Source organism: Mustela nivalis (assembly GCF_964662115.1).
Source record: "Mustela nivalis genome assembly, chromosome: 4".
Taxonomy (NCBI): Eukaryota; Metazoa; Chordata; class Mammalia; order Carnivora; family Mustelidae; genus Mustela; species Mustela nivalis.
In genome coordinates, this window is record NC_139023.1 from 28,683,478 (window position 1) to 28,971,835 (window position 288,358).

At 36.2% G+C, this 288,358-nt stretch overlaps 1 protein-coding gene and 1 long non-coding RNA gene across 4 annotated transcripts; both read left to right on the forward strand.

The window, feature by feature from the left end:
- Nucleotides 1-2,016: 2,016 nt before the first annotated feature.
- LOC309863562 lies at nucleotides 2,017-165,334 on the forward strand. Of its 3 annotated transcripts, XR_014311106.1 has the most exons (5): nucleotides 2,017-2,435; nucleotides 66,906-66,961; nucleotides 122,003-122,112; nucleotides 157,491-157,595; nucleotides 165,293-165,334. It is a non-coding gene; the product is annotated as an uncharacterized lncRNA (long non-coding RNA). The 3 variants fall into 3 exon arrangements; XR_014311107.1 differs by lacking the exon at nucleotides 157,491-157,595 and having other exon boundaries at nucleotides 2,026-2,435; XR_014311108.1 differs by lacking the exon at nucleotides 122,003-122,112 and having other exon boundaries at nucleotides 2,031-2,435.
- A 2-nt stretch (nucleotides 165,335-165,336) lies between these two features.
- On the forward strand, nucleotides 165,337-165,743 carry COX7B2 (cytochrome c oxidase subunit 7B2). The gene has a single exon (XM_082728505.1). It carries the CDS (start codon nucleotides 165,382-165,384, stop codon nucleotides 165,622-165,624), a length of 243 nt encoding a protein of 80 aa, XP_082584631.1. The 5' UTR covers nucleotides 165,337-165,381; the 3' UTR covers nucleotides 165,625-165,743.
- Nucleotides 165,744-288,358: the final 122,615 nt, after the last annotated feature.

Below are 288,358 nucleotides of genomic sequence, written 5' to 3' on the forward strand. Positions count from 1 at the left end.
ATCTGCTACTACTGTAAATATTATTCATTAGCACTTAAAGGATTATATTTAAAATAAAACTATTCACAGTTTAACAGGAATTTAAATTGGATAGAGTCTAAGGTCATAGTAAAAAATAAAAAAAAAATTCTTATTTAATTAAGAAACTATGGAATAACTATATCCTTGAAATTAGCTGTGTTGTATATATAATTCATAAATGCAACCAACTGCAATTGATGTTGAAACTATAGTAATGAAAATTCAAATGAAACAAGATGGGATCAGGAGGGAGACAAACCATAAGTGACTCTTAATCTCACAAAACAAACAGGGTTGCTGGGGGGATGGGGGTCGGGAGAGGATGGTGAGGTTATGGACATTGGGGAGGGTATGTGCTATGGTGAGTGCTGTGAAGTGTGTAAACCTGTTGATTCACAGATCTGTACCCCTGGGGCTAATAATACATTATATGTTATAAAAAAATTTAAAAAATAATGAAAATTCATAAAATTGTTATATATAACAGTTTGATAAATCAAAAAAATATATTGTTATATATAACAGTTTGATAAATCAAAATCTTTTTTTTTAAAGATTTTATTTATTTATTTGACAGACAGAGATCACAAGTAGGCAGAGAGTCAGGCAGAGAGAGAGAGGAGGAAGCAGGCCCTCCGCAGAGCAGAGAGCCCAATGTGGGGCTTGATCCGAGGAACCTGGGATCATGACCCGAGCTGAAGGCAGAGGCTTTAACCCACTGAGCCACCCAGGTGCCCCCCAAAATGCAACTTTTTAGTGATAAAACCAGAATTGAGTACCAACAACAACAAAACAATCTTCTCAAACATGCGTTTTCTCTCTTCATTGCTCCTAAGTAGAATTGGGAAAGTATTATTTTTTTAAAAAAATACATTTTGTAAATAAATTTAAATGGTCTACAAAGATACTGAACTTTTTATAAGCAAAATTTAGAAAATGTTTCATTGTGTTAAAAATCATTCAGAAATTTTTAATCAAACAATTCAAAAAATCTTATGCTGATAAAATTCAGATTTCAAGGCTTTTGCAGATTAAATAGTTATTTTAAAAAATGTGCAACAAAGAAAGACACTTAAATTCATCCCTACAAAATCAAGGAATAACCTTAACAAATTCAGTTGGACTTTTGATAATTAATGTAAGATTTAACCTTGAAATTCTGAAATTATACCTTAAAATATTTTAACCCATACAAAAATTTTTTGATATATCTCCCAATATAATTGAATAAATTTACATTTATAGAGAAATAAAATTAAATTTAAAAGACTTCTAATTTACATCACCTAAATTTGACAAAACCATCAAAAGAATCATAAATAACAGAAAACTTATTTGATGAAGCTTGTGTAAAATATTTGCTGAAGACTGGTGCTCTGAATAGAGGCAAAAATGACAGTACTTGTGAAAATATTTGGGCTGAGAAATTTATACATCAGTATGAAAAAGTAGAAGTGATATTTTCTGTTTAATTTCTTAGCTTATTTTATTAATATAAAATGGAATCTACAGAGAAGAGCAAATTGAAGGTGTCAAAATTTCCCATGTATCAAACATAAAGTACATATTTGAAAAAACAATAAAAAATGAAAAACAACAATGCCATATTAAAAAAGTAGTCTTCAGAAAAATATTAGTGACCCAGTATTATAGACAATTAAAGCTGAAACTCTAAAGTACATTAATATGTGCCAAGAATTATCATTCCATTATTTTTATATTAATACAAAGGCATTTTTAAAGTTTTTGCTTCAATGTACTTATTTTTTAATTTTTAGAAGTAATCTAATTTTACGAAATGATTTTTGAATTGTGCTCTAAGTCCACCAATACAAAATTTATAACTTTAATTAATTTTATTTTCTCCTAGTTGCCTAGTTTGGACAATGTATTCTATGGTTACCATGTAATGTATTGTCCACACATACGGTTGGCATCTTGAGGAGGTGAGATACACAATAGAATTGTAGATTGCTTTGGGTTTACATACAACTCAAGTCCCGTTGTGACCAACTGTGATGAAGATGCGACTAGCCAGTGAGCTTGCCAAAAGATTGCTGTGACCTGGAAGTTAAAGATCTCTACATGAGCGATTACATTACATTGAGGGGTGGGAACACCTAACTCCCAAAACCGTTTCCTCCACTATGGAGTGACATATACAAGAAGAACGCGCCTAATGATTCTGTCTCTTCTTCCGGTGGTGGTGGCAATCAGTGATGTGATTGGTTGATTTGGAAAGCGAGCGTTGGCTTTGTGACCCGCCCCTTCCTTTTCTCTTAGGGAAGAGTTGCCCAGAGGACGTGCCCACTTAGCTCCGCCCCTCCAAGCTGTACGTTGCTGGGACGGGTTCTCCTGTGCGCGGTCGTCCGTTGGGTGCCATCTGTGGCGTCGTCGGTCAGTCTAAGGCTGAGGTAAGCCACGATCTTCAGTATTTTCTTTAGCAGTGATATAGGGATGTTTTGGTTTGCGTGCCGCTTCGCTCTTATTTCTCTCAGGGTAAAAGATGTTATGAGTCGGACTCTCCTCACATCCCAACACCCGGGGAATAGGGTGGGAGTAAAGAAAAAGTGAGAAAGAGGAATTCTGTGTTGTGGAGTGTGGAGAAGGCTCCATGTGGCCATGCTCCTGGCATGGCTTTAGTGGGAGATGTTGAGTTGGATGATGTTGGGCGAGGCACTAACCACGTTATTGTCGGTAGTGGTGGATTGTTACAGCCTACGGCCGTTTTTCCACGGGAGGGTGGCCGGTTTTATAACCTTTAGAAGCCTTTTGTACGGAGGCAAGTGCGCATGCTTTCGGCAGTCAGCAAAGACACGCAGCCTTTGGGGGACTCAGACTAGCAGTGCTGAGACATCCTTATGAAAGAGTCCTTGTCAAACAGTTGCTACTGCTTGACGTTCAATTCTGAACACACAATTTTTTTCTAAGTAGCCTTGTCCGAGACAAAGTTTCGGTTATAAAGCAAGTGTTTTCAAGTACCAGCCTTTTTTGAGGCGTCATCGTTTCGACTATATCCAGCCCTGCCTGCTGGAAATACTGAGTGCCAGGCCTAGGCTGGTGGCCTAGAAGTTTCTTCGTCGATCCACTGTTACGTTGTTGGTTTTCCCCCCCTTCCGCTTCAGAGTCAAGGGAAGGAGTGTGAGAAGGACCGATCTAGGGGTCATATGACTTGTCTATAGGTTTAAAAGTTGCTCTTAATTTTTGATGTCAGGTGGCTCTGAATTTGATAATTCTGTATGGTCTGCCAGTGATTTTTGGTTGCTGAGATTCAAACTCATAGTAGGAGGTTGATGGATATTAAATTAAAGAAGGATTGGGGCCCTTTCTGTAAAGAGCATATACCTTCATAAATTGAGAATGAAAACAAGTTAATAAAATATTGCAAAACCAGTGGCTTAGAAAACAAACAAACAAAAAAGGCTTGTTCTTGGAATGCTCTGGCTCTAATCATTGATCTTGCTTTGAAGTTTAAGGTGTTAGGGTAGTTTAAAACTTGTGCTTCAGGTTCATACAGAGTTACGGAAGCCTGGAAACAAAAGAAAAAAAAATTTGCTGGAGGCAATAAAACTGTTTTAGAAAAGAGCTAGAGAAACTAGGGGACGAACTTGACAAAGGTGACAGAAAATAATTCGAAGTTCAGGTAGACATCTGTGAGAGAGAAATGAGAATTCAAGGGGATCTAAATTCTCTTCAACAGAGTATTGGAAAAGGGATAGGTGTTCAGTTATTACATTGACAGAAGGGCCTAGGTCTAAAATTAATTAAAAAGAGAAGGAGGTAGGATCTCAAATGGAATGATTCCTTCAGAAACTAATGAGAGGTCACAGATAAGGGGTGATATAAAAGGCATTAGAAGAGCATCTTAGAAATTGGGAAAGACTAAAGATCTGTAGAATACACAAAGTATTATTAGGTGATTTTTAAAAAAAATGTTCATTTATTTATTTTAGAGAGAGAGGGTGCTTGCATGCCAGTGTGTTGGGGTGGGGGCCAAGGGAGAGGGATAGAATCCTCAAGCAGACTCCTGGCGGAGCATGGAGCCCAACCCAGGGGCTTGATTCCATGACCCTGAGATCATGACCTGACCTGAAATTAGAGGAGTTGGGTGCTTACCCGAGTCAGTCACCCCCGAGGCCCTCACTAGTTGACTTTTGAGGTAATACAGTAACTGTAGGTTTGTATATAGAAGTATAGTTTGTGCTTAGAAGGAACATGCCCTAGAATTTGGACTCAAGTCAAGACTCAGCAAAATTGGGCATACGGAAAGGAGCCAGGCAAAAGGATAACTTGGGTCAAGCTTTGATGGGCTTGATGCTTGTCTGATGGGAGAAAAGTTCCTGTGTGGAATTATGCATCCCAGGGGAATAGAGGAGAAAAACAATTTTTTTTTTTTTTTTAAGGAGTAGATGCTTTAAGTAAACTCATAATCAAGTGATTTCATTATTATTGATAGAGATGATTCTGGAATTTAAGAAATAGAGGAATATTTTAGGAAAAAAAAAAACCCTAATGTCCAAAAGAGATAAAAAAGGAAGGCAAGTACTCAGTTCTAGCAATCAACAATAATCCTCTGTGTTTTGGAGAAGAGACCAAATTAATAATAAGTTAAGCAGTTAGACTTAACCTATTTAACTTTCTAACCAGATTAAATGGTTAAAAAATTAGAACTTGCTGAAAAGTGTAGAAGAGAAGAAAATAAAAACTAGAGGCAGGGTTCATTGCTACAGAAAAATAGATAGCAGAAAAAAATGCTATTCAAGGTCTGAACAATTCAGTGATGAAAGACAGTGCCTGGAGGAGCACATGGAAGAGGTATTAGTTCTTATTAGGCTTCTAGGGGCTCGGGCTTCAAGAAACATCAATTGCAGCTTCAGTTCAGGAATCTGAACTGAGAGTGATTTTCCAGCTGAGACAAATGGGATAAGAGAGAAACCCTCTCTTAAGATGCAGGCTTCACTAGCTTTGCAATTCCATAACAAGAGGTGGTGGAAAGAGCCACTCGTGGTATAGGATTGAGAATATCTGCTTCCAGAAGACAGTAGCCCCTATTTCACAAGATAGAGTCTTTTTCAGCAGCACCAGAGTGCCAGAAACGGGGCGTTAAAGGAGGGAATGGAGATGCAGAGGTTTTTAAAATATGTTGCAGAGGAAAATATTGTACTCCACATAAAATTTGGTGATTCTGGTTGTATGTTTTTAAACTTTTCTGGAAGGCAGGGATGTTTCAAGTGTCATTCTGTGAGAGAAGCAGCAGTATGCTAAGTGCATTTCGTTCCTAGATATGATGAATCTATAGTGTCAGAATTAATGTTTTAATAGAAATTTTCTGGAGTCTGCTACTCAAACTGACAAGCATCCTAGTGAAGCTGAAACTAACAGTATTTCGAGGTCCTTTATTCTTTTAGATACCATTCAATTCTGGTTTCTAAGAACAGGGTTTTGGGGAATAACTAATCTAAGATCTGAGAATGGCTTTTATTTAAACTTTGTGGGTGTGGGGCCAATTTTGTTAAGTTTGTATACTCATTTACTATTGTTTTTGAACCATAGATCCAAAACTCAAGAACTAATAGTTCAAAAACTGAAGTGATATTAAAAAAAACTGTACATTGACAAATCTTCTGTCTACTTCACGTTTAACAAATTTTACTTATTTTGTAGTACTTAATAATCGCCCAGTACTGTCCTATGTATTATGCAAATGATAACTCATTTATTTTCAGTATCAGACCTATTATGTAATAATTCCTATAATACCCATTTTATAGACAGGCCCAAAGAGGTTAATTGATTTGTAAGTGGCAGAGACCAGACCCAGGCAGTCTGGCTCAAGTTAGACTAGTTACATAAATGATTTAGTAGGTCCTATACTATATATGCCTCTTGTGTCATTTTTTAAAATGCAAATGAATGCAAATATGAATATATTTTCTTAATTTTTTCCATTTCTCTACAAAAGAAAGCAAACTTTATACACTGTCTGCACCTTGGTTAGTCTGTTTTGTTGTGTTGTGTTGTGTTTTTTTTATCTAACTGCATATTCTGGACATATTTTCATACCAGTATATAGAGAGCTTCTCATTCTTTTTGACAGCTGCATGGTATTAATAGTGTTATGTGAATGTGTCACAGTTAACTTAAACAGTCTCCTGTTGGTGGACACTTGGGTGACTTCCATTTTTCTGCAGTTAGAAATATTGTGGTAATAAACATATATATACTTGTCATTCTTGGCAGGTGTATCTGTAGTATAAATTCTTAGAAGTTGAACTGCTGAATCAAAGATATGAATGCATATGTAGTATTGTTTCTATATTGCCAAATTCCTTAAGTCTTCCCATTTCTCATTCTTCTTCATCATAGCCTCAAAAACAGAAATGTTTAGGTTTTTGCTAGTCTGATAGATGAAAAATGTTTTTTTAGTGTTGTTTTAATTTTTGTTTATTATTTACTAATAAGATATTCATCTTATTAGTTGAATATCTTTTTATTTGTTGAAGGGCTATTTGAATGTCTTTTTATGTGAATTGGCTTTCATGTTCTTTGCCCATTTTCTAGGGAGCTTTTAGTGTTTTATTTCTGTTAGATATCTTCATATTTATTTTATTTTGAATGCACACATGAGGTGCTTTGTATCACTGACAGATTTTCTTTAATAATAGAAGCACCACCTCCCTTACCTCTGGCCTTACCTTTGTGGTGACACAATGAGAGCTAGATCAGTTGTTCTACTCACTAGGTGAAGAATGTGAAAAAATAATTTTTCTCTGCTTATTATGGTTAGTGAGGCAGCTGTCTTTCTCCCTTCCTGAAAAAATCTCTTTGGAACATTATGGGCCTGATTCCTAACTATAACACTTTGGTCTGTAAGTTGTATCTCCCCAGAAGTCTGATAGCTCTGTATGTCTTACATCTAGAGATGTCTCTTAAGTTCTGAGTCTCATTCCTTCCTGAAATGTAAATACCTAGAAATAGTCTACCCAGTACTTTAACCCAGAACCAAGGTACCTATCCCCAAAGGTAGCCTTTTGTCTTTGGGGAAGTTAAGTTTTATTATCCTTTTGGATTAGAGCAGCTAGCACTCTAGTTTGGGGAAGAAATGGCTACATATTTATTCCTGTAATGTATGAAAATATTTTCTAGGTAACTTTAAATACATTTTCATGTTGCAGGAGGCTTGGACTTTTGATAGGAACAATACAAAATCCAGGAATGTTACATTTTCCTACACATAGATGATATAATTTTTTTTTATTTTTTAAAGGTTTTATTTATTTATTTGACAGACAGAGATCACAAGTAGGCAGAGACGCAGGCAGAGATAGAGGGGGAAGCAGGCTCCCTGCTGAACAGAGCGTCCGATGTGGGGCTCGATCCCAGGACCCCGAGATCATGACCTGAGCTGAAGGCAGAGGCTTTAACCCACTGAGATATAATTTTTATAATTTCTGCTGAATAAAACATTAATACTATATCTGGGGAATAGAAAATACTCCACAAATGATCCTTATTGTAATAATAATCATGCTTATTATTTTAAGATATTAAAAATGCCTATATCCATGTTACAGAAAGAATAAAATGGAAATTACTTTTATATTTATTTATTTCACTTTTGAAATGAATCTGTTTCTAAGATTTAGGTTGGATGGTGTCTGTCATGAGTCTTGAAATCTGCAGAGAGGAGTCTGCATTTTCCTCATGGAAGGCTATTTAGCTCACAAATTATTTACCTTCCTTGGTAAAAGAGTACTCCCCAACACGCATATGTATATGTACATATATTACATATACGTGTGTGCTTTGGGTTTCTGTTTTCTCCAGAGCTTTATAAAAATGGATTTCCTCTAAGTCTCTTCCTCTTAGAGGAAGTCTTTTAGACTTCCTCTACATCTTGGCATATAGACTTCATTCTCTACTAATAGCTAAACCTAGTAGTTGGGAGATAACTTATTTGCTGCCTTTTGTAACTCATCTTTTAGATTCTATTTGTAAGGATTCAGATTCCTTTAAATTTCTGTTTAAAACTATGATGGTTTTTCAAATATGGTACTATAATATCTATCTGGAAAGACAAAGCTACTTCAGATAAAATACAGTGTAGAATGTTGTGGCTCTGTAGTAGTTGAAAAAGAAGGATCAGTATAGGTTGAAGTATTGATAATATTTAGTGGAGGATACGGTACATGAGTTGGACCTTTTTATATGAAGTAAAGAAGATAATGTATCAGGTATGGAGACTAACATGAATTAAGGTTGTTTCTTGAATACATGTTAACTTTTTTCTTCTAGTGCCATACATCAATCAACAAGAAGCAATGGAACGACCCTTCTTCATGATTCTATAGGATAATTTTAAAGTACACTGTGATTCATTAGTTATGTCTGTAATTAGGGAACAGAAGGAGATATGCCACCAGCAATGAACCTATCAGGTTAGAACAAAGAGTTTAAGATAATATGCTATGGGCAATGTAGAATCATGACAGTTTTTAAACAGGAAAGCAGAAGAATGAGCAACAGTATTTTAGGAAAATTTGGTCATTGGTAAATTGAATGGAAAGAGATTTGTGTCAGGAAGACCAATTAGGGAAATACAGGAATAACCTAAGCAATTAATGATGAGAACATATAATTTAATTTTGGCCTTTGAAACAGAGAATTAGAAAGAAGGATCAACAGTTTTTCTAGACTTAATTTATGAATGGAAGGAATAGGTAATTTAGAGGTAGCTTCGGGATTTGGAAAAAAAAGAATATAAATTTGGAAAGGAAGGCAACAAATTATTTTTTATGCATATTTGGGTGTTGGCCAGTGACTATATCCAGAAGAAGAAAATCTCTATATAGACATTGAACATGTATTACTGGAATTCTAGTTACTAGATAAAGGTTTAGAATTCATCAGTCTAAAGATGATAGCTGTTACTAGAGTGAGTAAACCTTCTGGGTTATAAGTCTAAAGAGTAGATTTTAGAGAAATAGCTCAAAGAGAGTTAGGAAAACAGAGAGATGAGAACAGAGAACATAGCCAGTATAGTTAGGGAAGCTGAAGAAATAGCAGTGTCGAATTAAGTGGTGATGTATGCCAGTTACAGCCTAGCAATAACCAGGGTTTTGGCTTCACTGGCCCTTGTGGTTCTTCTTCTTTTTTTTTTTTTTCCTTTTTTAAAAAATTAATTTATTTTCAGCATAACAGTATTCATTAATTTTTCACCACACCCAGTGCTCCATGCAATCCATGCCCTCTATAATACCCACCACCTGGTACCCCAACCTCCCACCCCCCCCGCCACTTCAAACCCCTCAGATTGTTTTTCAGAGTCCATAGTCTCTCATGGTTCACCTCCCCTTTCAATTTACCCCAACTCCCTTCTCCTCTCTAACACCCCTTGTCCTCCTGATATTTGTTATGCTCCACAAATAAGTGAAACCATATGATAATTGACTCTCTCTGCTTGACTTGTTTCACTTAGCATAATCTCTTCCAGTCCCTTCCATGTTGCTACAAAAGTTGGGTATTTATTCTTTCTGATGGAGGCATGATATTCCATAGTGTATATGAACCACATTTTCCTTATCCATTCGTCCGTTGAAGGACATCTTGGCTCCTTCCACAGTTTGGTGACCGTGGCCATTGCTGCTATAAACATTGGGGTACAGATGGCCCTTCTTTTCACGACATCTGTATCTTTGGGGTAAATACCCAGGAGTGCAATTGTAGGGTCATAGGGAAGTTCTATTTTTAATTTCTTGAGGAATCTCCACACTGCTCTCCAAAGAGGCTGCACCAACTTGCATTCCCACCAACAGTGTAAGAGGGTTCCCCTTTCTCCACATCCCCTCCAACACATGTTGTTTCCTGTCTTGCTAATTTTGGCCATTCTAACTGGTGTAAGGTGATATCTCAATGTGGTTTTAATTTGAATCTCCCTGAGGGCTAGCGATCCATGCTCTTGGATCGGAAGAATAAACATTGTTAAAATGTCTATACTGCCTAGAGCAATCTATACTTTTAATGCCATTCCGATCAAAATTCCACCAGTATTTTTCAAAGAGCTAGAGCAAATAATCCAAAAATTTGTATGGAATCAGAAGAGACCCAGAATCGCTAAGGAAATGTTGAAAAACAAAAATAAAACTGGTGGCATCACGTTACCTGATTTCAAGCTTTACTACAAAGCTGTGATCACCAAGACAGCATGGTACTGGCATAAAAACAGACACATAGACCAGTGGAACAGAGTAGAGAGCCCAGATATGGACCCTCAATCTATGGTCAACAGGAAAAATATACAGTGGAAAAAAGACAGTCTCTTCAATAAATGGTGCTGGGAAAACTGGGCAGCTATATGTAGAAGAATGAAACTCGACCATTCTCTTACACCGTACACAAAGATAAACTCAAAATGGATAAAAGAACTCAATGTGAGACAGGAATCCATTAGAATCCTAGAGGAGAACATAGGCAGTAATCTCTTCGATATCAGCCACAGCAACTTCTTTCAAGATATGTCTCCAAAGGCAAAGGAAACAAAAGCGAAAATAAACTTTTGGGACTTCCATCAAGATCAAAAGCTTCTGCACAGCAAAGGAAACAGTCAAAAAAACAAAGAGGCAACCCATGGAATGGGAGAAGATATTTGCAAATGACAGTACAGACAAAAGGTTGATATCCAGGATCTGTAAAGAATTCCTCAAACTCAACACACACAAAACAGACAATCATATCAAAAAATGGGCAGAAGATATGGACAGACACTTCTCCAATGAAGACATACAAATGGCTATCAGACACATGAAAAAATGTTCATCATCGCTAGCCCTTGTGGTTCTTATTATGGTTGCAAGATGCTCTCTGCCGTAACCATCAGGAAGCTTTGGAAAAAGGTTTATTACTTACAAGTCTTGTAAAATGCGTGGCACACTTGGGGCTGCACAGCAAGGTCAGGTTGGGGGAGGCGAAGGAGGGAAAGTAGAAGGAAGGGAAGGAAGAAGATAGCTTGGGACTAGGGTTCTGCTTTTATTGGGATTGAGGGTGGGGGTTATAGGTTGGAGCTGCTTGTCAGTGAATTTACAATATATGAGTGGGAATTAAAGTGCAGGAAGAGAAAAACCAAGCATCCCTAATAAACAGTTACTGACATCAGCTCAGATCTCTGAAACGAAGAACCCTAGGGCATGGTCTGGCTCTTTATCTACTTTTGTGGCTGACAGTGTGTTTGCTCGAAATCATCTTCGTAGGGGATGGTTCTTTGAAGCCTGTACCTCAGTAATCAGAACTTAAGTCAGGCACTTGAATTACAAAAAATAAAAAGCCCAACTGTCAGGGCTTTATACAACATGTTAGCTATATCAAATTTTGATGTGAGGTAAAAGAAAATGAGGTCTGAGACATCCTCATTCATCTCTTCGTTTAAAGTATTATCCAGGATGGGGTGGGGTGTGAAATCGGGAAGCTCGAACTCTTATATCTATGTAAATTTGCACATTAAACCCCTATCACCCATTATTGCAGAGTGATTTGTCAGATAAATTGTGAATAAACTATTAAGTTTGAGCAGTGGAGGGGGTTAGGAGTGTGTGGTGATGGGAGAGCAGTGCTGAGTTGGCAGCCATAGGATTTATCCTTGAGAAGACAGAGTACTTGAGAAGGGACAAAAATGGGCTGGTTCCTAAATTATGTCTTCTGCTACTGCAGACAGTTACTACTCTGTTTCTTAGCAGAAGCACAGCTGATGTTTGTTTAGTGGGGATCAAATAAAAGTAACACCAAGCTTTTCCTAAATGGGAGGGTGAATGCTCAGCCTTCTGTTACAGACACCAACTGAGATGGCATTGGATTGATAGTGTTAACGAGGATGAAAATGAGAAGAAATATGGAGAGATATTAATTCCTTTTCTTACTAAAGACTTGAAATAAGAGTTGGTGGTAGGGGAAGTCAGGGGATAAGGAAGTTGGAACCTTAATTTTTTTTTTAAATTTTATTTATATATTTGACAGAAAGAGAGAGATAAGTAGGCAGAGAGGTAGGCAGGGGTGGTGAGGGGAGCAGGCTCCCTGCTGAGCAGAGAGCCCAATGCTGGGCTTGATCTCAGGATCCTGAAACCATGACCTGAGCCAAAGGAAGAGGCTTAACACACTGAGCCACACAGGCACCCTGGAACCTTAATTTTACAAAGGAGCTAGCAGTTCATGGTGGGGCCCACAGTCTGAGCGACCCTGTATTTCCAGACACTTGGCCCTGTCTTGACCCTGTTTGTTTCTGGTTCTGTTGTCTGTGCCCCTGGGGTGAAGCTAAGGACAAAGAACAATTGGGAAGCCAGCTATGACCTACAAAAATAAGCCTTCAGTTGTCATTTCAATGGGTGTACCATTTCACCTTAATTTAATTTTCCTACCTCTAAGAATATATCTTGTTTTGTAAGTTCGCAAGCTGACACATCATCCAGAGGGACTATTTATTTTCCCTTATATTCTTCACACAAAGGCTGAGATTATTCTTGCAATAGTAATCAAGAGCTTCTGTCTTTGGTTTGCAAAGAAAATGCATTCAACTGTACTTGAAAGAGAAAATTGAAATTTGGCTGCAAATGATAAAGCACTTTCAGTTCTTTCAATTCTGTCTGTTCATATCAGCTGAGCTGCATTAATAATAGCAAAAAGGTGCCTGTTGCTTGCTATTGGCAAAAAATACAGTGTTCAATTGCCCTAACTGTGTATTAGGTGTGTTGAAGTTTACTCCTATTATAGAACCTTGCGCTTTTAGTCCATTTTTTTCTTTGTCAGTGCTAGCATGGTACGAAATGAATTAGGAAAATATTCCCCAGAGGATGCTTTTTCCACCAGCTTTAATAGTGGAGCTACTGTGAATCTTCCAAAAAAAAAAAAAAAAATCAAATCTCAAGTATAATTGGCTTGTCTATCTGCCTGTTGTAACCTTTTTACATTACGGGTGTAATTGTTTTGGAAATAATCTTGTAGCCCTATTAGTATATTAAATGCTAGCTTCAATTATTTATTTTATTAATTAGGGACATAAGTCATGAAATTGCTACTGGATACATTTACCAGTAGCACAATCACCACAATAATACAAGGCATCCAAAAATAAAAGTAGGTTGGTGCCTCTGAGATAGATTTCCATAAACAAAGGGTATACATTTTTTCTTTTTCTCAATCAGACAGTCACATGGGCATGCCAATTGTGAGACCATAGTCAAATTTTAGAAATGCAAGGGTAAGGACAAAATAAAAGTTTATACTGTTGTAGACTTGATGAGTAGTTCTTTTAGCCAGCCCTATAACATGAGACTAATAGCACACATCTAGGCAAAATTGTGAAGTGGGAGCAGGTTATCTTTAGGTACTTCTAGCCTCTTTTATATGCCTAATAATATCCTTATCTCCAAAATCCTCATTGATTTTCTTTCCTTTTCAAAATTACTTATTTTCAAGAGAAGATGAAATTCATTTGCACTGAGGTTTAAATGATGAAGGTGGTAATGGTACTATATAGAAAGAACTCTTTGAGCCCAAACAGCCCTAGCTTCAAAGTCCACATATAATCGTTTTCCAGCTATGAGATTTTAATGAATACATTTTACCTCAGGGAACTGACGGTTTGGTGCAGACTGGGGTATATACAATTTGGGGGACCCTTTATAAACAAAGCTATGTGTGTATAGATTGAGGTAAGAAAATAAATATTTATAATTACACATTGAAAATGATGAACACAACAAAATTTAGAAAAATAAATTTAGCCATTCCCCAAACTTATTTACCCATGAAAAACTTATTTCTGGTACAACAATAAAATCTTACCATAAAAGATATTGGTCTGGGGATATGGTAATCTGTTTTGGTCCTTATTTTCTGAAGATGTGGGGGAAACTCTGATTTCTATCTTCTTCTTACGAGTCATTTTTTCAAAACTAGATGTGAGGACGAAGGCCAGGGTTTGGGGTGAAGGAGTCAGGCACCATTCAGTAAATCACCTCTTTAAGTGCACTGAGCTCTATCTTCCATACAAACTGATGGCAGGTCCCCCACATAACTCATATACAACGAATGCATGCCCTTGTGTGCTTCAGTTTCTCTATCCTGGCCAAGCCAGTATATACTTATTATAAGATGCATCATAAATTCCATCGCGAAATAAAGATACATGATACTGATTTAAAAGGTGTACACTTGTATTGTCTACCTATATTAACTCATGTGACATTCCTAATAGATTTGTCCCACTAACATTGTCAATACGATCAGTGAAGTCTGATAAAGAACAGTTGTGATACTGCTCTTTTTAGTCTATACTATAATCTGTAACAGTAATACCAGTAATCCCTGCAGTCAGTACTAAAGTTAGGAAGACTCACAAGCTACTGGAGTTAGCAAGAAAGAATCTGATTATCCTAGGAGGAAAGGTGCTTTTTCTTGACATTGATGTGTTTAGTAGGCTGTTCTTGGGAACCTTTGGGTTGTACTCGATTATAGTCCTTAGTATTTGCCTCTCCTGAATGATGTCCAACAATAGCTAAAAATAAATTTAACTGAATAGGGTGAAAGAGTAAGGAAATAAACAAATACAGAAGAGGTCCTTTGCACAGAGCTGGAACAAAAGAGACCTGCTTACATGTGAGACTCATTTTATCTTCACTGCATCATAATAACATGCCTGCAACTTAATTTTGTATTACCATGCTCACAATCAAACTCAGCTTTCAGGATGTGTGACTGAAAAATCTCTGGTCTCTCTAGCTTCTACTTAATCCAGGGTCATTTGCTAGTGACACAGACTGGAGAAGAAGGGGAAGAAGCAAGAGGGCTAAACAAATGAACCTGTAATGGGATGGCATGATACTTACTAGTCTACTACGTATATTTGAAAGGAATGGGACAACTTAAATTGGCTATAAGCTAATGTCTTTCTTGCTGTACTCTGAGATCATAGACAAGACAACAAAAATTCACATAGTTGTAGTATTCACAGTGCATTCTCTTAAATAATTTTCTTCAGTTGGGTTTGAAGACATCTTTTTTGTGAAGTCTCTGTCTTATTGCTGCTGCCTTTCAGTCCTCTCTTGTTCTGACTCTAAATGTTGAAGTACCCCAGGACTCTGACTCTGAATATTTCCTTTTCTTCAGATACATTCACTTTCTAGGTGGTCTTTGAATTACCATCCTTAAATTAAAGTTTCCCCAGGTTCTGTGACCTGAGTCTTTCCCCTGAACTTCAGACCCATATCTGTGGCCTAAACCTGACATATCCAGGCTTGAATTCTGGATTTTTCTATACCAGATCTGTTTCTAACACAGTGTATCTCTTCGAGTAAATGGTAACAGGTCAAACATTTTGTTGTCACCCTCCTTTCATATCCCATGTCAGCAAAACTGTTGCTTCTACACTTTGAAATTTATTCGGAATCTGACTAAGTCTGTCCATTTCTGTTGTCATCAGCTTTCATTCAAGCCATCCTCATTTCTAGCCTGGACTGTTACTTTGTCCTTCTACCCCTTGTGTCTATTCTTGTTCCCATTTAGCTATACTTCACACATGGTAGAAAGGACCCATTTAAAGTGTAAAAATGCAGTTACCCTCTGAATAAAATCCTCTAATGATTTCCCATCACACTCAATAAAATAAAAAATCCTCACTGTAGCCTAAAGGCCTTATATTATCTGATTCCAGACTAACTGCTTTCTATCCCTAGTCACTATTCTCCAGCTGTTCTGCCTTCAGCACTGGAAGGACTCCATTTCAGTGTTCAAACTACTGTTCCCTCTGTCCATAGTGATCTTTATTCAAATGTTCATATGATTTACTGTTGAACTTCTTTAAGTTTCTGTGTAAGTGTCAGTTTGTCAGAGAAAACTTCACTGCCTATCTTCTTCAAAGTATCACCCTTCTTCATTTTTCTTTATCTCTTGGTTTATTGCCTCTATCTCCAAGTAGAATATAAGCGACATGGGACATGACATGGTCCGATTTTTCTTCTTTTATATTCCCAGAGCCTAAAATGACTTGGCATGGGGTAGTCATTGAGTAAATGAATGAATAAATAAGGCATCATTAATGTTCTATGGTCTCCATTTGCTTTAGAGCAGCAGCCTTCTGTTGGGATAGGTACAGGGAGTATATCCATGGTCAGGTTCATTTTAGTTTCAAGCCTGTTGCCAGACCCAGCTTTTAGCAGCTAATCTGTACTAGAATAAAAGCGATGTCCCTGTGATTATGAAAATAGGAAGGCCTAGACATAGGCTGCTTTTCTACTCAAACATATCACACTAACATAAAGCTTCAGGATTCATTCCGCATTCTGTGTAGTGTGGGGGCTTAAGTCTGCTGTCCTCCTGCCTTCAGCTAGATCATTATTTCTAGAGCTGAGCTCAGCTGACTGTGCACGTTAGAGGTTTTCATGCTTAGGTGAATTTCCTAGCATTGATGCTGCTGGCATTTTTTTCTTTGTATTAGTCATTTTTTCTATTAACATGTACTAGATTAATGAGGAAATATTGGAAAAACAACAGTTGCAGAAAAAAGCAGAAAAATAGTTTTTTAAAATTTTACTCCTCAGAAACATCCATTATTAACATTATGATACCAACTTTATTTTAGTGTGGTGTATGCGTATGTGCTTACACAGTTGGGGTAAGCCAGTGATACTTATTGAGTAGTATTTATGTTTAGAGACCTTTGTTCCTGTCCTAAATACCTTAATAAAGAAAGATGAGGGGATTTGACTTTTTGTCCTCATTAACTACTCCCTAGAAGGCCTTGTTTTCACATAAAATTAGACTTCACTCTGTGGTACCATTACCTTGTACTTGAATGTACGTTTGTCCTTTAGTCTCTCTGTCTCTCTCCCATACACACACACACACACACACATACACACATACACACGCACACACACGCACACACAGTACCTAGCCTGCTTGGATGCATCATATCTACATTGGAAAACAGAATTCAGTCAGTAAAGCAAGAGAATTAAAGTATCTGTAAGTTTCACTTACTTAAAGAAGAGTGACGTAGTATTATGGTGTTGGGTCTGGTGAATATGGGGAAGAATTCAAAGCTAAGACCGTGTGTGACAGAGCACAAATCTGGGTAGCAAGTGGCAGTCTCTTTCAGAACCACACTTTTTATCCAAGGCCAGACCTAACAAGGAAGATAAGTCCTAGCCAAAGAGAAGGTAGATAATAAGCATAGTTGGTGATGCAAATAGGGGGAATTTTTATAAGGATGGTTTAACTAACTAGTTCTACCAAAGCGCTTTTCTCCTGGGTTTCTTGAACTAACTAATACTTGATCATTATGGGAACACTAGAAAGTACAGTATCTGCCCACTTACTGTAAAAAAAAATCCTGTTGGTGCTTGCTTTATGGTATTGGTGGTACCGAGGGAGAGGGGCTGGGGGAAGAAATAGAATTGAAAATTGAAGGAAGTATAAACAAGAGATGAATAGGGATGATCTATTTCTACAGTTTAATATTTCAAGAAGAAATGTAGTAATGTGTCCTCTTTAGAAATATAATAACCTGTCCATCACTGTGACTTGACTTATTATGTATTTTTGTGATTTGAAACATACCTATTATTTAAAAATAATATTTAAATTCTTACATTGGCATTAACAAGCTGGAAATAGACCAGGATTCAAATGTGGCTTGTTTCCAGTCAGGAAATGACACGTGTTGGCAAGGATGCAGTGAAAGGGAAACCCTCCTACACTGTTAGTGAGAATGCAAGCTGGTGCAGCCACTCTGGAAAACAGTATGGAGGTTCCTCAAAAAGTTGAAATAGAGCTACCCTATGGCACAGAAAATACCCAATTACTGGGTCTGATCACTACATTTGTGATCAGAAGGGGCAGATGCACCTGAATGTTTATAGCAGCAATGTCCACAATAACCAAACTATGGAAAGAGCCCAGATGTCCATCGACAGATGAATGGATAAAGAAGAGGTGGCAGATATATACAATGGAATATTACTCAGCCATCAAAAAATGAAATCTTGCCATTTGTGATGATATGGATGGAACCAGAGGGTATTATGTTAAGCGAAATTAGTCAGTCAGAGAAAGACAATTATCATATGATCTCACTGATATGAGGAATTTGAGAAAAAAGACAAAGCATCATAGGTGAAGGGAGGGAAAAATGAAACAAGACAAAACCAAAGATGGAGACAAACCATAAGAAACTCTTAATCTCAGGAAACAAAACTGAGGGTTGCTCGAGTGGAGGGGGGCAGGAGGGGTGGGATGGCTGGGTGATGGACATTGGGGAGGGGATGTGCTATGGTGAGCGCTGTGAATTGTGTAAGACTGATGATTCACAGACCTGTACCCCTGAAACAAGTAATACATTCTGTGTTAATTAAAAAAACATAATGTGGCTTGTTTCCTGTAACTCTAAAGGAATTCATTGAAGTTTGGTGAGATGCAGTGTCTGTTACCTGAAGGCACCCCTCTGAGAACCAAAGTCTTTGTCTCAAATCGAAGCACTAAATTCTGGTGGCACCTTCTAAGGGACATCACTTTGCTACTCCCGTGGTGCTCCTAATGCACAGTACTCAGCATGTGAGTTATTGCTTATCAGGGAAGTTCTGAGAGTCACTGTGAAATGTTGTTTTCCAGATGTTTGAATCATTAAGTGTAGTGTCAGCACAGCGAGCAGGCCTTCCACTCTGAGCATCCGTGCCTTCAGCAGGGGTTGGCAGCCTACTGGCTCTGGCCTGATAAATAGCTACTGGTAGGAGTGAGAATTGTCCAGGAGGTGGCAGAGGAATCCCGGCCTAGGCCAAGTCCTGCCTTTATTTTCACTCGCCAAGCCGCCTGCAGGGTGCAGTCTCCTAATTCTCTGGGAATGAGGCAATTGGGAAAGACTGCATTCCTACTTGGTATGAATTATCAGATAAAGCTTCATTGCCTTATACTTTATGGGATATTTACTTTGTAAAGTTTTCCGTAAGTGATCTTAGAGGAAACTTTTGAGTCCTAGATAGTAGATTGTGTGCAGATGAAGGATATAAGGCAGGCTTTCATGGTTTTCACATATGTCAAACCAGCTAGGACTAGAAGGAAGTTTTCCATCTTAAATGCATCTATCTGCTTTTTGTTTGGTTGGCTTTTGTTTGTTTTGTTAAAACCCTTGGGCTAGGCAACGTAATATGTCTGGAAAATCATTGGAAGATGTGTCTCCTAAAATGTTTCTCAGGAAAAAAAAAATGAACAAGCTGAAGCAGGATGATTAAGAAGAGACGGGATTCATTCCTTGCCTCCTTCTTTCTTTTTTTCTCTTCCTTCCTTTCAGTTGGATTTGTATGAAGTCCTTCTAGATGTGGGGCACACTGAATGGTTCCTGCCTCCTATTAGAATCATACCGCTAATTGTTAAAAAAAAATTGTTTTCATGTTGCTGAGATTTCTGCCTAGAGTATAAAATACCTGTTTGTGATTTTTTTTTCCACATCAATTAACAGTTCTTTCCAGTAAGTGGACTCCTTCATGTTCACAGAGGAGTTTTCTTTATTTTTTAATCAAATGTTCCTTAAATCTGTGAAAAGGCTTATCTTCACATTGAACTTTTGGTTTCACCAGTTTATTATCTGAGGCTGAAAATAGTTCTGGGACACTGCCTATTCCTGTTTGAGAAATAACTTAGTTTTTAATTCCTTTTTTTTTTAAGATTTAATTTTAGAGAGAGAGAGAGAGAGAGAGAGAGAGAACACACATGTGATGGGGGAGGGGAGGGAGAGAGAGAGAGAAAGACAAGAGAGAGAATCTCAAGCAGACTCATTGCTGAGTGGGGAGCCTAATGCAGGGTCCATCTCATAACCCTGAGGTCATGACCTGAGACAAAATCAAGAGTCAGATACCTGACAGCCACCCAGGTGCCCCTAGTTACTTTTTTTCTTCTCTTTTTGTTTTAGTATGTTTCTTGACATTTTAATTTGTAAATCAGGGTTCCTTTTCAGTAACTAAATTTACCATCTGACTGGAGTTTTACAAAAAAAAAACTGCGTTTCTGAGCTTATATTCATTGTAATATACAAATATGTGAATAGTTATAATTTATATAAGACACCAAGGACTGGTAATTATATTTGTTGTAAGAACAGATCTTTTCATAGTCTCCATGGTTGCTTTCTTCATATAATTCTGTAGTAAATGATTTTTATAATGCATTATAACAAAGAATCTGGCACATGGGTCATTTGTAAGCCAGTCCTTGCTACTTATAATATTCAATCCCCTAGGCTCACTTGGAGTTGAGTAGTGTTTTGGAAATTTCTCTATGGTCCCTGGGACAAGTGCAGATTCTCATTCTATGTTATCAGTCTACCTTTGTCTCTAAATCATTGCCTTTCACCCTTAATCTTTGAAAATCTTATTTTACTATGGGCTTATAGAAACTGAGACATTGTCTGATTGACGAAAATTTCAGTGGTTGATTCAAGACATTTATTCCAATATGAAAAACAGCTCTCCACCTAGAACCCAATTTAGGAAAAGCCTCATATAGATGACCTTTTTGTGCTATTTTTCTGTGAGTAGGCCAATGATTATAGCATGTTACTTGAAATCAAATTTCCCTAACAATTCATCGTCTTCTGATATAGTACAGGTTCTACTTCCAGTGGAAGATTTAAATATGGAGATGAGTGGAGGGAAAAAAAAGGGCAGTCTCTTTTCTGTATTATCAAGCCCAGTTTTTGGTGATTTTATTCTAGATTATACATTTGTTGAAAGAATTGTATCTTACATTGTCCTGCTGTCTGATATCAAACATGAAGGCATAGAAGAACAGAATGTATTCAGTACTTCAAATAGTGGAATGACTTGGATTAGAACCTTCTATTAAACAATAATTTAGGGTGTCATTATAGCACAAAAAATTATAAAAATCCACATACAGGTATTTAGGACAGGTAGATATAGTTTTGAATCATAACTGTTTTATTAGCTTTCTGACCTTGGGCAAATTACTAAACCTCTTTGAGCTTCAGGTTTCTCAGGTTCTAAAATGGGAATAGCAGTACTTAGAAACAATTGAGGACAAGATACTATATAATTTATCCAGTAGTATGTTTTGAAAGCTGAAGGCTCAAACCCAGCTCTTCTGGTTTCTACTGTATAACAACTGAAATTGCCATTTTATACTTTAGATACTTACAGAGCAAGGACAGGAATTAGAACCCTCTATACTAGTCATGACCCATCCACTTCCAGGATGATACGGAAAGAGAAAAAAGAGAGTGCTTGAAACCTCATTCTGGAAACTAATTAAATTTTAAGACCTAGCTATGTGGTCTGATTGTTAGTATCCCTTCCAAATGCGTATGTTAAAATCCTAATGCCAAATGAGAAGGTATGAGGTGGTGGGTCCTGTGGAGGATTCTTAAGTCATCAAGGTGGAACCTTCAAGAATTAGATTAATTGCTTTTATAAAAGAGATGCCATGATGCTCCCTAGATCCTTTGGTCACATGAGGATACAGAAGTCTGCAACCCAGAAGAGAGCTTCCTTCCACTTGACTATGCTGGCATTCTGAACTTGGACTTCAACTTCCAGAACTGTAAAGAAATAGATGTTTATTGTTTATAAGCCACCCAGTTTATGCTGTTCTGTTGTAGAAGCCCAAGTGGATGCAGACAGACCCCGACAAAAATTTTAAATTGATGTTCAGACAGTATAATTAAATGTTTAATATGATATCATTTGGCAGATAAGAAATAATTTTAAAGAAAATTTTCATACCAAAAATAATGTGCAAAGATAGGGGATCCTGAAAAGGACCAAATTGGAGAGATTATTTTATAAATTAAGCCAAATGGTCAAACCATATATCAAAATACCAAATTTACAAAAAAGTTTAAGAAAGCATAAAGAAAATAGATTTAAAAAATTGATATTTTTAAATTTAAATTTTACTCATTTAACATGCAGTGCAATATTGGTTCTGGAGTACAGTTCAGTGATTTATCACTTACATTCAGCACCCAGTCCTTTTCACAAAAAGTGCCCTTATTAATCCCCTTCACCCATATGCCATCCCTCCCCACCCATCAACCCTCAGTTTGTTCTCTAAGAGTCTCTATTTATTGTGATTTATTTCCTTCCCTGCTTCACCTTCCCATATGTACATCTGTTTTCTTTTTCAGATTCCATAGATGAGTGAAACCATATATTTGTCTTTTCTCTGACTGAGTTATTTCACTTAGCATAATACACTCCAACTCCATCCATTACATTGCAAATGGAAAGATATCATTCTTTTCTTTTAATTTTTTATTTTTTATAAACATATATTTTTATCCCCAGGGGTACAGGTCTGTGAATCACCAGGTTTACACACTTCACAGCACTCACCAAAGCACATACCCTCCCCAATGTCCATAATCCCACCCCCTTCTCCCAAACCCCCTCCCCCCAGCAACCCGATATCATTCTTTTTGATGGCTGAGTAATATTTCATTATGGATACATATATACCACATCTTTATCCATCCATCAGTTGATGGACATTTGGATTCTCTCCCTAGTTTCGCTGTTGCTGATAATGTTGGTATAAGCATTGGGTGCACCCCTTCAAATCTGTATTTTTGTATCCTTTGGGGAAATGCCTAATAGTGCAATTTCTGTATCATAAGGTAGTTCTATTTTTTAACTTGTTGAGCAACCTCCATGCTATTTTTCCAGAGTGGCTGTACCAGTTTGCATTTCCAACAGTAATACATGAGGGTTCCCCTTCTCCTGTATCCCCCCCAACACCTGTTGTTTCTTGTGTTGCTGGTTTTACCCTTCTGACAGGTTGAAGTGGTATCTCATCATGGTTTTGATTTGTATTTTTCTGATGATTAGTGATGTTGAGCATCTTCTCATGTGCCCATTAGCCATCTTGAAGTCTTCTTTGGAAAAGTGTCTGTTCATGTCTTCTGCCCATTTCTTAACTGCATTATTCGTTTTTTTGGTTGTTGAGTTTGATAAGCTCTTTATAAATTTTGGATACTAACCTTTTATCTGATATGTAATTTGCAAATATCTTCTTCCATTCCATAGGCTGCCTTTTAATTTTGTTGATTTAAACAATTGGATTTTTTAAAGCAATTGAGCTGATAATGTACTTCATGTGATTAAACATCTTCTTCTACAGTTGAAACATTTAACCCAGATATGATTTTGATTTTAATTATGCCCCAAATTGGTACTAATATTACCTAGGTTTCAGCTGCAAGTATGTAAATACTAATGCACCTTGATTTTTTTAATCTAAAGTTAAAGGTAGAACAGGCACATGAAAAGATGTTCAGCATCACTAATTATTTGGGAAATACAAATACAAATCTAACTAGTGAGATCACCTCACTAGTTAGAATGGCTGTTATCAAAAAGACAATAACTATTGGAGAGGATATGGGGAAAAGGAAGCACTCATATGCTGTTGGTAGGAATGTAAATTGGTGCAGCCATGATGGAAAACAGCATGGAGATTCCTCAGAAAATTAATAACAACTACTGTAGGATCCAACTATTCCACTTATCTGAAGAATTCAAAAATGTTGATTGAGATGATATATGCACCCCTGTGTTTACTGCAACATCATTTATAATAGCTAAGAAGTGAAAACAACCAAAGTGTCCGTTGATGGATAAATGGATGGAGAAGACACGTTGTATCTACAATGGAAGACTGCTTAGCCTTAAAAAGAATGAAATCTTGACATTTTACAACTACATGGGTGGACCTTGAAGGTATTATGCTTAGTGAAATAAGCCCAAAGGAGAAAAGATACCATATAATTTCACTCATATATGGAACCTAAAAAAAAACAGAATTAATGAACAAAAGAGAACAAAAATAAATTCATGGATACAGAAAGCAGGCATTTATAAGAGGGGGTGGGCCAAATGGGTGATCGTGGTCAGCTATATGGTGACAGAAAGTAACTAGGCTTACAGTGGCGATCACTTAATAATGTATATGGATATGAAATTATAATGTTTTATACCTGAAACTTACATCATATTATATACTTAGTATACACCAATAAACAGACCAAAAAAAAAAAAACCTAAAACAAAAAAATAAAGTTTAGAGATTTTATTCCCACTACCTATGAAAAATAAGAACGGAACCTTATTTATATGAAATTGAACCTTCAAATTAAGTTACCCAAGAGCCCAAAATGAAAGATATTAATTAAATGCCTTTTCCCCATTCAGAAATTCATCAGAGGTAATGATGAATAGTACAGATAGGTAGTAATTATGATGGTTGCAGACAGAAAAAGAATTAAAAATTCTGACTACAGTACTATTCAAGGAAAAGACCACAGTCTGTTGATTCTATTTGATTTTTACCCTACCCTGCGGGCCACTATATAAAATGGCATTGAAAGAATTGTTTTCTTTTAGGCTCTACATAATATCCTTTTGGGCCTTTGCAAATTGCATGCTACACTGGAAAAACCTTCACTTACAAGATATCCTTTTCTTACGAAAGCAGAGGAAGTAGCAGCCCTAGGCTCCCTGCCTTTGTCAGGACTCCTCTTGAGATATTAATGTAAAAGTTCCCTAAACTAAAATTTTAATTATAACCCAGCCTCTGTTGGGCCTATTAAAATGGTTTATGGTTCAGGGTAACTAATGAGATTTATATATCTGTTGGTATAGTTTATAGTGTCATATAGACCACATACAGGTGCAGTTGAGAAAAAAAAAATCAATCTTTGTCATTCCTTGGTCAAGGATAGTGGAGAACAGAAGCCAAGCAATCCATTCTTTCTCTTAGAGCGATTTGGGATAAAATCGCAATTCTCACACGGGTGATATTTATACAGAGTTTAGAAAGAAGAGAGCTTTGGTTTTCAAAGAGATATTTTTGCTATTTTGGGATAAATGCATCTAAAATCCTAGAACTTTCAGTAAAAATTTTTGCATAAATTTCCATCAGTTGTATTAGCCACTTCTTCAGAACATCTTTTGATCAGTAATACCCATGATAGTAGAAGAAAAGGAGAGAAACTTCGATATAATAGAGTGGAATCTGTTAAGAGATGTCTGGTTAGTGGCCTCAAATTTTCAACTATTCTATATTTTCTAAGGTTTATTGTTAGATCAAGAATGCATATATTTATGGTAGTATTTTTATTTATTTAAACATTTTTATAACTCTTCTGGTTAGCAAGGACATAATCAGTCTATCGTATTTGAATTTCAGCCAGTCAGTACTCAGGTAGCCTAACTGCCTATTTGAAATTATTTTTAAGAAACAGATTTGGAACAAGTGAAGTTTCACTCTTGTCATCATTTGCATTCAGCCTTAATTAGGAGTAGCAGCTCTTCATAGAATGAACAATGGTAGATATGTTTTCAGTGTAGATAACACTATACAGTCCCTTTTGGTACTTGCATCAACCTTACCTGCTTGAGTTTATTTTATATACATGTGGATTTATATTCACATTTTAGCACCTTTAATAATTTTAAAAGTTATCTTAATAATTTTATTATGGAATCCCAAATTTATGGAGAAATGAGCACAGTGCAATGCTTTTTTACTCCTGAACCATTTATAAGTAAGTTGCTGATTTGATTCCCTGTAATTCCCAAATATTTTGGTGTTTAGACCCTACAAACAAGGAAATTCTCCCACATAATTACAATACTACCGTCAAAACTAAGAAATCAGCTTTGATGCATCCAGAGAAATCTCATATTCCAGTCAAATTTTGCCGGTTATCCCAAATGCATCCTTTATAGCAAAAGAATCCAGCTCAAAATCACGTAATGCATTTGGTTGAATTTTGTCTCTTTTCACATCTTCAGTCGAATATTTCTACAGTTTTTCTTTTGATGCTCCTGACCTTGCTTCTCTTGAAGGTTATAAGCTAGTTATTTTGTAGAATGTTCCCTCAGTATGAATTTGTCTGGTATTTCTGCACGATCATATTCAGATTAGGTATCTTTGCCAGGAAACCATAGAAGAAATGCTGTCTTCTTCTCATTGCATCCTGTTAAGTGGTGCACAATTTCACTTTGCCCCCTTATTGATGATAGTCATTTTGATTGCTTGGTTAAGGTAGTGTCTGCTAGTTTCCTTCACTGGAAAGTAACCCTTTTCTTTGTTGTAATTAATAAAGTTTTGTGGGAAAGTACTTTGGAACTGTGTAAATACACTGTTCCTCACAAATCTGTTTAATTTGTTAATTTTATCTGTATAAACTGAAGGTTTTCTATATTATTTTTGTGCTCAAATTGTTCTCAAATTGGCAGGCAATAGCCTACTTAAACTGGTTTATCTGTGCTTAGGAAATGTATCATTATTTGAGCACTCCTTGCTTTGTGGCTTATATTTAAAACATTTTTTCCAGCTTCATTGAAGAATGATCGACAGATAAAAATTGCATGTATTTAAGGTTGTACAATGTGATCATTTGGTATGTGTAGACATTGTGAAGTAATTATTACAGCCAGGCTAATTAACGTATTCATCACCTCACAATTCACTTTTTCTCCTATGGTAAGAAGACTTAGATCTACCCTCTCAGCAAATTTCAAGTATATAATATGTTATTATTACCTATAGTCACCATTCTGTACATTAGATCACCAGAATTTATTCGTCTTAAAACCGAAACTCTATGGGTGCCTGAGGGGTGCAGTTGGTTAAGTATCTGCCTTCAGCTCAGGTCATGATCCTAGGGTTCTGGGATAGAGCCATGCATTGGACTCCCTGCTCAGTGGGAAGCCTACTTCTCCCTTTCCTCCTTCCACTCTCCCTGCTTGTGCTCTCTCACTCACTCTTTTGCTCTCTCAAATAAATAAAATCTTAAGCAAAAAACCCCAAAACTGAAAGTCTCTACCCTTTGACCAGCATCTCCCCATTTCCCACCTCATCAAGTCTTAGTAATCAGTCTTCCCCTCTGCTTATATGGATTCAGTTTTTTCAGATTCCACATATAAGTTAGATCATGCAGTATTTCTCTTTCCATGTCTGGCTTATTTTAGTTAGCCACAATGTCCTCCAAGTTCATCTGCGTTGTCACAAATGATGTGATTTCCTTCTTTCTGTGGCTAATATTCCATTGTATATGTGTATCTTTGTATCTGATGTACAAATAATACTTTAAATAATATGTTTTATATAAAAAATACTTAGAGATATGGATGGATGAAGAAAATTTGATACATATATAAAATTCTCTGTATCTGTTTGATGGACACTTCAGTTGGTGTTGGTTCTTGTAAATAGTGTTGCAATCAACATGGGACAGTAGATAACTCTTTTGAGATACTGATTTTAGTTCCTTTTAGTATATACCCAGAAGTGGAATTGCTAGATGGTATGGTGTGTTCTATTTTTAATTTTTTGAGGAATCTCCATACTATTTTCTATATGGCTGTACCAAATTACATTCCCACTATAGTATTCTTTTTCTTTTTTCTCCACATAATCAACAATACTTATCTTTTGACTTTTTGATAATAGCCATTCTCACATGTTAGATGTGATATCTCATTGTGGTTTTGGTTTGCATTTCCCTATGATTAGTGATGCTGAGCACCTTTTCTTATGTCCATTGGCCATTTGTATGTTTTTTGAAAAATGACTGAATGGATTGTTGAGTCTGTTGTTTTTACTATTATTGTTATTATTTTGTTATTAAGTTTTATGAGTTCCTTACATTTTTTGTGTATTAATATCCCCATATCAGATCCTTGTAGCTTAGCTTACACTTTCTTTGTCTTAGGCCCAGAATTGGCCATTTCTTCAAGTAGCCTGATTTCTTTTAATGGAAAATGGTAGAAGCTAAAACCCCAGAGTTATGTATATACCATTTGCTTTTGCAGTGTCACTGCTTCTAGGCCTTACAATGGATAGTTCTAGGACTATAAATATGTATAGTACACACACACTTATGCCAATAATTATTTCTCTCTGTGTGGTGAAGACCTTAAGTTCTCATTAGTGCAACTAATAGCAGTCCCAAACAAGAGGATTCAATCTAGTTTTCCCCATTCTGCATGCACAGTTTTCATCTCTGATTTTGAGAAACCTGTCTTCCAGAGTTCTCTCAGGAAGTACATTATCCTAATATACCAATATCCTGTCTTCCCTTTCAAGTCCTCCCCCACACAGATACCCTCCTTATCCTTATACAACTCTTGACTCTCCATGTGTGAATATTCACTCAGGATGCTGTGCTCTATCCTAATACCTCCTCACCCTGTTCAGACGGTGATATCTAGTGTTAGGCTTTCCTCACTTGCAAATGTCCTCTTTGCTCCATTTGGGATCTTGATTCTCCCTGATGGACCAGCCTACATTCTTGAAGATCATTCTCACCTGCTTGAGCTCTGACACTTCGTAGCAGACCACATCCTGGCATGGATGTTCTCATATTGCTTAGGTGCTGACATGTAATATGAGGTCAAGCCACATTTCCACAGGGATCACTACTTCTCCTTGTTTTGAGTACCTCTGTTAGGTTTCTCCTCCTCTCTCTTGCTTAGATGCTTTCCCAACTCCCATCTCACTCCAGTTTGCTCTTCTGTGAGGATGCCTTTTCACCCTGTTCTGACTTTACACTCTGTCACAGGAAGCCTTTCTCTGTGAATACCTTCCTCCTCCAATTTGGACTCTAATACTCTTTTTCTGGGTTACTCTGGGTACCCTCTCACAGCTGGCAGATACGTCTGGTTTGCTTTCTGCTGCCTGTTTTTGTAATTTCTATTTCAGAAAGTCAAAAAGCTTTTTTCTTGAAGGAACAGGACAGAAACCTGTGCTTGAAACTTTGAAAAGCAGGTGGTCCTCTTATCTTTATAAAGAGAGTCACCACAAGATTTCTTAAATCTCACCGTTGACTATAATTTATTATTTTAGTTATAAAAATTTGATCTTTAATCTTTTGCATAACACATAGCTTTGCACCATTCATATTTCTTAGTTATTAGGTAATAGTCCAAGTAGTGGAATTTCATTTTGTAAACTTTTTTTTAAATTGCCATTTTGAGTCCACTTTGTGTTTTTGTGTATTTAGTGTGTCCTCAGCAATGAAAAAAAAAAAACACAGTGGATAATAGGAAGGAAAGAGAATGGAGAATTCCATGACTTCAAGCAGTTTATGATCTGCTTGGGCTAGCAATAGTCCCAAAACAGAAACAGAAACAATGCAGTGCAGCATGTAAACTTCACTAAGTTACATAGTTGGAGGGTAAGTATAATGTAAATTCAGAGACTAATATGACTTGGGGGCTGGAGCCATTGGAAATTTTAATAGGATTTATGACACTTCAGTTTGTCCTGGAGGATAGATAGGATTTGGACAGCTGAAGAGTTGGAGGGAAAAGAAGAAATGAACAGGAAAATCGCTGAGGAAGACTAAGCAATGGCAAATGGAGAATGAAAACGGATTCATCCTTATGGGAGCGACAGTATGTGAGGAAGTCATAGGGGGTTAAATTGGTAACTAAAATGTGGTACTGTTTTCTGGTCCTGGAAACCAGTTAGTGTAAGAAGTATGGGGTTTCCCCATAGTTACTAGAATCACAGAAAGATCTTGAACAAGACTGGGACATGATGAAAGTGATATTTTAGAAAGTTGAATCTAGAGGACGTTTGTAGTATGGTTTCAATGTGGGAAAAACTGTCTTTTAGCCATTTTAAAAAATGAGATGGAAGTGCTCACCGACTAGAATTGGGGTATTATACTGAGAGTGAAAATATGGAACAACTCAGAGCTCTTTACAAGGACAACTAAGGACACAGGAAAAAAAAAAAAAGTAAAAGGTTAAAAGTGACTCCAGAAGATAGCAGGCAAAATGAGGGCGCAGTACATTCTCAGAAAGAAACATTGAAATTGAGTATTTTGCACTTGTCATTGGATTTAAAATGCCTTTCATTGATTTCCCAGTTCAGTAATTATTTTGTTCCGCGAATCTCCTGAAAATCTAAAAGATACCCATTAAAAAAGCAAAAGAAAACAATTAAAAAGAATAATTAGTAATGAATGATTAAAACACATGTGCAGAATGTATTTCTGTATGCGCTATACCAGGTAGCCCAAAGACAGGTATGTGTACTAGGTTAACTTAGGCAGTTTTAGTTCCCAGCCATAGTCCTAAATACAAAGGGAAGATCTGAAATATTTTTATTTATTTATCTATTAAGATTTTGCTTATTTATTTGGCACAGATAGGGAGAGAGAGCACAAGCAGGGGGAGCGGCAGGCAGAGGGAGAAGCAGGTTCCCTGCAGAGCAAGGAGCCCATTGTGGGACTCAATATCAGGACCTGGGATCATGACCTGAGCCTAAGGCAGATGCTCAACCGACTGAGCCATCCAGGTGCCCATTAAGTATTTTTTAAAAAGATTATTTATTTATTTATTTATTTATTTGACAGACAGAGATCACAGTTAGGCAGAGAGGCAGGCAGAGAGAGAGGAAGGGAAGCAGGCTCCCTGCCGAGCAGAGAGCCCAATGCGGGGCTCGATCCCAGGACCCCGGGACCTTGACCCGAGCCAAAGGCAGAGGCTTTAACCCACTGAGCCACCCAGGCGTTCCCCATTAAGTATTTTTAATAAAGTTTTGGGAGACAGAACTAAACCTGTAATTTTCAGAGACTACTTAGTAGACCAGTAGGTAACTAGAAATATGTTCAGGTAGGGGACATTTCAGTTAACCAGTTCTGTAGTTATGTCCATGTACAAACACGTAGCATAAGAGAGGTGACCAGCATAGAATTGCATATGCCAGTCTTAGAAACTACACAAAAAAATCAGTGTTGAAAGAAATTTTCAGAAAACATCTGCTAGTTTTGCAGATACTTGGTCAAGTTTACAGTTTTCCAGGTATTTTTTAAGCATCATATCGAGGTATACACAGACAAAAAAATTCTATACTTTTAAAATGCATCAGGGACTATATAAAATATAGTCCATCAAAGCATAAACTTGATTTTGAAATATGATTGATAATACCTGAGAATATATTCTGCCCTTGGAACAAAAAATATTCATTGAAGAATCAGTAGGATGGGCCATATGTTCTTTGGTAGTTGCAGACATGAAATCTGAAATGAAGACTAGATAGCTTTCAGCTTGTTTGTTTTTTAGTTTTGTACATTAGATGTTGGCAGTTGAAAAAGTATATCCCCAGTGAAGATTTCAGTGGGGAAAATGCTCATGAGGTCATTCCTTTGGGATCTTGTATCCACACTGCAACTAAGAACACTTCAGCTTTAACTTTAGTATATTGTGAGTCTTCAAAGTATCATGGATTTAAGCGAATTCTGACCATTTCCCCCTCCTAGATATGTTGCTCTTATTTGAATAAAACATAAAATTAAATACTTTATTTTGATCATATATTATAAATTATGCATTGGATTTAGATTTCACCGAAGTCTAAGCCAAATGTCCATGTCTTAAAAAAAACATAGATCGATAAACTGAAGTTCAGAGACTAAGAGAAGCCTTGCTTCAATTAGATTCAAGACACAAAGTGAATTGTAATCTGAAAGCAAATATATTTTTCTCTTTATGGTTTATAGTATTTTAATCCATTTACCCACCGGATATCAATTTCAGTCCCCTGATAATTCAACCAACAGAACTGACTGTGGTTTTCAATGAAGGGCATGATAACACCTTTGCTAACAAATAATGGCAAAATTTATTGAGCTGCTATTATATTCTTAATGCTTTCCACTTTATTTAACTTGCATTTAATTAACCAAAGATCTGTGGGTGTGGTAGCATTGCTATCCCATCTTAGACCCAAAGTTAGTAAACTGTGCAAAGTAACAGCTAGAAAGAGGTGTAGACATGAACTCAGACTCCAACATTCTGACTTCAGTTCATTTCCTTAAACCTCTGCTATAAAACTGCTCTGTTGGCTTAATATGTGAGGAATTGCCTTTCTGAAATAGAAATGAGGAAGAAGGTGGCTATTCCTAAATGTCACATAGAGGAATTGAGGGTATATCTATGTCATTAAACATGTGAAATTTAATTGCTAAGCTACAAGACAGACCTCTTAGGTTATCATATCTAATTAAATGTCTTTATTTATTTCCTTACCTGAGTACCATTTTCCAGATGAGAAAACTAGAACTCAAAGGAGTTAAAATCTGGTTCAGGACACAGAATTTTTGAATGATGTGATGAGTACTGGGTGTTATATGCAACTGATGAATCACTGAACACTGCATCAACAGTCAATGATGTACTATATGTTGGCTAACTGAACATAATAAAAAATAAATATAAAAAAGAACTTATAAATGTCAGATTCAAAATTTGAGCACAGATCTCTGATTTCTAAAATCTGTGCTCCTTTTTATTACTGTTATTACTGTTCTTTTAAGTTTTTATTTTAATCCCAGTTAGTTAACATACAGTGTAGTATTAGTTACAGGTATACAATAGAGTGATTCAGCTGCCATGCAGCACCTTGTGTTCATCATGACAAGTGCCCTCCTTAAGGCCCGTGTTCTCTTTAACCCATCCTTCCACACCCCTCTCCTCTGGTAATCGTCAGTTTGTTCTCTATAATTAAGTCTCTTTCTTGCCTTACTTCTCTCTCTCTCTCTTTTTTTTTTTTTCTTTGCTCATTGGTTTTGTTTCTTAAGTTCCACATATGAGTGAAAGAAATCATACGGTATTTGCCTTTCTCTGACTGACTTATTTTGCTTATTAGCATAATGCCCCATAGCTCCATCCATGCCATTGTAAATGGCAAGATTTCACTATTTTATGGCTGAATAATATTCCACTGTTTATATATACCGCTTCTTTATCCATTCATCAGTTGATGGACACTTGGGCTGCTTCCGTATCTTGGCTGTTATAAATAATGCTGCTTTTAGGTATTCTAGCAGATGTGCCATGATACCACACTGGAGTTGTGATTTGCATTTCCTTGATGATAAGAGATGATGTGTGTGTTGGCTATCTCTGTGTCTTCTTTGGAGAAACGTCTGTTCATGTCTTCTGCCCATTTGGGTAGGATTAACCTATTAAGCCATCTGGCCCCGGAGTTTTGTGTTTTTTTGGTTTTTATTTATTTTTATTTTTGTTTTAAACCGACTGAGTTTATTTGCTGGTTTTTGACCTGTTCACATTTTCTATTTTTTCCTCTTTCACCTATTTCAGTTTTGGTAGTTTATATGTTTCTCACTGCTTTCCCTATGTCTATTTTTGTTTTCCATAATTTTTTTCTCTTTTGTTTGGCTTGATTACTCTGTCTTTTGTGTCACTAATTCATTCCTCTGCTTTTTCCATCCTGTTGTTAATCCTATTAAATATGTTTCTTGTTTCATTTATTGTGTCCTTTATCTCTGCTACGTTATTCTTTATGTGTCACAGGTGTCACTCATGTCTTCCACTCTTTTCTCAAGACTGGTGAGTATTCTTATGGTCGTGGCTCTTAATTCTCTGTCTGGCATGTTACTTGTATCTGTTTTGTTTAGATCTCTGTCGGTAGCCTTGTCTTGTTCCTTCACTTGGGATACAGTTCTCTGTCTCCTCATTTTGTCTGCCTTTCTGTGTCCTTGTGTCCACATTCTGTTTCCCTGTGTTAAGAAAGTCAGCAGTGCCTTTTTCTCTTGAAAGTAGTGATCTTATAAAGATTACTTTATAATCTTGAGTGTTCCTGCAGTGCACTTCTGGAGAGTATTTTATGTGTATTGTTCATGCTTTGCTATTGCATCTGAGTCACTTTTCCTTTTAGTGCATTTGTCTGCATTGGTTCTCTGCCTCTTGTGCTCTCTGCTTGCTCTGAGATGTTAGTGAGACTTAAGCAAGCCAGTTTTGAGGGGACATTCCCACTGGGAAACTTGGGACTAGATTGGTGTTGTTAGAAAATGTTGCACTGGACTCCTAATCCTATGCCAATCCCCTGAAGCACTGTGGTGACTGGGCCCTGCGTGTTAGTGTCTGGGGGTATGGCTGGGCTCAGTGTGGCAGTTGGGCCCTACACTGGGCACTGTGCATGACAGCAGCTGAGGGTGTATGGCTGGGTGTTGTGTGTGACAGTGACTGGGGACTGTTCCCAACTGGGAATGGTATGGCAGTTGTGCACCCAACAGCTGGGTGGGTATCATGGGTGGCTTTAACAAAATTTTCCCTGAGCCCAGCACTGAGGCTAGCTGGCTTGGAGTGGGCATACTCCCAGAAGAACTTGTAGGTGTGCCACACTGCTAGTTGATTAGACAGCAAGTGTCCGTGTGTCCCAGCTTCTCACAGGCACCCTTTGTTTATTCTGGGAGTTGGGGGAGGAAAATGGCACTTGCCAGCTCCCTTGTGTTTGGGGAAGTCCCCCAACACACTTAAGAATAAGTTTAAACAGGTCTGTCTCCCATTTGTTCCTGGCATTGTGTAAACTGTATGAACTGCCATTTTTATATTATCTCTTTGTACAGTCTCTTTAAGGATAGTGACCCAGCTATCACTTGCCCTCCTGGTTCACCCACTGCTGTGTCAGCTGACTTAAAAAAAAATTATTTACTTAATTTAAGTAGGGGAGAAACGGAGGCAGGGGAAGTGATTCCTCAAGCAAACTGCCTGCTGAGCATGGAGCCTGATGTGGGCTCAATCTCAGGACCCTGAGATCATGACCTGAGCCAAAATCCAGAGTCAGATGCTTAACCAACTGAGCTACCCAGTTGCCCATGTCAGCTGAGTTTTAAAGCTCCATGTTCCAAGACCCACTGGTTTTACAGGTTCACAGAATTCAGCCCCTTGGTTTTTAAAGCCAAATGTTAAGGGGTTTAGTCTTCCGCATGGGAGCCCTCTGCTGTAAGAGCTCATTTTTCTGTCTTCTTCACATGTGTAGCTCCCTTCCCTCTTATGGGCCTCCTTTTGCCTTTCTGACCTTTCTTACCATCTTTTATACATTTAGTTACAGAGCTTATTCTGCCATCTTCAGATTGTTCTCTGGCATATTCACTTGGATATGGATGATAACTAGTTGAAAACATGGGCTGCAGTGAGGTCAGGGTCCTCCTACTCTGCTGTCTTCCCCTATATTCCCAAATCTCTGCTTCCAGGGCTCCCCACAAGTGTATGTGTGCACATGCGTGCGTACTGAGACAAAGCCTATAGTTCACATGCCTGCCTTTGAGTAGCATATTGTCCTAGTGACTACTGGTTACCCTGCCCTCTCTGAGATGGCTTCTGGTCCTGAAAAGGGCCTGGGCACCTGATGCCCCTACTAAGGATGTACTTCCCCCAAAAGGAGCCCTCTCAGCCCTCTGTTTACAGCCACTGATATGTCTGAGAAGCATGTTGTTACTTTGTGTCCTTCCTGGAGAACCCATGGGGGGCTGTGAGCCTCCTCTTCCCTTTGTGGGTTGCTCCCAGAGCCATGGCTCAGGGAAAGAAGGCATGTGTGTGAGGCATAGGAAAAATACCTCCATGAGGGAGGAGTCAAGATGGCGGAGAAGCAGCAGGCTGAGACTACATCAGGTAGCAGGAGATCAGCTAGATAGCTTATCAAACCATTGCAAACACCTACAAATCCAACAGGAGATTGAAGACAAGAAGAACAGCAATTCTAGAAATAGAAAATTGACCACTTTCTGAAAGGTAGGACTGGCACAGAAGTGAATCCAAAGCGACGTGAAGATAGACCACGGGGGTAGGGGCCAGCTCCCGGCAAGTGGCGGAGCAATGGAGCATAAAATCAGGACTTTTAAAAGCCTGTTCCACTGAGGGACATTGCTCCAGAGGCTAAACCAGGGTAAAGCCTACATGGGGTCAATGTGGTCCCAGGGCCCATGGGGTCAAAGAAGGATCAGGGGTGTCTGAGTGTCACAGAGTTCGCAGGTATTAGGGTGGGGAAGCCGGCTGCAGAGACAGAGCCGAGGAGTGAGCTCCCAGCTCGGGGTTACCTTGAACCGGTCCCTTTCTCGGTGAGCTCAGAGCGTGGCCAGAGGCCAAGGAGACGGGAGTGATTGGGCTCTTTTTTCTGAGGGCGCACTGAGGAGTGGGGCCCCCAGCTCTCCACTCCTCCGGGCTGGAGACTGGGAGGCCGCCATTTTCATTCCCGTTCTCCGGAACTCTACCTAAAGCATTCAGGGAACAAAAGCTCCTGAAAGCAAACCTGAGCTGATTACTCAGCCTGGCCCCTGGTAAGGGCGGTGCAATTCTGCCTGGGGCAAAGACACTTGAGAATCACTACAACAGGCCCCTCCCCCAGAAGATCAATAAGAAATCCAGCCAAGACCAAGTTCACATAACAAGGACAGCAGCAGAATTCCAGAGGAGGGGAAAGCAAAGCACGGAACTCATGCCTTTCTCCCCATGATTCTTTAGTCTTGCAGTTAATTTAATTTTTTTTTAATTTAATTTTTTTCTTCTAAATTTTTTTAACTTTTACCCTTTTCTTTTTTAACATTGTTTTACTAGTTTATATTATATATATATATATATTATAAATATATATATTTCTTTTTTATATTTTTTCTTTATTTGTTCTCTTTTTAAATTTTTTTTTCTGAACTTCTTTTTATACCCTTCTCCCCACAATGATTTGAAGTCTCTTCTGATTTGGTTAAAGTGCATTTTCCTGGGGTCTTTGCCACCCTTTTAGTATTTTATTTGCTCCTTCATATACTCTTATCTGGACAAAATGACAAAGCAGAAAAACTCACCACAAAAGAAAGAACAAGAGGCAGTACCGAAGGCTAGGGACCTAATCAATACAGACATTGGTAATATGTAAGATCTAGAGTTCAAAATGACGATTCTCATGGTTCTAGCCATGCTCGAAAAAGGCATGGAAGATATTAGAGAAACCCTGGAGAAATAAAAGAACCAAGTTGAAATAAAAAAAGCTATTAATGAGGTGCAATAAAAAATGGAGGCTCTTACTGCTAGGATAAATGAAGCAGAAGAAAGAATTAGTGATATAGAAGACCAAATGACAGAAAATAAAGAAGCTGAGCAAAAGAGGGACAAACAGCTACTGGACCACGAGGGGAGAATTCGAGAGAAAAGTGACACCATAAGATGAAACAACATTAGAATAATTGGGATTCCAGAAGAAGAAGAAAGAGAGAGGGGAGCAGAGGTGTATTGGAGAGAATTATTGGAGAGAATTTCCCTAATATGACAAAGGGAACAAGCATCAAAATCCAGGAAGTGCAGAGAGCCCTCTTCAAAATCAACAAGAATAGATCCACACCCCGCCACCTCATAGTAAAATTTACAAGTCTTAGTGACAAAGAGAAGATCCTGAAAGCAGCCCGGGAAAAGAAGTCTGTAACATAAAATCGTAAAAATATTAGATTGGCCTGCTAATTTTGGCCATTGTAAGTGGTGTAAGGTGATATCTCAATGTGTTTTTAATTTGAATCTCCCTGATGGCTAGTGATGATGAACATTTTTTCATGTGTCTGATAGCCATTTGTATGTCTTCATTGGAGAAGTGTCTGTTCATATCTTCTGCCCATTTTTTTTATATGATTGTCTGTTTTCTGTGTGTTGAGTTTGAGGAGTTCTTTATAGATCCTGGATATCAACCTTTTGTCTGTACTGTCATTTGCAAATATCTTCTTCCATTCCGTGGGTTGACTCTTTGTTTTGTTGACTGTTTCCTTTGCTGTGCACAAGCTTTTGATCTTGATGAAGTCCCAGAAGTTCATTTTCACCTTTGTTTTCTTTGCCTTTGGAGACATATCTTGAAAGAAGTTGCTGTGGCTGATGTCGAAGAGGTTACTGCCTATATTCTCCTCTAGGATTCTGATGGATTCCTTTCTCACGTTGAGGTCTTTTATCCATTTTGAGTTTATCTTTGTGTATAGTGTAAGAGAATGGTCGAGTTCCATTCTTCTATATATATAGCTGCCCAGTTTTCCCAGCACCATTTATTGAAGAGACTGTCTTTTTGCCACTGTATATTTTTTCCTGTTTTGTCGAAGATTATTTGACCATAGAGTTGAGGGTCCGTATCTGGGCTCTCTACTCTGAACCACTGGTCTGTGTGTGTGTTTTTATGCCAGTACCATGCTGTCTTGGTGATCACAGCTTTGGAGTAAAGCTTGATATCAGGTAACGTGATGCCACCAGTCTTATTTTTGTTTTTCAGTATTTCTTTAGCAATTCACGGTCTCTTCTGATTCCATACAAATTTTAGGATTATTTGCTCCAGCTCTTTGAAAAATTGAAAAAAAATTTCAAAATACTTAGAATTTTGATTGGAATGGCATTAAAAGTATAGATTGCTCTAGGCAGTATAAACATTTTAACAATGTCTATTCTTCTGATCCAAGAGCATGGAATGGTTTTCCATCTTTTTGTGTCTTCTTCAATTTCTTTGATGAGTGTTCTGTAGTTCCTCGAATACAGATCCTCAACCTCATTGATTAGGTTTATTCCCAGGTATCTTATGGTTCTAGGTGGTATAGTAAATGTTGGAGGGGATGTGGAGAAAGGGGAGTCCTCTTACACTGTTGGTGGGAATGCAAATTGGTGCAGCCACTTTGGAGAACAGTGTGGAGATTCCTCAAGAAATTAAAAATAGAGCTTCCCTATGACCCTACAATTGCACTACTGGGTACTTACCCCAAAGATACAGATGTAGTGAAAAGAAGGGCCTTCTGTACCCCAGTATTTATAGCAACAATGGCCATGGTCACCAAACTGTGGAAAGAACCAAGATGCCCTTCAATGGACGAATGGATAAGGAAGATGTGGTCCATGTACATTATGGAGTATTATGCCTCCATCAGAAAGGATGAATACCCAACTTTTGTAGCAACATGGACGGGACTGGGAGAGATTATGCTGAGTGAAATAAATCAGAGAGAGTCAATTATCATATGGTTTCACTTATTTGTGGAGCATAACAAATAGCTTGGAGGACAAGGGGAGATGGAGAGGAGAAGGGAGTTGAGGGAAATTGGAAGGGGAAGTGAACCATGAGAGATTATGGACTCTGAAAAGCAATCTGAAGGTTTTGAAGGGGTGGGGAGTGGGAGGTTGTGGGAACCAGTTGGTGGGTATTGGAGAGGGCACAGATTGCATGGAGCACTGGGTGTGGTGCAAAAACAATGAATACTGTTATGCTGAAAATAAAGTAAAAAAAATTTTAAAAAGACTATATAAATTGATGAATTAAGGGGAAAAAAAATAAATGGGATGTGGCATGAAAAAAAAATTAGATTGGCAGCAGACTTATCCACAGAGACCTGGCATGCCGGAAAGAACTGACATGATATATTCAGGGCTGTAAACGAGAAAAACATGCAGCCAAGAATACTATATCCAGCTAGGCTATCATTGAAAATAGAAGGAGAGATAAAAAGCTTCCAGGACAAACAAAAACTGAAAGAATTTGCAAACACCAAACCAGCTCTCCAGGAAATCTTGAAAAGGGTCCTCTAAGCAAAGAGAGAGCCTACAAGTGGTAGATCAGAAAGGAACAGAGACCATATACAGTAACAGTCACCTTACAAGCAATACAATGGCACTAAATTCATATCTCTCAATAGTTACCCTGAATGTTAATGGGCTAAATGCCCCTGTCAAAAGACACAGGGTATCAGAATGAATAAAAAAACAAAACCCATCAATATGTTGCCTCCAAGAAACTCATTTTAAGCCCGAAGACACCTCCAGATTTAAAGCGAGGGGGTGGAAAAGAATTTACCATGCTAATGGACATCAGAAGAAAGCAGGAGTGGCAATCCTTATATCATATCAATTAGATTTTAAGCCAAAGACTATAATAAAAGATGAGGAAGGACACTATATCATACTCAAAGGGTCTGTCCAACAAGAAGATCTAACAGTTTTAAATATCTATACCCCTAATGTGGGAGCAACCAACTATATAAACCAATTAATAGCAAAATCAAAGATAACATCAACAATAATACAATCATACTAGGGGAATTTAACACTCCCCTCATTGAAATGGACTGATCATCTAAGCAAAAGATCAACAAGGAAATAAAGGCCTTAAATGACACACTGGATCAGATGGACATCACAGATATATTCAGAACACTTCGTCCCAAAGCAACAGAATACACATTCTTCTCTAGTGCACATGGAACATTCTCCAGAAGAGATCACATCCTGGGAAATAAATCAGATCTCAACTGGTATCAAAAGATTGGGATCATTCCCTGCATATTTTCAGACCACAATGCTCTGAAATTTGGAAAGAATACAAATACATGGAGACTAAACAGCATCCTTCTAAAGAATGAATGGGTCAACCAGGAAATTAAAACAATTGAAAAAATTCATGGAAACAAATGATAATGAAAACACAATGGTTCAAAATCTATGGGACACAACAAAGGCCATCCTGAGAGGAAAATATATAGCGGTACAAGCCTTTCTAAATAAACAAGAAAGGTCTCAAATACACAGCCTAAAGCTACACATAAAGAATCTAGAGAAAGATCAACAAAGAAAGCCTAAACCCAGCAGGAGAAGAGAAATCATAAATATCAGAGCAGAAATCAATGAAATAGAAACCAAAAAACAAAACAAAACAAAAACAAACAAAAAAAAACAATAGAACAAATCAATGAAAGTAGGAGCTGGTTCTTTGAAAGAATTAGTAAGATTGATAACCCCCTGGCCAGACTTATCAAAAAGAAAAGAGAAAGGACCAAAATAAATAAAATCATGAATGAACGAGGAGAGATCACAAGTAACACCAAAGAAATACAAACAATTATAAGAACGTACTATGAGCAACTCTACGCCAATAAATTTGACAATCTGGAAGAAATGGATGCATTCCTATAGACATATAAACTACCACAACTGAACCAGGAAGAAATAGAACACGTGAACAGACCCATAACCAGTAAGGAGATTGAAACAGTCATCAAAAATCTCCAAACAAACAAAAGCCCAGGGCCAGACGGCTTCCCAGGGGAATTCTACCAGACATTTAAAGAAGAGTTAATACCTATTCTCCTGAAATTGTTCCAAAAAATAGAAATGGAAGGAAAACTTCCAAACTCATTTTATAAGGCCAACATCACCTTGATCCCAAAACCAGACAAGGATCCCATCAAAAAAGAGAATTACAGACCAATATCCTTAATGAACACAGATGCGAAAATTCTCACCAAAATACTAGCCAATAGGATTCAACAGTATATTAAAAGGATTATTCACCACGACCAAGTGGGATTTATTCCAGGACTGTAAGGTTGGTTCAACATCCACAAATCAATCACTGTGATACAACACATTAATAAAAGAAAGAACAAGAACCATATGATACTCTCAATAGATGCTAAAAAAGCATTTGACAAAGTACAGCATCCCTTCCTGATCAAAACTCTTCAAAGTGTAGGGATAGAGGGCACATACCTCAATATTATCAAAGCCATCTATGAAAAACCCACCGCAAATATCATTCTCATTGGAGAAAAACTGAAAGCTTTTCTGCTAAGGTCAGGAACACGGCAGGGATGTCCATTATCACCACTGCTATTCAACATAGTACTAGAAGTCCTAGCCTCGGCAATCAGAGAACAAAAAGAAATTAAAGGCATCCAAATTGGCAAAGAAGAAGTCAAATTATCATTCTTCGCAGATGATATGATACTATACGTGGAAAACCCAAAATACTCCACTCCAAAACTGCTAGAACTTGTACAGGAATTTAGTAAAGTGTCAGGATATAAAATCAATGCACAGAAATCAGTTGCATTTCTCTACACCAACAACAAAACAGAAGACAGAGAAATTAAGGAGTCAATCCCATTTACAATTGCACTCAAAACCATAAGATACCTAGGAATAAAGCTAACCAAAGAGGCTAAGACTCTATACTCAGAAAACTATAAAGTTCTCATGAAAGAAATTGAGGAAGACACAAATGGAAAAATGTTCCATGCTCCTAGATTGGAAGAACAAATATTATGAAAATGTCTATGCTACCTAAAGCAATCTTCACATTTAATGCAAATGTCCTATCAAAATCTCAACCATTTTTTTCAAAGAAATGGAACAAATCATCCTAAAATTTATATGGAACCAGAAAAGACCTCGAATAGCCAAACGAATATTGAAAAAGAAAGCCAAAGTTTGTGGCATCACAATTCCGGACTTCAAGCTCTATTACAGAGCTGTCATCTATTACAGCCTGGTACTGACACAAAAACAGATACATAGACCGATGGAACAGAATAGAGAGCCTAGAAATAGATCCTCAACTCTATGGTCAACTAATCTTCGACAAAGCAGGAAAGAATGTCCAATGGAAAAACGACAACCTCTTCAATAAATGGTGTTGGGAAAATTGGACGGCCACATGCAGAAAAATGAAATTGGACCATTTCCTTACACCACACATCAAAATAGACTCAAAATTGATGAAGGACCTCAATGTGAGAAAGGAATCCATCAAAATCCATGAGGAGAACACAGGCAGCAACCTCTTCGACCTCAGCCACAGCAACATCTTCCTAGGAACATCACCAAAGGCAAGAGAAGCAAGGGCAAAATGAACTATTGGGATTTCATCAGCAAAGGAAATAGTTAACAAAACCAAAAGACAACTGACAGAATGGGAGAAGATACTTGCCAACGACATATCAGATAAAGGGCTAGTAACCCAAATCTATAAAGAACTTAGCAAACCCAACACCCAAAGAGCAAATAATCCAATCAAGAAATGGGCAGAAGACATGAACAGACATTTCTGCAAAGAAGACATCCATATGGCCAACAGACACATGAAAAAGTGCTCCACATCATTCGGCATCAGGGAAATACAAATCAAAACTACAATGGATATCACCTCACAGCAGTCAGAATGGCTAAAATTAACAAGTCAGTAAATGACAGATGCTGGCAAAGATGCGGAGAAAGGGGAACCCTCCTACACTATTGGTGGGAATGTTGGCTGGTGCAGCCACTCTGGAAAACAGCATAGAGGTTCCTCAAAAAGTTGAAAATAGAACTCCCTTATGATCTAGCAATTGCACTACTGGGTATTTACCCTAAAGATACAAACGTAGTCATCCGAAGGGGCACATGCACTGGAATGTTTATAGCAGCAATGTCTACAATAGCCAAACTATGGAAAGAACCTAGATGTCCATCAACAGATGAATGGATAAAGCAGATGTGGTACATATACATCATGGAATACTATGCAGCCATCAAAAGAAATGAAATTTTGCCATTTGCGATTACATGGATGGAACTAGAGAGTATCCTGCTTAGTGAAATAAGTCAACTGGAGAAAGACAACTATTGCATTATCTCCCTGATATGAGGAAGTGGAGATGCAACATGGAGGGTTTGGGGGGTAGGAGAAGAATAAACAAGATGAGATCTGGAGGGAGACAAACCATAAGTGACTCTTAATCTCACAAAACAAACTGAGGGTTGTTGGGGGGAGGGGCGTTGGGAGAGTGGGGTGGGGTTGTGGACATTGGGGAGAGTATGTGCTATGGTGAGTGCTGTGAAATGTGTAAACCTGGTAATTCACAGACCTGTACCCCTGGGGATAAAAATACATTATATATTTATAAGAAATAATAATAATAAATAAAAAAATTTTTTTAAAAAGAAAAATACCTCTGCAACTTTGTTCCTCAGCTCTGCCCTCTGAGATAATAAACTGTCCTCTCTAAACCTAAAAAAAAAAAAAAAAAAAAAAAAAAAAAAAAAGATTAAGTAGAAGGAGCAGTTGAATCGGTTGAAGATAAGTGGAAGAGGCTGTACTGGTGGCTAAGGCAGTAAGATGAAGGAAGAAGCTTGCTAGGGCTGGATTCTGGGTATTAAGGTAGATACAAACTCACCAGTAGGAAGAGAGACATTTCTGGTGAGAGAGCATTCAACCATCTCAATCCTATTGTGGAGCCCAGGGCGAGGGCTAGTTTATCTAACCATGCATTTTTCATTACACACATCCAGTATGATAGGGACAACAGCTATTCCTGAAAGAATATTTTTTCCACTCAAGCCAACATATCTAAATTTGAGGTTTTAGCTCTGCCAACTACTGGATAAATAGAGGAAAATCAATTGCATGTTTTTTTTTTTAAGTGGTGAGTAGTATTTCTCTCTCTAGTTTGTGCTAAGAAATCCTCAGTGGTCATTGTGAAATGACTTTATGAAACTGGTCAGCCATGTCCTATTGTTAGTTACTGTTATGACTAGTTACCTTGATTTCCAGCTTTTTTTCTTTCCTTATATGTCTCAAGAATAAGACCCTTCTCCATCAGTTGTGGAAAGCAAGGGATGCCATTCTCAATCTTTAAAACACCTGAAACCCAGACAAATATATACATGTGCACACATACACACACACACACACCCACACACTCACACATCACACACATACACACACACTCACACATCAGAAACGTGAGGAATTAGAGGAAACAGAGCTGTGTTATTTAAAAAGGTCTCCTGTCCTCCAGAAATTCTTAGATTTTCCCCTGGGGTGTGCTGGCCTACACCAAACCAGATAATCAGGTCAGGTTTAACTTTGAAATTCAGTATATTAAAACTCTAGAATAATCTCTATAAATTTCTTCCTCCTTCTCCTCTTTGATGTTTAAAATGGATTTAATGTAGACCTCGCCTTTTCATGAATGAAAAAAATGGCCTGAAACTCACTTGCTGCTTGAGTTATTATATTAAAATATCTTAAAATATAAGTGATGCTACAATGCTGTCTTTGTTGGGAAATTTGGTGGGAAGTGTGCAGTAAAGAAAGTCAATAAGTGACATATATGTTTCTAAATTTTAATTGGCAGTCTCTTTTCTCACTACTTTTATATAAACCATTTCTTCTGTTTAAACATTGTCATAGTTCTACCCCACTCAGTCCCCAACCTTGGATAATTCCTACATTTCCTTTAGGTCTCAGTATACAGGTCAATGGCCTTGGAAGGCCTTCCCTCTTCTTTAAGACTGAGAGGGTAATTCCTCTAATCTCTTGTTCTCAAATCATCTTTTGCCATTTTAATGTTTCGTTTGCCTAAAAATGGCATCTCTGCATCTTTTGCTAGGCTCTGTCTTTGTGGGAAGGCCCTTGTTTGTGTTTGGTTTACTGTTGTATCCCTATTATAGTCTTTATCCAGAAGTTATAAGCCAGTGTTGGGGGGACTGGTGAGAGGTCTGCAGTTTTTAAATTAAAAAAAGAGAGAAGGAAAGAAAGAAAAAGAAACAGCCAAAATTTTAAAAATTAAGATACTTTACATTAAAAAACCACCTTCCAGTTTATTTGGAAGAAAAGAAATACCAGAATTTCTAGTAACACTTGTCCATTTCCCAAAGCTAATTATGAGACATATAATATCTTTACTCAAGTTTTGTATTATTTCTGATTTTCCCATAAAGAGATGGCTGCTTTAATTGGGAGAGTACAATTTGGATTTTTAAAGGAATCAGTCTTCTTTTTGTGGGTTTGTAACTAAATGAATTATTTGTTTAAGAATGTAAATTAATTTCTTTGCAGTGATCAAAGTGCTTTTATTTAGCTCCTTTGGGGGAGTAAATCGTATTCTCTGGGATGTCCGAGTGAGACATTTTGAAGGAAACTGAATATCTGCAGGTGAACATAAGGGATATAATTTATGGATAATTCATCTAGAAAGGGAGAGTAACTTTTTTTTTTCAAATATGGGGTAACTGTAATTGGGGATTGCTTTTGGATGTCTGAGTTAGGAGGACAGTACATCAGGTTATTTTACGTGTGTGTGTGTGTGTGTGTGTGTGTGTGCGCGCGCACGTTTCACTGGTCATCAAAATCTGTTTCTCTTAGGAAAATAATAAAGATAATAAAGGATGTTGTTGATTATTGCTTGACATTGATAGTGCATTAAAAGTTAATAAGCTTAAGGAAATATACTATGCCCATTAAAACATGAGTAGAAAAAAAGTTTCTCCCAGCTTATTAGCTTTTAATGTTCTGTTTTATGGTAAATTTTAAGTTAAATTTTATTTATGTTTTATATATGATCCACTTTCTCTGAGTTTTCCAGTATGAAATATCTACTGTACCAGGCCAGTTTCCAAACTGTTCTTTAAAAATACCATGCTTATTCCTTCCTCTTAGTATTCACAAATTGCCTCTTACTATAAAACCATCTCATATTTCTCCCTTGGTTCCCCAAGTCTTACTTGCCTTCCCTGGTCTAACATAAAGTTCTTTTTCATACATCGTTTTTTTTTGTTTTTGTTTTTGTTTTTTTTTTTATAAAAAGAGCTGTAGAGTAGAAAGGGTATGGCCACTGGAGTTGTACAAACCTAGTTTTGAAACCAAATTTTCTGCTTATTGGATATGTGACTGTGTGGACCTTATTTAGTTTCCCTGATCAATTTCCCCATAAAATTATAAAAATTGGTATAAGAGCCTAGGTTTTTATAAGAAGAGAATGTTAGAGCATGTTAGCCATATGAAGCATTGTAAAGTTTCAATAAATATTTTTCTATAGCACTTGCTAAACCAAAGATTGTAAACTAGCAGCTCACACACTGCATATACCCCAGAGATGTGTTGGCTTTGATTTACACAATGTTTTAAAATTAGTTTCAACACTAAAGAGAGAGAGAGAGAGAGAGAGAGAGAGATTTTACATATACCTCTAGTTATATATACTAGATTCTGTTTATGTATACCTCTAGATTCTTGTTTCTGTTTAAAAAATGAGAAAATCTGGAAGTCCTGGGCCTCCATTCTTAATTGGCAGCAGTCCACAGGCACTTACTGAGCAGTTTTTGTGAGAAAACATGCTTCAGTTGGGCTTAGTAGATACTGAGCCCATGCATTTGCCCATGCATTTATTTACTTAGCTTTCTTGGACCTGATAATTGTTTGAATTTATGATCCCTGAGTTAAGCCATTCATTTTTGTATTTGAATACATTCTACCTTTCATCTTTAACTCTGCATGTTATCTTATTCTATGGTATATGAAAATACCATGTACTTTAATGTACTTGATATATAGGCTTATTCTATTATATATATATCATATATGATATAGGCTCTTAGAGGTCAGATATAAAATTTGAAAAAATTCTTCGAAATCCTCATCTGTTTTTAATAGTTAATAAACTAAGTAAATTAATTATAAGTTAATATATACCAGTTAAATTAGATTATGAGGTTCAAAGATGTAACTGTGATAGTGGAATTTACTTTATCTGTTATTAGTATTACTTCTACCTGTCTACAAGGCAATGAAGAAGAGAAAAGAGAAAAAAAAAAAAGTTTTACTGCCTTCTTTCTTATTCCTCTGCTTTTCCCAAGACCACCATTGGTTTTTCAGGGCTTTTCTTGTGTGCACTGAAATTTTGCTACTGCATACATTCTGAAAACTCTTTGTTTTGATCAGTTTTTACTTCTTTAGTTCTCCCACTGGGAAATTTTACTCGCTCTTTGTTTAATTTAGCTGTTACATAAATATGTTGAAATGCTCCACTATTTCAGTTCCTACTGTGAAAATATTTTGTAAGCAGCATTATTAATACACTTTTTTTTCCTCCCAGCTGTATAGATCATAGGAATTTCAAAGCGGCAAGAGAATGTAAAGCTTACCCAGTACACCTCCTTATGACACCACTGGGGCTTAGGGAAAAAAGGGTCAGCCCTCAGTTCACCTCAAGGTAGAGGAGCCTCAACTAGGGCCCAGTATTCATAACTCCAGTTCAAACTAGTATTTAAATTTTATTTTATTTTTGTTTTATTTTTAAAGATTTTATTTATTTATTTGACAGAGAGAGAGAGAAAGAGATAGATCATGAGTAGGCAGAAAGGCAGGTAGAGGGAGAGGGGGAAATGGGCTCCCTGCTGAGCAGAGAGCCCTGTGCAGGGCTCAGTCCCAGGACCCCGCAGTCATGACCTGAGCTGAAAGTGGAGGCTTAACCCACTGAGCCACCCAGGCGCCTGTGGTATTTAAATTTTAAATACAAATTAGATTTTTATGGTGTTTGTAAGCCAAATAAGATGAATTCCACTGAAGTGATTGTTCTGTACCTCATAATCCGCATCAGCTAGTACTTATTAAACTTACTATGTAATATAATGTTATTCTCCTTGGCGCTGTGTGGGATAAGTATTGTTATTATCTTATTTTCACAGTGGGGAAATCTGAAGTATAATAAAGGTTAAGTAACTTGTTGGAGCTTAGACAGCTAGTGATAGCTGCGATGAGATTTTGAGTCTTGCCATCAGACTTCAGCTTCTGTGCCTTTAACCACTAGACCACCTTCCTTGTTAATCATGTGCTTATCTTCTGCATTCTGTTTTTCACATGTCGTGTGTGTGTAAGAATGACTATAATATTGACAGCATTTTCAGTCTTTCTACCTGTGATTACTTGAACTTCTTGAACTTTAATTTTTACAGTTAGAGGTTTATACATAATTCTGTCAGACCATATCACCATTGTTCCAGCTATTTCTATTCCTAGTCTCCTTTTCACCTATTTGTGAAATTTTGAAGTTCTTACCGTTGTGATTTTCTTCCACTGCAAATATAACTTACTGAAGCTTTCCTCTTTTAAAAAAAATAATAATAAAACTTTAGCTATGATAATATTGGATGGGAACAAAAATTGTTGTAATAGCTTTGTGCCAAACCTTTTTTCAATTACTCAAAAAATATAAATGGAAGAAATATATATGGAAGAAAAATATAAAAATATAAATGGAAGAAAAACTTCTAACTCATTCTAGAGGCCAGCATTACCCCCAAACTGGACAAAGACCCCACTAAAAAGGAAAATTATAGGCCAATATCCTTGATGAACATGGATGCAAAAATTTTCAGCAAGATACCAGCTAATAGGACCCAACAGTACATTGAAAGGATTATTCACCATGACCACCATCTTATCTTATTCCTAACTGCATGGGTGGTTCAACATCTAACAGTCAATCAACGTGATACACCACATTAATAAAAGAAAGGATAAGAACCATATGATCCTCTCAGTAGATGTAGAATAAACATTTGACAAAATATATGATCCTTTTTTGATAAAAACCCTCCACTATGTAGGGGTAGAGGGAACATACTTCAACATCGTTTTAAAAGCCATATACAAAAGACCCACAGCAAATATCATCCTCCAAGGAAAAACATAGCTTTTCCTCTAAGTTGAGAAACATGACAAGGAGGTCCACTCTCAACACTTTTGTTCAGCAGAATACTGGAAATCCTGGCCTCAGCAGTCAGACAGCAAAAAGAAATAAAAGGCATCCAAATTGACAAAGAAGTAGTATGACTTCCACTCTTTGCAAATGGCATGGTACTTAATGGAGAAAACCCAAAAGCTCTACCAAAAAAATTGCTAGAACTGATAAGAGAATTCAGCAAAGTCACAAGATATAAAGTTAACGCACAGAAGTTTATTGCATTTCTATACACTAACAGTGAAGCAGCAGAAAGAGAAATCAAGGAATTGATGCCACTTACAAGTGCATCAAAAAACATAAAATACCTAGGAATAAAGCTTAGCCAAAGCAGTAAAAGATTTGTACTCTGAAAACTATAGAACACTGATGAAAGAAATTGAAGATGACACAAAGAAATGGGAGAACATTCTATACTCATGGATTGGAAAAACAAGTACTGTTAAAACGTCTATGCTACCCAAAACATTAAGTGCAATGCCTATCAAAATACCACCAGCATGTTTCTCAGAGCTGGAACAAACAATCCTAAAATTCGTATGGAACCACAAAAGACTCTGAATAGCCAAAGTAATGTTGAAAAGCTAAAGTAAAGCTGGAGGCATCGTAATTCCAGACCAAGCTATATTACAAAGTTGTAATCATCAAGACAGCATGGTACTGGCACAAAAGTAGACACACAAATCAGTGGAACAGAATAGAGAACTCAGAAATGGACCCTCCACTCTATGGGCAACTAATCTTTGACAAAGCAGGAAAGAATATCCAATAAAAAAATCTCTTCAACAAAAGGTATTGGGAAAATTGGACAGCCACATGCAAAAGAATGAAACTGGACCACTTTCTTACATCATACACAAAAGTAAATTCCAAGTGGAAGAAAGGCCTAAATGTGAGACAGAAATCTGTCAAAATTCTAGGGGGAAAATAGGCATCAGCCTCTTTAACCTTGGCCACAGCAGCTTCTTGCTAGACCTGTCTCTAAAGGCAAGGGAAACAAAAACAACAATGAACTATTGGGACTTCATCAGGCAACTAAATGGCAACCTACAGAATGGGAGAAGATACTCACAAATGACATATCACATAAAGGGCTAGTATCCAAAATCTGTAAAGAACTTAATAAACTCATCATCCCAAAAACAAAACAAAAAATTGGGCAGAAGACATGAACAGACATTTCTCCAAAGAAGAAATACAGACAGCCAAGAGACACATGCAAGACACATCATATCTTATTGTTAAGGAAATGCAAATCATAGCTACAATAAAATATTACAGCACACCTGCCAGAATACCTAAAAGCAACAACAGAAGAAACAACAGGTGTTGCCTAGGAAGAAGATGCTTCTTTCACTCTCTGTGGGAATGCAAACTGGTGCAGTCACTGTGGAAAACAGTATTGAGGTTCCTTAAGAAACTAAAAGTAGAACTACTCTACAACCCAGCAATTGCATGGCTAGGTATTTATCTAAAGGATATAAAATGGTGATTTTAAGGGACACATGCACTCCAGTGTTTATAGGAGCAGTATCCACAATCAATAAAATATGGAAAGAACCCAGATGTCTGAAAGATGAATGATTAGAGAAGAAGTGGTACACACACACACACACACACACACCCCACAGAGGAATATTACTCAGCCATCAAAAAGAGAAGTCTTGCCATTTGTAATGACGTAGATGGAACTAGAGGGTATTATTCTAAGCGAAATAAGTCAGTCAGAGAAAGGCAAATACCATATGATTTCACTCATTATGTGGAATTTAAGGAACAGATGAACATAGGGGAACAGAAGGAAAAATGAAATAAGCCGAAAACAGAAAGGGAGGTAAAACATAAGAAACTCTTAACTGTTGGAAACAGGTTGCTGACGGGGAGGTGGGTGGGTGGTTAGGGTAACGGTGCTGGACATTAAGGAGGGCACTTGATATAATGAGCACCGAGTGTTACATGCAGTTGATGAATCACTAAATTCTGTCCCTGAAACTAATAATACACCGTATGTAACTAAGTTGAATTTAAATAAAAAAATTAAAAAAAAATTGTCATCCTCTAAAAGTAGTTTTGGTCCTCAACTATTAATTTTACCTTTTCTATGAAAAGAGTGCCTGCTGGGATAAAAAAAACTGCATTTTCTATTCAAGAGAGAATGTTCTGTTCAACTTTTTTTTGAACATCTGTTCAAATGATTAAGTCATAACCTCTGCCTGGCTTTTATCCCTCATTGACCAGGAACTTGGAGGAACAGATACTTCAGAACTCCGTGTGTGTGTGTGTGTGTGTGTGTGTTGTGTGTATATACACACACACCATTTTTTTTTTTTTTATGATTATAAAACCAGACTTAATGGTCAGGATTTTAAAACTAAAATAGTATGAAGAAAAAAAATTGTCCCCAACACCCCGGGAAATCCATTTTAAACAGGTAATTATCTGTTCTGTGGGTCCATGTATTTAATTGCCTAAACACCTGTCTGTTCTGTACATTATTTAAGTTCAACAAACTTACGATCACATTATCTATACAATTTTTAGCTTACTTTTTCTCGACCCATAAGTCAGACTAACATAGTGTATATGTTTATTTTGCCATATGTTTATATTGTTCAAAACATGTTTTTATTTATTTATTTTTTTCCTAAAGGTAATTTTATTTGACAGAGAGAGCAAAAACTGGGGAGTGGCAGGCAGAGGGAGAGGGAGATGTAGGCTCCCCACTGAGCAGGAAGCCATATGCAGGCCTGGATTCCAGGACCCTGGGATCCTGGAATCATGACCTGACCCGAAAGCAGACATTAACTGTCTAAGCCACCCAGATACCCCCCAAAACATGTTTAATGCCTTCATTTTGTTTTCTTCCATGGTGATTGTCATGTTTTGTTACTCTTCATTTTTCATTAGGAATAAACATTGAACATTCTTATACAAAAATCTTTAAGTTATTTTTATGATGAAATAAAAATTATATAATTTTTAATAAGTAATGTTTTATTAATTTCTTTGGGAATAAATCCTAGATACAGGCTTTATAAGTTAAATGTATAAGCTTTGAAAAACGATAATCTTGATTTTTCTTAACACAAAATAAAACACATTTTTATAAAAACTTTAGAAAATATAAATTGACAAAATGAGAAAAAAACACAATTGTTGTATATTAAATGTGGAAAACAAATCAGTGCACTGTATATGTCTGTTTTTGATACTTTAATTGTGAAATTAATAACTTCTTACAGATATATATCAAATACAGGTGAAATTTATTTTTATGGGCCATAGTGATAGTTTTCCTATGTTAATTTAAAATAAATCTGACATAATTTTCAGTAGTGAAAAAAAAAACATAATCTGGTAACTAGGTTTCATTCTAACTCTTTGTAGTGTTTATAGCTTCATATTTATCTCCCATTAAAATACTACTGTGGCTTATTTCACTTAACTATAGAACATAACTCTCTTTCCAAGTCATTAATTTTTTTCCAACACCATTTTACAATATCCCATTTTAAGACTGTATTATTATTTTGGTGACTGCATTTTATTGGATATACAAGTTATTTCCAATGTAATAAACACTTCTTGTTACATGTTTATCTTGTATTTAGTCATTGTTATCTCAACAAGTGACATGTTTTGTCACTTGTCTTGTATTTAGTCATTCTTTTCACAAATATGTTTTATGTGCTACTGTGTGTTAAGGCACTGTGCTGGCACAGGAAAAGTAGCTCTAACCTCAGTGAACTTACAGAGTAGAACAGTGGTGTCCAATAGAACTTTCTGGAACGATGGAAATGTCTGATCTGTCAAATGCAGTTATTTTATTTTAACTAATTTCAGTTTCAGTTTCCGTAGCCATATATGTTTAGTGGCTACTTGGATTCTTGTGGATACTTGTCTTGGATAGAGCGACTGCAGAATTTACCTAGTCATATTCTCAAATCTGCTGGCTATCTTAACTTTTGAGTTATAATTTCCCTTCGGTTTGTACTGAGTTCCTTTCATGTAGTCTGTAAAGAGAAATAGCTTAAATAATTATATTTCAGAGGTTTTACTAAAATCAGTAACACTTTTTAAAAAACCCAATGTACTAGGTAGCCAGTTAACTAAAATAAATGTGAAAGCCCTAAAATGCTATATGTAAATATTTGGTGGTCTGTGTGTTAATATGGATTGTCTTATATTTGTTCCAAATATTAAGAATCACTAAAAAGCTAATTACTAAATCTAATTTTAAAAAATTACTCTACACTCTACTCAGTATATCTCATTGCTTTGATTTATATGGGTTACTTTTTTTTGGTTCTAATAATTTTAAAGAAGAGTTCACTTGAATTATCTAAAGTAAGACATTGATTCTTATGCTTTTAAATTTTCTCATTCCACCTATATGAAAACCTACAGTTATGTAGAACTGCGTGTAGCAAATACAGGTTCTAGAATTGAAATAGAAAACATTTAAATTTGTAATTTGTAAATTGCAGTCAGTTGAATTCAAATATACCATTAAAGACACTTCTATGAGTATATCTTTTTGTATAACTCTGACTCTTAGAATTATGGTGATATTTTCATATCCTCAATATAAAAAAATATAAAACTAAAACAAATATAAAACTAAAACAAAACAAAACTAAAACAAACTTGGGAGAAGCCAAAATAGAATATAAACTAAAAGATAAACCTAACTATATTAAAAATGAATAATAAAACCACATTGAAGATAGTAGGAAAGAAAATAACCAAAACCATTGTGGAAAATAGAATCTTAATTGGGTACTATATGGCTAAAGACAAAAATAATGTACATAAATGCTGTGATCTAATTAGTAAAGGTGTTTCTAACAGGATTGGTATAGCAAAGCATGTATTTTCCCCCCATCTAATTCTCTCTCTCTCTTTTTTTTTTTTATGTTGTGTTAGTCACCATACAGTACATCATTGGTTTTTGAGGTAGTGTTCCATGATTCATTGTTTGCATACATATAACACCCAGTGCTCCGTGCACTACGTGCCCTTGTTAATACCCATCACCAGGTTAACCCATCCCCCACTCCCTTCTTCTCAGAGCCCCTCACTTTGCTTCCAGGAGTCCATAATCTCTCATGGTTCGTCTCCCCCTCTGACATCTCCCCTTCATTTTTTCTTTCCTTCTTCTAACTTCCTCCATGCTATTCCTTATGTTCCAGGAATAAGGGAAACCATATGATAATTGACTTTCTCTGCTTGACTTATTTCACTCAGCATAACCTTCTCCAGTCCCATCCATGTTGATGTAAGAGTTGGCTATTTGTCCTTTCTGATGGAGTGTAATATTCCATTCTATGTGTGGACCACATTTTCTTTATCTAGTCATCTGTTCAAGGGCATCTTGACTCTTTCCACAGTTTGGCTGTTGTGGACATTGCTGTTATGAACATTGGAGTGCATGTGGCCCTTCTTTTCACTACATCTGTTATCTTTGGGGTAAATACCACAATTTTTTGCAATTGCTGGCTCAAAAGGTAGCTAAGTTCTTAAGTTTTGAGGAACCTCAACACTCCTTTCCAAAGTGGTGGTACCACTTTGCATTCCCACCAACAATGTAAGAGGGTTCCCCTTTCTCCACATTCTCTCCAATATTTATTGTTTCTTACCTTGTCAATTTTTGCCATTCTAACTGGTGTAAGGTGGTATCTCATTGTGATTTTGATTTGAATTTCCCTGATGGTTAAGGATGGTGAACATTTTTTCATGTGTCTGTTAGCCATTTGTGTGTCTTCTTTGGAGAAGTGTCTGTTCATGTCTTCTGTCCATTTTTTTTTTTAAAGATTTTTTTTTTTTAATTTGTTTATTTGGCAGACAGAGATCTCAAGTAGGCAGAGAGGGAGGCGGAGAGGGGGAAGCAGGCTCCCTGCCGAGCAGAGAGCTCGATGTGGAGCTTGATCCCAGGACCCTGGGATCATGACCTGAGCCGAAGGCAGAGACTTTAACCCACTGAGCCACCCAGGCGCTCCTCTTCTGTCCATTTTTTGACTTCATTTTTTGTTTTTTGGATTTGAGTTTGAGGAGTTCTTTACAGATCTTGTATATCAGCCCTTTATCTGTAGTATCATTTGCAAATATCTTCTCCCATTCCGTGGGTTGCCTCTTTGTTCTGTTGACTGTTTCTTTGCTGTGCAGAAGCTTTTTATCTTGATGAAGTTCCAAAAGTTCATTTTTGCTTTTGTTTACCTTGCCTTTGGAGACATGTCTTGAAAGAAGTTGCTGTGGTTGATGTCAAAGATGTCAAAAAGGTTATTATTGCTTGTGTTCTCCTAGGACTTTGATGGATTTCTGCCTCACATGTCTTTCATCCATTTAGAGTTTATTTTTGTGTATGCTATAAGAGAATGGTCAAGTTTCATTCTTCTGTATATAGCTGTCCAATTATCCCAGCAGCATTTATTGAAGAGACTGTCTTTTTTCCACTGGATATTTTTTCCTGCTTTGTTGAAGGTTAGTTGACTATATAGGGACTATATAAGGATGAAGGACCATATCTGGCCTCTCTATTCTGGTCCATTGATCTATGTGTCTGTTTTTTTGCCAATACCATGCTGTTTTGATGATCACAGCTTTGTAATATAGCTTGAAATCAGGCAACACAATGTTCCCAGCTTTGTTTTTCTTTTTCAGCATTTCCTTGGCAATTTGGGCCCTCTTCTATTTCCATACAAATTTTAGAGTTGTTTGTTCTGGCACTTTAAAAAATGTCAGTGGTATTTTGATTCAGGGATGGCATTGAAAGTATAGATTGGTCTGGGCGGCATAGACATTTTAACAATGTTTATTCTTCCGATCCATGAGCATGGCATGTTTTTCCACCTTTTTGTGTCATCTTCAATTTCTTTTGTAAGTGTTCTGTAGTTTCTAAGGTATAGATACTTCACCTCTTTGGTTATGTTTATTCCAAGTTATCTGTTATCTAACAGTTTTTGGTGCTATTGCAAATAGAATCAATTCCCTAATTTCTCTTTCTGCAGTTACATTGTTAGTGTATAGGAAAGCAGCTGATTTCTGTGCATCGATTTTGTATCCTGCCACATTACTGAATTGTTCTGAGTTCTAGTAATTTGGGGCTGGAGTCTTTTGGGTTTCCTACATAATTTATCATGTTGTCTGTGAAGAGAGAGAGTTTAACTACTACTTTGCCAGTTTGAGTACCTTTTATTTCTTCGTGTTGCCTGATTGCTGTTGCTTCAACGCAGTACTTCTAGTCCAGTGTTGAACCGTGGCAAGAGTGGGGATCCTTGTTGTGTTCCTGATCTTAAGGGAAAGGCTCTCAGCTTTTCCCCATTGAGAATGATATTTGCTGTGGGCTTTTCATTGATGTTTTTTGTGAAATTGAGGAATGTTCCCTCTATCCCTATACTTTAAAGAGTTTTAATTAGGAAGGATACTGTATTTTGTCAAATGCCTTTTGTGTATCAATTGAGAGGACCATATGGTTCTTCTCTCTCCTCTTATTAATGTGTTCCATTGCGTTGATTGATTTGTGAATGTTGAACCACCCTTGCATCCCAGGGATAAATCCCACCTGGTCATGATGAATAATCCTCCTGATATACTGTTGGAAATTATTAGCTAGATCTTGTTGACAATTTTGGCATCCACATTCATCAGGGATATTGATCTGAGATTCTTCTTTTTGATGGGGTCTTTGCCTGGTTTTGAGATCAGGGTAATGCTGGCCTCATAGAATTAGTCTGGAAGTGAAGCATGTATTTTATATACTAGAATTTTTATGTATATATTAGAATTGAACAAATGAACTTTATTTAATGAGATCTGGGTTTTCTCACTGTTGTAGAAAGAAGTATAAATAAGGAAAGGGGGAAGGCTAAAATGAGTCTGGTGATATTGGATAGAATATTAACTCATTGTGGTTTTTCTTTTTCTTTTTAACCAATATATATCATTTTAATAATATCATAGACTACTTTTGAAAGAAAAAATAATACAAAGTTTGGAACAAAAAGCCATGTAAAAAACTTCAAAAGGTATAGAAATCACTTGACTACATGATTCTGTAAGGTACTTGAGACAATGAAAGATCTGTGGAAAAGGAGTGAAGCAAATCAGGCCAGAGTTGCAGAAACACCCATATGTCTTCCCTGGAACAATCTGAACTATTAACAAAAACTTCCAGTACTCAAAAACCTAATGCCACCTTTCCTTTCCTTTCCTTTTCCTTCCTTCCTTTCTTCCTTTCTCTTTTTGAAGTTTAGTTGACATATGATATATTGGTTTCAGGTGTATGATAATAGGTTCAACAATTATATACATTAGAAAAATTCATTGTTTTAATATATATTCAGATTGGGGGTGTGGGAGGACAGTAAATGTGTAGAAGGGATTGTGAGATACAGGCTTCCAGTTATGGAATAAGTAAGTCACAGGATAAAAGACACAGCATAGAGAATGCAGTCAACAGTATTATATTAGCATTGTATGGTAACAGATGGTAGCTACACATGTGGTGAGCATAGTGTAAGGTATAGGGTTGTCTAATCACTATGTTGTATACCTGAAACCAATGTAACATTGTGTGGCAACTATACTAAAAAAAAAAAAAAAGTTAAAAAAGGAATACAATCTATTCTTGTTATTCACAGTAGTTATGATCTATGAAGTCACCATAAACACTGAGCTAGAGTATACCAAACCATTGCTCCTAGATGAAACACAGGATTAGGTTCCTCCAAGCCTCTGTTCACAATAAAAATGCTGGAGAGAATGTGGAGAAAAGGAAACCCATGTGCACTGTTGGTGGGATTGTAATTTGGTGCAGCCACTCTAGAAATAGTATGGAAGTTCCTCAAAAAATTAAAAATAGAACTACGGTGTGATTCAGCAATCCCACTTTAAGGTATATATCCTAAGGGAATGAAGTCTTCTCCATAGGGAGAGATATCTTTACTCCCATGTTTGTTGCAGTATTATTTACAAAAACCAAACTGTGGAAAGAACTTTAAGTATCCATTGATAGAAAAATGGATAATGAAAATATGGTATATATTATACATACAAATGGTATACTATATAAAATATTATTTACCCATAAAAAAGAAGGAAATCCTGCCATTTTAATAACATGGGTGGATCTGGAGGGCATTATGCGAAATTGGATAAGTCAGACAGAGAAAGACAAATACTGTATGATCTCACTTATATCTGTATTCTTAAAAAAAATGAACTTACAGAAACATAGAGTAGCTTGGTAGGATGCAGGGAGGGGGTGAGTAATGGTGGTCCAGGGATACACACTTCCAGTTACAAGATAAGTTCTAGAGATTTAAAATACAACATGGTGACTATAGTTAATAATAATAATAATAATATCATATGCTTGAAAATTACTGAGTAGATATCAAATATTCTCCCCCCCACATAAAGTGTTAACTATGTGAAGTTATGGTCATGCTAAGTGCCTTTATTGTGGTAATTATTTTACAGTACATATGTATGTCTATGTACCACCTTGTATACCTTTAACTTACACAGTGTTATGTGTCAGTTATATCTCAGTAAAGCTGGAAAAAAAGGATAAAGGATTTCTTATTCTTACTATGTATTCTTATTTGAATACAGTTTGATTTGTATTGAACTGCACTCAGTGCTCTTTGGAGGCCACCTACCATCTTAGATCCTGTCACGGGCCAAAACACATTTCATGGCAACTCTATTGCTCTGTGTACCTGTATTCCCAAGTAACTTGTATACCTTTTTCTGTTTCCTCTGTCACTAATTAATTTTCTTGGCACTTTTTAGTTCAAATTCGAAGAGAAAGAAATACATTGGCCCTAGTAATTTTTTTTCTGATTAGACCTGCCCTCATCTGTAGTCATAACCAACCTAATGGGTTCACTGTCCTTTGATTAGATGCCTATCCCAAGTCCAGTGAGTTCTGGTCCTGTGGGGACATGGGCACATGGTTTAAAATCTGGCTGCCTAATGATTGTATTCATCAGGGAAAATGGCTTCAGCAGCTTGCTCTAGTATTGGCAGGCTATGTATTTGGCCTATGTAGAGTAACAGTTTGTTCTCACTCATGTAACACTGGTAAATAACTATACTTCTTTACAATGGTAGTAATTGATTTACATTTTCGCAGTGTTTTACAGACTCAGTTCTGTTCACTTATATAACTTCAGGTGGTAATACACATTAAAATGAAGTAAAGCCTTACCTTTTTGGGAAGTGGAAAATAGATACTAATTTTGAGTAGGTTTTTCATGTGAAATCAATACTATGTGAATACATTGTGCATTTTGAAAAGTATAGGAAATTTATGTTCATTTAGCAGCCTTTCTGGTCTTGAAAATGCTTACCAAATTGTCTTAAAAAATAATTACCGCGAGAATGTGGAGAAAGGGGAACCCTCCTACACTGCTGGTGGGAATGCGAGCTGGTGCAACCACTCTGGAAAACAGCATGGAGGTTCCTCAAAAAGTTGAAAATAGAGCTACCTTATGACCAGCAATTGCACTATTGGGTATTTATCTTAAAGACACACATGTATCTTTTACACATTTAGTGATCCAAAGGGGCACATGCACCTGAATGTTTATAGCTAAATATAGCTAAATAGCAGCAATGTCCACTACAGCCAAACTATGGATAGAACCTAGATGTCCACCAACAGATGAATTGATAAAGAAAAGGTGGTATATATATACAATGGAATTCTATGCAGCCATCAAAAGAAATGAAATCTTGTCATTTGCAATGACCTGGATGGAACTAGAGGGTATTATGCTTAGCAAAATAAGTCAATCAGAGAAAGACAACTATCATATGATCTCCCTGATATGAGGAAGTGGAGATGCAATGTGTGGGGTCTGAGGGGTAGGAAAAAAATAAATGAAACAAGATGGGATCAGGAGGGATACAAACCATAAAAGATTCTTAATGTCACAAAACTCTAACTGAGGGGGGCTGGGGGTAGGGGGGTAGGGAGAAGGTGGTGGGGTTATGGACATTGGGGAGTGTTATGTGCTATGGTGAGTGCTGTGAGGTCTGTAAACCTGGTGATTCACAGACTGTATCCCTGGGGGCTAATAATACATTATATTTTTATAAAAAAATAAAAATATAAGTATATGTTTATATATATATATATATAAAATATGTTTATAAAAAATAATTACCAATGGATATATGCGTTGATGACACCAAGAGTGATAGTAGAATATCAGTATAAATTCTGGGAGGTGCTGTATATCTTATTCAATCCAATACCTTAATTTTAGCAATTTTGAATCAATTTATCCATCTTGCTTAGGATAATTAAGGAAGATATGTGCTCCAGTATTTGTTTTAATGATACTTGTAATAAATTCTTAGAGTTTACCATCCAGGAAAAAAAGTTTGTTTTTGCTTTGATAAAATGAAATACTTCATTTTGTTCAAAATAAGATTACACAAAGCTATATTTCTCTCTTTGTGATAGATGGGAAAGCAAAGGGTTAGATTTAATTTTTAAATATAGTCACATGTGAATATTTTAAAAAATATTGTCTCCAGTTTATTAAATTATTGAGTGAAAACTATGGTTTAAACATTATGTAGGCCCTTTTTATTTGGCTATAGTTTGTGTATGTTTATCTAGCAGTATAAGTACATTTGCTTGTCCAAGTGTATATTTCTATTTTCATGCAGGCCACCTCAGTCATTTTGGAAAGTTGCTAATCAACCAGATGATGCTTATTGAGCACATACCATATGCTGAAAGGTATACTAGTAAAAAACTACTATGGGTCTCTCCTAAGGAAAAGCTTACATTTCAAGTGAGGATAGGAGAAAAAGGAGACTAGGAAAGCTGTTGCTAATAAAATAGGTTGAAAACTCCTTCATGCCATGATCTAGTTTTAGGCTTCCCCTTGCCCCACAGTGCCAGAGACATTACTGAGAATCATGAAGACTGCTAAGTTCACAGCCTGGAACATAGTTATTTAATCTTTCCACCTTGATGACAGAGCAAAACCTGGGGAAAAGCTGATGATGCAAGGGGCAGAGTTTTATTATTAGGTTAGGCAGAGTGTATACAGACAAATATAAATGTATACTGTACATATACAGACATACACAAATATTATATATAGTATACATATATACAATATATATTTAGGCAGAGTAAATGTAGATAAATACATGCATATACATAAGTAAAGTAAATTGAGGATATAATAAGGACACATTTTGGATAGTTTTCTTATAGAAGAGGCATTTTGAATACTTTTTTATCCAATTTGCCCCCTGTGTACCTAAGTAAGTGCTCAATACATCTTCATTGAGTTAATAAATAGAGAAGAAATTGCTTTCAAAGCATTGTAGGAAAATGGGATGCTCACTATAGATAAATCTAGATAAAAGCTGAATACTAATCACATTAGGGCATAACATAGCCTTTGATTGTGTGACAGTGCTTTATAAATAGTATAAGTTTGCATACAAATTATACATGTACACAAAGCATCACGGCAGCTTCTTTGAGTTATAGCTAGTTAATTCAGGGCCTTGCACATAATACATGCTTATTAGATTTGGTTGTATTGATTAAAAAAATAAATTACAAGCCAATCTAAGCATGTCTAATAACAATGGAAAGTTTAAAAATAGGTTATGTGAGCTACTTAGTAATTAAAATGAGCTGACTTTGATGAGTATTAAATGTTAGCCATTTTTGAAGTACCGACTTTCAAAGCCTTACAAATAGTGAAGTAGCACAACTCTGGCACTAATTGGGTCTTCCAGGGAGCCTAATAAAACTGAATTTCATTTATTTAGCAGTGCCTCTTACCCTTTTCTCCTCAGAAAGAGACTGGAATTGAGGTAGCTCTTGGCTTCTTGTGTCCCTTTCACTCATGATTACCTATGAGCCTTCAGCAAGTCAGCAGACTCACCTGTCCCTTTGTTCTATGTCTCAGATTTCTCTGAGGAAGTTGGTGATAAGCCTCTTGGAGAAATGCTTTTCTGTTGGTTTTCCTCTTACCTCACTGGCCTCTTTTATTTGGTCTGTTTTTCCTGGCTCTTTCAAATATTTTTTTTAAGATTTTATTTATTTATTTGACAGAGAGAAGGATCACAAGTAGGCAGAGAGAGAGGGGGAAGCAGGCTCCCTGCTGAGCAGAGAGCCCGATGTGGGGCTCCATCCCAGGACCCTGGGATCATGACCTGAGCTGAAGGCAGAGGCTTTAACCCACTGAGCCACTCAGGTGCCCCATGGCTCTTTCATATTTGCCTGACCTCTAAATGTTGTAGTAACTCAGGGCTTTCCTTACTTTTCTCTTTTTGCATAACGAGTTACTCCAAAATTAGTGGATTAAAACAACACACATTTATTATCTCACAGTTTCTTTGGATGAGAAGTCTGAGCACAGTTGAACTAGTTCTTCTGCAAGACTACAGTCAAGGTGTCAGCTGGCGCTTGAGGTAGCATCTGAATGCTTGACTAGGGAAGGCTTTGTTTCCAAGTTTACTCAGATCGTTGGCAGAATTTATTTCCTTGAGGCTGTAAGAGTGAGGGCTTCATTTTCTTGTTGGCTGGAGGCTGGAGACCTTACAAGTGCCACCTAGAGGCTTCCTTCAGTTTTTTTTTTTTTTTTTAATTAAGATTTTATTTATTTATTTGACAGAGAGAGATCACAAGTAGGCAGAGAGGCAGGCAGAGAGAGAGAGAGAGAGGAGGAAGCAGGCTCCCTGCTGAGCAGAGACCCCGACGCGGGACTCGATCCCAGGACCCTGAGATCATGACCTGAGCCGAAGGCAGCGGCTTAACCCACTGAGCCACCCAGGCGCCCCCCCCTTTTTTTTAAAAATTAATTTATTTTTTTCAGCGTAACAGTATTCATTGTTTTTGCACCACACCCAGTGCTCCATGCAATCCGTGCCCTCTCCAATACCCACCACCTGGTTCCCCCAACCTCCCACCCCCCGCCCCTTCAAAACCCTCAGATTATTTTTCAGAATCCATAGTCTCTCATGGTTCACCTCCCCTTCCAATTTCCCTCAACTCCTTTCTCCTCTCCATCTCCCCTTGTCCTCCATGCTATTTGCTATGCTCCACAAATAAGTGAAACCATATGATAATTGACTCTCTCTGCTTGACTTATTTCGCTCACCATAATCTCTTCCAGTCCTGTCCATGTTGCTACCAAAGTTGGGTATTCATCCTTTCTGAATGGAGGCATAATACTCCATAGTGTATATGGACCACATCTTCCTTATCCATTCTTCCGTTGAAGGGCATCTTGGTTCTTTCCACAGTTTGGCAACCGTGGCCATTGCTGCTATAAATTTGGGTTGCAGATGGCCCTTCTTTTCACTCCATCTGTATCTTTGGGGTAAATACATAGGAGTGTAATTGCAGGGTTATAGGGAAGTTCTATTTTTAATTTCTTGAGGAATCTCCACACTGTTCTCTAAAGAGGCTGCACCAACTTGCATTCCCACCCACAGTGTAAGAGGATTCCCCTTTCTCCACATCCTCTCCAACACATGTGGTTTCCCATATTGCTAATTTAGGCCATTTTAACTGGTGTAAGGTGACATCTTAATGTGGTCTTAATTTAAATCTCCCTGATGCCGAGTGATGATGAACATTTCTTCAGGTGTTTGATAGCCATTTGTATGTCTTTGTTGGAGAAGTGTCTGTTCATATCTTCTGCCCATTTTTTTATATGATTGTCTGTTTTGTGTGTGTTGAGTTTGAGGAGTTCTTTATAGATCCTGGACAATAATAATGAAAATACAGAAAGGGAAATTAGAGAATCAATTCCATTTACTATAGCACCAAGAACCATAAGATACCTGGGAATAAACCTAACCAAAGAGGTAAAGGATCTGTACTCGAGGAACTACAGAACACTCATCAAAGAAATTGAAGAAAACACGAAAAGATGGAAGACCATTCTATGCTCTTGGATCAGAAGAATAAACATTGTTAAAATGTCTATACGGCCTAGAGCAATCTATACCTTTAATGCCATTCCGATCAAAATTCCACCAGTATTTTTCAAAGAGCTGGAGCAAATAATCCAAAAATTTGTATGGAATCAGAAGAGACCCAAAATCACTAAGGAAATGTTGAAAAACAAAAATAAAATGGGGGGCATCACCTTACCTGATTTCAAGCTTTACTGCAAAGCTGTGATCACCAAGACAGCATGGTACTGGCATAAAAACAGACACATAGGCCAGTGAAACAGAGTAGAGAGCCTGGATATGGACCCTCAACTCTATGGTCAAATAATCTTCAAAAAAGCAGGAAAAAAATATACAGTGGAAAAAAGACAGTCTCTTCAATAAATGGTGCTGGGAAAACTGGACAGCTATATGTAGAAGAATGAAACTCGACCATTCTCTTACACCATATACAAAGATAAACTCAAAATGGATAAAAGAACTCAACGTGCGACAGGAATCCATCAGAATCCTAGAGGAGAATATAGGTAGTAACCTCTTTGATATCAGCCATAGCAACTTCTTTCAAGATATGTCTCCAAAGGCAAAGGAAACAAAAGCGAAAATGAACTTTTGGGACTGCATCAAGATCAAAAGCTTCTGCACAGCAAAGGAAACAGTCCACAAAACAAAGAGGCAACCCATGGAATGGGAGAAGATATTTGCAAATGACAGTACAAACAAAAGGTTGATATACAGGATCGATAAAGAACTCCTCAAACTCAACACACACAAAACAGACAATCATATAAAAAAATGGACAGAAGATATGAACAGACACTTCCCTCAGTTTTTTGAGGCCACCCTCAATTCTCTGTCAAGTAGGTTCCCCAGCACTACTGTTTGTTTCACAAAAGTAAGCCAGCTAGGGGGAATCTCTGTAACTAGATTGGGCTGTATAATCTTATATACTGTAACAAACTAATCGCAGTATCATTCATACACATCCTGTCACATATATTGAGTTAGAAACAAGTTACAGATCCTGTCCACACTCTTGGGAATGAGAATCATACAAAGGCATGATCACCAGGTGGCACGGGTGATGGAGCTACCTGAGTCTACCAACTTCCAGACTAGTCTCTGTCCTCTCTCTCCTCTGCACTCACTTCCTCTAGTATATCATGGCTCTAGATATAGTCAGTGAGTGGACAACCCATAGTGTTGTAGTAAAGAGCTTGAATCCTTTCTCTAAACTCTGCACTGATTTGCCTAACTGCTTTATATGGCTCCTCTTGGGTATTACTAACAGACCTAACAAAATTCACATACCCAAAGTCACAATAATTATTTCCCCCAATAACCTGCTTTTCCCAGTTTCCCACTCCCATTAAATGACAGCAGTTGCTCAGCTAAAAAACCTTTCTGTCATCCTTGACTGTTTCTGTTTTCTGGTATCTACCACCGGGGTTTTTTTTTTGTTTGTTTTTTTTTGTTTTTTGTTTTTTAAAGATTTTATTTATTTACTTGACAGAGACAGAGAGATCACAAGTAGTCAGAGAGGCAGGCAGAGAGAGAGGAGGAAGCAGGCTCCCCGCTGAGCAGAGAGCCCCATGCGGGGCTCTATCCCAGGATCCTGGGATCATGACCTGAGCCGAAAGCAGAGGCTTTAACCCACTGAGCCACCCAGGTTCCCCTCTACCACCCAGTTTATCAAAACTGTTCTACAAATTTGGCATTTTCTGATTAGTATCCTTGTCTTCATTTGACATTAGGACCTTATCTAAATTTAGATAAGGTTACTTGGCTTTCTAGCAACCATTCCAGTCCTAGTGGGGAGTAAACTCTATCTCTGTTTTCCAGTAAGTGGCTCAGAACCTCCATGGACCACATGGAACCCCAAACACCACTGCTTTCTAACTCAGGTGACTTTACCATATGCCAGATTAGTTCAGGTCATTTGTTCCCTCTTACCAAACAAGGCTTCATTTGGCTTGGTGAACCTCTGGTAACTGTTTCACTCTGAAGATCAAGAGGGAGTAATGCAGGTAACAGTAGTTACCTGACTGCTAACATTCTCTTCCTGTAGGGTTTCTCCTCCGTAGCCTGACTTCTTTTCATCCTGTATTCTTTTTTTCTTCATTCCCCTTCATATTGTCAAAAATTGTATTAAAATCTACTTCGATGCAGGTAGGACTTTCTGTCATTCACATATACTTTGATGTAAAGTAATAAATAAATACACCTTTTTTTCCAGGTGTATTTTTACCTTAAAGCCTACTCTTGTTCTAGAATGAAAACTTTGCTCCTGTCAACAGGATTTGAGACATTAGTAACCTCATGAATTTCATTTAAGGTACAAACAGCAGGTCAGTCCATTCTTGTTTCCTTGAACTCACATCCTAGGTAGGAACCTGCTCTCTGTTCATACCCAGTTAATCTTGGTTAGAATTTTTCCTGTTTCATTTTAGGCACAAGTAGATAATACTTGTGGAGGCAGCTGCTAGAAAAAAGGGGGTGATCTCAACTACATGGGTTGGAAAAGCTTATAAACTCCTTCTCTACCACTACAGGAAGACAGGTAGCTATGTCCTTTTTCACAAACTTTATGATTCTTTCCTTTTGACTTTATTTCTTAAAGTATACTTGTAATCAGATGTCATTTGTATAAAAGTATTTACTATTGACAGGAGTAGTAGTAAATGGTGATTTCTCTGGGTAAAATATAGCCCAAACTGACCTTTTGCCTTTTCTATTTCCTTGAAACCTCACACTGATTTTATAATTATATTTTTAGGAACCTGAATCTTGAATTTTCTGAGGACAGCATCTAGGCTTCAGAGTTCTTACCAGGTAATGAGAAAATACAGAAAAAATCCAAACTGTCCAGATTAGAATTTCAGTGTGTGTGTGTGTGTGAATTTAGATGACCCCTTTTTATGGTGTGTATGTGTGTGGGGAGGAGCTGCAGGTTTGATAGAAATTTTATAAAAAATAAAATGGGCAGTAAAACCATTTTTAAGTTTTATGTATTCTTAAGCACTGTTGACTATTGAGAATCAGCATAACCACCAAAAGAATAAGAGACAGATGCCAGTCTAAACAGACAAATGTTTCCAAAATAAGATGTTTCCTATCAGCAGAAAATGTTTTACTTGATAGACTAACTTGATAGTCTTAACAACGCAAACATTTGGGATGTAAAAGAAAATGTGTGTGTTGCCAGCAAACATTTTCAAAAGATAAGCACTTGTTGCAAGTACTATATGCCTAGAAAAAAATCTCATTTTGGCCAACTGAGACCACCATGTGTTTTAAAATATGGCATCTATCATTTCAGTGTTAAGAGCGCCCCCTGGTGTGATTGTGTAATTATATATTTATGAGAAATTAAGACATTGTTTTTAAAAATCAGTTTGCTATTAGTTGGTAATGGGCCTTTTTTGATACTAGGTTGATTTGATCAGTATAGTGTGTAAGTATCCAGAAACATGCATTCAGTGTTTTTCTTGCACTAATTTATGGTTGTATCTGGAGCCGGTGGTAAGCTTAAAAGTAGAATTTGAAAATACCTAATCCCTCAAATTCTTCAGTTCAAGATAATGCCAAATAATATATCATTTAGTAACTGTGAAATTCTTACAACATAATCAAGTTCTTTGTTGGTAATAAATTTGTGAAATGGAAAATTGCTATGAACAGTTTCCTTTTGGTAAATGCATAGGTATTTTAATTAATAAACATGAAAATTCAGACATTAAATTTTTTGTTTTTGAAATCTACATCATGTGAAAAATAATTCAGGTTTTAATATTCCCTTACAAGCAGCTCCCCTATAGCTACAGAACTGCAAATATAAACATAGTAATTCATCCATGAATTAAAAATAGAGTTCTCATCTATCCCCTGAAATCAGCCTCTTGCCCACAAATTCTTATTCAGAACTGACAACAAAAAAACTGTCATTTTTTTTACATTTAATTTTTATGTTTTTGGGAATAATTAAACCATTCTTGGAAACTGAAAATGTGCATAATATTCTAAATTACATTTCTGTAAATTGGGTAGTTGCAATTATATTTCCTCCTACAGTCTCTTCTCCAGATTATGAATTATCTTGATTGTTTTAACCATTTCTCATAGGTTTTGTGTCCTAAACTTGATCATGTACAGGGCTGTAGTACTGGACTTTTTGGAACAGACTGCTTTTGCTTTTATTTTCTTCTGTATTCTCCTTCTTTCACTTAATTCTGAAACCATAAGATCAGCACAGTATTTACATTAAGTCCTGGCTTTTTGAAAGGGTATCTTCTAAAATGTAGAATTAAAAAAAATTGGGACAGTCTACTCTCTACCACAGTAGAGCTGTGTTTGAATCCTGGTTCTCATTTTTACTAGTATGGTGACCTTGAACAAGTGACTGAGCCTCTCAGAATCTCAGTCTCTTCTTCTGTAAAAGGGGAATACAAATCACTACCCCTAAAAGATGTTGTTAATCCATTTTTTTAATGTTAGTATCTATTTAAGACTAATTTATACCAGATTTGGGGCTGGGTACCTCATGAGCATTTATTTCTCACAATAATTCTGTGAATTAAGTGTCATTTTATCTATATTATTAATGAGGCTTAGAGAGGCTAACAAACCTGGTAAGTGCAAAAACCAAGATTTTGAGACCTTTTTAACTTAAAGTGACCTCACAACCGCTATACTGTGTGTTTGTTTTAATCATACTCATTTCTCCTAATTTGCTGATTTTATTGTCCTTAAGATAAAATAGTCTCTGATGCACAAACAGTGGAAACAAATATCTTGAAACACAAGAGATGGATTCTTCAATATGGATGCTCTTGTCTGGGAGCCTGAATTACTTTGGGCACTATTTGTTCTTCTATACATTTTTTTTTTTTCTTCAAACCAGGCAGTGCATTAAGAGATTCCTTGTTACTAGCATGGTTGAGCTGGTAGCAATAGTGACAAGAACTATTGGGTTAGTGAACCTTAAGGTGCGTTTATGCATAATATAAAGGCAGAATAATAGAATGCTAGCTTTAGAAGCTGTTGCATGCTTCCAACACACCATGTAGGTTGGTATTCTCTGGACCTGGGACTGTGAACCATAATCTGTTCCTGGGTGCCTTGCTATTCTATTCAAGTAAGGATTGGCCTTGTGAAGCCTGCATCATTTTCCTTATGGTTTAAGAATTTTTATCTGATATATTAGATATCAGAATTTATTTTTAATTGCTACAGAGACAGTATAATAAGTTTCTCATTTTGTTAAATCATTTTGAAGGTTCATAACTAACTCACTCTGGAAACAGTGTGTTGATCAGGTGTGTTTTTGGCTTAATAATATCTTATGTTTTATATTATTCCCTAGGTCCTTGAGATTTGCTCTAGGAAGTAGGCTGTTCAACCAGGATTTAAGGGTTCATTGTTAGGTTTCTCTATGACAGAATGACTGTTTTCTTGGTGAGGTTGCCTCATGTTGTGCTTGGGTCACAAGTATAGACAAACTACGAACAGGTGTGTATATTTTGTCTTACCTCAAACATATATCTTTAGGAAAATTGACTCAATCATCATTATTGAACCAGTGAAAGAGTGAAGAAATAGAAGTTGTTTTATTGTTATTCCCTTATTTCTGCCCCACTCTATACTTGTTTCTCCGGCCTGGCCACCCCCCCCCCCCACATGGACACATGTACACACATCAGGATTTGGTAAATGTATTTTTAACTTTGACTTGTTTAATGTCTATGGAGTCAGGCAGTCTTTTTCTCTCTCTCTCTCTTTTTTTCCCCCAGTTCCTCTGGTACTATTTTGGGATGAGTCTTCATATTTTTCACTTGAATCATTGGAATAGTTCTTCAACTGAATTCCCTCTTTTGAGTGTTGTCTGTTTCCAATAAACCAGGAACCAGGAAAATCTTCCTAAAGCATGAAACTGATACCAGTTTATATTCATTTAGTGTCTCATTGTCTAAAAAGACCCTTTGGTTCTTGCTTACCTTTCTTCTAATTTCTCCCCCTACCATTGTCTTTCCCTTTAAATTATGTGCTTTTCTCCACTAAAAAATCTACAAATCCCAGGATATTTTTTACTTTGTTTGCCTTCTGGTGCCTTTATGCACTAATACTCTCTGCCAGTAACATCTTTTTGCACACCATTTGGAGAGCTCCCCTTTCTCCTTCTGTGGCAGTTCTCTGACTCAATTCCCACTCCACAAGCACACACCCCATTTAAGTTAGGTATCTCTTCAGTGAACCACTGCATGACTCACTTCTGTTATTGAAAAGTTCAGTTCAAAGTGGACAGCTTGAAGACAATTACGTTATTTCACTCAATGTACCACAGTGCTAGATGCAGAGAAAGTGCTCAGGAAAACTTTATTTATGAAGCCTTGAAGAGGCTGAATGAAAAATAGAAGGATACTCTATTAAGATTCCCATGAAGCTTAAGCCTCAGTAGTGCTTTAAAACTTATAAATCAAAATGCCAGACCCCTGTCAGCCGTTACTGGGCAGGATGGTAATGCAGCCATCAGTTGAATTCATATGCTTTTATTTACTTTGACTCTCTTATGTTTGCATTTTCATTTATATTGACTCTATTCTAGCACTTATATACTCATCATTACCCCTCTGACAGAGATTTCTGTGACTTAATATTTATTCTCCTTTCCTTCTTACTTATGGAGTCCCACAATTATTGCAGGCAAAAAAATTAAAAAAGAAGAGGAAAAAAACACAAGGCCTTCATTTTCTCATTCTTCTTGTTGTTATAAGAGATTAGTCTTGTATAATTCTGTCTAGTGAAATAGAAATCTGATGGCATTTCTGGTAAGGTTTTGCTTTCTTGATACGAATGTTACTTTTTCTTCCTTCTCTCCCTTTCCTTCTTCCTTATTTGTGTGAAGGTGCACATGAAAACATGCATAGAACAGAACTCCAGGGGTGCCTGGGTGGCTCAGTCGGAACAGCAGACGACTCTTGATCTCCCAGTTGTTTAGTTGGAGCCCCATGTTGGGCGTAGAGGTTACCAAAAGTAAAAAAAAAAAAAGTAAATATATTAGAAGTTAATAGTTTGTTTCTTCCCTGTCCACTTATATTTTATGTTTATCAGCTCAAAGATTGTATTTAGACCATTGTCACCATGTGCCACCCTAGAGAGTAAGACATAAGGAATACCATTCCTATGCGAATGACTTACAGTCTTATGGGGGCACAGAAACAAAATTAATTATATCATACAGTAGAAGATAGAATATATAGTATGGTAAGTACCACAGTAGTATATGTAGAAAATCCTAAGGGTAAGCAGAGGGGTAAACAAGCTTTCCTGAAAATATTAAAATTTTTGAGATTGGAGAAGTGAATCTGTCATCTGGGATTTCAGGCACCCTGGGCAGGACTTAACCCTTGTGCTTTTTCAGTGAGGCAGTACAGGTGGTCACTTTTGTACGTCAGCCTTGCTGCCTTGTACTAATAATTAAAATGCGCACAGTCTAAGAGACTAGAGATGGATTCCACACTTTGAACTGCTGACAGGCTATCTTTTGAAAATCAAATTGGTGAAAAGCAATCTGTGGAGAAGGAGAGGCAAGAAATGACACAGGGAGTTGCCAAGGATTCTATTGACACACACACTGAAGCAGTAAGCCAAGAGCTATAACAAAGAAGGCAGTAAACAAGAAACTGAAGCTTGGTGTTTGAAAGGCAAGAGTTAGTTAATGGAGAGAGACATCAAAACATCAGGCAGCCGACAGCCTGAAACAAACTCACAATAAGGGAGGGCTGGGGAACAAGTCTCCTCAAGAGAGCACAAAAATAGGCTGCTGTACTACAGGACTCTGGGCAAAGTCTGTGAGGAAAGCCAGAAGCAGACCATAATAAGGACACTATTTATAAAATCACAGAGACTCAAAGGAGTAAAAATGAGAAAGTGGTCTTAAAATAAAGCATAAAAATTATAATCATTTGATATTTTGAAAAAGCACAAAATGCTTAAGAACCTGATTCAAAAAGAAGGTCCAGGAATATTGGCATTGATTTCAGTGTTTGATCTTGAGGTGATTTTTTTTTGGTACAGATTGTGAAATGAAAAAAAAAAAAAAAAAAGCCCTAGGAAAGGCAAAATCAATGTGGAATAAAATTTCTGGGATTAGGCCAAATGCCTTTCAGAATTCTAATGTCTTAGATTAAGTTACAGAAAGAAATTTGAGTATATTACCATTTCTTCTAACTGTGCCACACAGGGTTTTCCCAGAAGATAGCAGGAAAGCTGCCAGTGATCCAGGTTAGAATAATAAGGATTGACCATCTCCACTCAACCACACACTTGAGAGAAGCTATAAATACCAATCAGCCATCAGGGCATGATTGTGCAATCACCTAATAGTCCATACTTTTGCTTTACTCCGTATTAATGGGCCACATTATACTTTGATGCATGATCACCAGGGTCTGATAGAGAATTAAATAGTTTTCAATGGCACAAGTCCAGTCTTCCTGAAAAACAAAGAACTAACATAGATAACGAGTATCTTGGTTTCTGTGACCATACTCCATCTTCACTCCTTCATCTAGTGAGGAATAATGGTAGTTACCTCATATGATGAAATTTGACTGACGGTAGTTTTCTGAAATATGTGTATATTATATATGTGTGCACTTTATATATCTTACATCTGAAATATATTAGATCACTTAAAATATTAAAAATGATCTAAATTATTTCCAGTGTAAGGTGTAGTAATTTATTCATGACTTTTTTTTTTTTTTTTAACTTTGAAAGTGTTTCCAGTGAGACAGTGTGATTGTTTGGCATGATTTCAAATGCCATAAAATAGAAACGTGACCTTAATACCTTTTAACTTTTTTTCATAATTTGACGCTTATCCAGAATATGTAAATTACCTAAGTTTTCCTTGAAACTATTTTGCTTGTAGTTGGCAGGCTGCTTTTTTCATTTGTGAAACATAGCAATATACTTTCAAAGAATACACTGTTTTCTAGATTTATGTTTTAGGTATCTAGGATTTAGTAAATACTCATGTTTACCTTTTCCATGTCTTCTTTGTTACAGTGATTTCAGTTTTTCACCCTCGGTCTTTTGGAATGAATAGTTCTGGCCTTTACTATCTTTCTTCATATAAATCTGTTCTATAGTTCATTATTATCATTGTCTTTCTTTAAATCCTGCCCTGCTCTTTGCTGTTTCTGACTTGTGGCAACAGGCAGCATGAGACAGTATATGAGCACATAAAGCAGAATATTAGAAAAAATATCCTCATGGTTACTTAATTGTCATTACTTTTCTAAGGGCCTCATCCCCTCCTGATGATGAATCCTATTCCTAAAATTATGTATTCCTGGTTTTTATAAACAAATGAATGATTATAGTGAGCCATTAATAGTTGATGAATATGATTTGAAGATTGCATTAGATTTCCAAAAGAGATCAGGGGACTGTAATAATCAAAAATCAGTTACGAATTTGCAAAGGAGTTGGATTAAAGAGTTTTTCTTTCTGCTTTCCAATATCCTCCTTAGATTATTGTTTTTTTTTTCTGCCAGTAGTTTTCATCTACAGAAAACCCAGGTTAATTGTTTTTGTTAACATATCTATACTCACAAGTTTGGGTTGGATCTCATTTTTATGTTGCACAGGCTCCCCACATTAGTCTAATGCACACCAGTATATGAGGACACTGAAATATTCAAGAAAAATATACAGAGTGACACTTTCATAATGAGATGATATTTCATAAATATTTTAAGTTTCTGTGTTGACTTCAAATTAAATATAATTACAAAGTATGTGTTAGGGACTGAATGTTTGTGTTCCCCCAAATTCACTTGTTGCAACCCCAACTTCTAATGTGATGGTAGTAGGAGGTGGAGCTTTTGAGAGGTAAAGTTTAGATGAGGCCAGAACAGTAGAGCCTTCATAATGGGCTATGAGTATATAGCCTTTTGTTGCTATGTACTTAATAGCATCAGAAGTATAAGAATTATAATTAGTATAAGGAGAGGAAGAGACCAGAGCTCTATCTGAAGACACAAGAGTTAGGACATGTTAAAAGCCAGGAAGAGAGCTCTCAGCAAGAACCAAATTTGCCAGCAGTTTGATCTTGGACTTCCAGTCTCTAAAACCGTGAGAAATAAATTTCTGTTTTTAAAGCTACCATGCTATTTCAGTATAGCGGCCTGAGAAGATTAATACAGTATAAATTGGAAGCCAAGAATAATTTTTAAAATTTCATATCTTTTTCTAACTAATTAAGGTTGGCTGCTAAACTCATAGTTGCCTTCAAGTATCAAAAAAGAATGGTAAGCAAGTGGCCAAATGGACATTACTGAAAAGGTAATCTCTTAAGAAATAGGATGTTTGGAAAATACTGTGCAGATATTTTCTGTAATTAAATTACAATATAGAAAAACTTTGTTAGACAGAATGCTTAGGGAACAGTATTTAATGTAATTGGACCTTTGATAAAAGTTGAGCTGAATGTTTTTTGTGATTCTGTTATTGAAAATTTTCTTTAATGTCATTCTTATCTTCTCTCCCCTGATACAGTGATACCCAAACCTTCCATTGTATTTGGAAACTTTTACTCTGAAGTAGATTTCTCATTCTGTAGTATTACAGAGGGATAAAGATGAAGGGGTTACAAGCATTTGTTTGTAATGGAACTTTGTATTACTAGCTTTTCGTGGATGTGATTTGCTATGTTATTAATGGAACACAGAAGATTCTAGATATCTAAAGTACCCAGTTATGATTTTATTGAAAAAAAAAAGACTGTTTCAAATCTTAGTTTTTTTAAGTATTTTTCAGTAGTTGAATTTATAATGAAGAGATTGACACTTACTTCATAGTAGCCATTAGTCTGGACAAAGAATGTAAAAGAGGATATAGGAGATTGACAAAGTCTAAAATAAAGTATTTATAAAGTTTTTATAAAGTTTTATCCTGATTCCACACACTACTTTTTGAGATTAACTTAGATCTAAACAGAGTTCTATCTTTAGTATATGTTCTCCATTTACCACTATACAGTACTAAGTACTATTCTGTGTGAGGCATTGAGTTAAATAGTTTACACACACACATATACACCCACAATATCATTACTATATGTCTTATTTAACTTAATTTCTATAACAGCCTAATAAAATTAATACATTTGTGAAATTAACATGTGATTGACAGTATATGTGTGTTAGTATTAATAGCAAAAATGAAAAAGAAATCTGTTTTATTATCAAGCGGAACATATTTTCTATCATTGTTGTTAGTTAAGCATGTTACATAACTGGAGGAAATAAAAACTTAATTGGACTCTCAGAATTGAAATACTTCAGATACAAACTGTAGGAAGTATTTTAGGATATTTTAGAATCAGGTAGAGAAGTGAGTTCATCATCTAGGCAAATACAAATCAATTATCTTTAAAATGGCTATCAGTAGTTATAAACCACTTTCCATACACTCCTTTTAAAAATTTTTTGTGGTTATAATAGATATAGCATAAAATATCCCATCTTTAAGTGTACAATTTGGTGGCATTAATTACATTCTCAGTGTTGTGCAGTCATCATCATTATTTTCCAAACCCTTTCCATCACTCCAAAGAGAAAATTCTGTACTCATTAAGCAATAACTGCCCATTCTCCCTTCCACCAAGACCCTGGTAATCTCTGATCTCTTTGTGTCTCTATTAATTTACCTATTTTAAATATTTCATGCAAGTAGGATCTTGCAATATTTGTTTTTTTGTATCTGGCTTATTTCACTTAGCATACCATTTTTGAGATTCATCCATCTTCTTTTGACTGAGTAATAAATCCTGTTGTGTGTATATGTTGCATTTTGTTTATGCGTCCGCTGTTGGTGGACATGTAGATTGTTTCTACCTTATTATTACTATTAAGGTATCTATATATCTTAAACTAAGACCTTTTGATTGAACTAAGTCTCAGAGTATTTTAAAGACCTTTAGATTCTTTTTTCTTTTGGAAACCCAGGCCAGCACTGAAGTCAACATGTTAAAATGAACTTATATATCAATTAAATATTGTTGTAAATATGATGTTGAGTTAAATGATTGCCTAATTGCCATGAAAAATTGTATAAGCATTTATTAATTCATTTTACTTATGTAGTTTTCATGCTTTAGTTTCAATATATTTATATTTTTCAGAACTTATACATTTTCAAAGACTTGAAAAAGTTTTTGTCCTAGGTACAAATGGACTAAGTTAGTAGCTGAGTTTTTTTTTTTAAGAAAAAAAATTAGCCCACACAGTCAGTTTCTTCAGTGAAAGCTGTTTCTTTCACTTCTTCTGTATCACTAAGATGACTAGGCATGCTTACTGTTCCGAAATGCAGTTATCAGGCTATTCTTGCACTTCCAATTCTTCAGTGGTCTGCTTTCCTGAGTGTGAGTAAATGTGTGTGTGTGATGTGTTTGTATAATCTCAAAAGAGTTACTGGGTTTTTTCTTATTTTGAAAGCCATCCGTTTTCTTTTTATTTTATTATTTTTTAAATTTTGTTTTCAGCATAACAGTATTCATTGTTTTCACACCACACCCAGTGCTCCATGCAATATGTACCCTCCCCAATACCCACCACCTGGATCCCCAAACCTCTCACCCCCCCCCGCCCCTTCAAAAACGTCGGATTATTTTTCAGTGTCCATAGTCTCTTATGGTTCACCTCCCCTTCCAATTTCCCTCAACTCCCTTCTCCTCTCCATCTCCCCGTGTCTTCCATGTTATTTGTTATGCTCCACAAATAAGTGAAACCATATGATAATTGGCTCTCTCTGCTTGACTTACTTCACTCAGTAAAATCTCTTCCAGTCCCGTCCATGTTGCTACAAAAGTTGGGTATTCATCCTTTCTGATGGAGGCATCATACTCCATAGTGTATATGGACCACATCTTCCTTATCCATTCGTCCATTGAAGGGCATCATGGTTCTTTCCAGTTTGGCGACCGTGGCCATTGCTGCTATAAACAATGGGGTACAGATGGCCCTTCTTTTCACTACATCTGTATCTTTGGGGTAAATACCCAGTAGTGCAATTGTAGGATCATAGGGAAGCTCTATTTTTAATTAATTAATTAATTTATTTATTTTTTATAAATATATATTTTTATCCCCAGGGGTACAGGTCTGTGAATCACCACGTTTACATACTTCACAGCACTCACCAAAGCACATACCCTCCCTAATGTCCATAATCCCACCCCCTTCTCCCAACCCCTCTCCCCTTAGCAACCATCAGTTTGTTTTGTGAGATTAAGAGTCACTTATGGTTTGTCTCCCTCCCAATTCCATCTTGTTTCTTTGATTCTTCTTCTACCCACTTAAGCCCCCATGTTGCATCATCACTTCCTCATATCAGGGAGATCATATGATAGTTGTCTTTCTCTGCTTGACTTATTTCGCTAAGCATGATACGCTCTAGTTCCATCCATGTTGTCGCAAATGGCAAGATTTCATTTCTTTTGATGGCTGCATAGTATTCCATTGTGTATATATACCACATCTTCTTGATCCATTCATCTGTTGATGGACATCTAGGTTCTTTCCAGAGTTTGGCTGTTGTGGACATTGCTGCTATAAACATTCGGGTGCACGTGCCCCTATGGACCACTACGTTTGTATCTCTAGGGTAAATACCCAGTAGTGCAATTGCTGGGTCATAGGGCAGTTCTATTTTCAACACTTTGAGGAACCTCTATGCTGTTTTCCAGAGTGGCTGCACCAGCTTGCATTCCCCCCAACAGTGTGGGAGGGTTCCCCTTTCTCCACATCCTCTACAACACATGTTGTTTCCTGTCTTGCTAATTTTGGCCATTCTAAGTGGTGTAAGGTGGTATCTCAATGTGGTTTTAATTTGAATCTCCCTGATGGCTAGTGATGATGAACATTTTTTCATGTGTCTGATAGCCATTTATATGTCTTCATTGGAGAAATGTCTGTTCATATCTTCTGCCCATTTTTTGATATGATTATCTGTTTTGTGTGTGTTGAGTTTGAGTTCTTTATAGATGCTGGATATCAACCTTTTGTCTGTACTGTCATTTGCAAATATCTTCTCCCATTCCATGGGTTGCCTCTTTGTTTTGTTGACCATTTCCTTTGCTGTGCAGAAACTTTTGATCTTGATGAAGGAGGGAGACAAACCATAAGTGACTCTTAATCTCACAAAACAAACTGAGGGTTGCTGGGGGGAGGGGGGTTGGGAGAAGGGGGTGGGATTATGGACATTGGGGAGGGTATGTGCTTTGGTGAGTGCTGTGAAGTGTGTAAACCTGGTGATTCACAGACCTGTACCCCTGGGGATAAAAATATATGTTTATAAAAAATAAAAAATTAATTAAAAAAAAAAGTTCATTTTCGCTTTTGTTTCCTTTGCCTTTGGAGACATATCTTGAAAGAAGTTGCTATGGCTGATATTAAAGAGGTTACTGCCTATATTCTCCTCTAGGATTCTGATGGATTCCTGTCGCACGTTAAGTTCTTTTATACATTTTGAGTTTATCTTTGTATATGGTGTAAGAGATTGGTCGAGTTTCATTCTTCTACATATAGCTGTCCAGTTTTCCCAGCACCATTTATTGAAGAGACTGTCTTTTTTCCACTGTATATTTTTTTCCTGCTTTTTTGAAGATTATTTGACCATAGTGTTGAGGGTCCATATCCGGGCTCTCTACTCTATTTCACTGGTCTATGTGTCTGTTTTTATGCCAGTACCATGCTGTCTTGGTGATCACAGCTTTGTAGTAAAGCTTGAAATCAGGTAAGGTGATGCCTCCCATTTTATTTTTGTTTTTCAACATTTCCTTAGTGATTTTGGGTCTCTTCTGATTCCATACAAATTTTTGGATTATTTGCTCCAGCTCTTTGAAAAATACTGGTGGAATTTTGATCGGAATGGCATTAAAGGTATAGATTGCTCTAGGCCGTATAGACATTTTAACAATGTTTATTCTTCTGATCCAAGAGCATAGAATGGTCTTCCATCTTTTTGTGTCTTCTTCAATTTCTTTGATGAGTGTTCTGTAGTTCCTCGAGTACAGATCCTTTACCTCTTTGGTTAGGTTTATTCCCAGGTATCTTATGGTTCTTGGTGCTATAGTAAATGGAATCGATTCTCTAATTTCCCTTTCTGTATTTTCATTGTTAGTGTATAAGAAAGCCACTGATTTCTGTACATTGACTTGGTATCCTGCCACGTTACTGAATTGCTCTTTGAGTTCTAGTAGTTTGGGGGTGGAGTCTTTTGGGTTTTCCATATAAAGAATCATGTCATCTGTGAGGAGAGAGAATTTGACTTCCTCATTGCCAATTTGGATACCTTTATTTCTCTTTGTTGTTTGATTGCTGTTGCTAGGACTTCTAATACTATGTTGAACAAGAGTGGTGAGGGTGGGCATCCTTGTCGTGTTCTTGATCTCAACAGGAAGGCTGCGAGCTTTTTCCTGTTGAGGAGGATATTTGCTGTGGGTCTTTCATAGATAGATTTTATGAAGCTCAGGAATGTTCCCTCTATCCCTATACTTCGAAGCGTTTTAATCAGGAACGGATGCTGGATTTTGTCAAATGCTTTTTCTGCATCAATTGAGAGGACTATGTGGTTCTTCTCTCCTCTTATTGATTTGTTCTATCACATTGATTGATTTGCGAATATTGAACTATCCTTGTAACCCAGGAATGAATCCCACGTGGTCATGGTGGATAATGTTTTTAATGTGCTGTTGGATCCTGTTTGCTAGGATCTTGTTGAGAATCTTAGCATCCATACTCATCAGTTATATTGGTCTGAAATTCTCTTTTTTGGTGTGGTCTTTGCCTGGTTTGGGAATCAGGGTAATGCTGGCTTCATAAAAAGAGTCTGGAAGTTTTCCTTCTGCTTCAATTTTTTGAAACAGCTTCAGGAGAATAGGCGTTATTTCTTCTTTGAAAGTTTGGTAGAATTACCCAAGGAATTTGTCAGGTCCTGGGCTTTTGATTTTTGGGAGGTTTTTGATCGCTGCTTCAATCTTGTTACTAAATATCAGTCTATTCAGGTTGTCAATTTCTTCGTGGTTCAATTTTGGGAGTTTTCCAGGAATGCATCCATTTCATCTAGGTTGCTTAGCTTATTGGCATATAACTGTTGATAATAACTTCTGATGATTGTTTCTACTTCCTTGGTTTTAGTTGTGATCTCTCCCTTTTCATTCATAATTTTATTTATTGGAGGAAAGCCACCCATTTTCATCATAGGATGTTACAAACTAGAGGAACATTTAGTTTGTTAACCTTGCAATTTTAAACAGCTTTTCAGTGAATAACCTTGTGCATACAGTTGTGTCTGTGCAAGTGTACCTGAAGGTAATATGTACATCTATAATTTTCTTAGATGTTGCACATTGCCACCAGCAGTATGTGAGAATACCCATATCTTTATACCATCCTCATTAACACAGTGAGTTATTAAATTTTGAGTCTTTACCAATTAGAAAAAAGAATGATGTTTTCAATACACTTATGGCTTTTATTTGTCTTATTATAATAGAGAATTTTCATTTTTAAGAACCACTCATATTTCTGTTTTTATAAATTATCAGTTTATGTATTGCCCATTTTTCTTTTGAAGGGTTTTTTTCGGTGGATTTGGAAACTGGTGTATTGCTTGTGGTGTTAGTTGCCATTATTTTTCTCAATTTACTTGTCTTTTCATATTATTCCTCTAGGATTTTCTCATTCATGAATTTCTAATAAAGTTTTTTGTTTTTGTTTTTGGGGGGTCTGGTTTTGGTGAATAGAATGACTTCTGGGTGAAATGATTAAACAATATTTCTGTAGTTTCTTTTAGTAATTTGATGCACATTCAGTTTACATACTGAAATCTTTGATTTATTGAGAATTTGTCCTGTTGAATTGATGGGGCAAAGTCATAATCAAGGTGAAGAAGAAAAGAGCTGAGAGAATAATGAAAGTGCTTGTGAAAGAAAGATGGATCCAAGCAATCAAATTGGCAACTTAGTTATCCTAACATTTTTTATTGAAAAATCCATCTTTTTTTTTAACATGACCTTGCAGTGCCACCTTTATTATATATAGTACTTCCAAGTGTGTTGGTTATTTTCTAGTTTTTTAATGCTATTGACATTATAATCACATTTAGCATTACACTGGTATTATAGCTGAAAATACGTTTTAACATTTGAGGAGAGTATCGTTCCCACCTTTCTTTTCTTGTCTTTTTTATGAATTTCCCAGTTTTTGGTGCTCATTTATTTTACCATCCAAATTCTAGAATCAGCATATTTAGTTCTCTGAAACAAAATGAAGCAGAATAAAACCTGTTAGCATTTTTAAATTGGCTTCATATTACATAATAATGTGACTTAGGGAGAATTGTCAGTTTATGATATTGTTTCCATTCAGGAATATGTATGTCTTTCCATATTTTCATTTAATTTTTTTGTCTTTCAATAATTTTAATGGTTTTTCATAAAAAATTCACATATTTTTATAAAGATTTTGTTGTTCATGTAATTTCTTTTTTTTTTTTTTTTAAAGATTTTATTTTTATTTATTTATTTGAGAGAGAGACAGTGAGAGAGAACATGAGCAAGGAGAAGGTCAGAGGGAGAAGCAGACTCCCCATGGAGCTGGGAGCCCGATGTGGGACTCGATCCCGGGACTCCAGGATCATGACCTGAGCCGAAGGCAGTCGTCCAACCAACTGAGCCACCCAGGCGCCCCTGTTCATGTAATTTCTTTTCCTAGATTTCTGAAGCATTTTACTGCAGTTTTTTCCCAACTTGCGTCTTCTTTATCTTTTCTGTGACCTTGTTTATCAGTCCTACAGTTTATAGCTATCTATTTATACTCTTATTTTGAACTAGATTTTAATCTTCAAACTTAAAATATGTTCATGGAATTCCAGTTTGCTGATTGAACAACATTCCTTGTAATCCACCATTATCTTCATCATTCAACATTCTTGTGTACACTCCTTTTTTCCTTATGTTGTTATTTGTATGAATACATGCTGGACTATTATACAACCATAAAAAGGATGAAATTGTGCTGTTTGTGGCAACATGGATAGACCTAGAGGGTCTTACGCTATGTGAAATAAGTCAGACTGAGAAAGATCATCAGGTCATATGATTTCATTCATATGTGGAATCTTAAAAAGAAAAGAAAAGAAAAGAAACAAATAAATACGCAAAAAGCAGAATAGTACCTACAGAGAACAAACCGATGGTTGCCAAAGGGAAGAAGATGGAAGATGGGCAAAATGGGCTAAGGGGAGTGGGAGACACGGGCTTCCATTCGTAGAATGAATAAGTCACAGGAATAAAAGGCATAACATGGGGAATATAGTTAGTGATATTGTAACAGTGTTGTATGGTGACAGATGGCATCTGCACTTGTGGTGAGCACAGCACAATTTATAGAGAAGTTGAATTACTATGTCGTATACCTAAAACTAATGATCACACTAATTTTTTTAAAAAAATTATCTACATGGACTAAAGCTTTTCACATTCACTTATTCTTTTATCCATTCCTCCCTTTTCATGTGGTGTCTGCTCAGAACTATTAAGTCCACATGATTGTAAAGTGAAATATTAGTCTCAGGTATTTATTCCCATCCATTTTTTTTTCCCTGTGTTCATCTTCCTTGCCTCACTCTGTATGATTTGACACATTTTATTATCCATTCTTTCTTGAAAACCTTTCAGTAAGTTTAGTGACACTGAATTTCTGAATCTTCTTCTGAATCTTTATTTCATAAATAAAGTCTAAAAATATGAATCTAGGAGCTTGTGTTTTGATTCTGTTCTTCCTGTATTTGACTCTTTCATAATGTAATCTTTTATTATGCTTTCTACTCTAGGACTGTGTCTACCATGGATCAGATAAATAGTGGAAGCCATATGTTAATGGTGGTAGAAACTTTTCAGCCAAGGTTCCTACGTTTTTTTGAAGCAGACACTCCCTCCCCTCTTCTACACTCTAACTATACTGTATATGAGCAAGAAATAAGCATTTATTATGTAAGTCACTCATATGTTGAAGTTTGTATGGTATAGCAGCTAACATTACCTTGACTAATACAATTGCCTTTTGAACATATCCCTTTAAAGGTATCTTGGACACTTCAATCTTATTATGCCCAGAATACCTATTCTTCTATTCTGCTGAACATGATGTCTGGAAAGGAAGAGTCATATTTCCTGTCTACTATTCTCTCCACCAAATGAGTAAAACTTTTCCCCACACTAACCAGTTCTCCAACATCACTGTGGTGTTCTGCAATTCAGTTCAGTTTTGACTCTTTATAAAGTTAGCACAGACCCCACAGGTTAAGGGCTTAGTCCCAGAGGATTCCTTCCTCCCTCCAGTTCAGAAGCCAGATGCAAGTAGCAGGTCCCCGGGATACCCACAACTTCTGTCCAACTTGGTACAAAATCAGAGGTTCCCAGACATCCTCCTTGTACTTGATAATTTGCTAGAGTAGTTGACAGAACCCAGGAAAACATTTACTTACCAGAGCCATTTTTTTATAAGGGTTATCTTAAAGAATATAGGTGAAGGGCCAGATAAAGAGATGGATAAGGTGAGCTCTGGGGGGGTTCTAAGTACAGGAGTTCTGTCCCTGTGGAGTTGGAATGTGCCATCTTCCCAGCATGTAGATGTGTTCACCAACATGGACGTCTCCACATGATGTGGGCATGATCACTTATTAACTTGATATCCAGCCCCTATTTTCTCCCTGGAAAATTGGGGTTGGAGTTCAAAGTTCCAAGCTTCTAATCATGACTTGATCCCTCAGTGATCATCCTTCATCTAGGAGTCCACCAAAGTTACCTTATTAGCACAAAATATGTTTCTGTCATCCAGAAAATTCCAACACATTTAGGAGCTCTGTATCAGACATTCCTATCACTTGGGATGTGAAAAGAGTTTTAGGAGCTCTTATTAGGTTAAAGACCAAATATTAATAGGAACCAGTGGCAGACATATTTTATACCTGAGCTTCTTCCCTTACCTTCTTCCTGGTAATGACTCAGTGTACTGATTGTACTACAAGATACTTAGTCGTTTGAGCTTAATTTTTAATCTCATTCACCCAATTACTTCACATTTTCTCAAAAATATTCCACACATACATTGTTCCTTTGCTCTTCATTTTCATAGCATCTTCCCTCTTTCAGGTTCTCATCATGTCTTGACAGTTATTTCAACTTTCTAACCAATCTCCTCATTTCATGTCATTTCTTCTCCCAAGCTCTTCTTTTGCAACTGATTAATACTCCTGACTTCTTTCTGATATGCCATTAGCTTTTACCCAAATTGTATGTAGTGAAATTCAAATTCTTTTTCTGTGATATGCCTTTTAACTTAATTTTGCTGTCTGATTTTATATGTCCTCACTATATGGTACAGCATATTATGTGAACCGAAATACTTGCAGTTCCTTTACATACTCATTATTTTCCCACCTCCATTTGTTCTCTTTATTTGGAACATCTTGTTTCTCTATTTCAGAATGTCTGAATTCTTCCTAATGTCAAGGCCCAGCTCAACTGTTATTTCATCCACAAAGCTTCTCTAATTCCTCATTTTCTAATGTCTTCATCTTCTAAAGGATGGAGTGTCATTTATGACACACTGCTTTTCTTACAGTTCTGTTCCTTCACAGAGAAAGAGCTTCACGAAGACATCCTTTCATAAAACTATAACTAATTGAATTTTACCTGAAAATTTTGCAAATGGAAATAGAGGTTTCAGCAATTTTTGCAAAAGAATAAAATTGGGTGCACCTGAGGTAGAAAATAGATCTCTGGGAGATTTGTAAATAGATTATTCTTAGATAATGTAAGATGCACTTACCTCACCATCACCAAATGATTGTTATGAAATGAGAGACATTCTGACTTCATAATGTTCAACTAAACTGAATCATGGTTCTTGATACATTTTTCAATTTAAAACAAAGTAAGTCTTGGCAATATGACACACACCATGAAAAATAAATGTATTTGCTCTGGGGGGGAAGTAATAATAAAATGATCCTTTGAAGCTTCCCAAGGAATGCTGTACCCATTTTGATATGCAAAAGACAATAATCTAAAGCGCATGATTTTAACACTGCTATTGTCTTTATAGTTTAGGCTGTCTTGAAAAAGGAGTATTAGCTCAGATGTAAGAGTAAGGACACAACATTACAATAGTATTGAGTAACAATAACATGCATACATACATATTTTTCCCTTTATGAGTACAGATTTATACTTCTCTGATGTCAATCTGTGTAAGACCTCTCTCACCTTTTTATAATTATGTTTCTTAATTCCTCATCTCCCCCAGCATTTCTTTTTACTCATATTCATGTTAGACTTTGAGTTAAATATGTCTTTGAAAATTATATGGTATTATTCTTTATATGTATGTATTCATATGTTTTAAGTTTATATAAATCACTTTGAATCATCTCCTGTTTAATAGTTTTTCTACTCAACACTTTTTTATGATTTATTAATTTTACTCTGCGTCTAATTTTATTTTTACCACTGTTGCCTTGAGTTCTTATCTCATGCATTTACCACATTTTACTCATCTTATCCCCTGTAATGACACTTAGTATTACCAGAAGAGTGTTTTATAGGTCGCATGCACATGTAATTTCACTAAGTACTCCCTGATTGCTTGTGGGATGGCTGAATCAATTTATAGGCCTAGCAGCAAAACCTGGCAGCTTAAACCCTTATAGTTTCTAATGTTTGGTACTGTCCAACTTCCTCATTTTTGTCATTTTGAAAACTGGTAATTTGAAATTTGTGTTACTTTAGGACTGAGGATGAACTTCTTTTTCATACATGAAAAAGTCCACTCTTTCTTAAGGATTTCCTGTCTTTTCCTTGTTGATTTTCAGGAGTTCCTTGTATACACTCTATTAACACTTCATTAGTCTTAGACGTTGCAAACATCCTTCCTAGTCTTAAATCTTTTAACTTTGCTTATAGTATTCTTCATTAAATAGAAATCTCTTATATTTTTCAAGTCCATTAGGTTATTTGGCTTATGTCTTAAATTTAATAAAATAGAATTTATATATAGTAAAATACATCTATGTTAAGTGTACAGTTTGATAAGTTTTGACATATATATATTTGTGTGCTCATCCCCACAATCAAGATGTAGCAAATTTCCATTACCCCCAAAAGTTCCTGGTGACCCTTTGTAGTCAATTGATGCCTTTGGTTCCCAACCTCAGACAACTAGTGATCTGTTTTCTGTCACCAAAGATTAGTAGTCTTTCTTTTAGAATGGCATCTAAATAGGGTCATGCCGTATATACATTTTGTGTTTGGCTTCTTTTATTCAACATAATGTTTTCCAAAAAAAGAAGAAAATATGTGTGTGTGTGTGTGTGTGTGTATACATACATATATATGGAGGGACATACATTTATATATACATATACAGAAACAAACATGTATTGTACATATATGTACAGCTCAAATGTCTTAATTATTTAACTGCTATTTGGTATAATTTTTCTTCCATTCCCTAGACTTCCTTTAAGCACTCCCTTTAATGCATATCTGCTATTACTAACTCATTTTCAAAAAAAGATATTTGTATTTCAACATCATTTCAAAAATTAAAATAACCATTCATGAAAAAGATCCTCAACAAAGAAGGTTCAGAGGGAACATAACACAGTAAAGGCCATATATGAAAAACCTGCAGCTAATATCTTCCTCAATGGGAAAAGATGATGAGAGCTTTTCCTCTCCCATCAAGAACAAGATGGGATGTCCACTATCCCCTGTTATTTAACATAGTACTGGAAATTCTAGCCTCAGCACTCAGACAACAAAAAGAAATGAAAGATATCTACATCAGCAAGGAAGAAGTAAAACTTTCACTATTTGCAGATGACATGATACCCTGTATAGAAAATCCAAAAGATTCCACCAAGAAAATTATTAGAAACTGAATAAAAAAATAAAGTATATTGCATTGATTAAAAAAAAAAAGAAACTGATGCAGGAATTCAGTAAAGTCCCAGGTTACAAAATCATTGTACAGAAATCTGTTGCATTTTGGTGCACCAGTAATGAAACATTAGAATGAGAATTCAAGAAATCAGTCCCATTTACAATTGCACCAAAACCTCATAAGATACCTAGGAATAAACCTAACCAAAAAGGTAAAAGATCTGTGTACTGAAAATTATAGAACACTGATTAAAGAAATTGAAGACAGTAATAAAGAAATGTAAAGATAGACCATGCTCACAGATTGGAAGAACAAATATTGTTAATATATCTGTGCTGCCTGAAACAATTTGCGTATTTAATACAGTCCCTATCGAAATGCCAACAGCATTTTTCACAGAACTATAACAATTCTGAAAGTTGTATGGAACCACAAAAGACCCCAAATGGCCAAAAAGTATCCTTGGAAAAGAAAAGCAAAGCTGAAGGCATCACAATTCCAGACTTATATTCAACTTATATTACAAAACTCTAGGTCAAAACTGTGGTACTGGCACAAGAATAGACAGGTAGGTCAATGGAAAACGAATGGAAAACCCAGAAATGAACCCACAGCCATGGTCAATTAACCCTCGACAAAGCAGTAAAGAGTATCCAATGGGAAAAAGACAGTCTCGTCAACAAAAGTTGTTGGGGAAATGGGACAGCAACATGCAAAAGACGGAAAATGGACCACTTTCTTACACCAAACACAAAACTAAATTCAAAATGGATGAAAGACCTAAACATGAGACCTGAAACCATAAAAATCGTAGGGGGAGAACACAGGGCAGTAACCTCTTTGACATCAGCCATACCAACTTCTTTCTAGGTATGTCTCTCAAAGTAAGGGAAACAAAAGCAAAAATAAACTACTGGGACTTTGTCAATTTAAAACCTTCTGCACAGCGAATCGATGAAACTAATCAATGAAACTAAAAGGCAACCTACAGAATGGAAAGATATTTGTAAATGACATTTCTGATCAGAGGTTATTATCCAAAATAAAGAACTTATAAAACCCAAGACCCCCAAAATGAATAATTAAAATGGCAGAAGACATGAGTAGTAATTTTTTCAGTGAAGACATACAGGTGGCCAACAGACACTTAAAAAGATGTTCATCAGAGAAGTACAAATCAAAACCACAGTGAGATACCACCTCATACATGTCTGGATGGCTAAAATTAACAACACAGGAAACAAGAGATGTTGGCCAGAATACAGAGAAAAGGGAACACTCTTACACTGTTGATGAGAATGCAAACTGTGCAGCAACTGTGCAAAACAGTATGGAGGTTCCTCAAAACATTAAAAATAGAACTACCCTCAGATCCAGCAATCACATCCCTAGGTATTTATCTAAAGAATACAGAAATATTAATTCAAAGGGATATGTGTACCCGATGGTTAGAGCAACATTATCTACAATAGCCAAATTATAGAAACAGCCCAGGTGTCCATCGGTTGTTGAATAGATAAAGAAGTGATAGGCAAATAGATATAGATACATAGATCTGTATCTATCTATAGATATATAAAATGGAATATTAACCATAAAAATTGAAATCTTGCCATTTACAATTACATGGGTGGAGCTTAGAGAGTATTATACTAAGCAAATAAATCACTCAGAGAAAGACAAATACCATATGATTTCACTCATATGCCGAATTTAAGAACCATAATAAATAAGCATAGAGAAAGAGAGAGAGGGTGGCAAACCAAGAAACAGACTCTTAACTGTAGAGAACAAAATGGTTACCAGCAGGGAGGTGGGTAGGGGAGTGGGTAAAGAGGTGATAGAGATTAAGGAGTGTATTTGCTGTGATGAGCTCTGGGTTCTGTGTGGAGGTGTTGAATCACTATATTGTACACCTGAAATTAGTATTACACTGTATGTTAAGTAATTGGAATTTAAAGTTTTTAATAAAAATCAGTATTATTTTTGAAAGGTGGTGTTACTGGGTATGGAATGATTCTTACCTGAGGGTTTTTTTTTTTTCCCCCTCCTATACTTTGTACATCTGTTGTCTTCTGTCCTACACTATCTGTGATATAAAATCCATTATTGAACCATTGTTAACATCTTGTAATGTCATTTTTTCCTATCCATGCTTTCAGGGTTTGCTCTTTATCTATAACTTCAGAAGTTGACTATGAAATATGAGTGTGTTTTTCTTTGTGTTTATCCTACTTGAGATTTGTTTTACTTCTTGGATCTGTAAGTTAATTTTGCTGTTTTCATTTCCTTTTTCCCTTTATGCTAAATTAAGGAATATTACAGCCCTTATTTCTTGAAATGTTTTCTTTCTTTCACTACTACTTCTGGGACTCCTGTGACATGTACATTTAATCATTTGATGTTACTCCACAAGTCTCTGAGCTTTTATTCATTTTTCTTCAATATATTTTTCTCTTTGTACTTCAAATTTTATTCATTTCATTGATCTGTTTTCAAATTTACATATTTCTTTTTCTTTCTTCTTAAAACTGATGTTGATCCCATATAGAAATTGTACATTTCAGTTGTCCTTTTCAGATCCAGAATTTCTTTTCCTTTTCTTTTCCAGTTTTTCTTTAAATTCCAATTAGTAAATGTACAGTGTAATACTATTTTCAGGTGTAGAATTCAGTGATTGATCACTTACATCAACACCAGTGCTCATCATAAGTGCCCTGCTTAATAACCATCATTCATTTAACCCATTCCCCTCAGATTCAGAATTTGTATTTCATTCTTTTTTATAGTTTGTTTCTCTGATGAAATTCCCTATCTGTTCACTCATTGAACTTTATTTTTCTGTAAGTTTTGAATAACTCTATTTAATTCTTCAAATACCTTTATCTTAGCTTCTTTGAATTCTTTGCATGATATATCCAGAACTGATACCTATTCATAGTCAGATTTTATTAATTACTTTGTGACTAGGGGTCACAGTTTCCTGCTTTCATTTTTATTTTGTTGTTTGCTTACTAATTTTTAGTGGAAAAGTGGACATGATAAATAATATGCTTAACATTCAGAAACTCCATTTTTCTTTTGTTGTTATTGATGAGGAGGACGGAGGAGGATTTTGTTCTCCTTCTCATAAGTTAAGTTGTCTGGACTCATTGTGAAATCTATTTCTCCTACAGTATTCAGCAGCTCATATTTCTATTAAGGGTTTTTTTTCAGCTTCCAGCTGCTGTTACTGCCTCCCCCTCCTCCTTCTTTCTTCCTCTTTTGTCTAGCCTTCAGGCATCTTATCTGATCCTGTAATTTAGCGCTTAATCAAGGATTTTATGTGCAGAGTTTATACTCAGATTCTGGGGGACATGCAGTCTTTTAGTTTATTCATATCTTGACATAAATCTTATTTTTCTTTTTTGTTCTCTTATTATTGTGCATTACATTGATTGGTAAGCCAGCTCCCCACCCCCCCCAAAAAAACAAAAAACAAAAAAAAACAAAAAACAAGAGGGCAACCACCATTTCATAGATACAACTTTTATTTTTAATTCATTCCCATTATTCTCATTCTTTTCAATATTATTCTAATTTTTTAACCTACTTACCATCACAGTGAGATGTTCAGTACAACAAATTCCATAATTACCTCTTAACTTGAACTTTTTTGATGCATATGCCTGCGTTTTCTTATTTATTTATTTATTTATAAAATATTCATATAGAGATAAGCTTCAAGGTAATCCCCTTTCCCCAATCAATGCTACCCCTATATGTAAACCAGTTTTAATTCACCTTTATCTCTGGAAAGTTGAGTCCTTTAACAAAGATATCAAGATACATCCAGGAAGAATCAAAATAACCTTCCTTACCCACACTGAGCATTTATAACACCTTCCCAGCTTTTTCTATTGTCAGCGTTTCTGTGTGTTTGTTTTTGTTCTGGTAGTATATAAATCTTATACTTGGGGTTCATTTTGGCTGGGTTCTTTTTTTTCTTGTCATTTACTTTTGTTGGTCTTTTTGTTTGTCTGTTTTTCTTTGTATACTTTATAAATCTTACCTTTGGGACCCATTCAGGCTGGGTCTTCTCTTTTCTTTTTTCTTTTTTTTTTCCATTGATTGGTTTCCAAATGTAAAATCAGTTCCTCTTTCTGAGGTAATACCTGTTTGCATATGATTTATTTTCCTTTTTATAAATTTTTAGATTTGATTGGCTAATATATTATTTTAATGTCGATTTTTGTGTAGTTTTTTTCTTTAATGAGGTCATAGTCTAGTTTTGATTTCAAGGTAATGCTGGTCTCAGAGAATGAGTTATGATGTATTCCTCAATTTGTTTCCTGAGATTAAGAGTCTCTTAAGGTTTGTCTCCCTCCCGATCTTGTTTCTGTTTTTAGTAGTTTTTGTCTTCGATTTCATTGGTCAGTCTAGTTGGAATTTTTGCAATGTAATGTTACTGATTTTTTTCAGTTGATTTTTGAGCTCATTAATTGTCTTCTGTTTTCTTATCTTATTTATTCCTACTGTGACCTTTATTATTTCTATGCATCCAATTACTTTGGGCTTAATTAGCAATTATTTTTAATTTTTTTCTTTTTAAAAATATTTTATTTATTTATTTGAGGGAGAGAGAGAGCAAGCAGAGGGAAAGGAGCAGAGTAGCTGCACCTGGCTGAGCAGAGAGCCAGATGCAGGGCTTGATCTCAGGACCATGAGATTATGACCTGAGTCAAAAGTGGATGCTTAACAACTGAGCCACCCAGTTGTTATAAAAATAGCACCCCTATTTTTAAATTCTTGAAATATAAACTTATGTTACTCATTTTATACCTTTTAAATTACATTTTTTTCCCTAAACTGCTTAGCTGCATCTGAAAAATTTTGACATGTCATTCTTCAACTTGTGTGTGTCACTGACTTTCAAATATCTTTTTGCTATAATTTTTAATTTAATTGTGTTTAATCCTAGGAGATAATGTTTATGATGTGAATTCTTTGATATTCCTTTCACTAGTCCACATTGTCCAATGTATGATTTATCTGATTAAGTGATTGTGATTGGATGGAGTGTTCCATAAATGCCAGTTAGTTCAAGCTGATTATTACACTTGTTCAAGTCTTTTATATCCTTAGTGATATTTTGTTTACTTAGTATGATACTTGCTGGCTCCTATACTAAATACATGTTTAACTTATCAAGAACTTGCCAGACTGTTTCCGAACTGGCTATTTCATTTTGAAATCTTCTGTTAATGAATAAGAGGTAATACTGTTTTATATCTTTACCAGATTTTGATTTGTCAAGGTTTGTTCATTTGTTTTAATTTTAGACATCCTAACAGTTATATAGTAATACTATATTGTGGTCTAAATTTTTATTTTCCTAATGCCTCAGGATGTTTAGACTTTTTTCTGTGTGATGTACTACCTGTATATTTATTTTGGCAAAGTATATGTTCAGATCTTCTGCTTTTTTTTTCTTTTTTAGTAATTCTTTGTTATTGTAGAGTTTTTCCTTATTTTTACTGAGTTTCAAGAAGTTATAATATATTCTATATATATGTGTTAATTAGCTGCATGATTCACAACTATTTTCTTCCAATCTGTAACTTGTTTTTGCATTTTATCAAAATGTCCTTTACAAAAGCAAGTTTAAGATTTTAATGGAGTCCTAATTACCAAGTTTTTTTTTCTGTATATTTCTTAGTGTCATATAAAAATACTTATTACCAAACCTGAATTCTTAAATATTTTTACATGTTTTCTTCTAGAAATTTTAATATTTTGCATTTATTGACTTATTATGAGTTAATTTTTGAATAAGCATGACCTGCATGTTGAGGTTCATAAATAGGGATGTTTGACTCTTCCAGCAATAGTTGTTAAAAAGACCATACTGTTTTTTTACTTTTCTTTTGCACCTTTATCAAAAATCCATTGGCTGTATTCATCTGGGTTTACTTCTAGCTTTCTGTTCTCCACTAATCTGTATCTTTTCCCCAATACCATACTGTCATAATTTCTTTAGCTTTTTATAGTAAGTTTTGAAATGGAGAGTGTGAGTCTTCTAACCTTGTTCTTCAGGATTGTTTGGTTAGTCTAGTTACTTTGTCTTTCCATTTGAATTAGAATCAGTTTGGCAAAATCCATAAAAATGCTTGCTGTGATTTGGTTGTGATTCTGTTGAATTTGTTGATCAATTTGGATAGAATTTATATAGAATAAGACATAAATGTTGAATCTTCCAATACATGTACATGGTGTACTTCTTTATTAATTTAGATCTTTGATAGCTTTCCTTAGTATTTTAGAGTTTTTAATATATGGATTGTGATGGTTAATTTTATTTGTTAACTTGGCTAGGCCACAGTATCCAGATACTTCACCAAACTCCCGTCTGAATGTGATGGTGAAGGTATTTTTTTAAAATAATGTTAACATTAAAATTTTTTTTTTAATTTTTAATTTTTTATAAACATATATTTTTATCCCCAGGGGTACAGGTCTGTGAATCACCAGGTTTACACACTTCACAGCACTCACCAAAGCACATACCCTCCCCAATGTCCATAATCCCACCCCCTTCTCTCAAACCCCCTCCCCCCAGCAACCCTCAAATCCTGTTGCCATCCTCTAGCTACATTATCTTTGCACCAGTACCTGATGTTTTAGTTTTATTGTCCTTTCCTTTGTAGATTAAGGCTTTTTTTTTTTTTTTCCCCTCCTGAGGGGTCGTAATGCAGGTGATGGAGTTTTGGTGTTGGCTACAGTTCTTTCTTCCAGCTGTAGTGGGTTTCCACTGGCTCAATCTGTCTACAGTTTTTATTATTGTTGTTGTTTTAATCTCTCTCTGAAGATAAAGGCTCTTGATATGTCTGGATAGAATTTTTAAATGGCTTCTGTTTTCTCCTAGCTAGTACTACGGAGTAAGTTCTTTGAAGATTTTCCCTGGCTTCCCAGTTTGTATTGAGTGGGTTTCCTGGAGCAAAAGCCTCTAACAGCATGAAGCATCTCTATTTCTGTAGGCCCTCAGGGGCTGCACACTCCTAACACTGGCCTATACTCAGCCTTTAGAAACTATTTAAATATTTCTAGCTGAAAATCTTACTAGCATGTATGGCATACGGTAATACTTGTACTAGGTAAGCAAGTGCTGTTCTTGTTTCTCCTATGGGCACCTGTTCCCTTCCTGATTTTGGAATACTTGTTTTATGAAACTTCATTCTCTGATGGGTTAGAGAAAACTAATTTGCTGATCGTCTAATTTTTATTTTGTTTTTGTTATGTAAAAGTAAAAGTAGGTCTCTTTTGATCTCTTATTTTTTTTAAGATTTTATTTATTTGAGAGAGAGAGAGAGAGAGAGAACATGATGGGGGTAGGGTCAGAGGGAGAAGCAGACTCCCTGCTGAGCAGGGAGCCTGATGCAGAACTGGATCCTGGGACTCCAGGATCATGACCTGAGCTGAAGGCAGTTGCTTAACCAACTGAGCCACCCAGGCGCCTGATCTCTATTATTTTTTTATTTATTAGTGTATTCAGTTATCTTACTATTTATGTTTATATTTGTGAACACTCTTTTGTAAGTTTGAGTCTGGATTTTACTAGGCCTATGAAATAAGGTGACAGCATCACTTCTTTCTCTGTAGGAATGTATATGAGATAGATATTAATTTGTGCTTTTTAAAAACTTGATACAATTATGAAAACATAATTGTCTAGGACATTTTATGTTTTGGTAAAGGAAGGTATTTATTTTAATGAAATTTCATTTTGCTTTTTTTAATATAATTAAATGCTATGTTGGCATGGTGCTATTGCTTTCCTGTCTGTGACAGTGAGTGAAAAAATATTCATCTAGGTCGTGTGAGGGAGAAAAAAATACACAAATAGATACTTCTCCCTACACTATGTACCATAGTCTTCTCCTCATCTCTACCCTCTTTAAGTTATTTTTTGTCTCCCCATAGGCACCTTGTAGTTTTTATGTTATTTTCTGGGCACTTTCAGTCATACCATCTCACTTTTGAAACACATCCCATGTTGGTTTTGTGGAAGGGATCCATTTCATGTTAGTAGCATCTCCTTCAGAACAGAAGTTCCCATATGTTTTATTAAAAGCAATTGAATAAATTGAGGTCTTCAAGTGTATTAAAGACTTAGCAGCCATTTTGGCAATGTAAGAGAGACATACGAATTATTTCTCTTTCCCAGGCTTATTTTATAATACAGTTAATCAGCAAAGACTCTTTCAGTATTCCATTATAATTCCAAGTACTTGACATTGATCATAAATATTTGTGACAATGATTATTTTCAACATACACACTTGAATAACACTTCAGAGTTTATGCAGTTTATACTCAGTATTCAGTTTGACTCTCCTTCTTGCAGATGTGGTATGGGAATTGTCCACGTATCCGAGATTAGGGAACTTGATGCTTGGAGGGATTAAATGATCTGCTTAATATAAAAAAGTAAATGGTACCATTAGGTCTGTGTATTCCAAATTGAGTTCTTGTATCCTTGAAAACACTGCTCCATGTGATCACCCTCCTTATTGTGTTGTGTCCTGATTCATGCCCAGGCTATACCACATAGAGTTAAATATTTAAGGTTAATTTGGGATTCACTGAATACTTAAAAGAATGTTGCTGCCAAATAGAGTTCATGTTTCTTCTGTCAGAAGGAATGATCTCTGCTGTCTAATATTCTTTTCTTCGATAAGAGTGACTGAATACATTCTGGTGCATCTTTTGAAGTGTGTCTTATCGTTTTTACCTCATGACTTTCTCCTGAATTTGTATGGCACTTGGTTAAAAAATAATTAATTGAAAGTCCGTATTTGAGTTGAATTCAGATTAGAAAAGCTTCAACTAGAACCAACCAAGTATGAAGCTCAGAGGTATGTTTTAAGTGAGCAAAATCAGCATAAGATCTAACTTTAATATGCATAAAGCCTAGGCTTCAACTATAATAATTCTCAATTTTTAACTTATACCTTAGGTTGGACTACTTTCCAAGACATACTGCCTAACTGCTATTATGTGTTAGTAAAAACCAAGTCATTGGATTACATAGAGGGTTATTTCAGTCTGAGGACCTAGTAGTAGTAATACCTTGCAGAAATGGTACAACTGCCCGTGGAAATGAAGACAGTTAAAGGAAAGGTCTGGAATTTGGCTTTTATTGTCCTAATCCCTCTTTGGGACTAGATCAGGATTTCCTGGTACCATTCTGCTTTATGGTAGTATTTTAGTATTTAACCATGGTTTGTAATTTTTATTCATTACTTTTATTGATTTCTGTGCCTCAAGATTGTAAGCTTCTTGGAGTGAGATGTTAGTTAGCAATTCTACTTCCAGCCTTTAGCACAGGTGCTTAAAACACATATGTAGAAATAATAAATGTAGTGTGACCCTGAAGTGGTAACACAAAAAGGACTTCTGGTGAGTAAAGGGGGATTGGGAAGTTCTCCAAGTAAAATTTACCTTCATTTTACATTCTTTTCTATGAAAATTAGTCATTTAATAATCCCTGATACACAAGAAACTTTTATCTCTTGTCAGCCTAGAGATGCTAACATGTTTGTTTTTTTAAGGCTTTGTTTTAAAAAGGGCCAAATTTAAGGTGACTGTGAACATGTCAACATGACTGAAAGTATTGTATTTATTGAGTCATTCATGAAAAAATAGTTTTCAAGCACCTGCAACATATAAAGCACCGTATATTCATTAATAAGTAGAAATAGTGTTCCCTTCATTCTTGACATTTACAGTACTGGGGAAGAAAGGCAGTCAAAGGAGTAATTAAAGTGGGTACTTTCTGAAACATAGGCAAGTCTGAAATATCACAGAACAGAGGTCCTGTGTTAATGGCACAGATAAAACAAATATGCCACCTGTGGTACATTTCCTATAGATAACAATACAGATGTATGCCATGTCAAAAGGCACTGATTGTAATTATAAGCACATTCCATGTACTTATATAGTTTTTCATTACATTTAAAGGTGCTTAAAGTCTAAGAATCTGTCTTCTGTGTTCTGTATTTTTTTACAGGGTTCGGTGCAATATTCTGAACTAGTGGACCTCTAATAAAAAACTTTGACAAACTGATCTTTCCTACCTTCTGCCAGATGTGCAAAAGATTATAAGATAGTTAATTCAGTAGTGGTTGCTAAGTATATACAGGGTCATTGAATATTTGAGAATTGACATATGATTTTTCTCTTCACTCATTCTCACTTGCCTAGCTATTCCGGATGTTTTCAGCAGTCCATTCTGGCATATATAACAGTGTAGTTACCTTTGTAACAAGGGCATGATAAGACTCACTAGAAGCCACTGTACAGTATTTTGGTAAAAAATACCTCTTTGCAATTTTGAGTGTTTCTGAAATTTAAATTTCTAATCAGCTCATTTTCTAAGTTCTGCTGAGAAATGCGTAGGTTCAAAGAGTTATTCAGATATCTCATATACAAAGCAACTTCTGAAGCTCAGAGAGAAAAATGTGTTTGAAGAGGGTCTCAATAGGGCGACCCTCCAACTCTTCTCAATACCAACACTCTGATCTCCTGAGATGATTAGAAAATCTAGCTTTTTTTCAGCTGCCCCAGTTTGAGGCTTTCCCCCCATCTCCTGGTTTCTTCAAATTTCATTGAGCCTGACTTTGCAACCAGACTCCAAGCCTCTTCGGGCTATTTTTGCTTTAACTTAATCATGTTTCCTCAAGAGGGGAAAGTATTTCAGAAAGTTCTATTTACTCTGTGACCTAGGATTATGCTTTCATTATGTAATTATTCAGAATGTTTAGAGCCAGTGGTTAGATGGCCAATTAAAGCTATCCAATTAAAGAATGTCAGAGAGAATAGGGGGTGAAAAGTACAGTGAAATGTCAATATTCAGGTCATACTAGAGTTTATTCAGCAAGTTATAGTGGAGAGGTCATAGACTTGGGAAACTGATGGCCTGAAATGTGAACTGGCTTGGCTTTTGACCCTATAGCTGTACTTAAATCCCCAGATTCTCATCTTCTTCATCAGTAGCAAGAGGGATGATGATTCTAACTGTATCACAAATTGTTGTTAGAATTGAGTAAAGTAATCCATGCACATCATTTAGCAGATTGGTAAATATTGCACATATTAGTTCCTTTCTAATTCTTTTTATCAGCCATCCATCCACAGTGCAAACAAAATAGGGATGCAGTCAATGCTATTGTAATACCATTGTATGATGACATGGTAGCTATACTTATAAACATAGTGTAAGGTTGGGAGTTGTTGAATACATACTGTACACCTGAAACTAATGTAACATAGTGTGTCAACCATATTTTAAATATTTTAAAAATAAAGTACTTTTTAGAATAGACAAAAAATAGACTTCTTAGAATAAAAAAGAAGAGTAACATGTCAGTTAACCACCAAGTCTGTAAAATTAGGTTTAAAATTCAGTTGCTTGCCCTCTATTCCTTTTCTTTTTGTCTGTCTCTTGTTTTGACTTCTCACTCATGAACTGCTGCCTGAAAATACTGAGCTAAGACTGAATCACTCTTTCTCTATACTCTAAATCTAAAAGCCAAAATGAGGCAAGATCCTGAATCTAACTCCCATTTGAAAAATATTTCTGAGGTTCACAGACAAGCTACAGAGCGTTCAAAGTAGGATCTCAGTCAGGGCATTCTGAGTGCATAACTGATTACTAACTGGATGTCTCTGATAGGTCTACTTCTAGTACACAGCCAGGTATGCAGTATAAACAAATCAGTGAGATATGTAATATTCAAATTAAGTGAATACTATGAAACTTACGAATTCTTTACCATTATGCAGTAGATTATTTTCTTCTAGTAAAAAAATTCTAATGCAAACAATATTATTTTAAAATTAAATGTTTTTTTTCTTTTTTTCAGTTTTTTTTAAAAATTTTTTATTTTTTTATAAACATATATTTTTATCCCCAGGGGTACAGGTCTGTGAATCACCATGTTTACACACTTCACAGCACTAACCAAAGCACATACCCTCCCCAATGTCCATAATCCCACCCCCTTCTCCCAAACCCCCTCTGCCCAGCAACCCTCAGTTTGTTTTGTGGGATTAAGAGTCACTTATGGTTTGTCTCCCTCCCAACCCCATCTTGTTTCATTGATTCTTCTCCTACCCACTTAAACCCCCATGTTGCATCACCACTTCCACATATCAGGGAGATCATATGATAGTTGTCTTTCTCTGCTTGACTTATTTCGCTAAGCATGATACGCTCTAGTTCCATCCATGTTGTCGCAAATGGCAAGATTTCATTTCTTTTGATGGCTGCATAGTATTCCATTGTGTATATATACCACATCTTCTTGATCCATTCATCTGTTGATGGACATCTAGGTTCTTTCCATAGTTTGGTTATTGTGGACATTGCTGCTATAAACATTCGGGTGCACGTGCCCCTTTGGATCACTACGTTTGTATCTTTAGGGTAAATACCCAATAGTGCAATTGCTGGGTCATAGGGCAGTTCTATTTTCAACATTTTGAGGAACCTCCATGCTGTTTTCCAGAGTGGCTGCACCAGCTTGCATTCCCACAGTGGAGGAGGGTTCCCCTTTCTCCGCATCCTCGCCAGCATCTGTCATTTCCTGACTTGATTTTAGCCATTCTGACTGGTGTGAGGTGATATCTCATTGTGGTTTTGATTTGTATTTCCCTGATGCCGAGTGAGATGGAGCACTTTTTCATGTGTCTGTTGGCCATCTGGATGTCTTCTTTGCAGAAATGTCTGTTCATGTCCTCTGCCCATTTCTTGATTGGATTATTTGTTCTTTGGGTGTTGAGTTTGCTAAGTTCTTTATAGATTCTGGACACTAGTCCTTTATCTGATATGTCGTTTGCAAATATCTTCTCCCATTCTGTCAGTTGTCTTTTGATTTTGTTAACTGTTTCCTTTGCTGTGCAAAAGCTTTTGATCCTGATGAAATCCCAATTGTTCATTTTTGCCCTTGCTTCCCTTGCCCTTTGCGTTGTTCCTAGGAAGATGTTGCTGCGGCTGAGGTCGAAGAGGTTGCTGCCTGTGTTCTCCTCAAGGATTTTGATGGATTCTTTTCGCACATTGAGGTCCTTCATCCATTTTGAGTCTATTTTTGTGTGTGGTGTAAGGAAATGGTCCAATTTCATTTTTCTGCATGTGGCTGTCCAATTTTCCCAGCACCATTTATTGAAGAGGCTGTCTTTTTTCCATTGGACATTCTTTCCTGCTTTGTCGAAGATTAGTTGACTGTAGAGTTGAGTGTCTATTTCTGGGCTCTCTATTCTGTTCCATTGATCTATGTGTCTGTTTTTGTGCCAGTACCATGCTGGCTGCCATTTGTATTCTCGTCCTCTGGAACTCTTTGGAAAGTGCTCATGGAACAAAAGCTCCTGAAAGCAAACCCTAGAGGATTACTCACCCAGGCCCCTGTTAAGGGCGGTGCAATTCTGCCTGGGGCAAAGACACTTGAGAATCACTACAACAGGCCCCTCCCCCAGAAGATCAACAAGAAATCCAGTGGAGACCAAGTTCACCTACCAAGGAGTGTGGTTTCAATACCAAGGAGAGCAGCAGAATTCCAGAGGAGGAGAAAGCCAAGCATGGAACTCATGGCTTTTTCCCTGTGATTTTTTTTAGTCTTGCAGTTAATTTAATTTTTTTATTTTTCATTTTTTGTTTTGTTTTTTTTCTCGCCTTCGGGTAAAATTTTATTTTTAACACTTACCTTTTTCTTTTTTAACGATTTTTTACTAGTTTATCTAATATTTATATTTTTTCTTTTTTACATTTTTGTTAGGTGTTTTCTTTTTTTTTAATTCTTTTCTTTTCTTTCTTCCTTTTTGAACCTCTTTTTATCCCCTTTCTTCCCCCTCACTATATTCGATCTCTTCTAATTTGGTTAAAGCATATTTTCCTGGGGTTGTTGCCACCCTTTTAGTATTTTACTTGACCCTTCATATACTCTTATCTGGACAAAATGACAAGACGGAAAAATTCAACACAAAAAAATGAACAAGAGGCAGTACCGAAGGTTAGGGACCTAATCAATACAGACATTGGTAATATGTCAGATCTAGAGTTCAGAATGACAATTCTCAAGGTTCTAGCCGGGCTCGAAAAAGGCATGGAAGATATTAGAGAAACCCTCTCAAGAGATATAAAAGCCCTTTCTGGAGAAATAAAAGAACTAAAATCTAACCAAGTTGAAATCAAAAAAGCTATTAATGAGGTGCAATCAAAAATGGAGGCTCTCACTGCTAGGATAAATGAGGCAGAAGAAAGAATTAGTGATATAGAAGACCAAATGACAGAGAATAAAGAAGCTGAGCAAAAGAGGGACAAACAGCTACTGGACCACGAGGGGAGAATTCGAGAGATAAGTGACACCATAAGACGAAACAACATTAGAATAATTGGGATTCCAGAAGAAGAAGAAAGAGAGAGGGGAGCAGAAGGTATACTGGAGAGAATTATTGGGGAGAATTTCCCCAATATGACAAAGGGAACGAGCATCAAAATTCAGGAGGTTTAAAATTAAATATTTTGAAATTAAATTGTATTTTCAACATTTTGATTGAGTTTCCTACTGTGTATAAGATATCTTACTAGAAATCGCAGAAGATTAAAAAGATTCAGACACCAATCATGGTTTTAAGGTTTTTATAATATAGTAATAGCTATGATAACTATTAATTATAATTCAGAGTAAGTCATTTTAAAAGTTTCTAATAATGTACTGTGAGAATTCAGAGAACATGATCACTTCAAATTGGGTTTAAGGCAAGGTGGAATTTTTTTGAAAAATGGTCACAAATTAGATGTCCATTAGGGTATAGATGACATAGAAAAAGGAATAGGAAAAAGAATGGGAATCTATGCTAGATAACAGCCTAAGCAAAAAACTGGGGGCAGTGGGGAGAGAGTTGGAGGCCAGAGAAAATGAAGTGTTTATTACAATGACAAATCAAGTATGCATGAGGCTTAAAGACAGAATATGAGATACATTTTGACTATATCATTAAGGACATTGAATACCAAGCTGTAATTTTTTTCACATATATTCATGAATACAACAATTTTACATGCTATTGTAATTGTCAGATATAATCCCAGTCTTGTATTCAGTATATATTTTGTATATATATTTTTATTGTCAGATGGAATGAAGGTGGCTGACATTGATATAAAATATAAGGAGAACCTTCATATTAATTTCTTCTGATACCATCAAGTTTTTATTTTCAATTAAATAGATTTTTTATTTATATCAAAAATCTAATGATCACAAATCTCATTTTACTCCTATGCATGAGAGAGAAAAGGAAAGTGTTATGATCTTCTTGTGGTTTGACAAATCTTACATGTCTTTATTTGGTACTTTTCCAAAACAAAACAAAACAAGAAAAAAAAGTGATGAATCTTGCAATATAATCTATGAAACCATTTGTTGCCAAAGAGCCTTATCATAACATCATCATTCACTAGTATGAGTTTTAGCTTTTAATTTATATACACATATCTTTAAAGAAGGAAGCTTTTTTAAGGTATTTTTATTAAAAAATAGCTTGTGGGCTTAGTTCATTTTTCTTAAAGAAACATATTGTTTTATAAATGTTCTGCAATTTGCACTCAAGTCAACTATGCATATAGTAATTTTTGGAGAAAGATGATTACATCCAGGAAGGACACACTTAAAGGGACATTACAGATCCCTTTTTCTAGGTTGATCCACCTAAAGGAAAAAAGATTTATATATTACCTTGCACAAGGCAGCTCCTCCAATGAACTGGGGAAAACAGAATGGAAGTCTGGTTCTGAAATTTGTGATGCTACGAGTTTGATATTGAGTGACAGACCAAGAATTTGGAGGGGAGTGGGTGGGGGATTAGGTGAGCCTGGTGGTGAGTGTTAAGGAGGGCACCTACTGCATGAATCACTGGGTGTGGTGCATAAACAATGAATCTTGGAATACTTGGAAAAAAAAAAGAATTAGACAAGTAAGTATTTTTTAAAGTCTGTCACATGACTAAAGAAGTGTCATTAAATCGACCTCAATTTCAGATTCAGCTAATTATGTTGTTATGGTGATTGCTGATTGCTGACCAAAATCTGTGTTCTGATTTTTCTGGTCACACTGCTAGGCATTTGCTAAACTTTCTAGCAGATAAGAATTGGCTGTATGACTAAAGGCATGAGAGCAGAAGTGACACATGCCACTTATAGGCCTGAAAATGAAATAAAACTTCCCTATAAGTGCCTCCATGCCCATTGCTCCCTTTAGAGACCTGGAATTGAGACTTCATTTTACTTGAAGAAGTTAGTCTCACCATTTATGAACAGGAATAAATTTCTAATGCATTTAACTTATATGGTATTTTGGAGTGTATTTGTTATAACCATGAGGCTTACAAATGTTTATTATGATAATTGAATATTGAATATTGAATCAAGTAGGGGAGCTACACAGTTTAGGTCCACATTTATTAAAAAGAACAAAAAACCAAAACTAACTTATGATAATTACATGAAATAATAGAAGAGAATTCCTTTTATTTTTTTTTCATCATATGGAAAGCCAATCATTAGCATTGTGATTTTTACCTTTCCTAAGTCATGATTATTGTTATGTGAATTTTGGGGGGTATATGAACATGAAATATTAAAATGGTGTATAATTATCTGTAATTATAGCATGACCAAAAGGAAAAAGATTTCAAGGGAATATTTAGGGCCAGTGCATTAAAAGCCAGCATGAATCCATGTAACATAAGATAGCAGCAAAAAGGTAAGATGAATACTCAGTGACAATAAGATGAATTTGAACCAAACAAGCATTTCTTATGAGGCAAACCCTACAAGCATAGACAGTGGCTCTGAGATATGTGCATGCGTGTGTGAATGCACTCACACCCGTCCATATTGATTAAGCATATGGGGTTTGCCAAGGATTAGGGAGGTAAAGGAAGAAGGACAAAAAAAAAAAAAAAAAAAAAAGACCTGGACCCCAGGTAATGAAATTATAAGGATATTCAAGATATTTTAGTAAAGGGCTTGAATCTTACCATCCCTTCACATGTTTAGAGGTTACATGAAGACATGGAAAACTATTGTTTTTTTCTTGTTTTTAAAGCAACATTTAGTAGAAACAGAAAGGAATACCAGTATAAATATATATATACATATATGTATGTATATATATATATATATATATATATATATATATATATATATACTGATCTATGAAAATCCACAAAGTGGCTGAAAATACTTGGAGGAAAGGAGGATATTGTAAACAGAGAACCAAATGACAAAAAGAGGAGGGATACAGGAACGATATTAAAATACTAGATTTGAAATTTTTAAAAGTTGGCATTCTAGATCTCTCATTTGTTAGTCATTTAATCTAGTATTTTACCAGTATTAAGTCTCTGTGAAAAAGGAGGAAGCATTCTTTATGTATTTACCTTGCAGTATTGTAAGGCAGATGAAGTAAGATAATGGATGTGGAAGAACTTTGTAACCATATAATGAAGTCCTCATGCACATAATTTCCATAGTGTGTGTGTGTGTGTGTGTGTGTATCTATCTATATAGGTATCTATCTATATCTATATCTATATCTATATCTATATCTATATCTATATCTATATCTATATCTATATCTATGTTTTTTTAAGTAGGCTCCATGCCCGTGTAGAGGCCAACATAGGGCTTGAACTTACAACCCTGAGATCAAGACCTGAGCCAGGATCAAGAGTTGGATGCTTGACTGACAGCCACATGGACAACCCCATAGTACATTACTTAACATAGATTTTGAGTCTTTTTAGAAAGACTGTAAAAGTAGCACACAGACAAGATTCAGTAGGAAGATAGCTTTAGACAATCTCATTCTGGTATTTTTTTAAAAATGAGGGGATGGGGGCACCTGGGTGGCTCAGTGGGTTAAAGCCTCTGCCTTCGGCTTGGGTCGTGATCCCAGGGTCCTGGGATCAAGCCCTGCATCAGGCTCTCTGCTAGGGGGGGAGCCTACTTCCTCCTCTCTCTCTGCCTGCCTCTCTGCCTGCTTGTGATCTCTGTCTGTCAAATAAAATAAAATAAAATATTAAAAAAATAAAAATAAAAATGAGATGGCATATGTTGTGATGAGCACTCGATGTTATACTCAACTATCATTGAACACTACATCAAAAACTAATGATGTAATATATGGTGACTAACTGACCATAAATAAATAAAATATAAATAAAAAGAATAAGTGAGGGGATGGTGAAAACTGCAATAAATATTTTCTTTGTAGACAACTGTATTTCTTGGACAGTGGAAGATGCAGTCCACTAAATCAGTTGTATTTTTCCCAGTGAGTAAGAACAGTTGTGATATGAACATACTGGAAACATAGAAAGAAAGGTCTTAAGTTAGGAGAATAAAGACAAGTACTGTATTTATAAGTATTAAATATTTGAGAGGGGCAGGGGGAGAAAAACGTAAAGATATAATCATATGATATGAGACTCTTAAAGGAACATTCGCTCAAGACAGATGGGAATCTTGAAAATATTGACTCTAATGAAATAAAGTATTTAATGGAGAACTCAAAAGCATGATACCTGGATCATGGTAACTGGACAGGGAATACTAATTGAACTCAGGTTTTAATAAAGGACCCAGAGAAAAGCTGAAATAAGGGCCAGTTAACCACAAAGTATCATGAAGGAATAGCCAACAGAGCCCAGAATGAGCTATAATTTAACAAAAGAAGTAGAGAATTTTATCTGTAATAAAGGTAGGGTAGAATTCTAGCAAGGTACAGATGTCATGATCTTAACATTTAAAAGCAAAAAGTCAGACATACTGTGGTCTTATTTAAATGTAAACTTAAAAACAATTCCATCTTTTCTAATAGGTAGAAAGTGGTTGAAACACAGAGTATCTTAACTCCACATAGCATATTTAGAACCAGTAGAAAAAGTTACTCCAAAGCATATATAGGGACAGTGAAAGATGGGACACGCTAGAAGTTTGCAATAACTGAAAATCTGGTGGTATAGCCCAGGTTAAAATTTACATTTCTAGAATGCTTAAGTAAAGGTTGTGTTTTAGTCTCATTGTTAATTTTATAACTTTAATAATAAAAGCTTGAGTTAGAGTAATTCTGAATTCCCTACCGATGCAAAAAGTAGTAATAATAAAAAATAAATTCCTACCAATGCTAAGACTCTTCAGTTCTAATTGAGATTAGGGTCAGTTTATTAGAAAGTAGAGTTTCCAAATTTTAACAAATAAAAATACAAGAAACCCAATTAAATTTGAATTTTAGATAAACAATGAATAATTTAGTATACCCCAGATATTTTATCAGGCTACATGACATTTCTTTCCAGTAAATTTCTTGCTCACTTTTTTTTTCTGGGATTAAGGAATAGTCAATGAAGAAATTACCAGCACAGCCAAATCTACTCAGAAACCTGACTTCAGGGATTTGCAAATATTACTAAATGCTAGAATCCATAGACTCACAAGACTGAAAGGAATCCCTATATGACATTGGGGAAATTCTTTAATTTTAAGATTAGGGGACAATTGGGATTGTCTAAAATGGAAAGTAATGTAAAGTTATTTGCCATAGTTACTGGTTGGTAAGGAAGTTTATGGCATCTCTTTTATTATAGGTGATTCAAACCATCTAAACGTAATCCTTCCTATGCATGTGGGAGTGCAAAGTAGACTTCTCCAGGCACCATTTAGCTCTGAAAACCTATTTATAAGTCTTACCAGAATTCCCCTAAGGTAAAATCGCTTCACAGTTTTATGGACTAAGTTTTTCAGCTCATCAATCCCTGAAGTTCCAGTAACTTGACTGCAGATAGTTGTGGGGATAATTTAAGTAAGTCCTGTATTCCTCCAATTTTCTTTTCCACAACTTCTCTACAAAATATACCAAGAATGAGACACTTTGCAAATGTGACAGCCTAGTTTTCAGCCTATCCTTTGCTTAGAAGCTCTTGTGGCTGACCTTTGGAGAAGTCAAAGTAGCAATCTCTAATAGATTACAGTACTGTAATTCATTCTTTGTTGCTTGAATAATTTGTATGAAATGACAGTAATGTTCCTGGGGGGTGATTCCCTGACTTATAATTAGAGTTGTGTGCCCAGAAGGGGGCATTCTTTAAAAACTTGTGAAATTCTCTATTATGCATGATTTTCTCAACATTGGCCTTTCCATAAAACCAACGTTTATTTGACATTTCTTGAAAGAAACTAGAAACTTGTTCAATAAGTAAGGTTTTATGCATACAACATAATTTCCTTGTCCAGTCTTCTTTAAACTAGTGGACCTGCCCATGTAACTTATAACCCAAACCACTTAATATAACCCAACAATGATTTGGGCTTCTGGGATTCTACTCATCACCTAAACACTGGCCTTTTATTTAGACTGACACAACTTCCTCATTTTTTATAATCATATAAATGGAGACCAGCACAGACTGTATTCTTTTTACAGAAGTACCTTTTATGGGTGAGAGTGCAAATATGAACTCCAAGGGTTTGGATAGAGAGAGAGAGATTGAGGATTTGGATTGAGGAGAGAGATCAAATATGAGAACATCCTTGCATGGCAAGAAGTAGACAGTTTGGGCTTAGGCACTAGCCATCTAGTTGAGTATTAGAAAATCAGCTGCCCAGCACTTTGACATCTTGGGGGCTTCCAGTCTCTTTGGGAGTTTGGAAGAAGGAGAGTACTTGATCCTAACTAACTAACTGCAGAAATAGTCCAGAGAAAGCTGCCAACTGTATTCACTAAACAGTTTTATCCAATGTGAAGTAAAAGAGATGTGGAAATCTAAATTTCAATCAAGTCACCTAAAAATCTATTTTGTACAAAATATTATTTTTGTTAACATTAGAATTAGAGTTACATATTTCCTGTAACTCTGTTCAAAACTTGGGTTATTAATTAGTATACAGTGCTGGCTGCAGGCATTATGTCGCTAAGGTTAAAATGAAGTACCCTTATGAAATGGACTGGTGTTCACATGGAACTCCACTCTCACTAAGGAAGTTTTGGGAAAATTGGAAAAATCAGAATAGGCTAGGGTTTGATTCACAAGCAACAAGATCCAAGGTTTCTGTCAACAGAATAGAGGGTAAAGGTGGTTCAAAATGATTATCAGACCTTTGCTCAGAGCTCAGCCAGTAGAGTCTACCTCAGCAGACCCCAGGAGAGACTGATAATATATTGCTTTTTCTGGACAGATTTGTCTCTGGAATAGTAAGAGACTGAGCTTGGAAGTGCCAAAAGGATATAGGGAACTAGAACAGGTATGGGCTGAAAATAGAATGTATGGAAAGTTGGGATTCCAAAGGCAGGAAATATCGTTTGGGGTCAATCATTTGATTGTCTTTGAGAAGGCACAGTCTTGAACTGGGATAGTGGTAGTGACAATGAAAAAGGAGCAACAATAAGACAGACATAGCAATAATAAAGTAATGGATTAACCTATGTACATAAATTCATGTATTAAAAACAAAGTGAACAAACTTATTGATCAAAAAATGTCATTCAAAACACTGCAAATGTATGAATATGTATAAATAAAAACCTCAGAAGTCTGGCTTTACAGGGTCTATTTTTCTGACCCCCCTCCAAATGAAATAAAACCCATACATTTAGGGTACAAACTGTGAATTATCTACAAAGCCTGGCCTTAGACCAGCGCTTAATAAACATTTGCTGAGTTAGTTAATGGAATCACAAAGAATATACCTGGCTCAGATAAATTGTGCATTCTATTCCTGCCTCAAATCTCCCTACGTTTCAGAAAGCAGACATTGCATAAAAATGTGCTTAGATGACAGATATAAAAATTACAGACTTCAGGGGCGGAGTCAAGATGGCGGAGAAGTAGCAGGCTGAGACTACTTCAGCTGGCCGGAGATCAGCTAGATAGCTTATCTAAAGATTGCAAACACCTGAAAATCCATTGGCAGATCAAAGAGAAGAAGAACAGCAATTCTGGAAACAGAAAAACAACCACTTTCTGAAAGGTAGGACCGGCGGAGAAGTGAATCCAAAGCGACGGGAAGATAGACCCCGGGGGGAGGGGCCGGCTCCCGGCAAGCGGCGGAGCAACCGCGCACAAAATCAGGACTTTTAAAAGTCTGTTCCGCTGAGGGACATCGCTCCAGAGGCTAAACCGGGGCGAAGCCCACGCGGGGTCAGCGTGGCCTCAGGTCCCACAGGGTCACAGAAGGATCCGGGGTGTCTCAGTGTCACAGAGCGTGCGGGTATTGGACCGGGAAAGCCGGCTACAGAGACAGAGCCGACAGCAAGCTCACAGCTCAGTGTAACCTTGAACCGGTCGCAGGCTCGGTGAGCTCGGAGCGCGGCCGGAGGTCAGGCAGACGGGAGTAACTGGGCACTGTTCTCTGAGGGCGCACTGAGGAGTGGGGCCCTGGGCTCTGGGCTCCTCCGGGGCCGGAGACCAGGAGGCCGCCATTTGTATTCCCGTCTTCCGGAACTCTATGGAAAGCGCTCAGGGAACAAAAGCTCCTGAAAGCAAACCCGAGCGGATTACTCACCCCAGCCCCTGCTAAGGGCGGTGCAAATCCGCCTGGGGCAAAGACACTTGAGAATCACTACAACAGGCCCCTCCCCCAGAAGAACAACAAGAAATCCAGCCGAGACCAAGTTCACCTACCAAGGAGTGCGGTTTCAATACCAAGGAGAGCAGCAGAATTCCAGAGGAGGAGAAAGCCAAGCACGGAACTCATGGCTTTTTTTCTGTGATTTCTTTTAGTCTTGCAGTTAATTTGATTTTTTTCTTTTTCATTTTTTGTTTTTTTTTTTTTTTCTCGCCTTCTGGTAAATTTTTTTTTAACTTTTACCTTTTTCTTTTTTAACATTTCTTACTAGTTTATCCAATATATATATATTTTCTTTTTTATATTTTTCTAATTTGTTTTCTTTTTTTTAATTCTTTTCTTTTTTCTTTTTTTTCTTTCCTCCTTTTTGAACCTCTTTTTATCCCCTTTCTAACCCCTCACGATTTTGGATCTCTTCTAATTTGGTTAAAGCATATTTTCCTGGGGTTGTTGCCACCCTTTTAGTATTTTACTTGACCCTTCATATACTCTTATCTGGACAAAATGACAAGACGGAAAAATTCCGCACAAAAAAATGAACAAGAGGCAGTACCGAAGGCTAGGGACCTAATCAATACAGACATTGGTAATATGTCAGATCTAGAGTTCAGAATGACAATTCTCAAGGTTCTAGCCGGGCTCGAAAAAGGCATGGAAGATATAAAAGCCCTTTCTGGAGAAATAAAAGAACTAAAATCTAACCAAGTTGAAATCAAAAAAGCTATTAATGAGGTGCAATCAAAAATGGAGGCTCTCACTGCTAGGATAAATGAGGCAGAAGAAAGAATTAGTGATATAGAAGACCAAATGACAGAGAATAAAGAAGCTGAGCAAAAGAGGGACAAACAGCTACTGGACCACGAGGGGAGAATTCGAGAGATAAGTGACACCATAAGACGAAACAACATTAGAATAATTGGGATTCCAGAAGAAGAAGAAAGAGAGAGGGGAGCAGAAGGTATACTGGAGAGAATTATTGGGGAGAATTTCCCCAATATGGCAAAGGGAATGAGCATCACAATTCAGGAGGTTCAGAGAATGCCCCTCAAAATCAATAAGAATAGGCCCACACCCCATCACCTAATAGTAAAATTTACAAGTCTCAGTGACAAAGAGAAAATCCTGAAAGCAGCCCGGGAAAAGAAGTCTGTAACATACAATGGTAAAAATATTAGATTGGTAGCTGACTTATCCACAGAGACCTGGCAGGACAGAAAGAGCTGGCATGATATTTTCAGAGCACTAAATGAGAAAAACATGGCAGCCAAGAATACTATATCCAGCTAGGCTATCATTGAAAATAGAAGGAGAGATAAAAAGCTTCCAGGACAAACAAAAACTGAAAGAATTTGCAAACACCAAACCAGCTCTACAGGAAATCTTGAAAGGGGTCCTCTAAGCAAAGAGAGAGCCTACAAGTGGTAGATCAGAAAGTAACAGAGACCATATACAGTAATAGTCACCTTACAGGCAATACAATGGCACTAAATTCATATCTCTCAATAGTTACCCTGAATGTGAATGGGCTAAATGCCCCTGTCAAAAGACACAGGGTATCAGAATGGATAAAAAAACAAAACCCATCTATATGTTACCTCCAAGAAACTCATTTTAAGCCTGAAGACACCTCCAGATTCAAAGTGAGGGGGTGGAAAAGAATTTACCATGCTAATGGACATCAGAAGAAAGCAGGAGTGGCAATCCTTATATCAGATCAATTGGATTAAGCCAAAAACTATAATAAGAGATGAGGAAGGACACTATATCATACTCAAAGGGTCTGTCCAACAAGAAGATTTAACAATTTTAAATATCTATGCCCCCAACGTGGGAGCAGCCAACTATATAAACCAATTAATAACAAAATCAAAGAAACACATCAACAATAATACAATAATAGTAGGGGACTTTAACCTTTACCTCCCCTCACTGAAATGGACAGATCATCCAAGCAAAAGATCAGCAAGGATATAAAGGCCTAAACGACACACTAGACCAGATGGACATCACAGATATATACAGAACATTTCATCCCAAAGCAACAGAATACACATTCTTCTCTAGTGCACATGGAACATTCTCCAGAATAGATCACATCCTCGGTCCTAAATCAGGACTTAATCGGTATCAAAAGATTGGGATCATTCCCTGCATATTTTCAGACCACAATGCTCTGAAGCTAGAACTCAACCACAAGAGGAAGTTTGCAAAGAACCCAAATACATGGAGACTAAACAGCATCCTTCTAAAGAATGAAGGGTCAACCGGGAAATTAAAGAAGAATTGAAAAAAATCATGGAAACAAATGATAATGAAAATACAATGGTTCAAAATCTGTGGGACACAACAAAGGCAGTCCTGACAGGCAATTATATAGCGCTACAAGCCTTTCTCAAGAAACAAGAAAGGTCTCAGGTACACAACCTAACCCTACACCTAAAGGAGCTGGAGAAAGAACAAGAAAGAAACCCTAAGCCAAGCAGGAGAAGAGAAATCATAAAGATCAGAGCAGAAATCAATGAAATAGAAACCAATAAAATAATAGAGCAAATCAATGAAACTAGGAGCTGGTTCTTTGAAAGAATTAATAAAATTGATAAACTCCTGGCCAGACTTATCAAAAGAAAAGAGAAAGGACCCAAATAAATAAAATCATGAATGAAAGAGAAGAGATCACAACTAACACCAAAGAAATACAAACTATTATAAGAACATACTGTGAGCAACTCTACGCCAATAAATTTGACAATCTGGAAGAAATGGATGCATTCCTAGAAACATATAAACTACCACAACTGAACCAGGAAGAAGTAGAAAGCATGAACAGACCCATAACCAGTAAGGAGATTGAAACAGTCATCAAAAATCTCCAAACAAACAAAAGCCCAGGGCCAGACAGCTTCCCAAACATTTAAAGAAGAACTAATTCCTATTCTCCTGAAACTGTTCCAAAAAATAGAAATGGAAGGAAAACTTCCAAACTCATTTTATGAGGCCAGCATCACCTTGATCCCAAAACCAGACAATGATCCCATCAAAAAAGAGAGCTATAGACCAATATCCTTGATGAACACAGATGCGAAAATACTCAACAAAATACTAGCCAATAGGATTCAACAGTACATTAAAAGGATTATTCACCACGACCAAGTGGGATTTATTCCAGGGCTGCAAGGTTGGTTCAACATCCGCAAATCAGTCAATGTGATACAACACATCAATCAAAGAAAGAATAAGAACCATATGGTACTCTCAATACATGCTGAAAAAGCATTTGACAAAGTACAGCATCCCTTCCTGATCAAAACTCTTCAAAGTGTAGGGATAGAGGACACATACCTCAATATCATCAAAGCCATCTATGAAAAACCCACCGCAAATATCATTCTCAATGGAGAAAAACTGAAAGCTTTTCCGCTAAGGTCAGGAACATGGCAGGGATGTCCATTATCACCACTGCTATTTAACATAGTACTAGAGGTCCTAGCCTCAGCAATCAGACAACAAAAGGAAATTAAAGGCATCCAAATCGGCAAAGAAGAAGTCAAATTATCACTCTTCACAGATGATATGATACTATATGTGGAAAACCCAAAAGACTCCACTCCAAAACTGCTAGAACTTATACAGGAATTAAGGAAAGTGTCCGGATATAAAATCAATGCACAGAAATCAGTTGCATTTCTCTACACCAACAGCAAGACAGAAGAAAGAGAAATTAAGGAGTCAGTCCCATTTACAATTGCACCCCAAACCATAAGATACCTAGGAATAAACCTAACCAAAGAGGCACAGAATCTGTACTCAGAAAACTATAAAGTACTCATGAAAGAAATTGAGGAAGACACAAAGAAATGGAAAAATGTTCCATGCTCCTGGATTGGAAGAATAAATATTGTGAAAATGTCTATGCTACCTAAAGCAGTCTACACATTTAATGCAATTCCTATCAAAGTACCATCCATCTTTTTCAAAGAAATGGAACAAATAATGCTAAAATTTATATGGAACCAGAGAAGACCTCGAATAGCCAAAGGGATATTGAAAAAGAAAGCCAACGTTGGTGGCATCACAATTCCGGACTTCAAGCTCTATTACAAAGCTGTCATCATCAAGACACCATGGTACTGGCACAAAAACAGACACATAGATCAATGGAGCCCAGAAATAGACCCTCAACTCTACAGTCAACTAATCTTCGACAAAGCAGGAAAGGATGTCCAATGGAAAAAAGACAGCCTCTTCAATAAATGGTGCAGGGAAAATTGGACAGCCACATGCAGAAAAATGAAATTGGACCATTTCCTTACACCACACACAAAAATAGACTCAAAATGGATGAAGGACCTCAATGTGCAAAAGGAATCCATCAAAATCCTTGAGGAGAACACAGGCAGCAACCTCTTCGACCTCAGCCGCAGCAACATCTTCCTAGGAACAACGCAAAGGGCAAGGGAAGCAAGGGCAAAAATGAACTATTGGGATTTCATCAGGATCAAAAGCTTTTGCACAGCAAAGGAAACAGTTAACAAAATCAAAAGACTACTGACAGAATGGGAGAAGATATTTGCAAACGACATATCAGATAAAGGACTCTATAGAGGACTCTATAGAATCTATAAAGAACTTAGCAAACTCAACACCCAAAGAACAAATAATCCAATCAAGAAATGGGCAGAGGACATGAACAGACATTTCTGCAAAGAAGACATCCAGATGGCCAACAGACACATGAAAAAGTGCTCCATCTCACTCGGCATCAGGGAAATACAAATCAAAACCACAATGAGATATCACCTCACACCAGTCAGAATGGCTAAAATCAACAAGTCAGGAAATGACAGATGCTGGCGAGGATGCGGAGAAAGGGGAACCCTCCTCCACTGTTGGTGGGAATGCAAGCTGGTGCAGCCACTCTGGAAAACAGCATAGAGGTTCCTCAAAATGTTGAAAATAGAACTGCCCTATGACCCAGCAATTGCACTATTGGGTATTTACCCTAAGGATACAAACATAGTGATCCAAAGGGGCACGTGCACCCGAATGTTTATAGCAGCAATGTCCACAATAGCCAAACTATGGAAAGAACCTAGATGTCCATCAACAGATGAATGGATCAAGAAGATGTGGTATATATACACAATGGAATACTATGCAGCCATCAAAAGAAATGAAATCTTGCCATTTGCGACAACATGGATGGAACTAGAGCGTATCATGCTTAGCGAAATAAGTCAAGCAGAGAAAGACAACTATCATATGATCTTCCTGATATGAGGAAGTGGTGATGCAACATGGGGGCTTAAGTGGGTAGGAGAAGAATCAATGAAACAAGATGGGATTAGGAGGGAGTCAAACCATAAGTGACTCTTAATCTCACAAAACAAACTGAGGATTTCTGGGGGGAAGGGATTTGGGAGAAGGGGGTGGGATTATGAACATTGGGGAGGGTATGTGCTTTGGTGAGTGCTGTGAAGTGTGTAAACCTGGTGATTCACAGACCTGTACCCCATAAAAATATATGTTTATAAAAAATAAAAAATTAAAAAAAATTACAGACTTTATACAATGTAAAAGTGTGATTGATTTTAAGATGTAGCATTGTCTAAATCAGTATATTTTTGCTGCCTTTTTTAAACCTGTAAAGGTAGGTTTTTGATGAAAATATACAGTAACCTTTATTTCCTTTAGTTACTAAGTGGCAATTCCAGAGAGAGTCTCACTTTTCTCATGTTATTTTTAAAATTTCAAGAAGTGTCACCTACATTGAAACATTTGCTAAATCTGAACTTTCAGAATGCTAGTAGGATACACTTTAATTGGATCTATAAAAGTAATTCTCCAAAGACTATACCTCTGACCAGTTTACAGAAACCAATTCCAGGTTTACAGAGGAAAAAGTGAAACACTGAAAAACTGTAAGTGTTCCCTTGTTCAGCCTGATGTTTGGAGGAAAAACTAAGGAATGAATCATTAGTAGTCCATTTGAGTGCACTTTATTATTTTTTTCTCTTGGGTTGGTTGAAATGTATAATCCCATTGCATTTTATGTGGTTTTCTTCAGCGTTCCAAGGTCATGAAACTATCAATGCCATGGATAATAATATGTTTACCAGATATCACTCACTTTGATTTCCATAGTAATGATAAACAGGAGTAGATCAATGAAATTGACACATAACTCAAAAGGATCTTTTTATTCAGTTAATAATTTCAGTATTCCTAGAGAATACAATTTTTTAAATCTGTTTTCTGCTTTGACATTTTTATTTTTTTGTAATGGTTGTTTTTGACCAGCACTAACATTAACAAATTGAAAAACAATACTGATCTGTTATGTTCTATGATTCACTAGTCTTGTTTACTGCTTATTTTGGGTTTTCCTATACCCAAATCTTATCTGGTGGGAACGCAGGGGTAGACAATTGAATAGTCAAAGGAGAGGCAATCAAAATAAGAGAAGTAAATGGCCTCGATAATCCATACCCTAGCTAATCAACCTCCTAATTTTTGAGTGTTGATTGGATTCACAGGCCGTGAAATGGAGTCCTGTAAAGTTTTCCTAACTAAACCTAAACTTAATTTTGCTTCCTGGTAAAAAAACTCTGTGAAGTTTAGAAACCGAATACGAAGTTAGAGTACACCAGAGGTGACCTAGGACCCAAATTAGAGAATAGACCAAGAAAGTATCTTGGAAAACTGGCTGAGTAAGCATGGTACTTGTTAGAAATGGTAGCCTGTACACCTGAGTCTACAACCTGTGGATAAACAATTTTGTTTCATGAATTGTTCATGGACTGAATTACATCAACAGTTTTCTCCTTTGCACTAAGATTGATAAAATTATTTTCCACAAATTTCTAATTATTTATCTGTAGCATTTTATGAATGTGGAACAATATGAATTTACTATTAGTTTTGTTTTAATTATATTTATCTTTTTGTGACTTTTTAAATAAGTTTTATTTATATATGCATATATGTATAAATAAATGAACATATTAGTTATATATAAATGTGTTTTATGTTTATATGTATAAATAAATAAACATTAACATTATGTATATATATATATAAAGGTGTTTTATAAATTCTGGTGATCCTAAGGATTTTAATATTATTATTTAAGGTTGAAGCATGCTGGCTAGAAATTCTTTTTTAAATTTCTAACTTCTTTCAAGTTTCTGACTCCTTAAAAATAACCATTTTATTTAATATAGGTTTTTAACTGACAAGTGAGCTCTAGACATTAAAAAATAGCACCAGTTTAACAAGATAAATCTTTTCAAGAAACATAAATGTCACCAGAACTCTCAAAAGGCAGCTTTTGCCTTATATTATCCTGTTATGTATAATGTTTTGTCTATCATAGAAATAAAATTGGCTTTTTAATTTAATTTTTTTTGTTGTTATTGTTTTGTTTTTTGTTTTTAAAGACAGAGAGCAGGGGTAGGTAGAGGGAGAGGGAGAGAGAAAGTCTTAAGCGGGCTCCATGGCTAACATAAACCTAATGCAAAGCTTGATCTCACAACCCTGAGATCACAACCTGTGCCGAAATCAAGAATCAGACATTTAAATGACTGAGCCATCCAGATGCTTCTTCAATTTAGTTTTTAAGCATTATGTAATAGCCATGGTTACATTTTTGTTGATTTAAATTGGGCTTTTTCTGACAGTTATTTGCCTAGCATAAACTTTCTGGCTCCACTCACATTTTTGCAAATGGCAAGATTTCATTCCTTTTACAGCTGTATAATATTCCATTTTATATATGTGTGCTACACACACACACACACACACACACACACACACATACATACAAACAATACCACATCACATTTTCTTTATCATTCATCAGTTGATGGACATTTGGGCTGTTTCCATAATTTGGCTATTGTAGATAATGCTGCTATCGACATCAGGGTGCTTATGTGGAATTTAAGAAACAGAACAAGTGAGCAAAAGGAAGAAAAATAGAGGGTGGCGACCAAGAAATAGACTCTTAACTGTAGGAAGCAAACTGATCGTTATCAGAGGGGAGGTGGGATGAGATGGTTAAATAGGTGCTGGTTAAACAGTGATGGTTAAACAGTGTATAAGCGCCTGATGTTGTATGGAAGTATTGAGTTACTATACTGTACACATGAAACTAAGATTATACTGTATTTAACTAACTGGAATTTAAATCAAACCTTTAAAAAATGTTTAAAGAAGTTTCTTAAGGTAAATATATTTGGACCTAACGTAAGTGACCAGTGATATCAAACATGTAAAACTATGAATTTATGGGCTTCTCTCCTATCTGGAGAGTTTGTTCTATGGTGTTATTCTATGACTTTTCCCCTTCCTTCCTTTCCCTGGGGTTCAGTTCATGATTTTCTCAATCTAAGTCCAAGTACCTGCCTCAATTTGTTGAAAGTCTTATTCTCTGAAGCCCCAAGCTTCAAGCAAGATTGCCGTAGGGTGAAGAGTTGGTATCATATTTAATAATATTGTATGGTACTTGGGGCACCTTGGTGGCTCAGTTGGTTAAGTGTCTTCCTTCAGCTCAGGTCATGATCTCAAGGTCCTGGGGTTGAGCCCCATGTTGAGCTCTCTGTTCAGTGGGGAGTCTGCTTCTCCCTCAGCCTCTGACCCTCCCTCCTGCATGTGCTTTCTCTCTTTCAAATAAAATTTAAAAAATAAATATGTATTGTGTGGTACACTTAAAGATTTGTCAAATTATGTTAAATGTTATTATTGAATTTTAAAAAACAGGGGAGAGAGATTTAAAAAAAAAAAAAAACAGAATTGGAGATCATGGGCCATATACCTCAGAACTTAAAAGCCATTTAAGAGAAACGGAGTGAGGAAGAAGACACACTTCAAATGAGATTGCATGAGTTATCAGGAACAGGGTAAGTAGAAACTACTAAAACTAGAATTGACTGAAGCCCTAGAAAAGAAAATAGGGAGGAACACAGAGTATTAGAACCAAGGCAGGGTGTGAAAGTAATTGCAGAATTCTTCTCTAGCCTCCTTGCAGCTTAATAAAATCCTGTTGAGCAGGTGCTGAGGTCTTCATATATCAAGATTCCTCTAGACACTGCCTCCCAGGATTCTCATTCTAGATGTTATGTCTTCAATAAAGGCTCTTCAGTATACCAAAAGCTATATAATTAATATGTTCCCCCAGTACTTTACTGAATGCCTGCACTGTGCCAGGCATTCTGCTAGGAAATTCCTTATCAGTGGTTTGGCCCCTATTCTCTCCTAAAATCACACAAGGAGAATTTTCAGTGACTAGAAGATGGAAGATGGTGCCTGATTCTTTTCTTTGTCATAGTTGTTAATATCATCTTTTCCAAGCCCACAATAGATGCTTTAAGTTTAGGGATTTTCTATGCTATCCTACATGTGAAATGGGGGGTTCTTTGCTAGGATTCGAATTTCTTAGATGTGCTGTTCTGTTACCATACTCTACCTGGACTGGCCACTTCCTAAGAGACCAAACACTGCCTGTATTACCAGAGGGACTTAAAGACCTCTCTTTCTCCATCCAGGCATCCCTGCCTTACTGGTTTCCACTCCAGGATATCTGACATAATCTCCGCAGTGGTTTTAGGCTTTTTATAAATGACAGGCTTCTTCAGCTGCTTCCATTTTCTACCAGACAGTGCATCCTCGGGGAAAGAATTATTAAACTAGATTATTTCAGTAATAAAGGAAAAGGAAAAGAGAAAATACATCTGAAACTCTCAAAAATTTACTTGCCAGTCTAAAATGGAAGACAGTAATTATTGAACAAGTGACTATTATTGATAAGAAAAATGATTGTGATTATAGCTACCAATTTTACTTAGAGGATTTATTCCTCAAAAATAAACAAGCACACTAATATTTAACTACATTTATGCTTATCACAGTATCATGTGTTTGAGAAAATAAATGGAATCAACATTAGTGCTCAGCAGTGGAAGGGTGGTAAAATAAAGGATGTATCTGTGCAAGTGTACATACATTGGTATGTATCTACAATTAAAATGATGTTGATATTGATATGAGAAGATTTGCAAAATATATAACTATGCACAAAGTACAGGTTACAGGAGTGCCTGGGTGGCTTAGCTGGTTTAGTGCTAGATTCTTGATTTCGGTGCAGGTCATTATCTTGGGGTCCTGAGATCGAACTCCATGTCAGGCTTTATGCTCAGTGCAACGTCTTCTTGTCCCTCTTTCTCTGCTCCTTTCTCTCTCTGTATCTCTAATAAATAATATCTTTAAGAAAAATACAGGTTACAAAGAACCTGAACACAGAACATTCCCCAAATTTACCATTGGTTCTGACTAAGTAATCTAGTTGGTGGGAATTCAAGAGTTTTTCATCTTTACTCCTTTTTGTTGTTGTTCATTTGCATTTTTTCATTTTTTCCAAGGAATGTGTATTTCCTTTTAACTGTGAAAATAAAGCTAAAAAGAACTATTTTGAATTTCAAAAAGATCTAATTGCTTTCATCTACTAAATGTTTACTGCATCAGTCACTTAGGTAGGCACTTTACATTAATTATTTCTGTTCTCACCAATACTTAAAAATAGGTATAATGTTTTTTTTTTGTTGTTGTTTGTTTGTTTCTATTTTCCTTCTTTGTTTTTAGAAGAAGGAAGTATTAATCAGATTGACAGATGGAAGAGCCCTGGTTCCTACTCAACAGGATTGCTGTGTGATAACAGGCTCCTCTCTCATGGGCAGTCTATCTTCCACCCTATTCATTGGGTTAGGTGAAGAAAATCCACCCCCTCCAAGGCTTTTCTTCCCCCTTCTCTTTGATAATATCTTAGTATGCTTGTCATTGATGTTAATTTGGGTAGAATACAGTGATGGAGTGGAATCAAAAAGATTAAACTGGGAATGAGAAAAGGAAATCTGAATTTTAAAAAAGGAAACTTAAGGAATTTCCACACAACTTGCTGGATCAGATTTTCTGGAATTCTTTTGTATTCATTTCCCAACGAGATCAGACATTTCTCAGGAAAGCAGTAGTATGTTAGGTCTAAACATTTGACAGCACGTTGATAACATTCTTAGAATAACATTCCTTAACAGGGTATCATTCCCTAATTTAATGTGCATGTGAGTGAAGTTCTGCTGATTTTGGAATCAGTCAAGACAACTGCACAGGCAATGAGATAGAGTGATAAAAGTTTTTGTTTTACCTGCTGATTTTTAATGCCATTGAAATAGATTTTTAAAACTCAATGTAATGAAATAGATTTTTAAAGTTTATCACCATCCATTTACATTTCTTTTTCCTTGCAATTTGATGCCAGATTCTTTTCCTGTGCTGTGAACATACTATGTTATGATAGTTTTTCTACTTAATTAATACTATTAGCTAATAAATAAATAAGAAAGTAACTTGTATGAATTTAAAGATAATCAGTATCAACCATCCCTTTGAGATGAAGGAGCTAATGACTGATGACCTTTAATATTTTATAAACATAATGGTGTTTATGAACAGCTCCTCCAGATAGTAAGTAAAGATAAAGCTAAATAGTCAACATTGGTTGGTAAAGCATACATTGAGTCCTGAGGCTTATATGCTCTTATAACAGGACCATCCTGAGGTTGAGAATTCTATTTACTTGGTTTTCAATAATCATAGCTTCTTTTATTTCTCTAAGGCTTTTCAGTTTTTACTATTATCTAAGGCTAAATTTGTGTTGTACTTCATCTTTTACAAAATAGTACTTTTTTCATAATGCACAGTTTGATTTTTGTCTACCTCATATGCGTTTTGCTAATAATAGTACCCTCTTCTTTGTACTTTGCCCCTTTCCTACCACATGAGGTTCTGCTAGCACCGCTATTCACCAAAAGAACTGGATTGTAACATTACTGAAGTCTGGCTTAATTGGGATGAGTATATAACCTAAGATGAGTGAGTTAGAAGCTTTTGATGAAATATCATATACTGACACTGGGAAATAGAAGATAAGTTCATGATACTGTCTCAGTGATGTCCTCTGCCAAAGAGAGGCCTTTAGTGGAAAAGAATGAGGAAGTAGTAAAGAGAGAAGTAAAGCTAACAAATTCAGAGAATTGATAATGCTTGATTACTTGATAATCTGATGTAGGTACCCCCCCAACCTTTCCAGTTAAGAAAATAACTCCATATCTTTTTATTTTTTCTTTTATTTTTCTTAAGCTAATTTGAGTTTGGTTCATATCATCTGCAAACAAAATGTAAATTGAGCTTATGAAATGGGGCCAGCATATGTGGATTTTCACCAGCAAGACCTTGCTTCAAAGAAGGCTGTAAGTAAACAGGTAGATAGGATAACCCACTTCATAGGTACAGTCATTCTCCTTCCTTTGTCAATGCAGGATTTATTCATAGGGAGCTTGTTTATAGAGTGGCAGAGTAGGGTGAGCATGGAAGTGATGGTATAGTCAGGGATTCTTTCTCACTAAGACTGACCTTGCAACTGCCACTGCAATTTTTCTCAATCATTGGTAAGCATTAGGTTTCTGATATGAAATATTTCTAAGAGATCAGCTAGCTACCTGGCTATCGTTCAACTATATTAGGCTTTATCAGTTTTACAAAAGTAACAATTTCCAGTCTCCAAAGTACTTGTTTTGATTTTGATTTTGTTTGCATACCTGTATTGTTTTTGTTGGGTCCATTAGTCATAGGTTTACCACATATCCTAAATATGGTCATAATATTCCACACAAATAGTCTCTCATCTTTTGATTTCAGTTTGCAGTAAAACATATAACACAATAGATCAATCCCTAGGTTTTTCATATACCCCACTTATGGTGATAGATTATAATTTATAATTAGCTTAGTAGTGAAAAAAGAACTAAGTCAAACATGGAATATGTAGGAAAGGATTGAAAAGAAGGCTTGCCAGGTGATGAATATTAAGGAGGGCACATGTTGTGATGATGAGCACAGGGTGTTATACACAACTAATGAATCATTGAACACTACATCAGAAAATGAACATAATAAAAAATAAACAAAACAAAACAACAACAAAAAAAAACAAGCCTTGAGATGGGCAGAAACCAGGGTAGCTCTGGTTTTGTCTCTAGTAGGTGAGGCTGACTGAGACTCTAATGCACTGTCATCAGATCTGCTCTTTGCTAGAAGCGGAATTTCTCATACATTATCTGTACTGACTGCATCCAGTTGTACTTCTATTTTTCTTAAAACCATTGAATTCAGGCTATTGCTCTCTCTTTCTCCAGTGAAATTTCCTTAAGTCCAGAGTCTTCCCATATTGCTAAATTCACTGGTCATTTTTCAGTTCACATTAACTTATCATTGATACCTGATACAAATAGTTGTCGTTTCCTTGAAATTTTTTCTGTAGCTGGCTTTCAGTTGACTACACTTTCCCGCTTTTCTTTTTCACTGGTAGCTTTTTCTCAGTCTCATTTACCATTTTTCCTCATGTGGTTAACATTCTAAGGGTAGAGTGATCTAGGACTCAGTCTTTGATAATTTCTCTTCTTTTTCCATACTCATTTAGTCTTGGGGCTTTAAATACAATTATGTATGTGCGATAGATTATAACATTGCACTCATTTGTTCATTCTGTGTCTCTGTAACAAGATTTCACACTTTCCCTCTTTCTGTGTGACTAACACTGACCCGTGCCTCCTTATAGGAAGAGTTATGTCACTACCCCTTTCTTGGGCTTAATCATATGATTGATCAGGGTAGGCCAATGAAATGTGCATGGAAATGACAGTTTGCCAGGTCTTAACAGAAGCTTTATTTATTAATACTCTTGCTCTTATTTTGTCATATAAAACAAGACTGGTATATCCCAGAAAGAGATTCTTCCTTCAGGCGGGATGCTGGAATAAGAAAACAAAAACAGTAGTGCAACATGAAGCCCAAATAGCAACTAAGAAGTAATGTGAGTGAGAAATAAATATTTCTTTTTGCAGCCCAGTGAGATTTGGGGAATAGAGTTGTTGCTACTGCAGAGCTAAGTAAAATACCATCAATGTGTTTGTTTGTTTTTTTTTTTTTAAGATTTTATTTATTGACAGACAGAGAGCACAAGTACGCAGAGAGGCAGGGTGGGGGGTTGTGGGGGGGAAGCAGGCTCCCTGCTGAGCAGAGAGCCCGATGTGGGGCTCAATCCCAGGACCCTGGGATCATGACCTGAGCTGAAGGCAGAGGTTTAACCCACTGAGCCACCCAGGCGCCCTACCATCAATGTGTTAATGACTCCCTAATTTCTACCTCTAGCCCAGCCTTTCTTTTGTACTCCCAACCTACATGTCTGAATGTTTACTCAGGATTTTTATTTAGATAACTAGTGGTCTTCTCAAACCTAACATATCCAAAACCAAATTCTTGCTCTTTTCCTGACATACTCCCAGCCCCTTCCCTGTGGATGCCACACTTTCACTTGCTGCAGCCAGCAAACCATGGGATCATCCTTGATTCTTTTTATCATCATCCCCACATTCCAATCAGGAAATCCTGTTAGCTCTACTTTGAAAGTATATCCATAATTCTGCCACTTCTCACCACTTTCATCGCTACTGTCCTGCTCTAAGCCACAATTAGTTATTGCTTGGATTTAAAAGGAACCTCCTTCCTTCACCCTTATTCCTCCATAGCTTCTTTCTGCACAGCAGTCATATTTTGAAATGACAATTTGAAGTTGTCTTTCCTTGCTCACTACTCTTTGTTAGCTGCCTGTCTCAATCAGAGGTAGGCCAAATCTTTAAAATGGCTTATAAATCCCTATCTGGTCTTCTCTTTTACTTCCTCTCTAATTTCAACCTCCTTTCTCTCCTGTTTACTTCACCCAACCTCACTGGCCTCTTTATTGTTTATGGAACATGAAGATCACTGTCCTCTGAGGACTTTTTTACTTGCTTTTGCCTCTATCTTTTCTTTCAGTTAGCCATATGGTTTACTGTCTTACTTCCTTTTAAATCTCCGCTTAAATACCATCTTTTCAGGGGCGCCTGGGTGGCTAAGAGAGTTAAGCCTCTGCCTTCTGCTCAGGTCATGGTTCCAGGATCCTGGGATCGAGCCCTGCATCGGGCTCTCTGCTCAGTGGGGAGGCTGCTTCTCCCTCTCTCACTGCCTGCTGCTCTGCCTACTTGTGATCTCTGTCAAATAAATAAATAAAATCTTAATAAATAAATAAACAAATAAATAAATACCATCTTTTCAGTGAGGCCTTTTCTTCAGTACCCAGTTCTAAATCACATACTCTCATTGTCATTCCCTTGCCCATCCCCTTTGTTTTTGTCGTCAGCGTTTACTATTTGTTACATTATAGGATTTATTTTGTTGGTTGCCCCTCTCCCAATTAGAACGTATGCTTTAAGACTACAGAAATCTTTATTTTGGTCCTTTCTATATCCACAGTAGTCCTAGAATATAGTAGGTTCAATAAATACCTGTTAAAAGAATATGTTGAGATATTCTTTTACTCTCATATATACTCTCATATATACTGTTATGAACTGAATGTTTGTGTTCCCCAAAAAACTCATATGTTGAAGCCTTAACCCCTAATGTGATGATAGGAGGTGGAAACTTTGGAAAGTAATTACATTTATATGAGATTATGAGGGTGGGACCCCCATGAAGGATGAGTATGTCTTTACAAGAAGAGACCAGAACTTGCTCTCTCTCTTAACATGTGAGGGTATGGTGAAAAGTCAGAAAATTGAAAGCCAGAAAGAGGACTCTTACCGGGAACCAAATCGCACCTTGATCTTGGACTTCTCATCCTCCAGAATTGTGAGAAATAAGTGTCTGCTGTTTAAACTACATAGTTTATGGTATTTTGTTAGAGCAGCTTAAGCCAATTTAGACATAATACCTTCTTTTTTTAATATTTTTTTTATTTTTTATAAGCATATAATATATTTTTATCCCCCGGGGTACAGTTATACGAATTACCAGGTTTAAACACTTCACAGCACTCACCATAGCACATACACTCCCCAATGTCCATAACCCCACCCCCCTTTCCCCCAGCAACCCTCAGTTTGTTTTGTGAGATTAAGAGTCACTTATGGTTTGTCTCCCTCCCAATCCCATCTTGTTTCATTTATTCTTCTCCTACCTCCTTAACCCCCCCCCCCCCCGTTGCATCTCCACTTCCTCATATCAGGGAGATCATATGATAGTTGTCTTTCTCCGCTTGACTTACTTCGCTAAGCATGATACTCTCTAGTTCCATCCACGTCATTGCAAATGACAAGATTTCATTTCTTTTGATGGCTTCATAGTATTCCATTGTAGACATAATACCTTCTTAAACTCTAATGAAACTTCAGTCTTTTAGGTTACCAAAATGTTTGAATTTCAGGATTACTTCCAAGTCATTGTGAAATAGAGATGTGAAACATCAAACAGAGATTTCCTGGAAACTCTTGATTTTTCAGTCATGTAGCATTAAGTGAATTATATGACCTTGTCTTTCAGCTCAACAGATGGATTTCCTTGTGCATAGGAACAAGGGCCTCTTGATGTAGGGTAATTTTATTAGATTCATGTTTTTTCCCCCATGGAGTAAATTTTAAAAAAAAAGTATAGTTTTCATATCCAGAAAATGCATTTTTAAAAAATATTTAACTTATTTATTTGACAGACAGAGATCATAAGTAGGCAGAGAGGCGGGCAGAGAGAGGAAGGGAAGCAAGCGCCCCACCAAGCTGAAACCCTGATGCAGGGCTCGATCCCAGGACCCTGGGATCATGACCTGAGCTGAAGGCAGAGGCCTTAACCCACTGAGCCACCCGGGCGCCCCTAAGCTAGTTTAGTATCCTTAGTTCCATACAGGACAAGCATTTTTGTGTGGCACAAACTTACTAATATACATATACATCATACTTTGGATGATGTAGCAGTCTTTATCTTTAAAATGTTGTCTTTTGGGGCACCTGGGTGGCTCAGTCAGTTCAGCCTCTGCCTTTGGCTCAGGTCATGATATCAGGGTCCTGGGATTGAGCCCCACATTTGGCTCTTTGCTTAGCCAGCAGTTTGCTTCTCTCTCCCACTCTACTCCTCTTCCTGCTCATGCTCTCTCTCAAATAAATAAATAAAATCTTTAAAAAATTAAAAAAAATTAATATGCATCCAGTGGAAAGGTATAAATAGTAAGAGGAAATTGGGATGTTGACTTAAAAATAAGGTTGACTAGGACTACTTTATTGCCATCTCTTGAAGATTATTTTCTTTTTTAACATGTAGGTTAAAAAATAAGTAAATAGTCTATAGCACTTAACGTTAAATTAGCTGTTAGTGATCAAGAGACACCCTGGATATGTCGGATAGAATTCTTGGAAATCCTATTTTGCTTTTGTAAGATCTAGGTAAGAAGATCTAGATCTCCTGGGTGCATGGAAAAGTCCAGGTGCTAATTTTATTATTTATTTCCAGCTACTGAAATAAAATAGTTGAAGAAAGGAGGCAGAAATCCAAGAGACATTATTTCTCTTACCTTTCTTCTCTATAACTAATTAGTTACCAGATTCAGGAAAGGCTAATATTTATTGATCTTCTTCCCTTTTCTGCATTCCCATCGCCAAGTACATTAAATTTTTAATCATTTCCCACTGAGTTTATTTCAACAGTGCTCATCTTACTACCAGATCTGCCCTTTTTCACATTGTGCATACAGTTATTTCTTCTGTAACCTGTGTATCATCAGACTACTCTCCAGCTTAAAATTCTTTAGTGGCCCCTCATGGCCATCAGGATCTAGTTCAGGAAACAGCTTACCAGGAAATGGTAAAATAAGTCCAAAAAAGTTGTGTTTTTTGCTATAGTTATTTTGCTGTTTTTTAATATCACATGCAAATTCCCTTAAAACTTTCTTCCTCTCCTCCTCCTCCTCTCCCCCACTACTACTACTACTACTACTACTACTACTACTTCTTCTTCTTCTTCTTCTTCTTCTTTTGTCTCCTCCTTTTCTAGTACTATAAACATAGGCTTTGCTGCTCTACTGAAGGTAGTCTTTCACTGCCCTGTACTCTTATAGAAACAAGGGCATATGCTTTTCAGTCTTTCTAAAATCATTTGTTGTTTTCGCCAATGGGCTATAAGCTTCATGAAGTCAGCCATATGTCTGTGTCACCGTTTTATCTCCAGGGCACAGGAAAATTCTAATACACAACAAATACATATTTAGATATGTGTTCTTTCATTTAAGTAAATATACTGTCTTTTCTAAAATTGCTGGTAGTTGGCATTCTTACCTTTTAACAGGGGTTTGAAAATAATGTTGGCCATTGTTCTTTGTATTTGAATTTTCCACCACCATCAGGCCTACTTGAATACCTCAGATAACAGGGACCTCACTAGCTGACAAGGAAGCCTATTTCCTTTTAAGATAGCTTTAATATTTATAATTGTCTTCTTTGTGTTGAGCCAAAATCTACCTCTAAAGTTCTTTCTAATTTGTCTCACTTTTGCCCCAATGAACCTCATTCACTGTTATTGAAGACATAAATAATGGAAGGTTTTGGCTCTTTATGTGTCTTGCTGCCATAACAGATTTTACTTTGTATGTGGAGAAAAAAGACTTTATTCAGGAGTTTCTTATTACACATCTATACATAATGCAGGCAGTTGTTCATTGCAGCATGACCCAATTAGACAAAAGCATTTAAATAGTATATTTATCATTGAACAGTAAAAGATTATGCTAGTAAAGGTAGTGCACAGAAATGTGCAGTATACTTCAGGGAAATGTGGAATTCTAAAAACTGGGTATTAAGCTTACCATGATAAAAGATGTTAAAGTCATCCTAAAGTACAGTGACTTCTTGGAATTGCCTTAGAGGACCAAACTGAATAGAGATGATTCTTTCAGCAATATATGACTATAACACTAAAACTTTTCTTCAGAAATCTTGATAAACTGGTTTCCAAAATATAGTGTTATAAGATGGGCTTTTTATAACATACTAGAAGTCATATTTATACTTCCCTATAAAGAATATAACTTGTCTTTTCTTAGTCATCTTAAGTAATACCAAAGAATCTGACTAGCAAATCTGATATACTTGCAGTTTATTTTTTTGAAAGATTTTATTATTTATTTGATAAAGAGATAACAAGTACAAGTAGGCAGAGCGGCAGGCAGAGGGAAAGGAAGAAGCAGGCTCTCTGGTGAGTAAGGAGCACAACATGGGTTCGATCCCAGGACCCTGAGATCATGACCTGAGCCAAAGGCAGCCGCTTAACTAACTGAGCCACCCAGGCACCCCTCCAGTGTGTGTGTGTGTGTGTGTGTGTGTGTGTGTGTGTGTGTGTACTTATATACATATAAATATGTATATATTTAAAATAATTTATTGCTTTGACAGAGGGTGAGAGAAGGAGAGAGAGCACAAGCAGGGGTGCAGCAGAGGAAGAAAGCAGGCTCCCTGCTCCATCTCTGCTCCTGGGACTCCATCCCAGGACCCTGAGATCATGACCAGAGCCGAAGGCAGAGGTTTAACCCACCGAGCCACTCAAGTGCCCCGCTCCAGTATATTTTTAAGTATCAAGCAGTATCAGATAAAATGTCTATGCTTGAGGTTATTATGTAGTTGAAGTAACAAATCAGAATACTAAAACTTAGAGAAACCTAGTTTTAATTCAGCAGAATGGGAACATCAGTGATCTGTTTAATAACTAAAAGGTATATTTTTATTTATATTTAAAGAAAATATAAGTTGTCTTATATGGTGCTTTATGTTTCTGAGTGAATGACTTGCTTTGAGGATTCGATAGTGAAAATGTAAATTTTACATTTAATTAAATCTCTGACACATTCAAATTGTTTCTCTTTTGGAGAAGCAGAATTCACCCTAGGAGAAATGCCTCTTTACCACCTGTAAGAGGGCTTATTATCAGCTACCATCTTTATCCACCAACAATAAAATTTGAGGGGAGAAGAGGTATAGGTAAAAAATTTTGAGCTTTTGAAATGGATGGAGATATGAAAGAGGAGCAGGGTATGTAGCATAGAAGGGGAAAAAATAGGTAAACTACATATAGGCATCAGTATCAACAAATGATACTTTCCACTTGGAATTAGGGAAATACAATCTACCAATGGAAGAAGAAGAAGGCAGACATCACCTTCCCTTTCATCAGGTACTTCACTTTGTACCATAGTAAGACTATCTACAAAAGATTTAGAGTGGAAAGGTGATGATATGCATGAAAAATTAGTAAATAAGAGCATCGGAGCACTACTGAGTATAACCAGACAGAGAGTTAAGTAATTCTTCGGAATTTGAGGCAAGGTCAGGCAAATTTGAAATCCAGCACGGAATCTTTAAAATAGCCGTGAATAGAAGAACCAAGCCCTAAGGTAATGAGTTATAAATGTGTGGCTAGCCCAATAAGTAAGGAAGGTGGTGTTTTCAAAGAGAGTCACTTGCAAACATTGGAAGCACCTTCCAAGAAGTGAATAACAGCTATTTGAAAACATTAAAAGGGTGGACCTCTTAATAGAAAAGTATCCATAAAAAGTATAACCTAACCAATTCTGTATCTGACTTTCTAGAAAGAAGCTGTTAATAAGCCATCCATGGATTACTTAAAACCAGAGCATGAGAGCAGAAATTCCTGTCAGCCCAAAGAGAACAACAGAAGGAGGGAATTATGAGACATGTTTCCAGTTACTCTAGCTTTCTCTGGATCATAAAATTAAATGTAGTCATTGTCTGATGAAACATCTTTTAGTTCAGACTGGTATAACAAATAGCATGCACTGAGTAGCTTATATGTAACAGTTCTGGAGGCCAGAAATTTGAGATGAGAGTGCCAGCATGATCAGGGGCATCCCCCTTTTGGGTTGCAGACTGTGGACTTCTCACTGTGTCCGTATCCTCACATGGTGAACAGGGCTAGAGATCTCTGTGGAACCTCTTTTGTAAGGCACTAATCCCATTCATGAGGGCTCCACCTTTAAGATTTAAGCACCTCCCAAAGGATGCTATATGTCAAATATCACTACCTTTGGGGGTTAGGATTTCAAAATAGGGGGAAGGGGGAGGCGCAAATATTCAAACCATAGTAACATTTCTCTAGATGAAAGTCTTAGAGAAGCAGGCCATGACTGAATATGGCCTTGGTTGTGTTTTGTTTGCCCTGCACCTTATTTAGAAACCAAATATCTTAAAAATCAGGGTATTTCACATTCATAACTTGGATATTCAGCTCTTCTTTAAAAATTAGATCTGGAAATACAGCTCAGGTTCCAGCGAGACACGAAAGTCAAGTGTAATTAAAGAACATTATTAAATTAGTTCATAGTTTCCGACATAGCCTGTTTCTCTCAGTACTAAAGCTTAGTGTTCATTCTCATTTTTCTGTCATGCTTACACCATGGGTGTTCTTTGTAGTAGTAGAGGAATATTTCTCTGTGACCCTGAGTCAGAATGGAAAATCAAATCAGCTTACAAATGGACATTGTATTTCCTGTGTTTTAAGAAAACAAAAAAATACATACATTTTTGCTCAAGTGTAAAAAATGCCTACCTGACTCTCAGGAAACCTTCAGCCCCTTTACCACTTTTCTATTATTTGTCTAGCTACTTTAAAAAAAAAAAAAAGATTTATAAATCTTACTTAAAGCTCACCATACAAACTCCTTAGATAATTTGTTTTCCAATAGTCTTTGTTTGTAGGAGATAGTTACCCTGGATAATGGACTAAGTGGTTATTAACAGTAAATCATCCTGATGTGTAAGTCTGTGAGATTTGGACAGTATGATTTGAACATATGCAACCTAAACAATCCACATAAGTTGCTGGATGAAAGAAGGAATTTTTGTGAGGATAAAGATCAGGTACTGGATTATGATCACTCAAATACTTAAAATAGCTGACTGTTCTGTTCCTTTTTCTTTTAAGTGAAAAAGGAATTTTATTATTTTGAATTTTTATTATTTTATTATTTTGAATTTTTTATTATTTTGAATTTTTTCTGTGTCAACATTTCTAAAATTTATCTAATAAACAATGAATACATTTAATGTATTTAATGTACACTTATTGTGACAGTATTTTATTTTATCTGTAAATAATTGTTAAGTTGATAGCATCTAAGCAAAGCGGAAATAAAGTAATACTGCCTTAAAATAAACACTTAAAGATACTAAATAATAAAAATAAATGCTTAAGAATTCTGGCATAGTAGCAGTTTGAAAAGGAAAACAGTTTTGGAAAGGTAATCTTTCAGATGACTTCAACTGACTCATATAAGTGAAGCTGACCTGAGTGCGTTGTCATTGGATATATTGTTAATTCTAAATTATTTTGTCTTCCTTAATATCCTACAAGAGTTTGAATTACCTTCCTCATGTTGTAAAGTTATAATCAGGGTATACAAGAGATTCAAATATGCTTTAGTAAAGCCTAGGTAGAGAATCAGTTTGTTGCTAAAGTCAGTCATCTTTTTGTTTTGTGTTTATGTGTAAATGCATATATGTTTATGTATACACATATATGGATGTAACTTCAAATACAAATGACATTTGAATTCTCTGATGGTTTTATCCTTAGTCTATATAATTGAAACTTTGATTTTTTAATTTAAGAAGTCTTATAGAACATAAACTCTGTACCTGCCTTGCGCTGGAGCTCTTGCCTCTTAAGTTAATAAATTATGATTTGGCAGGGATGGGGGATAATTATGTAAGTACATAAAGTCTGACTAAATAACGACTCAATTTGGTTAAAATATGATCATGTTCATGAACTCTGATAAAGATGGTCAGGAGCAGATAAGAGACCTTATTTTGTATATGTACTACATGTTGTAGTCCTCTGCAAAATATCATCAAAGAAAATTTTAGAACCCACTAGACTACTTGGGTCACTACTGGTAGAAATAAGATTCTAACCTTGGGTCTGCTATTAAACCATTTAACATAAAGAACACACATGCACACCGCACCCCACTGCCAAGCACATACACAAATAGGAAAATGGGAAATGTGTCTCCTTTAAGTTCATGAAGTTAATACCCGTTTAAAAAAGAAAAAATGATACAATGTATTTTATGTATATATTACATATTTTGTGTAAATATTTTATATATAGCTATTATATGTATGTATTATATATATGTGTACAGCTATCATGTACATGTGTGTGTGTGTATTTTCATTTAACTGAAAAGACATGTACAAACTGTAATGCATAACACTCTTCTTACTCCCTCATATCTTTATCTTTTCCAGTATGGCCCTATGTCTGGATTCCTATCTTGACTTAGCTCTATTAGAATTCATTCATGCAGCAAATGTTTATTGAGAACTTTTATATGTAAGATACTCCATAGGAGCTAGGAATTTAAATATGAATAAAAGAATTTCTATTCTTTGTTTTTTTTTTTTAAGTTTTTATTTATTTGACAAAGAGAGCAAGAGAGCACAAGCCAGGGGGAGCAGTAGAGTGGGAGGGAGAAGCAGGCTCTTAGTCAAACAGAACCCTGAGTTCATGACCGGAGCCGAAGGCAGATGCACAGCCAACTGAGCCACCCAGGTGCCCCAAGTTCCTATTCTTAATTAGTTTACAATTAAGTGGGAAAAAAGGTCAGACACGCATTGTTAAAAAATTTTGATATATGCAGTTAAGAGCTAAGAGCCCTTTTGTTCTTTGCTGGACACCATATTTTATTGTTACCACCTCCTCCTCTCATTAAACTTTTTTTTTTTTTTAAGATTTTTTTCATTTATTTATTTGACAGAGATCACATGTAGGTGGAGAGGCAGGAAGAGAGAGAGGAGGAAGCAGGCTCCCTGCTGGGCAGAGAGCCTGACGTGGGGATTGATCTCAGGACCCAAATGGAAGGCAGGGGCTTTAACCCACTGAGCCACCCAGGTGCCCCTCATTAAATTTCTTATAATTCACTTTTCCTTAGACTACAATAGTTATTATTATTATTATTTGCATATGAGGAGAATGAACCATGGAAAGTTTGCTGCCTGGCTAAGGTCACATAGTTAATCAAGTTGCAGAGCTGAGACTAGAATTTCCTGGATCCTGCATCCAGGATCATACTGTTCCTATAGTTATTTGCAGCCTCACCAATGTGGTTTTTTAAAAATATAGACAATAGGCAGATGACAGTCATGATTAAAGAGATCAGTATGGTGCTTTAATGGATGATAGAATTTTTAGGCCTCTTATAATTCACTCTTCTCAACAACTTCTGACCTATAGTTAGAATTTCTGATTTCTCCTGGGCTCTCTTGATTTTTAATCCGTAATACTTCCAAAGGTCTGAGAAGGGCATAACAAAAAGCAATTCATCATGTTGGCTAGCAAAGATCCATATTTCCCTGGGGCAAAGCAATGAACCTTTAAGTTTCAAACAGCTTGGGATATCAAGTCCAAACATTCAGATTCAGACATAAAACTAAAAGGAACTAATCACCTCTGAAAAATGTATTCTCAGCCTTAATTCTATTCTTACTTCCTCAGCAAGAAAGAGTGTTACCGTAACACATATAGGAATAGTTCAGCCATCTCTCCTGTCCTGGGACCAGGAGAACACAGTAGGGATGCTGGACCAATTAAAGCAATATAATCTATATGTGGAAGGAAAACGAGACAGTGTATTTAGCAAAGGCCATTTCTAATGTGCCTCTGGAAGCTGTGCCAGCTCTTTAATGGACACCTTGGCTGCATGAAAGCAGCCGGAAACTATTTTGCACTCCAGATGCTACCATTTAGATGGCTCCCTGCTACTGGCTCTGCTGACAAAGTACACGTAAGGGTAAGGGTTATTTTTCAGAGAGCCCTGGCTTTGGCCTGCATAGGATCCTTTTTAAAGCCTTTTCTACTGAAGAAGGCTCTGATGAAGAAAGACCTGAGGCACTTCTAAGAGAACACTTAGCCTGATATGTAACTCACCTACCTTCCAAGAAGTTTTCTTGTGTTTGATTTGCAGGCAGCTTAAGTGACTGAGAAATTAGGACTCAGAGTGGTTTCAAGGGTCAAAAGGAGGAGGAATTCCCTAGCCCAGTTGGAAGGCATATTTTACTGTAATTTGCTTCTGTATATACTCACCAGTGTGATTCTCACTTTGCTTCTAGGCATCTGGATACATCAAAAACATTTTCTCATATTTTGTTTCTTTGTTTCTGTCAGCTAACTTTTGAATAATTTCCTCTGATTTACTATCTTGTTCAGTAATTCTCTCTTTAGCTGTGACTGCCATTAAAACCATTCATTGGATTTTTTATTTTAATTATATTTTTAGAAATTGTACTTGGTTCCTTTTCAAATCTTCTAGTCATTCTTTGTAGTTTCTTATTCACAGAATATATTACAAAGTTTTTAAAAACTTCGAATATAATAAATATGTTTATCTTAGAGTCTGTCTCTGATAATTCTAATATCTGAAATACTTGTAAGTCTGTTTATTTTATTATTTCTTCTGGATCTTGCCCTTGGTGCCTTGTTTCCTTTATAATTAGTACTTTCTCTATAAACTGATCATTTTCCTTGGATTTTTAATTGCAGAATCCTGTGAGATCTGGGATAGAAGTGTGTTCTTCTGGAGAGGATTTACAGTTACTTCTGTAACTCTAGAATCTCTATATTCTCAACTTGAGGGCTTTCAGACTACCAAGACAGTGTGAAATTGGGCTGTAAAACCTGCAGGAGGGCCAGTTGGTGGCTCCAAAATCGTAATCACCATTTTTAACCAATGTTCTCCAGGCAGTTTCAATGTTTAAGATAATTAGTTTTCTTGCAGTTTTCTACAGAGTGGGTTATTTCTGGTCTACACTTTCCCTAAAGATACAACCCTTTGGAATCTTAGTTATAAGAAGATACATTTCCTGCCGTGTTATAAGAAGATAGGTTTCCTGCCTTAAACAAGTTTGAGTTTTGGTTACTAGTTTCTACACATAGTGAAATCATGAAAACTGAAGTTCAAGTTCACTTTTTGAGGAACAGATCTCAAAATAAGTGCTAGTTAAAACTGCTGCATTGTCTTGGTTCCTTTATCACTGAACCTCTGTTTTGAGAATAAACATACTTACATATGTCTTGCCATGTTACTACAAATAGAAATTTTAGTCAGAATCACACTAGGAAGAAGTTTGGGGTCCATACATAGTATGGACCATAGTAAATTCTTATAATTTACTTTTTTTCCTCCTGAAGTAGAAAGTCCCTTCATTCTTTTCTCCATATAATTTCAGCTTTGTTACCTGCACATCTAGAGATTGGAAATACATGAAACTGACCAGTTTAAAAACAAAACAAAGCAAAACACAGACTGTCTGCACATTTAAGCACTTGACCATATGTAGAGGCATGAATTTACTGTTAATGTAACTCCTGCCCGGTATATGGCCAAGATAATGGCTAATTGAGACAGAGAGGGAGACAACTTTCCAAGGGCCATGCAGCCACTTACTTGTCTAGATTTTCTGTGCTCTTTGACTCTCAGTTTAGAACATTAGGAAAGAGTATATCTATACTAGTTTATCTTAAATTGTTATAAACATATTTTTTTTTAATTTTTAATTTTTTATAAACATATATTTTTATCCCCAGGGGTACAGGTCTGTGAATCACCAGGTTTACACATTTCACAGCACTCACCAAAGCACATACCCTCCCCAATGTCCATAATCCCACCCCCTTCTCCCAAACCCCCTCCCCCCAGCAACCCTCAGTTTGTTTTGTGAGATTAAGAGTCACTTATGGTTTGTCTCCCTCCCAATCCCATCTTGTTTCATTTATTCTCCTACCCACTTAAGCCTCCATGTTGCATCACCACTTCCAAACTTTGCTTGAATAAATATTACCTCAGTTTCTATAAAATAGTATTATAAGAAATGGTTATATAGTGAAATTACAATGAAGCGTTATACTTACAAATAAAATGCAAAATCTTTGAGTCCTGTAAGGTTCTGCATTCCTGATTTCTTGTCGACCTTTTCTAACTTACCTACTGCTAGCTTCTCTAGTTCACAATGCTTCAGACACACTGAGCTTCTTTCAGTTTCTTCTTCAGGGCCTCCATGTGTATTGCATCTTCTTCTTAGAGTTAATTTTTGCCTCTTATACTGGAATATTTCTTTCTGATCATTGTATTGTCTCACCCTAAATGTCTTTCTCTCATAGAAATTTTTTCTGCCTACAGAATATTAACATAACTCTTCTATTCCCATTTTTATAATACTCAGTATTTTATGGAATTTATCATTTAGTATAATTATAAAAGATTGTGATTGTTTAATGATTTACTCCCCCACTGAGCTTTGTAAGCTCCGTAAGGGCTAATAATGCATTCTTTTACAGCTATTTCAATAAATACTCAAATTTACAAGTAATAGCATCACATAAAATTTTCTCATTTTTGTCTGCTCTAAAATGAAGATGATAACTAACTTCTGTGTTTTCTGATGGACATTAAAAGATAATAAAATGCCCTTCAACGGACGAATAAATAAGGAAGATGTGGTCCATATACACTATGGAGTATTATGCCTCCATCAGAAAGGATGAATACCCAAATTTTGTAGCAACATGGATGGGACTGGAAAAGATTATGCTGAGTGAAATCAGTCAAGCAGAGAGAGTCAATTATGATATGGTTTCACTTATTTGTGGAGAATAACAAATAGCATGGAGGACATGGGGAGTTAGAGAGGAGAAGGGAGTTGGGGGAAATTGGAAGCGGAGGTGAACCATGAGAGACTATGGACTCTGAAAAATAATCTGAGGGTTTTGAAGGAGTGGGGGGTGGGAGGTCGGGGTACCAGGCGGTGGGTATTATAGAGGGCACGGATTGCATGGAGCACTGGGTGTGGTGCAAAAATAATGAATACTGTTAGGCTGAAAATAAATAAAAAATAAATTAAAAAGATTATAAAATATTGATGTAAGAGGTGGATTCTAAAGCAGACATATAAATACTCATTAAACAGCATGCAATGCACTCCACCACCACAACCAGTAAACAAATTTGTATGTATGCTTTAGTAAAATTCTAAATGATACATGACATAGACCTAATTTATTGCTTTTAATTAGTTGAAACAATAAATGAGGGAATATGAAGTCTTTCTCAGAACACTTTGAGTTGATAACAGAGGAATGAGTTAGAATTTCCTGCTATGAGAAGGAACTCAGTGGAGAGAAGAAATGAGTGTTTCTGTAACTAGAATGCAGAAAGTGAAGAGATTCGTGTGAGATGTTGCTTATTAAGTGAACAAGAATCATAAAAGTCTTATTATAGGCCATTGTTGTGGACTGAATGTTTCTGTATCCCCACAATTCAAATGTGGAAGCCCTAGTCTACAATGTAACTATGTTTGAAAATAAGGCAAGTGAGGAGCTGGTAATGGTTTAATCAGTCATATGGATGGTTACCTCATGTTCTACAGCTAGTGCCATGTAAGAACAGAGAGAAGACATTAAGCTTGCTCAAATTCCTCCATGTGAAGACAACAAAGAGGCAGCCATTTCCAAGTCAGGAAAAGAGCTCTCACCAGAAACTGAGCCCTGACAGATCTTGATCCTGAATTTTCCAGCCTCAGAACTGTGAGAAAATAAAATTATGATGTTTAAGCCATGCAAGCAACACCATATTTTTTTTTTAAATGCCAGCCCAAACAATCTGGGCAATCATGTTAAAGATATTAGTCTTTATCTTAAAAGCAGTAAATTCCAATATCTAGTGATTACATGACTACTAAAGACAACTTATTAAATATATAAATATAGGTGATTTATTTTTGCTCCTCCTTAAAAAAGAAACTATTATGTGGTACTGTGTCCTGGCCTAAAAAAATTTGACTCTCAACCATTGGTCATGTCATTTTGGTTAATGTTTTTATACTCTAGTAGTTTGAGTAGGTTGTGTGCCTAATGGGCCTTAATATTAGATGGTATTTTGATGAAAGAAATTCTTAGATGTGTTTTGATAAATATATGGAATTAAGCAGCAAGAAATACAAGAACTTAGGTTCAGGCACTTTCTAAAGCATTTTAGCACACTTTTTACATTAAAGCAAATCTTTCTAATGTCAGGGGCAGCTACTCAGATAATTAAATTAGATAACAGAATTGAGTACAGTGGAGAAACTTAGGACGAATAGAACTCTAGATCCAAAGGGCTGTATCAGGCTGCTATGCTTACGAGAGTCTCAGTTTTTATTTATGCAGCAACATTAGGCCTGATAAAACCTTTCTAGCTAACCATGTATTTTGAATACCAGTCATCAGTTAAAAAAAAAATCTAACATCCCTTAGGTTAATTAACAAACCCTCTGATTATATTTTTTTAGTTAGGTTTCTGGTGCATGTGTAACCATCCCTGAAGTGTGGATGTCTGGTTAGTGTACTTTAAATTCTAACTAACAAACCTTTGAAAACTAAGGTTAATTTATACACATGTCAAACTATTTGCATTGAAGTATTTTTAAAGTAAATCGTCAAAGAGTATAACAAAGGTCTTTCAGTGTAGATGTGATACAGGCATGTTTCTGCATATAGAACATCAGTTGTGAAGAATGATTCTACATAAATAAATCAGTAATATAATAAATAACATTAATAGAATGAAGGATAAAATCCATATTGTCATCTCAATAGATTTAGAAGAAATTTTGACAAAATGCAACATCTTTTCACAGTTAAAGAAAAAAAAATCAAGAAATTGGCTATAGAGGGAATATGTCTCAACATAATAAAGGCCATACGTGATAAGCCTATAGCTAACATACTCAGTATTGAGAGTTTGAAAGTTTTTCCTCTAAGATTATGAGTAATACAGGAGTGCCCACTCTCACAATTCATATTCAACATAGTACTGTAAGTCATAGCTAGAGTAATCAAGCAAGAAAAAAGAAATGAAAGACATTCAGTGAGAAAGGAAGAGATAAAGTTATCTCCATTTGCAAATAATAGAATCTTATAGACAGAAAACCTTAAAGACTCCACCAAAAAAACTGTTAGAACTAATTCAGTAAATTTGCAGTATATGAAACCAATAAGCAAAAATCAGCTGCATTTCTATCCACTGACATTAATAAACTTTTGGGAGGAGAAGTTAAGAAAACAAACTTATTTACAGTAGTATCAAAGCCAAAATTTTTAGAAATAAATTTAACCAAGGAGGTGAAAGACCTGTACAACAAAAAAATGTAAGACATTAATGAAAGAAACTGACGAAGACACACGTAAATGAAAATATGTCCTTTGTTTATAGCTTGGAACAATTAATTTTGTTAAATTGTCCATGCCATCAAAATAATCTACAGATTTTATGGAATCTGTACCAAATTTTTAAATAAATAGATAAAAGCAATCCTAAAACTCATATTAAACCACAAAAGACCACAATCAGCTAAGTAATATTGAAGAAAAAGAACAAAGGTGAAAGCTTTATGCTTCTTGATTTAAAGTTATACTACAAAAACAACAACAACAACTACAACAAAATGAAACTATACTACAAAGATACAGTAATAAAAACAGATGAAATCAGATACATACACCAGTGGAAGCAAATAGAAAACCCAGAAACCCAGTAGAGAACTGTCTCCCTACATATAGACAGTCAACTAATCTTTGAGAAGGGCACCAAAAGCACACAATAGGGAAAGAACAGTCTCTTCAATAAATGGTATTGGGAAAACTGGATATCCACATATTGAAGAATAACATGAACTCCTACCTTACACCACTCACAAAAATTAACTTGACGTGGAGTAAAGGCTTAATGGTAAGACCTGAAACTGTAAAACTCATAGAAGGAAACATAGGTAAAAAGCTTTTGCCATTGGTCTTGGCAATGATTTATGGATTTGACACTAAAAGGCAACAAAGGTAAAAATAAACAAGTCAGACTACATCAAACTAAAAAGCTTCTGCACACAAAAGAAACAAGATGAAAAGTCAACCTACAGAATGGGACAAAGTATTTGAAAATCATATATCTGATAAGGAGTTAATATCCAAAATATATAAGGAACTTCTACAAGTCAGTAGGAAAAAAAGTTAAATAACTTGATTTAAAAATGGGCAGAGGACCTGAATAGATGACATTTTCCCCAAAGAATACATCCAAATGACCAATAGGTACATGAAGAGTTACTCAGTATCACTAATCAACTGTGAAATGCAATTGAAAACCCCAGTGAGATACACCTCAAACCAGTTAAGATGGCTGTTATCAAAAGATGAGATAACAAGTGTTGACAAGGTTGTGGAGAACAGAGAACCCTTGTGCACTGTTTGTGGGAATGTAAACTAGTATAGCTATTATGAAAAGAAGTATAGAGGTTCCTCAGAGTTAAAAATAGAACTACCATATGATCCAGTAATCCCATTTCTGTGTATATATCCAAAGGAAATGAAGCCTCAGTATCTTGAGTCCTGTATCTGTACTCCCATGTTCACTGGAGCATTATTCATGAGACCTGGAAAAGACCTATTATTTGATGATGAATAAACGGGTACAGAAGAAAATGTGGTATATGTTTGTAATGAAAATTACTTAGCTGTAACAAAGAAGTAAATCCTGCCATTTGTGACAGAATGAATGAACCTGGAATGTGTTGTTAAATGAAATAAGTCAGATGGAGAAAGAAAAATACTGGATGATCTCATTTTTATGTGGAATATATAAGAAACTGAACTTTTAGAGACAGTATATTAATGGCTGCCAGGGACGAGAGGAAATAGGAAGATGTAGGTCAAAGGGTACAAACTTCCAGTTATAAGTTCTAGGGTTCCAATATATACCACAGTAATTATAACCAACAGTACTCTTCTTCTTACCACACACCCCATAAAGCACCACACAAAATGATAGCCATATGAGGTAATGGATGTGTTAACAAACTTTATTGTGGTAGTCATTTCACAGAGTATATGCCAAGTCATTACATTGTACACCTTAAGTTTACACAGCTATATGTGAATTATACCTTAATAAACTTGGGGAAAATATAAAAAAAAAAAACACTTGTGAGCAGTTGGGAGAATAGATGAGGGGTACAAGATGGCGGAGGTATTATGGGAACACCATTTGAGGAAAGCATATGAAGGAAATTTGGGCCATCATGGAGACAATTTGCAGAGAGTTTAGCAGATATGAGCTGTTTTTAGGGTGAAAAAAGAATCCAAAGGTGTATTAAATATTTTTTGGGAATTGAAGGTATCTAAAGAAGAATGATTTCTAACTTTTATTTGCTCAACTAGATGGATGGAGGTGGTATTTGCTGGGTTAGGAATGGAAGAGCATGGTTGTATACCATTAGCCTATTGATTTTATAGACATCAAATTATCTTTGAATATCTTAGAGTTTGAATTATCTTAAGAGAGATGCTATGAAGGCATTTTCATGTAGTGCCCTTGAATGAAGACAATGATTTATATTTGGAGATCAAAATTGGGAGATAGCTAATTGCCCATGATAATTAAGCTTGTTTAGGAATAACTAGAGAGCATATAAAGTGAAAATACAAGAAAAAACCTATGGCATTCAAGAGCTTTTACATTAAGAACCTGTTAGAGGAAGATGGGTTTGTAAAGAAATAGCCATAGAGATAGAAAGCTAAGGGAATATTCTAGAAGGTAAATGTAAGAGAAAGTTTCCAGAGGAGGATGCATCATTGGTGCTATTTTAGCTGAAAAGTCAAGACAGATGGTTTAACATGTCCACTTTAGGGACAGAGAGGCCATTAATGACCTTTGTATTACCTATTTATGTAAAATGATGGGATGGAGACTGGATATAGTGTAAAAAGAATGGATGGTAGCTGAGGAAATGGCCAGGGTTCATTTAGTAGTTGTTTGAAACTGGATCCTCTTTCCTTCCTTCCTTCCTTCTTTTTTTATAATTAGTTTTTATTTATTTATTTTTATTTTTTTACATTTATTTATTTATAAATTTGAACTCCAGTGTAGTTAATCTAGTGTTATATTAGTTTCAAGTTTATACTTTAGTGATTCAGCAGTTCCATATATTCAGTGCTCATCAAAATAAGTGTACTCCTCAACCTGATGACCTATTTCACCCATCCTCCCGCCTACCTCCCCTCTAGAAACCATCTGTTTGTTTCTTTTAGTTAAAAGTCTGTTTCTTGGTTAGTCTCAGTCTCCCTTTTTTTCCCTTTGTTCATTTTGTTTTTTTTTTTTCCTTCCAGGTTTTTATATAAATTCCAGTTAGCTAATATCCAGTGTAATATTAGTTTCAGGTGTAGGATTTAGTAATTCATCACTTGTGTATAGCACCCAGGGCTCATTACAACATGTGCCCTCCTTAATACATCATCATTTAACCCTTTCCACCCACCTACCTCCCCTCCAGCAGCCCTCAGTGTGTACTCTATAGTTAAGAGTTGTTTGTTTTATGCTTTGTCTTTTTTTTTCCCTCTATGTTCATCTGTTATGTTTCCTAAATTTCACATGAGTGAAGTCATATGGTATTTATCTTTCTTTGAGTGACGTATTTTGCTTAGCATAGTACTCTCTAGCTCTATGCATGGCATTGCAAATGGCAATTCTTAAATTCTACATATGAGTGACATCTTGGAGTATTTCTTGTTCTCTGACTGGCTTATTTTTCTTAGCATTATGTTCTCTGGATCCATCTATGTCATTGCAGATTTCATTCTTTTCTATGGCTTGATAATATTCCACTGTGTGTGTGTGTGTGTGTGTGTGTGTGTGTGTGTGTGTGTGTTATTTCAACCAACAGTACACAAAGGTTCATTTTTCCCCACATCCTCACTAACACTTGTTCTTTATTTTTTTTTATTTTAGCCATTCTGAAGTTGGGAGGTGCTATCTCACTGTGGTTTTAATTTGGATGTCCCTGACGAGTAGAACATTTTTTCATGGTTCTGTTGGCCATCTGTATGTCGTCTTTGGAGAAATGTCTGTTCATTCTTAACTGGATTATTTGGATTATTTGTTTTTTTGTGTCTTGACTTGTGTAAGTTCTTTATATATTTTGGTTACTAGCCCTTTATTGTACATATCATTTGCAAATATTTTCTTCCATTCAGTATGTCGCCTTTTGGTTTTGTTGGTTGTTCCCTTTGCTGTGCTGTGATTTTGAATCTATTTTTATGTAGTCCCAAAGTTTATTTTGCTTTTGTTTCTCTTGTCACAGGAGATATATCTAGAAAGAAGTTGCTACAGCTGATGTTGGAGAAAGTACTGCCTGTGCTCTCTTTTAGGATTTTTATGGTTTCAGGTCTTGCATTTAGGTTTATAATTTGTTTTGAGTCTATTTTGGGGTATGGCTTAAGGAAGTGGTCCATTTCATTCTTTTCATGTTGCTGTTCAGTTTTCCCAACATCATTTATTGAAGAGACTTTTTCCAACTGCATATTCTTTCCTCCTTTGTTGAAGATTGATTATATAAATGGGGATTATTTTGCAATTTCTATTCCATTCTGTTGATCTTTGTGTCTGTTTTTTATGCTAGTACCATACTGTTTTGATTAATAAAGCTTTGTAATAATATCTTAAAGTCTGGAATTGTAATACATCTCTAGTTTTGTTTTTCTTTTTCAAGGTTTCTTCAGAATCTTTTGTAGTTCCATTAAAATTTTGGGATTCTTTATTCTGGTTTTGTGAAAATGCCATTGATAGCTTTTTTTTTTTTTTTTAAAGATTTTATTTATTTATTTGACAGGCAGAGATTACAAGTAGGCCGAGAGGCAGGCAGGCAGGCAGGCAGACAGAGAGGCAGGCAGAGAGAGAGAGGAGGAAGCAGGATCCCTGCTGAGCAGAGAGCCCAATGCGGGGCTCGATCCCAGGACCCTGGGAACATTACCTGAGCCGAAGGCAGAGGCTTTAACCCACTGAGCCACCCAGGCTCCCCGCCATTGATAGTTTAGTAAGGGCTCCAATAAATGTGTAGATTGCTTTGGGTAATACAGACATTTTATATATTTATTTTTTAATGATATTGTTCATTTTAGCACAAGCAGGGGGTGTGGCAGAGGGAGAAGGAGACTGACATGAGGCTTAATCCCAGAACTGAAGGCAGAAGCTTAACCAGACTGAGCCACCCAGGTGCCCTAGTATAGACATTTTAACAATATTTGTTGTTCTAATCCGTGAGTGTTGGATGTCTTTCCATTTCTTTGTTGTTGTCTCTAATTTCTTTCATCAGTGCTTTATAACATTTAGAGTACAGATTTTTAACCTCCTTGGTTTATTCCTAGGTATTTTATTATTTTTGGTATAATTATAAATGGGACTATTTTCTTAATTTCTTTTTCTGCTGCTTCATTATTAGTATATAGAAATGCAACAAATTTCTATATATTGATGTTGTATCCTGCCACCTTACTGAATTTGTGTATCAGTTATAGTAGTTTTTATGGTAGAGTCTTTCCAGTATTCTGTATATAGATAGTATCATGTTATCCACAAATAGTGAAAGTTTTACTTGTTCCCTACCAATTTGGATGTCTTTGTTTCTTTCTGTTTTTCTGATTGCCTGTGTCTAGGTCTTCCAGTACTATGTTGGATAAAAGTGATGAAATTGGACATCTTTGTCTTGTTCCTGACCTTAGGGGGAAAGTTGTCAGATTTTCTCCTTTGACTACAGTGTTAGCTTTGGGTTTTTCATGTAAGGACTTTATTATTTTGAGGTATGTTCCCTCTAGACTTACTTTGTTGAAAGTTTTTATTATGAATGGATGTTGTACTTTGTCAAAAACTTTTTTGCATCTATTGAAATGTTACTGTTTTTATCCTTTCTCTTATTGATGGGATGTATCATGTTGATTAATTTGTGAATATTTAACCACCCTTCCATTCTAAGAATAAACCCTGCTTGATGATGGTGATTGATTTTTTTAATGTATTATTGGATTGCATTTGCTAATATTTTGTTGAGGAATTTGCATTTATGTTCATCAGAGATACTGGCCTCTAGTTCTCTTTTTTGTGGTATCTTTATCTGGTTTTGGTTATCAGGGTAATTCTAGACTCAGAATGAATTTTGAAGTTTTCCTTCTTCTGTTTTTTGGGAAAGTGTGAGAAGAATAGATATTAACTCTCCTTTAATATTTGGTAGAATTCCCCCGTGAAGCTGTTGGATCCTGGACTTTTGTTTGTTGGGAGTTGTTTGATTACTGATGGTTTCATTGCTGGTAATCAGTTTGCCAAATTTTCTGTTCTTCAGCTTGAGTTTTGGTAGGTTACGTATTTTTAGGGATTTACCCATTTCTTCTAGGTTTATCCATTTCTCCTAGGTTGCCCAATTTGTTGGCATATAACTTTTCTTAATATTCTATTATAATTGTTTTTCTGTAGTGTTGGTTGTTATTGCTCCTCTTTGTTTCTGATTTTATTTTAGTCCTCTCTCTATTTTGGATGAGTTGGCTAGAGGTTTATCAATTTTGTCAATTTATTCAAAGAACCAGCTTTTGGTTTCATTGATCTATTCTATTGTTATTTTAGTTTTCATTTATTTATTTCTGCTATAGTCTTTATTATTTCCTTCCTTCTGCTGTTTAGGGTTTTGCTTGCTGTTCTTTTTCTATCACCTTTCAGTATAAGGTTGGGTTGTTTATTTCACAAGTGGGATTTATCCATGGTATGCAAGGGTGGTTCAACATTTGCAAATTAATCAATGTGATAGAACAAATCAATAAGAGAGAATAACCACATGTTCCTCTCAATTGATGCAGAAAAAGCATTTGACAAGATACAGCATCCGTTCCTAATTAAAACGATTCAAAGTATAGATAGGGATAGAGGGAACATTCCTCAACTTCAGAAAATCTATGAAAAATCCACAGCAAATATCATCTTCAATGGGGAAAAGCTGATAGCTTTCCTTTTGAGAGCAGGAACATGACAAGGATGTCCTCTCTTGCCACTGTTGTTCAACATAGTACTAGAAATCCTAGCAAGAGCAATCAGACAACACAAAGAAATAAAAGATATTCAAACTGAAAAAGAAGAAGTCAAACTCTCTCTCTTTGCAGATCACATGATACTTTATACAGAAAACCCAAAAGACTCCATCCTCAAACTACTAGAACTAGTACAATAATTCAGTAATGTGGCAGGTTACAAAATCAATGTACAGAAATCAGTTGCTTTCTTTTATACTAACAATGAAAAAATAAAAAGTGAAATTAGAGAATCGATTCCATTTACTATAGCACCAAGAACCATAAGATACTTGGGACTAAACCTAACCAAGAGGTAAAGGATCTGTACTTGAGGAACTACAGAACATTCATGAAAGAAATTGAAGAAGACACAAAATGATGGAAGAACGTTCCATGCTCCTGGATCTGAAAAATAAACTTTGTTAAAATGTCTATCCTGCCTAGAGCAATCTATACTTCCAATGCCATCCCAGTCAAAATTCCACAGGTATTTTTCAAAGAGCTGGAACAAACAGTCCTAAAGTTTGTGTGAAACCAGAAGATACCTTGAATTGCTAAGGAAGTGTTGAAAAAGAAAAACAAAACTGGGGGCATCACGTTGCCTGATTTCAAGCTTTGCTACAAAGCTGTGATCACCAAGACAGTGTGGTCCTGGCACAAAAATGGAAACACAGACCAGTGGACAGAGTAGAGACTGGAACAGAGTAGAGAGCCCAGATATGGACCCTCAACTCTATGGTCAAATAACCTTTGACAAAGCAGGAAAAAATATCCAATGGAAAAAAGATAGTCTCTTCAATAAATGGTGCTGGGAAAATTGGAGAGCTATGTATAGAAGAATGAAACTCAACCTTTTTCTTATACCATACACAAAGATAAACTTGAAATGGATAAAAGACCTCAATATGAGGCAGGAATCTATCAAAATCCTAGAAGAGAACATATGCAGTAACCTCTTCGACATTGGCCACAGCAACTTCTTTCAAGACATGTCCCCAGAGGCAAAGAAAATAAAAGAGAAAATGAACTTTTGGGATTTCATCAAGATCAAAAGTTCCTGCACAGCAAAGGAAACAGTCAACAAAACAAAGAGGCAACCCATAGAATGGGAGAAGATATTCACGAGTGACGCTACAGACAAAGGGTTGATATCCAAGATCTATAAAGAACTCCTCAAACTCAACACACACAAAATAGATAATCACGTCAAAAAATGGGCAGAAGACATGAACAGATACTTCTCCAAAGAAAACATACACATGGCTAACAGACACATGAAAAATGTTCATCATCATTAGCTATCAGGGAGATTCAAATCAAAACCACTTTGAGCTACCATCTTACACCAGTTAGAATGGCCAAAATCAACAAGACAGTAAACAACATTATTGGAGAGGATGTGGAGAAAGGGGAACCCTCTTATTCTGTTGGTGGGAATGCAAGTTGGTGCAGCCACTTTGGAAAACAGTGTGGAGATTCCTTAAGAAAGTAAAAATGGAGCTACCCTGTGACCTTTCAATTGCACTGCTGGATATTTACCCCAAATATACAGAAGTAGTGAAAAGAAAGGCCATATGTAACCTAGTGTTTATTTGAGATGTTTCTTGCTTTTTGAGGTAGGCCTGAATTGTTCTAAACTTCCCTCTTGGAACTGCTTTTGCTCCATCCCAGAGATTTTGGGCCATTGTGTTTTCATTTTCATTTCTTTCCATGTAACTTTTGATTTCTTTTTGACTTTTTGATTGACCCATTCATTTTTTGGTAGCATGTTATTTAACCTCCATGTGTTTATGCTCTTTCCAGATTTTTTCTTATGGTTGATTTCCAGTTTTATAGTATTTTGGTTAGAAAAATACACGTGGTATGATTTCAATATTTTTAAATTTGTTGAGATTTGTTCTGTGGCCTACTACATGATCTATTCTGGAGAATGTTTGAAATGCACTTGAAAAGAATGTATGTTTTGTTGTTTTGGATGGAATTTTTTGTGTGTCTGTTAAATCCATTTGGTCCAGTGTATCATTCAAAGCTACTGTTTCCTTGTTGATCTGATGATCTAGATGGTTTGTCTGTTGATGTGAGTTATTAAAGTCTCCTGCTGTATTGTATTACTTTCAATTATTTCTTTTGTTACTAAATGTTTTATGTATTAAGATGCAACCATGTTGGATGCATAAATACTTAAAACTGTTGTATCTTCTTTGTGGATTTTCCCCATTTTGTTTATACAGTGTCTTCCTTTGTCTCTTGTTACAGTCTTTGTCTTAAAGTCTTCTTTGTCTGATATAAGTATTGCTACCCTGACTTTCCTTTGACATCCGTTTGCATGGTAAAATATCCATCCCTTCGTTTCAATCTGCTGCAAGTGTGTGTTCAGGTCTGAAATAAGTCTCTTATAGGCAGCATACAGATAGGTATTATTTATTTATCTGTTCTGCTACCCTGTGTCCTTTGATTGGAGTATTTAGTTCATTTATATTCCCAGTAATTTTGATAGATATGTATTTATTGTCATTTTATTACTTATTCTGTAGTTATTTTTATATTTTTTCTCTGATCCTTCTTTTGCTCTCTTTCATAGTTTGCAGCCATTCTTTAGTATTATATTTTGATTGTTTCTCCTTTATATTTTTCATATCTGTTAAGGTTTTTGATTTGTGTTACCATTAGATTTGTATATAACCTCTTCTGCATATAGCAGTTTATGGTAAGTTGATTGTCAGTTAAGTTTGAACCCATTCTTTATTCTTCTTTTCCCTATATTTTTATTTATTTATTCATCTATTTATTTATTTATTTATTACTTATTTGAGATAGAGAGAGAGTGAGCAAGAAAGCGGAGTGCAGAGGGAGAGGGAGAAGCAGGCTCCCCGCTGAGCAGGGAACCTGATGTGGGGCTTGATCCCAGAACCCCAGGATCATGACCAGAGCCAAAGGCAGATACTCAACCAACAAAGCCACCCAGGAACCCCTCCTCCCCATGGTTTACACATATGGTGTCGTGCTTTACATGCTTTTATTTTGTGAATCCCTTGACTGATTTTTACGGATATACTTATTTTTACTGTTTTTGCATTTCCTACTTTTCATAATCATGGCCTTTCTTTTCCACTCAAAAAGTCCCCTTTAACATTTCTTGTTAGGCTGCTTTCATGGTCAAGAACGCTTTTAGTTTATGTTTGCCTGAGAAACTCTTTATCTCTCCTTATATTCTGAATGATAACCTTGTTGGATAGAGTATTCTTGGCTGCAGGTTTTTTGTTTTGTTTTGTTCTGTTTTGTTGTTGTTGTTGTTGTTGTTTCCTCTTTTAGCACTTTGGGTATATAATGGCATTCCTTTCTGGCTTGCCAAGTCTCTGCTGAAAATCCACGGACAGCTTTATGGGATTTCCCTTGTATGTAACTGTCTTCTTTTCTTTGGCTGCTTTTAAAATTCTCCTTTATCACTCTTTTCTACCATTTTTAATTACTGTGTGTCTTAATATGGACCTCATTGGCTTGATTTTGTTGGGGATCTCTCTGCCTTCTGGGTTTGGATATCTGTTTCCTTCCCCGGATTTGGGAAATTTTTATCTATTATTTATTCAAATAAAATTTCTGCCCCATTTTCTCTCTGCTCTTCTTCTAGGATACCTATAATGTGAATGTTATTTTGTTTGATGTAGTCACTGAATTCCCGAAGTCTTCCTAATTTTACCTGTTATTTTTTTGTCTCACAACTCAGCTTGATTACTTTCCATTACTGTGTCTTCCAGGTCAGTAATTCATTCCTCTGCTTCCTCTAGTTGATATTTATTCCATTTAATGTTCTTTTAATTTTATTTATTGTGTTTTTCATCCCTGGTGGGTTATTTTTTATCTCTTTATTAAGTGTCTCAATGATGTCCTCCACTCTTTTCTCAAGTCCCATGAGTGTCTTTATGATCATTACTTTAAATCCTCTATCAGACATATTGCTCATACCTGTTTGCTTAGGTCTCTTACTGTGGTTTTATCCTATTCTTTCATTTGGGACACATTCCTCTGTCTCTTCATTTTGTCTAACTCTCTGTGTCTTTTGCTTTGTGTTAGAAACTCACTATTTCTCCTGATATTGAAAGTATTGTCCTTATGAAGAAGAGGTCCTGTGGTACCCTGTAGTGCAGCTGTCCCCTGTTACCCAGACATAGCATTTCAGGAGGTTTCTCCTGTGTGTATTGTGTGTGACCTGCTCTTGTGTCCTGGCCACTTTTGGTGGCCAGTTTTAACAAGGTGTACCTTAGGTTTCTATAAAGCCCTGCTGCTGCTGTTGCTGGCACAAAGTCCCCACAAAGCACACTGCATGAGAGATGCAATGCTGCTGAGGTTTGCGCTATCTTCTGGGGGAGGAGGCCACAGCCCCAGGACTAAGGTAAGCATGACTGGAAAGGGCAGGTCTGCCAAAACTCGGGCAAGTAGCTTGGTGTAAGCAAGTTAGATAGTGCATGTCCTTGCAGCAGATGGCCCAGTGCTTATGCTTAGGAGTGGGGAGGGAAATGGATCCTGCCAGCTCCTTTATTCCTGAAGGGGTCTTCTTGTGATCCCTGCCTTTCTAGGAGAGGCTCTGAGATGAGTATTTTGCTCTTTCCCCCATATGCCCTGAAACTGCTCCTTCTACATTGTGTCTTCCAGGGATTTTTGTCATGGTGTCTCTTTAAGGGTGGGAAAACAGCTTCCTGTTGCCCTTGGGGCTCTCCCAGAGAAGAGCCCCCTGATTTTTAAAATTCCAGGCTTTATCTCCCAAGGGTTGTAAGAACTTAGGATATTCAGTTGTTCCTGCTTTCAAAGCCAGATGTTATAGGGATTCATCTTTCCCTTGCCAGCTCCCCAAGATGATATTCTGTTTCTTGCCCTTCTTATACCAGTGGCTCCCTCCCTCCTGTTAACCCCCAAGGTGCATTTTGCTTCCTACAGCATCTTCACCCCTTCCTACCCTTTTAGTTGTGGCTTTTTCTCTACCTTTAGTTGTGAAGTTTGTTCTGCCAGTCTTCCAAGTGCTTTCCTGGATTTTTAACACTGATGTAAGTTTATTTAGTTGTATCCATGAAATATGCTGAGCTTAGGGTCCTCTTACTCCATCATCTTCCCAGCCTCCTTAGATCCCTTTTTCCATAGGGCAGTATATCCTTCCATACATTCTCACACTATATACAGTTCACACAGTATAAACTGATATTTTGGCTTAAAGTGTTTTAATTGTTATTATGGGGCTATTCTTTGCAGTCAAAGAAATGAGTGTTGTATGTAGAGATTCCCAGAATTATCTAGCTGCTGAGTATATGTTTTATTAGTATTTTTGGACTTTGAACAATTATCATTTGTAGGTTCTTAGATAACATGTGACATTGGTTGTAAGCATACTTAAGGAAATAACCTTCATAATCTAGCTTAAATTCAATCCCTTAGGAAGCATGGCTACTCTTTATTTCCCAGTATTAACTCCAAAATTTTCTTAGCTATTCTCGATGCCCCTTCAGTGTAAAGTATAAATTATAGATGATCGTCCAACATCATGAACTCAGAAGGTAATGCAGGAAATGGCTTGGATATCATTAATTCTGGACACAATTAGATGCTGATTATCTTAACTCTGATTGTTTTGTATCTATTCAAAGTTATAAATTGCCAACATTTATTTTTAAAGAAGTTTTTCAGGCTTATTTCTTATTATTTTGTAGTAACATTAAAAGCAAATTTTTATGATGATTATGATATGTTCAATCAAGATGAAAATGTATAATAGAATTGGCAAACAGCCTGAGTATTTATTTCAGTGTGATGCTTATGTGCAACTGTTACATGTTCTATTGTTTTGAATTTGACATTAGAGGAGACTCTCTTGATTTATATATGTTTGGCCTGGAAGGCTAAACATATATAAATATTTAGAGGAGAAATATTTGAAAACTAAATTTTAGTGTTGATAGTTGGAGAAAAACCCTTAATAAATCTCTCCACCCCCATTCTTTTCATCTGGTTGAGCCTATTTAACAATTTAGCTCACCTACTATTAATTAAGGAGGCTCTTCATGAGCTCTTTGGATGGGGAAGTTACCTCTTATTTTTGATGGCATAGTATCCTGATCATATCTGTTATAACACTTTTCACATTGAAACCTTATGATTATCTGTCTCTTATAACTAAGCATTCCTGAAAGAATGGGCCATACTTATCCATTTATGTAACATCGGTGTTTAGCAGGCTATAGTTAAATAAGAGAAACTGAGTTGAATCATATTTAAACAATAAAATAACCTCAATATTATTTAGGGTTTCTAGAGGATCTTTTATTATGCAAAAAACTCAAAAGAGCAACTTTCAGTTCTAGAAATAAATAGGAAGAAGAATATATATGTACCCATTCTCACATAGTTATAATTCCTCCTAACATTGACTTCTCTGGGCCTGTGCAGTACATTTTTTTGAAGCTTTTTTTTTTTTTTTCATTTCTGTTTTGTTTTGTTTTGTTTTGTTTTAATTTTTATTTATTTTTAAAATTTTTTTTCAGTGTTCCAGAATTCATTTTTTATGCACCACATCTAGTGCTGCATGTAATACGTGCCCTCCACAATACCCACCACCATGCTCACCCAACCTCCTATCTCCCTCCCCTCCAAAACCCACAGTTAGTTTCTCAGAGTCCACAGTCTTATGGTTCATCTCCACCTCCAATTTCCCCCAACTCCCTTCTCTCCATCTCCCCATGAAGCTTTTAATACAGAAACAAAATAAAGATAGAAGAAACTAGAGAGAATATAATCCACTGGTCCCTATCACTTAATGAATCTATGTTTTTATCCGTACCCTTGATGGACCTCTGGGACCTCAGTTTGGATCAAATTTTTCTTCCAGTATAGTGGACTTTTTTTTTTTTTCTTTCACATTCAGTATGCATTCCTCCTCCTCCTTTTAACAGTGTCCTATTGCTCTTAGGAAGCCATCTATCACCCATTCTCAGCCAGTGTCCTGATTCTAAGAAGGGCAAAGGATTCAGGTTCCTCACCTATGTCTATATTTAGATCTTTGTGCCTTTTTCAAAACTAGCTTGCATTAGAAAAATACATACATGAGTTTGGTTCTCCACCTCTCCTTCAAACAGAATATGGATCTAGGAAAGAGTAGCTAAAGTTAAATATTTACTATCCCTTCCCCACCCTCCTATTTATATCCATGTTCTTCCTCAACATGTTTGTAATATCAGCTCATGAATGTCCAATCATCAATTACTGCAGATATTAAAAAACAATTTAAAGTGATGTCTGTGTCATTTAGATGTTATGATTTGGATTTAATAAATGTGATAAAATACATTATATAAAGAAACCCATAGTTCCATCATCGGTAGTGAGTGTAAACTGTATAAATTAGATATGTAATCAAAATTATGGCCTAGTTGCATAGAAATCTTACTTTTCCAATTAACAAATATGCAAATGGTTTATTACGCTAATTTAGTTTAGAATACCATTATCTGTGACATTTTAGACTCCATTAGATTAACAAAAGAGAAACTGAAAGTAACCTCTTTGAAACTAGAATTCTAATTGAAAGTTTTAGGATTTCAAAACAAAAATCTGTTTTCTGAATTTCTATTGCATGTGTTTACATGGGTAAGCGTCTTTAGTGTCCTTCCCTTAGGAACTTAAAAAAAAAAAAAAACTAAAATGAAATATCAGTTCACTAAAGCAGGATCCCTGCCCCAAGGTTTGGCAAAGTGCATCCTGTCTCACTGTTTTGTTCTGAGGCTCTTACAAGGAAAAAAAAAATATCAGTTTACCAGAGTTAGCCCTCTGGCCAAAGTCTCTCTCAGTTCCAAGTAATGGATCCTAAATGAAAGAACAAGAAAAGGTAAAATGCCAACATCTTGTTAAAGGTTTTTAAAAAGTTTTCAAAATTTTATGAAAGTGAAAAGAAAAAAAAAAGTATACTGAAAGAGAGAACTGGCCTGGAAAAACAACTTGGAAAGTGAACATAGTTACTACTTTAGGGCTGTGAAGTGCTCTTCTCATCAAATGGAATTTCTCCACAAATGCTCCAAAAGTTGCCCAGTTGATGGCAAGCACAAAAGCCTTACTCATAAAGATTTTATTTACAGATATATTTTGAGCAGAATTTAGGAAGGCAGAGATAGTTCAAGTCATAAATAAAAAAATCTGGAGATTTTAAAACAAGGAAAAAAGGATTATTTTGCAATGCTAAATATTTCAGTCTGAATTTGGGATTTGATCTAAATTAACTTCTGGAGTAGACCCTTAATGACCTTCCATTTTCATGAAAAATGGAAGCATTCAGTTAAATGTGTCTTTCAGATTTAATATAACTTTGACATCTAGAAATTAAAATTTTTAATTTTTACTATTACATATCAGTGACATAATCAGATTAACTGCAGAGATGGCTTGTACATTTTCATCTCAAAATTTAAATGAAAAATTCAGATTAAGCAATGAGAGATTACTGATGCAACTCTAATGGCCAGTGCAGCATCATACAATCTTTGTATTCATAGAGCATTTAATGAATAAAGGTAGAAGTGGAGAGGAGGAAAACATCTACTCAAATATTAAAACTGCAGAAGTTGAATCACATAATGAAAGCTGGAGTTAATTGCTACTATGAGTGTTGTTAAGATACCCTGGGCTTACCATGCACTCTGTGCTTCTTTGGTCATTTATGTTCAAAGTCCCCACAAGGAAGTGGTTTTGTTTGTGAAATGCCTTTTGGAACTATTAAACTACTGGAAATGAGTACAGTGGTGTAACAGCATTGAGAACACAGAGCCATTCTTCGGTGTTCCCTGAAGTGTGTTCTGGAAAACACTAATAATATGGTCCAGGAGAAAAAAAGCATGGCATGTTCAGCTAAGTTTGGAAAGCACCATTCACCATCCCTGTGAGAGAATAGCCATATACATTAGCACAATAAAGGTATGGAAAATGCTTTAATAAAGAAGCATTTAACTTTGTTATCTGCATATTGCCCAAACTTAGATGACTTTGAAGCCCTTCTTATTAAATTTTTTTGTAAACATATAATGTATTATTAGCCCCAGGGGTACAGGTCTGTGAATCATCAGGTTTACACACTTCACAGCACTCACCATAGCACATACCCTCCCCAATGTCCATAACCCTACCACTCTCTCCGGACCCCCCTCCACCCAGCAACCCTCAGTTTGTTTTGTGAGATTTGAGTCTCTTATGGTTTGTCTCCCTCCGGATCCCATCTTGTTGAAGCCCTTTTTAAAAGTAACATCTACTAACATCAAATAGAACTAGGAAAATAGACACATCTTTTGGTGAATATTGAAAGTAAGATCACTTTATGATTGAAATCAGCATCAGACTAGTAAAGCTAAGAGATAAATGATGTATTCCATTCACTGGAATGGAATATTTTTCTTTAGAAGTTAAAAAATTAATTCCCACATTCTAGTTTATACTCAAGTTCTGAGATCTCCAGGGGCATGAGGTAGGTATTCAGAGGCTGTCATCTTTAGGTGCCTGTACCAAAGAATTTTGTTCTGCCTCTGTAAAGGTGAGGATTGGATGCAGAAATATGATGACTGCAGAAATAAGAGACTGGCATATTTTTAGACTTTAATTGGATGAATTGTCCAAGTTCAAGTCTTATCATTATTTATTGGAGCATTTGCAGCAATCTTCTGCAAACTTTTCCCTTGTACCAGAGTAATGTCTAAGCTACATGTCTGACCAGGTAATTCACACATATGATGTCTTTCTGTGACTCTGTATCATTTTCTCAATAAAATTTTCAAAATTTCTAAAATTTATTACAACCTTGATCATCATCTTTTCCAAGATTAGGTAGGATAAATGCTGTTATTTATCCAGATATTTTGACTTGCTGGTCCACTGAAATAGTCTCTTCTAGCAGAACCTGATTATTCAGCAATCCATGAACTATGGAATGTAGTTAATATAAAATCTTTTGAGAGTGACCATGATCGTCCTTTAGCACTTAATACATTGCCTAAAATAACAAGACCACCTGTCTCCAATGTTTGAAATGGATCGAAATGTAAAATTAACATGGACACCCACCTTGAGGAAATTTGATGACCTTATGAAAGTTTAATGGAAAATAAAATAAGAATTATTTTGCACAGTCATGGCACTGACTTGCAGTGTGGCATTGAGAAAAGCCCTCAACTTTTCTGTGACTGTTTTGTTCTCTTAAACATAGCTGTTAGAAGGGGGGGAAATGAGTATAGTTGAAAGCACTAAAGATGAAAGACTAAAGAAAATATAATGGGTAGTTAATGAGTCAATCACATTAATGTGATAAAATCCATAAAAGGAAGTCTGAATGAACACTGTGACTATTCTCAGGATAGACTTTATGAATACTTTAGAATTCCATATAGGATAGAAATGGTCTGTTTATTTAGACTTCCCCCCACCATTTTATTTTTTTAATTTAAATTCATTTAGCTAATATACAGTGCATCATTAGTTTTTAATGTAATGTTCAGTGATTCATTAGTTGTGTGTAACAGTTATTGCTCATCATATCATGTGCCATCTTTAATGCCTGTCACCCAAGTACCCCATCACCCCATCTACCTCCCATTCTGCAACCCTCAGTTTGTTTCCTGGAGTCTAGAGTTGCTCAATTTTTGTCTCCCTGATTTCTTCCCTTTCAATTATTCCTCCCCGTCCCTATGATCCTCTGTGCAGTTTCTTTAGGCTTTGTGGGAAGAATGTGAGGGGAGTACATACCTTATATCCCTTCACTTTTCAGGCAACATTTGCCATTCGAGGATATCAACTCACAAGATGTCCACTCTGTTACTTCTCCCTCCTCACCTAACAGTCACTACAGTGATCTGCCTCTTAATTTGTTCAGGTAACATCCATTTATGTAATTTTTTAGACTTAATAAAGTGGCATAAACCACAGCCTGTACCATTCATGAGTTCAGTGACTCAGGAGATGATGCCATTACATACGAAATAGAACCATTGTTTAGCATTTCCACCACCAACATTGCTGTTTGCAGGGTTCCCATATTTCCTGTTACAAAAAGGCTGAAGGCTTAAGTAATCATGATAGGAGACACTTTGCACTGTGTAAACTTTAATCCTTCCTTGAGCAGCATAGTCTTCTGAGAAATACATAAATGAGCAGAAGACACTGCAGGTTATGTTCATTTTCATTTCAACAGGATTGCCCTTTTTTTTTTTTTATTGTTTCTTACTGTGTGTCAGTATTCTGAAGCTGTAAAAAGAAGAGCAGAAATAAAAGCAGGTGGAAATAAAGGTGTTACAATTGAGCAATGTAGTTAAGGAGCCTGAGCTTCAAAAGTGTATCATTCTTTATACAGCAAAACACCAGTATTAGTAATACTTTTAATGCATCTAAATGCTGCCAAATGTTTCTGTTGACTAGCTTATTCCCAAGGGGTTCCTATAGCTCAGGTCACTCAGGTACTGCTTTTTAAATTACCATGGTGGTGAATTCAATTACTACTGTACTCTTTCAGCGGCCTTAAAGAATAAATGGTCTTCCTAAAATGTTTTTCTCTTTGAAAAGGTCTAGAGTGTTAGGACTGGATGGGACCTTAGAGATTATCTGATTCACTGTTCCATAACCTTGTCTGATGACAAGACTCTTCTGAGAACTCTTTAAAAAGGTACAGATTTTCAGGCTACTCCCTGGATGCTCTGTTACAGTAAGTTTGACATGGAGTCTAAAATCTACATTTTATAACAAAGATTCCAAATGACTCTTAGCATCAGGCCAGTTTGGAAAAGCCATATTAGTCCCACTTTTTTTTTTTTTTTTTTTTTAGAAATTTTCTAGAAGAGCAAGGGGATGCCCAGATAGATTGATTCTTCTAAGTTGTGTATTGCACAACATTTTTTTAAAAAATTGAGATTAGTTTATGAAAAAATGTTGATACACAGTGTTTATGCAGTCCATGGCAGGGAATGGGAGAATATATTTTCTTCGAGTTTAAGCCTTTGTATTAAAGAGAACAATGTCATTTAGAGGATTATAGGAGAAGTAACAAGAGACACTTTGCTTTGTATACAACAGTGGTTCTTAACCAGGGATGATTTTATTCATGAAGCAACATTTGAGAATGTCTGGAAATATATTTTTGGTGTCAAAACTGAGGGGAGGAAGGTACTTCTTATGTGTGTGGCACACAGGGGCAAAGATGCTGATAAACACACCGTAATGAACAGAATATCCCCCCACAAGAAAGAATTACTTGGACCAAAATATCAATAGAGTCCAGGTTGGGAAACCATGGTATTTGCTTAATCCCTTCTTGAGCATCATCTTTCTGTGTGATACTTACTAGTAATATTAGGCACACTTGAGAAGTAGGACACAGTTTATAATTTTCTCCCTAAAGTTAAATAGAAAATCTTATATCAAGGCTAAGCAGGATATTTATTGATGTGAGTTATGCTATACTTAGACTGGATAAAGTTGATTTTTTTTTTCTTATGACCATACAGTAAATCATTTTAGGATCCCTTCCTTCTATTCAAGTACCTAGACCTTTCTATTCCAGAGCACCCCAATTATGTCTGCTTTGGCCTTGCTTCATTCTGTTCCTAGATCATCCACACTCTAATTCCCTGGGATCAGCTACAAGCTACAGGGTCAATGTTGATTGATTTTTAGCAGAAATAGACAGAATTTTGGTCCAAAATGATAAACCAGAGGCTACATGAATGGACTTATTCGGTTTACTTAGAGTAACTTGTTTTCCACATCAGACTGATTTTCTTTTCCTAATAATTCTCAATTCTAGTTCCTTTCCATCTGTTTGATCAAAGCTTCATATACTCGTCATCATTTTCCTGAACCATTGAAATAAACACTTAATATTGAAATAACCTCCTACCTTTTCTGCAACTTTTGCCATCTTCCTACCCATTTTCCACCTAACGATTATCTTTGTAAAGCACTTTTTCTCCCAGATTTTTCCCCATTCCATCAGTGGTCTTTCCTCTATAAGAATGTTTCTTAAACATGGGTTACATATGGAATCTTTTTAAAGGGGAAACAAATTCCTTCAGATCACTTGTCCATCTTGAATTACTTTATTTTAAAATCACTTATACATGTGTAAACATAAAACCAAATTTAAGATACAACTATGAAACCAAAACATTTTCAAATTTAAAATAAACCAAGCTATACAACAAAGAAATTTCAAAAGTATAATATTAATTCAATATGATCATTAATATTGTCCAGAGTCTGTAACAGTGCTTGCTGTGGCCATGGTTCTTTTACTTTCCGATGTGTGTTCCGTATAGTGAGCTGGAGCGTGACTCAGTTTGTCAAATTCTTCGTTTTGTCCCTGGCGTGAACACATTATTTATATATGGAAGCTGCCTTCATTCTTTTCCCATTAGTCCAGGATAGATAAATGTTGTACACCAGTACAAGCAAAAAAAAAAAAAAAAAAAAGTACAGAACAAAGACAAATGCAGGCACCAGTAATTGATAATCTACATCATCCAGGTCTCATATTGTTATCTTATATTTCTTTTTTCTTGTTTTAAATAGATTTTATTTATTTATTAGAGAGAAAGAGAAAGCATGAGCAGGGATGAAGGGAGAGGGAGAAGCAGACTCCCTGCTGAGTAGGGAGCCCTATGTGGGGCTAAATCCCAGGACTTTGGGATCATGACCTGGGCCGAAGGCAGGTGCTTAACGACTAAGCTACCCAGGTGCCCTGTTACCTTATAGATCTTTAAATTCTGAAAATAAACTGGAGGGGACAGGGGAGGGATAGTGTGGCAGGGTGATGGACATTGGGGAGGATTTGTGCTATGGCGAGTGCTGTGAATCGTGGAAGGCTGATGATTCACAGACCTGTGCCCCTGAAACAAATAATACATTATATGTTAATTTCAAAAAGGTAAAAAAAAAATTGTGAAAGTAAAAACACAAAACTAAGAATTCTCATTATCAGCTCAAGAAAAAGGCTGTGAGTTTGAGTCCTCTTTTCTCATTAGTGAGAAATATTGATTTATAGAATTGAGTCTACATTCCATAGTTAGGCATGCAAAGTCCTCACTATGCTGCTGTTCTTTCCTGATCCCACAGGCTCATCGGTGGGCCTTCACTTCTTCACTTACTACCTAGGGTTACAGAGCTCACCAGTTGCCCTGCCTGCGTACTCTTTCAGCTCTCTGTGCCTTTCACTTTTGCTACTTCCTCTACAGTCTGCACTCCCAGGTTTGTTTTTTATATCTTAATCATCCTTCAAAATCTAGCCTAGGTGTCATTTCCTCTATAGCCATTTCTAGAACTCCAGGTTGAAAAATGTAACTCCTCCTGTGGACCAAGGGCACCCTGTGTTTATCTCTAACCGGTCTCCTCCTTTGTAACAGTGGCTTTGTTCATTCCCTCACTCTACGATAAGCTTTTTGAGAGAAGGCTTGGAACCACTGGCACCCAGTCCAGACCCTCACATACCAATAGTCACTCAGTAAATATTTTAGTAAACCACCTCTGGTAACCATATTGGATTTTTGGGTTTTTTTATTTCCAATAATCAGAATTGAATATACTTTGAAAAATGATAGAAAAATTATAGTTGAAAATGTACTAGATTTGTAAATGATGGGACTGGAATTCACATCTTGCCTGCCATTTATTCTTATGTACAGAATGGAGATAAATAATCACCATTGCACACACTGTTTTTGCGAATGTGCAAAATTCTGGCACAGTGTTTGACAAATAGGCATATAGTCATTTGATATTAGTTTCTTCACTAATTAATATATTACTGTTATTTCTTTTTATGGCCTTTAGTGATTTGAAATTATTTTTGTTAGCCATTAAGTTTCAAATATATATACTTCCTTATTGCACTTAGATTGAAGCCTAGTATTAGTTATTTTCCTAAACTGAGTTTCAACACTGCTATATAAAGTAGATGACACAATCAATTTTTCCTTTTCATCCTCACAAGATACTTCACTCTCTTTAACTATTTATATTTATTCAGAACATATTTCTTTTCTTTTATTGCCACAGGCATGAGAGCACCTCTACTTTGTTCTTATTACCTAGAGAAATCTTTCTTCTTCCATCTCTTTGTGGTCTGTTTTCATCAGAAAGCGTCTACTTTGAGAAATATTTTCTTTATCTGCATTGTATTATTGAATTTTTATGCTTTCATATAGATATTAGAGCCTATTGCTTCAGTTCTTTGAGCAGTAGGCTTAGGTTTATCAATAATATTAAATGTATCATAAAAGTAAGTTATATGGAATTGAACAGTATGGAAAGTTTCTTTAACTCATGGTTTCCTAGCTCTTACTTTGTTTTATAAACAGAATAGATATAATGTAGATATGAAAGCAGCTGAGACAGATGTATCTGATGCTAACAAGGAAACACAAAAAGTGTGAAAGACTGCATTTATTATGGGATGAAATGCAAGCTACAAACTATAGGAGTTCCTAAAAGAAAATTCTTAATAAAGGATACTTACTGGTACAAGAAAATTCAGGGTCTGTGAAAGAAAAAAGCTTCACAGATATGGGGATAACCAAAAGATGAACCAACCTACAAAGCAATGTGATCAGCATCCGTAGGGACAAAGTATCAACTTAACATCTTGAGGATAGGAATAATGAAATCAGTTTGATGTAAAGTAGCAGGCATGCATCAGTGACCCACAAGAAGTTCCTGTTATCACAATTTTTCTCTGGTTTTATGTCATCCTATGTGCCACAAGTGTTTTGGAATTGAATTAAAATTGCACCTGTCATACCTTGACCCTCGCACCTTCAGCCTACTTTCTGAATTCAATTCAAATTAAAACCTTAGTGCATTTTGGTGGAGAGATTTTTGACTAACAGGAAAAAACAAGAACAAAAACTATTTGGAACCTCAGAAGAAAGGCATTTGGTTCTGTTTTTTTGTCCCCTTCATCACAATCATGAAGAGTACCACTCTACCATCTGGTCGGAGATAAAAGAGAACCTTAGGGTCTTGTTTTCTAAGTTGGGAATAAAGTCATTTGAGTTGGCAAATTTCAGTGAACAGTTATAAGTTTACAAGTATTGACCTCAGGCATTTTTGTATCCATGTTGCCTGCATTTGGACCACAGTTAACATATGTCATTTTTAGAAACTGCGCACTGTTTGACAGCTTGCACGAAGAAGAGAAATTGACAGAACTCCATGTGTTTCTGCTTCCAGATCTCTTGTTCAATATAACCTTCTGTTTAAAATATAAAATTATTAGGGCTGTTATGACATGTACATTTGATTTCGTGATTTTTTTGACTTGTCCTCTGTGTTCATTTAACTTCTTTAAGGTTACCAGTATTCACTTACATGTCAGATTGCTTTAAAACAAACAAACAAACAAACAAACAAAAAAACCGGGGTGCCTGGGTGACTCAATGGGTTAAAGCCTCTGCCTTCGGCTCAGGTCATGATCCCAGGGTCCTGGGATCGAGCCCCACATTGGGCTCTCTGTTCCTCAGGGAGCCTGCTTCCTCCTCTCTCTCTGCCTGCCTCTCTGCCTATTTGTGATCTCTGTCAAATACATAAATGAAATCTTAAAAAAAAAAAAAAAGCAGTTCTTTCTATGATTTTGTATCAACTATTTTGTATGCAAGGTCACATCCTTTGCTCTTAGAGACCTTAGAGTCTATTGGAGTAGAATATAATCTCTAAAGAAAATGATAAGACAAGCCACAGGCTGGGAGAAAAGTTTTGCAAAAGACCTATCTGATAAAGGACTCTTATGTAGGTTCATTAATTTTAACAAATTTATTAGCCTGTTAAAGGAGGGGCAAGCTATGCGTGTGGGGTCAGCATGTATATGGGGGCTCTGTATTTTCCACTCACTTTTGCAGTGAACCTAAAACTATTCTAAAATGTTTGTGTAAAAATTTAGGTGTCTACATTGAAAAGAATCAGGAAAACATACTTAATTAGAGTTGAACATTAAGGGTTTTTTTTTTTCTGTAAAATGTTGTGTATGATACAAATAAAATAATAATTGGTAAAGTGAAAAAAATAAAGTCTGTTTTTTAAAATGATAAAGCCAATATATCATGTTAAATGTTATGAAACAAGGGTTATAAGAAGAATAGTAGCCCAGAGAAGAGGGGCTTTATTCAACCTAGGGAGATTTGGAGATTTCACAGAAGTGATAACCTTTGGACTGGGATTTAAAAGACAAATAGAATTTTACCTGTAGAAAGGTACAAGGCAGGAATTATAGGTAATGAAGGAGAAGGGGAGAGGTGAGCAAAGGGGTTAAAAGAGAGGGGAAAAGGAGCAGCAGGAGAAAGTGTGACATACTCTGTGAATGCCTAATAATTCACACGGAAACCTGAGTTTATAATAGTCACAGGTCATTGGACTTGTGGTACATGTTGCAAATTTTCATTCTGTCTGTCATGCTGATGTATGTCATGTCTGACATGTAAGAGTCTAGGGAGCAAGCCATTGGCCGGCAAGCCATTTAGAAGAACAGAAAAGATACTGTGTGCTTACTCTTGTCGTTGTTAGGGGTTATCACATGGAATCCTTATGTTACTGAACTCAAAATACAGCTGCCCTTCACCTGAAAGTTCATCACTCAAGAGACAGGTTTTCATTGGAAAGAAATTTGAACTTTATTCAGAAAGCTTGGAACCTGAGGAGTAGGTGGACTCTTGTTCAGAAGCCAACTCTGAGGTTTCTGCCTGGCCCAAGGTTTTGTTTTGTTTTGTTTTGTTTTGTTAGTAAACATATATTTTTATCCCCAGGGGTACAGGTCTGTGAATCACCAGGTTTACACACTTCACAGCACTCACCAAAGTTGGCCCAAGGGTTTTTAAAGAGGCTTAGGGTGGTGAGTCAGTAGACGGAATGCAGCGGCCTTCAGTGTTTCTTGATTCATGCAAACTCAATGATACCAAATACAAAAGTTATCTCATGAGAGGTGGTTGTGCAGGAGGGTCTGGTTCTTGTTTCAGGATGTGCTGGAGTGCTCTGTTCTCTCTGAAGAGAAAGGCATGGTCTACAGATGCACAAAGGGAGGTCCGTAAAGTCATCTGTGTGACTAAAAAAGAAAATAAAATTTTTGTGCTAAAGAACTGCCAGACTAATCAGAAAGTTGAGGTGGTTTCAGACAGACTTACTGGCTTCTGTGACCTAGGAAAGCTCTAGTCCTTTACTCCTCAAGGCCAGCGGTCTGCAAATCTCAAAGAAAGTAAATAGTACTGTTACACATCATGGATCTTAGATCCACAAATTACGAATGTGGTAACTTGAAGCAAGTGAACCAGTAAGACCCGCTCATATACTGTTACACAGCATTCTTTGGAGCTGGGGATTATTGTCTCAGTTTGCCATTGAAGAGTCTAAGGCAAAGAGAGGTTAAGTAACTGCCCAATTTCACACAGCTAATCAGTAGCAGAGCTGAGACTCAAATCTGGGCATTATGGTAGCAAAGTTATATGACTGGTCACACTCTAAGGAGTGGTTTGAGTGAAACAGTCAAAGGGAGAAACTGAATGTAGATCAGATGTCATTGCTTATCTTTTGTTTTTCCAGGTCTCTTTGCAAGGCAGTAGACCAGCAGCTGTAATCCGCGGCAATAGACCAGCAGCTATAATCCGCGGCGGTCCTGTCACACCTTCATCATGTTTCCCTTGACCAGAAATGCACTGAATCAGTTCAAGATTCGAAGCATTCAACAACTCAGGTCAAGGCAGAGTCACAAAAATCATTCTCAAGATTTCCATGATAGATACGGTAACACTGTATTAGCCAGTGGGACGGCTTTCTGTGTTGTTGCATGGGTGTTCACGGCCACACAGATTGGAATAGAATGGAACCTGTCTCCAGTCGGCAGAGTCACCCCAAAAGAATGGAATGATGAGTAACCATTAAAGTTACTGTAATACAAAATTGTTTCCAAAAATTAACTTGTTACTTAAGCACTCTGCTGCTCATTAAATATAACATAATTGAAGAAATAAAATACATTTGAAGCCTTTAAAAAGTTGTTGAAAATACTCATTATAGTGCCTAGAAGCAAGACAGTAGCAGTGGGTATAGGTTATAGGAGATTATGAATAATAAATATTTGAAAGTAGAATTAATAATGCATGTGTTTTTCTGGCTTGATGATTTACATTGGGTATCCCTTAGTGGGAATACACACATAGGTACCTTACAAATTAGTTTAATTGTTTGGCCGATTCTGTTGAATCTTTCCTTAAAATATATTCATGATAAAAAAAAATTCATGATCTTTTTTTCACATCCTTTTATCTTTCCCACCATGATCTGAATCACCATACTCTCACTGGGGTTACTATAAAAACTTTCTCACCAGTTTCCTTGCTTCATCACATAATGTCCCCCCAAACCTGCATCCTCTACTCCACCATACACAACTTTTTTTTTTTTTAACACAGAAGCCAGAATGCTCATTTTATTTTTTATTTTTTTAAATTTTATTTATTTGACAGGGCCAGAGAGCACAAACTGGGAGAATGGCAGAGGGAGAGGGAGAAGCTGGCTCCCCGCTGAGCGAGAGCCTGATGCAGGGCTCCATCCCAGTACGCTGGGATCATGGTCTGAGCTGAAGGCAAATACTTAACCAGCTGAGCTACCTGGGCACCCCAGAATGATAATTTTTTTTTTTTTAAGATTTTATTTATTTATTTGACAGAGAGAAATCACAAGTGGGCAGAGAGGCAGAGAGAGAGAGAGGAGGAAGCAGGCTCCCTGCTGAGCAGAGAGAGCCCGATGCGGGACTCGATCCCAGGACCCTGAGATCATGACCTGAGCCGAAGGCAGCGGCTTAACCCACTGAGCCACCCAGGCGCCCCCAGAATGATAATTTTAAAACATTCATGATATCACTCCTCTTTTCAAAACCCAGTGACTACATTCCACTCAGAGCTAACGCCAAAGTCCTTAGAAAGGTACACAGGCCCCTAGATGCTGCACTGGTCAGTTTTACTCTTGCACCAGGACACTTCCATTCGCTCTTTTCTCTGCTTGCAGTGTATTTAATTCAGATCTTGTATGACTCATTTCATCATACTTTTCAAGGTTTCATTCTTATGTCATATTTTCAGGGGAGGCCTCTGACTACCTTTTTTAAGATTGCAGCCCCTGCTTAGTTCGGGCTTTGTCTGTTCTATTTCCTTGCTTTATTTTTTCCATAGAAATTATCATCATCTGACATAAGATATATTTTGTTTATTGTCTGTGTGCAAAGCTCCATAAAAGCATAGTGTAGAAGCAGGGTTTTTCAGGACTTATCCCTATAACAGGGCTTGATAGATTAGACCTTCAGTAATTATTGGTTGAATTAATATTAGTCTACCAGTAATGAATTTGTTTACCACTGTGGCTTTGCAATGATTATTGGAGAGTATATTGTTTATCTATTGCTATTTTATAAATTACCCTGAAACTCAGTGACTTACAACAGTTATCATTTATTACCTCACAGTTTCTGTGGGTCAGGAATCTCAGTGCATCTTAGCTGGATATCACTGGCTCAGGATCTCTCTCTCTTAAAACCCGAGTGTCAGGACAATAATCATTTCAAGTATAACTCGGATAGGATCTATATCCAAACACATATGGCTCTTACTGGCCTTAGGACCTCACTGAATATTGCCTGGAGACATCAGTTCCTTTTGTGTAGTTTTCTCTCTAGAGCAGCTCACAATGTAACAGAATAAAAGATACAGAAGCCAAGGTCTTTTGTAACCTAATCTAGCAAGTGACATTCCATCACCTCTCCAATATTTTGTTCACTAGAAGTCAGACACTAAAGGCTATAAAAAAGGGGAAAGGATTATGCAGGGGCATGTTTACCTCAAGGTAGTCATTAGGGAATACCTATCACAGTTGACACTGGAGACCACGTCCTCCTGGATGACTAACCTCCAAATAAATGTATCTCAATGTCAAATATATATTGATACTGTTATTCTGTAGACAAAGGACATTTTGTGTTCCTTCCCAGTTTTACTATGTGAGTTCCTTTAGGGTCCTTCCTAGGTATAGAATTGGTAGTTATTAGGGAATGCTCATTTTCAGCTTTATCTGTGTTGCTAGATTATTTCCCAGAGTGGTCAAATAGTTTACAGTCTCACCAATAGTGTCTACAATTTCCTTTTTTTTTTTTTTTAAGATTTTATTTATTTATTTGACAGCGAGAAATTACAAGTACACTGAGAGGCAGGCAGAGAGAGAGAGAGAGAAGGAAGCAGGCTCCCTGCTGAGCAGAGAGCCCGACGCGGGACTTGATCCCAGGACCCTGAGAACATGACCTGAGCTGAAGGCAGCAGCTTAACCCACTGAGTCACCCAGGCGCCCCTACAATTTCCTTTTATTCCACATCCAAACTCACTCTTAAGAGTTTTCATACATTTTAATATTTGCTGCTTTGGTATGGGTATGAAATAGTAGCTCATGTTTTAATCTATATTTCTTAAACCTAATTACTTATGAGGTCCAACATCCTGTGTTAGCCTGTGTGTGTGTGTGTGTGTGCACACGCACGCTCGCACTTTTCTGTTTTTCTTTTTCTCTAGCTATTTGTCTTACTCATATTCTAAGCTTTTTAATAAATTCTCCTTACTAATTTTATCAGTCAGGGTTTAATCAGAGAGGTAAAGCCATATAATGCAAAATATCAGATTAATTATGGAAATTAGAACTGATGCAATGGTGAGAGCCAGTGGAGGGTTTTTTACAAGGCTCTTGCTTTGCCATCTGGTACTGAGTAAGTTCTCAGTAGAGGAAGAAAGCTGGATCTGAAGTAGGAGAGAGCAAAAACCAACTGGAATTGGGAAGAATGCCCTGGGATCATGGCTATAAACTAGAACCTGTGTCTGTTTGTCACTGTAACTAAGATGATGTGGATGACTTACGGGAGAAGTTGGTGCCATTCACTGTGAAACTTCACAATTGCCAATTTAACATAAGTGCACATCTTCCTTTTTTGTACTTCAGATAAAGACAATAACAAAAATATGCTTTTACCTAACATAACTTTCCTTCACGAGACTAATACACTAGTCCTGTCCCTTAAAAAGTACATGAAATCCCTTTACAAACCCTGGCAGGGGGTCACTGTCAACTTCCAGTTTACTGGAGTCATTTATGTGATCCCCAGTAAAAGCCTAAGACCTCTAAACCAGCAAAACCCAAAGTTATAGGGGAAATTGGAAGGGGAGGTGAACCATGAGAGACTATGGACTCTGAAAAACAATCTGAGGGTTTTGAAGGGGCGGGGGATGGGAGATCGGGGAACCAGGTGGTGGGTATTAGGGAGGGCACAGATTGCATGGAGCACTGGGTGTGGTGCAAAAATAATGAATATTGTTATGCTGAAAATAAAAAATAAATTAAAATTAAAAAAAAAGAAATGAATAATTCTCTAGTGGATTACTAGAGGTAATTGTGATAGGACCCACTGTCATCTCTACTTGTTGATTCGCAGACCTGAAATTCCCAGCTCTGGAAAATAGCACTATGTGTTTGTTGGACATTTAGAACATGGAAGACATTACCTCAGCCTGGCAAGGTAGTGTTATCCAGCTGCTGTCCTAACACTTTTAAAAGGTTATTGCACCATTCCATCAGTGATGGCAAACACGGTAAGATAAGTGAATTCCATAAGCATGAATCCATTAAAGTATTTCATTTGCTATAAAGTAAGTTTCTTGATCAGGATCCGTGCTTTGTTGTGCACCAAGATACTAAATAAGGCATTTAGCAAGTTCATGAATGATGGTATTCAGAAAAAAGTTGCAGGGACAGAAGGTAGATCTACATCATTAGTTAAGTGTCTGTTCAAATAAGAACAAACAACTGCCCTTTCCATGACTGAAGTGGTCCAAGGGGAATGGTCCTAAATATAGGTGCATTGGTGGCCTGTCCACTGGTAGATTGGGTGCACTCAGCAGTATCTATAGCCAGATTAGTCTTGATGGGTGCAAGTCCATTTTGTGAACCCGTACATAATCATCACTGCTGTCGTGATCACTTTGAGGTATTGAGAAGGCATAGGGTGCTGAGAAAGAGAGTGATAGCCATAAGAATGGGTCATCTTGTCTACCTGCTTATTAAGGTAATACTCTGCTGACTATTCTCTTCTGTGTATCTGTATGGGACCTGACTGCCTTCCCACTCTGCCTTTTTATAGAAGTCTGTTCACATAATCTGTTCCCAAACTTGGTGTCACCAATTTTCCAGTAGTGTTCCTTGTAATTCCTTGAAGAGCTTGTCACGCCATTAGCTGGTCCCCATGACTTGGTATACAATTGTATCTCTGGTAATTTTTCCTTCCAAATAACATAAGCAACTGTGTATTCTACTTAAAATATTGCCCACCATGAAGATCTCCCATCTTCTTCGGTGTCAACTTAGAATTAAACTGTATTGCTGAAGCCCTCCACTTTCAGTTATGGCCAACCTATTTTGCAGAACCAGATTTGAATTTTTTCTTCTTTGGTCCACTGGTAATAAGAAACTCCCCATAGGGCCGTACACACCTGCATACCCAACTAAGTTTAAAGTGAATGAATCTTTCCCACACACACATCTTGTAAACAGTGGAACCAGGAGATCTTTACAACCTGTTCTTTTACTTCAAAGTTACACTGTTAGTCTTTTTTCAGGTATACAAGTTGGAAGTTCTGGAAGGATTCAGGCTGGAACTAGAAGAAGATAGGGAAGAAATCACAGAATGTTGTGAAAACCTTCAGAGTGAAAATATTATCAAGAGAGTAGATCAGCAAGGAAGTAGAGATAGGGAATGCATGGCTTGTAATGAGTTTTTTAAAATGGCTGTTACTGGGTGCCTGGGTGGCTCAGTGAGTTAAGCCTCTGCCTTCGGCTCAGGTCATAATCTCAGGGTCCTGGCATCGAGTCCCGTGTCCGGCTCTCTGTTCATCAGGGAGCCTGCTTCCTCCTCTCTCTCCGCCTGCCTCTCTGTCTACTTGTGATCTCTCTATGTCAAATAAATAAATAAAATCTTCTTTAAAAAAATAAATAAAATGGCTGTTACTCTCCTCTTTACCTTTACCCTGAATATTTTCTGATTTGTTATGGGGATGAAAGCCTCTATATGTGTATATATAGTAAGCCTGTGTGTGTGTGTGTGTGTGTGTGTAGAGAATGCATATGTGTATATATCTATATATATAGATACAGACATACACATACATCTGTATATATACACACATACATATAAATGCGTCTTTTTAAGAATACAGTTATTCTAAGGAATGTATATATGTATGTATATATACTTCAGATTATTGTGATAATAAAATTTGTGGCCACTGGTTTCTTATAATAAAATTTAGATATTGATCTTTTAGTTTTTCTAACCTTTCTCACTGGATATTATATTTTGGTCATATGTAAAACATTGCAAGCAAGCCATTTTGTTGTTCTCCTTGTGTCTTACAACTAACTTCTAGGTACATTTATAAAATTACCAGCCACAACAAAATTGTTGCATTGTCTCACACACTTCTTGGAAAACTGTATTATTATATATTATCATTTATGAGGGAAGTTTTCCTTTGCAGTTCTTGAATACATTTGCTTGCAGTCAGCAGAGTTGGATAACTTCATTTTGATACATATTCTCCCTTTATTTGGAAAAACTGAGCTGCCATGGCTGTATTTTGCTACTGGGCTCTAAAAAAGTATGAATAAAAGTAAAAAATGAATAATTAAAGTTTTCTATATCTATGTGGTGTTACGGCTGCTAAAGGATTGGATGTTTTTCTCATTTGAAATTGTAGTAATCCTATAAAGTCTGTAAGCTCGTCATGCATCTTATTGAATGTATGTAAGCCTATGATTAGCCTGGATTGTCTAAGTGACATGGAAGTCAATTTAAAATGAAAACAGAATTCACATCTCTTGGATTTTGGTCTACTGCTCCATTAGGAATCTCACAGAATTTCTAAGAAAAGACAACCCTGATCTAATCCCGGGTGGTGATGATATGTTGATAAATAAATGCTGTGGCCACATGCCGACTATTGAGAAGATTGGTAAATAAGAGTCAGGCTGGAGGATAGAGCCAAAGAGCCAAAGGGGTAGTATGTATTTGATCAGCCTTAAGTTATGTCCATCTGCTTTAAATAGGATTTGAATTCGAGGCCCGGTATTTACTAGTTCTTTTTTCATAACACAACCTTGTGGATAAGTTAGTAACAATGACAAATGTATAAAACAATGCTAAAAATTCTGGTTTCAGTTATAAACAATAGATACCTCTGTGTCAGTTTTGACCTATTCCTTAACTGATTTATCAGATGCACTGTGTTCCATCTTTAAAGTTGTGATGCAAAAAAAGTGAAGTAGAAATTGCAAGCCAGTTATTAGTACCCATTGTTAAAACATTACAAAAATAAATTCATCCCCTTTAAAAGAAGTTTCTGTAATTTTGGAAATTAAATATAAAAATAGTTCCTCGTTTGTTACCAGTATAAAAAAGTGCATAGATGTACAACATGCATCTTCAAACCTTTCATGTTTTGCAGTAACAGCAGTTGCTTTCCTGTAGGGGGATGACATTAATTTGAGCAGTATCTCTTATTTTCCAATAACCTTTTACATTACAAAAAAATCTGCAACTTCATTTTCTTCCCCTATCTGGAAACCATAGAAACCAATGTGAAATTATAGCTAAGAAGTTCGTCACTGGGCTATCTCAAGCTGATCTCCATGGAAACATTTCACATTTTCTTGAAATGAAAGATCTTCCAATCAGGCACACAACCATAACTGATGGGTGTCTGACAAATATAACAACAACAACAGAGAAGTATATGGATATTTTATTAGATAATACATGCAGGAGAGTTTTAAAACCACTTCATAAATGAGAACATTTAAATGGTAAGTATAATGCCAACTATAGAAATAAACATACAGTTTTGAAAACAATGTTCTGTCACTCTTTTTAAATGTTGTTCTTTCTAGATTTTTGCATTAAAGGCAACTTCTTAAAATAGTATGGACTTTGAATTCAGAAAGATCTATATTCAGAATCTCGTCCTGCCCCTTAGCTCTCTGCTCATTGTTTCTATTTTCTTATCATAAAATTGAGGGAAATAATATCTGATTTATAGATTGCAGATTAAATTGAGTTAGATGCTTAATAAATATAAATTTTATATGGTAAAATAAGTATTGAGGTGGAGGATTTTAGTCCTTTAATAAGTGGTTAATGGATAATACTGTCCTATATGATATATTAAATATGAATGCCATATTTCCAAATATCAGAGCTCTGTTATTTAACTGTGATAATACAAAGGCTCTCACTAGTTCCAAACTTGGATAATTTCCAAAAATTCACTTTTGATATTGTTGTTTGGAGCTTGGGTCACATGAATAGGGATCCATCCTTTTGTAGGAGTGAGCTCTAAAATAAACCTGAGAGGTAAAAATATTATGTTCAAAATTAAATTACAAAATTGTAAACTCTTAGATTACATAATCAAAATTAATTACCAAATAGAGTTTATTATAAAGTTCAGTATTCATTTAATGTATTTTTCTCTTATATATAGAATGTATACAGTAATATAGATTTACCAAGATGTATACATGATTAATATCATTGTCCAGTAGTCCCAGACAGAGTGTGAGGACATTCCCCTTTGTGAGAGCAATGGGAAACTGAGAAACTAATCAGGAGCATGTAGAGCTACTGAGGAGAGCATTAGATAGAATGTTCTGTCCTATAGGCATTTGTTTATCTTACATTTTTGTCTCTGTCATCTGTATCTATGTTGCAGTCTTTTAATTTCTCCCCAGTCTTCTCTGTTTGCTTTTCCTCTCTTCCTGTCTCTTTCTCCAAGCCTGTGTAATTGAATTTGATTAAGTTAAATGTATATACATATATTATATATATATGTGTGTGTGACTCCTCTGTATTGCTGTTAAGAATATTAGAATTAAAATTAAAAAATAAAAAAAATTAAGTGCCCTTTAAACTTTTTCTGCTGCAATACTTGCTAAATGAGGGATATATTAAAAATTTCTATGGATGTAGCCAGAATTTGATTTTTTTTAAAAAAGGGAAATAAAGCAATAGGAATGTGCATATTTTGTGGGTAAGGAAATAAATCCTCAGTGTTCTGAAAGTATTTTAAGCAATCATAATTACATTGATTATAGAATCTCTCAAACTTTTTAAGGAAATAACTGAAGTTTAATAAGCTATATGATACTTTATATTTACTTCAAGTGTGTTAACTATATTGTAAATATTTCACTTACCTTAGACTAAGATAGGCTTGCTGTTATGTCACCATTTGAAGAGCATTATATTTGGCCACACACATTCTCTCAATGAAACACAGTCAAATGTTTATATGTATGAGGGGCATGTACTAGGGAATACCTTAAATTCACTCCAATTTCTGTATTTTCTCTATATACCTGCCTCCCTACCTAATAGATAATTTGTGAGCTTGAGTTTTTAGTTGTTACTACTGTAGTAATAAAGTATCCAAGACATTGCACTATTATTACATCACCTGATGCTGTCAGAATCGTGGTTAAAGTAATATACCACCCCGCTGAAGTTGGCTTAACTTTTGTGATCTATAAATTGTGGTGCCAGGAAAACTTCACAGTTCTAGTAACTCTAACGTGTGTGTGTGTGTGTGTGTGTGTACATATACATATACATATATACATTATATATATATATATATATATATTCTCCCCAATAATAGTGAATAAGCAATCTAATCTGTCATCCCCAATAAAATAGGATAAGACTTTGACCTCATGCTCATTTCAAAAATGTTACTTAAAATTAATTGTGTTTAAATAAACTACCAACATCATATATGTGCAAATTCATTTTTCAACATATTTTTGAAGTATTTAATCTGAAATACAGATAAATTTGAGCTATGCTTGTTATTTTCCTAATGTGATAACATTAAAAATAATTATTTTACTTCATATTCATAGAACAAACTGCTTGAAATTTGGCCAGTGAAAGACTCTACCCAACAATAGGGAAATAGTTATTTTTATCTGCTTAATGTTACACAACTTCAAAGTGGTCAATTCTTCAGTTATTGCCTGAGCAATGAGGAAATTGTTTATGTAAAATAAAACAATAATATTATTAATGACACCTAAAAGGAAGTTTCCAATTAGGAGAAGAGGAATCTTATGTTCTTCACAACTACTTTTTCTCATGCATTGGATACCATTTTTAAAAGCAAGATTATTTGCTTAGTCTTTACTTATGTGTTACATATTTATATAGCCATTTAACAATATAGTGTTGCTATAAACTGAGGTGTTTGTGGTCCTTCATAATTTGTGTTGAAACTATATCCCCAGTGTGGTCATATCTGGAGGTGGGGGCCTGTGTGAGATAGAGTCCTCATAAATGGAATTTATAAATAGAATTAGTGCCCTTATAAAAGAGATCCCAGAGGACTACACTGGCCTTTTCCACCATGTGAGAACAGAGCAAGAAAATAACTATCTATGAATCAGTATGTGGGCTCTCATCAGATGCTGAATCTGCTAGCATCCTGATCTTGAACTTTTTGTCCTCCAGAACTGTAAGAAATACACTTATGTTCCTTAGAATCCTCTCAGTCTATGATACTCTATTACAGCAACCCAAATATAATAAGATAAATATTTTATACTCTTTATTCATTTAAAATTAGTTTATTGGCTTGTTTTATAAATCTCAGGATATAAGATCATTAATTAGTTTGTGCAATATAATTATTAGAATTTTAAGTAGTTGTAGAGAAGAGGGTGGCAAAATAACAAAGTATCTTTTATGAATTACTTCGAAATGTGTGGCACATTCTATTTGCATTAGTTGGAACTAACTGTTATGTAAAGCTGTCACTGAGCCAGTCTCTCTTCAAACTACAAACTTGGTAAGTTTGTCTATGGTTATTTAGATAGAGTAAAGCTAACCTGAAGAAAGAGATCTAAAATGCAATCTCAATAAAATAGAAGTTTATTTCTTTCTGATTTAGCAGTTCAGTGCAGGCAAACAATCCAGGGCAGTAGGTTATACCCTAAAGCACCAACTTCCATAAAACAGTAGCCACAGGAGACACCAAAGGCAGTTAGGAAACATTTAATAACAGGAAAGAGAGTTACACATTTTTCAAGCCAAAACAAGTTCCTTCTTTCTCCTAAGATAGGGTGGTTATAGAAATAGTGTGTGTGAGTGTGTGTGTGTGTGTGTGTTTGAAATAAATAGCATAGCCATATTGCAATTAAAACCAAAAGCATTCCAAAATTATAAAACAGCCCCTTCCACCTGGAATTTTAAAAATAAATATATAAATAACTTGTATTAGGGTTATCTAGAAAAATATAACCCATAGGTTATATTTTAATCTCTCTCTCTCTCTCTATATATATATATATCTACTTCCCTGTTTTCTTCCTCCTCCTTCCTCCCTCCCTTCCTTTTTCCCTAGCTAAGCAGAGAGAGAGGGAGGGAGAGTTTATTACAGTGCGTAGGTTGGTTCATCCACTTACGCAGGCTGACAAGTCTCAAGATCTAAAAAGCGAGTCAACATACTGGAGATCCAAGAAAGCTGATGTGTAGTTTCAGTCCAGTTTGAAGGCCTGAGAATGAGTCGTCATGAAAATTCCAGTCTGAAAGTAAGCAGTCTTAAGACCCAAGAAAACCAAGTGTTTCAGTCTAAGTTCAAGGGCCAGAAAAGACAAATGGTTCAGATCAAACAACTACAAGGAAGAATTCCCTTTTATTTGCACAAGGTAGGCTTTTTAATTCTTCTCAAACCTTCAACTGATTTGGATGAGGCCCACCCACATTAGGGAGGACAGTCTGGTTTATTCAGTCTACCAATTAAAGTATTAATCTTATCCTAAAAGATCCTTACAAACATACCCAGAATAATGCTTGACCAAATATCTGGGTATTTCATGGCCCAGTCAAGTTGGCACATAAAATTAGCTATCATATAACTCTTGGGTCAGAGGAAACCAAAATTTCAGATCATCTTGTAAATGGAGATTTATGAGAATACGATATGCCAGAATTGGTGATATACAGCTAAATTAGGTACTGGGGGAAATTTTATAGATTAAATGCCTATAACTAAAAATGAAAAGTGAATTAACTGCTTAGTAAAAGAAAAACTTTATAAAGAACTATATAGGGGCGCCTGGGTGGCTCAGTAGGTTAAGCTTCTGCCTTCGGCTCGGGTCATGATCTTAGAGTCCTGGGATCGAGCCCCGCATCAGGCTCTCTGCTTGGCAGGGAGCCTTCTTCCTCCTCTCTCTCTCTGCCTGCCTCTCTGCCTACTTGTGATCTCTCTCTGTCAAATAGATAGATAAATAAAGTTTATAAAAAAAAAATGAAACAAGATGGGATTGGGAGGGAGACTAACCATAAGTGACTCAATCTCACAAAACAAACTGAGGGTTGCTGGGGGGAGGGGGTTTGGGAGAAGGGGGTGGGATTATGGACATTGGGGAGGGTATGTGATTTGGTGAGTGCTGTGAAGTGTGTGAACCTGGTGATTCACAGACCTGTACCCCTGGGGATAAAAATATATGTTTATAAAAAATAAAAAATTAAAAAAAAAAAAAGAACTATATAAACCAAACAAAGCAGAATTAAAACTGGAAATTGAAATATAACAAAACATTATTAAAAACTAATAAATTAGGCATAGTAAATTCACTTATTTGAAATGACCACAATAAAAACCATTATCAACCATATTAATTTTGTAAAATATGGGGAGAAAACATGAATACAGAAATTTAGAAATATTAAATATATATGGAAAAATAACAAATTAGTGTGCATACTTCTATGCAAATATATTGGAAAATCTAGATAATTGAATTGTTTTCTAGCAAAATACAATTTACCAAAATAAAAATTTATTATTTAATCCTAAAAGTTATGAAGTCTAAACAGATCAATTATCATGGAATAAACAAAATTTATTTTCATTTCATTTCATTTATTTCAATTAATTATTCAATTAATTATTTCAATTAAAAAACAAGACCCTGTCTGGATCCAGATAAGAATTTTGCCCAACTCTGAATATAAGACTAAACTATTCTAACTATTCAGTCTAGACTATTCCACAACAGAGAAAAGAAGGAAATATCCAAATTCATATCAGGAATGAAATGAGTGTATTATTAACCCTAAATATTACAAAGTTTGTACCAAAAATAAAATTACAATGCAGTCTCATTGGCATTGGACTAATACATGTTGATCATATGGATTTATTCTAGGAATGCAATGTGCAATCATGGTTAAATATTAACAAATGCACTTATATAATTCATTATATTATTAGAGCTAGAGGGATAAATGATATGCTCATATTCATACATACATAAAGATCTTTCAAAATGTTTGACATTTATTATGCTTTAATGACAAAAATCTGATTTGTGTGCACATGCACGCACACACACACACATCCGTACCCCTAAAGTTGACATCTTACCTAATGGGAAAACATTAGAGGCTTTCCAATTAATGTCAGGCATAAGGCAAATATATGTTTTATATTTATTTAAAAATGTTAAATATATTTAACATTTTTTTTTCTTTTTTTTTTTTTTTTTTTTAATTTATTTTTTATTTTCAGCATAACAGTATTCATTATTTTTCACCACACCCAGTGCTCCATGCAATTCGTGCCCTTTATAATACCCACCACCTAGTACCCCAACCTCCCACCCCCCACCCCTTCAAAACCCTCAGATTGTTTTTCAGAGTCCATAGTCTCTCATGGTTCACCTCCCCTTCCAATTTCCCCCAACTCCCTTCTCCTCTCTAACTCCCCATGTCCTCCATGCTATTTGTTATGCTCCACAAATAAGTGAAACCATATGATAATTGACTCTCTCTGCTTGACTTATTTCACTCAGCATAATAATCTCTTCCAGTCCCGTCCATGTTGCTACAAAAGTTGGGTATTGGTCCTTTCTTTTTTTTGAATGGATCAAGAAGATGTGGTATATATACACAATGGAATACTATGCAGCCATCAAAAGAAATGAAATCTTGCCATTTGCGACAACATGGATGGAACTAGAGCGTATCATGCTTAGCGAAATAAGTCAAGCAGAGAAAGACAACTATCATATATTTAACATTTTTATTAGATGTATTAACTTATAAAAGTAGTCAAAACCACAAAGATATAAGAATTGGAAAATAAGAATTCTATTTGCTATTTCTGTATGCAGAAAACAAAAAAAAATGATGTGGAAACTTAAGAATTTCAGGGTGATAACAGATTAAAAAATCATAAAATCAATATTCAAAAGGATACAATGGATGAGACAATTCCATTTTACAAAAGATAAATACATAGAATACTATGTATAAATTTATATACAACAAATAGATGTTTCTATATAAACAAATGAAAACACATACCATATTCTTGGACAGAGAAACTCAATGTCATATAGAATTCAGTCTTCCCTGAAGACTGAATTCTGAAATAATTTATAACATTAAAGATTTTCCAAGAAAATTTGAATAAGCTATTTTTCTTTGGAGCTTGGCAAGTTAATTATAAAATTCATTTAACAGAACAAATAATGATCAGGACATGCAAATTCCAGAAGTAGTGACTGACTCTCTCAATTATTAAAACATTTTCCGGAGTCTCTATTTCTGAATCACTATGCTATGTGTACAAATGGAAGCCAGACCAATATAATAGGTAATCCATAAGTCAATCTTATTGCATATGGACATTTAATATATGATAGAGGCAGCATTTAAACAGTGAGGAAGAAGATGAACTTTTAATAAGTAGTGTGGAGGACAACTGATTAACCAAGTAAAGAAAAAAATTAATTTGTGTCCATTTCTGACATTTTACACAGGATAAATTCTAACTGGTTTAGAATTTTACTATAACAAATGAAACTATAAAGCAAGAAGAAAACAGGGGAATTTATAACATGAGAGTGAGGAAAATCTTCTAAATAGGAGTTAAAAATCCAAGTGCAATAAGAAAAAATATTGGTAAATTTAAACATACTAAGAAATAACTTTGCATTGCCAAAAATCCAATGGCTAATGTGATAAAGTTTGAAAATTATATCCATTTAAAGAGTTACTATCTCTAATATATAAAAGCCTTCTGAAGGCAGTGAGGTAAAATACAAATGGGCAAAGATATATGAACAGATAGTTCACAAAAAAAGAAATGCAAATAGCTCTTATATATATGAAAATATTCACGACTCTCCATAATAAGAGAAATGTGCTAATTAAAACTAAACTGAAATACTGTTTCTCACCAATCAGATTGGCAAAAATCCCGAAGTGTAACTAAATGTTGATGAGACTGAAGGAAAACTGGCATTGGCAAACATTGCTGTTGAGAATACAAAATGATGAATCTCCCTGGAGGAGAATTTGGCAATATTCTACGTTTATTCTTTGACCCAGCAATCTCATTTCTAGGTATTCATCTCAAACTGCACCAGCAAATATGTGAAAAATTACATGCAGAATGCTATCAATGGTAATTCTTTTATAAGAGCAAAAGACAGTAAACAGCCAGTTGTTAAACTCTTGTGTCCCAATTTCAAAACCCACCCATGTATAATTGACTAGATGGGCAGTCTGAGCCTCTACTCATCACATTTGTCTGTGCCCTGGCTTCAGTAAGTCTCTGCCTGTGGGGGGCATTACCACAACACTGAAGCTTGGAAAGCAAACTAAAGGACGCTAGCCTTTCTGTTTTGCCTCAGCTTCCTTGGAGTATCACAAGAGCAACAGTTCTTCACTCCAACAAGAATTTGTTCCCCACTGGCTTCAGTACCGTCTTTATCATGTACCTAATGCTTTTGTCGGGAGCTTGACATGTTGATTATAAAATATATTTAGAAGAACGAACAGTATCCACGAAAACCTGGACTTTTTAATAAGTAGTATTGGACTCCCTAGTTAAACCATAGGAAAAATAGATAAAACTGATTCCATTTCTGGCATTACTCATAGAATTGACCCCAAACTGTTCTGAAATTTAAATATTTAAAAAATCATAAAATTGGAAGAAAATGTGAATGCTAACATATCACATAGGTAGTAACTATAGGAAACAATAACCACCTATGATGAGGAAAACAAAGGTGGAAAAGTTGCAATTATTAGACATTGGTATAACAAAGCAATCAACAGAACTGGTACCTAGATCTTGAAAGAAGGGCCACTCTGTAGCTGGTGTTGGCATCTTTGAGGTTGGAATCCTGCAGGCTTGGCCTACAGATCTCCACTGTGGGATGACCAGTAGGCTTGTTCTGGTTGGTATGTGTAATAGTTTAATATCCCTCTGTGAGAATTAGAAAAACTCTAAGATAGAATCAACTGTTCCCTTCAAAGAATATTAGGAAATCACCTTATTATTTCAAAAAGTAGAATACACATAAAAAAAGAAGCTAGGATTCATTCTGCCTCTTCTAAATGAATTCTACCAAAGTGTAAAAAATGGAGAAGAGTTTCTTTTCATATTATTCTAGGTAATAAAGAAAACAATGAGAATTAGTGCCATTCAAATGAAAGATCTAAGCGATGAAAATTAGTGACTACTGACCTCACACAAAAAGAGAAAATCAGACATTATATACCTACTGGTGATGTACAAATACCACTTATGAACAACTCTTGCCCCCAAAACAAATAATTGAATATAAATTTAACTACCAATTAACAGGAAATAAAGAGACAGAAATACTTTGGGCAACACTATGAGGAGGCAGTAAACAAAATTCAGACTAGGAAACTCTTAGACAAATATCCAGTTTTTCATGAAAATAATGGCAAAGAAAGAAAAAGAAGGAATGGATAGGAACCTCTATATTAAATTAAACTTGAGACAAAATTAACAGATGGACCTTCATCAGATCTTGATTCAAAGAAACAAAAAATGTATGAGACAATAGGAAATTTGAATGCAAACTGAACATGTGATGATTTTAAAGAATTTTTTTTAGGTGTGATAATAATATTGGGTTATGTTAAAAATAAAAAAATGCTCATATTTTAAATCTATACCCTGACACAATTATAAACACCATCTGTGACTTCCTGCAAAACTATCCACTGTGTGTGTTGAGGGTGTGTGACTAAATGAAACAAGAGTAGCCATTTGTTGAAAACTATAAACACCTAGAATTCTCTGCATGGGAGTTCGCTTTCTTATTCTATTTTTGTACGTATATATATATTTTTAAATTTCCATGGTAAAAATAAATACACTAAGTATATTTATTTGTAGTATATTTTGTTGATAATAATGACTAGTAATGATGACAACATGCCTTTCATTTGAGTACCACAATGTTTTAGTCCACATAAGTGTACTTCAAATATATTATGTCTTTAGGGGTGCCTGGGTGGCTCACTGGGTTAAAGCCTCTGCCTTTGACTCAGGTCATGATCTCAGGGTCCTGGGATGGAGCCCCATATCATGTCTCCGCTCAGCAGGGAGCCTGCTTCTCCTCCCTCTCTCTGCCTGCCTCTCTGCCTACTTGTGATCTCTCTCTGTCAAATAAATAAATAAAATCTTTAAATATATTATGTCTTTAAATCTATCCCCCAAACATGGGATCTTTGTATTATTCCCATTTGTTTGATTTCAGAGTCTTTACTCTTGCAACTCTTTACCTCTCTGCCATTCTCTCTAGTTAGTGGTGGAGGTGGTAAAAATTTCAGTGGCAAATTTGCCAGTGAATAAGATTTTAGTATTAATATTTAATAATTATTACATTATAATGGTTAATGTTTATTATTATCATGTGCCAGGCACTGTTCTAAGGGCTTTATATGTATCTATTTGATATTCCAAACCACCCTATGAGGTAGAACATTGATTAGCTAAATACAGGTTGTTTTTTTTTTTTTATTCTTGGGAAACTTGCATGATGTCACCTATCCAGAATTTATTTAAGTCATTTCTCTTGTTAGACATGTTTCTCCTTTATTGTTAGAAATGATGCTGTATTTTTAAAAAGATTTTATTTATTTATTTGACAGATGGAGAGAGTAAGAAACAGCATGAGAGGGGAGAGTGTCAAAGGGAGAAGCAGGCTCCCCCCTGAGCCAGGAGCCCAATGTGGGACTGAATCCCAGGACTCTGAGATCATGACCTGAGCTGAAGGCAGTCACTTAACCAACTGAGCCACCCCGGGGCCCCTAGAAATGATGCTGTATTAAGCAACACACGGTTTTGACTCTTCACCTTTGTTATTTTTAAGTAGAGTCTTATGACAGAAATAAATAGGTATAACCATTTTTAAGCTTTTGATATATATTATCAAAGTGATGTTTAGAAAAATTTTGCCAGCTTCTACCAGTTGCACATAGCAGTTTTAGCATTATATGGAGTTCAGTATACTTTAATCCCTCTTAGTAATCTAATTTTTAAGAGGCAAAATTGAAAACAGTGAGCTGAGGGACGCCTGGCTGGCTTCATCAGTAGAGAACGAGACTCGATCTCAGGGTTGTAGATTCAAGCCCATGTTGGATGTAGAGAGTACTTAAAAATAAAAAATCTTAAAAAAAAAAAAAAGAAAAGAAAAAACGGAGAGGATGAGAGCACCACGTAATTTGCATGCTAATTTTAATTTCTTTATTTATAGTATCTAATATTTTTAAATGAGATCACATTACATGTGAATGTGTGTACGTGTGTATATGGATTGTCCATTATTTTCCTTCATCTTTTTCTTTTTTGACTGATATTCTTGTCTTAATAAACTGGAAGACTTCTTCATATAGTAAAATACCAGCTTTTTTCAGTCATATATGCTGCAAGTGTTTTCTTATTTGCCTTTTAAATTTGTTCTGGATATTTTTGACAGGTGAATGTTCAATTTTGATGTAGTCATTTAATCAATCATTTCCTTTGACCTTTCCCACTGAACTTTTTTGCTTGGTTGGGAAGTCTTTTAGGGATCATAATATCAGAGAAGCAGTCACAGACTTGTGCTTTAGTTGATTTGTTTTTGAGACTTTATTATTCCCTTTGACCAAAATGCTCTAGTCAACGGATTTCCTTTCATTATCCTTGAATCTACCAAACTCTTTGCCAGCTTGAGCTGGGAAAGGCATGTTGTAGTGCCTGCTCCCTATGCAGTTCAAAGCTGGACCAAATTGTCCAAAGCTGTTTTGTACTCTAAATTGGTTGAAGAACCCTAGCTGTTAAAGAACCTGATCTCAGCAGGGAGTTCCTGGCATTGAACTGAGGAGCATCATTAGCTTGAAAACTAGGGAAGCCAGCTTGTAGTAGAGAATCACCAATGCCTTCTTAAATGAATGCATGGCTTTGACGCAAATGGGTCATGAGTAGAAAAGACAGAGGATAATTAATTGAAAAGCTTCAACATTTAAAAAATATATTTTATTTATTTATTTGACAGAGAGAGAGATCACAAGTAGGCAGAGAGGCAGGCAGAGAGAGAGGAGGACCTTGCAGGCACCCCACTGAGCAGAGAGCCCGATGTGGGGCTCGATCCTAGGACCCTGAAATCATGACCTGAGCCGAAGGCAGAGGTTTAACTGTCTTAGCCACCCAGGCTCCCCAAGCATCAGCATTTTTAAAGCAGGGTTTAATTTTTGTTGGCACTATTTTTTAATTATGGAATAGGAGATATCTAGCAAAATGCTTGGAGAATTTCATTCACGGACACAGTTTATCTAAACTCCTGAAATCCTGAAGTTTCCTCTTAATATTTAACTCACATAGAAAACATATTTGACTACAGAATTTCAATGACAACAACAAAATAAATCATTGCTGTTAATACTTTAGAGTTGGTTTCCATTTCTGCTTTCACTACTCAGAATTAGACTGATAGAGCAAGTGTGAATTTTAAAACCTGACTTTTGTTTGGCAATCTTATTTTGAGTAGGAACGTTTTGAAACAGAATTTTCCTGTTATTTTTAACACTTAAATTTTGCAACAAAGTAATATAAGTACATGGTTTTGAAATCTCAAGCAATGTAGATGGGCTCAAAGCAAAAAACAAGTCAGAAAACAAAGCAAAACAAAAACCAAAGCAAAGCCAAAGCAAAACAAAACAAAAACCAAAACCAATATTCTTCCACACTACCTCCTTCTATCTTTAGCCTTTGCTTAGAACCATTTTACAGTTTTCTAATTGTTTTTCTAATTGTTCTTCTTGTATCTCTGCATCATTAAATTGATTTTTCTTGGTTAATTCATTTCAGCCATTGCCTTTGATAGAGGAATATTTAGCAATTCCTTTCTTGCCACTACCCTGTTCTCATTTTGGGGATTGCAAAATCTTTTCAAACCTCTGTGTGTTTAGGGTTAACATTGCTTTTTAAAAAAGGTTCAATTCAATTCCCTATAATTGATATTTCCACTGTGGTAACTTTTTTTGTTTGTTAATCCTTGTGTTGTTACAGGTTTTTCTTCAATTTCTAGCAATGCTTGAATATCATTTTAAGTTGAGAATGACTGGCAATATTGGGTGGATATGTGGTACCTGTCAACTGGTGGGCTTCATTTTGAATAATTAAGCATGAAACTGGAACTTTTCTGAATAGTAGAATTTGAACAACTTTGCTTCAAGGCAAATACCCACTGTCCCAGTTTGCCCACAGAAAGCCACCTCAGTTTCATGAGATAGAAACATTTCTGCTCCTCACCCCACCATATTGTGTAGGGCTTACATTGCATACGGGTAGAAATAAATGGGGACTATTTCATCCTTTTTAAAAAAGTAATGCAAAAATGCTATATGTGGAAGTTCAAAGCCCTCCATTTCTGGGCCCTTCTCCTTAAATTCTAGAATGTGTGTCCTCTTCTGTATATCATATATGATATCATATCTGATATGATCATATATGATAAATGTTCTGTCTACTGAAAGCCTGTCTCAGTCACTTTTACTTTGTTCTCTTTATTGTTTCTTTATGAGATTCTTGATATAAGAAAAGAAAAATATTTGGTTTTGGTCAAAGGCCATCAACCAGGAGCCACAAGTAATTTTTTTTTTTAAATAAACTTTGTTTTCCAGCTTTGTTTTATTATTGATGTTTAGTTTTGTACCATTATGGTTGGAAAATATACTTGGTATAATTTGTCTTCTTAAATTTGTAAAATTATTTTGTTTCTTTTTATGTGATTAATCAGGGGATTCTTCAGTGTTTACTTGAAAAAAAGTGTATTTTATGTTTCTTGGTTGCAGTGTTTTATATATATCTTTTAGAACCACGTATTCTGAAGTATGCTTCAAGTAAAAAACGTTCTTGTTGAAAAAATAACTTTAACTGAGGGTACTGTTTAAAATAAAGCATATGGGAGTGGAGGTGGGTAAAATAGGTGAAGGGGAGTAAGAGAACACTTACGTGATGAGCGCTGAGTAATGATGTATAGAATTGTGGAATGAAGAAAACTTGTAATACTCAAGAACACATAAAGAAGGAATTAACTATCAACAGCAGACTCATCATTAATGATAATGACAATTTGGTATTTTTTTTCTCAAAACTACATCTATAGTTATAGTATACCTTTGTATTGAACTTTAATCACAATATTGAATCATGATCATGCAAATTTTAAAGGAAATAATTTTCCATTTTATTCATGAGTTTATCATATTATAATTTACTATTTCCTCATGGCTACAATTTAAAATATTTTCTCCCTTATCACTGTTATTAGGAAAGCTACAGTGAGAATTCTTTACATAAATCTTTACCCATATGCATTATATTTCCTGGAAATTTTATCTTGAATATAAAATTTTTAAATCAAAGGATGTAAAAATATTAAATTTCACAATTCATGTACTAAATTGCTTTACAAAGAAGTATACCTATTGGCAGTATATAAGGGTCCCCTCTCAGCAATAACATTATAAAATGTAATATTAATATTTTTTAAAGTGCCAGCATTACAGATAGAAATTTCATCTTATTTACTTGGTTTTTCTTTCATCATTAACAAGATTGATGCTTTTAAATTTTATTTAGCTATTTTTGCCTTTTCTTTCATGAATTATCTGCTTTGATCCTTTGACAATTTTTGCAATCATGATATCTAATGGTTATATTTTAGAATTTTGTAACAAATCAAAATGTGTTCCCTTATATATGCCACCAGTTTTGCTTTGTGAATTTTGTAGTACATAGCGTCTCAAATGTCCAGTCAACATTTAAGTTTTCTTAAAACTTAAAGATCATCATCTACGTATGGTCATGCATGTTTCCAAAATTTTGAAAATAAATCATAAACACAAGAGATGGATAAAGAAACATATAGCAAGAATTATAATAGTTATATTCTTAGCACAGAAGAAATAATTGAAAGACAATTGCAAAGAATGTAAATAAGTGCCATATCTAGTATAGCAACTGTGAGAGGCTCTCACTCCATAAATATTTGGTGAGTGGATGAGTCAAGGAAGTATGAGCAAACAGAGAACTGCAGACACAGCTGGTGATGAGATCTTCTCCTTCTTTCAGTCTTTCCCTGATTTGGGAAGTAAATAAGACAGACCAGGAATTCTCCCTTTGTTTTGGTTTTTCAATATTACTGAAAAAAAACCTACAACATCTCTTCAGGGTGATGTTGTGGCCCTTCTCCTTAAATTCTAGAATGTGTGTCCTCCTCTGTTGATCATACATGATATCATATCTGATATGATCATATAGGATATGGTGCTTGTTAGCTGGTGCTGTCAAAATGGTCTACACTTTTCAAAATAGAGTTGGACAAATAATTCTTATCAAGTTATCACAAATAGTGGAAACATTATTAATTCAAACCGAAGTCCGGTATATTTGTCATATTCAAGTCAGTTGCAGAAGTTAGTGTTTCTTTAAATAGCAGGTGATGTGGTTGTTTCTGTTACCTCAATATGTTTTTATTCTCTTTTTGACCAGAATTTTCTTTTTCTAAAATATGTTTAACTGTGAGACACCTGGGTGGCTCAGTGGGTTAATCGTCTGCCTTCATAATCCCAGTGTCCCTGAGTGAGCTCCTCAGTGAGGAACTTGCTTTTTCCTTTTCCTTTGCCCCTCACCCCCTATCATGCTTCCTCACTGTCGCTTGATCGCTCTCCCTCAGATAAATAAATAAATCTTTTAAAAATGTTTCATTGTAGGGGTACCTGGGTGGCTCAGTGGGTTAAAGCCTCTGCCTTCAGCACAGATCATGATCCCAGGGTCCTGGGATCGAGCCCCACATTGGGCTCTCTGCTCTGCAGGGAGCCTGTTTCCTCCTCTCTCTCTCTCTCTCTGCCTGCCCCTATGCCTACTTGTGATCTCTGTCAAATAAATAAAAAATCTTAAAAAAAAAAGTTTCATTGTAAGAACAATATTAGAATCATATTAAGGGGGAAAAAGAAAACAAAATTGTTGCAAGGCACAGCTGTTAATGGATACATATTTGTTAGAGGCCATTGTGAACAGCTCAAACTGGGTATGAAAGTCAAAAAATTTTTTTAAAGATTTTATTTATTTATTTGACAGAGATCACAAGCAGGCAGAGAGACAGGCAAGGTGCCCAATGCGGGGCTCGATCCCAGGACCTTGGGATCATGACCTGAGCCGAAAGCAGAGGTTTGAGCCACCCAGGCACCCCGAGAGTTAACAAATTTTTAATGAATTTGATCTATATGTGCAAAAATAAATATGAAAATATAATGTGTTTACAGATAATTTCTGTATTTTATATTCTGATTGTTGAAATGCATTATTTTGAACATTTTTGGTGACCCTACTAGAATTTATCTTTGGCCTTTCTACCTTATCTGTATCTCTTCCTGTGGTGGAGCTCTTCTTTCCTGTTTGTGAGATTCCTGGCTATAGGAGAAAGAACATAATCCAGCTGACCTGTAAGAATAGCCCTTACTGTTAGGAACAATAATAACTCCAGAACTTTTCAAGGGATTCATACAGATGTTACTAGAAAATGGTCATAATACTTTTGTGGTAGGAATATTTGGTATAAAGAAACAGTAGACCTAGAGCTCCCATCTTTGTTAAGATGTGGAAACAGTTTAAGAATGAAAAGACAGCAGCTTCTTCCTAACATTTGAATTTTTGGTTCCAGCCAAGCCTGAATCAAGAACTACCACATGTATTTTCTCATTAAATGAGCCAATATATTTCCTTTTTAACTTAAGCTAATTTGGGTGCATTTTCTTTTTCTTATTAAATAATAGTGCCCTGATATTTTGTGTAGACACTGAGTGTATAGCTTTCACTTTCAAGTGAAATGAACAAAAATAAGTACTTGTCACATAGTGTGGATTAATGTAGATGGTGGTAGCCAACGCACAGAAACCCAGCTAAGTAAAGCAATTTTTGTAAAGGCATTGAGGTAAGAGAGATACTAGGACACATTAAGAAAATTAACAACACACTTGGGGGTTTCTGATCTGGCATCTAAGGAGCTTGGAAGTCACCACTCTGTTCTAAAAACAAGTACAAAGCAGAACAAACTAAAAATCCACCACTTTCCTTAGAATCCATCAGAGAATTGAGGTCACAGAGCAAAATCACTGCCTTCAAAGTTTGAGTGATAAACAGACACAGAGAATCAAAAGGTACTGGAGGAGAAACCCAAATGATAATTGACAAACTGCTAGAGGCTCAGTGTAGACAAGTCTTGGATTTTAAAACTCCAAGGGGGCCAGGATGGGCCAGTCTCACACAAACATAATCTTGGAGTATGACTGCTTTCAACTCATTTAGTTGGAAACGTGTCTACTAAAAAACAAAACAAAACAAAACCTTCACATGGATGTATTTTTTAAGATTTTACTTATGTATTGATTTGAGAGAGAAAGAGAGCACAGAGGAGCAAGGAAGAGGGACAAGCTGACTCTGTGTTGAGTCTGGAGCCCCACGGGGGGCAAATCCCATGACCCTGAGATTATGACCTGAGCTGAAATCAAGAGGTGGATGCTCAACCGATTGAGGCACCTAGGAGTGCCTAGGTGGATAGGTGCTCAGGGAAATTAACAGCACTTTTCATCATAACTGCCACAAATTGAGAGCAACCAAAATGTCCTTCATTAAGTGAATGGATAGATAAACTATGATACATCCATAAAGTGGAATATTATTCAGTGCAAAAAAAAAAAAAAAAGAAGCTATTTAGCCATGAAAAGACATGGAACAATCTTAAACGCATGTTACTAATTGAAAGGAGCTGTAGGAAAAGGCTTCAACTGTATGACATTCTGGAAATGCAAAACAATGGAGATGGTAAAAAGATTATTGTTCCTGGTAATCAGGAGAAGAGTGAGTGATGGGGAAGAGACAGAGCCCAGAGGATTTTTTTTAGGCAGCAAAACTACTCTGTATGAAAGTGATGGATACATGTCATTCTACATTTGTAAAACCCATAGAACGTGCAACAGCCAAGAGTGAACTTTAAGGAGGTTGGGTGATAATGGTGTGTCAACGCAGTTTTGTTGATTGTAATAAATGTACCACTCGGGAGCTGGATGTTGATAGCTAGGGAAGTTATTCATGTGTGAAGTCAGGTGCTATATGGGAACTGTCTGTACTTTCTGCTTAGTATGACTGTGAAACTAAAACTGCTCTAAAAAATAAAGCCTATTAAAAAAATTAATGTCACCAAGAATAAGTTGTGTGAGAAAATGACAGATGACTAAATTATAGAAGTTATGCAGTGTCCTTAACTGTCATGATAACAGGTTTAGATTTTATTCAGATATCATTTGGGGCTGATTATGCATTTACATATTTTTTTTTTTCATCTTTGAGATTCTGTAATATTCTTGAAAGTCTGACCCAATGCCTACCGTGACTGAGCTATTTTCAGGCTGATAATTCTATCAACCACCACCACTACAACCAACACCACAACTTCCCCAGGGGAAGTTGGCTTAGATTTACATACTTTTTTCTCTCTGTTTATCTGTTCTGATTCCTAATAATCACAGTATGCTTTTCTAAATGTTTACCAACTTCATTTTATTTTTATTTTATTTTAAAGATTTTATTTATCTATTGGACAGAGATCACAAGTAGGCAGAGAGGCAGGCAGATGGGTAAGAGAAGCAGGCTCCCTGCTGAGCAGAGAGAAGAACCCAATGCGGGGCTCGATTCCAAAACCCTGGGATCATGACCTGAGCCCAAAGCAGAGGCTTTAACCCACTGAGCCCCATAGGCACCCCTTCACTTAATTTTTAAAAGGATATTTTTATTGCTATGAAATTGTATATTACATTGTAAATTTATAACATACACCGTGTTGACTGGATACATTTGCATGTTGCAATCTGATCACCACCATCGCATGACACGTTTATCAAGCCCATAACTGTAACTTCTTTTTTGTGGTGGAAACAATTAAGAGGTAGGCTCGTAGCCCCTTTGAAGTTCATCATACAGTACTATTGTCTATAATCATTTGCATTAGATCTCTCAGTCTTATTTATCTACTAGTTGCAAATGTGTATACCCTTAAATAATATTTCCTCAGTTCCCCTACCTACTAGCCCCTGGTAACCACCATTCTCTTCTCTGTTTTTACAGTTCCTGGCTGTTTTAGATGTTTTAGATTCCACATATATATGAGATCATCCAGTATTTGTCTTCTCAATTTATCTCACTTAACATGTCCTCAAGGTATTTAAGTATTTAAAGCAAGGTAATAACATCATTTGATATGTAGAAAAGCCACTCTTGGTATTCTGGAAAATAGATTTGAGGAGAGTGAGATTAGAGGAAATGGACCAGTTAGGGGGCTATTGTTATTAACCAGATTAAATCCGTGAGAACTGAGATAAAAAAGTATCAGAGAGGCGAGAGATTCAGGAAGCACTTTAGAGCGGGATTAACGGGATATGGTGAAGGGTTGGATTTGAGAGGCAAGGGAATAGGAGGGGATTCGAAAGCACAGTCTGGCCCCTCACATTTCAGGGCCCCAGGGCATGAGCCAATGCAGGTCAACATACCAGGTATAAATAAAGTTAACAACTTATTAAGTAAAGCATGTTCTATCCTCATCTTGAAAAATATAATTTCATACTGACAGATAAACTATAATATTAATCTCTGATTTTTATACAATACTGGCAAAATCCCAAAGATAGCTAAATTAAATTATTGCACATGTCTGAGTGTTCTGTTCAGCATTTTTTTGTGAAAACAATGGCTAAAAAATTAAACAAAATGTAATTATACTGAAAGTATATACAATTTTTAATATATTTAAATAAAATGGTAAATTTTAACTTTAAAAATGACTTTTTATATTTTTAGGAGTTTCCTTCCAAAGCAACCCAAATGATCTATTGAAATTAAGATGCAAAATGCAAATTATAGTGAATATTACAATTTAAAATATAATTCTAGCACTTAAAATCCATCTGGTTGTCAATGTAAAAAAGTGATATCATATTGTATGCATGTTTTCTCTAAAACTTTACGTATACAAATTTAAATCCAATATGAATTGTTAATATTGCTAAATGCTATACAGTCTCCATTGAGCAGTTAGTAATGCACTGCTCATTCTTGAATACTTCTGGAACTACAAAATAGACCACCAAGAGAATAAGAATATGGATGCTTGGCACTAATAAGAACAGATATTTAATTATTGCAAGAATCCATTGTATTCATGCTGTCTGAAGAAACATTTGTCAAGTTCATTAATTTCTCTTTTTATTTACCAAACATGCCTACAGCTAAAGCTCCTTCATTCTTCACCACAGGGTTCTTCTCTGAAGTCCGCAGTCATACAACCCCCACACCATCCCAACATTCAGGAGTAATTTCTTTCTGTTTCAAGAATACAGGGCAAGAGACATGAGAAACATTTTCATGGAACCTGAGGGTACTGGTCAAGATAAAAGATACTAGTCATTACAGTCTGTGCCAGATCCTGAGTGACAGAGGTGCTCATAACCTACCTGTAGTGTCAGTACGTGTGTGTCCGTGGGCCTGCATGTGCATGTGTGTGGGATAGCCACGGTTGTCTAAAAGGTGTGCGTATGGCTCAGTGAAGAAGTTTCTCTTGCCTCAGTTCAATGATGCTTGGAGAAACACCGTGACATTTAGACTTTAACTGTCTAGATGATTGGTGTGACCTTAACCAGAACAGGGATTATCACAGTAAGAGGAACAGATTTAGGAGAAAATTATTGTTCAGTTTGGGACAAGTTAATTTTTCGATAATGTTAGGATATCCAAATTAAGAGATTTAGTTAAGCTAGAAATACAGTGTAGGCCTCTAAATATAAGACTAAATTTGCAATATGGATTTAAGAGTTGGTAGTTTCGTAGTTTATAGGAAAAAGAAAGATTTTAAGGTTCCACCGTCACATTCTCCTTATTCCTCCTGAAAAAGAAATCCATTTATCATATATCAAACACTGAACAGTCTGTAACAGCCAATGAGTGAAGTTAATCTGTGGGCTAAATGCAATGAGAGTTTCATTTGAATTTCTCTCTTGGTGGCCTCTATTCTAACAGTTCACTAATTTAGCTATCTCAACAGCCCTGGAGCCTACACTTTATCTTGCTTTGCATATCTTCTGCCTCTTCATGCCATAAAATTAGAATGTGATAATACTGAAAATCTGCTTTAGGTTGAGGAGGTGTGTGAGGAAGGAGAATTTAAGTGAAATAGAGAAGGTGACAGATCCAACTCCAGAGGTCCCAGCTTAAAATGGTTACAAGCTTTGAGGTTTAGGGCCAAAAATAGCTTTTGCTGAAAACTTCTTCCTCCCTCTTGCCACTGTTGTGTATAAATCTTTTATGAGAAGGGTGACATAGTGTAGTCTAAAATTCAGTACCCCTGCATAACCTGTCTATCTGAGACTGATGAAACCCCATCGTAATAGTAAATGCAGGAATATTAGATATAAATATCCTATTAGTAATTGCATTACTGTGAACTAAATTAAAAATTCAAATGTGAACATCTGAACTCATGTGCGATGAAAAGAAGTTTTCATTCCAATCTGTGTCTGAGTTCCCTAATGTCAATACTGATAGGAGTGCTTTATTTTTCTCAACAATAGACATCAGGCAACATTGTTAACATCAGTGCATACACCTTTGTGCACATGTATACATAAGAATAAACTCCAAGAAGTAAAACGTCTAAACCAAAAAATTTGTCTTTTAAACTTTATTGTCACTAAATTGTTCTCCAAAGAGGTAGCACTGATTTACATTCCTTCCACCAGTGTATGAGAATGTTGGTTTAATATTAAGAAACATTTTCATTCTTGTCAATCTGAAAGGCAAAAATGGTATCAAATTTTTGTTTTAAGTGACATTTTATTGATCTTGAGGGTTTATAAGTTGGGAATATTTCTTCCTTATATAATCTACCCGTATTTTATTGAATTGTTGAGTTATTCTTTCAATGTGTAGAAAGTCTTTAAGAAACATAGTCATATTATTAATTTATAATTTGCCATTTTTTATATTTTTCTGTAGTGACATTTAATAATTATGATATATATAACTTCAGTAATACATACCTCTTTAGTTTCTGGAATGTATGTCTCATGAAGAAAGTCATTTCCCACTCTAAAAAATGAATAAATGTACTTTTTTCCTATTTCTCATGAGATTAATTTTTATGTCTTCTACTTTGACCTCTTTAAAAGTATTTTGGTAAAAAGCATGATGTTGGGATAGAGTTTTATTTGTTCCCAGTGCCTCGCAGTCATTCTAAAGATTTTTAAGAAAGAAAAATCTGTCTTTTTGCTATTGAAGTGAAATACAACCTTTAGCTCTCTGCTAAAGCTCATATGCATTTGCTTCTATTTCTGGTCTCTCTATTCTGTTCCTTTGATCTGTCTACCTTTTTCATACCAAAGAAGATCAAGTGGACAAAAATTAGGAAATGTAAAATATATATGTGTATTCAATAAGGTAAACCTTACATAAATGCACATAGCTATACACAAATAGACATAAAACTAGCAAAGGCTGTGTACACTTTATAGAAGAAAAAAATGCAAATATCTCATAAAAATTTGAAATATGCCCCAATTCACTCAGAATCAAAGACATGCATTTTAACATTATAATGACATTCTCTTTTTTTTGCCCATTATGTTGATAAAAGTTAAAATATTTGATTAACACAGGTACTCCCTTACTGTTAATAGAATGTAAATTGTCCTTTGTTTTGAATTAACTTAATAATTATCAAGACTTAAATTGTGTATAACTTTCAACCAATGATTTCCTACAGATAGGCTAGTATACTTTAAAAAATATATGTACCATGTCTGTGGTTATTTGTAATATCAGAAGACCAGAAACAATTCATGGTAAGGGATTTTTTCCAACAAAATTGTATGTATAGGGGCGTCTGGGTGGCTCAGTGGGTTGGGCCTCTGCCTTCATCTCGGGTCATAATCTTGGGGTCCTGGGATTGGGCCCCGCATTGGGCTCTCTGCTCGGCAGGGAGCCTGCTTCCCCTTCTCTCTCAGCCTGCCTCTCTAACTGTTTGTGATCTCTCTCTGTGTCAAATAAATATATAAAATCTTAAAAAAAATTGTATATACATACAAAGTGATATTATCAGCCTTTAAAAATTGAGTTAGTTATGTATTAAGGAAAAAAAAAAACCCTAAAAGTATACTGTAAATGAAAAAAAAATTTAATAATGTAAGCAAATACTGAAAAGTTTGTAAGCTAAGTTTCCCTGTATGTTAAAGGGTATACATCCCTTATATGAAAAAATATATATACATATATATGGATAGAACATTTCTGAGTGGATATATTAAAGCATGCTAATTATGTTGTTTAGGGTATGTGGCAGGATGGAGTTTTTCTAACAAAACTGAAAATGAGTTTATTATGTTTTTATAAGTAATAGAGGATACCAGCTACTCTTTTAAGTGGGCAAAGTAAACCAGTACACATTTTACAAAGAAAACATTAAGTACAGTTGACCAAACTTACTACAAAATGTGCACTGTTATGAAATTCCATTCTTTGCCCATCAGATTAGAGAAGTCTGACAATACGAAATGTTAACAGATTTTCTTCATAATTTGTAACTTGGGTTCACCTTATTTCCAAGGATAGGGTTCCTGGGTGGCTCAGTCGGTTAAGCGACTGACTTTGGCTCTGGTCATGATCCTTGGGTCCCGGGATTGAGTTCCACATTGGGCTCCCTGCTCGGCAAGGAGTCTGCTTCTCCCTCTGACCTCTCTTCTCTCATGCTCTCTCTCTCTCATTCTCTTTCTCTCTCAAATAAATAAATAAAATCTTTAAAAAAAAATTTCCAAGTATAATTGAATAGAAGTTTGTGTGTATGTCTCTGTGTGTGTGTGTGTATGTCTCTGTATGTGTTTCTGCCAACTTTAACCAGAAATCCTTGGTTTTCTGTCTGCCTTCACCCCCAACCCAGATATCATTTCTGACATCTTTGCACAGCACTGGTTTCCAGGAGGCTGACTTTTAGAGGTTGGATCCCCCAAATTCTTTGGTTGGCTTCCAGTCAAGAATGACCAAAAGGAGGCACTGAGATTATTGAAGAGAAATCAGAGAAAGATTGGTATATTTCTTTCTCCATGGTTCCTCTCTACTTGGTACTGCTTCTTTAACAGTGAATCTCTCTGCAATAAAAACATCCAGCACTTGGTCTCTCTTCCCTTGATTCCTATTCTCAAGGGGCTTTAAGAACAGTTTCTTCCCCTTCCACTTTCTGGGCCAGAGGTGGTAATGTCTGCTTCCTCTTTTGAGTTGTTGAGTGCTCCATTTCTTTTGTTTATTGTCTTAACTCTTCTAACACTTCTAAAAACACTCCATTCAATAAACTCTCTTTATTTGAAACATTAATACAGGAAGCACATGAAATCTGCAAATGCACACAGAGATACAAAATTAAGGAAAAAAACATTTATATACAAAACAATGAAAAAAGGAGTTCAAATTCTTACATTGAATAAGGTCCTATGTCAATGGGATCCATAAATACAGCAGAGTACGTGCATATTCAGTATCAGGAGGATATTGGTGACTTGTGAACGATTTCAGCAGAGGATTAGGGGCAGAAGCAATAAATAGAATGGATGGATATTGGAGTAGATATGGTTACTACACATTATGTAGAAGGTTTTTTTTTTTAATTATTTGTTGTATTTATTTCAGATAAAACTGGACAATTCAGTCAACCAAACTGATTAAAATGTGATTTACTTAGTTTTTATTTGGACACAGCAGAATATAAATTTTAAAAAACCTGGCATGTGAAAGCTATAGAGAAAAGATTTAGAGTATTTTTCTTCAAGATTACTCTTAAACCATCTAGTCACCAATCTGTTTCTTAAGTATATCTAGAGAAGGCTTTTGTATAACCACTCGTACCTTTAATATAACTCCCGATAGAATAGTGCCTCCAAAAATTTATTATTCCTCACTGGAACTGAAGATCATTCCGTATCACTTTCATTATTATGAATTATTAATAACCACAGATCTTAATATTTTAATGGGAAGATGTCAATATCTAAAAATCAAACATCATTAGAATAATATGTACATTAGAGTTGATAAATAAAACATAAATAAACAACCTAATGGAACTAGCCAGTGTAAAGATTGCAAAAAAATCCCCCCAAAACAAAACAAAACAAAACAAAAATAGCTAAATTTAACAGAGAATCATGTATCTTTTGCAGTGTTCCTGAGAAGACTTTTGGATAGTATCTTACTTTTGAGTTGTAGCTGAGTCATGTCAATTTTGGTACAATTTGCAGTATGATATATCAGCTTGTAAATATAAGGTTTTCTGAAAAATTAAGCACTAAAAAGAAATTAAAATCAAAACCTTTACTCAGGTCTTATGAAATGCTGACAAGATACTAGATTCTGGCATATTTTTTCAGTTAGAAGAATGTAGACATTAATTAATATCACTTTTTTAAGCATTTGTAATTTTGATGAAAAGCCATTTCCATTTGTTTTAAAATGAGTATTGACTTTATTTAATGGCAGTTAAAATTATCATCAGATGTAGTTGTGAAGAAAACATTCATCTTTAGAAGAGAGTCATTTTCCATACTGTTTAACTTGGACACCAGATCAGAACATTGTGTTTCTCACCACTCAAGTCACAAACATCATACCGTTTTATGAAAACCAAAGGGCACTGAAACTAAAGGTAGAACCAGAGATGCAAAAATCAGTTGATTGAAATGATACTGAGGGAGTCAGGTACAAACAGAACCCTGTTCTATGAGGAGAATAAAATATAAATGAAACTGAAGGAAAGTTTTTCTGAATGATAAAATAATTGGACCATGATCAGTGGTCTAGTAATTCTGTTTTGCCATAATCTGCTTACCCAAAAATCTACCTTGGCATGCCCAATTTTGTCAGGATAGAAAGTTGAACTTTCTACAAGGATAGGAGATTAAAACTTATGTTGGAACCTGATTTTTTCTACCACAGTCAGAATATTTCTGTCTATAGACATGGAAAGGGTCACGGTTTCCACAGAGTACAGGAGGTCTGGATGGTAAAGAGATGTGGAAACTAAAACCCAGAATAACAGAACAGAAACACGATGTTATATAATTTACAGTAACACAGGGAGAAACTATTTTCCTTACCTTGGATCCATGTTTCAGTCTCACTTCCAAAATAAATCTAACTGGGAAATTCCATGTTTCTCTCAAAGAGAGAGAGAGAGAGAGAGAGAGAGAGATAAGTGCTTTAATGTATTTGCCTTTTCCAAAGACATCCCAAATTCTGTCTTTATAAATTATTGTGGGGCTGAGAGAATGTATGGTACACTCTAAAATAAGTAACAATGTAGGGCAGTATTCATAAGGATGGGTTCCTCAATAAATTTAGCTGAAATTATCTTAAAGCAGTATGGTCCAACAGAAATATAATGTAAACTATGCATGTAGTTTTAAATATTTTAGTGGCCATATTTTAAAAAAGTAAAAAAAAAGTGAAAATAATCACAATAATAGATTTGAATTAACTTGACATGTCCAAAGTAGTATTGTTTCAACATGTATTCAATATAAAAATTGTCAGTAAGATACTTTAGATTCTTATTTTCACAGGAAGTATTTGAAATGCAGTTTTGTTTAGTTTTGTTTTGTTTTTTGTTTTTTCTTTGTATTTGTAAGGAACACCTAATTCAGACTGGGCACATATTATGGGTTTAATGGCTGTATGGAAATAATATCTGCGCTATTGCATAGCACAGCACAAAAGGATTAGAGGCAGAGAGAGGACAGAGGGGTAGCCTGATAGAGGCAAAAGATAAGATTCTGGACTATAAGGATTGAGGAATGTTAAGAGATTTTTTTCTCTGTCTCCCTATATAAACACATTTGCTATATGGCAAGATTTTAATGGTCCTGGCTGCAAAATGCCCATGGAGGTCTGTAAGCCAGGATAATTTAATTTAAAATATGACATTTCTTGCAGTTGCTTATTCTTGGATAAATTTATACCTGTTGCATGAGTGTTCTCCCACCCCCATAAACAATGTTTTTTTATGAAAGCTTCTAAATAGAGTAATGTGCATGTACTTAATGCTTTTATTCCAAAACTACTCCCTGTGGCTCCACCTGATCTGGCCTAAATTCTACCTCTAATCCCCTGGAATGAAGAGGGTTACTTAAATCAGAGCAAGATTTATCATCAGAAATTGTCATGAAGAATTTGTTATCCCATTATTTTCTTCTACAACAAAGTAAGGAAGCTAGTTAATGGAATAAACTCTAGAATCCACGTAACTTGATATTTATCTAATACTATTTTACTGAAGATTTATGGGGTACTCAGTGTAACTAAACCTGGGAGGTAAGATTAAGAAGAGACTGAGCAGAGCAAGCAGTTTTCATTTTATATGTTAACTCCAAAGATTTGGAAATGGCCACCATCAGTGTTTTGTGAATAAGGAATCTGGGACTAAATTTCTCTTTTTTATTTCTTTTCTCAGCTTTATTGAGGTAAAACAATAAGATACTGAAGGGTACATCATGATCATCCAATAGACACACATTCAGAGGGGGTCCTCTCATCTAGTTAATGAAGCTGGGGTTGATTAGCAATGTCTGCTATGGGTTCAGGAGGTAGACTAGAGTAAATCATGTTTGGATTACATAACTAAGTTTTCAGTGAATGTCTTAGACTGTCTGCCTTCAGAAGTCATAGGTAGAGAGTCAGTCCTACCCAAGAAGTGTTTCTGCATCTTGTCAGCATCCAGACCTGATTCACTGCTTCTTTTCACTGCTGTGAAAACCAGAGAATGGACCGCACCAACGTGGCAAGATTGTGTCATAGAATGTGAAGGGGCTTCAGAATGAGCTTAATGTAAATTTGATGTAAATCTTAACTCTGCAAACTTTGTCCACCTTTGGGAAAATCCATTTCCTCCTCTGTAAAATGAGTATAGTAGTAGTAATAACTATCTCACAGAAATGTTGCAAAGTCCTCCTTAGTGTATAAAGCTGTTGATCTTGTTGTTCTTAGCTTAAGTATGCTTTGGGACCACGGTGAGATTTTTAGAGGCAAGGACCATGACTTATGTTCTTTTGTACACACATGGCATAGATAATCAATAGGTGTCAAAACAAATCAAATGCCTTTAAGCTGCAATGGCATCAAGTTTTGCTTGGTGGGGACTTCAAAGCAAAAAGACAAATTAACTCCCTTTGTGGGTAGATCAAAGTATAAGCTTTATTAGAGACAAGATAAGATACTGAAGTGACGTCTTTGAGTTGCTTCCAACTTTCCTTTCTATGGTATCTAAATAAAAAGCAAAAAGGAAGGGCCTGCCCATAACAATTTTCAGCAGGGATTCATTGGTAGTCATTGTGTGGTTGTTGTAAAATACAGTTTAGTATTTTATGGCAGCTTAATCCACTTTGCCTTTCATCTGTGCATCTGTGAAAAAATAGTGACAACATGGAAAATATTCTAAATCAAACATATGGAGTGCTGGAGACTGCAGCCAAATCCTATCCTTACCAAACTGTAAGGAGAAATTCCAAGGCTGGTTTTAAATGCTACATGGTTGTAATGTACTCAAATAGCCACTCCCTCAAGTTGATTATTATTTTAAACTATCCCCCAGACAGGGGTGCTTCGGTGGCTCAGTCAAGTATCTGACTCTTGATTTTGGCTTAGGTCATGATCTCAGAGTTGGGAGATTGAGCTCCATGCTGGGCTGGAAGCTTAAGTAAGACTCTCTCTCTCCCTCTGCCCCTCCCAACCCTGTTTTTCTGCCCCCCCCCTTTTTTCTGCTCTCTCTCTTAAAAAAAAAAAAAATCCCCCAAATAGAAAGAATACTCACATGAAGCATTTTTTCCCTGATTTTACCAAATGTTAAAAAAGAACTTTCAGTGGATCCATGTATAAGAAACACTCATGTGCATGTACACACACACACACACACACACACACACAGAATATACGTATTTAAGGAGGATTTAAACACAAATTAAGTTATATGGATTCAAAATGATAGAGGCTGAACATTAACATTTCAAAATAAGAAAAGTTGATAAAATCACAGTTTTTGTTTTTGTTTTTATGTTGTGCCTCATGAATACACAGAGAGGTAAAGAATAGAGTTCATGAAGTACTCCTGGCTCCTGAACCAGTGTTCTGTTCCTGGGACTATGCCATACACATCTGCAGGAGGGGCCAGTCACATCGATTATGATGTGAACATAATCAAAGCACCCCTTTGAGTTGTACGTTGGTGTAGCACCCAATCTAAAAATGCATCGACAGTAAGTGAACTTCAAACAAAAGACTTTTTTGTTTTGTTGAAGCTTTGGCGACAGTACCTTTAGTGTGACCATATGTTATGTTATAAACCACTTGATTTTCTATACCTTGTACAATGTACCTTACTTGGCAATGTTTCTTCTAGAGAAATGTTCCTCAAATGTCAGCTGCACTATACCCATTGGAAGGCTTATAAAAACAAGGAATTCTGGACTTGATCCTGCATAGTTTCCAATTCAATATGTTTGGAGTAAAGACTGCGAATTTTTCTTTCAAATTAGCTCCTATGTGATACTAATTTAGCTGATCCAGGAGTCACCAGCTGAAAGCCACCTTCCTTGGAATTATGATTATAAAAATATACATATAAATCAATGAGCCAAGAAGCAAAATCACATTTGTATTAATTTTTCCTTACAATCTTGGGCTGGGTGGATACTATACGCAAATGATTTTTTTAAAGCATTCTTAGAAGAAGCCAGACTGGCTGAATCATAACACTATAAGTAAAGCTGGTGATTCACATGCTGATGGAATACCTAGATCATAGAGGGAATACTAATGGGGAAATAAATGGCCTCTTGAGAATGGGATTAAAACTTTAACATAAATTGATGGAATTGCAAGTAACAGAAAGTAAAGTACGGAATTCCTGGAGGGAGCAAAATGCTTCCTGCAGTGAAGTAGTATTTCATATAGAGGGAAGTAGACAGGATGTCCTAGGAGAAATCAAGTACTTAGTACATTAGAACAGCCTTGAATTTTATGATGAATACCTTTATCCTTCATAGTAATTTTGTTACACCTTTAATAATTCAGTTATGGAACGAAGAGTTTAACCCCCCAATGTGTAAGCCTACTAATATTACCTAGTTTTCTCTGGTTATGAATCTTTTGTTAAGTACTTACATATTTACTATAGAAAGCTTCAAATTTAGAAATATATAGATTTTATCTTAAAATTAAGCTATAAATTTATGTTATTAACCAATATTTAACAACAGAAGGAATAAAAACTGATCATATACCTTATCATTTCTACTTTTCACAATCTAAAATTTAACTTTTTTCTTCAATCACTAAAACAGTCCACTCTTGGTTTTGGCTCAGGTCATGATTTCCGGGTCATAGGATCTAACTCCAGGTTGGGTTCTGCACTCATTGTGGATCCTGCTTGAGGTTCTTCCTCTCTCTTTGCCCCTCACCACATGTGCTGTCTCTTTCAAATAAATAAATAAATCTATAAAAATAAAATAAAATTTAACTACTAAGTGGTTGGTGTTGAGAGTCATGACTCACACCAAATAACAAAACTCTCTTTAAGAACAAAACCAAACAAGACGTTTTTATGTAGTTTTAAAAATAAGTTGATTTTCGGGGCGCCTGGGTGGCTCAGTGGGTTGGGCCGCTGCCTTCGGCTCAGGTCATGATCTCAGAGTCCTGGGATCGAGTCCCGCATCGGGCTCTCTGCTCAGCAGAGAGCCTGCTTCCCTCTCTCTCTCTGCCTGCCTCTCCATCTACTTGTGATTTCTCTCTGTGAAATAAATAAATAAAATCTTAAAAAAAAAAATAAAAAAAAAATAAAAATAAGTTGATTTTAACTAGTTGATCCTTAATATTGACCATAATTATAATTCATAAGGGGAACATGCTTTTTCACCAAATGAAATTTTTCCACTTAACTATCCCTTAAGAGCTGATGAATTAGGGGCGCCTGGGTGGCTCAGTGGATTAAGCCGCTGCCTTCGGCTCAGGTCATGATCTCAGTGTCCTGGGATCGAGCCCCCCATGGGGCTCTCTGCTCAGCAGGGAGCCTGCTTCCCCTTCTCTCTCTGCCTGACTCTCTGCCTACTTGTGATCTCTCTCTCTGTCAAATAAATAAATAAAATCTTAAAAAAAAAAAAAAGAGTTGATAAATCAGCCAGACACATTAAAGGTCACAGATGATTTTCTATTCCCTGAAAAACAAAGTTCCCTTTTCTGTTATTTTCCCTGAAGAGCTTATATACAATCTTTATTGTCCTTCCTGTATATAACAATCTCTGTCTATAATCCAATGCCACGCATTACTTAGCTACCGACACTTCCTCATGCATTGGGTGAATAAAGTGAAAGAGAGAAGAATGGAAAGGTAAGTTGAGATCACATTTCTATGTTATCTTAGAGGCATTCTTAGGACTTCTGGGCTTTTGATCCTTGAAATATGTCGTGCCTCACATTTTAATTAATTAATTAATTAGTCAATTTTTTTTAAAGATATTGTCTTTATTTTTTATTTTAATCCCATTTTAGTTAACATACAATGTTATATTAGTTTCAGGTGTACAATGTAGTGATTTAACAATTCTATACATCATTAGTCTATGCTTTTCATGATAAGTATAATCTTAATCCCCTTCACATATTTTACCCATCTCCACACCCACTTCCCCTCTGTTTATTTTAAACAAGCACCTTCAGTTAAAGTTATTTAAAGGAGCATTTCAGTAATCCAATTTCATATAGTGATGCTTTGGACCAATGAGATAGCAGTGGAGATAGTGAGATTCGGTTTCTGGAAATATTCTGAAGATAGAGACAACAGGATTTTGTGTCAATTGAATGTAAGACATGAAAGAGAAAAAGGATGTAAGAATGTGTTTAGGGAAAGCTGGAGTGGCTATTACAAGAGATGGAACAAGCTGCAGATGGAGAACATTTGGGGAAAAGCATATCAGGGTTAGTCTTGGATATAGTTAAATTTGAAGAGGATAGTAAAGCATCTAAGAAGAGGTGATGAGGAGGAGTTTGAATTCTACAATTCTGGAGTCTAGGGGAGATGTCAAACTTTGAAATAGACATTTTGTAGTTTTCAGTTCAAAGACGAGATCATCTAGCGATAGTGAGGGGGCTCAGAAACCTGGAGCATTACAACACCGAGAGGTTGGGCAAATGAGGAGGAAGAAGTAAAAGAGACTGAGAAAAAGTACCAGTGAGGTTGATGAGAAGATTTTTATAATCCAGGAGGAAGAAATATTTCAAAGTGGAAATAGTAATCAAATGAATCAAACATTGCTGATAATGCAAACAAGAAGTCTAAGAATTGACCTTTGGATAAATAATAAGAAAAGAACATCTTTGCTGATGTTCATAAGAAGAGGTTCTCTGGGTAGATGAGATTGAATTTATTACTGAATTGCACTCAAGAGACAATGAGAGTACAGGAATTGGAAAATTGAAGAGTTTTGCTTTAACAGAGCCAAAAGAAGAGATCAGATGACACAAGAAAAATTTTAACAAGATAAAAAGGAAAGGGTTTTTTTGGTTGCCCACTTCTCCCTCCAACAGAATTGATTCAAATCCAGATTGATGATACCACAAATGTACCAAAAAGTTATTTAAAAGTTTATTGGTCATATAATGGGGCTATTTGGTGATAGTAGGGCAGGCACAAAAACTGGAGAAAAAGGAGGGAACTTTGTTTTTATTTTGGCTAAAAAGTAGGAGTAAAGGTTCTTGTGTGAGCTCAGTTCAAATTCCTGCTCGTGACAAAGGAGGTTGGAAGAAGACTTTTTTATTGACTTTCCAAGCTGTAGGGCAAGAGAAGGGAAAAAATGGGAGTTGAAAACTGTCAGTGGTCATCCATAGAAAATAGAGTCAGACTGTAAAAAAAAGACTTGGTGACAAATTTTGCATGAGGCTTTAGAGAAGTGATGAAGATGGTTGTCTAATTTGGAACCTAAGGATTGATGATAATGCCAGTTTTAACCAAGACAGGAGACATCCAATGAGTATCAGTCCACATCTGAGAATTCCAGCCCATTCCAACCAAAGGGAAGAAGAGGAGAAACAGTGGGAGAAAGGAAAGCAGAAAATTGAGATATAGTAGTAAATGCTGATGTTGTGAATTTTGGCATTTGGGTCTTTGAAGAAATATTCTCCTGAATATTAGTTTCTCTGTATACAAAATAGTTCTCGTTTAGGTAGGGTCTTTGGAATATGATAAGAACTTTCTTATTTGATACATTCATGATCAGAGATGGTCACTCAACTGAAGGCAATTAATTTAAGGCAGAGTCATAAAAATGACATATAAGTGCTGCTTTACTTTGGGTCATTAGACACTTTATTAGTATAAACCATATGGTGTGGCCTGAGAGGCCCACTGTGAATAACAAAGACATTTCTGTCACTTGGGAAATTCCAAGACTTTAAGAGGTTACATCCCAGGAGCCTAGGGCAAGTGCAAGGACTCTTTTTGAGCAAAACTAAATTTATTACTGCACAGATCATAATTATAATAACTATACAATAAAATAAAAATACAATTGTAATGTGCTTATCTGACATGAATGATTCTAGCAACCAACACAATCGTCCCTCTGCAGTACTAGTGTTCAATTCTTGAGAACAAAAATGCATGTATATCCTGGGAAAAGCCTAATAGAGAATTCAGTTTCTCATTATACTTTTAAGGCACCTATCAATATGTTTTATACCAAATGAAGAAATGAGTGAGTTGAGGTCATGAAGATCTTCTGTTGTGTTTTCTATTTTTTTATAATAACTGTAAATTCCTTGAATTATAAATATGCTTGTTTAAAAAACTATTAAAATACTTGCAAGATAATTTTTTTGAGTTTTGATATAATTAGTGAACAGAATTAAACAGTTATAGTTTTCTTTGAAAATAGTTTATTTTTAATTATAAGTATTCTTTTTCCTTTGACCCATTATTTATTGTTTCTTTACCTCCCAAGTATTGTAATACATATTGCTGGAGGTAGAAAGATCTTCAAAGTCCCTTGTTTAGGCTATTGTTTTTCCGAAGAGGAGACTAAGACTTTAGATAACTCATTCAGTGTCAGATTCTGGCAGAGCCTTCACTGCTGTTCATGGTTCCTGAATGCAGTCCTAGGCTCCTTATTTAGAGTTGAAAAAGCAAAATTATGACAATTGCTTATGTCATAATGGAGAGAGAGCATGGAACAGTGAAAAGAGTTTCATTTTTTAATCAGTTTTACAATGATGTCTGAGCCCTGTTTTCATTGGCCAGGTGCCTTTGATCAAATTACTTAACCTATCTAACTATAGTTTTCCTTCAGTTTTGGAATTATTAGGTAAGGTATGTTCCATAAAGAACCAGCATCAGGAGTCCTTCTGTGGATATTTGTGTTGTATGCCATTTAGTTAATAAACATATAGTAATTTCAGACTTTCTCTATTTCTCTATGAACTGGAATATGAGCAGATATTATACATTTCGAATCCGAGCCCTTCTGATTTCCAAATCCAAACATTGGAGTTCATGCTTTGCAGTTCATTGCTTCTTTAACTCTCCCATGGAGACTGTTATTGCTGCATCATTCAAACTTCTGAAATGAAAGATTTCCATTCTTCTGTAGTGTTTTATAAATCACTAAGAAAATTCACTGAGGCTTAAAACTTTGCAAGAGTGCTCAAATACCAAGACAATTGTCTCATGTGAAATCTAAAATATATTGAGGTAAAAATGCAGAAGAGTGACTGAAAAGAAAGATAATATTATTGAAATGATTTCTTAAATAGGATACATGTAAAAAGCAGTATTTTTTTCATTTTCAAAAAGCACTTTAAAATTTTAGTTGAATGCTGAACTATCAGTTGAATAAATTTTTAAAAAAATCATATACAAGTAATAATATCTCACTTCTGTTCCTTTTGTCAAGTCAAAAACTATTTAGTATAACATCTTGTCCATATTCCTCTCTTTCTATTGCTATCTTACTCTTGCAATGAATTTATGATGTTAAAAACAATTGGGAATTATGTGCAGTGACCATAGTACAAAGTTCAAAACATAATATGTGTAAAAAATTATATCATCTGTAATGGTATCATTATTTAATTTAAAGACATAAGTAACCTTGACTTGAATTCAACAAATATATTTCGTGTAGGGGGGACACTCTGCTAGTAACTAATATAGAAGTGAATAAGACATGATTCCTTTCTCCTGAAATTCTCAATTTAGTGCTGGAAAATTGCATCTGTCCATTTGCCAAGGGCAATTGTTTCTCATTTACTGAGATACATGATGATTAGGAAACTTCCAAACCTCTGGTGTAAACAATATGATGCAGACTTTGCAATTTATCTAATTATGTGTGGTTGAGAGTTACCTAAAGCCCTGCTTCTGTGTATCATGTGATTAGTTTCCCTTAAAATATTCTTTCACTTTGGCAGAAGGGATTGTTTTCTGAGACTCTGAAAGGGAAACTAATTACTACAATAATACACTTCCACAGTATATTTTGAAGCTCTAATTGACATTGCTTTGAGGTACCCAAGAAGATGTTTTGGGAATCAGTCAGATCCCTGAGCCATGCTCCCAAGCATACAAACTGCCCAGATCATGAAACCAAAACTTAAGACATGGTTTAAACTATGTCCTTTCCCTGACAGAATTTTATTGAAACCATGCACATAAAAAGATGTTGCCTCTTTTGTGATATGAAAAAGATAATCAAGATGGAAGAAGGCATAACTCAGGTACTCTCTGCTTTGAAACCACAACCACAAACAGTCTGAGATGAGTAATATGACTTCGTTTCACAAAGGGAGCAATATAATTAGAGGGGCTAAGGTTTTCAATGGCAAGGATCAAAGGAGCTAGAGCACACAAAAAAGAGAATACCATGGCCATCACTAATAGATTTCCGGAAGGCTAAATTACATGGCTGGAACACGGAATTACCAGACTTAAAACAACAGTTCTTGGACATATTTTTAAAAGAAAGAAATAATAATAATTAGACTTTAAACTGAAAGAAAAAGAAAAACAATGACATTTTATCAATAAAACAATTGAGACAGAATTTGAGATGGTAGCCACTTCCCCTGAGACAAAGGATATGGAATGATAAAAATGTATTGCGATTCATGGATAATGACAAGGAGAAAGTAGACTTACATTTCTAATTATAAAAATCATGTGTTTATGCAAAGGTCTAGTCATTTGTGCTACAGTACTCTGACTCACTCAACACATCAACACATAGCCAATTTTGAAATACATTTGGGAGTCAAAAAGCAATCATTTGGGGTTTGAAATTATGAAGGAAGTAATTGTAAACAATTTTCAAGTGTTTAGCTATTGTTAGAGGAAAGCTACATTTGAAATAAGCAATTGAGTAAAAATTTAAGCTGCATTATAAAGTTTGTGCATTTTGTGTTGTTTAAAGCATAAATAAGAGACAAGGATTCTACCAGAAATGTCAAGTATATTAGATACCTGGGCCAACTGAATAAAAGGATTTGCCAGTTATTATTTAAAGGCTACTGAAAAAGGAAGTATAAGAAATTCCATTTTTAATTTGCATAAAACTAAACCTGGCTGACTTTAAGGAGAATAAAAAAAATGATTCTTCTGTAAAAGGCAATTTAAATTGCTTTTATTTTTTAAAGATTTTATTTATTTATTTGACAGACAGAAAGCACAAGTAGGCAGAGAGGCAGGCAGAGAGAGAAGAAGGGAAGCAGGCTTCCTGCTGAGCAGAGAGCCCGATGCAGGGCTCTATCCCAGGACCCCGGGATCATGACCTGAGCCAAAGGCAGAGACATTAACCCACTGAGCCACCCAGGCAACCCTTAAATTGCTTTTGAATTAAAAGATTCTTTTAATTTCTTTTAAATCCTTTTAATTTTTTAAAAAAGAATTTAAAGAAGAATTTAAAATTTTTTTAATTCTTTCAATTCTTTTTAAATTGTTAATTTAAAAGAACTTTAAACAATACTCACACTGTATGATGAGGGTATACAATTTACTTCTCTACTGTATTTAAGACTTATGTATGGGTAGAACTATAAACTTTACATGAATTATTGAGATGAAAATAAACTGGATCTAATAATTTCTCAATGAAATATGGAATGAAGCAAGTGCATTTAAAAATAATAGAACATTAGGGGAGCCTGGGTGGCTCGGTGGGTTAAGCCTCTGCCTTCAGCTCAGGTCATGATCTCAGGGTCCTGGGATCGAGCCCCGCATCGGGCTCTCTGCTCAGCAGGGAGCCTGCTTCTCTCTCTCTCTCTCTCTCTCTGACTGCCTCTCTGCCTACTTGTGATCTCTCTCTGTCAAATAAATAAATAAATAATCTTTAAAGAAAATAATAGAACATTACACTCATGGAGAAAAATGTCATGTCAGGATTGATTGGTGGTTTAGATGCTTCAAAGTTTTGGATTCCATCATAATTCCACTGCATAGGCTATATTATTCTGAGGAAGGCAAAGAAAAAATTTATAACTTATTTTTGCATCTGTACACAGTATATGGATAAAAGGATATAAACACTTAAGGGAAGTTTCCAGTGTCCTTCAGTGCTTATAATCTTCGCTGTGGTGTTTAGTGACAATAAATCTTTTCCGTAATGCATGCTGGATCAGATCCAGCCCCCAGAGCATCTACTTTGAAAGAAAACAGAATGTAAGGATACTGAAAGGTTTCAGAGGCCCTGTAAACCACCTCCTTCATTTTGTAGGCATGACTTGGAGCTTTGTTACTCAAAATGTGCCCCACAGACAATAATGTCTGGGCGCTGTTAAAAATATATGTTTATAAAAAATAAAAAATTTTAAAAAAAATTTAAAAAAATATACAGAATGATAAAAAAAAAAATACAGACTCACAGGTCCTACTACATCCTTAGTATACAGGAATCTGCATTTTCACAAGATCCTGGATGATATGTAGCACAAAAATGTTTAAGAAACCCTGGTCTAACAGAACACATAGACCAATCCTAGATCGTAGAGCTGGTGTCAGAGATTGGAATGGGGAGCCATATACTCATGACTATTGATGCCTCACTTAGATATTAGTTTTCAAAGCATTGCCATTGGAGTACCATGAGATCTGGAACATGACTTACAGTTTAGAGGCGCAATGGGATATTTAGTTATTTATGTTTCTTTCTCCCTGAGTGATATTCTTCAGCTTTCTGATTAGTTCTTTTTTTCTTTCAGTTCCATTTACATATATTATAAAAGTCTGTGTTCTAGTTAAGTTTTGATGACACAGGTCAATGTTTTCTTGCTAAATCAGATACACTCAGACAGAAGTTGCTCAATGCAAGAGGACTGGAATTGTTATAAGCATATTGATCAGAAGTGAGTGGTTTGAGGAAGGGTGATCATCTGCTATGTTTTGTAATGAGATGGACTCACTTTTAGCAGATCCCTAACATAAAGATAGAAAAAGTCTTAAAAAAAAACAAAACAAAACAAAACAAAAAAACACCAAACCGTGGAGGGCAAAAAGCCAGGGAAAAGAATGGTGAGTCACACCATTTTATGCAATACAAGAAGAAAGAAGAATTTAGGGTAAGATAGCTGGGCACTGAACATAAGTGGGTTGCCAAGCTTCAGTAAAAGTAAATGTGATAGCATTTCTTGAAATAAGGGCCAGTAGGGGCTGATGTTGAAGTAAGGCACAGGGAAAAGAGAAACACATTGTCAAGTCTAGAGTTGGGCAGATCTTTTCTTTAGACCTGGAACACTTCAGACACCCGGGTGGCTTAGTCTGTTAAGCATCTGTCTTCAGTTCAGATCATGATCCTGGTGTCCTGGATCAAGCCAAGGTGGGGCTCCCTGTTCGGTGGGAAATCTCCTCCCTCTCCCTCTGTGCCCCACCCCAGTTCGTGCTCTCTCTTTCTCTCTTGGTCTCTGACAAATAAATAAATAAAATCTTTTTTTTTTTTTTTTTTTTAAAGGGAAGACATAGGGGCAATTAATACATGAGAACTATAGCTAGGAAAAAACTTTTGGGAGTGGTTTATGACCATGAAACTAAGTGGGAAAAAAATAGATAAGGTTTTTGAGGCAATTATGTTGGCTCTAAATTTTTCTAAGTTTTTTGACAGAACTGAATTGTTAGGGAAACCATGAGTCTAGCCAAAAATAACTTGTGACTGAACCAACTTAGTCTACACTTCCAATTTGCCATGATAGGAAGCATCCTGAATTTATGTACCTTCCCATTTTCTAGAGACAACAAACTTGTCTAACTCCTCCAAGTGGGCGGAACCAAAACCTTCTGAGTATAATGGACAAAGTGTTTACTTCAAGATAACCAAACCCAGGCCTAATCAAAAAGCAGAGGATTCTTCAAAATACCCAACCAGCAGAATTCTGTTAGTGCATTATATGAGTGACTGCTGTATGTTTCCTATTTTCACTTTTTTGAAAGGAAGTTTTTAATGGGCATATCCTGGCCCTGCTTGATCATTGTATATTGGCTTGTTTGTATTAGCTGGGGATACAGCAAGTTTGCCATTCTGTTTTATATGTTGCTATACTGACAAGGAATCATATAAAGACTTAAGGAAGAGGATAGCACATTACCTAAAGATCTTAGACTTTGAGCTGGATTCGGTAACTAGATGGGATTTTGGATTGTTTCCCTTCAAGATAAGATTCATGTTACCATAGAATGACTGTGTCTCCTTAAATTGTATGTAGAAACCTAATCTACAATGTGATGATGATGATGTCTGAAGGTAGGACTTTTGGGAGGTGATGAGGTCATGAGACCAAAGCACTTATGAATAAGATTAGTGCCTTTAGAAAAGAGATCTCCCAAACTCCCTTGTCCCTTCTGCCATGTGAGGACACATCAAGAAAATGGCAGCTTATGAACTTGGAAGCAGATCCTCACCAGACACCAAATCTCCCAGTACCTTAATCTTGGACTTCCCAGGCTCCAGAACCATGAAAAATAAATTTCTCTTATTTTGAAGCCCAATGGACTAAGGTAAGTGTCTTGTGAGACTAGAAAGAAAAATTAAAATGGATAATTGGTATTAAGAAGGACCATCTATAGCATTCATCCAGTCAATGTCTTCTTTTTCCTGGGTATACAGGCTCCTTTGTAGTTAGGCATATTTGTGTGACTGAGCATAGTCAATGGAATGTGAACAGAAGTAACTTTCACAACTTAATAGACATGGCCCTTAAAATCTTGCATACTTGAAACTTCAGACTTTTCTCTTCTTACCTGTTGGATTCCTAGGTCTTCCAGGACCTAGGCGAGGGTAGAGCCACCATATTGAAGAAATGTGGATTCTAAGTTGCTATGTGGAGGAAAGTCTGCTGTACATCTGGAAGTAGAGGACAATAGAGAATAGTGCTTAGGAGCCTGGAGTTTGGATTCATAGTTGAGTCCTATTTCCCCCACTTACAATCTGTGTGTCTTAAGGTAAGTCAGTCATCTTCTCTAAACCTTCATTTCCTCAAAGTAATGTGGAGACAATAATAGTATTATCTTTAATACTATTAAAGCATCATCATCCTTGAGTCTATTATCTTCCATAAGTTATATCATTCATTTTACTTATTATCTGAAAGATCCGATGGAACAGTCTGATTTTATTCTCTTATGCAATGTGTAAGTACAAATCAACAACAACAACAAAAATAATCAACAAGTAAATACATTGCTCTTCATGTTTTAACTTTCATTGAAACATCAGTAGTAATTATAGTTGATGATGATGTTTACCTATCTAATAAAAGTATATTAAAAATTATAATTGAAAAAGCTTAGTTCTAAATCATACCTATGACCATAATCATTAACTTCTGATAGTTATTTCTATGTTTTAAAAAAAGTAAACATTTTTTAGTTCCATCAAAGCAATATGGTTTATGTGTAGCAGAATTTTTTTGAACCTTGACACTAATGACATTTGGAGTAGGTACTTCTATTTTTAGGGGGCCTGTCTTTGCATTTTTGTAGAATGCTTAGTAGCATCCCTGGCCTCTACCCGCTAGATGCCAGTATTATTCCTGTGACCCTCATGAGACAAATCACAAGTACTTCCGGACATTGTCAGATGTCCCTAGGAAACAAAATCACTCCTGGTAAAACCACTGAGGTACAGCTTTCATATATTTATTTATCAAGTAATTAAAATGACTTACTGAGCATTTACCCTGTGTTTGGTACTGTTCTAACACAGGGAGAAAAACAGTGAATAAAACAGAGAAGTTTCTAATAAAACTTATATTATGGAAAGATACATATATAATAAATAAATAAAACAATCCATAGTGTAAGATTAGATGGGGGGAGAGGATATGAAGAAAATAAAGCTAGGTATGAGGATTGTATTAATTACATCATTTATTTCCTGTGTTGTGATGTATTGACAATGTTGTTCTTTACATTTTCTTGCTGGAGACTAACACTTGACTAGATCCCTCATTTTGCCATATGTCTCCTTGACCAATTGTTTTCAGGCAAGGTTGAGACATATTTGCATTTGCAAAACCAAAATAAATTGAATGGACCATGATGATACTAGAAAAAGAATGTTTCATGTGGTAGAAACCACCAAGACAAAGGGTAGAGACAGAAGCATGCATGTGTCCAAGGAAAAGCAAAGAGGCTGATATAACTGAGGCACAGTGAATGTGAGGGATAAAGGGTGAAATTAGAGAGGTGTCTAGGGGCCAGACTCTGAGAACCATTGCAAGATCTCTTGACTTTTAGCTTGTGTGATAGGAAGCCAATGTAGGCTTACGAGCAGGGAAGTACCTCATTACCTCATTTGATTTGTTCTCTAAAAAATTTCCTTTGGATGCTATTCAGAGAACAACATGTAGAAGGGGAAAGAGTGGAAGCAAGGACACTAGTTAGGAGGAGGTCAGACTTTACTGTGATTTGAACTAGGGGACTAGCCAGTGAGGTGGATACATTTTAAACATACAGGATCAATAGGGTTTTCTGTGAACTAGATCTGCTGTGTAGGAGAAGGAAATTATTGGTCTGAGTGACTATGGGAATAGTGATGTCATTTGCTGATATAAGGAACAGTGTGGGTGTACAGCAGGTATGAGAGGTGAAACCATCAATTCGGCGTGGGGAATGTGAGGTTTGCGGTGCTTATTCAGTATCTCAATATAGATGTTGAATGAGTGATAAACATTTCTGTGGATGTGTGCGTGTATGTGTGTGTGTGTGTATCATTGCTGTCTCAAGGAATGGTAGAGGCTGGTGGTATAAAATTTGGATTCATCAGTGTAGCTATGGGATAATAGAGATCAACTCATGAGAATACACCTGGTTATAGATACAGAACAATGAATGATAATAAGTAGTATCATGAGTTTGAATTTGAAAAATACGACACATGAACTGTTATAAATATAATAACAAATAAAGGAAGGAAAATCCAATATAATTTTAGGTACTTATTTAGTAACCAACAATCCTTAAAAAAAAACAAAACAAAAAAACAAAAAAAACCAACAACAACAAAAAAACCCACTTCATTTGAGTCCTCTAGAGTTTTTTGGCTGTTCTCAATTTATTTCTGCCTTTGTTAAAGTACAGATTTATTGAAGGGGAGAATCACAAAATGGGATAATAATATTTTCCCCTCCTCTTCCATATTTGTAGTTTTTACTCTATCAAGTAAAAGGCATTCAGTGTTTATTTATTTTAAATTCTTAACCTGGCTTATTACCACCCCATCCCCCTTTTTTAATTTCTGCATTTTGGCAGGATGTGAGACAACTGCACTCATGGTAATGCATGAAGCAATATTGACTCCAATTGGTCTGTGTGGATTAGGATAATAATGGGTCCACAATAAACTCTGACTACTATTCTTAAAAGCACACTGCCAGCATAAACACTAATGAGTCCTTTGGAGCCATTTTTTGCTTCTGTCTTTGTTAGAGTGAGGTGAACGCTCAGAGTATAGTCTGCTGAATTTCTTGATCTATCCTAGTTCTTGATAAATTTTCAGTATAGAAATTATAAGAATAGGAAGGTTAATACATGATTATACAATTACAAAATATATTTTTTGATTTGTATTATATATGCATTTTTAAAAGATTTTATTTATTTATTTGAGAGAGAGAGAGAGCACCAGCTGGGGTGGGGGGCAGAGAGAGAAGGAGAAGCAGACTCCCTACTGAGCAGGAAGTCAGTCATTGGGCTTGATCCCAGGACCCAGGGATCATGACTTGAGCTGAAGGCAGATGATTAACCAACTGAGAAACCCAGGTGCCCTTATATGTCTTATTTGTGTTTACCTACATACCTATCTAATGATCTGACTTCCTTTCTATTTAATATAAATAATGATGGAAAGATCATCTATTGATGTCTAGTTTAAGAATAAATGTTTTGAAGGTCTTGGAGGTAATTAGGAGAATGACAAAGACTTATTTCATCTAACAAGCTTTCCTACAGGGCTAATAACTGCCAGCAACAATAGGGTGGGGAGATGCAAAACTGAGGAGGTGAGTCACCAAGGAAGGCATCAAATCGTGAACAAGATGTATATAAATTGAACAAAAAGGCAAATCCAGAAAAGGAAATCAGGGAGGGTTAAAGCAAATGGACTATTGAAGATGCAAAGTAAGAGGTTATGTAAAATAAAAACAAAATAGTTTTATAATTGAGATGACTTAACAGGGAACGCCTAGGTTCATATGTACTACTGGAAAGAGAAATTTAGTTTTCATGAGAATAAGTATTCAGCTATTCTCAAATGCACACAGGAGCATACACACAGGCATGTACCTTTCTGTACCATAGTTTATAGTTACAAAATATCTGTTGTAAGTGACCCTCTCTATGGTTTGCTAAGCAAAGAGACATTTTAACATCTGGGTGAATATGGATAAAGTATCTCCAGGTAATGTTGTTCTTTACATTTTCTTGCTGGAGACTAACACTTGACTAGATCCTTCATTTTGCCATATGTCTCCTTGACCAAATTGTTTTCAGGCAAGGTTGAGACATATTTGAACTTGAGAAGATGATGTTTAATTTATAAGTGAGCTGATTTGGTGTAGTTGAGGTAAAATTCTTTCCATTGCCAAAGGCTTTAGCAGAGATGTGGTTCTCTCTAATTAGTTGTTACATCTCAAAACTAATGAGTGAGAAAATCTTACCAAATCAATAAAGGTGCCCTTGGTTGTGTTAAAGCAAAGACCCTTTGGTCAGTTGTTAACAAACCCACTGAATCTTCAACCCATTTTATTCCATATAAATGCAGTTGCATGAAAAGCAATCTGTAGACACTGAATAAATGCAGCCCACTCATTCCCTTTCTTTTATTCTCCTTGGTCTTTGAGCCATGAAAGTTGGTTAAGCATTAACCCATTAATACCATTAATATGTTTTATGTTTGCATGCTACAATTTTTATATCATCATAGTTCTGGGTTGCTCTTATTATGATTAACAATTTCCATTACAATTATCACTGTCCTGGCTGATCTGTAACATCTGTTCTCTGCAGGTACAGCAGAATTTGAATGCATATGGGGAATGTCAAATTTAGTTCATAATTCAACTTGTGAACACCCATTTCCTGCTACTATTTCCCTTTGGGTAATTTAGGATTTTCTTGGGAGTTAGAAGGGGATAGGTGATATGGAAAACAATAGAGCAGGCTATGTGGGAACATGAGTGAAGGGAAGTTACAAGGCTGAAAGAAATTTTAAATGGGATAGTCTAAGTGGGCCTAACTGATAAGGTGGCATCTCAATTGATATGAGGATAGAAACCATGCAGACATCTGGGAAACGGGCTTTCTAAGCAAAGTCCTTGGTTACCAATATTATCTCCTGTATATTCCCACTTCCTGGATTTTGTTTACACTAACCTTTGTTGGAAATGTAGATTTACCGGTATTCCCACAAAACACAGGTATATCTGACTTCCCATCACCAAGCATAACTAACTGTAGAAAGACAATTACCTTATATAACAAGGCTGTGTGCTACTCTCTGTTTTTAAATTTTCTAGCTGAGATGAAATTCTCCTAAAATCTTAGTGATGTCCACAAGAAGTTAACAGTACACTCTAATACTCATGTGTTTCTACCAACTCCCCTGAAGTGCTAGCATTAATGGACACAGAGTTTGAATCTTATATAATAGATAAATATTTAGCAGATTTTTGCTACCACTTAAGGATTTATTAAATTTCAGGCAGGAAAATGGAGCTCTATATGACCTCAGCTTGCCATGTTTTGTGGTTTATCTCTTTTGATTCTCTATTCCTGGTATCAATTTTTAGAACAGGCAGAAAAATGACAGCCTCGTGGAGTAGAGAGCACTTGTTCTAAAAAGAAAGAGATTCAGTGTAGACAAGAATAAATGTTCTTACCACAGTTCACTAATAATTATTTTAGCTTTTTATTTCATTTTAAATTCACTGAATTTAAAATTCAAAATTCTGAATGCAATGTTCATGATGATGAAACACTTCATGATTTTTAAAATTTTAATAGCTTAGAGATTATTTTCTGTGTCACAATTTTTATTTCACCCAACACAGAAAGGTAAATAAATGACTTTTGGTTTACCACCACACAACTCAGAGAAGACATAATTAATGGGTTATAGCAGTAGTTCTTGAAGCTTAGCATGTGTGAAACTCCTCTAGCGAGTTTAGTCAAATACAGATTACTAGGTCTCAGTCTCAGAGGTCTGAAGGTGCATCAGAGAATTTGCATTTCTAACAAGTGCTCAGCTGATACCCATGCTTCTGATCAAGGACTACACTTTGAGAACCAGTGGAGCACTCTTCCCCACTGAGCCTCAGAATCATTTGCAACACACAGTTACAGGCAATTATCAGAACATTTTTCAATCTTAACATAGAAGATTATCCCTATGTATTGTATACAGATTAAAAAAATAATCTGAATATTTTAAGGAAGATCTCTACCAATTTTGCTAAAATCAGTATCTATGCTTCTGAAAATTTTTACTAGCTAGAACCTTTAGGTCTTTCAGAAGTTGCTATTAGAGTGAAAGTATACCCTTAAGATTTTAGAAAGATCCATTATAATACATCTTCTTCTCTTCCCATAACTCCCCTGCCTTTGCCATTAAGTAATTAACACTTAAGATTCAAACATACCAATATTTGGCAGAGCAATTAAATGAAACATTTAAGCTTTAAGCACTATTTGCTTCTAAATTATAGTAAATTCTTTTTGAAGATGTGTAATGCAAATTATGAACTAACTGGACTTGAATCTTAGAAAGGTGGCATGGGAAATATTTTAAAGACTTAAGATGCTATAATCCAGGATTCTTGTGCTCTATAGATGGGAATATATTTGAATTGTGGTTTTCTGTCTTTCCATTAAGAAATTAGCAAGTATGGAAAACAGTAGAGAAATTTCTTGTACACTCTAATATACTTTTCACTAAAGGAGAAAGCAGTAAGGACTCAGAACTTACAAATCTAAGCAGGAAATGAAAATGAAGGGTAATCATGTGAAGAAAAGTAATCTGACACAGTTACACTGTCAGAACAGAGAGCTAGATACAGAAATAGATCAATGGACAGCCCTAGTCAACCAATTAGAAATGGCTTTTAAATATGCTTTTTCTTTTGAAAACCAAAACATCCTATAGTTGTGTAATAAAAGGATAGCCCTGCTCAACCCAAGCATCTTCAAAAGAATAATATTATGTTAAAACTTTGTAATCTGAATGCAGAGAGTTTAGCACAGAAGAAAAGCTTCAAGATAGAGGAGTCACAGTATTGATGAGGGTGGAAGATTAAATATTCTCAATGAATAGGTTCACTGTCAAGTGAAGATGATAGTTTATCCCAGGGTCAAGTACACGACTCATACATTCCTTAGGTGTTCACCTGCCTGACCCAAATGACCTTGGAAAGGTATGCCTGGAAGCATTTGACAAAATCAACTTCAGAAGCACTGGGACACTAAAACTCTCCAACTGAAACCTCCAGAAATAGGGAAAAGGGCATGATTTGGCTGTTGCACTGAGCTTGAGAAGGATAAATAAACGAACAAACAAATACCCTCAAGCATGAATGTCTTATTCTAAAACAGTCCCATAACTTTTGCCGGACCTACTGCTGCTTTTGTAGTTAAACTATGGGCATGTTGACGCCAAGGATTTCTGGTTTAGAATCTTGCAAATTTTGAATAATGATACTCATAAAAAGATTATTTGCTAACCTTTAACATAGATGATTTAATGAGATTGACACATATACACCTTCTCTAATTTATAACATAGCAATAAATAGAAACAGCAGATTAAATTTAAGAAGATTGGAACATCAAGGTGACTGATAGGATTTAAGACATACAACTGGAATGATCAATTTTCTGACACTACATTTAAACATTTTTAGAAACGGTAATGTAGATTATAATGTCAAATTCAACAAATTCTGATCTCCATGGCAACACTTGGGCATGCTAAAGTCCCTCACATGGTCATGAAACTCTGGTTCACCTTCTGTAGTCAGAGTTTAATCAGTTCTCTATCCTATTAGGAATAAGAAAAATAGGGGGGAAAAAAGGGAGTCTGTACCTACTGACAGTTGTAATCTGTCACTTCCATTTTCCTGAAGGTTAAATAATAAAGACCTTTCCTGGACTAGAGATTGGCGTTTCAAGCAGAAAATTATTTCTTTTGCTAGTTCCAACAAAATGCCACGAAACTTTCTTAATATAATTGGAGATAACCCTTAGACAGTGTCAAAGAAAATTCTCCTTCTCCTGTTCAGTTAAATTGTATCATTTTCCCCCATGTACCATAGATCTCCACATTGATAATAGAGTTATTTAATGAGGCTGAGATTATACTGGACAGATAGAGAGAGATTATTTTAATTTCTATTCTATTTATCATACTTGTTTTCATCATACTTCCTTTTTTCAATTTGCCTTAATTAGGTAGTTTGCCAGTTAGAGCAGGATCATGAAATATACTTTATAGCAAAGAGGAAGTCACCATGATATTTTGTTATATTAGTATGCTTTTCATTTTATAGGTTGCAGATAAGGGCCTATGCTTGATTTGTGTCTGAAATATTATGTCAGAGATTTTTTGTGTGTGACCAGCAGACAAAGTGGGATATTTCTGTCATAGCCTTGTGACTATGGAAATGGCAACCATGAACCATCACAATCACAAAGATCTGAAATAAAGTGAGCATTAGTTTGTTAGGTTTGGGAAATTATAACTTTGGAGAGTCCATAAAATCTCACTTAAATTTGCAGTTTATACAAATACTCAAACTTGATAATTTTACCTCCAACTAATAAATTAAAGCAAATTATATACGTTACTTCAGATATGCTCAGGGTCATAGAAAAGCTGCAACCTTCTATTAATCTGTAAGTGTCAAGTATGAGTCTTTAGAGAATAAGCATATGTCTTCAATATGTTTCTAGCAATATTCAAATTTTCACTTAGGGTTTAAACTCCTGTGTTTCTTCCCCTTCCCGCTATGACTAGCTACAATGCTTCATTTTTATCAGCAGTCTCAGTGAACCCCTTTCAATAATTTAATAATTACAGGATTTCCAATAATGGTTCCAGAAGGAAAGGTGATTCCCTTCTGTAGAAAACAAATATAAACAAGTGTAGGAAAGGTCTTAATTATTTAGTCTTTAGAATAAAATGGGTAAAATGATTTAAAAAACCCCAGCCACTTAAGGTTATTGGATACTGACTGGAGGCATATAACAAATTAAAAAGTTTTTATTTTAAAAAATTACAAGAGGTGCAAATAAGAATGGTGGAGGCAATGATTTTCTTGCCTAGAACTTCTACCTTTTCTATATCCCCTCAACACACATCCAGCTCAATCTGGAAGAACTCTAACTTTACCTTAAAATAATGGGCTCTTCTGCCAGAGGTGTCAACCACAGTTCTGGGTGGAGAGTAAAAATTTGCAAGTTTGTTCACCTTAACTGGCAGATTTGGCTTAAAATCACAGAGAAAATCTGAAACTATGCTAGCCCAAGTTTACATTCTGGTTTGTGGCAATCAGCAGGTCAAAAGTTTATGGGTGAGAATTTAAGCAGAAAAGGAGTAAAATAACCTCTCACTCCTAAGCTTTCTCATCTGAAGCAGACTAGAAATCCTGTCAAAATGCAAAAGGCAAGGGAGATGGAGAACAGACTATAATTTTGAATGCTTCTCTCGACCCACATACTGCTCCATTGGCAGAGAGTGGAAACCTTACATATTTGAGGTGTTTGAACACAACTTCTGCATATCAAAATCAAAGTGCTAAGTCAAAGGCAAAAGAAATATCACTGAAGCTACAAGTGTAAACAACTCATTACACATGGGGCATGTTATCATGATTTCTCATTTAAAACAAGGAGGGTCAAGAAGGCAATATCATGGTATGATCAAAGTGCTAAAAGAAAAAAATTTGTCTATCATGATTCTTTTCCAGCAAAACAATCCCTCAAAAAAGGCAAAATATATTGTCAGATAAACAAAAACAGATAATTTTTAAAAAGATTTTATTTATTTATTTGATAGAGAGAGACGCAGCAAGAGAGGGAACACAAGCAGGGAGAGTGGGGAGGGAGAAGCAGGCTTCCTGCTGAGTAGGGAGCCTGATGCGGGGTTCAATCCCAGGACCCTGGGATTATGACCTGAACCAAAGGCAGACACTTAAAGACTGAGCCACCCAGGTGCTCCAAAAACACATAATTTTACTAGCATTCACTATTTAAAAAAAAAAAAAGTCTTCAGGGTAAAAAGAAAACTGTAACTTTTAATCACAGAAAAAAGTTGAGGAGCATCAGAATATATACATATTCTGAATATAAATACAGCATGAAGCAGATTGAATCAATGAAGCTAATCTGATTTGAAGTTGTTAGATTTTACCAGAATTAAATTACTATTAACCAGAGGTAGGTTGTGATGTTAAATATAGATATTATAATTAAAGCGACCACTATAAAAAGCTGGAAAATATGAGTAAAAAACAGTAGAGTAGTTAAAGTGCTATAAAAATACTTGTTTACAACAGAAAGAGGAAGTAAAGAAGGATCATAGGGACATAAAATGATGAAAATTATAAAAATCAAATAACAAAATGGCAGATGAAAACTGAACTTTATCACTAATTACATTAAATATGAGTGAGCTAAACATTTTAATCAAAAGTCAGAGATTGATCTCCCTGATATGAGGAAGTGGTGATGCAACATGGAGGCTTAAGTGGGTAGAAGAAGAATAAATGAAACAAGATGGGATTGGGAGGGAGACTAACCATAAGTGACTCTTAATCTCACAAAACAAACTGAGGGTTGCTGGGGGGAGGGGGTTTGGGAGAAGGGGGTGAGATTATGGACATTGGGGAGGGTATGTGATTTGGTGAGTGCTGTGAAGTGTGTAAACCTGGTGATTCACAGACCTGTACCCCTGGGGATAAAAATATATGTTTATAAAAAATAAAAAATTAAAAAAAAAAAAAAGTCAGAAATTGTCAGAATGCCTGGGTGGCTTAGCTATTTCAATGCCTGACTCTTGATTTTGGCTTGGGTCATGATTTCAGAGTCATGGGATGGAGCCCCACATCATGCTCTGCCCTCAGCACAGAGTCTGCTTCTTCCTTTCCCTCTGCTCCTTCTCCCACTCACAATGCTCTATATCTATCTCTAAAATAGATAAACAAACAAATAACATCTGAAGAAAAATAAAATGTCATATTGGATTAGGGGAAAAAAGAAAAAAATGAGATCTCACTGCATGCATTTTTTAAGTTAACATTTTTTACTACTTTTTGTTATTTTTACTACTTTATCTAACCCATTCTTTGTTTCTTTCTTTTTTTAAGTAGGCTTTATGCCCAAAGTGGGGCTTGAGCTCTCAGCCCCCAGATCAAAAGTCTTGTGTTCTATCAACACAACCAGGTGCCCTTGTATGCTTTCTTAAACAAACTTACAGCACTAGATAATAAGGAAGTGCTCAAAACAAAAACGAAAATAAAAATCACGATGATGGGCATATGTCAAAGGGACTCAGGAATAAACTGGAAGAATTCTTAATAGCCATATCTGGAGCAATTTGATCAATAAAATAAAATAGAAATGATTATAACTCCAAAATATAAAATACTATTCATGAATCCATACTAGTATAAACATACGATTGACTAAATTAATATATATGGGGGGGGGGGCTAGTCAAATCTCCTATGCAGAAAAATTCCAAATAACTTATCAAGATACAAGCATACCTTATAGATATAAGGGGTTCTAGACCACTGCAGTAAAGCAAGTCAAAATTTTTTGGTTTCAAATGCATAAAATACGTACTATACTTTTATGTTTACACTGTATTACATTCTCTTAAGTGTATAATAACATTATGCTTAAAAAACAATGTACATACCTTATTTAAAATCCTTTATCCAAAAAATTAAAAATTAAAATTAAAAATATTAGCTAAAAATGCTAACCATCATATGTACTTTCAGCAAATCATAATCATTGATCGCAGATAACCATAAATAAATAATAATGAAAAAGTTTGAAATATGGCAAGAATTATAAAAATGTGACAGAAACATGAAGTGAACAAACACTGTTGGAAAAACGGTTCCAGTATACTTGTTCAATCCAGGGTTACCAAAAGCCAAATTGTAAAAAAATGCAGTATCTGCCAAGCTGAATAAAGTGAAGTGCAATAAAATGAGATGCTGGGGTCCAACCTCAGCAATCCAGGTATGCCCGAAGGAGGTGTGGTGTTGGTGAGATGAATGGGAGAGCCACACAGTGAGTTCTGCTCAGTAGTCAGGCATCTCATCTTTATTCTGATTTTAGACCTTCTTATACAGGCAGTTTACTTGGGGTAGGGGGTTACATTCGTGCAAAGGACATTAAAGAACTCAAGCACTCATCAGGTAATTTCTCTTTGTTCAGCACATGTTATTCTAGTTAAGCTATAATGGGTACAGATTGGCTCCAGAGATGGGGGACAGGGTCTTGGTTCTTGAGTAATCATGTCCCTCAGAAAGCCATGAGAGGCAGCACAAATATGTGCCTTTTAGTAACTTATTCTGGGGTCTGCAGGAAAATAGGATATAGGCTAATGGAAAATGAGAAGCTATAGGGATGAACTAGATAGTAAAGAACTGTAGGAAAACAAGATACAGGTTAACGGAAAATGAGAAACTTTCTGAAGAAACTAAGTATACAGGAGAGAGGTACAAATGAGAAGGCATTACCTTTGCAGTAGAGAGGCTATATTTTAATGGTTTGGCTTGTGAAAGCCTTAGACAAACATCAGCCTAGGGTGGTACACATCTAAAGTTCTCCATAGTCCCAGGTACAGAATAATTTACCTCCTTGGAGTTGCTCCCACCCACAAGCCTGAGAGATGTGTGCAGCAGATTAGCAAGGGGCTCTTTGTTTGAGAGAGATACCGGGATCAGAGGAAAAGGCAAGAGACTAACAGACCATGCTCATCTATCCTGCCCTCAGCAGGATTAGGCCTGCATTAGTTCAAACCTTAACCTAGTGGGGCAATGCCATCCACCAGGCCTCATGGCTCCCAACAATGAGGTATGCCTATATGCCTCTTCATAAATGTAGTCTGCACCTAGTAACTTCCTTCCAAAGAGTACAGGGTAATAGGTGGACTGGGAAAGTATAAATTTAAAATAAGGAAATCTAACAAACAATACTTCAGCCAGGTCATCAAGGTTAACATTAATAGTGATATCATGCTGATAGTGTGTAACCGTAAGATGACATGATGAAAACAGCACTTCACCCTAGTGGTCTTATTTCCCAAAACCCAAACTCCCAGAGAAAAATGTCAGATAAATCACCATTGAGGGGCATTTTACAAAATTCCTGACCAGTACTCCTCAAAACTGTCAAGGCCATCAACAAGGAAAGTCTAAGAAACTGCCACAGCAAGAGAGGAAAACAGAGACAACTAAATGTACATAATGTGGTACCTGGATGACATCCCAGAACGGAAAAAAGACATGAGGGGAAAATTGAAGAAATCCAAATGAAGTACAGACTTCATTTAACAATATATCAATCTTGGTTCATAATTGTGACAAATATGCCATAATAATGTTAGGTGTTAATAATATCAGGGACATTGAGTGGGGGTACAGTGGAATGCTCTGCTTCTACTTTGTAATTTCCCAGAAATCCAAAACTATTCTAAACTTTGAAATATAATTTAAAAATTATTAACCTGATCTAAAAATTTAAATGGAAATAAGCCCAGAAGATACAAAACAATTTAAAAGAGTAGGACAAAATTGAAGGTCTTACCCTCCCTGATTTCAAAATTTACTTTGAAGCTACATTAGCTAAACCAGTGTAGTATTGACATAAAGACTGACATAGAGATCACTGGAACAGAGCTGAGTTTTGGTAACGTTGCTAATTCATTGTAGAAGGGTCTTTTCAGCAATTAGTGTTAAAAAAGTTGGTCATCAATATACCTGCATGCAAAAACAAAGAAAAAGAACTTTGGTACATCACACCATACAAGCATACAAAATAAATTAACCTTGAAATGGATCAAGGATCTAAATTTAAGAGGTAAAGCTATACAAGTGTTGGAAGAATATGTTAGATGTAATTTTTATGATCTTGGGTTGAGGCCAGAATAGGGTATAGGGAAATTCTGGACTAAAAGATATTTTGTGTTTAATAGTTCTTTGTTAATCCAAAGTAGAGACACTCTACCAGCCACTGGTCATATTCAAAATGTGTTGTGAAGGACCCAGCATGAGTTCCAGCATGTTCTGTTGGGTTCTAATCTTTAATCCTAGCAGAATATCACTCTATCCACCACCTGAAACAATGGCTGATATGTCTATTCCAATGTTCATAATTCTGCAAGGTGTATGCATTTCAATACCCTTTTAGCCAATTCTTGAGTAAAGAACAGGAGAGTGAGAGAATAAATAGAACCATATAGTTGACCAGTCTTCAAATGCTGACTGAAACCAAAAGCAAGGGTTTGGGACAAGGATGTGAGGGTTAGGGGAGATGCAAAAGATACCAAAACATCTCCTTTATTCTGCCAAAGTGTGAATTAAATTCATACAATATATCTTAAGTGCTTTTAGATAACATTTCATTCTTTCATTCATCCACATGCTGGTGCTCTGCATAAACAGGAGGGGCAAAATAAATATGAACAAATACAATTAAAGTTGCAAGAAGTGTTCTTAAGTCAGAATTCTGATTCCATCCCTTGGCATGTCCACATTTGTCCCTTTGCTGCCATCCTTCAGTTTTTGGACCCTCTGATATCTCCTGGATCTTTATTCAGAATCTTTTTTTTTTTTTTAACTGTATGGTGAATTTCAAACACTGGTACACTTATGGTAGCCAGATTTCATTTTGGAATTGGTTATCGCAATGTTGGTTGTACATTCTGACCACATCTTTAAGTGGGCTCTTCTGCCTAGTGTTGTCCCTAATAAACCTATGTGATACCTGATTACCGCTTGTCTAGGGTTGCCTGTCCTCTGACTGGGGATTGGTAGAGTGTGGATTAATTGACATGACTGATGGTGTATTTATTTTCTAGGAAATCCCAGTGCTGCAGATTAGAAAGCAGATGCTAATTTTCTCTCCTACTTCTATCATATCTCTCTTTTCATCTTCATTTATCTTCTTCTCAGCATGTAAGTTTAGCAGCCATTATCAATGTTAGCAACAAAAGGGTCTCTTGGATAGGTTGATGGATTTGGTAGCAGAGCAGCTTTAATTTTGTACACTCTGAAGACATCTATTCTTTTCTTTTGTATTTACTGAGATTTTAAAAGTAATGGTGGTTGGGTTTAAGGAAAAGAGATGCTGTTTTGTTTTTTCTTGTTAAGAAGTAGATGGGCGATAAAGAGTTGAAATGAAGCTAATAGATTTATTTTTTTAACTTCATTTTCTGATATATTGAAAATTACTCAAAGTGGAAAGAAAGTTTGTGAAGCCTGTCCACTCTTATTCTTCTATGCTTTATTTTGTCCCTGCTTAGTAGCTCAGCCTATGCTTGGTACGATCATTCTATCAATCTTCAGTATCCAAATAACTAAATAACAAAAGATTCTGGCATGTATAAGTTCTGGATCTTATATTTAAAATGAGTTTTTCATAGGATAAGTTTAGTTTGGAAGGTGTTAAATGTAACTTGTTGGGGAAAAAATCAGTACTTTGAACATTCTTTTCAAAAAATGAATAGTTACTGTTGTGAGTAGATGGCAAATTTGCTTTTAGATATCCAAATTCTTTCTTTACAAAGCTCTCTTTAATTTTCTACAAAGAAAATTACTAAGAAAGTATTGATACATGACTTAGTGGAGAGCCCTTGATATCGCAGACACTCCTAATGGGAGCCTTTATTTATTTTTTATTATTAACATACAATGTATTATTTGTTTCAGGAATACAAGTATGTGATTCATCACTCTTACACAACACACAGTGCTCATCACCATACATATCCTCCCCGATGTCCATCACCTAGGCATCCCATACCTCCATCTCCCTCCTCTCCAGCAACACTCTGTTTCCTGAGATTAAAAGTCTCTTATGGTTTGTCTTCTGCTCTAGTTTCATTTTGTTTCTTTTCTCTCTCTTCCCCTGTGATCCTCTGCCTTGTTTCTTTCTTTTTTTAAAAAAATATTTTTATTTATTTATTTGACAGACAGAGATCACAAGCAGGCAGAAAGGCAGGCAGAGAGAGAGAGAGGAGGAAGCAGGCTCTCTGTTAAGCAGAGAACCTGATGCGGGGTTCAATCCCAGGACCCTGGGATCATGACCTGAGCCGAAGGCAGAGGCTTTATCCCACTGAGCCACCCAGGCACCCCCTGCCTTGTTTCTTAAATTCCCTTTATCAGTGAGATCATATGATAATTGTCTTTCTCTGATTGACTTATTTTGCTTAGCATAATACCCTCTAGTTCCATCCATGTCATTGCAAATGGCAAGATTTCATTTTTTTTTTTTTTTTGGATGGCTGAGTAGTATTCCATTATATACACATAATGCATCTTCTTTATCCATTATCTGGGGTCTCCCCATAGTTGACTGTCTGTGGACATTGTTGCTATAAACAGAAATAAAAAGCATCTGAATCAGCAAAAAAGAAGTCAAACTCTCACTCTGCAAATGATATGATACTTTACGTGAAAAACCTAAAAGAGTCTACCCTAAATCTTCTAGAACTCATATAGGAATTCAGTAAAGTTGCAGGATATAAAATCAATGCTTGGAAATCAATTGCATTTCTATACACCAACAATGAGACAGAAGAAATAGAAGTTAAGACGTTGCTCCCATTTACAACTGCACCCAAAACCATAAGATACCTAAGAATAAATCTAACCAAAGAGGCAAGGGATCTATATTTAAAAAACTATAGAACACTCATGAAAGAAATTGAGGAAGACACAAAGATATGGAAAAATATGCCATGCTCATGAATTGGAAGAAAAACTATTGCTTAAATGTGTATGCTACCTAGAGCAATATACATAGTCAATGCAATCCCTATCAAAGTACCATCAACTTTTTTCACAGAACTGGAGCAAATAATCTTTTTTTTTTTTAAAGATTTTATTTATTTATTTGACAGAGAGAGATCACAAGAAGGCAGAGAGGCAGGCAGAGAGAGAGGAAGGGAAGCAGGCTCCCTGCTGAGCAGAGAGCCCGATGCGGGACTCGATCCCAGGACCCTGAGATCATGACCTGAGCCGAAGGCAGCGGCTTAACCCACTGAGCCACCCAGGCGCCCTGGAGCAAATAATCTTAAAATTTAAGGCAGCGGCTTAACCCACTGAGCCACCCAGGCGCCCTGGAGCAAATAATCTTAAAATTTACATGGAACCAAAAAAGACCCTGAATAGCCAAAGCAATGTTGAAAAAGAAAACCAAAGCTGGTGGCATCATAAATCTGGGCTTCAAGCTCTATTACAAAGCTATAATCATCAAGACAGTATGGTTCTGGCACAAAAACAGACACATAGATCAGTGGAACAAAATAGCTCATAAATGGACTCTCAACTCTATGGTCAACTAATCTTGGACAAATCAGGAAAGAGTATCCAATGGAAAAAAGACAGTCTCTTCAACAATGGTGTTGGGAAAATTGGGCAGCCACATGCAGAAGAAAGAAACTGGATCATTTCCTTACACCGTACACAAAAATAGACTCAAAATGGATAAAAGACCTAAATGTGAGACAGGAATCCATCAAAATCCTTGAGGAGAACACAAGCAGCCGCCTCTTTGACCTTTGTCCCTTGAATATGATGGTATTAGGAGGTGGGGCCTTTGGGAGGTTATTAGGTCAATGAGGGTGGAGCCCTTATGAATGGGATAAGAGCCCTTATAAAAAGGACCTGAAAGAGATCCTCCATCCCCTTTCACCATGTGAGGACACAGGGAAAAGACACCACCTATGCACCAAGAAGTGAGCCTTCAATGGAATGTGACCATGCCAGCCCTTTGATCTTAGACTTTCCTGCTTCCAGAGCTGTGAGAGATAAATTTCCACTGTTTATAACCCAGCCAGTCTATGGTATTTTGCTATGATATTCTGAATGAACTAAGACACATCCCTTGGAAAAGATTATGATTGAATAGAGAGAACTAAAACATATAACAGCAAAAACAAGTAGAGTAAGACAAGGGCCATCAGCAAAGTAGAAATCATATTAAAGAAGTGATCATCATATTCATATGACTCAGGAATAGTTTCATTAAAAATAATACATTTGAGACAAATCTTGGATAGATATTTCAACAGGATGATTTGAGAAAGAGAGAAAGGATAGCATGTCAAGGTGCTAGACAAAATAAGCGATACAAAAATAAATAATAAAAATTAATACTGGATAATTATGTTGTTATTAAGTGGAGTAAATGGTTTGGTGGTCAGGTTCTCTTACTTAGGGAAAGATTTGCGTCATCTACATTAAAATAGTAATTAAAGATGTAAAATTGGTTGGATTAATCCATGAGGAGAATGTAGAGAATAAGATTGAGAACTAGACTTTCTATGGCATAGAAAGATAACAACAACAAAAAGAACTACTAGACAATGGGGAAATTAAAACAAAATAGACCTAAAGGTAGAAATGATTGCAAGAATTTGATTAGTGAAGACTAAATTATTTAGAGAAATCCAGGAGGATGGGACTGAAAATACATAACTATATTATACTAACTAGATACTGTGAAAGCAATTTTAGCACGGTGGTAAAGGTCAATGGTAGATCTAAATAGTTTAGAATTGAGCTGGGAAAGGCATGAAGACAGCCTGTATAGATTATTTTTTTCTACAAAATTGGCATTAAAAAGAGGAAATAGAGCATGATCTACATGATACCAACAATGATTAGCAACAATTGAAGTCCTTAGGATAGTCACACTGTCCTTACACTGCATTAAATAGAAAATAAAATCTTAACAGATGAAGTAAGAGGATAATTTACCACACCTTTTATTTTCATACATCTTCCCAATGGCTAAACACTGGAAAAGAAATAAATGGCTGTGGCAGGATTTAAAGAGAGAAAAAGGCCTAAGGGTGACCCATTATGTGGATTAGAAAATAATCAAATATCATAAACTGTGGGGAGAAAGTCACCAACATAATCACACTACTAAGATAATTCAGTTGGAAAACAGGAAAAGATGGATTTAAATTCAATCATAAAGACAGTGATGAAATTTTAAGAAATTGGAACCTCTAAATATATTTATTTGATTTGGTATTTTCATGTTGTTTCTACTATTTATTTATTTATTTATTTATTTTATTTGACAGAGAGAGAGAGAGAGAGAGAGCACATAAACAGGGGAAGGAGCAGAGGGAGAGGGTCAAGCAGACTCTGTGTTGAGCTCAGAGCCTGACAAGGGGCTCAATCCCAGGGTGCCAAGATCATGACCTGAGCTGAAATTAAGAGTCAGTAGCTCAATTTAATCAGCCACCCAGGTACCCCTTCATTTTTTATGGGAAATATACTAAACTAAAATCAAAGTTTTTAGCTATTGCATTTTATAGTTTAAGATACTTTGTATCTTCCCACACATGCAATACAAATATAATTATTTTAGCACTGCACCATGTAACTAAATTTCCTTAAAATGGAAATATCAATTTCTCTGGAATATTTCCCAATTAGATCATGATCTTGGAAATATGATTTCAAAACTTTCAATTTAAATACAAATACTTTTAGAGGCTGGTCTCTTCCAAGCTTTGCCTCTGGTAGACATTGTATTTTTTCCATATTGACATATATATAACTTAAAATAATCTCTCTTTTATATGAATATTCTCAAGTGAATATTAAAATTATTCTTGGGCAGTAAATAGCAAATACGTTATCTGCTTTCAAAATGAAAATAATAAGTAAAATATAAATGATTAATTACTCGAAGAGATTATGCTGAGTGAAATAAGTCAAGCAGAGAGAGTCAATTATCATATGGTTTCACTTATTTGTGGAGCATAACAAATAGCATGGAGGACATGGGGAGTTAAAGAGGAGAAGGGAGTTGGAGTAAATTGGAAGGGGAGGTGAATCATGAGAGACTATGGACTCTGAAAAACAAACTGAGGGGTTTGAAGTGGCGGGGGCGTGGGAGGTTGGGGTACCAGGTTGTGGGTATTATAGAGGGCACGGATTGCATGGAGCACTGGGTGTGGTGAAAAAATAATGAATACTGTTATGCTGAAAATAAATAAATTAATTTAAAAAATTAAAATGTCACCAATTCTGCTGACAGAGGACCTTTTATGGCCTAGAGAGAGAAGAGGAAGTTTAAACTGGTATTGCAACATCAAAGTACAGGGTAAGTGGCAAATAGAAATGCAGAGGGAAAATAGCCTGTTAAGTTTTGGTGATTTAGAAGAAATCTTGTGATAGCATTTTAAATTCAGAAGGCTAAGGACTAAAGTGGGCCACAGGCTAGGCTGTTGTCCCTGATTTGTCTGTAGGGAAAAGCATAGCTTCCCGCTCTGTTAAGAACAGAAATAAGAAAAAGAAAAAAGAAAATTCCTGAATGTGCTCAGAAATCCACTCTAAGGACTGGGGGAATTGTTACACCAAACACTTCTTTCTATTCTTCCAGATAAGAGCAACTTAAATACTCTCGTTCAAAGAAGTAAAGGATTTAAAGTCTACCAAATAATTCTTTCTACTTCATCATAAAAATAGTCTTCTCTTTCTGGATTTTGTTTTGCATATTTCCTTCTAATACTGAAGCACATGTTACAAATTTTGATAGGTCATCAATAATTTGAATAAATAAAATCATAAACTACATTTTAATGTATTCTAAAGATGCTCAAAGACACATGGTTTTCAGGAGAGCATCAGTTTTTTTTTTTTTTAATGTTCAGTTAGCCACTGTATAGTACCTCATTAGTTTTTGATGTAGTGTTCAGTGGTTCATTAATTACATTATAACACCCAATGCTCATCACAACAGGTGCCCTCCTTAATATCTTCACCCTGTTACCTCCTTTCCCCACCTCGCCGCTCTGAAACCCCCAGATTGTTTCCCAGGGTCCATAGTCTCTCATGGTTTTTCTCCTTCTCTGATTTCTCCCCCTTCAGATTCCCCTCCCTTCCCTATGGTCCTCTGTGCTGTTGCTCATGTTCCACATATGAGTGAAGCCATATGATGATTGTCTTTCTTTGCTTAACTTACTTCATTTGGCATAATCCCTTCCAGTTCCATCTATGTCAATGCAAATGGTGGATATTCATCTTTTCTGATGGCTGAATAATATTCCGTTTTATATATGGACCACATCTTTATCCATTTGTCTGTTGAAGGACATCACATCTCTTTCCACAGTTTGGCTATTGTGGACATTGCTGCTATGAATATTGGGGTACATGTTTCCCTTCTTTTCACCTCATCTGTATCTTTGGGGTAAATACCTAATAGTGCAATAACATCAAGGTTTTTGATGGAAATAAGAATACATGTCTGTACCTTGATCCTGTCAGCAAATTCACCTTGTTTCCTAATCAAGAAATGTAGGATTTTAAAAATTTTGTTCTTTTTTTTTTTTTTTTTTTTTTGGTTTTTACTGTGCTCTTTTTTTTTTTTTTAATTTTTAATTTTTTATAAACATATATTTTTATCCCCAGGGGTACAGGTCTGTGAATCACCAGGTTTACACACTTCACAGCACTCACCAAAGCACATACCCTCCCCAATGTCCATAATCCCACCCCCTTCTCCCAACCCCCCTCCCCCCAGCAACCCTCAGTTTGTTTTGTGAGATTAAGAGTCACTTATGGTTTGTCTCCCTCTCAATCCCATCTTGTTTCATTTATTCTTCTCCTACCCACTTAAGCCCCCATGTTGCATCACCACTTCCTCATATCAGGGAGATCATATGATAGTTGTCTTTCTCTGCTTGACTTATTTCGCTAAGCATGATACGCTCTAGTTCCATCCATGTTGTCGCAAATGGCAAGATTTCATTTCTTTTGATGGCTGCATAGTATTCCATTGTGTATATATACCACATCTTCTTGATCCATTCATCTGTTGATGGACATTAATCTAGTGGGCCCACGAGATATAGAGTGATGGCTTAATTGTTTGTATATTTGAAAAGGTTGGTATTTTTTGATGTGGGACCTTGTGCATTCTCTCAGAAAATTGTAGCTTAATGAAATAGAATGACCAGTAAATATTAAAATTACATTCATCTACAGCATGGGAAGAAATGGTGAAAGGTAGTTTTGAATAATCCTTGAAATAATAAAATGTATAAGAAAGTGAAAAAGACTTTAGTTATTCAATGGAAAATCTAGACTATTTTCAGGGAGTAGGAATAAGAACTTAAAGCAAGATTCTGTATTTTCAAACATTGGGCAAAAACTATTATGTTTCAATTTCCATATTACAGGCAAAGAAAGCTAATAGTATCAGAATTAAAAAGGATAGAAAATTGGAATTTTTTTATAGCATGCTGTGGGTGGCTTCCAATTATTTTTCAATAAAGGTTTTGTGTAAATTTTATAAACTCTCTTACGCATTTCAGCAGATACATTGCTTTCCAAATATTGCGAAGACATTTTCTTTTTAGCATTGTCTAAAATAATTTAACTTTTTGGCTCTGGCAATTTCAAAAGAAGAGGATTCAGAATGGGTTTATTATATGGAAATAACTTTAGTACAATCGATTTTGCCCCACTTTTTATCCAACCAGCTGGATTAATTGAAAGCCCTTTGTTGGTATTACTAAGAGATCAAAAAAATAGATATAAATAAACATTTTACACTTCACCAACTACTCCCTTTTTTTTTCTTATTGAAAAAAATTAATTTAATTTAATTTTTTTTCAGTTTTCCAAAATTCATTGTTTATGCACCACACCCAGTGCTCCATGCAATATGTGTCCTCCATATAACACTATCTTTAGAAGAACTTTAGGAGTCCGATAACAGAGGGGTGGGTAATAGAGATGAAGAAAGAGAATGCTGAACAATATGGTTCCCCAAGACAAAATATTTGTCTAAAAAGGATCTGCCTGCTGAGAAAAGAGTCTGCTGTGTCTTCTCTCACTTATAACTCTGTGGGGTTTCTTATAGAAATACTCTCCTATATCTAAATTGCCTTAACATGCTAAATGTTTCTCTTTTGTATTAACTTTGACATGGTAATATGTAATAATAGCAAGCTTATAATGGTTCACACTATTGCCCCCATTGAAAAAATAGGGGATAGAATTCCATTCCCTCACGAACTTTATTGACAGGTTACTGAAAGCCATTGTGTAATTCAATAATGCACATACATAAGTGTCAGTCACTGTAACACCTATCACATTTTACATTATTCAGAGAAATAGTATATTCTTGGTTCACATAATTGGAAGAGCAAGCTAAGAATTCTATAGAATAACAATGTCCCTTAGCTTGTCCACTCAGGGAGGAAATGCGCATACTCAATTGTCCTTTACAGGATCCCAGATACAACCCATGGGTGGAGAAGACATTAAAACTTGGATTAAGGGTTTATTTTAAAGGTAAAGGAGCTGATCTTGATTAAAAGTTTATTCAAAAGAATTGTAGTTACTTACTAAAGCAAAAGTTTTCTTGAACTTCCAAATATTGGAGCTATAGGTATTAAAAAGGAGATCAAGGACCATCAACTGCTTTAGTTTGTTTTTGGCGTTTCTCCCATGGACCTCCCTAGCAATACATTGACTTTGTATCCTGTATGAGACTACTAATGAAATGCTGAAGTCTTGATATAATGTTTTGTTTTGAACTTCCATAGTATTATTTTGTTTGGTCAAACAAAAACTCAGCCTGTCTGGCTTCCCAACATCAAATATTCCAAAACAACAGGCATTAGCGTGGTTGCTTTGTTTATTCTTTTTAAGAATTTTTTTCTGGTCACATAACACCCTGATGCATGATGATATATACAGTTCACAGAAAAGAGAAGGTGTGCTTGCTTTAGTCAGAGGAATATTAAACTCCATGCAGTTTTCTGTGACATCAACCTCATTCATATTTTGAAATTTCTGAAGAATTATACATAATTCAGTTCATGTTGTATGCTCTAATTATTTCTACCCCTGGAAACTGGACGATGCAAAGAAGCCCTCTATAGATATAGCTATCCACTGAAAGAAATTATTCCCTTCAGAAAGTATTACCTAATTTATTGGTATAAATTTATATATCCACAGGTATTTGCTGAGTATTTAACATGTCCTTAACATGGTATCACTCAGGGAAGTATAGAAATATAGGACACTATGTCTTAATTATCTAGAGCAAGATTTCCATTTTAAAAATATTTCTGGTTTGTTACAAAAACTATACTTCTGTAAAATCCAATAAAATGAATTACGAGGAAAATGAAATTGAATTAAAAACAAAATACAATTGAATTAAAAACAAAATACAGTTGACTAAGAGTCAACTGACATTATATTACATTTAACAAATATAATCAGAACAAGCATTACAGAAAATATTTAAAAACTGTACATATTGCTCATTGAAAGTTTGCATCACTGTGATCACATAAAGAACCACTATTACACTTGAACTTGTTGTAGTTCAATAATAGAAATTAAGAAGTTATGAGTAAAATAGTGATTTTCGACATGGAATACCTACTTCACAATTTGAAGAGACATCCTACACATCAAAATGTAAAGCTGTAATGTAACAAATGAACTTGTTTCTTGCTTAACTTATTTAATATAGATTCTATTGGCCACAACCATATTCAAAGGGAATAACATATCTAAACTATTTCAATTTTTTATAACTTATCACAGAGCAATCAGTGTCAAAACGATATGTTGATAGCAGTGAAAGAAGTAATTTTAAAGCAATTTCAGCAAGCTAAAGATACTCATTCTTAATTTTTATCTAGGATAAAAGAAAGTGATGCTGTATTTTCAAAATTCATATTTAATTCTTCATCAGTAGCCAGTTCCAACAGTTTATTCTTTATTTAACTTTATTTAACTTATGATGAAAGAAATTGATCTTGGATTTCATTAATATCTGATAAGGGAATATTCCTTTGATGGAAAAGGACTTTAAATTTAAATCATTCCACCAAATTTATAAGAGCTTGTTGATAACTTTACACAGGTAAATTATTAAGTATACTACGTACCTGCTGAATAGTTATTGAATTCTGGATCACGTAACATTCTATAGGAGCTCTCTTATTTCAGAAATCTTGCTTTTGTTTTTGCCTTTAAAAAGCATCCTTCTTTCCTTCTTTTCATGGAGGTGTTAAGGTAATTAGAAATACCAAAGATACCAGATAAATAACAAGTCTGGATGCTTCACTCACAGCTTAAAAATGTTGAGACCAAACTGGATTCTTACATTTCATAAATGATGAGATTTTATTCTGCAATCCAAATTTTTCAACAGAAATTCTCTTCTTAATAGCCATTATACTTCAGCATGAAACAAGTTTTTGATAGCTTTCATATTATCTCCACATAAAAAGAATGATCTCAAATTTGACCCTTCAGTTTTTAGAGTCACAATTTGTACAATATCACTAAAAACATCATTTAGTACACTTAACTTAAAAAAAAAATCAAAACATTTCAGTGAAGTAAGGAATGTGGAGATCAATAATATTCTGGCACCAGCTCCTGATTCGGGTGATGACTCCAGACTGCTTACTTGCCTTTGCAACTGTACCATTAGAGCAAACTTTTAGAATTTGAACTCCAAACTGAATTTTTTTTTCAAACTGAGTGTTTTTTATATATACTTCACATCTAGCTGTGTTTTTTTTAGCACTGAAGCTAAAAATCGTTCATGTGCTAATTTCACAGATACTGAAAGGATTGCCATGCTAGGGGTATCTCTGGATGTGTTATACTGCAATGAAAAACACTTTGCTGACTTCCTTTATTGTATGTCTTGGTCTTCCTCCCTATCATTGGTTTGTTTCTGCCGTTGGTACCTGGTGTCACTGAAGTGTGGTACTTGCACGAGCTTTTTGCCCACTGTTTTCAAACTAATACCTCTGAAATGGTCTCGTGCTAAGAACTCAGTGATTATATATACAGAGATTTCTAGTGTTAGCTCAGAATGTTACTAAAGTCACTTGCACAACACGAATGGTCATATAGAAAATATTAAATGTTTACTTCCATCAATGTTTAAATTCAAGACCTTTCCTTTGTAAGGTACTTTTGACTTTGAACATATCTTTATGAGTGAATTTAAAAGCTATTTAAGTTTCATTGGTTCCCTTGCCCCATTAACCAGTGCATTAGTTAGAGCACGCTGTAGTTTTGACACTTCATCATCAGTTATAGTTACTAAACAGAACTTAATATAATATAAACTCTTTTGATCTTCCTTTTTTTAATATCATTTTCATCACCATGAATTAGTTTGTGACTGCTGCTATATTTTGAAAAGATTTATCTTTCTTAACAAAAGTTGTCCAGTGAATCTTACTTGCATCATCATAATTAAGTTAGCCTTAAAAATAAATAATAGTGACACCTGGGTGGCTCAGTGGATTAAAGCCTCTGCCTTCGGCTCAGGCTCAGGTCATGATCCCAGGGTCCTGGGATCAAGCCCCGCATCAGGCTCTCTGCTCAGCAGGGAGCCTGCTTCCTCCTCTTTCTCTGCCTGCTTCTCTGCCTACTTGTGATCTCTGTCTGTCAAATAAATAAAATAAAATCTTAAAAAAAAAAAAAAGAAATGGTTCATGGATGGGTAGCAATTTGAGTACAATGCTATGCATTTGCAGTTCCTGAAGTGGTGAACTTAAATCCTAGACCACCTCTGTGATGAGCAGTGTGTTTGTGTATCAGAGAAGTGAGAGTTAATATGAGGGAGAGCAACTCTCAAAAATGGAGAGCCTGGAAATATTAATAGAGGAACCTGGTCTCATAGCCATGTGTATGGGAGCCATCACAGCTTTTTGAGCAAGGGAATAACATGAGGATAATCATGTTTTAGCAGCCAGTGCTCTGGCAGAAGGTTGGAATATCATGGTGGTCTTGTGCAGCCTACTTATTTTACAGATAAGAAAACCATGATGTAAATAATTTATCAATAGAGCCAAAGCTAGCCCCCCAAAGCTAGCACCCCAAAATATAAACATGTTTATAAAGAAGGTTTTGAAAAAAAAAAAAAAAAACCTAAAATATACACAGGAAAGAGCTTGTATGCCTTGCCATATTTAAAGTTAGGTGACACTGGAATGCCAAGAGCAGTTAAATTTGCAAAAACACTGTGGAAGACTTTAACTTGACCCTACCTAAGAAAAATTCTGATATTTAATTGTCTTGGAAAAGATACTCTTAATTCAATGACGTGGACAGTTTTCAGGTCACTCCATTCCCAACAGCTATGTGACACGCATTAGCCATGACCATGGAAGCGTGAAGAAATTAAGCAACTACAGAAGACATTAGGGAACTATAAAAATTCAAGGACTGAAAGTGGCAATGTAAAGTTGCAATTAGCCTATTTTTATTCTTTTTTGGATGACATTTTACTAATGTACATAAACTTACAAATAGCACAATAAAATGTAAAAACGCATTCCCTGCATTTTCACAAAAAATGTGCAAACTTATTATTGTAATAGTAGTTTGAATTAATTTAAAACAGTAATTCTTCCAGGGATATACCAGACATTGTGAGTTGACTTTAAACAATCTTTCCCATTTTTAAATTTGGTATACATTACTTTACTGTATCTGCAAGATCTTTGGGAAAAGTTGACTCCATCCCCAATGGTAGAGGTGGGAGGGGAAAATGGGACTTAATAAGGATGGAGATAAAATGCAGCAGACCTTACTCCTTATCTTTTCAGTAATAGCATAATTACTTCCTGCTAGACAATCTCCAGTACCTGGAAAATATTGAGTACATGTTAAGTGTTAAGTTAATAAATGATGATATCTTTTTTACATTTGGAAATACTAAATAAGGAAGAATCTTGTTATTTGTAGAGGGCCATGTACACATTTGAGGAAGCTGGAAGTCATAGATGAATCTTATCGTTCCTTGAGTTTTGTTATAGTTTGCCTTTCCATAATATACTCTTTATTAATTTGATTTATCAGTGTGTTCTCAAGCTTATAAGCAGTTTTGTCATTGATTTCCATTAAATATGAGAATTAACTACTAATTTTATAATAAGCAATGTGAACATTTTTTACTTGAATTCTGAGTGGACAAAAAAGTGCTGAAGTCTTGCAAAAGAAGGAAACATATGGAACTGAACATTCACGTAGAGGAAAAAAACCAAACATGAGAAAGATCTGTTACACAGGCTAAAAGCCATATTTATTTAAATGCACATGATGAGTATTTTTACCACCTAGGTTTTTGTTAGAACAAATTTACAATATTCCTAATGAATTATGGAAGGTGTTTAACTTGGAAAGTAAGTGAAAGCAAGGTAACATTGAATTGTAAAAATATTGAGGTTGAAAATACTCAGATGTATTAAAATACTTTTAGCATAATGTATTTCTGGAAAGGCTACAATTGCTTTCCTTGTTGCAAACTTCCCACCTGGTTAGGTAGAGTTATTTAAAATCCTTGAGATAAGTCGCTGTGCAGAACCTCTTGGCAAACACAGGAAGTGCTTCTTACTGAGTCTGTCATCCTACTACTACAGCAATTTCACATTTGTTACCATAGCAAAATCTAAAATTACTTTTGTGTTCTACCTAAATCTCAGTACATAAATAATAAATATCATAGACTGTTTTGCCGAATCTTAGATTTAACTTGAAGTAGTGACTTTCTATTTAAAAGAAAATATGCTATACCAGTACAGAAATCTAACTTTCTTAAATCATCTCTCCACGGTGCATTGTCTTTCTTTTTTTTTTTTTTTTATAATTTTTTTATTTTTTATAAACATATATTTTTAGTCCCCAGGGGTACAGGTCTGTGAATCACCAGGTTTACACGCTTCACAACACTCACCATTGTCTTTCTATTGATTATGTATTTCCCACTTGTAACTATTGACAATATTTGCAATTCATGACTTAAATTACATCCAAGGACCACAACACTTTTAACTTCATGTTTTTTCATATGGTACTGAAAATAATTTTCATTAAAAATTTAAAAATTTTCTTATATGAGATCATATTCTACATGCAAAAGATATAATCTAAAGACCAAATGGTTTATTAACTAGATCTACAGTCAGGTAATAGAAATGGAAGAAATTCACTGGGGTTTCTTCCACTGGACTATAAAACCATGAAAGTAGGTACATTCTATATCTTGGTTACAAATTATTATTTAATTCCCCTCAGCTTGCAAAGGCCTTATCTAATTTAGTAAGTACTTTGTAACTTTTGTTCAATGAGTGAATTAACTGGCGATAATTGGAAAGGCAAGTTAGAAAAGAGAAATAAGAGTTTGAGAGACTTGAAGATGTTGATTAAAAAATAAGTATAATAGGGGCCACTGGGTGGTGCTGTCTTGGTTTTGGCTCAGGTCAAGATCTCAGGTTCCTGAGATGGAGCCATGTGTCAGGCTTGATGCTCAGTGAAGAGTCTGCTTAGGACAGTCTCTCTCTCTCTCTCTTTCTGCCTGCCACCACCCCACTTTCTCTCTCTCCTTCTCTCAAATAAATAAGTCTTAAAAAAATAAGCATAACTGGTTTGGTCTGACAAATAAGGAGCTTAGAAATTGTCACTCCATCCTAACAAGTAAAAAGCTGAATAAACTGAGAAATACGCAACTCTCCTTAGATATTTCAAAGAGTTCATGGACAAACTACTGCTCCTAAGATTGGTGAGACAGACAGGCAGAGAGAATTACAAATTTACAGAGCAGACACTTCCACAAAATCAGTCCTGGGGTTGTGAAACCTGTACTGTAATTGGTGAATCACTTGAAGGTTTAGTGTGGCTGTAACTCTGATGAGAACTCTACGTGAGGGAAAACCTCCAAACAAAAACAAACTCCAAGGGGACCCAGCTATAGGGAGTCTCCATACATTTGCTAGTTTTACCTCCAGGAGCTCTACCAGATTCTCATAGTTGATCGTGGAGAAAGAGTTCCTCATGCTTCTAGTAGGAGAAAGGGGAAAAGTACCATTTTGAAAAATACCTCTTTTATCTATACAAGAACAACTCAGAACTCTGATGCAAAGTATCAATGCACAAAAGAAATTGAGAGAGACTCCATATTCATGGACAAAAAGATTCAATATTCTCAAGATGTCAGTTCTTCACAAATTTGTGTACAGATTCAACACAAACCCAATCAAAATCTCATTAAGTTAACTAATGGATATCAACAAACAGATTCTAAATTTACCTGAAGGGTCTGAAGACCAGGAATATCTTACATAGTATTGAAGGAGAAGAACAAAGTTAGAGCACAGATAATACTCTTCTTTGAGATTACTATAAAACTATAGTAATCAAGATAGTGTGGTTATTGGTAAAAGAATAGACAGATCAATGGAATGGAGTAGAGAGCCCATAAATAGACCCACAGAAGTATGTAAACTGAACTTTGACAAAGGAACAAAAGCAATATACTAATGCAAAGAGGGTCTTTTCAACCAGTAGTGCTGGAACTGGACATTTGTTAAAAAAAAAAAAAAAAAAAGAAAAGAAAAGAAATCAACAGAGACCATACGTGCTTCATGATAGTTAACTCAAAATGGATCACGGACCTAAATGTAAAATCTGAAAGTATAGAACTCTTACAATATAGTCTAGGAGAAAATCCATGACCTTGGGTCTGGTAATGACTTTTTAGATACAGTATTAAAGCCATGGTCTATGAAAGAAACAATTAACAAACTGTACTGACTAAAATTAAAAACTTCTCTGCAAAAGACAATGTCAAGAGAATGAGAAGACAAGCTACAGACTGGAAGAAAGTATTTACAGAAGACATTTGATAAATAGCCATTATCCAAAGTACACAAAAACTCTTAAAATTCAACATTGGAAGATGAACAACCCCATTAAGAATTGGACAAAAGACCTGAATTGAGTTACCTCAATAAAGAAGATATACTGTTGACAAGGAAACAGATGGATAGATGTCCAACTTCCTCTGACATCAGAAAATTGCAAATTAAAATGAGATGCCACCATTCACCTATGAGAATGGACAAAATCCAAAGCAGGTGATCCCAAATGCTGGGAAGGATATAGAACAACAGGATCTCTCATTCATCGATGGTGGAAAAGAAATGGTACAGCCACTTTGGAAGACAGTTCGGTGTATTCTTCCAAAACTAAACATACTCTGACCATACTATCAAGCAACTACAGTCTTCATGTTTACCTGATGAGTTGAAAACATGTCAACATACCAACTTGCACATGGATGTTAATGCAGTGTTACTCATAATTTCCAAAAACTTGTAAGCAACTAAGGGGTATTTTAGTAGGTGAATAGATTTAAACAACAACAAAACAACTTAAGTACATCAGTGCTACAAAGAAATAGCTACCAAGCCATGAACAGATGTGGAAGAAACTTAAATACTCATTAATAAGTAAAAGAAGACAATATGAAAGGTCTATGTAAGATTCCACTATGACACTCTGTAAAAGTAAGAACTATGAGCAGTGGAAGTATCTGTGTTTGCCCTGGCTTAGAGGGAAGGAAGTGATGAATAGGCAGAGCACAGAGGACTTTTAAGATGAAAATGTTCCATATGGTACTATAATGGTAGATGCACTTGATTATGCATTTATCAAGATGCACATAATATATGACATCATTAGTAAACCCTAATGTAAACTAAGGACTTTGGAAGCTACTGACATGTTAACCTAGGTTCATTGGTCGTAACAAATGTATCCTATCATTGTGGATATTGATAGTGAGGGAGGTTGTGCATTTGTGGAGATGAGGAATATATGGGAATGCTCTGTAGTTTCTGCTCAATTTTGTTGTAAACATAAAACTTCTCCTAAAAATATAAGGTTGTTTGTTTGTTTGTTTGTTTTTAATCAGGCCAACTTGGGTTTGAATCGTGGCTTCATCCTTCATAAGTTGTGTGACTTTGGGTTTAATTTTTCAAATCTAATTTTCCTTCTCTCTAAAATAGGGTTCATAATTCCTAAATTATATGCTCTTTTTGAGGTTCATGTGAGGTGTTATTTGAAAGGCACCAACTCCCTGTCTTTTCTTCCTTCTCTTCTCTTTCCCCGACCTACTCCCTGCTCCCTCCCACATAGTCTTTTGGCTGGGAATGAACGGCAATGAAATCAGAAAAGGAAGAAAAAACTACAAAAAGAGCTAGACATCCACAGTGTCAATTATTCAGACTCAGTTCAACTCAGCAATCTGAGATTAATTCTGATTTGAGACCTCTGGGGCTATCCTGGTACCAAGTCCCAACTGATGCTAACCTCTCCTCAGCAGATTCCCTGCCTCGTTAACTAGGCTTCTGATTTGCTTCTAGAATGCCAACATTCCCTAAAATTCTCAGCCCCTAGATTGTGCATTCTTTTTGCTGTGCTCTCTTAATTCATATATCCCATCCTCAGTATTAGATTCTTGCACTGTTCTTACAAGTTTCTTCCAAGGTCCTTAGTCCAGCTTCTGAACTAGGCAAGAGACTGGAATGATTTTGTCTTATTATTAGCATTCTTGATGCGGATTGTCAAATCCAACAGATGGCAATAAATAGATGACAACATTCAAATTTCCAACCTCTGAGTTCTCCTCAGAAATCCTTTCCTTGTGTTTAGTCACTCCCCCCCCCTCCTCTAAAAGGCTGTCATAGGGGCACCTGGGTGGCTCAGTGGGTTAAAGCCTCTGCCCAGGTCATGATCCCAGGACCATCGGATCGAGCCCTGCATTGGGCTCTCTGTTCAGCAGGGAGACTGCTTCCTTTTCTCTCTCTCTCTGCCTGCCTCTCTGCCTACTTATGATCTCTGTCAAATAAATAAATAAAATCTTTAAAATTTTTATTTTTAAAAAAGGCTATTATATCTGCTATGGAGGACAGGAGGGCTGTAAAGTATACATAATACTTGATTTTTATTTAACAAGTAATCAGACCACCTGGTAAGGATATTCTCAACTTCCTTTTCTCCCTCTGACCTTATTCAAACCTTAATTCATGTTTATCAGTTTCCCAGGGCTGCCATACCAACTTGGTGACTTAAATCAACAGAAATTTATTTTTTCCCAGATCTGGAGGCCATAATTCCAAAATCAAGTGTCAGCAGGGCCATACACCCTACAGAAGCTCTAGGGAGAATTCCTTCTTTGTATCTTTTTGCTTCTTGTGACCACAACACTCCAGTCTCGGTATCTGTCTTCATTTCGCTTTTTTCTCTCTATATCTGTGTCAAATCTCTCCTGCCTTTCTTTAATAAGGAGTCCTGTGATGGCATTTAGAACCTACCTAGATAATCTAGGATTATTTCCTCATCTCAAGATCCTCAATGTAATCACATCTGCAAAGACTCTTTTTTCAAATAAAGTAGCACTCATATGTTCCAGCAATTTGACATGAATATTTTTTGGAGGGCTATTTTTAATGCTATCATGTCATGTTTTTCTCTCTTTCCTGTGTCAGCAGAAGAGCCATTCTTTGCTTGTTGGTCTTTACTCTTGATCTCATCCTGCCTTAGTTCCATTCCTCTAATGTCAAAGCCTGAGACAAGCGCATTATTATTTGGGAGGTGGTCCAAGAAAACAGGAGTGATAAAATGGAAGTGAGGAAAAAATAAGGAGAAAAGGCCAATTGCTGTATTACAGCAGCCACAATAGAGACTCAATTGTTTTGTGAGGTGACTGGTCATATATTTTACCTATTGATTAAAATTGTGCTGTCAACGGCCATACCACCCTGAACATGCCTGATCTTGTCTGATCATAAAATTGTGCTGTTTGTCATTTGTTATTGATTTTTAAGAATTCTTTATATATTTTGGATACAAGCACTTTGACAGATTTAAGTATTGAAACTACCTTATTTCACTCTGTGGTCTATCTTTTCACTTATTACCAAATGTCTGGGCCAAAATGCTCTCTCCTCAATATTATTTCTTGTCCATATCGTTCAATTTTTCTTAACAAAAGTTTCAATTTTGTCCTATAATATTCACATTACTTTTATTCTTTCAATAAAGACATTTAATTTTCCATTTCCCAAAATATATTCTGTTATGAGCATACCTATTTTAAAGCATTAGGTCCACCTACATTGATTTTCCTGGGGAGTTTCACTGGTAACCTCCTCATGTTCATATAGAATAATACACAAAAATAGCTCTATGGATTCCTCTTCTCTTAGTATCCTGAAAATAAGACTTTTTTTTTTTTTTTTTTTTTTTTTTGGCCAGGCTTTTGAATTGTATTTCCAGAAAAAATGGCCTCACTACATCAGACCTGTATACATGCAAACATTCAGTTTCATTTAATTTGGTGCAAATATGAACAAGACAGACTGTGTCCTAAAAGGGTTCACCATGCAGGAAAGAGAGTAAAGCAAATAAACAAATCACAGTGAACCCTAACTTAGGGCAGATTTTTAAAAAGAAAATAAAGGAAAGGAAAGTACTAACAAAGTTCCCAGCACACAGTGTTTCCTAGAATAGTGCCTGAGCTGAACTGCAGTTGTAATTGAAATGATTTGTTTATATCTCCGTGGTAGGTTTTGGAACAGAGCTTTAGAGAAGACAGTTGGAAAAGTCAACTTAATGGATAAATGTCTTTTCTTTCCCAGCGTTTAGAAAGGGATACAATCAGATAACATGATAACAGGATCAGAGAGGATGGACAGTGGTGGAGTCTTTGAAGGGTCGATGCTATTTACAAGTATGTTTTAAAATTTCGCCGTCATTGGTTACAAATGAGGTCACATGTGTATCACCATTCCAAATCCCAAAAGCTGTAAGTTACTACCTGTTTATTAGCAAAATTCTGGTCTTTCGTGGGTCTTCTCCCCCTAGTATTTCTGAGGTTCTCTGGGAGAATTTTCTGCATTCTTAATTCCAACCACCTTGTGGATTGATTGTTGCTAAGGTGTTGGGGAACTCAGACATCGTTCTTGATTCTCATCCCTAGTCTCTAAAGCCTAACCTGCTTGTTCCTTTGCCTCAAGTGATTATCGTCATGCTACTGATGGTGGGGTTTGACAATCATCTGAAGTTCAAGAGGTCCCCAGAAATGTACAACTTTCTGAACTACTTATTCAGGTGATCCCAATCACCTTCTCTCGTGTTGCTGTGCTATACTATCATGAACCCTAATTGTCTTCACTGGATCCTTCCCATGCTATGGTTTGAAAAATTATGTTCCACTGCAGATTCAAATTTATACACACAAACACACACAGGCACATACACAGAATGGAGAAGGTTTGCATGGCTGCTACAAAAAGTATTCCAGTGTCACATAGACCCAGTTTCCTTTTAAACTAGACTGGTTCCAAGTTCAGCTCACTGATTAATATTTCCCACTTTTATGGAGATGGCAAGAACTATATCTATATATCTATATATATAGATATATTGAGATGTATAGATATATCTATATATCACCCTAAGACAAACTTTAGGCACCCAATATATGCTTTTAAATGACTGCATAAATGAAAGAATTGGATTTTCTTCAGTGATTTCAATGTCATTTTTTAAAATTTGGCCTTTTTAGGGATGAACGCAGTCTTATAATTTAAAAAAATATATTCATAACATTCAGAGTGAGAAAATGTATTTTAGGATCCTGCAGATTTTCCTATATAAAACTCCTTTGTGGCGCCTGGGTGGCTCAGTGGGTTAAAGCCTCTGCTTTCCACTCAGGTCATGATCCCAGCATCCTGGGATGGAGCCCCACATTGGACTGTCTCCTCGGCAGGGAGCCTGCTTCCCTTCCTCTCTCTCTGTCTGCCTCTCTGCCTACTTGTGATCTCTCTCTGTCAAATAAATAAATAAAATCTAAAAAATAAAAAGAGAGAGAGAGAGAACAAAAAACTCCTTTAAGGGGTACCTGCCTGGGTTAGTCAGGTAAGCATCCAACTCTTGATTTCGGCTCAGATCAGGATCTCAGGGTCATGAGATCAAGCCATGCATCAGATTCCACCCTGAGCTAGAGCCTGCTTAAAATTCTCTCTATCTTTCTCCCTCTGCCCCTCCCCCACAACTTGCACACTCTCTAAAAAAATATATATAAATAAAAAAAAATAAATAAAAACTCCTATAAAATTTTATAGCTAGTAGATACAAAGAGTTGAGTGAAATTGCCTACATTACCTGTTTGCAGAGCTGATGTACGTATTAGACACAAATTTGGCCAACTACTTGGCTCAAAACTGGTCATTTCTATACTAAAACTCCTGCCCTCTGGATATAACTAAATGAACCAAGGTTCAGTTTCTGACCCAATCTAGGACAGTCAGAGTTTAATTTTCAGGTTTTTGAAAAATTACAAAAAGACACACAAAAAGAGAAGTGCTTGAAATTGAGTCAATATGGTAGAACTGAGAGCTAAGATCCCTGCAGCTGCCCTAGTGTTTGTCATTATGATCTTAGAGACTCAGAGCTTGTTTTAATTCTAAGATTGATCCCAATATCATTCCAATAATTTTCTGTTTTACTTAGGCCAGCCAGTGCCAATGTCTATTATTTGCAACCTAAAGAATCTTAACAAATAAATGAATTATATAGCCCTAAATACAAATGACAACATATGGAAGAGGGATGTTTTATTCACCTCAGTAAAATTGGAAGCCAAGTCTTAGAATACAGTTTATATGGCTTGTCAGGGAGTAAAGACTCAATATAATTGGATACTCAGTTTTATTGGAAATCCCAAGGACTTTGGTGTTAGAAAATCTAAATCTGAACCACAGCAATGCCTTTCTATGTGGAATTCGGTCAAATTAATGTTAAATTATAAAAATATAAAGATATGTAAAAAGAGACAGAAAATATAAAGTAAACATATAATTATCAATAATATTAACACTAGTAAAAATTATTTTACATTTCTGTAAATTGGAAATGATAATACAGTACCTAATCATGGTGCTATTGTGAGAACTGGATGACAATGAGATTGAAAGTAATGGCGTAGAGTCAGCATCTATAAGGTTTGTGCAGATATAGTTGAAGATAAGGTCAGAGAGACAAATTGGAGTTACACCTTGGGAAGCCTTACTGCCATCGTGAAAAATTAGAAGTTGATTTATTTGGAAACTGGAAGGCTACGAAGGTCTTTGAGCAAGAAGTGATATGATTGTTGCTGTACTGTTTGGAGATTAATTTGATACCATGATACAAGATGGGCAATTGGGGGATGGTAAATAACAAACTTTAAGGAGATATTCAAGGTATCCAGATGATAGCAATGAGGTCTTCAACTAGCCGGATAACGAAACAGAACAGGTGGAGGATATATGAGATGCATAATGTGCAATACATTGTTTGTGGGGGTAGGTGAGAAGAAATACATAAATCAGAAACTCTTGAGGTACCAAGCCTAAAGGCTTGGGAAAAAAACAAATATAGTTCAGGATACCAGAGATATACATGACATATAATGAGGCAAAATTTAAAAATGGACAGAGAGTGACAAAAACCATACTTTGCATGTCAACTATAATATTTTTTATATCTTATAAATCTTAGGTTTTGAACCATTATTATCTTGTGTGTTAATTAATCAGTACTGGGTTATGAATCATTCACCATGTATGTATTAAGCTGGTTATACTCCTTTGGAATTGTCTTAAAAGAAGTAGTTTGGCTTTTCCTTAGACCTTCCATGATTTCCTATGTAGAATACACCCTTAAATTGTGGCAAATTTCTACTTTTTACACCACCTACAATTGGTTGAGCAATTCCTTTGTACCTGAAATACTGCCGTTATTTCACATGAATTATCTGACTTAATTTGTTTAATTTTTACAAGTCTACTGTTTGCTGTCAACACTCTTATTCTTGTTTCAAAAATGAGGTGGCTAGAGTTCCAAGAGGTGGCCATAACTCACCCCATGGCTAAACTTACTTCTTGGGATTGCCTTCTGTTCGTTTTCCTGCCACAAGAGTAAATCAACATCATGGACATGCCTCTTGAGACAAATGAAAAATAGTTTTGAATGGTTATTTTCTCCTGAAACTTATATTAGCTTTCCTTGGAAGGTTTACTACCGTTAAAGATATCCTACTAAATGCTAAAGGTGATTACTTTGAAATAAAAACAATTAAATTACAGGTAGGAGCTCTAAAATCTATTTTAATAGTAATGGTTTTCAAACTTCTTTAATGCCACAACACAATAAGTCTAAGTTACAAAGCTCCCAGTAGCAATAGCTCCTTAAAGCAATTGATTCTTATTGGTTGGGGTATGGATGGCACGGGCATATCTGAGAGTGTGTAACAGTGCAAAAATGACCAGGATTTTTTTTCCCCCAAGTATTTTTAAGTGGTGTGGTGAGCACATTTTTTATCCCTACTTGATCTCTATGAATAATAAATATATTCTTCATGTGCTAAATCTGTCCCCAGCTTCATCCTGAATTTGTAACTATATTGATAAATTTTTAAAAGGCTATTGCTTAAAATTCCTACATTGAAAAAAAAGAAAAAGCACAAAACAAACGATTCAAACAGTCCTTTTAATTATATACTTTACAGCTATGTTCTAGCTGTGAATTCTTTTCTTTTTTTTTTTTTAAGATTTTATTTATTTATTTGACAGATCACAAGTAAGCAGAGAGGCAGGCAGAGAGAGCGAGGAGGAAGCAGGCTCCCCATTGAGCGGAGAGCCCAATGCGGAGTTCGATCCCAGGACCCTGGGATCATGACCTGAGCTGAAGGCAGAGACTTTAACCCACTGAGACACCCAGGTGCCCCCTGTGAATTATTTTCTTATCCTAGATATCACTTGTCAACAAAACAAGGCAAACGTGGGGAAAAAAAAAGAAAGAAAAAGATAGGTTTAGAGATAAGTTTAGGGGTATCTCTTAATATCTGTGTACCAGGGTGAACTCTGGTAAATTTCTGGCCTTTCCTGAGCCTCAGTTTCATTACTAGTAAAATAGAGATTTATGAGGATGTATCCCTGACATATATATATATGACAGGGATATATATATATATATATATAGAGAGAGAGAGAGAGAGAGAGAGAGAACTCTGTAAACACTGTTTCCTTCCTACCCTCATGCTCTACTAGCCTCAGCCTCCTGTTCTAAGAGGTTTTCTCAGTTCAAGTTTCTTCCCATCTACCACAGGTGCTACTTTCACTCCTGTTTTTTTTTTTTTTTCCTTTCCTCTTCTTTTCTTGCCCACATCTGTTGTAGGAAAGATTTTGAAATAATTTAAACTCAATTCTCAAGATATTTGTGGCAACTATTTTTAGTAACTGTGGAATATTAAGTAAATGATAATCTGAAGAAATGAGAGAGGATCCTGAGGGTAGCGTAGACCTTCCTGAATCCAAAACATTTGCCCATGTAAACCAGTATTGTCCACTGAATACATTTTTAGTAAGGGGAGATGGATAGAGTTAACAGCAATATTTTAAAATAAAGGTAGGAAACTAGACACTAGACAATGCAGGAATGGCGTTGATTAATTTTGTCCGAAGTAGGATGGAAAGGAGGAACACATATGAATGTGTAGGACTGATGCAAGAAAGCATCATTTAAGCAGTGTCTTGAAGGATGAATAGGACTTTTCTAGGTATAGGAACAAAATGTCTCAATTAATTTACTTAAAATTATATTACTTTTTTCCAACTCATCTTAACACCTGAAAACTCTGGTCTAGGAATGTTCTGCAGTCTTTATACAGAAATCTTAATTGTCGTCAGTTTATAAAAGCTGACAGTCCACGATTAGCTAATAATTTGAGTCATGGTGCTCTTCCAATCTTTAATAATTCACATAGAAAGAAAAAATGTGACTTTAAATTATCTTGAAGTCATTTCGCTGGAATTACTTTATTTCTCAGAATTTTGTAGACCGATATATGTCTCAAAAGGAAATCATACAAAATATGACTACTTTGGTAACTTGTTATGGGTTACATATTTCTATTTAATTTTTTATGTTAAAAAATACAATGTACTTGGAGTTAAAAGTGATTCAAATTTTAATCAGATAAATAAATAAAAGTTGACAAAATTTGGTATTATATTAGTATATTTATTGACATGGATGGTGACAATGAATGACATGTATAAAATGATTATAAAATGAATTTTTGTACATAGCAGCTACATTTACAAATATTACTCTGTCTAGTGTACAAAGTACAATCTCTTCTCCTGGAGGCTTTTATATATATTTAAGTGCAAAAATCTTAGATAGAGCATTCAGTGAATTTTACAATTTGACCAACAGATCAGATCAATCAGGGACCACCTGATTCAAGATACAGAACATTAACAGCCCAGAAGCAATCCTCATGGTCCTTTATAGTCATTAACCCCCACAAAGAAAATCACAATTTTATTACCAAGACTTCCGCCACCATAAATTAATTGTGTCTGTTTTAAAATTTTTTTTAAGATTTTATTTATTTATTTATTTGACAGACAGAAATTACAAGTAGGCAGAGAGGCAGACAAAGAGAGGAGGAGGCAGGCTCCATGCTGAGCAGAGAGCGGAGCTCGATCCCAGGACCCTGAGATCATGACCTGAGCCGAAGGCAGAGGTTTTAACCCACTGAGCCACCCAGGCGCCCCTGTTTTAGAAATTTTAAAGAAGATTTATTTATTTATTTGAGAGAGAGACAGAGAGACACAGAGAGCTGAGCAGGGGGAGGGACAGAGGGACAAGCAGACTCCCTGCTGAGAACAGAGGTGGCCAGTTGCTGAGCTCTGGCTGGATCCCAGAACACTGAGGGGATGACCTCAGCTAAAGGCAGACCCTTAACTGACTGAACCACCCAGGTACTCCTGTTTTATAAATTTATGGAAAGGAAATCATACTGCATATATTCTTTTGTTTTTAGTCTCTTTCGCTCAGTACATGTTGTTGAATATAATAGGGATATACAGATACATATTATAGATAATATATTTCAATTATGTGAATATTCTTTTTGATGACTATGTGCTTTCTTTTTTTTTTTTTTTCCTTTATTTTAAAATTTTATTTATTTGAGAGAGAGAAGGAGAGATTGATTGTGAGCTGGGTGGGTAGGTGGTAAAGGGAGAAGCAGACTCCTGGCTGAGCAGGGAGCTCCATGCAGGGCTTGATCCTGAGCTGAAGGCAGATGCTTAAGTGACTGAGCCACGCAGGTGCCCGATGACTCTATGCTTTCTACAGCTGTGGATGAATATTTGAGATTTTGATCCCCATTTTTGATAATTAAGAAAAATGGTTCTGTATACACTCTTGATGTAATGGTTAAAAGAATAGGCTCTGGAGTCCCATGACTTAACTTCAAAACCTAATTTCTAACATATAAACTGTGTGATCTTTTTATTTTTCTTTTTTCTTTTTTAATTTTTTATTTTTTATAAGCATATATTTTTATCCCCAGGGGTACAGGTCTGTGAATCACCAGGTTTACACACTTCACAGCACTCACCAAAGCACATACCCTCCAAAATGTCCATAACCGCACCCCCCTTCTCCTAACCCCCCTCCCCCCAGCAACCCTCAGTTTGTTTTGTGAGATTAAGAGTCACTTATGGTTTGTCTCCCTCCCAATCCCATCTTGTTTCATTGATTCTTCTCCTACCCACTTAAGCCCCCATGTTGCTTCCTCATATCAGGGAGATCATGCTTAGCGAAATAAGTCAAGCAGAGAAAGACAACTATCATATAAATTGTGTGATCTTGATCAAGTTATTTAGCTATACTTGCATCCTTTCTTCATCTGTATAATGGGTAATTATACTCACACTATTGGTTAATCTGTTTATTACGTTAAAGAATAAATAGTCCCTGAAATAGGGCCTAGCATGTAGTAAGAACTCAGTATCTATGTTTGTTTTACAGTTACTTCTTTTGCTTGAATTGCATTATCAATGTTGCCATTTCTATATAGACCATTTTAATATCTGTTAGAGCCTTTTTGTTTGCTTCCTTTCTTTCACCAATTCTGTGTTAATCTTTTAAAATTTTGCTGGAATATCTGGATGTGGAATTCTTTCAGAAGTTTTATGGACAATAAGCTGTTTGAACTCCTGAGTGTCCAAAAAAATCCCTCTATAGTCAATGCCATCATATTCAAAGGTGGTTTGATTAGATGTACAATTCTAAGTTCTAATGAACATTTTTCTTCCGAACTTTGTTATCCTTTAGTTAATTACCTGGTGTCGTGTCCCAAGTTCACTCTTTCTCCCATAGCCCCCCACTCTTTACTTAGCACTATTCCAGAGTTGGTCCAGACTCAGCAGGAAGCCTCTTTCCAGTGCAGAGGACTGCAGATGTCTCAGCTCTTTGGGCTTCTGTTTTCAGCTAGGTCCGTGCACCAAGTCCCTCGTCGCATGATAACACACTTTTTCACTTCCTGCACTGCTATGGATTTCATTTATATATATACTTATTTATTTATTTTGTTATTTCTGGACAATTTTGAGAGAAAGGCAGGATAATATCTTGAACAGGAAATAAGATTTTTTTGGACATAGTCCTTAACATTTTACTTATTTTATCCCTTATTATTTAATATTGGGAACAATGCAGCTTTTTATTCAGAGACCTATGCTCACACTCTTCATTGCCTCCTTAACAGCTGTGCTCACAAGCAAGTAACAGACCCCTCGTTTAGTTCTGGTATCCTCATCTCTAATGCTAACTGGTTATCATGTGGGGTAGCAAATGTACAGAGAAAAGCAGTCAATTAATTCAACACCAACCATATGCTTCTCTGTAAGCCTTGTGGGAAATGGGGCCAGGGTTGGAAAATGGTGCTCAGGGACTTCAAGGCTTGGGATTCTAATTCTAGGTAGCATGCCCTTTGTCTTGGTGAGTAAGCTTGGACATGTGATTCCAAGTTTTTTTGAACCCCAAATTCATTTTTAAAATAGGGGGGTGGGTATTATAATTACAGTCCCACAAAATCCTTAAAATACCTTGTAGGTTTAGAAGTCTATGCTTCTAAGCTTAAATTGAGATGGCACTATTTAGCCACTGCCGAGTTAAGGTATATGTGTATACATAATGTATCTGAGTAGCTGAGTGTGTGTGTGTGTGCGTGCACGCGCACGAGCGGGGGCAGGGGGCACGTTGTGTATGTATGTGGGAGTCCTGAAGGGAAATGTATCTTTAGAGAAGACATTATTTTTGGCATTGAAGTTGAATGGTTCTTTTGGAATGAATTTAGCTTTGATCTATTTATTTTGGCAGAACTATCAGGAAGTGTACTCAGTGGAGAGAGGGACTGTTGACTGGGTGTTTGAACAGAAGCTGTTTTGCATATTTATCTGTCATCTCTTCTGGCCCTGGGGGAGCCTGAGGCTTCTGCCTCGTCTAATTCCCCTGCTGGGCCAGTCCAGAGGCTGCCCCTTCCGGCTCCTTCCTCCCTTGATATTCTTTCACATTTTGTGAGATTTTTAAAAACCGATTTCAGAGAGATTGTATGAAATGCAGTTATTGTTTATATTCTCAACCATTTTTGTTTCTTAAAGAATTATCGTTGCTTCTTTGAATAGGTAGGTATAGAGATCTCCCTAATACATCTCACTGGAGCTTAAAAGGGTCTCCCCACCTGCAAAGGCAAAGAGCACACATCGCATCACCACATTCTTTTAGCTAAGGGATGTGCCTGTACTCCCGGGGCCATCCTTTTGGATATGTTTTCATCTTCCCTCCTCCAGGCCACTTTAGAAATATGTACATTTAATTCATATTCTGAGACCACTAATTCTGTCTCTAGGGCCCATATTTAATTTCTGAGTGTACTTTACAGTGCCATTCATTCCCCCCAAGATCTACTATAGCATTCCTTTGTGGTTTTTTTTTTTTTTTAATTAGAAAAATGACACATTTATTAGACACTAGACACTGGGCATAGTTGAAAAGACTGAATGTGTGTTTGCCCCTGCAGAGCTTAGAGATTCATAAAAACATGTGAATAATTAATTAGACATGCCTAGGTATATGTATTTACAGATTTTGATCAAAGAGAGATACGAACTGGCTGCTGGGAAAGAGACTACCTGGGGAATGACTTTGTTGTGTAGTGAGGGGGCCAGGGAAGGCTTCTCTGGGGGTGATACTTAAAAGGGGACCTGGAAGATGAGTAGAGTAAGGTGAAGATTTGGGACAGAGCATTCTGCAGGGGGAGGTGTAACTTAAATATTTTCTGGGCTGGGGCATAATCCATATCCTGTTCAATTAGCTCTAATATCTAGAAAAATGCTCTGACAAGCCCAGATGGAACTTTTTTTGTTGCATATGGGGGGAATGTCAGGAAGCCACGAATCATACTCCCTCTACATGGCAACATGAGATTTCTGAAATTATGAAATGAGGTGAGGAGAGTGAAGATGAAGGAATAGTAGGAGAGAGAGAGATGGGAAGAGGGTCTGAGAAAAAGCACAGAGAACAGCAGATAGAGAAATTCCTAAAGGAGCAAAGAGTCCAAAATTTCACAAACACAGTGATCATTGATGTTGATTGTAAGATTGTCTCTTGTCTTTTTTTTTCCTGGACAGTTTCGCATTTTATTTATTTATTTATATATATTTTTTTAATTTTTTATTTCTTTTCAGCGTAACAGTATTCATTGTTTTTGCACCACACACAGTGCTCCATGCAATCTGTGCCCTCTCTAATACCCACCACCTGGTTCCCCCAACCTCCCACCCCCGCCCCTTCAAAACCCTCAGGTTGTTTTTCAGAGTCCATAGTCTCTCATGGTTCACCTCCCCTTCCAATTTCCCTCAACTCCCTTCTCTTCTCCATCTCCCTATGTCCTCCAGGCTATTTGTTATGCTCCACAAATAAGTGAAACCATATGATAATTGACTCTATCTGCTTGACTTATTTCACTCAGCATAATCTCCTCCAGTCCTGTCCATGTTGCTACAAAAGTTGGGTATTCGTCCTTTTTGATGGAGGTATAATACTCCTGTATATGGACCATGTCTTCCTTATCCATTCGTCCCTTGATGGGCATCTTGGTTCTTTCCACAGTTTGGCGACCGGACCATTGCTGCTATAAACTTTGGGGTACGGATGGCCCATTTTTTCACTATATCGGTATCTTTGGGGTAAATACCCAGTAGTGCAATTGCAGGGTCATAGGGAAGCTCTATTTTTAATTCCTTTTTATTTTAAGATTTTATTTATTTATTTGTCAGAGAGAGAGGAGCAGAGTGAGCATAGGCAGACAGAGTGACAGGCAGAGGCAGAGGGAGAGGGAGAAGCAGGATCCCTGCCAAGCAAGTAGCCCAATGTGGGACTCGATCCCAGGATGCTGGGATCATGACCTGAGCTGAAGGCAGCTGCTTAAGCAACTGAGCCACCCAGGCATCCCTCTATTTTTAATTTCTTGAGGAATCTCCACACTGTTCTCCAAAGTGGCTGCACCAACTTGCATTCCCACCAACAATGTAAGAGGGTTCCCCTTTCTCCACATCCTCTCCAACACATGTTGTTTCCTGTCTTGCTAATTTTGGCCATTCTAACTGGTGTAAGGTGGTATCTCAATGTGGTTTTAATTTGAATCTCCCTGATGGCTAGTGATGATGAACATTTTTTCTTCTGTCTGATAGCCATTTGTATGTCTCATTGGAGAAGTGTCTGTTCATATCTTCTGCCCATTTTTTATATGATTGTCTCTTCTGTGTGTGTTGAGTTTGAGGAGTTTTTATAGATCCTGTATATCACCTTTTGTCTGTACTGTCATTTGCAAATATCGTCTCCCATTCCGTGGGTTGCCTCTTTGTTTTGTTGACTGTTTCCTTTGCTGTGCAGAAACTTTTGATCTTGATGAAGTCCCAAAAGTTCATCTTCGCTTTTGTTTCCTTTGCCTTTGGAAACATATCTTGAAAAAAGTTGCTGTGCCTGATATCAAAGAGGTTTCTGCCTATGTTCTCCTCTAGGAATCTGATGGATTCCTGTCTCACGATGAGATCTTTTATCCATTTCGAGTTTATCTTTGTGTACAGTGTAAGAGAATGGTTGAGTTTCATTCTTCTACATATAGCTCTCCAGTTTTCCCAGCACCATTTATTGAAGAAACTGTCTTTTTTCCACTGTGTATTTTTTCCTGTTTTGTCGAAGATTATTTGACCATAGAGTTGAGGGTCCATATCTGGGCTCCCTACTCTGTTCCACTGGTCTGTGTGTCTGTTTTTATGCCAGTACCGTGCTGTCTTGGTGATCACAGCTTTGTAGTAAAGCTTGAAATCAGGTAACGTGATGCCCCCAGTCTTATTTTTGTTTTTCAACATTTCCTTAGGGATTTCAGGTGTCTTCTGATTCCATACAAATTTTTGGATTATTTGGTCCAGCTCTTTGAAAAATACTGGTGGAATTTTGATCGGAATGGCATTAAAAGTATTGATTTCTCTAGGCAATATAGACATTTTAACAATGTTTATTCTTCTGATCTAAGAGCATGGAATGGTCTTCCATCTTTTTGTGTCTTCTTCAATTTCTTTCATGAGTGTTCTGTAGTTCCTCAAGTACAGTTCCTTTACCTCTTTGGTTATGTTTATTCCCAGGTATCTTATGGTTCTTGGTGCTATAGTAAATGGAATCGATTCTCTAATTTCCCTTTCTGTATTTTCATTGTTAGTGTATAAGAAAGCCACTAATTTCTGTATATTGATTTTGTATTCTGCCATGTTGCTGAATTGCTGTATGAGTTCTAGTAGTTTGGGGGTGGAGTCTTTTGGGTTTTTCTTATAAAGAATCATGTCATCAGTGAAGAGAGAGAGTTTGACTTCTTCATTGCCAATTTGGATACCTTTTATTTCTCTTTGTTGTCTGATTGCTGTTGCTAGGACTTCTAATACTATGTTGAACAAGAGTGGTGAGAGTGGGCATCCTTGTCGTGTTCCTGATCTCAATGGGAAGGCTACAAGCTTTTTCCCACTGAGGATGATATTTGCTGTGGGTCTTTCATAGATAGATTATATGAAGTTCAGGAATGTTCCCTCTATCCCTATACTTCGAAGCGTTTTAATCAGGAACGGATGCTGTATTTTGTCAAATGCTTTTTCTGCATCAATTGAGAGGACCATGCGGTTCTTTTCTCTTCTCTTATTGATTTGTTCTATCACATTGATTGATTTGTGAATGTTGAACCATCCTTGTAACCCAGGGATGAATCCCACGTGGTCATGGTGGATAATCTTTTTAACGTGCCGTTGGATCCTGTTTGCTAGGATCTTGTTGAGAATCTTAGCATCCATATTCATCAGTGATATTGGTCTGAAATTCTCCTTTTTGGTGTGGTCTTTGCCTGGTTTGGGGATCAGGGTAATGCTGGCTTCATAGAAAATTCTGGAAGTTTTCCTTCTGTTTCAATTTTTTGAAACAGCTTCAGGACAATAGGTGTTATTTCTTCTTTGAAAGTTTGGTAGAATTCCCCAGGGAACCCGTCAGGTCCTGGGCTCTGTTTTTTGGGGAGGTTTTTGATCACTGCTTCAATCTCGTTACTAGGTATTGGTCTATTCAGGTTGCCAATTTCTTCCTGGTTCAATTTGGAGAGTTTATAGTTTTCCAGGAATGCATCCATTTCATCTAGGTTGCTTAGCTTATTCGCATATAACTGTTGATAATAACTTCTGATGATTGTTTCTACTTCCTTGGTGTTAGTTGTGATCTCTCCCTTTTCATTCATAATTTTATTAATTTGGGCTTTCTCTCTTTTCTTTTGGATTAGTGTGGCCAATGGCTTATCTATCTTATTGATACTTTCAAAAAACCAGCTTCTAGTTTTATTGATACATTCTACTGTATCTCTGGTTTCTACCTCATTGATTTCTACTCTAATATTGATTATTTCTTTTCTTATGTGTGGAGTTGGTTTGATGTGTTGTTGATTCTTCAGTTCTTTAAGGTGTAGAGAGAGCTGGTGTATTTGGATTTTTCAATTTTTTGAGAGAGGCTTGGATGGCTATGTATTTCCCCCTTAGGACTGCCTTTGCTGTATCCCATAGGTTTTGGACTGAAGTGTCTTCATTCTCATTGGTTTCCATGAATTGTTTAAGTTCTTCTTTGATCTCCTGGTTGATCCAAGCATTCTTAAGCAAGGTGGTTGTTAGCTTCCAGGTGTTTGAGTTCCTTCCGAACTTTTCCTTGTGATTGAGCTCCAGTTTCAAAGCATTGTGATCTGAGAATATGCAGGGAATAATCTCAGTCTTTTCGTATTAGTTGGGTCCTGGTTTGTGATCCAGTATGTGGTCTATTTTTGAGAAAGTTCGATGTACACTTGAGAAGAATGCGTATTCTGTTGTTTTAAGGTGGAATGTTTTGTATATATGTATGAGGTCCATCTGGTCCAATGTGTCATTCAATGCTCTTGTTTCTTTATTGATTTTCTGCTTCAATGATCTGTCTATTTCTGTCTATTTCATGTTAAGATCTACTATTAATGTATTCATATCAATATGACTCTTTATCTTGATTAACACTTTTCTTATGTAATTGGCTGCTCCCATATTGGAGGCATAGATATTTACAATTGTTAGATCATCTTGGTGAATAGTCCCTTTAAGAATTATGTAGTGTCCTTCTGTATTTCTGACTAGTCTTTAGTTTAAAATCTACTTTATCTGATATGAGAATCACTACCCCAGCCTTCTTTTGAGTCCCCTTGGCATGAAAGATGCTTCTTCATCCCTTCACTTTCAGTCTGGGTGTATCTTTAGGTTCAAAATGGGTCTCTTGTAGACAACATATGGATGGGTTCTGTCGTTTTATCCAATCTGCAACCCTGTGTCATTTTATGGGCACATTTAGGCCATTCACATTGAGAGTGATTATTGATAGATACATTTTTATTGACATCGTGTTACCTTTGAAGTCTTTCTTTCTGTAGATTGTCTCTATATTTCATTTCAATTATTCTTAGGATTTTTCTTCTTTTGTAGAACCCCCCCCTTAATATTTCCTGCAGTGTCGGCTTGGTGGTTGCATAGTCTTTTAAGCCTTGCCGGTCTTGGAAACTCTTTATCTCTCCATCCATTTTGAATGTCAGTTTTGTTGGATAGAATATTCTTGGCTGCATGATCTTCTCATTTAGTGCCCTGAATATATCTTGCCAGCCCTTTCTGGTTTGCCAGGTAGCTCTGTGGACAGGTCTGACGTTATCTTGATGGGCTTGCCTCTGTATGTAAGGAGCCTCTTTGTCCTAGTGGCTTTCAAGAGATTGTATCTATAGTTATGATTTTTCTATTTTACTATCAGGTGCCTTGATATTTTTTGGAATCTATAATCTTGAGGGGAGACCGTTCTGCCTCTAGTACATGAGAGCTGGTTCCATTTGTGAGATTGGGAAAATTTTCATGAAGAACTTGTTCCACTATATCTTCTAGACTTCTTTCTTTCTCCTCCCTTTCAGGGATTCCAATAATTCTGACGTTGGAACTTTTCATGGCATCATTTATTTCCCTGATTCTGTTTTCGTGGCTTCTAAGCTGTTTGTTCCAGTGTAAGGACCTATTTTACTGTCCCTGCTCTCTTTTTCCCAGGGGACTTGAAAAAAAGTCCCAGAAACCAGCTCCATGTGTGGAAGGCAAGGAAAACAAGGCTGTACCCACCTCAAGTCTAGCCCTGACATAAGTACAGCCATCTTGGAAAAGCAAAACCTGGCACCTTGCACTGTAAGAGTGGGTTAGCATAAGAATGGCCATCCTGAAGGCTGGGAAGCCATTTTACTGAGTGTTCCTAACCAGCCCACAGAGCGCAGGTAACTTGAGATAAGAGAAAGTAGCTAAAACCTAAGAAACAACTTAATCATATATCACCAGAGCAGGGTGGTTAGGCAATGGTGCCACAGGGACCAAATGTTAAAGAAAAACAAATAGTTAACTTGCAGAGACCACAATCCTGCAAGACAGGAGTCTCCCTTGGTTTGCAAATGTCCTGGTGATTTACAACAAAAAGGGCTATCTCTTCAATGGCCCAATTTCCAGAGACAAAGGGCTCAGTTCCTCAAGGCCTAAAGTCGCCCTCCCCACTGTAAAACTGAAGGAGCATGAGGCAGAAGGAACTGTAAATAAAGTTAAATTTCTTCTAAACCTAAATCTTAGTTAACCGCCAGGATGGCACCAGGGTGATGCCGGGGTGGCAAAAGGTTAAAGTTAAACTGTCAAAGTGGGGTGCAAGATATGTATGTAGCTATGGAAAAGTGCCTTGAAAATGCTATATAAACCCTTGGCTTTGAGTGCTCAGGGTCCTTGTTGAAACCCGCTGTGCCGGGTAGATACTTGGACCCCAGCTAGCTGGAAATAAACCTCGTTGTGTGACTTGCATTATCGAGAGTGTTTTCTGTCTAATTGAGGGGTGTCGACTCCGTACCCTAACACCAGGCTTCCTCCTCATCCTTTCTCTCTATCTGTTTGTCCTCCAGATCACTAATTCTGTCTTCTGTCTCAGTTACCCTAGCTTTTAGAGAATTTAGGTTAGATTGGAACTCATTGAGAGCATTGTGAACCTCATCCCTGGTGGCTTTCAGTTCTGCCCTAATCAATTCCATTTGGTTATCCATGGCTTTCTCCAACCTTGCTATTGCCTGGATAATTGTTAGTCTGAATTCCTTTTCCAAAATATTGTCTGTATTGATAGCCATTAGCTCTGTTGCAGAAGTCCCATCCTCTATATTTTTCTTCTGTTGGGCATTCCTCCTCCTAGTCATTTTGGTGAGAGATGACTGAATGGATGTATCAACCATGATACATTAGCATGTATCAACCATAGTGCAATCAAGGTGCACCCTGGAATGCTTCTGAGCAATCAGGATTCCCCACCCAAATGAGAAAAAAAATAAAAGAAAAAGAAAAAAAAGAGAAAGAGAGAGAGAGGAAAAAAAGGGAAGATAAAAGAGAAGGTTCAGCCTAAATGTGCCCCAAGGAAAGATTTATGAAGTATACAAACAAAAACAGACTGATAAAAGTATATAACAAGAGAAAAAAAAATATATGCAAGTAAAGGAAGAACCTTGTCAAAAAGAACCCTAAGTATAAGATTTATATACTATCAGGACAAACACAAAAACACAGAAACACTGGTGGAAGAAAAAGATGGGAGAGTGATTATAAATTCTCAGTGTGAGCAAGGAAGGTTGTTTTGATTCTTCCTGGATGTATCTTGATATTTTTGTTAAAGGTCTCAACTTTCCTAAATAAAGGGAGATTAAAAAATGGCTTACCTATAGGGGTAGCATTGATTGGGGAAAGGGGATTACCTTGAAATTTAACTCTATGTGAATATTAGAAAATAAAAATAAAAAAGGAATAAACTAGACTAAACTAAACTAAAATTTAAAAAATTAAAAAAATAGAAATGCAAAAGAAAAACACAGGTGTATGTATCAAAAAGTTCAGGTTAGGAGGTTATTATGGAATTTGATGTACTGGACATCTCACTGTGATGGTCAATAGGTTAAAAAATTATCTATATTTCAGGGATCATTTCTATAGTTTGTTACTAGAGAAGTTTCTCTGAATGTGTAAAGAAAAATGAACCAGAATAGTGGGAACGAGTTAAAAATAAAGGTTGTATTTATGAAGTAGCGGTGGTTGTTCTCTTGTAGTCTTTTTTTTATTTTATTTTATTTTTTTTCTTTCCTTGTTGGTTTTCTAGGGGAGGGGCCTGCCACGTGGGTTTTCAGTCAATGATGTTCTCTGAGTTAAGTGCTCCTGCCCCCCTCAAGGAGGAGGGCTCTGAGGAAACTGGTTTTTTCAGGCTTTTTTTCTCTGGAGGTTTTTATGTTTGTTCACTCTTTTTCTCTCACCTTGACTGCTTTTGATGGTTTTTGGAGGTTTAGAGGAAAGCAAATTGCACCCCGACCTCCATTTCAGAGAGAAGCCTCAGTCTGCTCCCCTGTGGGTGCTGCAGAGTTCATATAAATTCCCCTCGGCCACTGGCACAGCTTGTACCCCAAACCATGGCAGTGGCGGCTGTCTGGGCAGCTCCAGACCGCCAGAGAGGCTTCAACCAGCAATTGCACACTGAGATTTTCCCGCTGGCCCAGGCTGTGAGTGTCTGGTCTTTCTGGGTCTAAGAGTGCCGGGCTTGCAGGCACCTCTCTCAGGGAGGGTGTGGGTCGTGCATCTCAGGCTCTGAGAGCAGGTCCAAGAGCACCAGGCGGGGCCTTCACGCACCTCTCTCAGGGGAGGGTGAGGAGTGTGCACGTCTCAGGCTCTGTTAGCATAGCTCAGCGTTCTGCCTTTTGGTGAGGCTCCCAGCCCCTCACAAGAGCCGGACCCCACGCATTCTTTGGCATGCTGGCAGTTCAGGGACTAAGACCTGGTTTCTCTGCTGCACTCTCTCTGGCTCAGCATCAGGGGAAGCTGTCCTGGGTCCTGGGACTTACGTCCCCGTCCTTATCCGCCTGTGATCCTTTTTGCTCTTTTTGAGTACTTTCAACCAGACTCCAAGTTAATGCTGGTCCCCAGACGCAGGGCACTCTCATATTGGGGTATTACTTTCCAATTGGTCACCTCTGGTGGCCCCCTCCCCCTTTTGTTTATCTTTCAATATCAGTCTGACTTCCCTCTCCACTTTACCTGCCCACTGGCATCTTGTGCCCCTGTAGAGATCCAGACATATATAATTCTGATGTCAGGCTGATTTCATGGGTGATCGAAGGTCTTTGGTAGGTAATCAGCTCACTTTAGGGTACAGGTTGAAACAGCGCCTCCTCCTACTTCCCCACCATCTTGTCTCCCCCCTGTCTCTTGTCTTTTGATGTGATTATTCTCTTATGAATATCAACGTCCTATAAAAATTGTCAAACACATTAGCCTTAGGTTTAGTGGTACTTTGGGAAGAATGAAATTATCCATATTGACAAGTATAGGGAGCTGGGGTGATCCTAGGGGCTGGGTCATTGTGGAGGCTGAGGCTGCTGCTAGAATCAGGAGCAACTGGAAACCCTACTTCCAGGTTTTCCCTATAGTTAACTGATGGGATCTGAGGATATATATTTGGATACTCGAGAAGAGGTTGCTCCTCGAGAATTTGGGACTATGTAGTCCAGCAATTCTCAGGTGGGAGTGATTTTTCCTCCAGGGCACTTTTGGCAATATCTGCAGACATTTTTGATTATTGCCAACTTTGGAGGTGAGTGCTACTGGCATTTACTGGTTATAGGCCAGGGATGCAGCTAAACCTCCTACAATGCACAGGAAAGCCCACCCTTCTCTCTCCACCCAATGAGGAATTATCTGTCCTGGAACTTCAGTAGTGATGAGATTGAGAAACTCTGATGTAGACTGAAGGTATTTTGGTCTTACCTATATCCTAGTTGTTAAAAAAGCTAGTTAAAAAATTTAGTGCCAAATAATTCATGTGATATGTACGTGAGGTCCCTCTGTGATGCAATTTACTTCCCATAGTAACTAAACAAAATCAAGCAGAAACTCATTTTTTTTTTTCATTCAAATGCCTTCCTTGCAGTGAGAGTCAGGACTATAACAGATATACAACGTGAACCTAGTAGGTCTAGAACTAGTGATTAGAAATGATTTGTACAATAGGAAATGAATTGGCTGTGGACTAGATAGCTATTTTACTGAATCTCCAGTTCAACTAACAGAAACTTCAAGTTGACCTGCCAATGCATTCAGGCACAATGAAAAGATAATTTAAATAATCACTTTTGTTTACTATTACCTCAGATGTTTTGAAAAGTATTGAATACAAAAACCATTCTCCTCCTTGGAAGCAGGTACCTCAGAAATGGCAGCAAACTTGTTATGACAATGCTGCCAATACTCAACCTTTTTAGATTTCCTTTTTAGGAAGTATCTAGAATTTTTTTTAAGATGCTCACCTTTTCAGAAGTACATTTAAATATATATGATTTTTGAAAACTACAAAAGGGGCACCTGGGTGGCTCAGTGGGTTAAAGCCTCTGCCTTCGGCTCAGGTCATGATCTCAGGGTCATGGGATCAAGCCCCACATCAGGCTCTCTGCTCAGCAGGGAGCCTGCTTTCCCTGCTCTCTCTGCCTGCCTCTCTGTCAACTTGTGATCTCTCACTCTCTGTCAAATAAATAAACAGAATCTTAAAAAAAAAGAAAATTACAAAAAAACAGTAACAATAAAAAATAATGTTGATTGAGTACCTACTATGTGTAGTAAGTGTTGCACTTAGTACTTCATGAACACTATCATATTTAGTTTTTATAAATCTTCAGTTTGCTAAGTATATTTAATATTGCTTTAGCTGAGAAAACAGGCTTAGAGGAGCTAAAATAATTTGCCAGAGACCACAGGATCTGCCTGACTCTCAGAGCAGTCTTTTGAATAGCGGGAATAATAATAGTTTGATCTTAAAATATAAGTGTATAATAATGAAATTAATTTCTTATGATATCCCTGGAGATCCCCTCCCCTCTCAAAAAACAAAGAAATTCCAAAAGTAACTGAAGTGTATACCTATTAAGAGATTATTTGGGGGAATAATCTCCAATTAGGTTCTATTTTGTGTGATGTTTGGTTAATAATTTAAACTATTTTATAGTCACCCACTTTGTTCTAATCATAGAAGGAAAAGGAAAACTGAATTATGACTCTTCCACTCATTTGAAATTTAATCACAAACCACTTTCATTTTTTCATTTTCCAGATTTATTCCATTTGTCCTGTCTAGATTACATAGTCCTGAGGCAAGTGACTGGGTTTTTAATTCTTTTACACCACAGAATCTTGCACAATATTTTGTATAGAAGAGAATCAGTTAAAACTTGTTAGGGTAGATGAATGAAGTTAAAATATTCAGTATTTTCGAACATTAAAAAAATACATACAAAAACACACACTCCAGGAAGGAATCCATACATATATCTTTGGTGTACTCTAATCTCCTACTATAAATAAATTTTCTAATAGTTACCGAGAAGTTATTTTCAAAGATTGGTGACATTATAAATACCAATTATTAAGGTGAATAGCTTCTAAAAACTGTGATTGTATTACAAAGTGGAGTTACAGAATGTTTTTGACTGTTCCCTTGATATTAAGTGGTAATGTCTTCCTTCTTGCTGGATAAACAAATAGTAGAAAAGAAGGTTCTTCTCTGTTTTTTGTTTTCACCCTGCCTTAGGGAGAGATAGTTATATGAAAAGGGAAGGAAAGAATATCAGTTAAAACAAACAAACAAAAAAACAATTCTACCTTCCCAACCAAAAAAACCTGTCTCCCTCCGGTGATAGCTTTCTTGTTAAATTCATGAATGAGGAGACATTTAATATACACATTGCCTAAAGAGTCAAGGTATTTTTTTTTTAATTCTTGGAAATATCTGAAGGCCATTTCTTTGAGTAATTATCAAGATGTGCATGACCTCTGTTTTTTAGGTGATTTTGTAGGTGTTTAAGTATGAAGGTAAACAATTGCTGGGAGCTCTCCACCGGATATTTATTTTTAATGAATATATTCATTATTAATCACCTTAGCTTCCTAATGGGCAGAAGCATGATTAAGAATGTTACAGAGTCCCTTTAGGAATTGAGTTGTGCCTAACAAATTCAACATATGACCCGACCCACTTTATTTATCATGGACTCCAGTTCGGTCATGTTTTAGTGATATTACTAAAATTCTGGACTCTCTTTAAGCAAAGGCAACATAAACAATTATTAGAGCATATTAGCAAATATACTGTTGACTTTTTCTATAACCCTGGCCACAGGGGCCATTAATTCTGACTGCTTGTATTTAGTGTAATTTAGAGGAATATCAGTTGATCCTGGAGTGAAATATTCATTCTTCTTATTGTTACTGACCTTTCATAACTGGAAACGAGGTTATTTGTGTTTTGTAAAGACTGTTTAATATGTTTATATAATATAAATTATAATTGCAAATTGTTTATATATAATTTCACAAAATATAATTAGATAAAAATATGTACATTAAGTATATAAAAGTAGCCGGTCATATTGCAAATATGGAACCAACTGTATTTTTTAGGGTTTAGTGCATATTTACAACTTAAAGTGCAATCATGGAACATCAGTAAAACCAGGCAGAGAAACTGGTTAATACGCCTTAAAATGTGTAGTTTCTTAGACACTGTTGAATATATGATTATAGTGTAGTCCTGTGGAGTCAGACAAAGCCAGGATGACACTCAAAACCCAATGGAAACTAATTTAAAATATACATAAAATTTATGGGTTGCCAGACCAGAATAAAGGAGAATGTGGAATTCCATCTACACAGTTCAAATGGTAAAACTCAGAAACATTGCAAAACCTCTTCAAGGGAATGTTTTTGTAGTGTCTTCAGAGATAGATGAGAAGACAATACAATGTCTTAAGAGAGCCAAAGAACTGCAAAATCAGAAAAGAATTAGTTAAAACTAACTGAAGACTGAAAGATTCAGGTCAGATGGACCAATTAGATTAATGCATAACTTGAATATAGGGAAGGAAGAATGTCAAGAGCAAACACCCTTACAAATATGGAGTCTGTTTAGTTAGCATATAGGTTTGAGGATTTTCCAGTTTCTCCTGAGAGAAAAGAAGAAAACAAAGGGAAAGGGAGAAGGGGGAAGGGGAGGGGAGGAAATCTACTTCCTGAGTTTCTGACAAACCTTTCTTTCGTCAATAGACAACCTCATTTTTCAGACAAGTAAATCTCAGTTTGCTTGGGGAAGTAGAACAGTTTTTTTATTGGGTATATATCTTTTGTCAAAGATAAATGGTTTACTTCATATGATTAAGCAAATCAAATATACAGTATTGGGAATTTTATATTATTTTAAGAAAAAAATTCTGTGTTTTTTTGGTATGTTAAAGTCCTTGTACTGATTATTTCTTTATTTTTATTATATTATACTATCCCATCTGTAATTTCAATTTAAAATATTTAAAGAATTAATTTTAGGTTGAAGTTTTAATTTGAAAGTAAGAATATCATTCTACTCTTTGGAAACTATGAGAATGATTTAAAAATTTTTAATGTTTACTATATTTAGAAGTCTAACATACTCTGTGTAAAGGAATTACTTAAGAATTTGTGAGATTGTTGCTTGTTAGAAGAGCTTTTGTCACTCTTTTCTTGTTTTATGCTCTCAAGGACACAAGAGCTTAGATTGTACCCACCATCCTAAGGTGTGAGGACATAAATTTGGTAATCCCTGCACACCAATATCCTTTACATCTCCATTTAGAATGCTCAGAATGAGATAGTTAAACTTCATATAAAAGTTGACTATTTAAAATGATAAATGCAGGCATGCCTGGGTGGCCCAGTTGGTTAAGCATCTGACTCTTGATCTCAGCTCATGTCTTGATCTCAGGGTCATGACTTCAGGCCCTGTGTTAGGCTCCTCACTAGGCATGGAACCTACATTAAAACAACAACAACAAAAAAAAAAAAAAAAAAAAAAAGAAAGAAAGAAAGAAAAGAAAAGAAAAAAAGAAAAAGAAAAATGAAAAAAAAAGTAAAACAATTTTAAAAAATGATAAATATGATTAAGTGTTTTGGGGAAGCTAAATATAATTATAAATTGGGCAAAATATTAATCAAAAGCTACCTTTGAAGTGGTTGTTAGATATTTGCTGGATTTGTACCTAGGGAATAAGATAGTGAATTGATTTAAAAGGTTTAATGAGTGACTTGGTCTAACAGGGACCAAAAATACTTTCCCACCTGATACAATTGAAAAAGCAGGCAACTATGAAACAACCATTCTCAAGAAATCGGGCATAAGGCAAGGAAGGGCAGTGACCACTGAACGTTGGGAAACAAGTAAGGTGAGCCCTTTGATTACACTGGATTACTTCCAGGAGGAAATTTTGAGGTTGCAGCACAGGAAGACATCCCTGTCATCTCTCCAGGTTAAGGAGACAGAAGTGGGAGCCAGGGAGGTCAAAGCAGTGACATTTTGCAGGGCTGATTACCAGAGAGAAGACTGCTGCTGCCCAGAGAAACAGTCAGTGGCCCATGGAGGGACTCCCTGGAGTTTTCAGTGGAGATCTGATCAGCACACATGGGTGAGGAAGCTATTCTAGGCAGATGAACAACCGTCTAAAAGGATTAGAGGGAGGAATACTCAGAGCTCACATAAGGTCCAGAACAGTGCTGTTCCCAAAAACCAGAGTGGAAAACCTCACAATTCACAGGGCAGGAGTAGATTACTAAGAAGGTTCTTGCATCGTTAGTGGAAGGAAATTAACCCTAGACTATACCCTGGTCCTGCCAAACAAACCTTAAAGCAGACCTAAAGGGATTGGATCATTTCCAAGTAACCTAGTGGCTTCCTATAACAAAGGTCAAAAATGGGTCTTGGAGTACAAACATACTCAGCATCCAAAGGACAGAATTCAGTTTCCGTATCTAATTCGAAATCACCACACATGCAAACACACAGGAAGATACTAACCTTAATGGGACAAAAACTCAAAACTGATCCAGAATAAATACATACATAAATAAATAACTAAATAAATAAATTTATCCATAGATAAATTATTAGATGACATGCACAAGAATTAAAACTGATTCCTGATAAAAGCCTCAGAAATTAAAATTGAAGAGAATCTTATCTTGATAAAGGACATGTTTGAGAAATCTATAGTTAATAACCTAATTTAAAAATGTATAGCAGATTTTAACTGATACTTCATCAAAAATGAGATATGGGTGGGCAAAGAACTGCATGAAAGATCCACATCATTAGCTAGAGGGAAATGCAAATGGAAACCACAGTGAGAAACTCCTACATGCTTACTGGAATTAGAATTAGTTTAACATTTAAAATATTGACCTACCATGTGCCAGGAGGGATGTGAAGCAGCTGGATCTCATATGTGACTTGTGGTAATATGAAATAGTACAATCACTATAGAAAACAATTTGGCAATTTCACAAAATTTAAACCTTTATATAACACCTTTATATTACACCTTTAGGAACCTACACAAAAGAAATGAAAGCGTATGTACATGCAAAGTCTTGTACACAAATGTTTATTTCATCTTTATTTGTTTAGCCAAAATCTGGAAAGAGTCCATCAATAAGCAAATGCATAAACCAGTTTTGGTATATTCATACAATGTAACACTACTTGGAAATGAAAAGAAATGAACTCTTAATACAAAAATAACCTGGACAAATCTCAAAATTATTCTGAATGAAAGACGTCAGATACCTCTCCATCTTGAAAATAAAAGAACAATAATCTATTCTATATGATTCCATTCATATAATATTTGAGAAATATTGTTAATATTTCATGACTAAAAGCAAACCAGTGATTGCCTATGAATAGGAGGAAAGGTGCAGAGATGGAGAGAAGGAGTGTTATCTTGGGAATGAGGACATTTTGAGGGATATGTTCACCATCTTGACGTGGTGATAGTTTCATGGGTGTGTACAGATGCCAAAACTTTAATAACTCATTTGAATACATACAATCTATTATATGCCAATTATACTTCCAAAAAGCTATTTTTAAAATCTTAAGGGAAATTTGGATTTCTGAATTCATTATCTTAATAAATTAACTGTTAATTTTTAAAATCAAAGAATTAATTGTAAGTCTTCCTCTATTAAAAAAAAAAAATCTCTTAAGCGCATCCAGGAGATTGTCACTGTCAGACATACACCAGATTTATTAAAGCTCTTAGAAGTGGGTTTCAGAAATTTCTACAATTTTAATAGTCCTACTTATGTGTAAAATGTTTGAGAATTATACCCTAAGATAGAAGGCTTACAATTTTAAATTTTGCAAAAATCAATTGAGGGTCTTAAAATTCCCTTAATAATCTTATAATTTAAGCTTAAAAGTTTTTCAAAGGAAGCATAACACTTGAACTGTTTGGCCAGGAATATGACAGAATGTATCCAAGAATAAATAAGCAAAGAAACTGGCTTGGTATTTTATATATATTTTTTATCCTGGAAAAATATTAGAAATAACTACATAAGAAACCCACATTATTAGAACTCTGTGTGGTCAATACCATTATATTACTTCTGGAGTTTCATTAATACAACAGGGTGTAATGGGCAGAGAAATGGTTAGTGGCAGAGAAGATACGTCGGCTGATGCCTCAGTATTTTTTACCAACTAACTAAATGCTTTTGAGAAGAATAGGTGACTGAGGTGTTTGAAGAGAGAAGTCTGAGGAGATATTAGTGAGGGATATAAAGAAATGCAAAGAGAAGAGTAATGAGAACAGAATATCACAGTGCCAAAGAAAGGAGTGTTGAATATATGTGGAGCCCCAACACACAGTTATCATAGAATTTATTATTGTACATAGCTGCTTTTTTTCTTCCAAGAAGAACTGAATCATAATTAATTACCACAGTAACTTAAAAAATTCTCACTTTGGGAGTTAATAAAATAATCCTCATCTTTATATACATTTTAATTACTTATTTTTTAAAATGAATCTAGGATAGCAAGAACATACTATTTAATGGGACTCTGATGGATAGTAATGGTCACTCTGTTCACTCTTTCCCATTGCTGAGGTCTGAATGGAATCTACATCAATTTCTTAAACCACAGAGCTGTCTCTCAAAGTTGTAATTTTAATTCAGAGTTGTAGCTAGTGGGAGGTGGATTGCTTACAGTTTCTCTCTGTTCAATTAGTGTTATTAAATATGGAGTAGGGAACTTGCAATCGGGTTAATTCAATGAAGGATGTTTCTTCCTTATGAAATGGGAATAAAGCTTGTTGTAAGAATTCATTAATATAATGCATGCAAAGCACTTCACCATAGCTTGGAACAGTGAGCGTCCAATAAATATTAGCTATTAGAAATAGTATGGAGGGAACATGGCATGGTTGAAAGTCACTAAATTATGAAGCAGAAGATGAAGTTACTAATGCCCTAAGTATAGAAATTTTGGGAAAGCTCTTACCGTACTCAAGTTTCCTTCACTTAATCTACAAAATGGATTTAATACAATCTCTGACTGGGAGCCAGATCAGTTGGATATGTTGAGGTCCTCTCCAAGTCTTAAGTTTTATTCTACTGAAAGAGGACTCCAAAAAACAAAATGAAAAGTCCTAAGGGATTACATAGACATATTTGGAAAAGCTATGTGAAAAAGAAATTCACAAGGTATATCTTAGATGTGTTGATCCCAATTGTGTTGTAATACGCTGCTTGTCCCCCAAATAGTGCCTTCTGAAACATTCTGTAATAAGGTAGAGTCACAATAGAGGCAGATAGAATGAGTGGCACATACATGGTGCATGGAACTAAAAGAAGGCAAGTAATGAGTTGAAGAGAACTGCTAAACAGATTGAGTACTGAGGTTGCTGATCCATTTCTGATTCCAATTAACCTTAATTTGTTTAGAGGCTCAGCAGCACCAAATGAATCTAACTGGCCAATTAGCAGACCAGAAACATGAGTTCAGCTCACCAAAAGCTGTTTATCAGCTGGACATGATGAGGGCAAAATTCTGCTAATTCTGTGATAAGTGTCAGGGCATGGCTCTGTCTTGTAGAGCTCTTAACTTGGGAGATACAGAACGTACACATTCTGAGATACTAAATGTAGAGATTGCCAGAGGAGTGACCTGCCCTTCATTTGGGGATTTTATTAGCAAGTACAACCGCAGCAACTTACAAGCGAATATTAATAAGACTATTGCCTGAACCCATGAGGTTTCAACTATGATTAATTCTTTGCCACGTACAGTTCTTAGCAAGGACTCAGTGTTCAACAAATGCTAATAGAGATGCTTCTTTCATTTTTAACTTTACCAAGAACTTCCTTGGTGCATACTCATTGGTCTTGCCAAAAGTCCATTCTACCTATTATGGTAAAAATATGATATGTCCTATTTTAAGAACAGAATTTTTAAACACAGATCTTCTACCCAACTTGTTGAAGGTATCATCATTTCCTTCCTGGGCAGCCATCATCTGATCTCTTGATTAAAGGTGAAATCTTTTGGTCACTCTGAGAACAAGCTGAAATAAAATCTATTTCATGGCATGGCTGGTTACAAAACTTCAATTTGCCCTGTCCAAAATTATTAGATACTCAAATTATATTTGCAACACACTGTTGATCCAATGGAAATTATGTAGAAAGTGGACTTGGGTACTTATTAACACAGGAGAGGACCTGGTGAGGTCTTAAAATGAGAGTGGGAAGCCGAAACTCATTCTAGCTCTGATAATAACTTGATATGTAGCCTCTGGCAACTCATTTAATTTCAGGGAGCCTCCAGTTTTGTCACGGTGATAATAATGCATGCCTACTTCCCAAATGTGTTGTGGGGATTAATTATTTAATGTTTACCAAGCGCTTTGAAGAGGCAGACAAGACTAGATGTGAAGTTTATTACTTGGAATAGGATGTATCAGGAAACAGCATTCTTTCTCACCAAGTCATTCTGGTGTGCCAAGAGGGGAGCTTGAAGCAAGAACAGCTGAAAGTGTACGAGAAATGAAGGTGAAACAGCCATTTCTCAATGAATCAGAATTTTGTTCCTGACCTCTGTTTTAGAAGAAATGTGTTTGACAGCTAAGCATGAAAGGAATGCACTTAAAAGTTATGTCTGGAAAATATCTCCAGGGCCAAAGCAATGTCAGTTTGATTTTCTACTATACCTACATCAACTGCACTATGAGAGTTCATATTCTTAATAATGGCTTTCAGACAACAGGAACTTCCTGATATGAAGAAAGGTTTATGTTTAATCTATTTTTTGAAAGTAATAATCTGGGCAAATTTAAATTGCCGGTTTGAATATAGTTTTAAATTAAGAGATAGAAATAATTAAAGCTTACAATTTCTAATAAGGGGGGAAAAACAGATTTTCTAGTTAATGGCAAACAGAAAATCATATTAATAAATTCTACTTTTTAATGCTCATCTATTCCTAAGATAGAAATGTGAAAGGAATTTACTCTAATTAGTAGTTTTGAGTGTTATGAAAACTGTCTATTCTATCAGAAGGATTCTGCAGGAGGCGAAAGTAAAGGTTAGTAACTGTTCATTTGGTTAATTCAGAACTAAAGTGGTACTCTCTTTTAACTATTGTGAGTCACTAGCCACAGATTGAGTGACCAAAGACCTTCAAAAGTTTGCATTTCCTATACAGATGAATTCTGCACTGCTACCAGAAAAATATCATAAAACTATGGAAAAATAGTTACTAATTTTAAATTATGTAAGTGAAGAAACCAAAGCCCTGCAGTTGACATGGTTAGACCAAGTTTTCATTTCTAACTGAGAGCTGAACAAATATCCTGTTATGTATCATTTTTCTCCTCCACTCTGAACCTAATTAATTATGTTCTAATGGCTAAAAAAACAAAAAATATAACACAAAGAATTTACCTATACGTGTGTGCCCAGATGATAGTCTTAGTCCAAGGGGAACACAATGAGGTTTTGTCAAACCATTATTCATAGAAAACTGAACATATTTTTGCTTCTCCAGAAGCTTCCTGTACCTGAATCCCAACACCTAAATGTAAAGACACCTTGTAATGTTTATAGAGCTGGGTGGTGCATCTAGGATATTTGTTTCCCAGCTAAGGTCTGAGTCAACCTCAGATGTTATGGCAAATATGGTTTGTCATTTATCTACCCTTTCCTTCTATCACTTCTCTCTGTTGATCCAATTTTTAGTCCTCACTTTCTACTGACTTGGTTGATCTGTACATTTATCTGTGTTTTCTTCATTCTCTGGCAACATTGTTGAAGATAAAGTCTGAACCAATTCAGATAAAGTCCTTTTTAAGTTCTTCTTCTTCTTCCTCTGCCTCTCATAGTGATATGAAGTAAAGGATAAAGAACAGAAGGAGGCAACAAGATGAAAAGATGAAAATCAAACCAGGGGATGATATTTTGGAATGATATAAGGTTTACATATTCTTTCTCTTTGAATTAAGGATCTATTAGTGTAATAAAAATAGCTTACCACTATCCTTTAAAAAATTACACTCACTCTGCTAGACCAATATATATTTTTTAACCTTCTAATACCCACTGGAGTAGTTACTATTTTCCCCCAAATTACTTACTCAAGATCAAAAGCAAGTGTGAATTTTTTTTAATTTCTTTTCAGTGTAATAGTATTCATTGTTTTTGAACCACACCCAGTGCTCCATGCAATCCGTGCCCTCTCTAATACCCACCACCTGGTTCCCCCTACCTCCAACCCCCAGCCCCTTCAAAACCCTAAGATTGTTTTTCAGAGTTCATAGTCTCTCATGGTTCACCTCCCCTTCCAATTTCCCTCAACTCCCTTCTCCTCTCCATCTCCCTATGTCCTCCATGCTATTTGTTATGCTCCACAAATAAGTGAAACCATATGATAATTGACTCTCTCTGCTTGACTTATTTCACTCAGCATAATCTCTTCCAGTCCCATTCATGTTGCTAAAAATGTTAGGTATTCATCCTTTCTGATGGAGGCATAATACTCCATAGTGTATATGGACCACATCTTCCTTATCCATTCGTCTGTTGAAGGGCATCTTGGTTCTTTCCACAGTTTGGCGACCGTGGCCATTGCTGCTATAAACATTGGGGTACAGATGGCCCTTCTTTTCACTACATCTGTATCTTTGGGGTAAATACCCAGTAGTGCAATTGCAGGGTCTTAGGGAAGCTCTATTTTTAATTTCTTGAGGAAACTCCACACTGTTGGAGTGGCTGCACCAACTTGCATTCCCACCAACAGTGTAAGAGGGTTCCCATTTCTCCACATCCTCTCCAACACATGTTGTTTCCTGTCTTGCTAATTTTGGCCATTCTAACTGGTGTAAGGTAGTATTGCAATGTGGTTTTAATTTGAATCTCCCTGACGGCTAGTGATGATGAACATTTTTTCATGTCTCTGATAGCCATTTGTATGTCTTCATTGGAGAAGTATCTGTTCATATCTTCTGCCCATTTTTTGATATGATTGTCTGTTTTGTGTGTGTTGAGTTTGAGGAGTTCTTTATATATCCTGGATATCAACCTTTTCTCCATACTGTCATTTTCAAATATTTTCTCCCATTCTGTGGGTTGCCTCTTTGTTTTGTTGATGTTTCATTTGCTGTGTAGAAACTTTTGATCTTGATGAAGTCCCAAAAGTTCATCTTCACTTTTGTTTTCTTTGTCTTTGAAGACATATCTTTAAAGAAGGTGCTGCGGCTGATATGGAAGAGGTTACTGCCTATTTTATACTCTAGAATTCTGACGGATTCCTGTCTCACATTGAGGTATTTTATCCATTTTGAGTTTATCTTTGTGTACGGTGTAAGAGAATGGTCGAACTCAAATGCCTGGAAGTTAAAGACCACCTTGCTTAAGAATGCTTGGATCAACCAGGAGATCAAAGAAGAACTTAAACAATTAATGGAAACCAATGAGAATGAAGACACTTCAATCCGAAACCTATGGGATACAGCAAAGGTGGTCTTAAGGGGGAAATACATAGCCATCCAAGCCTTCCTCAAAAAATTGAAAAATCCAGAATACACCAGCTCTCTCTACACTTTAAAGAACTGGAGAATCAACAACAAATCAAACCAACTCCACACATAAGAAGGGAAATAATCAAGATTAGAGCAGAGATCAATGAGGTAGAAACCAGAGATACAGTAGAATGTATCAATGAAACTAGAAGCTGGTTTTTTGAAAGAATCAATAAGATCGATAAGCCATTGGCCACACTAATCCAAAAAAAAAGAGAGAAAGCCCAATTTAATAAAATTATGAATGAAAAGGGAGAGATCACAACTAACACCAAGGAAGTAGAAACAATCATCAGAAATTATTATCAACAGTTATATGCCAATAAGCTAAGCAACCTAGATGAAATGGATGCATTCCTGGAAAACTATAAACTCCCAAAATTGAAACAGGAAGAAATTGGCAACCTGAATAGACCGATACCTACTAACGAGATTGAAGCAGTGATCAAAAACCTCCCCACAAAACAGAGCCCAGGACCTGACAGGTTCCCTGGGGAATTCTACCAAACTTTCAAAGAAGAAATAACACCTATTGTCCTGAAGCTGTTTCAAAAAATTGAAGCAGAAGAAAAACTTCCAGAATTTTCTATGAAGCCAGCATTACCCTGATCCCCAAACCAGGCAAAGACCACACCAAAAAGGAGAATTTCAGACCAATATCACTGATGAATATGGATGCTAAGATTCTCAACAAGATCCTAGCAAACAGGATCCAATGGCACATTAAAAAAATTATCCACCATGACCAGGTGGGATTCATCCCTGGGCTACAAGGATGGTTCAACATTCACAAATCAATCAATGTGATAGAACAAACTAATAAGAGAAGAGAGAAGAACCACATGGTCCTTTCAATTGATGCAGAAAAAGCATTTGACAAAGGTATCCAAATTGGCAATGAAGAAGTCAAACTCTCTCTCTTCGCAGATGACATGATTCTTTATATGGAAAATTCAAAAGACTCTACCCCCAAACTACTAGAACTCATACAGTAATTCAGCAACGTGGCAGGATATAAAGTCAATGTACAGAAATCAGTGGCTTTCTTATACACTAACAATGAAAATGCAGAAAGGGAAATTAGAGAATCGATTCCATTTACTGTAGCACCAAGAACCATAAGATACCTGGGAATAAACACAACCAAAGAGGTAAAGGATCTGTATTCGAGGTACGACAGAACACTCATGGAAGAAACTGAAGAAGACATAAAAAGGTGGAAGACCATTCTATGCTCTTGGATTGGAAGGATAAACATTGTTAAAATGTCTATACTGCCTAGAGCAATCTATACTTTTAAGGCCATTCCGATCAAAATTCCACCGGTATTCTTTAAAGAGCTGGAGCAAATAATCCAAAAATTTGTATGGAATCAGAAGAGCCCCCAAATTGCTAAGGAGATGTTGAAAAACAAAAATAAAATGGGGGGCATCACGCTACCTGATTTCAAGCTTTACTACAAAGCTGTGATCACTAAGACAGCATGGTACTGGCATAAAAACAGACACATAGACCAGGGGAACAGAGAGCCCAGATATGGACCCTCAACTCTGTGGTCAAATAATCTTCGACAAAACAGGGAAAAAAATATACAGTGGAAAGAAGACAGTGTCTTCAATAAATGGTGCTAGGAAAACTGGACAGCTATATGTAGAAGAAAGTATGAGATTTTTAATCTTAAATATGACTTACTTGTTATAAATGATTTGGTATAGAATTCACTGAGATTAACTCATTAAAGTTGAATAGTTGAAAGGAATGTTAGCAACTCTGAAAAAGGAGATGTGTGAAGGGTAGTATGAGCAATGATAACTAATCACAACATACACTCATTAACTATGTACCCCTAAAATAAATAAAAGCTAAGAAACATTCCACGTTTATGGATAGAGAGAACAAATATATTGTTAAAATATCTGTATTACTCAAAGCAATCTACAGATTTAATGCAGTCTCTATCAAAATGCCCATAGCATTTTTCACAGAGCTAGAACAAATAGTTCTAAAATTTGAATGGAACCACAAAAGACCCCAAATAGCCAAGTAGTCTTGAAAAAGAAAAACAAAACTGGACATATCATAATCCTAGATTTCAAGATATACTACAAAGTTGTAGTAATCAAGATATTATGGATACAGCACAGAAACAGATAAAAAAAATCAATGGAACAGAATCAAAAACCCAGAAATAAACCCACAATTACAGGTCAGTTGATCTTTGGCAAAAGAGGCAAAAATATGCAATGGGAAAAAGAAAATTTTTTTTACCAAATGGTGTTGGAAAAACTGCACAGCGACATGCAAATGAATGAAAATGGACCACTTTCTTAGGCCATACACAAAAACAAACTCAAAATGGATTAAAGACCTAAATGTGAGACCTAAAACCATAAAAATCTTAAAAGGGAGCACAGGCAATAATATCTCTGATGTTGGTCATGGCAACATTTTTCTAGATATATCCCCTGAGGCAACAGAAACAAAAACTTTGGGACTACATCAAAAAAAAAAAAAAAAAAAAAGCTTCTGCACAGTGAAGGAAACAATCAACAAAACTAAAAAGCAACCTACGGAATGGGAGGAGATATTTGCAAATGCACACCTGATAAAGGATTAGTATCCAAAAGTATATAAAGAACTTTAGTTCAACACCCCAAACCCAAATAGTCCAATTAAAAATGAGCAGAAGACATGAACGGACATTTCTCTAAAGACTTACAGATGGCCAATAGATACATGAAAAGATGTTCATCACCGCTCCTCATTAGGGAACTGCAAATCAAAACTACAATGAGATATCACCTCACAACTGTCAGAATGACTAAAATCAAAAACACGAGAAACAACAAAGTGCTGGTAAGAATGTGGAAAAAAAGGAACCCTTGTGGACTGTTGCTGGAAATGCAAACTGATGCAGACACTGTGAAAAATAGCATGGAGTTTTTTCAAAAAGTTAAAAATAGAACTACCTTATGATCCAGCAATGACACTACTGGGTATTTACCCAAAGAATACAAAAACACTAATTCAAAGGGATACATGTACCCCCCCCATGTTGATAGCAGCATTATTTACAATGATCCAAGATAAAGAAGCAGCCCAAATGTCCATTAATTGATGAATGAATAAAGAAGACATTGCAGGGGTGCCTGCGTGGCTCAGTGGGTTAAATCCTCTGCCTTCGGCTCAGGTCATGATCCCAGGGTCCTGGGATTGAGCCCTACATGGTGCCCTCTGCTCAGTGGGGAGCCTGCTTTCCTTCCTCTCTCTCTGCCTGCCTCTCTGCCTGCTTGTGATCTCTGTCTGTCAAATAAATAAATAATAATCATTTTTTTAAAGATTTTATTTATTTGACAGACAGAGATCACAAGTAGGCGGAGAGGCAGGCAGAGAGAGAGGAGGAGGCAGGCTCTGCATGGAGCAGAGAACCCGATGTGGGGCTGGATCCCAGGACACTGGGATCATGACCTGAGCTGAGGGCAGAGGCTTTAATCCACTGAGCCACCCAGGTGCCCCATAAATAAATAAAATCTTAAAAAAAGAGAAGACATTGCATATATAGATAGTCAATGGAAAATTACTCTGCCATAAGAAAGAATGAAATCTTGCCATCACAACAACACAGATGGATCCAGAGGGTATAATGCTAATCAAAATAAGTCAGAGAAAGACAAATACTATATGATTTCACTCATGTGTGGAATTTAGAAAAACACAACAAATAGACAAATTTTTAAAAAGAGAGACAAACAAAAACAATAGACTCTAAAATGTAGGGCACAAACTGATAATTACCAGAGGGAAGGTGGTGGGGTGATGGATGAAATAGGTGAAGGGGATTAAGAGGACACTTACTATGATGAGCACTGAGTAATGTACAGAATTATGGAATCACTATATTGCACACTTGAAACTAATATAACATTGTATATTATATAGTGGAAAAAAGAGAACATTTCATAATACTTATGATATTTCCTTAAAGTTTAAGGTATGCAAAATAATGTATGTTGTTCATGGGGACATGTATAGTAAAAGACTACATGAATGGAAATGAAAAACATCACATGCTGTGGAGGAGTTTCCTCAGGGGAGAAAAGTTGAAATGTCATGCCTTAAACTGGGTGATAGGAAAATAGGTATTGATTATAATATAGTCTATCCCTTTTTATGCCAAGTTTTTCATGATAATATTTTAAAAGATGAACCTTAAAATGACATGTATGGTGCAAGGGCAAAATGCGTCTCTGGCCACATTTTGTATTCCAATCAATCTCACAATCTCACAATCACATCATTCCACCCAATCCGTGGACTTGGAATGCAAACTACACTGCCCACTATCCTGTCTGGAAACTCAGGAAAAAAAAAAAATAAGGAAAAGTTATTTTTTGAAAATCCACAGGACTTTGTTTCCATTTTACTCTCATGACCTCCAAAACATCTTTTCAGGTACCCTTAAGTATAGACATTAACACAGAAGGGTGCCTGTGTGGCTCAGTGGGTTAAACCTCTGCCTTCGGCTCAGGTCATGATCTCAGGGTCCAGAAATATAGGCCCTGCTTCAAAGCAGAATCAGCTTGTCCCTCTCCCTCTGCTCCTCCCCATGTGCTCTCTCTCTCTCTCAAATAAATGAAATCATTGAGATTATAATTAAAACACCAAATTATAATTAATATATATCCTAACTATACTTTGCACTTTGACTAAACTGGACCCTCAACATTCACTTGCTCAGCTCCTATTTGGACTCTCTTTTCCACCTCCTGGTTCTACATTGATCTCTTTTGTGATGGTGTGAGTTTGCAAGCAGGTGTGGCTTTAAATGATTCCATGATTATATTCCATGCTTCTACTCTAATTCACATGCTCAGCCTCTTTGTCTGAATCTACTCAAAGTTCAGTCTTGGAAGAAATTTCAGCTTTTTGTCTGTGTCTTTTCTATTTCTATTTCTTTTTACTTAACACACAGTCTTTATGAAATTGGTTCTTGTATATGTGCATTTTCATATTTACTTTCCACTAATGTCGCTCTCGCCAGCAAGAACGACCAGGAGACCTCAGCAAAGCAAGCTTTATTTCTGCGTAGCTGTTGGGATCTCTCTCCCCCGCCCGTGCATGTCTATATTTACCAAGGTTGCACAACCAATCACTCGCAACCACATAGATACAAAATCCTAAGTTCCGCCTACTGGCTCGCATCCAGCCGCCATCTTAATGGTGTGTTTACTTTCGGGCACCAAAAAAGTCGTGCGGCGCCGGGGCACCCCCGCGGGCCCAGCCAGAGCAGCTCCGCACCGTCGCCACCCGGCAGTGGCAACGGCTTGAGGCAGCGGCGGTGGCCGAGGCAACGAGCCGGCACCAGAGCCCAGAAGCATCACTGCGCATGCGCTACAAGCCGCTCAGGCACCGACATCTCCCCCTTTTCTTTTATATTAGGCATGCAAGGCAGGAGATCGTGCCTGTCTTAGGTTGTCAGCTGCCATGAACATGTTTACCCGTCATCGGATAATTCCCCCTGGTTGGAGAACTCCTGGCTTAGGTTGCTATGTGCATGCAGCCAATCTTACCCGTCATTGACTACCGATCTAGCGCTGTCAGCCAGATTTGGGGAAATGTACCAGCTTCCAGTGCCATGCAAGCTTGTATTAGCGCCAACTGTTGCCTACATTGTTGTTTACGTAATGATGCAAAACGGCGGAACATAAGGATTTACAACAGATACCCAATCCCGTAATGGAGCTATGTCAATCTTATCTGCTTAACTCTTTCGACAGATTAGCAGCAATAGAAAGGTCATTATAGGCCACGGAGGTTATGCAAAGTCCAGAAAGTGATTGGATGCATCCGGTCGTCAATAGTTTCTGGAGAATGTCCACTTGTTACAGATGTGGTGAGAGCTACAGCTGCTGCCGTTGCTGCAGCTGCGGAGGCTGCTACAGCCACAATAATGGCTGCAGTGATCCCAAAGTCTCTTTTATGTCTTGAGAGCAATACAGGCGAATTGTTAGGATTTACAGAAACAGGCATAGGAATGAAAGTAGGTATACAGGAGGGAGGATGGCGGACTCATTCATCAGTGGCATGGGGAATGGCCAGGCTTTCACTATTGCCCATTGGTGCATCTGTTGAAGGGATGCTGGTGTCACCAGGATCGCTATCAGGCCGAGCATCAGGACGGGGCGGGCCATGTTGATCGATTCTTCTAATCAGTCGCTCTGGGACCCAGATAGGCACTTGGGCATCCTGTGGAAAAAGACAAACAGAATGTCGGTGCCATCTTAGGACCGGGTCAGGGCCTCTCCATTGGCCCGTGAGTATATCCTTCCACTCTGCCTGGGCTAGAGTGCGTTCGGTAACCCCCGCATGCCTGTCCGCTGCAGATGTACCATTATGGTCCAAGGACAAAAAATTTAAAATGTAAAGGGTGACAGATGTAAGATCACGGGGTGATTTGTAGTCGTCCCCTATTCCTCCTTTTCTTATTTTTTGTAAGCATCGTTTGAAGGTGCCATTGGCGCATTCAATTATTCCTTGACCTTGTGGATTGTAAGATATACCTGTAGTATGGACTATACCAAATTGACTTAGGAATTGATGGATAGATTTTGATGTATATTCAGGTCCATTATCTGTCTTTATTTGTTTTGAGATACCCCAATCTGCGAAGCATCGTAGGCAGTGTGTGGTGACTTGTTTTGAATTTCTCCCCTGTGAGGGGAGTAGCCATTATGATACCCGAATAAGTGTCCACTGATATATGTACGTACTTTTGTTGCCCGAATTCAGGTACATGTGTGACATCCATTTGCCATAGGTGATTAGCTTGAAGGCCTTTGGGATTTACCCCTAAGGAAGGCTGATTGAGTAATGTGGCACAATTCCCACAGGTCCTTACTATATCTCTTGCCTGTTCTTTGGTGATATGGAATCTATATCTTAAGGTATTAGAATTCACATGCCATTTGCTATGGAACAGCTTCGCCTGTTCTAAGGTAGGGCAAATAAGTTGGAAACGACTATTGTGGTCTGCTAGAGCATTGCCCTCGGATAATGGTCCTGGTAGGCTCATAAGGGCTCTGATGTGATCTATAAAAAATGGTGCAGTGCGCAGTTGCACAACCTCTTGTAGTTGCCTTAAGATCCATGGAATAGGTGAATCACTTAAGGAGAGGATGGCTGTTTCAATATTTTTTGTTGCATTTACCATGTATTGACTATCAGAAATAATATTTAGGGGAGTGTCTGAAAATCTTTGGAGCACTAGGATCACTACTAGTAGCTCTACTTGTTGAGCCGACCTGGCAGGAACTATGACTGAGTTCACGATTCCATTTATGACTGCAGGTGGCGCTATAGGCCTACATTCAGGGGTAGGAATTCTTGACCTTCTGACAGAGGGCGCTAGGGAGTCATATTTTTTCCCAGCTTCCTTGTATGTCTTTCCCTTTAAAGGTTCGTTAGGGACTTCCTCTTTTAAGTGTGTCATGGCTTCCCCAAGCTCATCTTCAGAGGAGCTCTCCTCTGAATTTTCTCCCCCTCTGCTAGATCCTGCCTTGGAGGCTTCTCTGACCTGCTCCTCGATAACATTTGTAACTGTTTTATGGTTAGAGTCTAGCGGAGTGCTGTTAGCCTTAAGCACCTCTGTCAGTAATCCTCCCCTCTTAGTAAACTTTGATCCCATTATTTCTTGTGCTATGCCTAGGAACTCTTTTACTTCTCGTCCTATACTTAGGAACTTTCTTATCTGAAATTTTGTGCACACTTACCGGATCGTTGCGTTCACTGAGAACTCCTCCGTGTAGGTTTCGGGTTTCCCGGGTTTCGGCACCACCTGTCGCTCTCGCCAGCAAGAACGACCAGGAGACCTCAGCAAAGCAAGCTTTATTTCTGCGTAGCTGTTGGGATCTCTCTCCCCCACCCGTGCATGTCTATATTTACCAAGGTTGCACAACCAATCACTCGCAACCACATAGATACAAAATCCTAAGTTCCGCCTACTGGCTCGCATCCAGCCGCCATCTTAATGGTGTGTTTACTTTCGGGCACCAAAAAAGTCGTGCGGTGCCCGGGGCACCCCCGCGGGCCCAGCCAGAGCAGCTCCGCACCGTCGCCACCCGGCGGTGGCGACGGCTTGAGGCAGCGGCAGCGGCGGAGGCAACGAGCTGGCACCGGAGCCCAGAAGCATCACTGCGCATGCGCTACAAGCCGCTCGGGCACCGACACACTAAGAGAGAGGAGTTTTCTGAAAATTACGTGATGAGAGGAAGGGTCATATAGCCCTTTTTGGCTTTTGTCCAAAAGAGAAAATCTTTCTGTGTGAGGATCACTTCTGAAAGTAACTCCTTCCTTTCATGTTTACTTCCAGTAGTTTCCTGCATATATTCCCCTGGATGTTGCAACCTCAGATTTGGACATTTTCTGTTTCATATGCAATTATGTATTCTTAAAAAATAATAAAAAGAAAGAATAGAGCAGAAAAATGAAAACATTTAATAGAACAGTTCTTTGAGTCATTTATCAGCTCAATCACTTTTTTAAAAATTACTTACTTTTTAAAATATGTGCTCAATCACTTTTCAGTGAGAAATACTTTTAGATAAAGACACAGCTGTGCCATCTATGGGCTATTTCCACCCTGATTCACAGCAATGACAGTAATATTTCCAATAAGTAATGTGTACTCTTTTTTTTTTAAATTTTTTTAAAGGTTTTATTTATTTATTTGACAGAGAGAGAGAGAGAGAGAGAGATCACAAGCAGGCAGAGAGGCAGGCAGAGGCAGAGAGAGAAGCAGGCTCCCCACTGAGCAAGGAGCCCGATGCGGGGCTCGATCCCAGGACCCTGATCATGACCTGAGCTGAAGGCAGTGGCTTAACCCACTGAGCCACCCAGGCGCCCCGTAATGTGTACTCTTTTAAGTTAACTAAATATTTCAACATATGTTATAGCACTTCCTTTTCACAATAATCCTTTGGCTTTAGTATTTCCCACAATTAATGGCAAGATATGAAGAAGCAAGTCTCAAAAATCAAAACTATGTCATTTTTTCTTTTCTTACCCCCCAAACTCCCCATGTTGCATCTCCACTTCCTCATATCAGGGAGATCGTATGATAGTTGTCTTTCTCCGATTGACTTATTTCATGAAGCATAATACCCTCTAGTTCCATCCACATCGTCACAAATGGCCACCTTCCATTTCTTTTGATAGCTGCATAGTATTCCATTGTATGTATGTATATATATATATACATATATATGTGTATATATATATATGACATCTTCTTTTTCCATTCTGTTGATGGACATCTAGGTTCTTTCCATAGTTTGGCTATTGTGGACTGCTGCTATAAACATTCAGGTGCATGTGCCCCTTCAGAGCACCACGTTTGTATCTTTAGGGTATATACCCAGTAGTGCAATCACTGGGTCATAGGGTAGCTCTATTTTCAGTTTTTTGAGGAAACTCCACACTGTTTTCCTGAGTGGTTGCACCAGCTTGCATTCCCACCAACAGTGTAGGAGGGTGCCCCTTTCTTCACATCCTCACCAGCATCTGTCATTTCCTGATTCACTAATTTTAGCCATTCTGACTGGTGTGAGGTAGTATCTCATTGTGGTTTTGATTTGTATTTCCCTGATGCCGAGTGAGGTGGAGCATTTTTTCATGTGTCTGTTGGCCATCTGGATGTCTTCTTTGCAGAAATGTCTGTTCATGTCTTCTGCCCATTTCTTGATTGGATTATTTGTTCTTTGGGTGTTGAATTTGTTAAGCTCTTTATAGATTTTGGATACTAGCCCTTTATCTGATATGTCATTTGCAAATATCTTCTCCTGTTCTGTCAGTTGTCTTTTGATTTTGTTAACTGTTTCCTTTGCTGTGCAAAAGCTTTTGATCTTGATGAAATCCCAACAGTTCATTTTTTCCCTTGCTTCTGTTGCCTTTGGCGATGTTCCTAGGAAGAAGTTGCTGCAGCTGAGGTCAAAGAGGTTGCTGCCTGTGTTCTCCTCAAGGATTTTGATGGATTCCTTTCTCACATTGAGGTCCTTCATCCATTTTGAGTTTATTTTCGTGTGCGGTGTAAGGAAATGGTCCAGTTTCATTTTTCTGCATGTGGCTGTCCAATTTTCCCAGCACCATTTGTTGAAGAGACTTTTTTTCCATGGGACATTCCTTCCTGCTTTGTCGAAGATTAGTTGACCATAGAGTTGAGGGTCTATTTCTGGGCTCTCTATTCTGTTCCATTGATCTATGTGTCTGTTTTTGTGCCAGTACCATATTGTCTTAATGATGACAGCTTTGTAATAGAGCTTGAAGTCTGGAATTGTGATGCCACCAACTTTGGCTTTCTTTTTCAATATTCCTTTGACTATTCGAGGTCTTTTCTGGTTCTATATAAATTTTAGAATTATTTGTTCTAGGAGGGAGACAAACCACAAAAGACTCAATCTCAAAAAACAGACTGAGGGTTGCTGGGCGGAGGGGGTTTGGGAGAGGGTGGTAGGAATATGGACATTGGGAAGGGTATGTGCTATGGTGAGTGATGTGAAATGTGTAAACCTGGTGATTCACAGACCTGTACCCCCGGGGTAAAAATACATTATATGTTTATTTTAAAAAATTAAAAATTAATTTAGAAAAGCATCTTGGCAAAAAAAATAAGATAAAAGAGGTTAAATAACTTGTCCAAAGTCACCCAAGGAATGTTATTAGCATAACTTAATAAAGGTAGAAAATGCCTTTCAATCCCTATTTTTTTACCTAGAAAATAAACTCCAGAAAGACAAAGGTTAAAAAAAAATCAAAACTGTTGATATAATAATAATGATAATGTTACAATAGCAACAATGATTATGATAATAATAATTTACTGAAGTGCTTACTATGTGACAGTCCCACAACTCAGTTAATCCTAAAAATTATAACAACAGTTTATTATTGTTAATATTTTATGGCAGGGTGGATGAAGGTCTGTAA

Coding starts and splice junctions, on each gene's coding strand:
- COX7B2 (XM_082728505.1), top strand. CDS start 165,382: ATGTTTCCCTTGACCAGAAATGCACTGAATCAGTTCAAGATTCGAAGC.